The sequence below is a fragment of the Gymnoscopelus braueri genome, assembly GCF_963280865.1.
Source record: "Gymnoscopelus braueri genome assembly, chromosome: 6".
NCBI lineage: Eukaryota > Metazoa > Chordata > Actinopteri > Myctophiformes > Myctophidae > Gymnoscopelus > Gymnoscopelus braueri.
The window spans coordinates 55660845-55917517 of record NC_137607.1 but is presented as its reverse complement, the minus strand read 5'-3'; the positions used below and the strand labels follow the sequence as shown (position 1 = coordinate 55917517).

The 256673-nt window shown below is 42.3% G+C and overlaps 6 protein-coding genes across 13 annotated transcripts; 2 read left to right on the top strand and 4 right to left on the bottom strand.

The window, feature by feature from the left end:
* Positions 1-49520: 49520 nt before the first annotated feature.
* Positions 49521-75128, bottom strand: fam20b (FAM20B glycosaminoglycan xylosylkinase). Of its 2 annotated transcripts, XM_080431763.1 has the most exons (9): positions 74975-75128; positions 71956-72288; positions 71026-71273; positions 69767-69853; positions 66902-67011; positions 64838-65009; positions 61237-61428; positions 55856-55915; positions 49521-51727 (listed from the first exon to the last, which is right to left on the bottom strand). In XM_080431763.1, the coding sequence occupies exons 2-9, from the start codon at positions 72082-72084 to the stop codon at positions 51496-51498; spliced, it is 1230 nt and encodes a 409-aa protein (XP_080287889.1). In that variant the 5' UTR covers positions 72085-72288; positions 74975-75128; the 3' UTR covers positions 49521-51495. The 2 variants fall into 2 exon arrangements, with proteins under 2 accessions (XP_080287889.1, XP_080287890.1); XM_080431764.1 differs by lacking the exon at positions 74975-75128 and having other exon boundaries at positions 71956-72478.
* A 625-nt stretch (positions 75129-75753) lies between these two features.
* Positions 75754-209357, bottom strand: ralgps2 (Ral GEF with PH domain and SH3 binding motif 2). Of its 6 annotated transcripts, none has more exons than XM_080430994.1 (21): positions 209219-209357; positions 176643-176734; positions 172187-172311; positions 171018-171125; positions 167977-168027; positions 152862-152945; positions 140627-140716; positions 139631-139723; positions 136913-137039; positions 97082-97219; positions 96114-96204; positions 95703-95770; positions 94041-94242; positions 92168-92319; positions 91439-91493; positions 90640-90717; positions 89192-89297; positions 87735-87827; positions 83903-84008; positions 81994-82085; positions 75754-81516 (listed from the first exon to the last, which is right to left on the bottom strand). In XM_080430994.1, the coding sequence occupies exons 3-21, from the start codon at positions 172238-172240 to the stop codon at positions 81487-81489; spliced, it is 1818 nt and encodes a 605-aa protein (XP_080287120.1). In that variant the 5' UTR covers positions 172241-172311; positions 176643-176734; positions 209219-209357; the 3' UTR covers positions 75754-81486. The 6 variants fall into 6 exon arrangements, with proteins under 6 accessions (XP_080287120.1, XP_080287123.1, XP_080287122.1 ...); XM_080430997.1 differs by having other exon boundaries at positions 94098-94242; XM_080430996.1 differs by having other exon boundaries at positions 171018-171122.
* On the top strand, positions 101140-131176 carry angptl1a (angiopoietin-like 1a). Its single transcript, XM_080431000.1, has 6 exons — positions 101140-101477; positions 116394-116647; positions 118190-118813; positions 126851-127044; positions 128649-128919; positions 129899-131176. The coding sequence occupies exons 2-6, from the start codon at positions 116458-116460 to the stop codon at positions 130084-130086; spliced, it is 1467 nt and encodes a 488-aa protein (XP_080287126.1). The 5' UTR covers positions 101140-101477; positions 116394-116457; the 3' UTR covers positions 130087-131176.
* Positions 209358-211404: 2047 nt separating the features above from the next.
* coa7 (cytochrome c oxidase assembly factor 7) lies at positions 211405-213921 on the bottom strand. Its single transcript, XM_080431111.1, has 3 exons — positions 213544-213921; positions 212960-213100; positions 211405-212640 (listed from the first exon to the last, which is right to left on the bottom strand). The coding sequence occupies exons 1-3, from the start codon at positions 213647-213649 to the stop codon at positions 212195-212197; spliced, it is 693 nt and encodes a 230-aa protein (XP_080287237.1). The 5' UTR covers positions 213650-213921; the 3' UTR covers positions 211405-212194.
* Positions 213922-214788: 867 nt separating this feature from the next.
* Positions 214789-238554, top strand: zyg11 (zyg-11 family member, cell cycle regulator). Its single transcript, XM_080430993.1, has 18 exons — positions 214789-215309; positions 220578-220743; positions 221755-221966; positions 223027-223344; positions 224123-224236; positions 224834-224950; positions 225040-225180; positions 225694-225870; positions 226404-226468; positions 227062-227161; positions 228425-228475; positions 228565-228726; positions 229381-229428; positions 229571-229768; positions 231599-231651; positions 232033-232130; positions 234023-234223; positions 235863-238554. The coding sequence occupies exons 1-18, from the start codon at positions 215286-215288 to the stop codon at positions 235877-235879; spliced, it is 2262 nt and encodes a 753-aa protein (XP_080287119.1). The 5' UTR covers positions 214789-215285; the 3' UTR covers positions 235880-238554.
* Positions 238555-238686: 132 nt separating this feature from the next.
* echdc2 (enoyl CoA hydratase domain containing 2) lies at positions 238687-246558 on the bottom strand. Of its 2 annotated transcripts, none has more exons than XM_080431095.1 (11): positions 246255-246558; positions 244978-245045; positions 244768-244855; positions 243957-244043; positions 243476-243568; positions 242415-242471; positions 242116-242178; positions 241448-241572; positions 239873-239923; positions 239536-239583; positions 238687-239130 (listed from the first exon to the last, which is right to left on the bottom strand). In XM_080431095.1, exons 1-11 carry the CDS (start codon positions 246517-246519, stop codon positions 239053-239055), a joined length of 1023 nt encoding a protein of 340 aa, XP_080287221.1. In that variant the 5' UTR covers positions 246520-246558; the 3' UTR covers positions 238687-239052. The 2 variants fall into 2 exon arrangements, with proteins under 2 accessions (XP_080287221.1, XP_080287222.1); XM_080431096.1 differs by having other exon boundaries at positions 241532-241572.
* Positions 246559-256673: the final 10115 nt, after the last annotated feature.

Here is a 256673-nt window from a genome sequence, read left to right as displayed (position 1 = left end):
ATTTAAAAATAAAAATTCAGAGAACCGGCAGGGGCGGGCAGTTCCGCGAATTGTATCCGAATAAAGTAACCTATATTCGGCATGGCCCGTTTAGAAGTCCCCTTAACTCTATGGAAGTCCTCCCTACGTCACCCCCTGGTGGTCGGGGAAACGAACTGCTGGAGTTTTTTTCTTTGTTTATCTCTGAATCGCCTACAATCCCAAGTAATATTATTACTTTTTTCCAGTAACTTGTAATATAACTAATTACTTTCACGTTTTGAGTTATAAATATTACTTTTACTATTTTCCAAAAGTAAGTTATTACTATTTTCATGAGCCTTGGTGGTACTCTGGGCTTGAGTGTTTATTTGATCCTGTGTTTTTAACTGGTTGCTGCACTTTTGATTTCTTTGATATTTCAGCAGTCATACAGAATGATTGATTTTCTTTTTACTTGCATTTGCTCCTACATTCTGTCAGAAACCCACGATGATATGTGTTGCTATGGGAGCCTTTTTGTATTTTATTAGAATACATTTTGTTTACAAAGAAATATAGCACTTTATGAAGAGGTTTTGTTGTTTAACTGGTTGCTGCTGTATGCACACACTTTGGATTTCTTTATTATTTTCAGTTTGAATGTGTTTTGTGTCCTGACTGAGTCCTCTTGACTGATGCTTTCAGTTTTGATGGCCAGTCAGTCATATAGAAATGTTAGCGATCTTTACTGCATGTCTCTCCCCTTCTCTCTCCCTGACATAGTATAGACATAGTACCGGACCACTCAGCGCTTGAACCCCAAATTTCACTGTTCTGGGGGGAACGTTCACCAGAAATAGCTGATGACGCGTCAAAATGCGACGCATTGTGAGCTTGGAGATCAGCTATTTCTGACAAAGAGATTTGGTGTAAAAGTAAACAAGAGCAAACAAGTACAGTTGCAACTCAGGTCCGTTTCACTGTGTATATCGAGGGTTTAAGTGGTTAACCTGGTATTTTCCTGGTGTAATCACTGACAGGTTAGATCTGTCAGTGCCAGCAGTACTAGAGGTCCTGGTAGGATAGAAAGCCAGCAGTACTAGAGGTCCTGGTAGGATATAAAGCCAGCAGTACATGAGATCCTGGTAGGACATAAAACCAGCAGTATTAGAGGTCCTGGTACTAGGATATAAAACCAGCCGTACTAGAGGTCCTGGTAGGATATAAAGCCAGCAGTACTAGAGGTCCTGGTAGGATATAAAGCCAGCAGTACTAGAGGTCCTGGTAGGATATAAAGCCAGCCGTACTAGAGGTCCTGGTAGGATATAAAGCCAGCAGTACTAGAGGTCCTGGTAGGATATAAAGCCAGCAGTACTAGAGGTCCTGGTACTAGGATATAAAACCAGCCGTACTAGAGGTACTGTGTCAAAGAAACATTGCCAGGATAGTTAAACTAGCTGTCTTGGGAATTGAACTCGAGAGATTTCTGTTCTGGGCTGTCACCATAGAATCATTATCTAGCCATCAGCCCACAGTGGCCTTGTAAGCCATTTGTATTAATATGTTGTATTTTATAATGCAGTACCATTCAAACATACCATAATGTCGATATTGGGCAGAAACCAGCTATCTCCATATTTCAATTTTTCATAAATCAGTGCTATTGAACACCCTTTATGTCTGTGTGTGGGTTTTACAAATATTGAACCAATTTCTTTCCATCATTGATTAGAATGACAAAGTCAGACGGAAAAACGTGAATGGTCAAAAACCTCCTAACTCCACTTGAGCTGTATTTGTGTAAAGTGATGATAATATAAGGAAGGACACATTCAAGTATCTGACAATGACCATGCATAAAGTCACCACCAACTTTAATGAGGCAGTATTGTGTTGTTCTTAAAAGTTTTTTATTTATTTATTTTTTCATTTCCTGAAAAGTTAATATTTCTGACATTTTGGTTTCTGCCCAACAGCACAGATATACAGTACTCCTGTCAGGACTTGACTGTGACAAACATATTTCCCTGTGTGATTATGAATATGTAGGAAAGAAAACTGATTATTTGCATTGATAATTTATAATTTGCATATAAACGCAATGAGATTATTCTAATGATGCTTAATCTCAAAATATATTATTTTGTGGCAGTGTGAATACCAGACTGGTACATTTTTGTATTTAACTGAATACATTTTACAATTTGATTACAAATCATATTTATAGCCTTATACAGTTTCCATACTGTTAGCTGATACATAAAGATGTTCCCTTAATTGTGTCTTGTGTCTTTTTGTGATTACAGTTGGTTGATGACCCATAATTATTGTATTTTAGTCATTCTTGGTTATTACTCCATCAATCGTTCTGTTTTTGTTGCTTAATCATTTTAAATAACGGTCACCTTATTTTAACTGAAGCGTCTGTTGTTCCCTTCAGATTGTTGTGTTGACATCCGTCACATGTTAAATAAACAGCTTTTAAAAAGACGTTTTGTGTATGTGTGTTCCTTTTTGGACAGACTGACGAAAAAGACTAAAAACTGCTGTTTGGACGCCATCTAGTGTTCATCATTAGACACTACATCTGTCTGAGGATATGGGTGTAAAATGTATTTCAGATTTATATCATTTTTACACTAGGTTAGGGGTCTTCAACAGGCCTTTTGTAGTCAAATACATCAGTGTGTTTATGTAGTTGATCAATGTTTAATAATAATAATAACAGCTAATGTTCCTGCCTTGTTGACATAATTATTTTAGCCTGCTTTACATTATGTTCTTTATGGTAGTTAATATAAATCATATTGATTTAGAGGTAAAGGGGAGGGAGGGGAAGCATAATTTCTTAATTCATTTTCAGCAATCCCATCAGCGTCTTTTAGCGACGAGGTCTACCTCTTCTTGGACGTTGTATGGACGTCATATGGACGTGTTTTTGCAACGCAGCTGACTTTAATCAAAAACAGCTGATTCAGCAGAAATAGCAAAAAAAAAACAAGACTCTCCCCACCAAAATCGGCAAGACACACCATCTCCGGTTGACTTCCGTATATCTGCATAGTCTCGCGTCTCATGTAGCTATCTGCGTGAAGTGGGCGGACGCCTCTTTAGGAGACCGTAAGCAGGTTCACTTCACGCAGATAGTCACGCGAGACGCGAGACTATGCAGATACGGGAAGTCAACCGGAGATGGTGTGTATATATGTTTTAAAGCGAACATTTTTAACTCTGATCAGTGCTTCTGTTCCGGGGGGTCCCTGGAACATCATATTTTGAGATGGGGGTCCATCATTTTGGCGGTCCTTGACATGGAAAAGTTGGAGCACCACTGATATAGCAACATAAGTTTATTTTCAAAAAACTGTTTGTAGAATATATTCAAAGATTTGCACAAATGTTCATGATTTTTCAAAAAATAGCAGATCTACAAGCTCATAGCGCGGCACCGCTTGTAGATCTGCTATTTTTGAATAGCCCAAAGAAATCTAAAATTGACACAGATGCTTTCCCTGTCTTAAAGCAGTGTGGTCCCCAACCTTTTCTGCATCAGGGCCCACTTGACATTTTCAGAGCCTATACACACACAGTAAAATCCTCAGAGCATGCAAATACTCCATTTGTACAATCTCAGAGTTACACGTCCACAAAGGTCCATTTGGTCATCAGCAGTGTAAAATGTTGAGTAGCCTATACACGTATGTTTGTGTAATGACAATTGCAAAGTTTTTGCAAATTGAGTAAAATGCCGGTATTAGTCTTACAATTATGTGAATCATCTTAGTAAAGGCATGGAGACTGAAGAGGCCTTATAACTGTATGCAAACAAAGGGGGAAAAGTAATTACATTTGAAAGCTGAAAACCAGACTTAATAATGCTTGTCTTTTCTTAGCTTGTGGCTCCCTCTGTCACATATTCAATGAACTGCATTTGAAACACTACAGGTTCCTTTTCTCTGCTGCAACGTTTGCATGTCGTCTACTATTTTACTGCATCACAATATAGTCTGAAACTTACCCACTATACCCAGTGATTATCCACTTAGACCCTATACTGCATAATTCATTGACTGAGGCCCCCCAGGGATCTGTACACCCCCTCCTTTGTTTCCTCTACACCATATCTCTTCACCAAAAAGTACTGATCTAAGCTCACATAGTGTTGCAATGCCATGCTTTGTAGCTTGTATATTGGCTATTTTCACTGAATGTTCCTCTATTGTCGCCAACTTGTTGCCTAAAGGATACATTTAAAGATGCAAATATCAAAGTCACTCAAGAGTTGTCTGAGATATTGATATATATATACCCTTCTGCCTTCTTATCAGACATGAAAACATGAACTAAAATAGAATAGATAGGTGTTAACTGCAGACAGTTGCAGATTGAACAGATGCAAACTTGACATGTCTAGACACCTTCTAAGGAGGGAGACTGGGAGGAAATAGGAATAATTCTTCATGCGCGCGCGTGCACGCACGCACGCACGCACGCACGCACGCACGCACGCACGCACACACACACACACACACACACACACACACACACACACACACACACACACACACACAGTGGCCAAGCATATCAGTTATATGAAATGACGGATTCAGGTGATTCATCATAGGGGAAATATCAACAAATTACTCATGTGTTTGTTAAATCAGAAGTGGGTGAAAGTGAGAATTTGCACACACACACACACACACACACACACACACACACACACACACACACACTTTAACAGAAGCAGCATATCTTAGAAATGATAATAATAGCCATAGCCTACAAATAGAGTTAGGTCCTATGTGTTTTACATACAGTAGTGTTCTATGTGTTTTAGCCTTCAATGTTTTTCAGGACCCCTTAGCTGAGAGAGAGTGACGAAGCAGGGCCCCCAATGCACATATTTTATACTTCTGTTGGTAATCGCTCTTGTTTTGAGCGACCTGCAGTCACAGGTGTGTGACTGGCACCTGAGCATGAGTTTCTGTATGTGATTACCAACAGAAGCATATTGGGGGATTTCGGCAAATTTTGAGGGGGCGCTACCCACAGGTTTAGCTGTGTTGCTCGTTCCATGATTGCACCATCCTTACAGGTTATACCTGTAAGGATGGTTATACCTCGTTGTAAAGGTGACTAATGAACAATAAAAATGTTATTATTGAAGGGGAGAAATAATCGACCGAAGTTAAGTTGCCGAACTTTTTGTGAGGAGTTTATTATATCAAATTGTGGTCAAACATTATTTTGCCAAGTTAGTTGCTTTCCAGGCAACTTGATAAGAGGCTAACTCACCATATTTAACTGATTGTCTCATCAATGCCTTAAGAGATTCACCTCTTGGAAGCATTCCACTGGTTTTTCCACCTAAATGGATTTTCTGCCATTTAGAATTTTGTTTCAAAATACATTTTGCTACTACTCCTCCAGATTTTGTCCAAACCTCACACACATTGCTTTCTCTGGAGTCATTTGATAACATGTATCGTACAGATTTGTGATATTCCATAATCCATACCGATTGGCTATAGCCTAATTGGTTTGCAGAAGGGGCCTATTGTAACAAAATTGCCTGCATGTAAACAACCTCACGCTTTGGAAAGCGTGGATGAGCCTCCCATCAGGATACCAGTCACTTTGTTTGCTTATTGTGAACATGTATGTACAGTATTGTACCAAGGCACAGATCAACAAATTGGTCCAGGTCCACTGTTTTTTTTACAACAAGGGTTATTTTATTTCAGTCAGACAACTCTTGGATTAGATTTAGAATATATTTGTATTGAGCATAATTGAGCATAGATATATGAAGCATAGTTTGGCGTCAGGGCTCTGAATCTATTCATTCCCTGTAAGCGTGAACATTTTAATAAATGTCACATGCCAAATAGAATTTACAGGGAATGAATTAAGACCCCCGTGGGGATCTAGAAACAGAGCCTACAGGTGGATGCTGGGGAGGCGGTGGGATTAAGAATATTCATGGGCAGCAGCATACAGCGAGGTAAGCGACAGACAGCAGGTGATACGGCAGGAGACAGCGATGACAGCAGAGGAGCAACAGCAGCAGCAGCAAGACAGCGCAGCCAGAGATAGAAGCCAGAATGAACAGGTAGGCAGAGAAGTTTAAATAACCGCCCAGATCAGGAGAAGAGTGCATGTGTCACCTGATCAGGTTGGCGCTCTGCCTTGAGTTGCCTGCCTGAACTAGCTCCGCGAGCTGCGCATCATTAGTTTGTAATGAAAAGATGAGTGTTAAAAAAAAGTAATGTATTGCTTTCTATCGTTATTTAATGATTTAGTGATTTTTAACTCGGGAGCGGGGGCATTCGGTCCATTGGTAAATAATAATAATAATAATAATAATAATAATAATAATAATAATAATAATAATAATAAACTTTATTTGTATAGCACCTTTCATGACATGAAATGCAGCTCAAAGTGCTTTACAGAGCAAGGATACAATTACAGTTAGAACCAATTTAACAATAAAGCAAACAAAAATAAAATAAAATAAAATAAAAGCAGTAAAATGCAGTGGCCCTCGCCACTACACAACTACAACACAAATGGATATAACTTAAATGTAGTGGCCACTGTCCTCTACAACACAGCTAAAGAAATATCCACACTTCACACAATTGCCAATATTACATGTGTACCTTGTGTACCTTAGTAATATATCTTCACACAATTGTCAATATTACACCTTAGTAATATATTTTCACTTAGTAATATTACACCTTAGTAATATATTTTCACCATGTTTACCACGTGTGGACTAGCCCAGGGGATCTGCTAACTTATCACATCCAAACCACACACCGTACACCCCTGAGAATGATATCGGGGTTATACAAGATATATAGAATAAACATAGACAAAAGGATCTGCCCTGGAGGGTCCACAACGTGTCGACGTGCTAAAAATAAAATAAAATAAAATAAAAGCAGTAAAATGCAGTAAAATGCAGTGGCCCTCGCCACAACACAACTACAACACACACAATTGCCAATATTACATGTGTACCTTGTGTACCTTAGTAATATATCTTCACACAATTGTCAATATTACACCTTAGTAATATATTTTCACTTAGTAATATTACACCTTAGTAATATATTTTCACCATGTTTACCACGTGTGGACTAGCCCAGGGGATCTGCTAACTTATCACATCCAAACCACACACCGTACACCCCTGAGAATGATATCGGGGTTATACAAGATATATAGAATAAACATAGACAAAAGGATCTGCCCTGGAGGGTCCACCACGTGTCGACGTGCCCCAGAGGATAATTCACTAAATCCTCCGGATGGAGTTATCAGACTCTTGTCTTTTAACTACCGTGACTTTCTCTTCCACTCACACAAAACAAAAGCAAAGGCATAAAACAACATTAAAATAGGGAATACAGTGAGGAATTAAAAATCAACCAAAGAATCAGCTAAAAGCAAGAGTGAAGTAATAGGTCTTGAGCTGTGCTTTAAAGCTATCGACAGAGGCTGCCTGTCTTAAGTGTAGTGGGAGTTTATTCCACACTGTCGGTCCGTAAAAGCAGAATGCTGCTTCACCGTATTTTTTATATGTCATTGTAGGCACCTCGAGCAGGTCAGCACTTGAAGACCTGAGGGCCCGGTTTGGAACATATCTCTCTAGGCAGTCGGAGAGGTAGGAAGGTGCCAGACCATTTAGAGCTTTATAAACTATTAAAAGAATTTTAAAATCAATCCTAAAAACAACCGGGAGCCAGTGTAGTGAAGCTAGAACTGGAGTGATATGTTCTCTCATCCTGGTTTTAGTTAAAATTCTGGCTGCCGCATTTTGAACAAGTTGTAATCTGTCAGTTGTTTTCTTTGGCAGGCCAGAGTAGAGTGCGTTGCAGTAATCAAGCCGAGAGAAAACAAAAGCGTGGATCAGCGTTTTTGCATCGTCTAACGACAGATAATCTCTAATTCGTGCAATATTTCTAAGATGAAAGAAAGCAATCTTGGTGACATGATTAATGTGTGTATTGAAATTCAATTCAGAATCGATAATCACCCCCAGGTTCTTTACTGTGGTGTTACTTTCTACAGCCAGGTTACCAAGTCTACTTGTTATTGATTCTCTCTGCTCACTGGAGCCAATTATGAGAACTTCTGTTTTATCCTCATTTAGCTTAAGAAAGTTCTCACTCATCCAGCATTTTATACTGGACAGACAGGTCAGCAATGGGTCTAGAGCGCAGGGGTCGTCTGGAGCTACTGAAAGATACAGCTGGGTATCATCAGCATAGAAATGGAAGTTCACTCCGTGATCGGCGATGAGTTCTCCCAGCGGTAGTATATACAGGGAAAACAATAAGGGACCCAGAATTGAGCCCTGTGGAATACCAGAACAGATGTTGTGTTTGTCTGAGTCAAAGTTAGCTAGACTGACAAAATAGCTTCTGCCTGTTAGGTAAGAGTGAAACCAAGACAGGGCTGTGCCTGACAAACCAATCCAGTACTCCAAACGTTGTAGTAGAATTGTGTGATCAATCGTATCAAAAGCAGCGGTTAAGTCAAGGAGTAGGAGAACAGATACATTTTTGTCGTCAGCGGACACCCTAAGATCATTAATTACTTTTACAAGTGCTGTTTCTGTACTATGACCTTTCCTGAAGCCAGATTGGAATTTGTTATGAACCTTATTGTTCTGTAGGAACACATCCAGTTGATGAAAGATAGTTTTTTCTAAGACCTTGCCCAAAAATGGCAGATTTGAGATTGGTCTATAATTACCCAGCACCAATGGATCAAGGTTGTGTTTCTTGAGTAGCGGCCTGACTACAGCCGTTTTCAGTGAGTCTGGAAAGACGCCTGAAAGTAGAGAGCTGTTTACAATTCTTAGGATATCTCCAATAACACTGTCTAAAACCTCTTTGAGAAACGGGGTGGGTATTACATCCAGTGAGCAAGATGATGATGTCATCTGTGATATAGTTTTACGGAGTTCCTCTTCATTAATTGCGCAGAATGATATTAGGCTTCCTCTGGAGGGATCTACATTTTTGCACCATGCACCATTTGCCGCATTTGCAGTGCTAGCAGCAGCATTCATAATACCAGCTCGAATGCTAAAAATTTTGTTTTCAAAAAAGGATGCGAACTCATCACACTTAGCTTTAGAAGCAGGGAGCGACTCCTTGTAAGCCTGGGGGGGGTTTAAGAGATGTTCAATGGTAGAGAATAAGACTCTGGCATTTTGCTTGTTGTCATTGATAATGCGCGAGAAATATGCCTGCCTTGCCAAGCGCAGTGCTTTGTTATAGGCCACTGTTGACTTCTTAAAGATCTCTAGGTGGACAGTGAGTTTGTTTTTTCTCCAAATTCGCTCAGCTTTACGACATTCTTTCTTGAGTGAGCGCATGTGCTCATCAATCCAAGGTGTTACTCTAGAGTTAAGTTTCTTTTTAGTTTTCATAGGAGCCACTATGTCGAGAGCTGACTCTAATTTGAGATTAAGATGTTGAACCATATCATTCACTGAGGGAGCATCAAGTAGGGGGGGCACCTGCACACACGCCAGATGACGAGGAAACTCGTTTGCTGCAGATGAGATAAAAAAACGTTTTTTTATAGTATATTCTGTATTGTTTTTCCCTAGATCAGAGACAGTCATATTAAAACACAATAAATAGTGGTCTGTTAGTTCGGGCTTATCAATAATACTGTCAACAGTGATATTCAAACCTTTAGTGATCACCAAGTCCAGGGTATGGCCATGTTTATGTGTTGGCCCAACAACATGTTGAATAAAGTCAAAGTTGTGCAGTAACTGTAGGAAACCCATAGCCACAACATCCGAAACAATGTCAACATGTAGATTAGCATCTCCAGTAATCAGAGTTCTGTCATAATTAGTGGAACAGATAGATAAAAGTTCTGATATTTCTGTTAGAAATAAGGCTTTGCTGCACTTTGGAGGTCGATACATACTAATCATAAGCACAGAGGATTGACTCTCCAATATGGTGGCCTGGTATTCAAATGATTTAAAACTGCCGAGGTTTGGCAGAGGTTTGAATTTTAAAGTGTCAGAAAAGATATTCGCCAGACCACCTCCTCTTTTTCCCTCACGTCCTGAGTGAATGAAACTGTACTTTGGTGGGCATGCTGCAGCTAGGGGCACCGCTCCATCAGATCCAAGCCAAGTCTCTGTTAAAAAAATAATATCTAGTTTCTCTTTACAGATGATATCATTTACAGAGGAAGACTTGTCATTAAGTGACCTGATGTTAAATAGGGCCAGGTTTAGCTTCAGGCATTCAACTATCTGGCTGTTGCCTCTACAGGGAATGCGTGTTAAATTTGCTATATTTGCAGAGTGTTTAAAGTCACTCCTTGTCCCGGAGGCTCTATTTGTCATGAACGTGGCCTCCGATTTCCGTGAAACTTTGTACGCACATCCCCACTAGGCCAAGGAAGAAATGCCACCCTACATTTTTCAAATCAGCCTTATGGTGGCGCTGTAACAGGCAGATTCACGTTTTGGCCTAAGTTATAGGCCAAAACTAATAAAATAACCCTTGTTGTAAAAAAGCAAAGTTGTCCTTTAAAGGGTGGTCAGGAACGGTTGGCATCAGGTGTGAAAAAAGTACCGTCTCCGTCGTGCGTCACAGCGAGGCTCTGACGCATGCATGCTGCCTCCATCAGGGCAGATTCATCAGGGTGGGGAATAAAAACACATGTGTGGTTGAGGTAGAAACCAGTATGGGATTATTTAGAAACCACACAGATAAAGTCACCGATAAAATGTCCATAATAACTAAACTAAACTAAACTATTAAAATGTATTAAAGCTAGTAACTAAACCATACAAATAATCTGTGTAGGACCACACAAAAGGATACCAAGAAGCAGACATATAGACTATATACAGTGGTGGAAAGTAACTAAGTACATTTCCTTAAGTACTGTACTTAAGTACAATTTTGAGGTATTTGTACTTTACTTGAGTATTTCCAATTTCCAATACTTCTACTTCTACTCCACTACATCTCAGAGGCAAATATTGTACTTTTACTCCACTACAATTATTTGAAAACCTTAGTTACTAGTTACTTTGCAGGTATAGATTATTACATTATAAAACATACATTAACCACTTTAGCCCTATTTTATACCTAGGCTATTTGAAAATAGCCGATCTATAAGCTCACAACGCGTCGCATCGCGACGCGTTGTGAGCTTGTAGATCTGCTATTTTCAAACATTTAGTACTTTTACTTTTGGTACATTAAGTACATTTTGATGCCAATACTTTTGTGCTTTTACTCAAGTAATTTTTTAATTCGGGACTTATACTTGTAACAGAGTACTTCTACATTGCAGTATTGATACTTTTACTTAAGTAAAACATTTGAGTACTTTTTCCACCACTGACTATGTAAAACATCTTGTGGTCAGGTTTCTGCCAGATATCATGGAGTTAATAAAAGGTACTGTAGGTTACTTCTGCCTTTGGAATACAAACTGCATACTGCACTGGCAGGGTTATAATCAGGCCTTCTCTGTCTCTTTCCAACCTCCATTGAAGCAAATATAAATGTATGAATGAATGAGATGGTTAAGATGCCATTGCCTGTACTTTCAAAGTGCAGGGAAGAGGCAGAGAAAGTGAGCCTGCTTCCCAAAGGGAACAAACGCCCTGCAACTCCACTGCTGTGACATCTATAGACTGAAAGCAGAGAAAGACATGGCCTGTCAGAGTGCACTAGAAGGACAGCATGAGAATGTACAATTATTGTTCAGTGGTGGAAAAGGTACTCAAATATTTTACTTAAGTAAATGTATCAATACTGCAATGTAGAAATACTCTGTTACAAGTAAAAGCCCGGAATTGAAAATGCTATTTTTCAAATGGCCAAAATGTTTATTATGTTTTGTAATAATAATCAAAATCTACAATTCAACTATTAACTAAAGTTACAAAATAATTGTAGTGGGGTAAAAGTACAATATTTGCCTCTGAGATGTAGTGGAGTAGAAGTAAAAGTACTGAAAATTGGAAATACTCCAGTAAAGTAAAAGTACCTCAAAATTGTACTTGAGTAAATGTACTTAGTTACTTTACACCACTGGTAGATTTAGATGAGTTGATGTAGTTATGGACAACATTATGAACATAAGGACTGAGAAGGAGAGAGAGGCATAACATGATATCTGACCCAGAATCTGTGGTCATGTGGTTGTGAAAGCAGAAGTGGAAAGTACTTATGTGAAGCTGTACCAGTAAACAGTGGTGGAGGAAGTACTCACATTTTTACTTAAGTAAAAGTATCAATACCACAATGTAAAAATACTCAAAGTCAAAGTTTGGCATTAAAAGTATAAAGGTATTGGCATAAAAATATACTTAAAGTACCAAAAGGAAAAGTACTCATTATGCAGAATGCAAGTTCTCAAATTTATACAAATTCTTTGAAATTAGCAGATCTACAAGCTCACAACTTCGTCACTGTGAGCTTGTAGATCGGCTATTTTCAAATAGCCAAAATATAGGGCTGGAGTGTTTAATGTATGTTTTATAATAATAATCCAAATCAACAAAGTAACTAGTAATTAAGTTTTCAAATGATTGTAGTGTAAAAGTACAATATTTGTCTCTAAGATGTAGTGGAGTAGAAGTAAAAGTATTGAAAATTGGAAATACTCCAATAAAGTAAAAAAAAAAAAAGTACTTAAGGACAGTACTTGAGTACCACTTTCCACCACTGCCAGTAAATGGGGTAGGACCTAAGCTAAGCCACAGAGCACTGTGCGATTACACCATTCAATGTTTAATGTCTCTAAATAAACATTGTGTTATTGCTTCATATTTGATGCCTTTTCTTAATTTAATGCTTACTATACTCATGAAATTCTCAAAATAATTTAGTTTACAGTGTCCTGTACACACTTTGTATGCATCTGTGTTCCTTTGGGGTCAATTTGACCCCAGGCTGTTTTAGCTGTATAAAACATAAAAATATCGACATTTTACAGACATTTGCCATTAGAACTGCCATTAAGAGACTAAGATTTCCGGTGCTCGGGTGGCGCAGTGGTAAAGTCACTGCCCACCAGCACGGAGGTTGTGGGTTCGAATCCACCGTGGTGCATCCGGCTTTGTCGAGCGTCTACACAAACGCAATTGTCCCGTGTTCGGAGGAGGGAGGCGGGGAGGGGGATATTGGTCATTGCAGGTACTCCTACGGGCTGGGGCAGCACCTGTCAGCGGGGAGTGTTGGGTGGGAGGAGTAGGACGAAGGCCCTACGTTCTCCTGGTGGGGGCTCCTCACTGGCAGCAGGTGAGTCAGTAGGATATGACAGCAGTGACAACACATACGTGTGTGGGGAGGAATCAATTGACATAACGACTAAATTGGGGAGAAAAAGGGGTGAAAAATTATAATAGAAGTGAAAAAGAAACTAGGCTTTCCATATGGTGTATTTAAATCTTACAAAGTTTATGAATTTATTTCGTGCAAGTTCTTACATCTTGACCATTTTATACAAGATATGGCAAAGTGCAGATAGGCCAAGTTTTCTGAAGGTTGCAAGATCCCAGGTATTTTAAACATTTGTTGTCTGACATTCAGATCCCTTTGTTTTTATTCTTGCTTGTCTTGTTTTATTTCTTTGAATCCTATGAGCAGCTGTATCTTTGAGTATCTTATGTGAGGATGTTGTGTGATAATATTAATGAATGAATGGTTTCATTTATTAATTTCCAGTCAACCTGTAGTCAAGTGTAGAATAGAACATACAGTAAATAGGGCCCGAGCTCGTCTCCTGATGAGAAATGGGGAACATAATGATGAAACATCAAAATGAGAAAATAGAAATGGAAAGGGCGTCTTCTTTTGATCTACTGCATGTGAGAGTTTTTGAAGATTCTCACCATATCACAATCCCCCAGCATGGATCGGCATCTTCTTCTTAGAGCTGGCAGTGCTGGCCTGCAAGATCCTGACAGTGTTGCCAGATCTGCTTATTATAAGCGACTTTGGGCTTGTTTTCCTTTTTTTCCTTTTGTTTGGGCTTGTTTCTGAAGTGTAGTTGCTTATTTGGTGCGCATCGGCCGACAGTTTATGCTGAACTAAATGCCAACTTTTGCCAACAGACTGCCAGTCTGTTGTAGTCTGTTGTAGTCTGAAGTAGTCTGTTTGGTGGAGAGTCACCTTAAGATAATCATCTGGGGACCCCCCAAAATAAAATAATGGGGGACCACCCTGGGGGTCCCGACCCCCAGTTTGGGAACCACTGTCTTAACAGATCTAGGAGTTCATGCACTGCAAGCCTATACTGTTGCAACTCACCATAAACACGAGGGGGTCTACCCGCAATTTTGTTCTCTTAGTCAGCAGGAGAGTTCCTGGAATCAAAATGCATCAAATCTCTATAAATCGGTCATAAAGCCTCTATAAATACTGTAGGCTATATATGTTTAGGCCAGACAGAGCTGAAGTTTTCAGATACTTTGACACAGGCTGCAAAACGGGGGAGTCCCTTCACCACAGTGAAGCTGTGACAGAGCACATGCATCCCTAAACTCAGCGCTGTCACTGTAGCCCACTCACGATGTGAGATAGCACCTATCTCCCATCAGTGCACCAACCTGTGGGTCGGGGGTCCCCACTTGATTTTCGGGGGGTCCCCAGATGACAGTACATTTGTGACACTTTAAGGACTTTTAAGACATTTTTAATACCTAAAAACAAAAAGAAAAAACAAAACAAAAGTAATCAACAAACGATTACAATAAAAACTAGTCAAAGAGGCAAACAATGTGCAGTAACCACCAGCAGTGGTGACCATGGGGGGGATCCCATTGCTACGTGTTGTTGGTAACTGTGCTTTTCTTTTTTTCTTTCCCACATCCTTTTGACATTATAAGTGGGGCTTTATAAAACAAGCATATACCCATCAACACAAAATATTTTATTTTCCATGAAAAGGTTTGAACTGTTTCAGGTTTCCACGCACTCTCTCTGTTGCTGTCTGTCTGTCTGTCTGTCTATCTGTCTACGTGCGGAGAAAAAGTGTGTAGTCCTTGTGAAAAGTAGGTAGACTCATGGAAACTTTCCTCTTCTACCTCGGATTTGAATCCGGTTTCCTGCGCAAGTGCTGATTTTTTATTTTTTTTCCTACCATTGAGCTAATAGAGCCTGCCTGCTTGCTTAGGCCGAACCTGGTCGGACAGCTTGGAGAGATTTCCGGTGGTGGAAAATATTCTCCATTTATACATTTTCTGGAAAGTGGAATCGTTTTCTTCAAATGTCTTGCAGATAGCTTTAAAACCCCTGCCTACATTGGGCATTAACCATTTTCAGGTCTTTCGGGGCTCTTTTGATCTTGCCATGATGCTATACCACACAAGTCAACATCTACTTAAACCAGATTTTCAGTGGTTGGTTGCAGGGTTTGCATATTATTAGGCTATATGAGGCAGGGATGTTGATATTACCACAGAGTAGAGAGACAGAAGGCAAATTATTTGCCCGTGTCCACGTAATGTAGCACCATATAGACCAATTATTTGTTTACCAACATTTAGACTGGACGCACACTCCACAGGTGATTGTTTCATGCAATCAATTCCCAACATATTGTTTCGGGGTTTCGCTGGTTTCAGTACATTCAACCTCCTCTTGTGTGTTGGCTATGAGGCGCGTCCTAGCGAGACATGACAGAATGGGTTTCATTTGGTGCCGGCCTGCGCGCGCATAATGGTTCTTATCAGTGTGACGTCGTCTGTTAAGGGGTCTATTGGATGTGTATAATTTTAATAGGTTTAATAGGACATTAAATTGCATGGTCAAACTTAAACCAAAACCTGTTCTATGATGGTATAACCAACCACTTCAACCTGTGTTCAATCTAGAACATGTGACTATTGAGGCAGGAGAGTGTGTCACAAAAAAGTAATAATAATTATTTGTAACGCACTTTACATTATACAAGTGCTACAGTATTTAAAAACAGTGGCACAAAAAATAGCAAAAGCAGAAAAACAACGACAGCAACATAAGACCCTACTTGGGGTAAAAAGTAGATTAAAAGCCAATTAAATAAAAAGGCATAGAAAAAGAGACCTAAGAAAAAAACGAAGAAAATGCTTTGTTAAAAAGGTGTGTTTTTAGACTCTCAAGTGGTCGGGGAGGGCATTCCATAGCCGTGGGGCAGTGGAGCAGAACGCCTGGTCACCCATGGTGCGGAAAAAGTGCCAGCTCAGTACCACCAGAGTTCTAATATTCTGGTGGTACTATACTTTAATGATGCTCATCTTGCCCCTTGAGTTTACCTGACAATATTGTATTTTGGTGTTATTTTTTATGCTATGTTGATGAATTGAATACATACTGTAGGACCACAATGGAAATAAGTCGCCAGGACTTCTTTTTGTTATCCTTTTAGCCCAAAAGTCTGACTGTACCTCGTGCTGTTTGCATTTCTGTCTAATAAAGTATTCAATCAATCAATCAATTGATAAGTTGAAGGAGTCAGGGATTTACTTACTTCTTCCACATGAAATTCACATTTATTCCTGTTGTTTAAGTCATGGCAAAGTGAAGCGTTGAATGACATTATGATCATCTTCATAATAATCTATCACCTTCCCTTTCTCTCTGTCCTCTCTCTCTCTTATCCTATGGTTAAACTAGTCTAATAAATTGGATTGATTTAGGTACGGTTATGGTATTGTTTGTCTCCTGTACATTAACCCTTTAAGACCGGGAACGCGTCTGTGTGTCATTTTAAGATTTCTTTGGCTGTATAAAAATAGCAGATATACAAGCTCATAGCGCGGCACCGCTATGAGCTTGTATATCTGCTATTTTTTTTCAAAATCTTGAAAATGTGTGCAAATCTTTAGTTTGAATATATATATACTTTTTTAAAGCGAAAGTTTTGAACTCAAATCTTTGCTTCTGGGGATTTTGCAAATGTCTTCTAAATCCTAACAGTTATTTTACTCATGTTGCTATATTATCAATGGTTTTCAAACTTTTTTCATGTCAAGGACCCCCAAAATAATATGTATTTGTCCGCGGACCCCCTCCCATCTAAAGATATTTTGTTCCAGGGACCCCCAGAAGCAAAGATTTTACTTAAAAATGTATATAAAAGATTTGCACAAATTTTCAAGATTTTTCTAAAAATAGCAGATCTACAAGCTGTCATTGCTATACAGTGTTTGCTCAATTACAGAGGTCTCCCCATCTCTCCTCTTCAGGTGGATTCCCAAGTTCAACCGATCAGGAGAGAGAACCAATTTATCAGCTTCAATTTTATAGTGTTCCAGTTCCAATTTCATCTGCTCACTTTTTTATGTCATCACTTCCGATTTCACTGGTTTATTCAGTATCCTGTATGAGTTCCCTCTCCTGGTTGGATAGGGGGTCATCCCTATGTTCCCCGGGTTCTATGTTCCCCACTAAGGTTAGGGTTAGGGTTAGGTTTAGGTTAGGTCCTATATTCCCCGCTCTCCCTAGGAAAGCGGGGAACATAGGACCCGGGGAACATAGGACCCGGGGAACATAGGTACGGGAATTGGTATCATGACCTGAAAATGCCTTTTCTGTTTACTTACTCTCACTGCCAAGAACGACTTGTGACAAGACATCGTCTATGTTCAGTTTGAACATACTCAGCTATCAGGGACTCAGGGATATCCCCCCCCCCCCCCCCACACACACTTTTGGGATCTACACTTCATGGATTACATTTTTTGTACCTAATTAACCAAAATAAAGTAACAAAAATGCGCAGGCACACGCAGGGGACGCATGCACGCGTCCCGGCACACGTGTGCATGCGTCCCTTTCGGTTCTAAAATGCCCTCTGCGTCCTTGCCTAAGAGCAGGAGAGACAGGAAGGCTATGTTACTGAACAAACACTCTATTGCAATGATTGAATATAGAGCTATTTAACATTTGCTTTAACAAACAAATATAACTAACTGCACCTTTAAGTCCTGTGTGCAATGATTATGGAAAACTTTTTTAATGAAGTGCTTTTAAAACTCTCTCTCTCTCTCTCTCCCTCTCTCTTGATCAGTGTCCCTCTCTATTTAGTGCATCTTCAGGTTCATAATGAGTCAGCCAATGTCAGAAACATGCCACAAACAAGTCAGTTCCTCACCACAATCCACCCCCCATAGCCATGACACCGTGTATACCAGGAGTACAGTACCAAAACGTGTGGGTGTCTTGTCCAAGAAATGTGCCCTTTCAATCCCCGTGTGAATGAAATGGAAAGTTACGAGACCTTATTGTTTTTACAAGAAATGTGGGCCGTAGATCATCCGATTAATTTATAAACATCAAATTTATGAGAACAAATAAGATTGGGGCTCGCTTTGTGACAGGAAGTTTTGGCTGTAATAATCCCAGGGTCTCTCTTTCCATCTCTCGGTCATTGTAGACAAAAACATGTTGCTGGATGTTAATGCTCGTGAACTATCAGTGTGTATATGGGCAGTGTTGCCAGATTTTGTGAGATAAATAAGCAACCAGGTCTATGGGAAAACAAGACAAAAAGAAGGGACTAGGCCACATGAGCACTTTAAACCTATTTGGATATAATTCCTTTAACAGGTCCGTTCATGAAAGTCCTTGCGGTCTTGTTTCCAATGAGGGCCTGTGAGCAATTACGGGTTAAGAGTCTTGCTCAGGGACAAATTTCATTTCATCGACACATTTGCTGGCCTGGCCTGGAATCGTACCTGAGGCAACCAGGGCCTCTGGCTCCCTAGGCGGGCTCACTAACCACTCAGCTATGGCCGCCCCTAAGTTTACTGTATACTATTTGAAAATAGCCGATCTTGTAGATCTGCTATTTAAAAAAGATTCTTGAAATAAAATGTGGAATACTTGGAAGATGTTTTAAACATTATAACAACACAAATATGGCACGGGGCTCCCCGGCACAAAATATTTTCAGATGGAGGTTAGGGACAAGACAAATACATATTCATTTGAGGGTTCATGACATAAAAATATTTGAGAACTACTGGTTTAAATGATAATACTGGAAGCAAATGATAATACTTGCTTCCAAATCTGGAAGCAAGCCCAAATAAGCAACTTCACTTTAGAAACAAGGCCAAAAACCGCAACTCGCAGCTACTAATATTTACAAGCAACTTTACAGAAAAGGAATCCAAAAGTCGCTTATAATAAGCAGACATGGCAACACTGTATATGGGCTAGTGTAGTTCCAGGAAAGTCTTCTCATGACCTTGTTAAAAAGAAACCACAGGAAATGTGGTTATTTGAGACTATTCTCATAATGTACATGATTTGGCAAAGGATCAATATGGAAGATCAAAGAGAATGTGCACTACACCATTCCCTAATACTGTTTGTATACTTATACTAAATATAGTACATTTACTGTAGCTGTGTGACCTCTCTCTCTCTCTCTCTCTCTCTCTCTCTCTCTCTCTCTCTCTCTCTCTCTCTCTCTCTCTCTCTCTCTCTCTCTCTCTCTCTCTCTCTCTCTCTCTCTCTCTCTCTCCATCATGTCCCTTTGACGTCGTCTTATATCCTCTCCTTGAGAGATGCCACTGAAACTGACATGATAAGTGATAATAACCATGATACTGACATGATACTGTTCATCCATATACAATTCTACTTATAATTGTAACAGGTTTTTTTTCTCTCCCTGGGAAGTAGGCTAATAATTACATAATAATCACATACTAACAGTCCAGATTAATGTAAAATCTGATATTTGGAAATTGATGAGATGTTTCTCATCAACACAAAATGGCACTTTCAATGACTACGCAGTCTTACAAGTATTCAGCCCCTTCATGACAAGCGTCTTTAGCACCCTTTTTGTGTTAAGACATGCTGCAAATGTGATACATATAGGCAGACACCAGCTTTTGGCAGTGTTCCTGAGGAATCTGTCCTCTGTGCAATGCATGGCCTCCACTTCACTAATATTATTGGGTTCACGTTTTGCAGTCTTTGACCACCTGCCTCCTCAGGAATCTTCTGGCTGCTGTTGATAGCTTCCTCTTTTTGACATCCATGTACGTCACTGAGTAACATTGAACTTGCGAACTATACTTCCAAGTTCCAACTGTAAAGGCGGTTACACACCGGCGAATGTGCGAATATACGCAAAATTCGGACTCGTTCCGAATAATTAAAAGACGCTTTTTCGCTTCGCTTTTCCGCTTTTTCGCGCCATGTACGCTTGCATTGACTTTATAAGGTTTTTAAAAAAAGCGTATTATTCGCACGAAAAAATCGCCCCGGTGTGTAAGGACCTTAAGGCTTGGTTTCAGAGGCAGACCGGGAAGATTATAGAATGGCCGTCACAGTCTCCTAAACAAGTGAAAAAGCACGCACATCCAGTCATTTAAGTGCCATGTTCAGATGGCATACTATGAGATCTGTGACCAGCTACAGTATGTTCTGCTGGCAAATGTAAACACACTGTGCTGCTACTTCCTGTGCCTCCGCAGGATATTTCCCCCACCAGGCCTTTGCCACTACAGTAAATTCCCAAGGAAACAGGTGGATAACCACCACAGAAACGTGACGTATCAATCCTAAGTGGCTCTTAAGGGCCACTTAGGATCGAGACGTCACGTTCTTGAGGCATGGCCAATATGTTGCCAAAAAGACAGGCTCGCAGTGCATCCAAATGACCACTGAAGTCACTCCTCTCATACAGTGACACCAAGTCATGCCAAAACAAAACTCTTCACTGACATCAGTCAGCAGCCATGGAGAAATACTTGAAAGCTCTTCCATTTCTGACAGCGGTTTCAGAGCATACAAAGGTTATGGTACACCTGGATATTGACACCAAACACCATGAAGAGAGCCAAGGAAAAAAGGAGGCAGAAAGTGTTATGACAATAACAGCTGTAATCAAAACAAGTGAACCAGGGGACCTGGTACTGCCAGACCCCTAGTGGTTGAAATCTGAATGGCCGGAAATCTGAATGGCCGACAGAGCACTACGTCACGCTAAGCTTGGCCAATCAAAAAGAGGGACATGTAAGCACCATATATGGACGAAAATGTTGAAAAAGAGGGAAAGAGGGACCGACAAAGCCTCATGTAGGCCTGACCCCCTGGGTCTGGCAAACATACATACTGTATGTGAAGAACAGGAGCTGATTAACAGGCAGAATAACATGTTTAAACAGGTTTTTAACAGGTTTAAGTGTGCTAAACTAGAGTCAAACTGGTCTGATCAGCAGGCAGAGAATAGTGGAAAGAGTGAGGCAATAAATACGGTGGCTACTCAGTGGAAACAGGCACAGGTGTGGAAGTGGGCACAGGTGTGTGTGAGCTCCCGTGGGCGTGGGCATGATGAAATGTCACAGTCTCCTGAGTTGAACCCCAAAGAAAATCTTTTGTGGTACAGAGACAGACTGACATTGTGAGCTTGTAGCTTTCTTTTGGCATATAAATTTGACGTAGTGTAAAAAAGCGCAGTCGTACCTCAGATCTGTTCCACTAAGAATAACAATGCTAGATTCAAGAACCTGCTCCCAAGTGATCTCTTCAACGCTTCGCTTGGCTGTTTGTCTACTACTGTAAAGGATGCTGCCCATAACTTGGGCATGATTTTTGACTCTCTCTCTTTTGATAGCCAAGTGACAAGGGTTGTACAATCATGTTTTCTCCCAACTGAGGATCATAGTCAAAATGAAGTCAGTTTTATCATTTGCACTGGTCTTGAACAGAACAGGTCATACATGCTCTTATCTCATCACATTTAGACTCTTACCTATACTCCCACTAATATCGCGCCGAGAGACGATCAGAGATCTCCGGTTACGTCTGGTAACATCGGCGAGGGAGCTACAACCAGGTGAAAACATAACAAATAAATAAATAACAGCATCACAGAATCAATGCAAAGAGTTTAGGCCCCTTCTTCATATGGGATGGTATCAGGATTGCTTTTCAAAGTAGTGGGCGTAGGTTTGTTACCACTGGTTTGTGCATTTGTAAAATGCACCAAAAAAGAGAAAAATAAATGATGCCACTGATGCCACAATATGACCTTAGCGATTTGTTTCTGATGTAGGCTATTGCCTACCTACTGTATGAGGTAGGTCAATGAGAATTAGAAAGGTTGGAAAAGTGTGTCACTTTCAAAATAGTCGAGCTCACCTGACTGTACCACTTAAACTTTAAGCCACCCCTTGTGGTTTAGTGTGTGTTAAAAAATATCCGCATTTAAAAGTGAGTAGATTTACCTTCAACCTCAGTTATCGTTTCCTTTCATGTTGTGTGAAACCCACATTTGTGTGTATATATGAATGTATGCGACGTTGTGATGCATAGCTGTGTTTGTGTGTGCCATACTGTGCGAGTGAGAGTGGGACATTTTTCGTCTGCCCCCGTCACCAGACATCTAAACAGGAAGTCAGCTGACCTGTGTGGTGCAGGGTCTGCTGTGTCTGTGGGGGATTTTTGTCACAACGGAAAGACACCAGAGGTGCAACTAGATGACAACCAAATACCATGTTTAAATAACAAGTACAGTATCCTGCACCTCCGCTAGTTTGTTCAAGAGTATAGGGAAAGATGGATGACGTTGAAGACAGCCAAGGTAGAGACACACATACAGTACATCTATTGATCTATTGTACATGTGTTTACACACACACAAACGCATGCACGCATGCATGCACGTACACACGCATGCGTGCGCGCACACACACACACACACACACACACACACACACACACACACACACACACACACACACACACACACACACACAGAGTGGTAGGTGTTTATGTGCACTCAAAGGATACTGTTGCAAACTTCCAAACTCACTGCTGATCATGCTTTTAGGATAAGATACCAACGATCAAACTTTGTTTTCACAAAAATGTGTCTTGCATCACATGCAACAGTGTGACATCGCTGCATTTAATTACAGTACCGTTGCTAAATTGTCACATTTAATTTGTCGATGTCATCGACACCTTTTGCTCGACAGGAACTCACTCATATTTGTTCTCGCACACAGTCATGATAGACAACCTGGGACCATGCCTTACACTTCGAGAGGGGATGTCTGAGTCAATCGAAGAATCAAGTTGGTTTTAAGCAATTTAGTACCATTCACACATTGGCCAAGCAGATCAGTCATACTGATGGACTCAGGTCTGGGTGGAAAGACCTTTGGCAACCCGCAAAGTTTCCATGTTCATCATAGGGGAAATATCAACAAATTACACCCACTTGTTTGATATGGAAAGACGAAGGTGTAAGTGCGAATTCTCAGCGTTATCTGGACATTTGGCTGTCATCTGTGGTAGAAAAGGCTTAGCAACTGCTCCTTAGGTGTATCATAGGGGAATAACCATGAAGATAACCAGAGTTGAACTGGAGGATTGAAAGCTTCTGTGAGGCAGAGTAATGCCTTCACCTGCTCGCTGTTGCCTTATTTTTCAACTATGGCCACTTGTCCCAAAGCTGTACATAATTTATTTTCAAAATTCTTTACTTATATGAAAGGTGCCTCATTATTTACAAAATGTATGCATACCTTTACCCCTGTCCCTCATCAAGACTTTCAATCTTATACTTCAGATTTTACTGGCAAAAACATTATTAAAAATATCTTTATGCATTCCACTGTATAAATAAATAGCCACATAAATAAGTTAGCCCATTTCCACTCCTGAGTTTTGTTCGCAATTACAATTGTTAGGGTTTTCCTTCCTCACAATTGTGAATTGATGGTATCTCACATTTCTGAGGTTTTCTCAAAATTGCGACTTGATATCTCATAATACTGAGATTGTTTCTCACTATTCCAATTTTGTATCTCAGAATTCAGTTTTTTGTCTTTAGCTCACTGTAGTGTCCAGTGCCACTTACTGTATTTGGAGAACACGTACCAGGATGTTGGACACAGGTGTATCATATGTGATTAACACACAAGTGAATGTGATCAAATGCACACAGGTGTTACTTGATTATTGGGAATCGGAGAAGTAAATGGAGTAAAAGGCAGTCCTGTCTCCAAGTGTTTGTATATGAATATTCTGGATATAGAACACTACACTCACAATTGTGAGAAAACCGATGTGAACCGGGTGCTATGGGCAGTGATTCTGAACCATTTTAATACCAAGGACCCCCAGTTTGACATGCATTAGGTCACGGACCCCCATTTGATACCATTTTGATCTCTGGGACCCCAATCTACACTGTACCAGTGTTAATTTAACCCTGAGAGTCCTGGAGTTACTGACGGGTTCATTTGGTCCATTTGATTCCTAACTTTTCAGGCAGTTTCACGCCGATCGGTCAAACGGTGCCGGAGATTAGCTGATTAGCAGACGGTCGGACGCGCGCGCGCGCACACACACAGACACAGACGGACGGACGGACGGACGGACAGAGGGCAAAACATAGTCTCGGGCACGCCTTCGGCCTGGCGGAGACAAAAAAAGTCCAAACAGAAATCCATACAAGAACATAATCCCCAGAAAGTAAGAAAGTAATCCAATTTAATGTTCAGTCTCCACAACGGCAAAAACAAACGCCCACGCTGATTTTTACAAAATAAAAGATAAACAGTCTGACCAGTTTGACAAAAGTCCCGGGTGTAATCCTTTCAACCGTGAGTAGTAGGCTACTAGTGTTGTTGGCTTTAACTATGTTCCACCGAATAGCATTTAGACGAGATTACATGAATCAAACATTCCCAGTTCACACCTGGACTCCCCGACAACCTTGGCAGAGCTGATTTTCCACCATGATGGGTTGTTTTTTGTAGTTTTTTTCAACTTTAAAATAAGCTACCTGGCCTGACAGAGACCTGTAGTCCGATGAGCAAATTCTTCTAGTTATTAGAGAATGTTTTCACTCTTTTACAGCCATTGTGATATCAATAGGAATCAAAGAATAATGACTACTGGTGCCTCCACTAGTTTTACATGACATTATGAAATAACATTTATTTTATTGTCTCCGCCGTGTCTGTCTGTGAACAGCTAATCTCCTGCACCGTTGGCTTGATTGCAGCAAAACTGTGCACACACACTCCCTGGATGCCAATTCAGAACCTCTGCCGAGGGACATTTTTCACATGGGCCTTTTATAGCGCCACCAGGAGGCCGATTTGTGCAAAACATATTTTTTGACAGTACTCCTACAGATTTTGTCCAAAAATCCCGCAAATCGGTACACAGTATCTCTATAGTCATTAAACAAAACGGGTCTTTCGGATTTTTTTTGATTGGCAAAAAATGGCTTCCAAAGTTTACAGGAATACTTCAAATCATGAACACAGCATGCAATTTCCGTGAAATTTTGCTCGCATATTTCCACTATGCTGAGGAAGAAATGGCACTTGAAATTTTTCAAATCAGCCTCATGGTGGCGCTATAACAGGCCAATTCATGTTTGTACCTATCTGCACCGATCTGTGTAAAACTTTGTATGCACACTCCCTAGAGGTCAAGGAAAAACCTTTGCCCAGCATTTTTCACATCTGCCTTTTATAGCGCCACCAGGAGGCCGACTTACGTAAAACTTTTTTTTTTATATTACTCCTTCCGATTTTATCCAAATTTCACGCAAATCGGTACACATGATCTCCATAGTCATGTGATCAAGACGGATGTGTTTGATTTTTCATATTCCATTCTCATTGGGTAAGATTGACTTCTAAAGTTTGCAGTAGTGGCTTGTTTTGGAAAAAAATCCGCAAATCATGAAAGTACCGTCCGATTGCGGTCAAACTTTGCACGCACCTTCACACTATGTTGAGGAACAAATGCCACCCTTTTAACATTGGCCTGTTATAGCGCCACCAGCAGGTTTAATTTAGCAAAACAATTTTTTTGCATTCATGGCCTCAAGCCATGAATGCAGTGTCCGATTGCCGTGCAAGGCTTAATAAGGAATGGCACCCTTTTCACATTGGCCTATTATAGCGCCACCAGGAGGCCACAATAACCTACCTGACCTGGCGGAGGAGCACTTTTTCTAGTTATTACTATTATCATACTGTGCACAGTACCATTTTAAATAAACTGAAAGGAGTGCAATGGGATCCATTAAATTCCAAATCTTATTATAGTCACAAAGTAAAAATGGAAAACTTCTTTCAATTAAATATTTGAACATGAATATTTCATTTGAATTAAATCAGCTGATAAGCAGTATACAGTGTTGACTGTTACTAATTGAACTTGAGTTGAACTTGAGATCAAAAGTTGGTCCGAAGGGCCATGCACCATTATAAGAATTGTTTTACAGTAGGCTACATAATATCTTAGGTTGCACAATGTAGCAGAGTATCATAGTGCCTAAAACATTAGTTCTCAAAGTGGGGTCCGGGGACCCCCAGGGGTCCTTGAGGGAGTTCCAGGCGGTCCCCAGCTAAATGATGGATAGTTAGGAACCAAATGGACCCTTATGGGTCTGTAACTCTGATAGTGTACAAATGGAACCAAATGGACCCTAACGGTCCATTTGGTTCCATTTGTACACTATCAGAGTTAAATTAACATTGATTTTACAATATAAAGTGGGGTCCCAGAGAAAGAAATGCCATTAAATGGGGGTCCGTAGCCTAACGCATGTCAAACTGGGGGTCCTTGAAATCTAAATGGTTGAGAATCACTGCTAGAGCTGTAAAAATCTTCTCTTATGGGGGTCCCTGGCATATCTTTTCAAATGGGGGTCCGCGGGCTAATAAGTGTCAATTTGAGGGTCCTTGACATGAAAAAGTTTGAGAACCACTGGCCTAGAAGAGATTTAGCACAGCGGGTACTGCTGTATGTACTGTTGTTGTTTTTTTTATTGAATACTTGTCAGAAATGTAAACAGCACGCACATGGTACAGTCAGACAAGGCTATAAGGATAACACAAAAAACTCCTGGGACTTGTTTCCATTGTGGTCCTATGTATTCAATTCATCAACTTAGCATAAACAACACAATAATACATGTTATCAACAAATACAATATGTACAATAGAGATGGAACATTTGCATTTACCTCCCCTTGTGGTCTCCTGATAGATGTTTTTTCAGGCTGTTGTAATGGGAGAGCGGAGCAGAAACAGAACTCTATTGCTGTGGCTGTGTGGGTGTAGACAGTTACAGAGAGGTTTAGTGACATTTACTCAAAGTTCATGTTTATGTGTACTTGCATTTTAAAAGAAAAAAGTCCTTAATTTATACGGGACTTTGATGCCATGGTATTGAAAAACAATACATTACTTTTTACCCAATTGTAACTGGGTAAACTTAGTTACAATTTGCAATTTGCTTTGAAGACGAAAAGTGAACTGTTTAGTTCAGTGTTTCTCAACCTTTTTTGGTCCAGTCCTCCTTATCCAATATCCAGCTCCCTTACTGCCCCCACACCCAATTCAAATGTAAGCTTTATTTCTATTGTGTATTGTGTTGCTTATATAATTTAGAAAACATCTTATCAATTTCCAAATATCATATTTTACATTAAACTGGACTGTTAGTTTGTGATTATTATGTAATTATTAGCCCACTTCCCAGGGAGAAAAAAAAGCCTGTTACGGTTATAAGTACAATTGTATATGGATGTCAGGCCCTGTCACATCAGGCCCCTCTTACAGCAATGAATGGCAGGGTTGTCATGGCCCTGTCACAGGCCATGACACTGACAAGTTACTGACCACGATACTGACATGATACTGATAAGTTCAGTATCATGGTCTGTATTATGGTGAAAATGCTTCCAGCGCCCCCTGAACTTCTCTATATACCCCCGGGGGGGCTGTATCGCACCTGTTGAGAAACACTAGTTTATTTAGTTAACGTTTAATTGAAAATAATAAAAAGTTTTTTCTCAAACAGCTATCAACCTAAGTGAACTATTTTAGAGCAATTCCGTTTTAACATAAAGTATACGTCTTTCATCAACTGCCATGGTAAAAATTCAAAAAGATATATATAGTATAGTTCATCCATCACCCATAAGCATTAGTATGAATAAAGCCTGCTCTTAGACTGGGCTTCACCAGAAACATCTCCTTCGGTTTCCATTGATGTTTTTCTAACTTACTGTATGACCACAGAATACACTGACCCGCAGGAATTCTGATCCAGTTTCAGAATGTGTTGACTCATGGGAAACACATGTAGGCTATACCGTATGTGAATGTCTATCTTAAAATGGCTCACTATACAGTATCATTCCAGCTATAAACACCAAACTCTGACAACTCTTTTCATTGCTCAATCTCAGGAATGTCCATTTCCCCTTTGTCGGATTTCAAAGATGCGGAAAAAGCTATTTTTCTCATCAGGTTTATCATTCTTCTCCTTGAAGAGGAGGTAGACACTGCTTTCCTTGAAGAGCTCCAGCTCTGTGCCAAAGTGCGAGTCCTCGGAGTCAATGATTTTGACAGGTTTTTGACTTTTCCAACGGTGAACAAGCTGGTAAACAAGCCCTTTGCTGCTCTTGTCTCGGTGCCTCACTTGTACGTAGATGAAGTAGTGAGCGTTCTTTGAGGCAGTGAAGATGTCGTATCTGCCCGGCTCACAACTCTCTAAGAAAAGAAGAGAAAAAAGGACAAACAAACACTAGTAAAGTAACCTTTCGGTATAGATACTGTAAGTTGAAACATAAGATTTTTTAGTGATATATATATATATATATATATTACACTCTGTACCTTTCAGGCTACCGTTTATGTAGACTTTCTCTGTGTGGTTTCGTGGCCCAGGGTCCTGTAGATTGCATTTCATGCATGTGGAATTCAGTCTACTTATCTGTACAAAATAAGGATAAAAGGAATTAATGCTTCAAGTTGGGCCCGTTTCTGGGTCAGTAACTTTCTGCAGTGGTGGAAAGTAACTAAGTACATTTACTTAAGTACTGTACTTAAGTACAATTTTGAGGTATTTGTACTTTACTTGAGTATTTCCAATTTCCAATACTTTTACTTCTACTCCACTACATCTCAGAGGCAAATATTGTACTTTTACTCCACTACATTTACTTGAAAACTTTAGTTACTAGTTACTTTTCAGATATAAACTATGATATAATGAAACATTAACCACTTTAGCCCTATTTTATACATAGGCTATTTGAAAATAGCCGATCTACAAGCTCACAACGTGTTGCATCGCGACGCGTTGTGAGCTTGTAGATCTGCTATTTTCAAATATTTAGTACTTTTACTTTTGGTACTTTAAGTACATTTTGATGCCAATACTTTTGTACTTTTACTCAAGTACATTTTTAATTCTGGACTTTTTCTTGTAACAGAGTATTTCTATATTGCAGTATTGGTACTTTTACTTAAGTAAAGAATTTGAGTACTTTTTCCACCACTGACTTTCTGTCAGTGGTTCTCTCACCTGTTTGCCTGCTGGCTTGTAGATCACCATGGCGAGGATGAAACCCACGACCAGGCCCAAGATGACCAGTCCCATCATTCGGACCAGAGAGGCCATACCCTGGAAGCAGTGTTTGGGGAGTTCAGGTGAAGCTGTGGATCTAGTAGGTAGGAAGTCCATCTCCTCTGGTATCACGTTCACCTCCAGCAGTGTGTTCTCCTGTCCTGCTTGCTGTGTCTTCATCGTTCAATGCTGTACCTGCTTTCAGAGAACTCCTTGATATATATACTGTATAGCCCATGACTTCCCACGCACTGAGAGGAGAGAGGGATCCCCATCCACCCACGCACAATAAAAATAGTTTCTCTGCATGCATGCACAAACACGCACACGCACACACACACACACACACACACACACACACACACACACACACACACACACACACACACACACACAGATTTTATGTTTTTATTTGCTTAGTCCTGATAACAAGATGACTTCTTGTTATCAGGAGTTGCAGTTGGCACACCCTCTCTCTCTGTGTGTGTGTGTGTGTGTGTGTGTGTGTGTGTGTGTGTGTGTGTGTGTGTGTGTGTGTGTGTGTGTGTGTTAGAGTGTGTGTGTGTGTGTGTGTGTGTGTGTGTGTGTGTGTGTGTGTGTGTGTGTGTGTGTGTGTGTGTGTGTGTGTGTGTGTGTGTGTGTGTGTGTGTGTGTGTGTGTGTGTGTGTTTTGCATACTATATTGCCTTGAACTGTTCAAGACGATACAGTAAGCAAAACATACACACATGCTGGCTGCCGGTGTATATGAAAACACACACACATACTCGTACAGTACATGTAAATGTTTGTGCATTTTTTTAAATAATTGACGTGAATAATTGACATGAATTTGTGTTTGTATGGTTTGCTCCAAGGCTTGGTCGTATCGTATGCGAAACAAACCCACGTGAAATTATGAATAATGTGGTATATTGGACATAATTACCGGGGAGGGAATAAAACGGCAATCGTATACAAGGAGTCAGATCAGTAGCGCAATAGTTCATAAGATCAATTTTACGTTCTCTCTATGAAAATGTCCCCCCGGTCTCTGCTAATTATACTGTCTTTCTATTCTCACTCTAATTTTGTATCAGATCCACAAGGGAATCCCTTCCTAATGAGAAACTGAGAGTTGTTGGTAATAAAGGTTTGTTGCGTCACGCAGTGATGCAAGACCTAGATCTTATTGGGTGATGCAATGTCTAGCCATATCTGTCTTCTTGTTTGGAGTTGTGACATAATTGATATGGACAAAGAAGTATCCACGCACAGGTGCACATGCATGCATGCATGCACGCACGTACACACACACACACACACACACACACACACACACACACACACACACACACACACACACACACACACACACACACACACACACACAGTAAGAAATCAGTCTCTGTTGAAAATACTTCCCCCACCAGCGCACAGCGCACAGAAAGACACTCTCACTGATACAAATAAAAAAGACAATAAAACCTGGATAACAACTGCTTATCTTTCTTACTGCAAGTCTTGAGTGTTTTTTTTTTGTCATTGCATTGGTTTGCTTGCATGTGCATATTTGTGTGTTTAGTCCCATTTTCATATGTTCTGCATGCATATGCATGTCTGCACATTGTTTATTGAGGATAGATTTGGATAGACATGGCAGTATCGACAGCTAAGTTGACACAACTTAGCTGGAACTTAAATGGCATGTCTGGAATTCTTTCACTTTGTGAATCATGGCAAAATGTGGTCCTGGAGACACCTTTGCATGAACTTCCTCAGAGGCGTTTTTCAGTACTTTGAAAGGTTTATATGTACGCGACACCTCTCCAAAACAGGTATTGTATCACACCAGACAAGATAAAACGTGTTCCTGTTACACTGAACTTGACTGTCTGATGAATCAGTTGAAATGTAAGAATATTAACTCCCACACAGTTTGGTGAGTTCCATTCACATTCAGGTGATTGACACCTGATATGTATTGTTTGTGAAATAGTGAAACCAAAAGATGATCTAAAAATAGAGAGGGTTTTCCCCAGATTGGACAGCCACTCTCATGTTAATTATTAAGGTGTCACAGATTCTTAAGAAGCCTTAAGATTTGGTTGCCAAAATCAACAGAAAGAAATATTGAATGAAAGCTTGAATGATCGCAGAAACACAAAAATGAAAGCATCTTGGTTAAATGACATGCACATCTGTAAATATTGTTTTAACAAACTCAAGGAGCATAGCATAGGACAAGATGTATTACAAAATGCATATGTTGAGCCTTAAGGTCCTTACACACCGGCGAATGTGCGAATATACGCAAAATTCGGACTCGTTCCGAATAATTAAAAGACGCTTTTTCGCTTCGCTTTTCCGCTTTTTCGCGCCATGTACGCTTGCATTGACTTTAGGTTTTTAAAAAAAGCGTATTATTCGCACGAAAAAATCGCCCCGGTGTGTAAGGACCTTTATTCAGTACATCAGTGCATGTGCCTTTTAGATCACAATCCTTTTTACAATCTAATGAAGAATGAGGTACTTTGCTCTTTGGAATAATTGTTTCACAAGGCAATAACCTCTCAATAACTGCACAAAAGTATTGCTCGTCTTTCATTACATTTCAAAGGAAACTAGGTTACCATTGTACGTACACTGATATCAGTGTAAAAATAAACTTTACTGGTCATACAATTCATACCACAAAAGGGTGTGCACACAGAAGATTTTGTCACCTGGCAAGTGTAATTGGGCTCTTGCGCAAACTGTATCCCTGACTTATCTTATCCTTGCATTATAAACTTAAATTACTGGAAGTATATTTCATATCCTTCAAAGATATTCCTAATTAAAAAATGTGTGAAAGGTTCCCCCCCATGAATAGACATGCAATTTTTTTTAAGTTGATGGGGTCATGAAACTGATGTCTTCAGATGAAACCCACACAAAACTGTATAATGGAACTTGATGCGTGCACAGACACAGTGCCAGAATCCCGTGTGACGTCAGCGGGATTCCTTTGCTTTCCCACTTTCACATTTGATTGAGCAATGACGCAACACGTACAAACAGTAGTGGGAGTGAAATGATGATGAAACCCTGCAGCGTTTGAAGCGTACAGTAACAGCAGCACAGTGTGTTCGGAGCAAGACAGAAACTAAATTACTTTATGAACGTTTGCTAATCATTGACAGGTTGTGGTAATATTTGACAGTGCAGTGAAACTGTCTATTACCAAATATCACAATGCAGTAGGCCTACACTTGCAGCATGTGTAAAAGATAACTTGTTGCTGGTCTCTTATATTACAATAAACATTTGACACTACAGATTTCAATAATGCAACAATAATGAAAATTAAATTCACTAGACCATACCCGTCGGGGGATATGAGCACCCTCGCGCTCGTCATGGTGGCAGTGGCTCAGGGGCCGGTAGAGCGGCCGGATAGAAGCCGTGAGGTTTCCAGTTCGATCCCGGGCTCCCCCAGAAGAGTTACTGTCGAAGTGTCCTTGAGCAAGACGCTGAACCCCTAATTGCTCCCGATGAGCAGGTTGGTGCCTTGCATGGTTTCCTCCTCCATCGGTGTATGAATGTGTGTGTGAATGGGTGAATGTAATGCACAATCTATGTAAAGCGCTTTGGATAAAAGCGCTATATAAATGCACCATTTACCATTTACCATGGTCCTCTTGTTTCACGGATGTGGCAACACCGGCGCTTGTTTCACGCACATGATTTGGCAACCTGGGAGCCAGCGAACACAAAAACGCTAATAAACAGCTGACATTTTGGGAAAGCGAAAAGCGGCCTTCGGTGTTCCGTGCACATGGTAATGGTCAATGGCTGTGTGCAAATGCAGATCAATTGCTCCAGCCACTGAGGAGAACGGGGCAGAAGAGTTTGGGCACGCACAGACAGACAGACAGGATGATTTCCAGGCCTGAACTGTAGTAAAAAAACTTTACGTTTCTGAGACCGAGGAGGACTCAACACTGCCTCAACTGGATCCTGGACTTCTGACAGAAAGAGAAGTCCAGGATCTGTGGGTCCAGATGGATTTGCACCAGCACCTCCTCAACATTGACACTGGTCTCAAGGATGTGTGCTAAGCCTCCTCCTTTACTCCCTGCACACTCATTACTTTGGGACTACGCTCCATCATAAAGTTTGCAGACTGCCATTGGCCTGGTGACAGTCAAGGATGAGACAGACTAATGAGCAGAAGTGAGATAACAACTTTCAAGTTTTGCTAGTTGTACATCGTAGTGACTGTTCTAGGTATATTGGCCTACACTGTAAACAGGCATATGCAGGGGGGGCTTTGGGGGCTTGAGCATCTGTCCCTTTGCTCCATGATAAGGATAAGGATAATTCCTTTTAACAGGTCGTTCATGAAAGTCCTTGCGGTCTTGTTTCCAATGAGAACCTGTGAGCAATTGGGGTTAAGAGTCTTGCTCAGGGACAAATTTCATATCATCGGCACATATGCTGGGATAGCCTGGAATCGAACCTGGGGCAACCAGGGCCAGCTGGTTCCCCAGGCGGGCTCACTAACCACTCAGCTATGGCCGCCCCCATGATGCCCAAAGTGCCCTTAAAAAAGGGCCCTTACAGTAGGTTTCATTCACCACTGTATTTTGTAATTTTTCCTAGCTCCGCAACAAGGTTATTATAATGTAAATGTAGTTTGCATTTTCATTCTTTTTTTCTTCTTTTTTTGACTTGACTTTTTGTTTAAAATGTTTGTATATAAAGCGGGTTGCATTTCTCTTTCTTTCCTCACACCCATAAGCATAATTCCTCTGCTTCCTCATGACTCATGTCATGGCTGTCCATTGTCTTTTTTGTTTGTTACAGTTTGAATAGGGTTGGGGTTAGGGTTAGGCCTGAATAGAATCCTGTTAGGATCCGGCATAGAAAACGTGTTCTTTGGTTGACTTTTCTGATTACTTTTGTTGCCATTTTTACCAGCTTGCTCGAAGAGCAAGCTGGTAAAAATGGGAGACGTCCCATACTCTGAACGGTGGTCGTCCTCCCATGCTATGGCATCATAACCCCATGTGCACGCTCTGTTTACAAACAGCTGCTGCTGACTAACGTGCAGCGGCGTGCGCACACACACACACACACACACACACAGTTTAGCAATTTAATTATGTCCACACACAGGGAAAGCATACAGGGACACAAATATTTTAGGTGCAGTAAAGGTTACATTCACAAACTCATGGATATGTCCTCATGATACAACACGCATGTCACTCAGCACTCCAAGTAGCGGCGGCTCCGCTACATATGGCAGCAGAGACAGCACAATACTTTGCCAGCCTTTCTGCCTCGTCTTAGGGCATCCCAAGTTGTTCAAAACCCTCCAACAACCAGTCTGTGGGTATAATGTCCTTGGCTGGATCACCAGAGGAAACAAACTGCTTAGTCTTGCACTGCTGCTTGGTGTTAAAGCGCCCTCTGTAGTTGTTCTCATGGGCCTGGAGGTCCACCCGTTGCTATTCCGACAGCGGACGGACATACCACTGGAAGGCCGCCGGGTCTATTGCCTCTCTTCCCGCTAGCTGTTCACGGGAAGCAGGGGCCGTCAGGTAGTGTCGGCTGTTGGTAGATTCCACCAGTGAGAAGTGCCTTCTTGTATGCAAGCTACATAGTCCACATAGTTTAACGTCATGCCCAGGACACACACACACACACACACACACACACACACACACACACACACACACACACACACACACACACACACACACACACACACACACACACACACACACACACACACACACACACACACACACACACACACACACACACACACACACACACACACAGAACCTTTCCACTGTAAACATTGTGATAAGAGTTTCAGGTGGTCAGGTGCTCTGAAAAGACATCAGTGCTGATGAAGCGAATTTATATTATTATATTTTATTGCTTAGCATTGATTAGTTTGTGTTGCTAAAGTTTGAGAGCTGAGAACCAGAACCTCTTTGCCGATAAGGCCGGAATAGGGAGTTCAGGTCGGCAGGTCACAGCTGCCAGTAAGTCATCACTTACTGGCAGAGTATTTGGAAGGGGCCGATACACTTGCGGAGTATTTGGAAGGGGCCCGGTAAGTCATCACTTACTGGCGGAGTATTTGGAAGGGGCCCACTAATGGCAGGTACAGACTGCAGGAGTTTATTTCTTGAAATCGGCTGTCATAATATCGTTGTGGTCTTCACAACAGGATTGATCCCCGACAAGGGCTGACACACTGTAGGATAGTTCACTAGGATGCTATCTCCAGAGTCAGACCCAATACATACATTTGAGTTTATTCCAATTCATTTTAATCGACGTATCCCGTGATATGCCTCTTCCTCTCCCCCCTCTCTCGCTCTTTCTCTCTCTCTCCCTCTCTCTCGCTCGCACGTCAAAGTGCGCAGAAGCGGTCAGTGACAGAGTTGCCATGTCCGCTTATTATAAGCGACTTTGGGATAGTTTTTCTGTAAAGTTGCTTTTTTGGCCTTGTTTCCTAATGTTGTTTGAACCAGTTATTCTCAAACATTTTCATGGCAAGGACCCCCAAAATAATATTTGTCCGCAGAGGCGCAGACCTCCCCCTTCTGAAAATATGTCGTGCCATAGACCCTCATACAAGATCTGCGTGGATTTGGAAAATATTCCACAATTCCCCCCCCCCAGATATCTTCTTTAAAAATAGCCTATCTACAACGTGAGCTTGTAGATCGTCTATTTTCAAGTATCCACTGTATTTATTTATATATATAGGCTTACAGTTGTTTGGCTTGTTTTCACAAACCTGGTTGCTTATTTCTCTCGCAAAATCTGGCAACACTCACTCACAGACAAACACATACACACACACACACACACACACACACACACACACACACATACATACAGATCGCTCGCTCTCTGTGTGTGTCTCTCTCTCTCTCTCTCTCTATCTCTGTGCAATAGTCTCAAATAAACAGCCCCCTTCGAGCACGCTCGCTCACTCTCATTCTGTTTTATAATAATGTTTAACTTAATACAGGACTGGACAGTAACTATGCGGGGGAGGGATCTGTTTGTTGTGGTCAGGCCACGGTGGCTGTAATGTGCTCTCATTGGCTGTAGCGTGCATCTCCTCGCAAGGTGGTCGCAGCCCCGTTCATAGTGTATGATATTGTCTGCTGTCCTGTCCCAGACAGAGCTGAATATCTAACATGGTAGTTATCTGAAAACGGTCGGAAAGCCGTCGCAGAGCGGATAATCGCGGCCATATCGTCTCGCGGAACCTTTCACACACAGCGAGCATTATCTCGCAGATCAAAGGCCGATCTGCGTCAGATCGGGAGGTTTTGTCGGCGAGCGCCAAAAAATGTCGGCGACAGCAATATCGGACCCAATCTCCTGCAGTCTGTACGGGCCCTAAGTCATCACTTAGGGCCCGTACAGACTGCAGGAGATTGGGTCCGATATTGCGGGGATCAATCCTGTTGTGAAGACCACAACGATATTATGACAGCCGATTTCAAGAAATAAACTCCTGCAGTGTGTTATGCTTAACGATCAGATGACCCCCCGACCACTTTAAGGTCGGGCAGTCTGTACCTGCCATTACTGGCGGCTGTGACCTGCCGACCTGAACTCCCTATTCCGGCCTTATCGGCAAAGAGGTTCTGGTTCTCAGCTCTCAAACTTTAGCAACACAAACTAATCAATGCTAAGCAATAAAATATAATAATATAAATGCACTTGCGGAGTATTTGGAAGGGGCCTGGGACAGACGGGCAAAAAGAACATACATATGATGTATAATTTATTTTATTTATTTTTGTTTTGTTTTGGATGTTTACCAAACGTTTTCCTTTGTGCAGTCTTCTATGAAGAGAATTTGAATTTGATATTGTTTATTTATGTTTTGGTGTCTACTGTCTAATAATCCCATAAGGGATGGGTCTTTTTTTGACAAGACACGGGAAAAAAAATTCTTTCATTCATTCATTCATTCATTCATTCATTCACGCACGCACGCACGCACGCACGCACGCACGCACACACGCACACACGCACACACGCACACACGCACACACACACACACACACACACACACACACACACACACACACACACACACACACACACACACTGTTGAATGGACAGTTATGCTGTGCTCACAACAATGTGATGGAAATGTTATGGCCAAGACCGAAAATGTTTATTCCCACCAGACATCCTGACGATTAAAAAACGCACATTAATTTATTATTATCACTGTCTGCAAATCAGACACATTTCAAATGTTGCTTCTTCTCTCTCTCTCTCTCCCTCCCTCTCTCTCTCTTTCTCTCCTTCTCTCTCTCCGTCTCTCTCTCTCTCTCTCACACTCGCGTCAGAGACACTTTCACAGCAGACTCAGAGCTGCTCTGTTTCACAGGAGTAGGCTCTGTGGAGTTCTGTGATTTAATGAATACACGAAGTTGTCTTACCACAAACCAAGAACAATGCACACGTATTTCATTGAAGACGAAGCAGAGACAACAGCTGTCCATTTCAGCGTCAGGTTGCGTAGCATATGCATAGGATATAGAAAATAACTACAGCTTCATCTTGCATAAGGGGATTAATTATCTGGGCTACAATCGTGCAGCTTAATTGCGTAATGATTTCTCAACAAGGTGTTGCATCATTAGTTTCATGGTAAAATGTTCTTCAGAATAATGAGCAATATAGTCTACAAGTCGGGTCTGCGCAAATCTTTCATAAGGTTGATCGATTCATCTGGCCAGCAATAAATCAAAATATAGGCTACTCGCCATATATGGTCATATGGTGACATGCATCTGTTATTATGCAACTTTGGGAAAGTTGAATAAGCTTTTGCGGTGATCTTCTACTACAGTCTCCTGACTCCTCATAAAGAGTTTCAATTCAAGTGTTAATGTTTATTTATCCTACGGGACGGGTTGGGTTGGGACCGTGTGTGCATTCCATCTTCCTGGTTAAACCGTGTGTGCATTCCATCTTCCTGGTTAAACCGTGTGTGATGGAATGCACACACGGTCCCAACCCAACCCGTCCCGTAGAATAAATAAACATTAACCCGACTTGTAGACTATATTGCTCATTATGCTGAAGAACATTTTACCATGAAACTAATGATGCAACACATTGTTGAGAAATCATTACACAATTAACCTGCGCGATTGTAGCCCAGATAATTAATCCCCTTATGATGAAGCTGTAGTTATTTTCTATATCCTACTCCTTTACATTCAAATCGTTTTCAGTCCCAAATATAATGCTTTAACTGTTATTATTGGCTCCTTTTACTCACCTGCTTGTCATTCATGCATAAATGATTATGTCCGTTATTTTTTATCTGATCGTAATCATCCCGGACACGGTGACCGGCAGTTTAAAATCCTAGACCTCTGGGTCCTCTGGGTGTGTTTGCCCGAGTCCACCTCACGAGTCACCTCATGGGGTGCACCTCATGACGACTGCACCCCATGACTCACAGTGCTGGGAGGGCAACACAGCCTGGTGGAGATCTGCGCTCCGAGGGTCACGTACGTGAGTATGTGACAATAAATCTTGAACTTTTAGATGAGAGATTATGCATTTGTCTGCGTGTCTGTCTGCAAATAATCTCAAATACTACTTGGCCGATCAGCACCACATTTCTTGTTCACGATGCCAGCAGACCAAGGACCTCAATTCCCAAATCTTTGCCAAAGTAGTCTACAACAAACCATGTAATTTCTTTAAATTAATTATGGCACATTCATCACTCAGGCTATGGGATAAGCATCCCACGACTCAACACCAGAAATGACTCCACCCCCCACTGTTTACTGTACAATATGTTTTATTGCTAATAGTGTTGATGATGTCTGGTATATTATTATGTCTTTAAATGTCTCTATGAATTGAATACACAGGACCACAATGGCCCCCTCAGGGCTTTTTGTGTTATCCTTTTAGCACCATTGTATAATCGTACCACTGTACTATTTGCAAACTGTTAATAAAGTATTCAATCAATCAATCAATCAGTAACTAACCAATTACAATAGTGTTTTCTTGTCATACCAGATCTAGCCAATTGCATAAATACACGTTTGTCGGTGTGAGCAGATGATCGGCAAAGCAGAGAGAAAGATGGAGAGATGGAGACAGTGGCCCTCATTTATCAATGGAGCGTATAAACCGGCTTATATTTTTCCATATATTCGGCGGTTGGGTCGGAGCCTTGATAAATGTCACGGCTGAAACCGAGCGTCATTTAAATAACACGCCCTTAAATATTCTCGAAACGCCCTGATTTTATGACATGGAGAACCAGAATACGACCAAATAAAACATGGGAAGCCAAAAGAGTTTTGCCGGCTCGCCTCGCCTCGCTGCCTGTCAAGTCACACACGCACACGCACACGCCTCTCTCTCTCACACACACACATACACACACACGCCCAACTGTGTCTTTCATGTAATCCGTAGCGGTACAATCTTTGTCACGCAGGCTTGTAGCCTACATGAATGACATATTATGATACCAATCACATCGCCATGAATGGGGTTTGTATATTAATGTATTTAACCAAGCAGTCATGTAGGATATTCCCATAGAGGTATAATATAGGATATTCCCCGTGAGACTCGGACGGGCGGCAGTGATCCCGTGCTGCCACGTTAATAAGAGATTCGATCGTCGGGTTTATATCCTTAACCCAGCCAGGTTGTGTAGCCTACATAACTCTCTATGACATAACTCCATAACATAGGACAAGCTACTGTAAGTTTGTAGACCTCACTGTCCATGAAAAGATGGTCGGGGCTCCCGAAAATCCTCTCGCAGAAGCGCTCGTATATTTTGAAAATAGCAGATCTACAAGCTCACGACGAGTCGGGATGGGACCTGTTGTGAGCTTGTAGATCTGCTATTTTCAAATAGCCAATGCAGCCAGATCTGCAAGCTTAACCAAATGACTGTTAAAGCAGTTTGTTTAAATTACTTTATAAAATGTTATATTTTCACAGGGATTATTTATTAGTGTAGATATACATTTAGGAGTGGATTATGTGTCCAGATGCCTGTCAGACAGTCAGACAATCCTGCTCCGCAGGTCTAGAATGGAATAAACGGGCGCAGCCAAAGTCAACAACTGCTATCGACCAGACGTGAGATCTCAGCGTACGGTAGGATGAAGCCAACGTCAGGATATATTGATAAATGCCGAAAGTTGCGGTGATCTCGCCGTACGCCCATTATTTGGTCTGCGCGCGTTGATAAATGAGGGCCATTGGCCATCACGTCTGGTCGATAGCAGTTGTTGACTTTGGCTACTTTATAACATTTTATAAAGTAATTTAAACAAACAGCTTTAACAGTCATTCGGTTAAGCTTGCAGATCTGGCTGCATTGGCTATTTGAAAATGGCAGATCTACAAGCTCACAACAGGTCCCATCCCGACGCGTTGTGAGCTTGTAGATCTGCTATTTTCAAAATATACGAGCGCTTCTGCGAGAGGATTTTCGGGAGCCCCGACCATCTTTTCATGGACAGTGAGGTCTACAAACTTACAGTAGCTTGTCCTATGTTATGGAGTTATGTCATAGAGAGTTATGTAGGCTACACAACCTGGCTGGGTTAAGGATATAAACCCGACGATCGAATCTCTTATTAACGTGGCAGCACGGGATCACTGCCGCCCTTCCGAGTCTCACGGGAATATCCTATATTATACCTCTATGGGAATATCCTACATGACTGCTTGTGCACTGCTCGGTATGGGTTAAATAAATTAATATACAAACCCTATTCATGGCGATGTGATTAGTATCATAATATGTCATTCATGTAGGCTACAAGCCTACGTGACAAAGATTGTACCGCTACGGATTACATGAAAGACACAGTTGGGCGTGTGTGTGTATGTGTGTGTGAGAGAGAGAGAGGCGTGTGCGTGTGCGTGTGTGACTTGACAGGTAGCGAGGCGAGCCGGCGAAACTTGGCTTCCCATGCTTTATTTGGTCGTATTCTGGTTCTCCATGTCGAAAAATCAGGGCGTTTCGAGAATATTTAAGGGCGTGTTATTTAAATGACGCTCGGTTTCAGCCGTGACATTTATCAAGGCTCCGACCCAATGTACGCTAGGATTGGCTGTGTAGGATTCGTTGATAAATGTGACTTCGACGTTGGTGTACGGCCGAATATATGGAAAAATATAAGCCAGTTTATACGCTCCGTTGATAAATGAGGGCCATTGTGTATGAGAGAGAGAGAGGACGACAGTAGAGATGATAACGTAGCCTACTGGTAATCACACGCCATGAATGGGGTTTGTATATTAAGTCTTTCATGGCTGTAGGTAGAAATTGTACTGCATTCTATTGCTATTATTATTATGGTATCCCTCCTGGCTGAGATTTTGTTCTCTACTGTGAGTGTGCACCTTTTTTATTTTTTATTTGACATATTCAAGATGAGTTCACAAAAAACAAACCGCTTCATTCGGCTGTTTTGCAAGGCTAATTGCCAGACCTCCTGTTTTGCCATTTGGCAGTCTGTTTAGCCACATTAACCCTGGTGACCCTATTTTGGGCACGTCTTTATAATGTAGGTGAAAAGGTTCACAATTTGTCAAGATTCTTTGAAAAAAAAGTTTAAAAAAAAAAAAGTTGTGAAAATAGCTGATCTAAAGCTTTGAAGTATAATATTAAGAACGTAAAGATTAGTAAAACAGTTTTACAGGCTGTTTGGGCCATTGCCATTTGTTGTGCTGAGCAGCAGAGCAAAAATGTTTTGCTTTTAACAGCATGGCTCTGCAGGAGGCTGGCTGTCTATAAGAGGGTCAGTCTATGTGTCTGTCTGTGTTTGTCTGGAGCTAATATCGCAAACCACTGGACCAATCACCAGCACCAATTTTCTTATGCACACTGCCAGTAGGCTAACGCAGTAGATACCTCAGTACCTGAATTACAACAAATAGTATTTCCTGCAACAACAAAAAAAGTTTTGATTCATACAACTTCGGCAACTCTGACACAAAATGTAATTTATTTAATATCCATTCAAAATTCAAAATCCATTAGTGCTTAACAGATGTTTCTCAAATCATACCCTTTTTTTTGCTTTACAGCATACTGTGGAAGTATTATACTTAATCCCCATTACAATATGGAAATTAAATTCTGAAGACACCATAGCATCATGTGTACATAGTATTTACAAATCAATTCATCCGCTTTGGTCTGAAGACATAAACACACGCGCGCACGCACGTACGCACACACGCACACAATTATATACGTACTATGAACTCATGGCAGCAGACAGACAATGAGGCAACATACAATGCATATATTTTCTGAAATACGTTCATCTCCTTCTTTCATCTCCATTAGACTCAGTGTGATGAATTTGAAAAGCCTCCACACATAACAATAAAGCTAGATAGTAATTGTTCAATTGTTTAAATATTCTTGCAGTCATACTGGGGAAAAAACAAATTCAAAATATATTCATGAGAAAGATATGTTTTAAGAGTAAAAAAGTAAAAACAATTTACAGTAAATTAGAATAACAAAATAGAAAAACATTATGTTGAATAAGAAGCTTATACTAGAACCCCAGCATGCCTATTCTGGGGGGAACATTCACCAAAGAATTGCAGATCTACACGACGCGCTGTGAGCTTGTAGATGGGCCATTTTTGACGACGACATTTGTTGTAGACGGGAAAAACGGTCCAAGTACAGTTGAAACTCAGCTCCATTTTACTAAGAACAGAGGTTTTCGGTCATGGGGACCCTGAATTGCCTTCAACTGCAGTTTCTGGTGTAAATTAGTCCCTGATTTAGACATCTACAATACAAACTGGTCATGGAACCCCAGTACCAAAATGGAGAGCTGTGCTTAGTCATGGTCCAGTCCTTTATAACAAACGGAATCCTGAGTATTCTACAGTAGTAACTACTGTTACTACTGTAGAACTGCAGATGTGATATGAATGTGGAGGGGGGGGGGTTCTCACTTCATCCCATTCAGGACTGACTGTTGTTCTTCATAAGTTTAGGCCGGTACAGTGATCCCACTCAAAAGTAACAGTATGACCCCAGCAGGTAGGTGAGGCCCAAATTGTCGATGGCGGTGATACGAAGATTATTGCTGATGAAGTGCAGAGTAGCGTTGTCCTTCTTACTGAGGTGCACCACCTTGTGGAGCCCCGTACATTCCTTCTTAGCCGTGGGTGCATGCATGGTGAAATCACTGGTGAAATTGCGGTCGGCTCCCTTAACTTGTAGACTCAGATTCCCGTTGCCAACGCCTTCAACGCCTTCATAGCACACATTCATGTACAAGATGTACGGTCCGGTACATTTGATGTTGATCTGGTTGTTGTTATTCACATCCATCTGGTTGTTATTCTGACCATCTAGCACAAGCTCGACTCCCGTGCTAGCATACATGTTAGCTGTAGGAAGGGCAAAGGAAAACCGAATGACTGAGAGTGAGATAGAGGGACTATCTATTATATAACACACTTCTAGTAATATAAAAGACACAACACAGTTTATATTTTCTCTGTCTTGGTTTATAAAGATATTTCTTAAATGACTCACCAATTGGTCCAAATCTTATGTAGATACCTTTGCCCTCATGCCTGTTGGACTCCTGGAAAGACATAAGAACACATAACAGTTAGGCACTGGGAAGGTATATACTGTATGTGTATACACACGCACACACACACACACACACACACACACACACACACACACACTGACACACACACAAGACATACCGACACAAGTCTTGCCGTCGGTGCTGAACTGGTAACCATGGTGACACTGGCATCGGAACGTTCCTGGTTCCACACACACACACACACACACACAATATACAGTACATATATACACATCACAACGCATTGTGAGCTTGTAGGTCGGCTATTTAAAAAAAACAATCCTGTGGAAGAGTTCTGAAACATTTTAACAACACAAATCTTGTATGGGGGACCCTGGCAAAAAAACTACTACTACTGTTATTATTATGTTTCCTGCTGTTGGATGTCTCAATAAACCTTTAACCTGGCATGAAACTTTTGTTCACTATGGAATGAATAGTATTTTTTGATGACGTCATAAGTATACTGTACCTTGGCTCACTAAACAATCAATAATCTATATATCTATCTATCTATTTATACATTTTAAGGTGCAGTGACTGAATGCAAGAGGATAATAATCATTAGGCATCATTAAAACCTCCTATGGTAAGGCAGGCTTAAAAACACAAGCCAATTCACTATGATAGTTTTATCCTCAAAACGAGCTGCTCTGTTTCTGAAAGGTCTGACAGAGAGGAGAGAGTGGGAAAGAGAGAAATAGATTGATAAGGAGCCTATAGCGCAGCATATAACTTGAAGCTATCACTATTTTTTTGATTGAAGAGAGTGCACCATCTTGAATCATTAAAAAGTCCAAAAGTAAAATTATTTCATAATATTGTTCTATTGTTCTATCTTTCTTTCCTGGCTACTGATTATTTTAAGATCGAACCGAAAATACAGTCTTGAACTGTTTTAGATTAGTTTGGATGAGGGCAAAATTATTATAATATGCAACATATTCTATATTCTAGAAATTATTAACTAGCATTTAAAATGGGTTGCATTTTTGTCCCTTTCTGTGCTGTAAACTGAACACCAGAATGGATTGTTCTATTCATTCTTCAAAACCTACAAGTCTTCGGTGAATTCAAGCACTGCCAGAGAGCATGGGTGAACGCTTGAATGAATGAATGAAATGAATGAACAAAGATGAATGAATCTACTGTATGACGTATGTATGAATGAAAGAACAGTTGAGCAACTACAAATCAACAGATTAATGTATCACTTGGAGCACAAAGAAAAACTCACACCTGTACATTCACCCAGCCAATACAAGGCAGTTTGTGAATTTCCATATTGACAGGCAGAGGTGTCCTAGCTGTGTCATACTGAATCCACAGGTTTTAGCCTACACAGTAAGTGTAGTGACTATGTACAGTAGTCTATATCTTGTGGTGGGGGGACATGAAAGTTCAGTAACCCAATAACTAATGCAGTGACCAAGTAAACCTAAATCGATAAAAATAAATCACAAAAAAAATATTGAAAAACTATTTGGTTTGTAGTGTAAACTATATATATATATATATATATATATATATATATATATATATATATATATATATATATATATATATATATATATATATTGGAAGGACAAACAGACAGCAACATTACCAGTGGTGTAAAGTAACTAAAGTACTAGTACTAGTTTTCAGTACTTTAGTACCACTACATCTCAGAGGCAAATATTGTACTACTGTAAGTATACTTACTTTACTTTGGATTAGATTTGGATTATTATTACAAAACGTACATTAACCACTTCAGCCCTATTTAAACTTTGACTATTTGAAAAAAAATAGCCGATCTACAAGCTCACAATGAGTCGCCATAATGTGAGCTTGTAGATCTGCTATTTTCAGATTTGTATTTAAAGATTTGTATACATTTTAAAAGTTGTGAAATGGGACATTCTGTATAATGAGTACTTTCTACTTTTGGTACTTTAAGTACATTTTGATACCAATACTTTTGTACTTTTACTTAAGTAAATTTTGAATTCCAGACTTTTACTTGTACATTGCGGTATTGATTTACTTTTACTTAAGTGAAAAAACACTTTTTACACCACTGAATATATCACAACAAAATTATAATCGAAAAACAATTTCATTTGTAGTGTCTACTCTTAGTTTTAAAAAAAAATCATCAATTATAACAAAACCCAAATTGGGAGGACAGAGCACTCACCTGTTGGGGAGCGTTCCAGTGCACATAGAGAGTGACTGCCAGGCACAGAGCCACCAGCAGGTTCTGCGCGGTCACCACCAGCGCCAGTCTCCATCTGCTGCTGCGGCTGCGTCGTGACCGCTGCGGCTGCTGCGTGCGTTTCTCCACGCCTGGAGGAGCCTTGTGCGAAGAAGGCACGTTATCGTACACGACAGCATCCATCGAATATCTCTGCATCAATGAACTGTTAGGCTCCTCACACCGACGTTTTTGACACGAGTGGGCATGATCAGAAAGGAGGGACTGACTGGAGGAAAACAAAAAAATCCCCATGATGATGATGCATGATCAAATAAAAAAAAATTGGTCCTGATCCTGTGTTTGTTGTGTGTGTGTGTGTGTGTGTGTGTGTGTGTGCGCGCGCGCGCGCGCGCGCGCGCTGGGTAGCGAGAGTGAAAGAGAGAGATATAGATCAGTGATCACATAGGCCTACTAGAAACCAGGAGTAGCAGGCTACAGGTGCTTTATGGCTGCATTCGTATACTAGCGGCCACTGGTTCCCAAACTCTGGGTCCGGGACCCATTTGTGGGTCAGACACATTTTCATGGGTCACCAGTAAATATCCCTACATTTTTAGTTAACTACTTTTTTTTTTAAATTATGATTAAAAAACAAAATCTATCCCCAAAAATGCTAATGTAAACAAATGCAATGATTTTTCAAAAGAATTTCGTAAAGAAATAAAATGTATCAAACAAATTCCATTAATTAGAAAACAATGCTTAAGAAGTAGTGAAAATAACCGATCTACATGCTGCTGTGAGCTTGTAGATCTACTATTTTCACTAGTTTGGGTCCCAGGGGGGAGACATCAAATTTCTCTTTTGGGTCTCGAGCGAGCCCTGAAACATGACTGTCATAACAGACGCGCGTGACATCTTGAAAACGTCAGAATCATAAATACGTCTACGAGAGTTGTATTCTACAGCTAGAGCGTCATGTCAGCCATGGCTATAGGTCTCGAGCTAAAAGGTTTGGGAACCAGTTTACTAGGCTAAAAGTTCACCTTTAGAATTGGTACGCAAGCAAGGGTGACGTCTGGCATGAATGGCCACTTTATTTAATTTGTCATTTGCAAATTTGCGTCCTAAAGATCCCTAGCCCCTTTCTTCCTGAGTGGTAATCAGTCTTAGCCTTAATGTGGTGCCAAACCCAGCCCAACTCCGAGAAGGATTGAGCGCCAGTAATCAAAGTTGGTTGGCTAAGGACCAGATCCTCCCTGGCAGAGAGAAAGACCCTGGCTGGGTTCCAATACAGAGCATCTGCCCTTTATGTTCCTACTCTCTCCATCTAGTCCTCCTCCTCTCTGGACGGACGTACCCTCCCTGGGTTCACAGACGGTCAAAAGACACAGGCGTGCGTGTACACAAAATGCAACTCTGTCTGCTGCCTGCAAATTTGTAAGTGAGTGTGCACTCTTTATATTGATGCACACGCTGTATTGTTCACATTGTTATATAGTCCCTGCGAGAATGTGCCTTTTAGCGGCTGGAAATCAGTACAGAGCCATGTAGTAGGTTGCAACCAGAAGGTGTTTGTATTCACCAGAGACAATACATACAGGGCATGAACATCACAGTTGGTCTTCACCCTCAACAGACCTCTCGTCCACAGTGGCAACTGACAGCTTTTTATGCTCAGCTAGCTAATGAGACAGCCTTGACCATACCACTATAAGGGGTGTATTCTAACTCAGAGCATAACATAACATAAATAAACATACATACAATACAAACACACCATAAATACTTAAATACCCTTAACCCCCCCCCCCCCCCCCCAAGTATATCAAAACTCACTGAACTACAAAATACTCTTTCCGCAACGCTAAAACACATCACAACCACCCCTCTGCCATTCTGACTTAGTCCAGCCCAATTATACTGGACAGAACAGCTCCACTTGAACAGTAACTGACTGTTAAGATTCCAATCATCACTCAACATTACCTATCTTACACTTCTATACATATTGCACTGAAGTCTCTATTGCACTCATTCTTATTCTACACATTGCATTGCCCATCCTGATTACCACTAAACATTTCTGTCTCCAGGTGGAACGAATTAGCTGAGTGGCCAGCTCAACAAACAGGAAACACATTTCAAATGTTCAGTTAAAAATGTATTCAATCAACAATAAAACCAGGACTGTGCAAAATACAACTGTGCAGATTAATAAAGTGCCAATACCTAAAGTGCCCATATGCTGTGCAAATACAGTTCAATTAATAAGTGGTTAAATTAAGGGTTAAATTACATGTTTAAACATAGTAACAGAGGTCCTCTCTATTACAATCTCAGAGTGGTGTGAATCCATATCCTCCCTTACATAAAAGGGAGGATATGGAAGGATAAAAGACTCATCTACTGTACATGTATCCTTTTGGCATTGCCGCTATCTTATCAGGAGGATCTTGACCACTGTTTGTGACACATTTCTATGAGTCACAAATTGTGTAACAAAACAATGTAACAAAACAATGTAACAAAACAAAAAACAATTTCACATTTTTCTAGAGAATTTCATGAATTAAAAAAAGAAAAACTTAAGAGGTAGTGAAAATAGCACATCAACAAGCCCACAACATGTCGCATGTCGCAACGCAACACGTGGGCTTGTTGATCTGCTATTTTCACTATAGTTTGGTTCAAAATTTCTCTCAGCCTAAAAAGGTTGGGAAAACCTGATCTTGACTATACCCAGATCCTCATGCACGTGCACATCCGTGCATGTGCGTGCGTCAAAAGACTGGCGGGACGGCGTGGTGCCGTGTGCACTACTGCCGCCGAAATAATACTGGGGAACGAGGTCAAGTGTGGGTCAAAAGATCAGTTGTATATGATTAGTGATGCGCAAAAAACAAATGGTGATGTACAGTGTGTACAATGTAGCCTATACCTCACTGTAAGTTGGTCGTTTCACTCTGGGCTAGCGGGGTGACCGTGGGACCCAAACGTTGGCCTTCTGACAGCAGGGTCATTGACAAAGAACAACTTTAACAGAGGGACGTTGTTTTATTGAATACATTTGGTCTGGACCTCATGGTCAGGGCAAAATGTGTGCCCCAACACGCACGTCTGGGCATGAGCAGGCAGGCACGCACGCATGTCCCAACAAGTCCCAACTGCAACGCTGACACTGACTCTAGCCTATTATGAAACATGTTTGTTTTCTCATCCTTTACCAAATCCTCTCAGATCCAAAAACACCGAAATGACTTGGCAGTGTCAAGAAGAGTGAGTAATCGTGTAAATGCAGGAAAGAGACTGCATGCTTTCACAGTAAACAGTTTCCCTTCTGTAGGTGTTAACAAATAACACACATTTTCACGCATGCACACACAAAGTAGATTATGAGGCCAATCATTACACTTTATAACAGAGCTACTGCAACTGTTGGCTTTGTTTGTACATTAAATGTCAGGTGGTAACTATGACCTCTTGTGGTAAGAGATGATTTGTAACTGAAGTATATGATCAAAGGGGAATTCCAAGCAGAAGCCCTGTAATAACACATAGGCTATCATATCATGTCAAAACACACAGGCCACGCGGAGACTTGACATTGACACACACAGGCCACACAGAGACTTGACGTTGACCTACACAGTAGGGAATGTTGTCTTGCGATTTGATTCATATGGAATGGAAGGGAATAGAGAAAATGTGACGATCAACAATGTTGTTTAGATGGGACAGAGGGCCATTTGAAATGAACTTGATAGACATCAAAACCAGACAGAGGAGGAAATTCCAGGTACGACGTTGGGGGCGCAACCATCACATCGTATCAAGCTGATCATTGACTATCACAGCCCACACACATCCTTTGACATACTGTAGGTGTTTTGTGTGTGTCTCAGATAAAATAATGGCAAACAGCTAGCCTCACTGAAAAAAGCCTAAGAACTAAATGTTCTGATAAAAAACTAAGAACTAAGTTTTGTGCACAGGAACATCCTGTACGGAGGAAATGATGACAACGTAGAAACCTTGTCTAAATAGACATTATTTTAATATTTGAAAATGTACCCAACCATACATCTGACTTTATCGTCCCCTCACATCAGTAGCATTCTCACTGTACAGTATGGCACTTTCTTACACACACACGCACGCACACACACACACACACACACACACACACACACACACACACACACACACACACACACACACACACACACACACACACACACACACACACACACACACACACACACACACACACACACACACACACACACACACACACACACACACATATATATATATACACACACACACACACACACAAGAAAGTTTGATAACATTATTGTTCGCATATTTAGTCTCTTTAACACTATTTAACAAGTTAGTTTCATATGTACACACTGGCTGGGCAGGTTGGGTTCATTACCATCTTTGCTGACATCAAAGTGGAATTCAAATTGTCATTCTCTTCGGACTATAAGAAACGATGGACCGTCTTGACGAATGGATACTGACTCAATCTCTCAACCGCTTCTCAGTCACCTAGCGAACCCATCTCAACAGTATGTTCTAAAATTGTTGTACCGCTCTCCTGTATCTTTTACTACTTCACCAGCACCAGGAGCTTGGTAGTTTTGGTGGGGGGTGGGGTCGTGGGATATGGCCAATATCGCACCCTTCTCTTCTGACTTGTCTCCATAACTCTCCAAGCTCAGTCTTATGGCCTAAGCTTTCCCCCTGGGGGAAACGTTGGACAATAATGGAGGTTTTGGCACAAGGCATGTATGTATGCATTATCATTACACAGCCAGTAGTAGTTAATAGTAGTAGTAGTAGTAGAAGACGTGGGAGCATTCAGATATACAGCAGATACTGTCCAAGTGCACAAAAGTCCTGAGGGAAAGTTTATAACGCGTGGGACCACAGACACGAGGAGTTCAAATGCTTTTACAAAAGATGCTTTCACCTCTTGAACCGTGGCATTTTTTTCCCCTCCACTCCTCTCTGGCTGGTGACACAGTGTGAAAAACGCACTCGTCAACCCTTTTATCCACACCGCCATGTCGTTTCTTACAAACCAGGCGGTTCCTGCTCTCAGAATGGTTCATTACGTCGGCCTCCTCCTCACATCTCTCAGCTCTCTTGTCTTCCTTGAGGCATAGGAGGTAAAGTGAAGTCAAGTTCTGGCCCCCTTCCTTGGTCTTCTCTCCTCGCTCCTGCTATAGTTATTGGTTGTCGTTTGTTCTTTAAGGGTGGGGCAGGTTCATTCGATCTTCGATCAGAGTGTTGTCGGCCCCATGGGACTCCATGCACTGCTTGACGGTCGCAATGACCCCTGACAGACGCCTGTCCAGGGCGGCCATGTGTGGCTCGGCCAGGATGGGGTTAATGGGGTCGAAGGCCAAGGCCTGGCGCAGGGCCGTGCTCAGAGCCCCGCTCCTCAGCAGGTTTAGTCTGTTCCATGTAGACACACGCACCCTAGAACACAGAGAACACCGTTAATGCTTTGATGTGATCACCATCTGCTTGGGAAATATTTGACATTTTCCATGGACTTTTTAAGAGAGTGAAAAAGCAATGAAGCACAAAGCTCCTTGAATGCAGCAAAAGCATATCATGTCAATCAATCAGTCAGGTGTATATTTTCCCTCTCTCTCCCCCTGTCACTCTCTTACCACAAAAATGTGGGGTAAAGGCTTCCAAACTGGCCCAAAAGTATGAAAAAGTAACAAAGGAGGAAGCTCCACCTGAAGGTTAGCAGAAATAATGATCAGTATTAGGGTAATGCACAGAGTTAAGGCAGCACTTAAAAAGCAAGGAACACTGGCTGTCGACATAGCCATAGGCAACACGTGTTTCTATAGGTCAGTGTCCGGGTAGCTCGGTCGGTATAGAGCACTCGCCGCAGGCACGGCCAACTCAACGTATGAGTAGCACGGCTTGGGTGCGGCAAGTACTGGGATCGGATGGTAGATTCAGTTTGATACGACAATAAACCTCTCTGACCTACTTATAAAGGCATGGGCACTCTTGACCATCTTTCCTGAAATCTAACCATATCCTGAGCTATCCATTTACCTGAACTCTAACCATGATATCCTGACCCGAGTTTTAGAGACACATTCTTTTCTGTTTGAGCATAATCACCTCAAAGGTCAAGTACTTAACCTACTGTATGCAGACTACTTGCCTTGTCTCACCTGCACATGAGCCTATTTTTGCACAAAGGCCAATGCTCCATTGCTCCATTTCTCTGCAGTTGTATTGCTGCAACTTATGTACACATCTGCTCCTACTGCTGTTTAATTATGAAGTGCTATTATTATTCTCATGTATATACCTGTTACGCTATTATGTTCTGTATATTTGCTCTATCTCAGTTTCAGTTCATTTTTATTTACCGTATATAGCAACATCACCCCAAAGGAATCTCTGTGCACTTCACAACAGGTCATACAAAAAAGACATAGTAGCCAAGAAACACAGTAAAATGTGCCCGCATGCATGGTCATACAAATTACCATGGGGCAGTACACGGTTCTGAAAAAGTACAGAACGACAAAAAAAGGAAAAGAAAAGAGAATACATTTTGAACAATATTTAAAACCACAGGGCAAGAACGTAGCAATAAACCACATAGCAATAAATTCAATAAAACTAGGGGGAACCATAATGCAGGGAAAAAAATATTTTTTTAGCCTAGATTTAAAAATGCCCAGAGTCGGCATCTCTTAACAACTTGAGGGAGAGCATTCCAGAGATAGGGGGCACGATGTGTGAATGCTCTGCCCCCAAAATGTTATTTTATTATATGTTGTGACTGTGAGGAGACCAGCATCCTGGGAGCGTAGTGGACGTCCAATCTCTGTTGTTCTGCCCATTCCTGGAAACTACAAATGGAAAAAAACTAATTTATTATACCTGTAAACCTCTGATGTACCAATAGTTTTTCTATTTTGATTCTGACAGGGTATTCTGGTCAGTTTTCTTTCGGAAGATGTTCATTATTGTTTTTTTGTGATGAGAATGTTGATCATCTCAGCTGATGTGGTAGGTTTGATTAATATGAACCGCCTACTTCAAATGCAGTGCGAAAGCCAAGCGACACTGCTGACAGTCAAGAGAGAAACGTGAGAAAGAAAGAGAACTTCAGTCTGTGGAAACGTTACCAGCTCAGTTAAAGAACAACTTCATCCATTTACAACACTCTTCATATAATTGGTCCTCACTAATGTTCATTATAAGATGGTCATGGTACCATTTTTGTCTACATTGTACTGTATGTCTCTCAGAGGAAGGGTGTGGACAGTTCAGTAAACCGCCTACCGGTGACATCTGTGCGATATACCTTTTTTTTTCACCGTTTTGTTTATTACAAGATTCAGAGAATGAGATATACAAGAATATGCAGTCAATATCAAAAGTAAAAATATATAAAAATAAATAAATTGTACAATCTTACTCCAGCAAGGAGGATATACCCTGAATCAGGTTTTCAAAACAAACAAACAAAGACAACACACGGACAAATGTGCAGATAGAAGAAAATAATAAATAAACAAACATTATACCACATAATACACATCACAACAAAACAAAACAAAACATGGCTTGATCACCCCACAAAGCAAAACATATAATGATGAACATAACAATACACCCACACATATCTCCCCAATAAAAGACTAGAATAACCCAACTGCGTCAGAGATCATGTCTCAATGTACTCAAATTCATGCCTATAGCAATACCGCCCCCATCTGGTAGAGTCAGGCTAGTCTGGAACAGCATGGAACTGCAAGTTGTTAACCAGTGCAAGAAAGGGGCCCCAGGTTTTTCCAAACTGTGATACCGAGCCTCTCAAAGTGGTTCTATCTGTGCGATATACCTGATGAAGGTCCAAGGATTCCCTTTTTGCCCATCTCATATATCTGTGTGCTCGCCACAGACACAGCTCGCCTCAATTTGATATAATACCTTACAAGTCCAGTACATACATATATGCAAATGAATGGTGAGCAGGTCATTGTTGAGAAATAACGACTTTAATTTAATTGCTTACTGTAAAAAAGAAAAAAAAGGTATTGATCAAATATTAATCAATATAATGTCAAAAACATTAGTACCGTTTTGCCGTAAAATGACATTATGTGTTTGTTTACATGGCTCTCTTCTTATATAGGCCTACTGCAAAAACTAAGAACCGCAGATTGCTTAATTAATTGGTTGATGCAGGTGCATTGTGTCCATCGGCCTGTTACTGATAGCAGCGGTCATCATTGAAAAATAACAGGCACTGAATTCAGTGACTGACCAATCTGTGTAATAAATGGGAATATCGTGTTCTGATTTGCACCGATGAAGCACTGTGTTATCAGCCCAGTCCACCACCCTTTCCTTCCTTCCTTTCGTTACTTGGTCATTATTTTTAGGCCAGTTTGGAAGCCATTCCCCCAGTTTTCAGAGAGAGGGAAATGTATGACATTTCTCACAATAAAAGGAGCCTTTTAAGAGAGAGTGACAGAGAGAGAGAGAAATAAGAGAGATGTTGGTAATGTGACAGAAAAGAACATTTACAGCAAGTTAATTTAGGAACCACATTGAGAGCAAATCAAGCTGGAAACTTCCCGGTTGGAAAAACGACGACGTGGGAAAATGACCCAACACATCGCTTCTTGAATGATTACTTCTGTAAATATTGTCCTACTGAGTTTATGTTTATTCCATTGCCAGGTTCAAGTTGCAAGTCATGATGAGCAAGTGTAATATTTAGCGTGCCATGGAGAAGTGCAATAGTATGGGAAGTTTGATCGTTAAGTTTGATTGAATGCTTAACCACACACACCTGTTGTTTCCAGTATAATTGGGCTGGACCATAGTCAGGATGGCAGAGGGGGTGGTTGCGATGTGTTTTGGTAATTGCTAATGATATTTAAGTTGTACTGAGAAGGAATTATTACTTCTGTAGTTCATTAAAATTGTTAATATAATATGTAGATTTATGTATTTATTGTGTTTATTTATGTATTAATGTATTTATTGTACGTTTGAGAACACACCCATTTGAATGGTGCAGTCTAGGTCACCTGGGCATAAAAGGCTGCTGCCAATTGACAACTAGTTAGGTTTGTCATGAGAGAACTGTGAGTGAAGCGCGACATGGGTGTTCAAATGCCGAATAAACACACCTTCGGGTTAAACCAACGTCATGGCTCTGTACTGTTTCAAGCCGATAAGTCGGGCATTCTAAGTCGGCATTCTCACAGGTCCTTGAGGAGTTATGGGTCTGTATAGACGAATCCACAGAAAGGCATTCATAACTGCAGTGTCAAGCGGCTGCCGCTCTGCACAGCGATACCGCAGCTATGGCAGCGCGGTGCCAGCGCTCTTGAGGATGCGTCAGAGTGTGTGCAAATGGAATCAAATGGACCCGTATTTGCACACTCTCTGACTATTTATAGTGAAGATAGGGGTCCCAGAGATAGAAAATGGTATCAAATGGGTGAGTCCGTGGCCTAATGCATATCAAACTGACGTGGGGGTCCTTGAAAACAAAAAGTTTGAGAACCACTGATATAGGGCAACGGTACAGGTTTGAATACTCACATGCAACACTGGTAGAGAGGCGCGAGGATGCTTCGTTCATCTAGAGCCGCATTCCCAAAGCTGCGTAGGAAAGAATTAAGAAAGCGTTAGCCCTTGTTTAACCCCCTATCCCCATCAATTCCTCAAGTAACTGTAATAACTAAATCCTTGATTACAGTTCACTGCTTCAAAGCTTCTATAGTTTTTTTTTTTCTTGATCAGTACAATATATGTTCATTTATCATCAAGTTCAGGAACAGTTCAAGACATTTCAAGTATGAATGCTGTTTTACCTACATGCACGGATGTTGCCGGCGATGTTGAATACCCTATATATTTATATGTACATTTTTGATAACCCAATTCACCCTTACTAAATAATTAGGTTCACATGGTCAGCATAAATGTAACAGTAAATGCTGTACACACAAAAAAGGAAAAAAAGAAAACACAGAAAGGATATGGTACAGGTTATAAACTGCATGCATAAAAACAACCCATGTACTCTTGTGGAAAATGATAAAAAAAACCTTTTTTGTTATGTCTAATGCAGTGTCTATCAACCTTTTTTGTGCCAAGGCACACCTGGCATAGCCAAAAAATCCCAGGGCACACCTAGATATACGGTATATATATATATAGAAAAAAAGCAAATGCAAACAAACATTTCTGTTTTTGCATTATTCAGACATGCAAACTTGTAGCTTTTCAGCTTCCACTAGCCGTTTTTAATCCAAATAGGGCAATAGTGTGACACCTGACCCGAAAAAAACAGCATGTTGTCACCCTTTTCACCTCGGGGCTGTTTGCATGCCAGATTATTATTATTGTTTAAAAAAAAAAAAAAAAAAAAGTTTTTTTTTTTTTCCAAAATTATATTTTTTCAAACCTTCTTCAAACGGCGCGGCACACCTCAGCAGTAGCCCCGGCCCAAAATTGGGACGTTTGCCAGGGTTGATATACACTGGTCTAATGCATAGCAGCAAGAATATATAAAACATTGTGGCACACAAGCATTCATCAAGGTGAAACATTTGTGAGGAACAAACAAGACATATACAGTATATACTAGGAAACAACACTATAGGGTGATAATATAGATTGAGCAAGTGACTAGAAAATGAAGAAGAAAAGTACGTAGACACAGTGTATATTACAAAATAGCACCATGAATAGAGTAGCAGAACATACAACATGAAAAATGTAATAAAACATGATGTAATACACCCTTAATAGGAAATGACAGGTCCATTACCATAATAGATTAGAAAAGAAATATAAGAGAAATGGAGTAAAAACAGACACACTATGGATAGGGTCATATCAAGATCACGATGCTGATTAGCGAGTTAGTAATATCAACTGCTGTGTTAGCTGATTAAAAACAACTGCGTAGAGCCATGGGCACTGCCAGGGCAGTCATTTTATGAAGAGGGGGAGAGACTAGGACTAGTGGGTGACCATGTAGGAGGAGGTGGAGGGACTGGGTAATGTGGGTGGTGGTACTCAGGTGCCAACCAGGTATACTTAACCCATTAAGACCTGAGGCGATTCTTAAAAATGTTTTCAAAATCCTAACAGTTTTTTGAAATAAATCTAAAAAAAAAATTTGAAAAGATTTTTCAAAAATAGCAGATCTACAATCTCATAGCGCGGCACTCGGTGCAGCGCTATGAGCTTGTATAGCTGCTATTGTATAGCTGCTATTTTTGAAAAAAAACGTTTTTCTTTTCTCCAAGATTTTTCAAAAATAGCAGATCTACAAGCTCACATGAGCTTGTGTCGGCTGCTATTTTTGCCGAAGAGATTTGGTGTAGACGGAAAAAGTGGTCAAAGAACAGTTGTAACTCATGTCCAGTTAAGGCTTTATCTGCAATTCAGTTTAGAAATGCCATCAATACACATTATCCACAGTCCCATCACTGTGCAGCACTACAGAGCAAGCATTCTATAGGTCCAGGACCCACTATAAAAGACAATATTTCTAGGACACAGTCAACTCGGCCAAGCCAACTAGGCCAGGACGGAGAATGTGATTCCTTAATAATGATTCCTTAATAATCATCAGATAACATTAAAACTAGTTCTACTTGCAGTGCAAGTATAACTAGTTTTACTATGTATAATAGTGGAACTGGTTTAAAAGATATTTTAGGTCACAAGGAAAAGAACGTGAATGAATTCCAGTGGAAGCTACAGTAAGGAAATAAATGTGATCATATTCCACCAACAAATCTAAGCTCTAGCTACTACAACTACAAATCCCTTTCCATGGACGTTGTTGTCAAATGGCTTTCAAATGTGATATGCATTTTCAGGCTTGGACGGCATGAGAGGAGATTATTACTGTCAAGGTGCCAAAATGCTCGTGTGGATGGAGATGTTTTTCATTTAAAAATGCCACTTTACAATTAAAACATATTTTACTGTATGTAGCCTCAGGAACCACACAATACCCTGCTGGCCTAGGATCTAACCCTAACCTCTATATACAGTAGTTCACTGCGTGACAAATAGCAAAAAAAGCTGATCTTGATCTACATGTTCACAACGCGTCACATCGGGAAACGTGTGCACTATTTTGATAAAGATTAGAAAAAGTTTTGACTATTAATAATGACATGCCCAGGTTGAAAGTGGTTAATCACACCAGAGCCTTCCTCGTGTGCTTCCCCATTACTGTCTGTCTCTTTTTAGACTTTATTGTCCCACAAGGGGAAATTCCTTTCCACAGTACTGTGCTTGTCAGACACCAATACATACAGCAACAATACAACAGCAATAACAGAAAATGACAGACAACACTCAATGACAATTACAAGTACTGTTTAGTCAGTGTCTGCTTGTGCTGCCCACAAAACATGTAAGCCAGCTTCCCTCCCATCGAGGGACGGCAATTATCTTTGCACCGAAACATTAAAAATGCAAACAACTAACAATTTTAGATGTAAAATTGCTACGATAATTCCATTGAGTAACACTCGCTTCGCCTGTCCTAGTTTCTGAGATGCTCTGATCATCACAGATGAAAAATACTTCAAGGAAGAATAAAGGAAATACGTTCTTACTGCATGAAAAACATTTCCAAAATGATTGTTATGGTTGAGTTTGGCGTGGAATTTATGATAAAAAACTTAAAAAAGACCCCATCTCAGTGGGGAGTTTGTGAGAAACCGTTAAAAACCACATGATACTCAAACCCAAACCAAATTATGCCACTCAAGTTTCATATGAGAGGGAACACTGTGTATCTATGGGTTTGTACGACCTTTAACAATGATGCTTGTTGATTTAAAGATAGATATTCTACTACACTTGTGTCTAGCTACTCATCAACAAACAATGATTGGTTTCTTGTTGTCTAACTTCTTACTTTAAGATATATTGTACGTATAATTATGGATAATCTCATTTTGTTCTTATTTTTGACACACTTTTAAGACTTGACTTGACGACCTAACAGTTTATGGCATAATGCTGCTGTACTTGTATTTGTATAACGATGCTGGAGAGGAGGTGGAGAGAGTCTCAGACTTTAGGTTCCTGCCCGGGCATGAACATCACAGAGAACCTGACCTGGAAAACAAACGCCGCTGCACTTCTGAAAAAGGTCAACAGAGACTGTATTTTCTGAGGGGGTACTGACTGAGGAACATCGACTGCCGCTGAGCTACGGCATTCCCCTGTGGTTTGCCAGCTGCACGGTGGCAGAAAGAAAGACACTTCAGGGTGTCAAACAAACACAGCTCAGAGAATCACTGCATGCCCTCTTCCATCTCTTGAGGACCTCTACAAGAAACATTTCAGAAGAGCCAACAGCATCCTCAGGGACTCCCACTGCCTGTTTGAACTGCTGCCCTCAGGGAGGCGCTATAGGGCCATCAAAGTTGAGGAATAGCTTTTATCCCAGAGCTGGTATTGCTCTAAACACTGCACAAACCTGAGACACTTGACTTTGCGTAGTAATATTAATTAATGCACCGAGTTGGAATGCTACCTCAATTGCGTTGTCTAGTACAATGACAATAAAGAAATTCTGAATCTATTTGAAGTGGGTGCACTAAACACAATTAGTTGTATTCTGATTACAGGGGAAAATAAACATCTTGTTTATCTTATCGTATTATGTGAGCCAAAAATACATTGTAAAAAAAAAGTGCTTAGGAGCCGAGATACAGCCTTTTTCAGTAAGAAGTTAAACAAGAAGTGAATGGAGCAGCAAATCTTCATCATATCTTAGGTTCTGAAAATTTTTTTCCCATTTTTTTTTTCATGACGTCGGCGACGTATTGGCACTCTGGGCTTATGAAAACGTGGCGACGTCATTGGCACTGAATGAGTTAAATCTGTTAATTAAGAAAGACAACTGATTTATACATAGTTGCATGGCAGTGTCATGCAAAATAGCATATCTGCAAGCTCATGGCGCATTGCACAGCAAGCTTGTAGATCTGCTATGTTCAGTGCGCAACACGATGCACAACCAACTATAACTCTGGCTTGATGTTGGTGGTTGGGCTGGAGGCCGGGACAGGTGAGGGCGGGCCCCATAAGGACAGCTTGGTTCATGCTGTGTATTAAGTATCCCCACTGTGACCCGGTTTGTTTTCAATTAGTTATTCACACTTTTAGAGGGTATCCGTGGTCACAATGAGGACATACCCAACAATAGATGCCAAATTGCTTTAGAAACAAAAATCTATTTTTGTGCATTTTTTATGTCACAAGTCCCTACAAATCCAATCTAAATTAGCTGGGGTTATAGAACCAAAACTATTTTTTTTCTCTCTCTCTCTCTCTCTCTCTCTCTCTCTCTCTCTCTCTCTCTCTCTCTCTCTCTCTCTCTCTCTCTCTCTCTCTCTCTCTCTCTCTCTCTCTCTCTCTCCCACTTGCAATGATAGAACGTTACATATATTTCTCTCTCACACAAACACACACACGCACGCAATGACAGAACATTACGTTTTCATGGGACAAAATATGTTATGTTATGATGCAGCTTCAGTTGGACTCATTCCTTGTCTTCAATAATATAGTAGCCTAGTAATATAGCAGACTACATGATATCAAAGTATTGTTATAACTACAGGATAGAACAAAACCAACTCACAAACATAATTCACCCAGACATGGTTGAGCCCAGCCTATAGGATATGGACACAGACTTCTGATAGCATGTATTGTGCAGCAAGCATCCAAGTCTGTTACCGTAATGGCGCTAATAGATGCTGCCCGCCGGCTGCGGTTGTAATGATAATTCAAATTACCGTAATAATTCAAAACGTGGTGGGACCAAAGGTCACCTCCTCTCCCCATTCCGGTGCCACTATCTAAAAGTGACAATAAAATAATGTAAAGAATGTCAGCATTACATTTTGGATAAAGAATGTGTGTGTGTTCACCTCTTGGCGTTGTCTAGGAGGATGAGCATGCTGGCTCCCCCATCGTCCTGGAAACTCTCGTAGTGATGGCGATCAGCGTTCCCGATGAGGTAATCAAAGATGGCCGTGTCGATGACGTCCAGCAGCCTGGGCCCTGCGTCGTATGGAGGCATCTTCTTCACCGCATCACAGTAGCTCTCGTCATACTCCCACCTACACACACACACACACACACACACACGCATTACTATACTTGTGAGGACGTCAACGTTTTAGGATGGTAATTTCATGAATGCCATTTTTTTAATTGACATTTTGAACTCTAACCCTAAAGCCAAAAATAGCAGATCTTCAAGCTCACAGCGCGTTGCAGCGTGCTTTAGCTGCAAGTCTAGCAGCAATCTTTTTGAGATGTGTGCAATTAGAAAGTTTGGCCTAAGGGTGGTGCTAGAGCAGTGGTTATCAACCTTTTTCATGCTAAGGACCCCTAAATTGATATACATTTGGCCGCAGACCCCCAGCTGAAAATGTTTTGTGCCAGGGACCCCCAGAAGCAAAGGTTTGAGTTACAAATGTTCGCTTTAAAAATATATTCAAAGATTTGCAAAAATATTCAAGATTTTTCAAAAATAGCAGATCTACAAGCTCATAGTGCGGCACTCGGTGCCGCGCTATGAGCTTGTAGATCTGCTATTTTTGAATAGCCAAAGCTAAGTGCTTAAAATGATTGTGACACTATGTTAACTAATTTCGCTGGGGACCCCCTGGTAGCCCCCCAAGGACCACTGGTGGTCCCCGGACCACTGGTTGAAAACCACTGTGCTAGAGGAAAGGCCTCGGGGGTCAACTAAATCAGTAGGGTTCACCACCGTGTCTCATTAAGGACAGAGTTTACAAGGCAAACAACATCCAAATAAAGTTGAAGTCATGTCTTTCTGTAAATGTATTTCCACTGACTTGCGGTTTCTTAAGTTGTCTTGTTATAGCGTCAGTTTCAGGCTTCAGTTTCAGAGCGAAGCCTTTCATTTGAAAAGCCAAGTCACTTCGCTATGAAAGTGAAACTTAACAGGCGTTTATAGAATACAAAGCCGCATTTCCCCCATGATGTGCCGCTTATTTGGAAGTGAATATTTATAGACGGCCAGAAACATTGGATATTTGATACATACACGTATATTTGGATGAATCCAACAGGATAAAATGTACGGTATGCAAGTTCTCTGGACTGAGCAGCAGGGTGGTTCATTCATCACGACTAGAGGCACACGTCAGCACTGTGCTGCTATGGCAGAAAACTCAGCGTGCGTCCTATATTAGAAGCAAGCACTTCTTTAACTAATTCACCACTTTAAGCCCTATTTTATACTTTGTCATACAACATAATTGCGCCATTTGTTTCGTAAATCTTCTGTAAATACAGTCTGACAACTGCCCGAGTGTCTTAACGCGGCTGGAGTAGCACAGTATTGTACGAGTTACAATTATATCTAATATTTTAATAACATGCTGTATTTACAGTATACGGGCTATTATTAATGTTGGGTTTATCAGTCCTAAATGGATGATTTAATTTCATGTATACAGTTAAAGGTGTACCCGCCCACATCCCTATACTCCATATGTCTGAAGTCTTAATTCCTTTCATAAGATGTACACTGTAGTAATTCAAGTTCAATGACTAGTAATGTTGTGTAATGTTAACTTCCACTCTAACTTCTTTTATGTACACATTTAGTTGCAATACATGGGTCAGCACAGTATTGAACAGCAGTATGACTGCTGTTCATGGTCCAGACACGGAACGCTCCTATTCCTGCCCCTGCCCTCAGCGTTCTGCCATGTGAGAAGGCGGCACACATGAGTATCCAACCTGATTGATTCTCTGCCAATGCTCTTATTGTAGGCAGCAGGCACCGCTGTGCCAGCTGTAACTGCCTGTGCTCAATTTTCAGATTGACGAGGCTTGGAACGAGTTTCCGCGGAAGACAACACTGTTGTCTCCACTTGCATCGCATCACTATTTCATGATGTGTTGAAATGGACACAATGCCGTTCCAACGTTCGAGGTAGTCTTTACAGTTACATCTTGTGTACAGGTACATAAGATAAAACTTGTTTTCGTTCGGCTTATTCAGATATTGCAGCAGCATAAGTAATAATAGAAATTAACCCATTAAGACCTGAAGCCGATTCTACAAATGCCTTCTAAATCTCAACAGTATTCTGAAAAATGTATGTTTCTATATCAGTGGTGCTTAAACTTTTTCATGTCAAGGACCCCCAAAATTATATTTATTTGGCCGCCGACCCCCATCTCAAAATGTTTTGTTCCAGGGAACCCCAGAAGCAGTGATTTGAGTTAAAATTTTTCGCTTTAAAATAATATATTCAAAGATTTGCACACATTTTCACGATTTTTCTAAAATAGCAGATCTACAAGCTTGTAGCACGGTACAGTCGCGATACAGTCAGTGGTTGTAATGGCTTGGATCTTTGATGATTCTGCGAGCTTTACTGACACAGCTTGGCAGGCTAACGGGTGGGGGTCGAGGCACGAGCACGAGTAGCAGCTTGCTGTTGATTAGCTCTCTGACCCGTTTCTCAAAGCATTTGCTCACTATGGGTGTGAGTGCTATAGGCCGGCAGTCATTTTAGACCAGTGACTTTACTCTTTTTTTGTCACTGGAATGATTATTGATGATTTAAAGCATGACAGGACTCACGGTGGGATTGGTTGAAAATAAAGACTCCTGCCAACTGTGCTGCACACGCTCAGTAGACACACCCTGAAATTCCTGGAATTTTCGAGGACAAACACAGGCTGGACACAAATATTTGTGAACTAGTGCGCCAAAGCTTTAATGAACTAACTACCCTGTTGGGGTCGAAATTATACATTGTGTGGTCTTATCTGAGAAAGAACAGAATTTAACATCCACCATGGATGTGTTGAACGAACGTTCCTCACCCCAGCTACGGATCCCCTCTGTCCATTTGAGAACACAGTGGGTGTAAACTTACTCAAATCTCATGGGGACAAAAGCCTCGAGTGTTTTGTGTTTTATCAGGGATGAAAGAGGGGGAAATGACAACAACGCAGATTAGCTTATCTGTTTGGAAAGTTGATGTGTACAGCATTACAGTGTTCAATCAAAGCCATTGTGTTGCGATGGCTTTTTACATACTCTATATATTGCATCACGCACAATTGGCATAGTCTGATAAAATGATGTGAATTAATGCGACACACACAGGTGAGCCCCCGCCTCTGGGCGTAACGTAGAGTTTTTCCTACATGACTTGTGAAAAGAACGGATCTACAAGCTAACTACGGCTCACCATGCAATGTGTTAGCTTGTAGATTGTTATTTTTGGCTTGCGACACCGTCGTATTACAGAGTATGAATTAGGCTGTAGGTATAACAATTTGGTACTGAACGAAAAGACATTTTCTCGGTGCTCGAAGGTATCGTGCTGCACTGTGAGCTTGTACATCTACTAATTTGGAAAAGTGCTTTTTTAAGTGATTTTGGGGGTCCTCAGCCAAATATATATCAATTTGGGGGTCCTTGGCACGAAAAGGTTTGAGGACCACTGATCTACACAGGTAGAGACCACCCACCTGGCCAGTTTGCCCTCTCTGTACGTGCGCCCCCAGGGGTGCCTGTGTTTCTGCAGGGGCCAGACGTCAGGCAGCCACAGGGTCAACGAGCCCTCCATGATCTCCCCCTCTGCACACGCTGGCTCAGTGTCTCTGCAGTAGTAACACTTCCCATAGAAACACGTATTATTACCTAGAGACACGGAGACAGACAGACAGGAGACAGAATAGGTATATGTACATAACATAAAGAAAGAGCATACCTAGAAGCAACACGCTCATACTTAACCACTTAAGCCCTAACCTAATATACGTCGCACGTTGAATAGCGGAAATAAGACAAACTACAAGCCCATGACACGGCACATTGGCACACGTTGTGAGTTGTAGACCTATTTTTTGCGATTGCAAAAGAAATGCACATTTTTGACAACAATTTTTTTTTGCCTAATGACATGCCTAAAATAGAAACACTTGGTTAAGAGTGGTTAAAGATAGTGTAAGTGATATAATTATTTTGATTAACCCATTTAGACCTGGAAAGCCTATAAGTTGTTACACCTTTCAATTAGGAAAAGCATCTGTCATTTTAGTTTTTGCTGTAGATAAACTGTAGCTACATGAATTGTTTTCAAGTTTTTCAGAAAACTTAGGTTAGGATTTAGAAGGCGTTTTTAGAATCGGCCTCTAAATGGGTTAAAAAAAAGTTACAGCTCTATATTCTGATAGTAATCATCGGTACAGAGTGTTTGTTCTATAACAAAGGTCTTTTTAATATAAAAAGAAAATACATTTTCAGGTGGTTTGCCAATTTCATCCAATCAGGAGAGAGTACCCATTTATCAGCTTCAATTTTATAGTGTTTTGATCTTATAGTGTACCAGTTCCAAATTTGTCTACTCATTTCTTTGTGTCATCCATTTTCAATTATTTAACCTGTTTCCTGTATGAATTCTCTCCCCTGATTGGATAAAATGGTATCTTGGACTGAAAATGTATTTTCTCTTTACTAAAGAGCTGAAGAGACGTGCAGAGCCCTGTTACTGAACACTCATATACAATGATTACTACTAATGGGAATATAGAGCTATTTAACACTTATTTCAACATAGAAATATCACTTACTGCACCTTTAAGCTCACTTGCAGCGCTTTTAGGCATGTGGTCTCTAAAAGTCACATAGTGTGAGTTAAAACACAGTGACTGTCTCCATTATTTCAATGTTTATGCTTTACATGTGACTGAGTGACAAGGAGCTGCCACACAGTCAGCAAACAGGACATGGTTGTAAAACGGTCTGGATGTACGTCAGTCAGTGGTGGAAAGTAACTAAGTACATTTATTTACTTAAGTACAATTTTGAGGTATTTGTACTTTACTTGAGTATTTCCAATTTCCAGTACTTTTACTTCTACTCCACTACATCTCAGAGGCAAACATTGTACTTTTACTCCACTACAATTATTTGAAAACTTTAGTTACTAGTTACTTTGCAGATGTAAATCATGAAACATACATTAACCACTTTAGCGCTATTTTATACGTAGGCTATTTGAAAATAGCCGATCTACAAGCTCACAACACGTTGCAGTTGCAGCGCGTTGTGAGCTTGTAGATCTGCTATTTTCAAACATTTTAGTACTTTTACTTTTGGTATTTAAGTACATTGTGATGCCAATACTTTTTTACTTTCACTCAAGTAAATTTTGAATTCCGGACTTTTACTTGTAACAGAGTACCTCTAAATTGCAGTATTGATACTTAAGTAAAATATCTGAGTACTTTTTACACCACTGGTTCAGTGTCATCTTTCAGAGTGTGGAACGAGAAGATAATCAGGGTAAGAGTAAAGATAGAAAGAGAGAAGGTTCCAGCGTTTTACTTTCACATCCACAGCCGTGGCAACATTGCAGGCAGTGAAAGCATCCTCAACGGTGTGGACAAAAATACAAATACAATAAGACAAAATACAAAATAGAGAAAATGGAAGCAAAGTGGGTGAGACAGGAAGCAGAGAGACAGAGAGAGAGAGCAGGAAAGCAACAAAAAAAAGAGTAGTCCAGAAAGAGAGCAAGAGATACTAACCCTGCATAAGAAACGTGCTCAACAGCTGATCAGTGGCCACAGGTTTGATCTCGGTGCGCAGGTTGACGTACCTCCCCACCACCAGAGGAGCTCTCCTGAACCCCAGGATCCTGTGGGACAGGCAGAATAATACACAAACTATGGTTTGCTTCTGTCATTTTTTTACTAGATTAAATAGAAGCTTATCATATAAGCAGTGCAAAATCATTGTTTAGTTAACATCATTGACTGTCTTCCATCCTACGTTCAAGGCTTCTGGAGAAACTAAACCTTTCAGGTGCTTGTGACAGTTTTATGGGAGGGGGCAGTGAATTATTCAACTTTTGTGTGTCCCTGATTATTAGTAATTATTTCTAGGCTTGAGTACCAGTGATATCTACCGAAAAAACACACACACACACACACACACACACACACACACACACACACCCCCACACACACACACACAAATACGATTTATTAAAAAAAACAACACTTCTCCATTTTTTGATTAATCCAAAATAAAAAAATTAATATTAATACATATTTTTATTCATATTATCATCACCAACATTACTATTTTAACTTATTTTATTCTTTTATTTTGTATTATCCATGCTGTTTAAGAAGTACAAGAATGTCATCGCCTACAATGTTACAACCAGCTGTATTGTATGTTAAAGGTGTGACAATAAAAAACACCCAATTAAAGGTGTGACAATAAAAAAACACCCTTGAACTTTGCACTTCTGCCTCTGCACACGCCTCCCGTGCTGCAGATAGCAAGCTCATGGCAGGTGATGCAATATAGGATTTGAGAGTAACAGCATTAAGTCAAGTAACAGCATTATGTACTGTATGCAGTGACTTCCGTTTTCAACAGGTGTTAAGCTGCACTATGTAACTTTCCTCTTCTACCGCGGATTTAAACCCGGTTTCCTGCGCAAGTGCTGACATTGTTGTTGTTTTTTTTACCATTGAGCTAATAGAGCCTGCCTGCTTGCTCAGGGGAGAAATAGAATTTTGACAATCAGGTCAAAATCCGTGTCAGATCCTGTGTCTAGGTGAGACATGACCTTTGACACGATCTAAATGTCTCAATAGAAGGGTAGAGAGACAAAATAGAACCACCGCAATTGTATACGTTATATTGTATTAACATACTCTACCATACAGATTGGACAAAATGACATTTTATTCATTAAAAAAAGGTTACATAACGATACAATTAGTGTTTGAATAGCGAACCATCATCTAACAGCCCTAGCATATACAGGCTGAGTGCACCTCTATGCAGTGGTGGAAAAAGTACTCAAATGTTTTACTTAAGTAAAAGTATCAATACTGCAATTTAGAAGTACTCTGTTACAAGTAAAAGTCCGGAATTCAAAATGTACTTGAGTAAAAGTACAAAAGTATTGGTATCAAAATGTACTTAAAGTACCAAAAGTAAAAGTACAAAAATATTTGAAAATAGCAGATCTACAAGCTCACAACGCGTCGCAGCTTGTAGATCGGCTATTTTCAAATAGCCTCGGTTTCAAATAGCCTCGGTATAAAATAGCGCTAAAGTGGTTCATGTATGTTTCATAATATCATAATTTCAAAATCTGAAAAGTAACTAGTAACTAAAGTTTTCAAATAATTGTAGTGGAGTAAAAGTACAATATTTTCCTCTGAGATGTAGTGGAGTAGAAGTAAAAGTATTGGAAATTGGAAATACTCAAGTAAAGCACAAATACCTCAAAATTGTACTCAAGTACAGTACTTAAGTAAATATACTTAGTTACTTTCCACCACTGCCTCTATGGCAGTTCCCAAGTTCCTTTTTTTGGATGAGGGCCCACTTGACAATCTTGAGAGCGTTCACGGCCAACCACTTAACATGGTCAGTCATTCAGCTGCCATTTGGCTGACCACTTAACGCGGCAGGCCAAATTAAGTGGTCAGCCAAATGAAGTGGTCAGATGGGTGGGCCGTGCGTACTGTCAGAGCAAGTTCATTTTAATGATCCATCAATTGACGTGTTCCAGCTTGGATCAATGGAACCAACGTACGTAGTATTACCTTAAGTCCCTATTAATCAGTATGAAAACAACCTTATCAAGGTTTTAAAGAAGAAAAAATCCATGTCTTTTTTTTTTTTAAATACGTTTATTTTATATTAATGCTATCATCATTCAAATGTTAGTGTTGTAGTGTTTTGCCAATTGTTTGGGGCCCACAAGTTGGGAATCACTGCTCTAGGGGCAGTGGTTCTCAAACATTTTTGGCTCAGGGCATCCCTGTAAATAACCTTTCCATCCATGGCACCCCTGAATTACATTTACTTTACAGCACCTTACATTTATGTCAAATATGTCAATCTTTCCCTCTAAGATACAATGTCAGGAGGAGGAAAACTTGAGAAAATATCGGTTTCCATTTGGACAGATTGAAAATAACTTTTATACTTGGCATTTAACCACTTAAATCCCAGCATCCCTATTCTGGAGGGATACAGTCACCAAAAATAGCCGATCTACAAGCTCACAACGCGTCACAACGTGGCGCGTTGTGAGCTTGTAGATCTGCAATTTTTGGTGAAGAGAATTGTTGTACTGTAGGCTGAAAAAGATCGCACCAAGTACAGTGCATCTCAGGTCCGTCTCACAAAGTTTAGAGGGTCTTAAGTGGTTAAACTGAAGTGATATTGACACATTCCAAATATTATGAAAGTATTCTGAGGCACCCCTGGACTTGTCATGGCACCCTAGGGTGCCATGACAAGTCCCACTTTGAGAAACCCTGGTCTAGGGCACCCCTTGCTTTAAGCATCATATGAAATACTTCAATAACGAGCCACATGCATAAGAAGAGAGACTGGTATTGAAGAGGACACCCTACCTGTCCAGGTGAAAAGCAGCCACCTCAGCATTATGTCTGTCATAACCTGCATACGGCTCTCCTTCCACCACATACTCTCTGCTATACCTGGCGGACAGAAAAGGGGACAGCTACAATATTACACTGATCTCTTTAAGGACGTACGCGTTGAGTCAGTGCATGAATGTCTTTAATAACAGTATGACAGTTACCTAGGCATCCTATAGTTTCAATGTACAGATTATATTTTTTTGATATTATATTTCTTAGACTGACGCTAGGTTCTTGGTTTACCTATGATCCTAGATTACTGAGAAACTACACTGTCTCCCTGCATTTGATGTATGTGTTAGTTTACCTTGCTTACTCTAAAGGCCAGTCCACACAAATGCAACTCCTTGCAACACCTTGCAACATGCAACAACTTGCAACTACTTGCAACCATTACCCTCAAAGGCAGTTGCAAGGAGTTGCATTGGTGTGGATTGGCCTTGAAACTGTTTTGTTGCAAGGTGTTGTGACTAGTGCGACTGACATATAAAAAACATGGTGAAGCAACATTCTGCTTCTACGAACCGACAGCGTGGAATAAACTCCCATCACACCTAAGACAGGCAGCCTCTGTCGATAGCTTTAAAGCACAGCTCAAGACCTACTTCTTCACTCTTAGCTGATTTTTTGGTTGATTTTTAAATCTCTGTGTTGTTATCCATGTCCTCACTGTATTGCCTGATTCACTGCCTTTTGCTATTATTTTAATATTGTTTTATGCTTTTGCTTTTCTTTTTTGCTTTGTTAAATTAGTTGTAACTGTAATTGTATTCTTGCTCTGTAAAGCACTTTGAGCTGCATTTCATGTCATGAAAGGTGCTATACAAATAAATTATTATTATTATTAGTTGCATTGGTGCAGCCTGGCCTTAAGTCGCTCTGAATAAAGAGCGTCTGCTAAATGCCTATTAAATTGTAAATTGCAGTATAACTCCATATCATCTAATCTAGTGATACTTAAGTCAAAGCACTTCATTCTTTGAATATAAATTCACAGTATGTACATATGTGTGTGTGTGTGTGTGTGTGTGTGTGTGTGTGTGTGTGTGTGTGTGTGTGTGTGTGTGTGTGTGTGTGTGTGTGTGTGTGTGTGTGTGTGTGTGTGTGTGTGTGTGTGTGTGTGTGTGTGTGTGTGTGTGTGTGTGTGTGTGTGTGTGTGTGTGTGTGTGCGCGCGCGCGCGCGTGCGCGCGTGTGTCATCTACACATGCAATACAATTCCACAGCTGACCTCTTGGGCTTGAAGACCACCTTCTGTCCACCATCCAGCACTACCAGAGCTTTCAGCTGGGTTCCTTTGTAGCCGACGTCTGCACGCTCTATCTTGGCAGTGCTCAGGGAAGTGAGCACGGCGGCCAGTTCTGGGGTCTCCTCCGGGTAGACCTCTCGGGGCCCGACCCATTGGCTTGCGATCTCCCAGGGCGACTGGAGCGTGTGGGTGAGACGAGCGCCTCGGGAGAGCGGAAGACCAGCTTCCATCTGCCAACAACACATCAGGTATAGGTAATGAGATTTGGGTACATGCACTGATATAGTCAATGTAGTGCTGGGGGAAAATCTGGTGCTGGGAGTACATTCGGCAGTGATATCTGTTTTGGGGTAAAGCTTGAGTTACACTTATATATACGGTATTGTGTGCCGACAATAGCCAATGTACAAGCTCACAATACGCATGCAACAGCATCTTATCTTACGACCAAGTATATGTATGTATTAAGCATACATGTCAAGTGCTCACTTGAGATGTGATTCCTTGCACATTCCTTGTCGGAAACATTATTATTCAATTGCCATCAATGTGTCATTCAGCTCATACACAAACACTTGACCGATGACAGTTTGAAAAGAAAAAAGTTTGCTTTGAGCGAGGGGTTCTGCTTATCAGAGCTACCAGAAATTGTTAGTCTGTGCTCACACACACACAACAATTTGAGTAAAAATACATAAAAACAAACAGTTTGAAGTTAAAACAGGCAACCGCTTTTGAACAAAAAATGTAATAGCCTCTAGGCTTGTAGAAAGCAGAAGTAGATGCGCCATCATGTTGGCTACTAAGCAGAACCCACGTACACTCTGAAAAGAAACCGGGCGCTCCGGTAACCGGCGAAATGCCTGGTAGAGCGACCAAAACACAGACTATAGAGAATACACCAGTACTGACCTTGCGGAAGGCCCGCAGGTCTCGTCGGCTGGCCGCGGATCCCTCCCCTCCATCCAGCAGGAAGATCTTGGCCAGGCCCAGCAGGAGAAGCACGGCACACAGCACCACCACACGCTGCTTGAGCTTCATCTCTGCAGAAACCAGCCCTGACCCCTCACCCCTGCACTGTGTGTATCCACCGCAGCGAGCCTTCCTCACCCCAGGAGCATGGCCCCTGCGACCTTCCCCCCCCTCGCCTGCTCTCCCGCCAGACGTGCACCTCCTCTGACAAATTGAGCCCTGAGCTCCTCTGCCTCTCGTTGGGAGCTATGGCCTAAGCAACAGAGCAGCCACCTGGGAAAAAGGAGAGAAAGAGGCAAGTGGGATGAAAAGAGAAGAAGAGGGGGATCAAGAGAGAGAGAGAGAGATAAAAGACGTGCTGTCAGTAATATGCAGGGAAAATGCCGATTGATCTGCTGCCCCTCTTGCCTGTTTCCCCTTAGGGGAGGCTATGACCCAGTACTGCAGCAAACAGAAGCCTCCCCAGCATACGTAACTACCAACCAACCGTGATGTGGTGTTGTGTGTGTATGGGTTTGTGTTATCTGCAACTGAGTCTACATTCAATGTTACTCCTCCCATTAACCGGTTCTACGCCACACAAATGGGACCGTGGGGGATATTGCATTAGCATGGAGAAGAGATACATACTAACAGTATGTCAGTATGAAGAGGAAGTGCAGTGTGTGTGCCCCTGAATTCCAACTTTCCAATTAGAAAACAGGATTCTTCCCGCGTGCTTAAGGTTTTTATATAGTTGACACGTGCACTTACAATACAGCCGTGGCAGCATTGCAGGCACTGACATTCTTGTAGATCCTCATCAACACAGTGAGAACCAAAATAACAATAGTCGAACAGGAAGAAACAAAAAAAGAAGTGCAGTTGACTGAATATTAGGGCTGTCACGATTTCAAATTTAAGTTGACGATTAATTATCACTCAAATAATTGCGATTAATGATTTAATTGTTTCTGTCGTTGAAAATTAATGCCACATTATGGATATAAATGACATTTCTGTTTGGCTTTTAGCTTTCGTCAACAAAAGTTGCACAGGGCAGATATGACAAATAACACATTTAATTACTTTATACTTAAAAACATTAGGACATAAGGAATGCAAACATTCACGTTGCACACCTCTGTCCCTCATAATACTTCTGCTAAACCCAGGACATTATCATAGATGGTTATCGTATTAGCTTAGTCTTTCAACATAACCAGTTACTGCATGAACAGACTGGCTAACATTACATAACACTGACTGAACTTCAGCTGACATGCCTCAGTCTGTTGTGTGCCATTAGTGTATGGTTGATGTGTGTGTAGTGATTGATGTAGTGCAGTGGTTCTCAACCAGTGGTCCATGGGGGGGGGGTACCAGGGGGTCTCCAGCTAAATTAGTTAACATAGCGTTACAATCAATTTAACTACCTAGCTTTGGCTATTCAAAAATAGCAGATCTGCTATTTTTGAAAAATCTTGAAAATGTGTGCGTATCTTTGAATATATACATTTTTAAATCTCAAAATCTTAAAATCTTTGCTTCACAAAACATTATCAGATGGGGGTCCACGGCCAAATGTATATCAATTTAGGGGTCCACTCCATGGCATGAAAAAGGTTGGAAACCACTGCCTTAGTGTATGGTTGATATATGTAGTGTGTTGCTGTTGTTAACTTGTTGTGTGTCGTCATCACATCAGTGTTGCTTCCTGGTTGTTGTGTTGTGTACATTGATCAGTGTTTTCATCAGTGGTGGAGGAAGTATGCAGATCTTTTTAAGTAAAAGTAGCAATACCACCATATGAAAATACTCTTGTTACAAGTAAAAGGCCTGTGTTCAAAATGTTACTTGAGTTAAAGTACACAAGTAATGGCATCAAAATATACTTAAAAAGTACCAAAAGTAAAAGTACTAAAATGTTTGAAAATCTACAGATCTACAAGCTCACAACGTGTTGCATGAGCTATCAAATAGCCTATGTACAAAATAGGGCTAAAGTGGTTAATGTATGTTTTATAATATAATAATTTATATCTGCAAAGTAACAATAATTGTAGTGGAGTAAAAGTACAATATTTGCCTCTGATGTAAGTGGAGTAGAAATAAAAGTAATGAAAATTGGAAACACTCCACTAAACAAAATACCTAAAAATTGTACTTATAAGTACAGTACTTGAGTAAATGTACGTAGTTACTTTACACCACTGGTATTAATGCTGTATTGTGTTGCTATTATTACACAACAGTAGCCAAATATGTCAAACTCACCGCAAATGTTGTTAGCTGACTTGAGCTAATAAGTCTGTGATATAAGATAAGATATTACCCAGATAGTGGGTTGAAAATGAGCGACTTAAAGCCACCGTAGTCGTAATGCTACATATTGTGTCGCTTGGTACATTTTGATACCAATACTTTTATATGTTTACTCAAGTAAATGTTTAATTCCGGACTTTTACTTAGCACCAGAGTATTTCTATATTGCAGTATTGATACTTTTACTTAAGTAAAAAATGTGAGTACTTTTTCCACCAATGGTACACACACAAAGAGAGAGAGCTGCTGCTATAAGCCACGCAGGCAAACCGACTCTCTTCTGCACAATCGCTCTTTCATGCCAGGCTTTTCAACACCACAACACGTCCAAAAACACCTCCTATATCGTAGTTATTCGTTATCCGTTCCCTATCGGCTTTACATTGGCCCCGATCAGACCATATATAGCTTCATCATAACACAGACAACAACAACCCTCCTCAAACGGCTTGTTGGTCGGCCAGTCTCAGCATTATTTATCTTTGATCCTGGGCTAATATTGCTGCATTGCATCTAGTGGGGTTAGTTAGCCACTTAGCTTAGCACAGGCAGCCCTCTGTATGTATGTAATACATGTACTACACCTTGGGTTAGAGGGAGCTAACGCTACTGCCGTTTACAGTCATGTTACATTAGCCTGGGGGTTGAAACGTACCTGATCGGCGATCAGTGGCGATTCTCCCGAGAAAGAATGGACTGTACGATCCAAATAGATTGTAAAAAAGTTGTTAATAATCAGCGATGAGGCTCGTCATTTCTCTCCATCCCCTTGGTTGGATCCCTTTCCTTCGATTCCTTCCTTCCTTGGCCTGGTGGTGTTGTCTGTCCACTCCTCCCTGGAATCATCTTCCTCCTCTACTTCCAGTAATGTTTTGGTTTGGCCACTAGGTGGCGGCAGAGCCTTATTATGGTGGCGGTATTGCATCGTATGCGAGGTGGGGGGGTGGGGGGGGGGTATTACTTATGAACCCAAAATGTCTTCTGAATCCTAACGGTTTCCTGAAAAACGTATGTTTCTGTATCAGTGGTGCTCAAACATTGGCATGTCAAGGACCCCCAAAATTATGTGTATTTGGCCGCCGACCCCCATCTCAAAATATTTTGTTCTAGTAGGGACCCCCCCCCCCCCCCCCAGAAGCAACGATTTGAGTAAAATGTTTTGCTATAAAATAAGATTCCAAGATTTGCACACATTTTCACGATTTTTCAAAAATAGTAGATCTACAAGCTCGTAGTGGGCACAAAGTGACGCTTGACAAGCTTGTATATCTGCTATTTGTGAATAGCCAAAGTATAAAATAATGTTTAGCTCAAATCCAAAATGACAGATGCTTTCCCGGTATTAATGCGTTAAACCCCTAAAGCAGCAGGGCTCCATTATATTCCCTATACTACTTCAAAGTGACTGAAAGAGGGACTTGAACAGTCTGAAAAGGCGTTTGAAAGTTTCAAATTTTATTTCAGTGATATGAATTGTTGGCAAACATTTTTTGTTAGTACTTAAGTGACACAGCTCCGGGGTGACACAAATCAGTAAACACCCTTCTTGCACACGTACAGCTATCCCACTCAGCATCCGCTGTCCTCCAATATCCCACATAATCGATCATAAACAACTCAATGTACATTCAACACGAAAATAAGCAAGATACGAATGAGTGGAGTAAAAAAGGGCAGAGTGTTTATTGGTTCTCGTCTTAATGGCCGGGGAGCGCGTCACTCTGGTTAGAGGTCATAGCGCTAGTACCAAGTCATGACAGGAGGGTAGACACACGCACACGCACACACACGCGCACACACACACACACACACACACACACACGGTACAGGGTGGGGACTAAAAGGTATAGCATATCTACATCTCACCTTCTTCATGTGACATGAACAATGCCGGCGGACATCCTTGATGAGTCACAAATGACAGACTCTCAAAGCAGAGAGTGTAGAACTAAAAACTGTACATTCATGCTGGTTCCACTTGTCTGAACAGAACACGACGTTGCATAATGATGCCAAAGGTTAATTTATACTCTTTTTAAAGTAACTGTTCTTTTCAGTTACGCAACGCTGCTGTACTAAAGGAGTATAACTTAAGCTTAACACCGTCTCTGATTGAAACCCAGTCCATTCACTTCATCTGAGCGGTTAAACATTTGTAATAAAAGAAAGAAAGAAAAAGAAAACAATTCAAAATGCTGTGTGTACGTTTCCTTGTACAGAACTAAATCTATCATCCGTTGGAGGGGGTTTACAAATTTCTATTGCTACCAAACCAAACCAAGGAAAGTAGGTATTACCACCTTCGTCCAATGATGCAGTTATTAAACAGAGCAGTCCTCTGGCGGTGACATTTAATTGCCTTATTGCGAAGACAACCGATATTCACCACCACACTAAATGATGCAAACTCAGCATTTAAGGAAGCTTCTGAAATGGAGTTAACTCTTCATATGAAGAAGTCGTTATGGAGTGATAAGCACGAGAAATTAGACCACCCCAATACAGAGCCAACATGGCCGAGTTAATGTTGTGACAGAAAAAGAAAGAAGAAAAACACACATTAAACTCAGGTACAATGGTAAAAACCCAGAAAGAAAAGCTCTTTGGACAATTGGGGTATTTCTAAAGAGAAAGGTTGTTAAGCAAAGTATTCAAAGCAGAGCACTCCGAAGTTCCACCACAAGTCTGGTGTAGTATGCTATGATAGAATCACTCACATTGAACTGATGCAAATCTGAGTCACTGTCATTGCAACTGTCTTTTTCCACTTTTCATTGTCATTTCAAATCAACATAAAAAGAGAAGTCAAGGGACAGAGGGGCTCGCATGAGATGAGAGGATGCAGTTAATACTTCTAAACACGAACACCACTGACAGCATCTGTCAGCCTCAACCCAAGGTATTTGTGATAGTCTAATAATGATTATTGTGGGGCTTAATAAAGTGGTGCCAAGCTGGCAGTCTTGACTGACTGCATTGGAAACGACAGCAGGTTAATGGCCTTCTCTACTGTGACTCTGCATGGTAATCAGCTTCCTTATTTCATTGGCAACCCGTTTGTCCTCAACTCACTGATGGCATTCTGGAAACTGGAAAAACATGTTTTTCGACCACTAGCCGAACAAAATGACCACATTACAGTATACCCTCAAGCTGCACTCAACAGTATTAATGTTGAACTGAACATTCGTGGTTAAAAACATCAGATTGTACTCTTCTCTGATTCCATACAATTCATTCGTCTACAGCTCTGGGAATTTGGCATTTCATAATGGTGCGCCTCCACGTTTTCTAAAATACCGGGAAAAAAAGCTCTCCCAAATCCCAGTGAAGCCCCCCCCCCACTCCCACCACACACATACAATGGATGCAGATAAGTCCGTTACATTTCTATATGCTGACCAGTTCCTCCTCTTTTCACACTCATCACACTTCAGTACGAATGAAGCCGGCTTAGTGCACTTTGTGTGAGCTGGCAACGATACAGATGATTAGCTAGCCAGTCCCCCACTGCATCAATGCCATCTTTGGGGGGAAACAGATTATCTGGCTTTAATTGCTATATTAGAAAAATAGAGGCAAGGTACTGTAACTGTATCTATCCACCCACCCACCCCATTCATCTTTGGCTTCCTCATTCATGAATTCATCCCTCCACAGGTTAATCCACTACCGTTTCTTCTATAGAAAAGCTGCTCTACAAAGGACTGATCATGTGCATGGACTGGAGTAACCGACTTCCTATTTATGCGAATGTCTGGCAGACTCTATCCACACGGTGTTGGCCAAGGTGCATAACGTCTGCAGGAGTGTTCCATCCAAGGCATTGATGGGGATGCATGCCTCAGCAGCACACTCACTGACAGTGTCAACAGGGTATTACTGTAGACTGTGTGAGGGGGCTGAATGTGGACCATTAAATAAGTATAAGTGTCAATGCGACACTTTTCTTTTTGTCATAGCATAAATTAGGCTTAAATCAATCCCAGTAGAAAGTGTGTCGGTGGAGTACATTAGTGGTATCTTTCAGCACCACGTTTTAACAGCTAGAAACTGAATACCAAGCTAAAGTGAGCCCAATAATGGAGTGGAAACGGAATTCCCCGCACCTAGAGCAGGTAATGAAATGTGAAAGAGTTGTGATGCTACGCTAAGGATTGTGTAAACATTCTATGTAAACGGTCGTTTCCAATACGAGAGGCTGACAATTATGGAAAACACAACCCATCATCATCATCATCATCATGCAGGCAATGCAACTTTGTCCTTTTTTCCAAATAAATCATTTGTTCATGGGGCCTCCGGGTGGCAAGAGGTAAAGTACCTGCCCACCACAGTAGAGACCGTCGCCACACAGTGTTTATGGCTTGACCGGGCATTTCAACAAACACAATCAGCTCTGTGCTATAACTGTAGTCCCAGTTTTCAGAAGGTGGCATACCCATTTCCTGTTCCAGTCCATTTCCCCACAGCTTCGTTTGATTGGCTCGGCAGCAAGTTCGAACCGGACACACACGAGACACCTTCACACGTTCAGTTTCCAGTTCAAATCTGCTGCCGAGCCAACCAAACAGAGCTATGGGGAAATGGAAACGAGAAACGGGTAATGCCACCTTCTGAAAACTGGGACTTACAGCTAGGCACAGAGCTGATTGGCCGTGGTTGTGAGTGGGTGAGAAAAACTGTGAGGGAGAGCATGTTCCTACACACGCGTTACGCACTCCTGGTGAAACTCCTCACCATAAAGTGAAAAGAAGTGGCTGGCGAATCCATGTATACTGAAGGAGATGTGGTTATCAACACCCTTCGTAGAGCAAACAGTAGCAGTGACAGACAGGGCCTATACACATGGGGGGATTGGCAACAACTGAAAAATTAAATTAAATTAAAAAAGGAGAAAAATTACAAATAAAAAAATAATTTGTTCATCCGGATTATGTTTTTAACACTCGCTCCCAACGAAAATAAATGAGAATCAGTGCATTTGTGGCGCACCAAAACCCATGTGTGTAATACACACTGGAAACTGTGAACACAGAGTTTTCCCAGTGAAACTAGCCAAATAGCTCCTTTTCCATGAAAAAAACCCAATGCCTGATTCCATGGCAGCCTTGCACTTTGCCCTTAACAAACTCCCACCAAACTGAAGGAATAGAGGGGCCAGCAATACCACTTATCACTTGTCACAGATTATAACCAAGGAAACTAATCCAATTCATAGTCAATGGGATTTAGAGCCTAAAAGTTGAGCCGGATACTGTAATGATAGGTCAGCTCTGTAGTACTCACTATAGAAAGGGGGGACTAAATCAAATTGAAACTACTAAAAGGTACAAAACAAGCGCTCCAAAAAAGGGAGGCAAAAAAAAAAGCAAATAGTCCAAAAAACTTAAATGTAACATACAAGTGTAACAGACATTTAAAACAACCTAGACATGTGCAAGTCACCTACAACAACAACATCATAATACTGCAAATCCCACCCCGTCCCTCCAAAAGAAAAAGAGACAAGAAAAGGAACAATGCAAAAAAAAACAATGACGAAGACGATTTCAAATGGATTCTGAATGGCTCCAGATAGCTTCGAGTCTCTGCAGCGGAGTGAATTGTGTGTCTCTCATGCACACACACACACAAACGCTCCCTCTCGTCTTCACTTGTAAAGCAGGCCCGCTCTCCAGCCCCCTACTGTATTAAAGCAACAAAAGGAAGCAGTGATAAAATCATGTATCACAGGTTCTCATTGCCCTCTCCCTTGGATTCTTTCACAGCTTATCTTTAGTGTTTCATGAGTGTGTGTGTGTGTGTGTGTGTGTGTGTGTGTGTGTGTGTGTGTGTGTGTGTGTGTGTGTGTGTGTGTGTGTGTGTGTGTGTGTGTGTGTGTGTGTGCTGTGTCTCCCCTATCTAACTCAAGGGTGGCCAACCCTTGGTTTAGAGAAGACAATAGTCTGGAGAACACAAAACGTATATATACACTTCTACAAAAAAAAGAAAGAAAGGAATTAAGGTTTCTTTCTATATAGAATGGAGGGAAATACTTAGCTTAGTCTCTGGGATTATCGTACCCATGTGTTGGAACTGAAGACTGATGATTCCTGGAATCAAAACAGATCTGCAGAGTGGTTGATTTTTATCCCTCACTTCACAGCTATACACACACACACACACACGTACAGTACACATAGTGAGTATACGGTATGACACGGGGGTAGTAGTTCTGTAATAAAAACTAGACACATTCAGGGAGTGTGGGAGTCCTTTCTGCTGGGATCGGTCGAGAATCAGAGCCCTTATTTTTTTAAATGCTGCAATCAAACAGGCGTGTGTGTGACTGTGTGTGTGTGCGTGTGTGTGTGTGAGTGAAACTGATAGCAATTCTGTGATCCCAAGTCAACTTTTGTACGAAGAGACCAACAAGGTCTGTGTTCAACACGTGATTCGAGTCATAATAAAGTAAAACGTTTAGGTTCAAACCCTCCATAGTTCATCAGGTTAGTCCAGTGTAAGAGTGTGTGTGTGTGTGTGTGTGTGTGTGTGTGTGTGTGTGTGTGTGTGTGTGTGTGTGTGTGTGTGTGTGTGTGTGTGTGTGTGTGTGTGTGTGTGTGTGTGTTGTGACCGAGTATATGCGGGTTGCCCAGCCTATTTGAAGGGGGGGAAATCTTCCATTGGAGCACATTGAAGTTGCCAGTAAAAAAAATGGGTCCTCCTCCTTTGGAAAAAAAAACAAAACAAAAACGAAAGCAGATGATTATTCATGTCCATCCAGCCCTGAAGGACAGTCCGCGAGAGAGGAGAAGAGAAGTCAAATGGCACCGCTGGAGCCGAGCACACAGAGGGAGCGTGACCGAGAGCCCACATGATAACGGAGCAGTGGCGCACATCTGTGTTCAGTAGTCAATGCAGCCAAAATGAGTTACTTCCACACAAAGACACACACACACACCGACTCTTCTCAACGCACAAACACACACATACAACACGATCCTCTGGTTAAGGCAGTGGTGGCACGTGAGGCTGGGGCTCGGGAATCAGTGGCTCAGGGCTCATGGCAGTGAAAGCTCCCATTACCGAGTCAGTCCTCAACTTCCTCTTCATCCTCTTCCCCTCCTCCGTTTTCCTCATCCCTCTGTCCCGTCGCTCAAGTCATGCTGCACTCTTCACCATCGATCACTCGAATGACATCAGATTGGCTGGCACCTATGGGAAGATTTATGCTTAGTTTTAACCCATTAAGACCTGAGGCGATTCTTAAAAAAATTCTAAATCCTTACAGTAAAAAAAACAAATCAACAAAAAAAATTATCAAGATTTTTCAAAAATAGCAGATCTATAAGCTCATAGCGCATTCACACACACTCATACACCGATGGCAGAGGAAACCATGTTCATCGGGAGCAATTAGGGGTTTAGCGTCTTGCTCATGGACACTTCGACACCAACTCTGAGGGAGCGCCCCAGCCTGGGATCGAACCGGGAACCTTGCGGTTTCTGGTTCACTCTACCCGGCCACTCTACCCCTGAGCCACTGCCGCCCCCAGTATTTATACTTAATTGTACAATACTGTCCGGTGCCGAAAACAGCAGATCTACAAGCTCAGGTTGTGAGCGACAGAAGTTACACATAAGATAACGTACTTACTTACTTACTGAATTTGTGTGTGGATTCTAACATACCTGTTGTCTGTTGCTCTGACAGGCTGCACTCAGATGTTTGAACCAGAGCAGAGCGTTCATTCGGTTCCCTGCCTGATACTTGTAGGTGTTACCTAGGAAACCGAGACAAACACGGGGTCAAATACAATATACGTTTTGTCCCTCTACCCCCCACAGAGTACAGTCTATTGAGTCTTCAGCCACGTTCAGCCCTGCACAAATCAAATCCACTGCACATGTGGAAGTAGTGAAAACCGTAATATACTGTACAAGGACCAATAGCCTTCGTGTCTGTGCGCGCATAATGCTGTGAACGAAAGGCTACGACCGTTCAATATCACCAGTATGCAGTCCACATGCTACTAACTGACAGTAAAGGGGTTACTGCTCGGTCAGATAGACAGGATTTCATGTCCCTGGTGTGTCTGAATGATGTATAAGTACCTATTCACAGACTTAATCTCAATTTACAGAGTTCACTGATAACATTAACCTGTCTTCAATATTACAGTTAGTCATTTCCAGACTCAACGTCTATTGATAATGGTAGAACTTAAGACTGCAAGAGTGTTTGAGAGATGAAAAGCCTTGAGTGAGTACATTGTGCACGTCCTCACTTTTCAAGGGGCTATTCAGGAGTAAAAGGGCTTAGATTTAGAGGTAGTGGTAGAATTAAGTAATAATAAGCAAGAGGTAGAGTTATACCGTGAGATATTGACGCAGGTTTGCTGCAGTCATAGATGCGATGCGATGCCGAAAGTTGAATGCCATAGCATCCCAGAGGCAGCTCCACGAATCATGTTCAACCCAGATTTGGCTCAACAAAGGGAATGAACTCGTTCTCATGCTATTCAACAAAAATGTGGAATGCCCTACCAAAAGGAGTAAAGGAGTGTAAAACCCTACTCACTTTCAAAACTGCCCTGAAGAAAGACCTTCAGGAGGCTGCAATTCGAAAATGGCCCCTGTCAAAGTCTTAACCTAACCCCCCCCCCTCCCCGAACTCTTCCTCTTTTTTCTCTTGTACATATTTTTTATATTTTTTATTTTTTCATACGAGTAACCTGTAAGCTGATTGTATGACGTTCTGTATAGTAGGGTGTATATCTGTCTATCTCTTATATGTCATCATGATTTGTGTGCATGGGGATCTCATTTGTGTGCTTAGTGCTTTATGAGACTTCCAGTTTAGTAGACCTTGTATTGTGAATGTGTACTTCCATGTACTGTTGTTCTCATGTCTTACTAAATAAAGTACATTAATCAATCAATCAATATCTTAACTGTTTCATGAATAATATTTCTGACTGGAAAGGAAAAAGCTAACTGCAGCTGCTGGTGGCCATTGCCAAGTTAAGGTAGATACATTTGTCGTGCGATTATGAAGAGATATTGGCACTCATTACAATGCCTCCCAGCCAGTAACAATGCAAGGTTGGAACTAACTGTTATAATGACATTACAGTATATCACATTAGATCTAGACAGGCATTTCTAATGAGTGCTAATATCTCCTGATATACTGTAGCACTCCAAACCCACTTTATTTACTGTACCTTACCTGTTACAGTACCTAGCCAAGGTATAGCACACCCTCTCATGTGTTATTGCTTAATTAGATTAAAGGGAGTGTAAATAATTGAAAAGTTTTAAATAGATCTATATTCTGATAGCAATCATTGCTAAAGTGTTATTGTGGGGGGAAAAGAAAGAAACACTATATAGCAATGATTGCTTTTGGAATAGCTTGAAGTAAAAAAAAAAAAAAAAATAGTTGATGGAAAACAATGGAAGGTCCACACTCCACACATAGAAACCTACAGTAAAATCCTCATTGTCATTTAACTCTGAGCGTGTACAAATGGGACCAAATGGACCCTTATGGGTCCACATGGTGTGTTCTATCAGTGTGAGACTATCACAGTCTCACCGTGTTCAGAGTCAGTCAACAGGAAGATGTCAGGATGCTCGGGGTCGTCCGCCATCATGGCCATCAGGCCCACCACACACACCGTCTTGCTGGCTGTCGACTTGAACTGGGCAAGTGAACAGAGAGAAAAAAAACTATTAATTGTGTCTGAAATAATGCCGTTATGCTGTTAGCTAAATTCTAGTTGAGACCAAAGATATACGACGAGACGAAACCATTTTAAGAACGTTGCAGAGAAGAATCGCAGCAGTTTGAATTACCCTTAAGACAGACAGCCCGGGGGCGCCGTTAGCGGATTGGTTAAGGCACCAGAGGCGGTACTAGGGGGTGGCCTCGGGTGGCACAGGCCACCCCTGGAATGAGGTGCCCATTGAGGTACCAGCCCAGGTGCCTCCGCACTACACACCACTGTGCATTCTGAAATATGCCCCAAGAGCGCTTGAGTGCACGCAGGCCGCGGGATGTTCTTTCTTGGTTGCTCAGAGAGCGCTCAAAGCATTGCCGATTGAAACTGGTTTCACCGGTTTTCTAAGCGTGTTATTAACATTAATTAACAAGACACTACAATGACGGTCGGATGAAGTGTCAATGCAAAATGCGCCAGTTGGCTTCTTTGCTACTCTATACACAAAACGGGTTATAATCATCATGTTTATAGTTATACACAAGGCATGGCAAAAGACAAATATGGAAAAAGATCATTCGTAAATAAATTATGTATTTTATGAGTATGACGCCAAAGCGCTCTGGAATCGGAGAAGATTCACACAACATAGGTTATTTATAATTGCACCCAAATATTAGGCCTACATTTGTAGTATGTATGGTGCCACACACTCATTGCCACTGGTAGGTGCATAATCTTTTAAATTAAACTTGAATATTATGTTCTGTAGATAAGATTGAACATGCTGATTTGTATGGCAATAGAGCATGTATCTCTAGAAAATAGAAAAACTAGGCTAAGTAAAATAAAAAAGTACCGTAGTTATTAAAGAAGATATATGCGCAGTAGTGGAGAAAGAAATGCTATTCCGACACGTGTGTGCGCATATGTGCGCCCTGTGTGCGCGTGTGCACGCGGCAACAGAGCCATCCCAGTCAAAATAGTCTGGACAACGGACATGCCACTGTAAGGCACATACAACACATGCTCTGATGCCTGACTACGAGTCCCGGGTTCAAATCCCGAGCCCAACGGACCTCTTCTGCTGCATGTCACTCCCCGATCCCTGTCTCTCTTCACTATGGACTTTCAATAAAAGGCAGAAAAAGGCCCCCAAAATTTCTTTTTTTTAAAACAGCCCAAGACGGGAAATACCAACAAAGACGTTTAGGTGTACCGACGTGGTTCCTGCGTTTTGTAATGTGTGCTCCCACAAGGTTCCCATTACGGTAAGAATGACACCCAGGACTGTGGGTGATGTCATGGCTCTAATTATTCAATGAGTGCTACCATCTGTCCGTCCCCTGCTGAGCCAGGCCTACCTCCCTAACATGACAGTACAACCCCCTGCGCTTATTAGCATTCTGCTTTTCACTCTCCTTTTTCTCCGATGCTCCTTACATCACACACACACACACACACACGCACGCACATACACTCCTGTGCCGTTTCAGCAAATGTCCTCCCGTCAAATATATACAGTCTGGGGTAGGCCTGTCACAATTATTAGATAATCGTCTAGTCGCAATTATTTTATATAATCGCAATTATTTTTGCATAATCGTCATAATCAATTCCATGTAAAAAAAATTCATATACTTTCAAAAAATGACAAAAATAGTGGAAATAGCCGATCTATAAGCTCAAAACGCGTCGCGAGCTTATAGATCGGCTATTTCCACTATTTGTAATTTTTTGACGCGTTTTGAGCTTATAGATCGGCTATTTCCACTATTAATGTTTATTAAGTATAAAGTAATTAAATATGTGTTATTTGTCATAGCTGCCCTGTGCAACTTTTGATTACGAAAGCTAAACAGAAATGTCATTTTTATTCATAATGTTCCATTCATTTTCAACAACAGAAACACAATTAAATCGTTAATCGCAATTATTTGAGTGCTAATTAATCATCAACTTAAATTTGTAATCGTGACAGCCCTAGGCCTGGGCGATATGGACAAAATGAAATATCATTTTTCCCCCCCAAATATTGATATTGTGATATAAATAGCTAAATCGGTTAATTTAGCTATTTAAGAACAATTTGGTACAAATTATAAAATGGGCCTTGAGTGATTAAAACCAGGAAAAGGCAACACTTATGACATATCACGATATTAGGATTAGGAAATCCCAGACAATATCAGTCTCATATCACAATATCAATATAATATTGATTTATTGCCAAGCCCTGACCTAGGGGCGATCGGGTGGCACAGGGGTATAGTTCATGCCCACCACTGGAGATTAGGGGTTTGAATCCTCTGCAGCGCCCATACAAGCACAACTGGCCTTGTTTGTGGGCGGGGAAGCCACGCAGGCAGTGGTGGAAAGTAACCAAGTACATTTACTCAAGTACTGTACAGTACTTCAGTACAATTTTGAGTAACCAATTTTCAATACTTTTACTTCTAGTCCACCACACACATCTCAGAGGCAAATATTGTGCTTTTACTTCACTACAATTATTTGAAAATTTCAGTTACTAGTTTTTGCAATTTTTTTAAAATTATTACAAAACAGACATTAACCAGTTCAGCCCTATATATACTTGGGCTATTTGAAAATAGCCAATCTACTGGTAGATCGGCTATGAGGAATTGGGTGTTCCTCTGCACGCTCTACATACTCCCGGCGAGGTTAGCAATGACAAGACTTGCACAAGTGTGCAGGGACCATTGTAACTGATCTACTTCATTACCACCATCAACAACACATCTGTAACCATTTGGAGTGTCCCATCTACCATCAAGTCAGCCAGGGTTACGCCGCTCCTCAAGAAACCAACCCTTGACCCCCTCAGACGTCAAGACCTTGCCCTTCTTTCTAAAACTCTTGAAACGTGTTGTTTCCAATCAGCTTTCTTTCCATCTCTCACAGACTAACCTGTTGAATCCCATTCCCAACCGGTCAGGATTCAAACCAGCCCACTCCACAGAAACTGCTCTCCTTGCAGTCACAGTCAGAAGCACTCGATGCATCAGCACACGGCAGCACAGAGAACCACCAGCTGTTCCTGGACACCCTTGCTGACCTTGGCATCGCTGGAACAGCACTAAAGTGGTCCTCCTCCTACCCGACTGACCAGACCTACCAGGTTTCATGAAAAGGTTTGCTTTCATCGCCCCCGCACCCTCCTAACCGGGGTTGTTCTCATGTTATTTAAACAGATGCTAGGTTCATTGTTTAAATGGTATGCTATAGTTTCAATATACATTATTTTGATAGTATTTTGTTTAGACTGATGCTAGGTTCTTGGTTTACCTGTGATCCTAGTTTCCTGAGGCAGAGGCACTGCACTGTCTCTCTGCATTCTATGGAAGCGTTTTCCTTGCTTATTGTAAGTAGCTCTAGATAAGAGCATCTGCTAAATGCCTAAATTGTAAATTGTAATTGAGGAATTGGGATAACGACTAAATCGTGAGAAAAGGGCGGCAAAATGAGCAAAAATAAAACAAAGAAAATTGATACACACACACACACACACACACACGGTCTGGTGTACTGTGCTGTGTTCTTTCTACAGGCCTGGTTTCAATTGCACGAAAACAATGACCAGCTGCTTTATTGGTGTTGAGAACATGTAGGAGCAATTTGAGGTTGGTAAGAGGAGAGGACAGTGACATAACAGTTATGTGTGACCGGCAGACTTGTGTGACTTACATGCTTTCTCTCTGTGGCCTTTAGGGACTTGGCAGGGTAGTAGTAGAGCTGCGTTCCACACAGAGCGACCCAATACTTGGTCCAGGATGCCACCTGAAGACAAAAGGCCACATCCAGTCACATTCACCCTCAAGCGTACATGTCACGTAACATCTGTCTTTGAAGTTTAACCGTTGTTATGTATGCTGTGCCTGGCACTGAAATGTACAGTATGTGGTGCATAAATGTGATGCCTGTATGACAATAACAATCTAAAAGTTGAAACAAGGAAATGTGAAACAAGCCCTTTCTTAACCACTTTCAACCCTATTTTGAGCATGTCAGTATAAAGAATAGCAGATATTCAAGCTCACAACGTGGTGCATGTTGTGAGCTTGTTGATCAGATATTTTAGCTGTGTAACACCATCATACTAAACAGTATAAAATAGAGCTCAAGTGGTAAAGTGGTTGGTGAATATCTTCTAATAGACATATAAATGGCAGTTTGGAAAGACAAATCCTTTTAAAGTGTAAAATCTGTGGGAAATTGGTTGTGGCTTTATGTCTGGTTCTGCCTTGTTTGACATACTTAGAAACCCCTCGACTTGGACTAAAGATAAAGAGAGAAGCGAAGATTACAGAGGCGGAAAGAGAGAAAGGAAATTCAAGGGAATGGAGACCGTATGTCCACTGATGGTTTGCGGAAGAAAAAGAAAAATAGATTTTTCCAGTTCATGCCTGGTTAGGTAATTGGAGAATGAATGCACTTTTAAAAATTAGCAATAAGTTATACTGAGAGCACAAAAACCCTCCGAGACTAATAAATGGAAAATCATGCAGGGGGGGTGGATGCAAGTAATGTGAAACAAACCAAAGAGGCCAGTAAACAGCTAATTCATGCTCGCCACACCAAAGAGCTATCCCCCACATTGGTTCTCTGTTACCTCATCATCACCAAAAGCTTGTATATCACCTATATGATCACAGACCGCTGTCTGTCTCATGAGTTACAGCTGCTCTATAAAGAGCTCCAGATTTGTTTCCAGGCACAGGGAGTGAGAGAAAGAGATGCTCAGCATGAATAGACAGGAAAAAAATATGTTTTTTGAAACATGAGGACGACATAAAGAAAAGCAGCGAGAGCGAGCGAGAGAGAGAGATAGAGAGAGGGCGATCGAGAGAGGATTGTTCAGTGTGGAAAGAATGAAGGGTAAAGACAAACAGAGAGAGGGAGGAAGGAAGTTCTCTGTGATTCTCTGAGGCCCACTCTTGTTCTGGGGATGGTCTTTATAGATGCTGTTCTCTAGACCTCACCCTCAACATGCAGCTGCACAGGCCAGGTGTTTCTCTGTGTGTGTCTGTGTCTGTGTGTGGGGGTGTGTGTGTGTGTGTGTGTGTGTGTGTGTGTGTGTGTGTGTGTGTGTGTGTGTGTGTGTGTGTGTGTGTGTGTGTGTGGATGTGTACACATGCTCTTACCGTGGGCTTCTTGCCCTCCTTCAGGACAGTCTTACGTCTTAGGACCCCCTGGACTGTGACTGCTCCAGGATACAGGTGGACTGCCAGCTCCTCAGACTCCGCGGAGCTACAGCAGGATGGACACAGCGTCGATAAACACACAAACACTCAACATTTAAATCAATTCAACGCCAAGTACACACACTCGCGCGCGCGCACACACACACACACGCACTCGTGAGATCAAAACAAAAAGGTGCAGTGAATACAGGCGGACACAATCTGCAAACTCTCTCCTCGATCAAAACAAAACAAACAACAACGTCGCTTTATGTCATGAATCGTTGATGTTAATATCACCAAATTGCCAAATTGAATTCCACAAATCTCCGCATGGCTTTCTGCAAAGTGAGGAGCAGACGGAGAGAGGAAGGCGGTGTGCAGATTGTGTTTGTCTGGAGGATCAGAGCAGGAAAGCCCCAAGTGCAGAAACCCACTGAAGCCCGGTGGACTGAGAGTGAGAGAAAGGGCGAGAGATAGAGAGAGAAGGAGAGAGAGAGAGACCTCAGACACCCCAGCCCTATCTGTAAGCGACTCTCTTGACCAGATGAACCCTATAGCATCCATATTATGGGCATGGTCATAATAGGTGAACATTCGGTGACAACAGGGGAGCATTTGGTCAAAAATAAGTGGACATTCAACGAAAGTAAGTCTACAAGCTCACGACATGTTGTGAGCTTGTACACCATTTGATGTACAGCGACGTATGTTAAGGTTTTAAGTGGTTAATACCTTATGGTCTATGGGAACTGGCTACAATCATACTTAATAATCCCTGTCTGTTCTCTCTCTCTACCGTAGGAATGAGAATGCGTCTTTCCAGCCACACGTGGAGCTCATTGTGAACTATGGAAACTCACTCTGAGCTCCAAGCTCTGAAATATGTTGGAAACCAATGAGAATTACTCTAGGTCTACTGAGTCTCAACAACGCTATGTGTGTGTGTGAGTGTGAGTGTGTGTGTGTGTGTGTGTGTGTGTGTTTCTGTGTGTGTGTGTGTGTGTGTGTGTGTGTGTGTGTGTGTGTGTGTGTGTGAGTGTGTGCGTGTTCAAAATGACAGATTGATGGTGGGCAGTAAAGACCAAAGACAGAATTATGTCTCCGAGGCAACAAAAGTCTCCTTTACCTTTTGCCGAGTAGAAGGAAAAAAACACACACACACACACACACACACACACACACACACACACACACACACACACACACACACACAAATGCACTCCCAAGACTCCCAAACACGCAATTTCACGCCACACACCCAGCTCCCATCAGCTGCTTATCCCAACACCGCACACCCTCTAAAGCACCAGCAAACAGTGGCCCCAGCAGGGGAGGAGGGGCATGGAGAGAGGAGGGGTGGGGGGTTTATTTTAGGTCGGTTCGGTTTCGGGTCGGGTTGTGTATACCTGCTGGGCCTCAGGACTCCTCTGTAGGGGATGCGAGCCACGCGGGTCACAGGGCCCAGAGAGTGATAGAACCGAGTCCTGTTCAGAATAGGATAGGAATAGGATAGGTGGGGGGGGGGGCACGGAACGGAACACTGTTAAGGTTGTATGTGTGTGTTTGTGGTGCGTTTTGTGTGTTTCCATGAATTAAAGTTGGATGGAGGAGGTTGGAGCTGTCATTTGGCACATTATTAGAAGAGTTATGGATGGATTGGTGGTTGCAGCGTTAAAGGATTTAGAAGATTGGTGTTTTGGAAAAGAAGGTTGCGTTGCTTTTCAGGGCCTATTGGGTTTCTGGGCCGGGACGATGTTTGTCTGAGGGCTATCGGGTTTTTTGGCAGCAGACAGTTATTGGCGTGCAGGGACTGTCATTGAGTGGATTGATACATGCTGGCTAAGGGGTGACTTTTGCATCTTCACTAACAGGGGAAGGAGCGGTGGAGCGATGATGAGGCGGGGTGGTCTTATAGGCTGGATTATACAATCGTCGCTGATTCATGTCACCCATCCGCATCACACAGCAAATATTATTGCCGTGTGACGCGCTTGTGTGACGAAGCATTCATTAACCTTTAGATGCGAGGCTACAGACAATGCTTTGCTCAGGGCGTATCATTGTGCATAGTGTAGCAGCGTTTCGAGGCCAGAGCTTCACACACCATTCAATCACAACAGAGTTCAGGGCGACACGTGGCCTGTTTTTCTTTTTTTAAATGTGGATGGGAGAAGAATGCACACACCATGTGTATAATGGACTTACCTCTCAAAAGCTGGCCAGGACATCTCCTCACTGAGCTCAGAGCCCTCGCTACTCCCTGCACGCACACAAACACAATTAAAAATGTAGTACTCCGGACAGGAATGAGAAATTGTGCTGTGTATGTAGCTGTATACATCTTTGGGGGTTGTCCATAGCTTAGTGGGTAGAGAAGCTTGGTCACTGGTTCGTCCCCAAGACTTTCCCAGCATACAGTACAATATATCGAAGTGTCACTTGCACACAGGGACGTCCCCCCTGAGCAAGATACAGACTCACAGACCCCTGAATTTCCCTCACAGGATCAATAAAGGTCTAACTTACAACCTCTTGCTAGGTGCCTGGATGAGTTTAAAGCCAATGAACAGAAGGGGATCCCTGCATTTTAGGCTTATTCTATTTAACCCATTAAGACCTGAGGCGATTCTTTAAAATGTTTTCTAAATCCTAACAGTTTTTTGAAAGAAAAAAAAAGATTTTTTTTTTTTCAAAAATAGCAGATCTACAATTACTTAATTAATCTACAAAAATAAAATATTTTTTAATAGCCAAAGAAATCTAAAGTGACACAGATGCGTTCCAGGTCTTAATGGGTTAATGTGACACAAATACATTCAGGACCTTACAAAAAAGGTCCCCACAGGACAGAAACATTGTCACATTAAATGGAGGAGCAGGAAAGTCTAGAGTGCAGGCTTTTCTCTTTGTTTAATAAAAGTGCAAAGGTCTTACCAAGTGAGATACCACTGGACAGAGTGGAGCTCTCTGCATGTCCCCTGGTGGGGGTGTTGCTCTCCAGGACGCTGTCATCCAACAGATGGCGAGAGCCGGCATTGGGGAACGTAGCGCTCTTAAACTCCACCGTGTTCATTTTGTGAATAAAGCTATGTAGACGATGAAACAAAATAGGAAAAAGGATGGACAGAGGGCAGGAAGATGGAAGGGAGGAGAGAGAGAGAGATGGGGGAGATCAATATTTTGGTACAACCTTGTGTATAATTAGCTTTTTCTCAAACCTAGCATTGTACACGTTATCTTCCATATACAAAGGAGAATGCACACACACACGGATATCGAACTAATAAAATATTGTGAAAAAAGAAAATTACGTTTGCACACTGAGACACTGAAGCACACCTTCAGTATATTGTATTTCACCTAAGGCGACTGGTGAATTTTTTTTACGGTCTACAATATTAAAGAGTAATGAAACACTATATCATGTTTCTTGAGCTGTGAACATATTATTCCTTATACAGTATGGTAAAACATGTCAATCCTAGTCATGTCGTCAACATTTCCAAGGTGATATGGTATAAAAACGAAAATAGAGGTATGAAGTGTTATCACTATTTTTGAAACTGCAAAGCGATGGGATCTTGTACAAAAAAAATAATCACCCACTCTTTTACGCATGTAAACTTGTGACGAAACAAAAAAAAAATTGTTCAAGAAGTCAGTGCTACCATCTACACTACAGGTTGACATTTTCACACTGCTGCACCGTCTTGCCTTGCCTAAAATTTGTCAGGCTGTACTTTGGGACACTTTGACTTTTAACGTGAGACTCTGTAAGCTAGACATACGGGACGGCTATTGATCTCCCTCAGAATCATAACTTTTCACTGTTTTTATTGCCAGGTATGTTCGCATATACAGTATGAGGAATGTGTCTCGGTGTGGTTGGTTAACTACAGTGAATAACAACGGTAATGATAAAATACACAGTAGGCTCTCAAAAATATATTATAAGGATAAAGAAAGTACAACATGCAACAATATAGAGAGCAGGGCTTAACATTTTAATATAATTTTGACAGGAAGGCTGTACACTCAGCCTGGGTGCTCGGTGTGTTGCTAGACAGCGTTGCCAATTTGGCTTGATGTTCTGTCATCTGAAATAATCTGTATCTGGGATCGAGAAATAACGCACACCGATACAATGAAGGCTAAGCGAGACGTGATGTAGATCGATCTAAAGACATTTGGGAGTTTAGACAGAAATACAATATCTTCCTTATAATACTTTTTTTTTTTTTTTTGCATTGTCATGCTTTACAGTCACAGTGAGAGAGAGACAAGAAACAAGGAGAGAGATGGGGAAGGACATGCAGCAAAGAGCCTCAGGTCAGATTTTTTTAATGCACAAGCCACCTTCTTATGAGGCATTAATTGCAAATGAAGACAAATCAAACGTATTTTTAAATAGTATAGAAGCATCCGGCATTAACCGGTAGTAGAATTTTTAAATTAAGGTTTATGTTTGAACAATTATTACATTTCTGTTTCACTTGTATGATTAAATAAATATGAATTATTTCACGTGTTCAACGATGTACTGTACACAGAGGGTAGCAGCGTATACATTCCACTTAATACGAATGATTGCACTTGTTGCACAGAAGCATATAAATGACATTCCGCCTCACACATTGTAATAATCATGTACACAGGCGGTCGTGGTGGCGACGACCCTAGGAAAGCGGTGCCAGACAATCACAGACCCTGATTTACCCCCCCCCCCCCAAATCCCTCTACCCCACTTTGATTGATTGTGTGTAGTACAGTATAAGCGGGAGACCGGCTGTAAGTGTGTTTTCATTACTGTTTAATGTGTGGCTCTGCTCTGTGTCCTATTGAGGAGGGTGTGACTTTGACTGACTTGTAGCCCAGACTGTGGCACTTCCTGTGCCCATAGGGCAGTAGGTTCCTGGGGGAGGGAGGCGTGGCGGGGATGATCATGGTTCCGTCTGCTGCTGCTCCCGTCCCTTTGCGGCAGCAGAGCGGGGACGCCGATGCCTCCTGGCCTGTGAGCAGGGGAGACAGGAGAGTTGACAAACTTTTCATCTGTTCGTTTTTTTTACCGTTATTTTTTAGCGTCCCTATTCTGGGCATGTCATAATAGTAGGGCTGTCGCGCGATTACAAATTTAAAGGGATATTTCACTTTCAAAAAAACTTTGGGTCATTTTATCGTCTACTCAGGCTTTTGTGAGCCCCCCCAGACCGTTTTTAAGTTGCTTGATTCAATATTTAGATATTTAATATTCATTTTATCAGACACGCCCCCTTCCTATACAAACCCATTATAACTTCAAACTCCATTTTTAACATGTTAGATTCATCAAAAACACCCGTCCTTGGTTCTGGTGACTCACCCTGCCCTCCTAATACGCGAGGGGGCCATGTTTTTTCGATTACTTTTTTCATTTATTTTATTTTATTTATTTATTGTATTTAATTTTTTTCATTTTCCCCAAAAAATATTAAAAATAAATGAAAAACGTTATGTAAAAAACACGGCCCCTCGCGTATTAGGAGGGCAGGGTGAGTTACCAGAACCAAGGACGGGTGTTTTTATTGAATCTAACATGTTAAAAATGGAGTTTGAAGTTACAAAGTTTTTTTGAAAGTGAAATATCCCTTTAAGTTGACAATTAATTGTCACTCAAATAATTGCGATTAACAATTTAATTGTGTGTTCGGAACATATGAAGCCTTTTGGGCTTCGTAATAAAAAAAATGCATAGGGCAAATATGACAAATAACAGAAATATACAAAGAAATTATCGAATTATTTAATAATTTTATACGTGTAAAAATAGCAGAAATAGCTGATCTATAAGCTTACAATGGGTCACGAAGTGACGCGTTGTAAGCTTGTAGATCTGCCATTTCTGCTTCTTTTAATATTTGAAAATCTGTGAAACATTTTCAACATGGAAACGATTATGGCGATTATGCAAAAATAATTTAGATTATCTCAAATAATTGCAATTAGACGATTATGTAATCATTGTGACAGGCCTACATAATAGACGCATATTCTCTGAAAATCAGCAAAAATAGCAAATCTACGAGCTTGTAAATCGGTCATTTCTGCAAATATTTGGGTATAGAGGGAAAAATGGAGAGGGCTGAATTTAGATCCCTGGGGGAATCCAGTCAACAAAGTATATAAGGATTAAGCAGTTAAAGAGAGTGGGCTGTTCACTGCACTTGGCATATTTTTCTTAACTGAAAGAAAGTAGGAACACCAAGAGAGAGAGTGTGATAGACAGCATAGGGAAGATAGACATTATAGGAAAGATAGACAGTGACACTAACCCAAGGGCATAGCTCTGATGGAATTGAATCCTCGCTCAGCAAGGGCACACCGTTTCTAGTGGTGGCCAACTTAACTACTAGACCACAAATGTAATTTAATTTGATACCACAAACCAACCGGAGTCCTATAAACATGTTTACGAGTTCTAGGAAAGACTCACCGACAAGGTCTTCTTTGGAGGCATTCGCTCGTGGTGTGCTGGTGGCTGGCTCAATCTTCAAAGATAACCTGAACATGTTTGAATCATCAGTTAGTTATTTAGCAGAGGCATAGTCATTGGCATTGTGCTGGTCCCAGCATCAGAAACAGGGTCAAAAATCGATGGTTTTTATGTGACTATGGTCACAATGTAAGTTCTTGAGAACCATTAACCCAAAACATTTGTGATAGCGACAGTGGAGAGAGACAAGAGATGCAGAGAAAGAGCAGGGGGGTGACATGCAGCAAATGGTCCGGCTGGCCAGGAATCAAACCAAGGGACTCATTGATCAGGGCATTTTGATATGGTATACTATGTGCCCTATAACCACTTCAAAAGCATTTGTATTACAGAATTCATGATGCGACTTACTTATAGTTGTCATCCTCCACAAACTTCTGCAGTTCCTCGATATACCTGACTGAGTTGAGATACTTTTGGACATGAGGCAATACTGTTGTATCTGAGGGAAGATAGAGAAAACATGTATTAATTTAAGTCAGTAAGTGAGATTGAGTGTGTCAGTTAAGTAAGTCAGTAAGTGACTCTGAGCTCCAAGCTCTGAAATATGTTGGAATCCAATGAGAATGACTCTAGGTCTACTGAATCTCAACAACGTGTGTGTGTGTGTGTGTGTGTGTGTGTGTGTGTGTGTGTGTGTGTGTCAGAGCATGTGAGCTGAGTGGAGCGAGTGGAAATGCCGCTCAGCGCTCCAGGGGGCTGGTTTCACGCTCGCTATTCGCTCATGTTGACCCCCGGCACTCCGCTCCCCGTCGCTCACATGGATTTGCGCACCTCTCGCTCCATGCTCCGCTCAAACCCGGGCCGCTCAACAGTACAAAAAAGAAAAGAAAAAAAAAAGTTGACATTTGAATGAAATCTTGATCAAGGACGTGCGCTGTGCACTGCTGGATGTGTGTCTCTCCGAGTGTGTGTGACCGGGCATGCTCAAACATTCGGTGTGCGGCCCCCGCAGGAGCGGCTTGGAGCGGCAGGCGGTCCTCGCTCCGAGTAGCGCTCCAACGTTTTTATAAACCCACTCCCCGCTACGTTAAAAATCGCCCTGCTCCGCTCCTCGCTCCGCTCACATGCTCTGGTGTGTGTGTGTGTGTGTGTGTGTGTGTGTGTGTGTGTGTGTGTGTGTGTGTGTGTGTGTGTGTGTGTGTGTGTGTGTGTGAGAGAGTTCATGCGAGTGTACTGTACAGCATGTGTGTGCAATAAATCTGTGACAGTACATTCTGTGTCCAGACATGTCTGTGTTAAGTCCTTCCACGATACACAGACATGTGTGTGGGGGGGGGACGACGACTTATGACACTTATAACACTTATGAGACTTACCGTAGTTACAGGATCTCTGCAGGTCTGATATAATCCTGAGGATGTTATTCATCAGGTTGGATCTCTGCTCATTCTCCAGTATGCTGCCAGTGGAGGGATAGGCGGAGTCTATATACGTCAGGTCTGACAGGTACATACCTGCAATACGAGAAGAAGGACAAACAAAAACACAACATTGTTTAGAAAAACATCATCCAAGGGGTGCCTGGTGGCACAACCACATGCTCCTCCTTGTGGGTCAGGAGGACTCCTGTCATGTCGCCCCATAGTTTCCTGTCTCGCTACATACTCCATTCTAAAAATATGTTATGTGTACACACAGCCGCGGGAACTAGGGGTGCTGGGGGGGGGGGGGGGGAGGAGGTTGAGAACGTTGAGAATGAACGAATGATGAAAAAAAAACGTGACCAAAGAAAATGTCGCGTTATTCATATAAATAAAACATGGGACTGGGTTGGGGAATAAAAGAAAATTACAGTGTGTAATGTTTTGTGATAATGTTGATCAAAATAAACTAAAATGGGCCTATTTTAGAAATACATATCCTTAAACTACACTTTTTTTGTTTTCATATCACAATCACCCCAGACAGCTCGCAAGAGCTTATTTACCCGCCTGAAGGAGTCTCCAGACGTTAAAACGGATGATGATCTACAAGCTCACAATGCGTCGCATCGTGACGCATTGTGAGCTTGTAGATCGGCACGGTAATAGCTCATTTATTTGGTTAAAAGCTCTATTGTACTGGAATGTGTATTAGCCTGGCTCTTGGGTTTTGTAAAGACGAAATTGCTGCGCGTAGCATTTATCAAAGCAACATGTTTTGCCGCTGCGCCAAACTGTGTTTATGTTCTGAATGGGCTGCCAGGTCGACTGCTATAACCTCCTGTATTGTGTTCTGGCCGCTGTGCCAACTGCTAATGCTGTAACTGTATTGTGTTCCGACGGGCCGCTGTGCCTGCCAACTGCCATACTGTAATATGTTCTGATGATCAATAAAATAGCAGAATTCAAAAAAGATTTCTGCTATTAAAATTGCTGTATCAGCTAAGCCAGGTTAATTGCCTGTGTCAGTTTAACAATTAACAAACCCACCCGAAAAAAAAACAACAAAATGTTCGCGCGTGAGCGCTTCGTGCGCACGGTCCACATGATGTGGCCCCCCAGGTCATATTCCGTTCCGGCGCCTCTGGCATCCATCAATACATTCACGGAACCTGTGTGTTTGTGTGTGTGTGTGTGTCTGTCTGTATGACTGTCCCGGGCATAATTTGAGAACCGTTCGACTTCAAACTTGGACGGACAGTAAATGCACATCTCCCTTTCCGACATGCAAACTGTCCATTCGGTGTGAGGGCCAAATGAGGACAGAGAGCCCATCTGTCCGAGGTGTTATTCCGAGCCCCGCTGGGATTACAAGGCCATTCCACACAGAGTGAGCCCGGCTCAATTGTAAACAAACACTTAAAACACAAAACAAGGCTGGACCATCATGTGGTATCACTCCACGTTGTTTGGATGCACAATGGTGTGTGCGAGCCATGCAGCTGCGCTTCTCCTGGTGTGAGGAACCATAAGGTAATTGCAGGCCGTTTGTCTGATGACATCACTTTGACCAGAAATGACGATAAAGAAAACGCCCACAGCACACAATTCATTTTGATTTCATGCCGGCTTAATTTGCCTTGAACCCTCGACACGGGCCCAAATTAATGCTGAGTTATGGCGCTGACAGGACCTTCTGCTGGTGACACATCATCTCCTCTTCAGCCTCGCCAAACTCAAATCGCAAAACTCTGTTTCTTTCTTCTCTCTCATCGTCACACTCTCCTCTCTCAGTCTCTGTCCTCCTACTTTAACGCTCTCAGTATCTCTCCCCACCTCACCTCTCTCTCTCTCTTGCTGGCAAGCTCGGAGCACCGCTCAAATCTTTAGTTTCTTCTTATATAAATATTAACATTAGCAGACAAGCCCGGGAGCCACTTCCCACCATTCTGTAAAGTGAGATTAAATGCATTCAAATCTGAACGGACTGCGGCAGTGCACCTTCCCTTCGCTTCCAGTCCATTCCTCTTCTCTCTCCTGCTTAATGCAACACTCACATGCCAGTGACGAGAGTGAGAGCAGATGTGAGAGAAAGTTATCACACACAATGCAAAGATCACACACACGCCTCCTTTGGAGTTTGGAACCTCATTGTTAGACAACCAAAAGCATATGCATATACGTGCACACAAGACACATTTACAAGAGGGAAGCAGCCAAACGGTTATGAAATACACATGCAAAAATAATAAGCACTGTGACGACAAAAACCTCCAGGACCGAGGCCCAGCAGATAAAGGCCAAAAACCTCCTTGTCAGGGTTCCACAGAGACTACATCATCTGATTAGAACCAGAGAGAACGACACATGGACACCGAGAAAGAGGCAGAGCTGTGAGATTCTGCAGACGCAAGATGTAAGACTTGAATCATGCTTCGTTGCGCGACAGTTTCGCTTGCTGAAAATAGCAGATCTACAAGCTCAAAACGCATTGTGCACTGCGACTTTGCAGACACAGATGTAAAGGCTTGAATTATACTTCATTGTGCGACAGTGTCGCATTCTGAAAAGAGCAGATCTACAAGCTCAAGCCCTGATTTAATCAGATCTACATCCTCTTCTTGCATGAAATTCTTGGACGTCGGCCAGCCGGAAGCGGACTGGGATGCGAGTCAAAAAATATTAATACAAACAAAAAGGGGTTGGGGGCCCGTTTTAATTGAAACGGGTAAACATAGCAAAGGCCGCCACTGATTATACTTCATTTGCACACAAGTGTCGCGCACCGAAAAGAGCAGATCTAGTACAAACGCAACGTGTGAGATTGTAGATTTTCGGGGCTGGTGATCTCAGAGCATGTGTCATCAGATAATGGCAGCTTGTCACGCAACACTGCATTCTGCCCCGGAAGAAAGACAGACAGACAGACACACACACACACACACACACACACAGACACAGATGTGCATGTTTATAAAGAACAGTAGTTTGGGCACAAATAAGAGTCTGCGCGTGTGTCCTGCACATGCCCCACTATAGTTTATAAAGACTGCAAAGACCAGCTGTGCAACTAAAAGAAGGGAAGAGCGAGCCATGTGGTTCCTAAGTGCTGGGTATTGTTCTTGGATAACCAGTCAGAGCTACCCTGCAGAGAACAGACACCATTGGTATTTCAGAGAAAGAAAAAAAACACAGAACATATTGTGTGCAGCAGGTCCAGACTCCAGAATTGCTGCAGGTGAGGACCTTATTATCCGTGTTTCGCACGCCCACACATTAAACTGAACGACAGGGCGATAGCAGGGGGGGGGGCGAGCGAGGGGGGGCTCGGAAAAATAAGGGCCGGGCAAAGCGCCCCAACTACACCTGGAGAGACTGATGTTTCTACAACGACACCACAAATCACTTTTATATATAGACTTCGTCCATCTTTCCTGCCCTCGCGCATGCAGCCAGCTCAGCATCTGCTAGGAAGTTGTTCTGAATAAACTTGCCTTGATAACTTGGCCTGAAAACTAACGCAATGCAGCATTACGATCACAGCTTCCTATTACCCAGGGTGAAAGAGTGTGTGTGTGGATAGGGGGGTTGTTAGAGGGTCCTTGATCAAAGGTGAGGGGGGGAGGGGGGTTTATTGAGCCGGGGCCTTGTTCCCCGGCTCAATAAACAGTCCTGAAATCAAACAAGGTCTTGTTTCCTCTCACTCATTGCCCCTTCCTACTTTAATAGAACTGCAAGCAATCCATTCTGGGAGGATGGGAAAGTGGAGGAGGAGGAGGTTCTGTTATTCTCTCTTCAACTTTTTTTTTTTCTTTCCTACTTCATCAGAGTGACATCAGAGGTGGGCTGGGCCGCGCCGAAAAAAAAAAAAAAAAGAGAAAAGAAAAGAACAGCAGTCTCCAACCCCCAGACCCACCCGCCACCCACCCACCCTCCCACCCTCCTCCTCCCCTCTCTTCCTCCCTCCTTCCCTCCCTCCATAACCTCGTCTCCCTCATCCTTTGTGAGAAAAACTCAAGGCATCAGTCGTCAAGAGCTCAGTTTGTTAACAGTGGTCGTTTCTTTGAGTCATGCCCATGTCTCAGTCTCAGCCCAGCTGAGCGCCACAGAGAGAGGAGCAACGTCTGAGGACTCTCTAGGCCTCGAACAAGAGGGCCTTTCCTTATACTCTGGAACTCCAGGAGCAGTACGTGGGACAGCGTGTCCCAGAGAGGAGGCAGGTCGGACTTGGACACACAGATAAGAGATGAGTCCTGGGAACGGCCAGGGGAGCACCGCAGCTCAGTGAAGTTATAGAGAATATATACAAACAAACTACAGGAGACGCTCAAATCACTGCTAACGACTAAAGGTAAGCAGCTGCCTGGCAGACAAGTTTGTTTCGCTTGTCCAAGTACATTCTCAGCATATGTGTTAGATTGTGTAGTGAGAGTGTGTGTGTGTGTGTGTGTGTGTGTGTGTGTGTGTGTGTGTGTGTGTGTGTGTGTGTGTGTGTGTGTGTGTGTGTGTGTGTGTGTGTGTGTGTGTGTGTGTGTGTGTGTGTGTGTGTGTGTGTGTGTGTGTGTGTGTGTTCCAGCAGCTGTAAGAGCTCTCTGGCCTCTGGCTTAGCCCATTAAGACCTGAAGCCGATTCTGCAAATGTCTTCTAAATCCTAACAGTTTTTTGAAAAAAAAACGTATGTTTCTATATCAGTGGTGCTCAAACTTTTTCATGTCAAGGACCCCCAAAATGATCTGTATTTGGCCGCGGACCACCATCTCAAAATGTTTTGTTCCAGGGACCCCCAGAAGCAAAGATTTTTGTTACAAATGTTCACTTTAAAACAATATATAGTCCAAGATTTGCACACATTTTCAAAATTTCTCAAAAATAGCAGATCTACAAAGAGCTTGTATATCTGCTATTTTTGAATAGCCAAAGTGTAAAAGAATGCTTTTTTTTTTGCTCAAATCAAGAAGTGACACAGATGCGTTCCAGGTCTTAATGGCTTAAAGAGGTTGAAGAGGTTAGAACGTTCCGTGAGACCGGGTTCCTCCGGCTGCAGACAGAAACATTTAGCAACGCTCCTTTGACTCTCTGGAGGAATAGGATACACTGTATACAGCACACTGTGAGATCCGTACACTGTAGGACGAATGCGTTGTGCGGACGCATAAAGCGCCAGATGTGTGCCGTCACGTGAGTCATGTGTGTGTATATAGGATGACGTCTGTATGTGTACAGTACGGTAAAACACATGGGAGTGAGCGGACAGGGTGCCTTCATCACGCCACAGGTAATGAAGGCCAAATGTTCTCATCGGAAAGAATCTAATGGGAAATATTTCACGAATTTAAAATAGAACATCAGTCATTCTCTGAAGTTTCTCCTACATTCTGGGAAAGGGAGAACCGTATAACTTTAGCTTTTCAACTTCCACCCGGGGTTACTACTGCAGTATAATGAGTTTTTCCCTGCAGAGACGAACCCATGAAGACAGTATTATCCTTCTTCCAAAAGCTGGCGTACCTCTTTTACTGGAGAGAGTAGAAAGAAAGAGAGAGAGAGAGAGGGGAAAGGAGAGAGAGTAAAGGGGTAATAAGATTCAATACATTAAAATGGACATAAGAATGAGACACAGAGACGAGAGAAAAAGAAGAAGGCGAGAAAGAGGAAAGGGAAAAGTAGGGCAACATCAGAGTTGCGGCATTCCAGTCAAACACTTGAGGGAAGAGCGATCAGATCAGACGAGGAGATTTGGAACGTGGAGCCAGCCTTGTTTATTTCTCTTAGGTTTGGGTTTCCTAATTCTTGCCTTCCTGAAGTCTGGCCACTAAACGGGGAATGACGAACGGGGACGAATTAACCTGCTGGAACGAGGGTTAAATCAATAATATCCAGCATAATGAGGTGATGACATGTCTTGCAGAAACGGTGCTCAGTCTTACACATACAGAGCACTAGTTCCCACACCAACACACACGAGTGATATCACACACACACACACACACACACACACACACACACACACACACACACAGTATGTTGAATGTTGTGGGCTCGACAATAGCAGCTGAGCTACATTTCAATTGGTTACCTCATACGTTCTGGTTTGGGGCATTCAATTAACCCATTAAGACCCGAGACCGATTCTACAAAAGGTCTTCTAAATCAGCTGTTCTAAATCAGTGTATATGTATTTGGCCGCTATGAGCTTGTAGATCTGCTATTTTTGAATATCCGAAGTGTAAAATAATGCTTTTTTAGCTAAAACCAAAAAATGACACAGATGCGTTCCAGGTCTTAATGGCTTAAGCGTGTGAGTACTACTGTAAATCTAAGTCTATGCTGCTTCTTATTTTTGTCTCTGCACCTTAAAAAAAGGTTTTCGGCACGCACATTTTTTGGGACACTGACAGAATAGAAGTCCCATTCATGCAGTCCTTTTTTTTTTTTTTTTTTTTTAAAGGAACTGAACCTGATGACACACTGTAATTGTACTCTAACCACATCCTCCTGTAGTGAACGCACCCCTGCAGACATCAGAAAACACAGCCGCTGCTTGCCTCAGCCTCACCATATGATAGCAGAGTGCTTTGAAACGCTAATAATATCGGGTCTGCAGGGCCTTCCTATACTGTATCTCGCCATTCACAATTATGTTGGACTGTTTCCACTTAACGCCGCTCGGATGTCCTTCGCTCGCCACCGAACCACATCTGTGAGCGTTGTTAAAGTCAGTGATTCTCAACCCTTTTAACCCATTAAGACCTGGAACGCATATGTGTTACTTTTTGATTTGAGCAAAAAAAATGCATTATTTTACACTTTGGCTATTCAAAAATAGCAGATATACAAGCTTGTAGATCTGCTATTTTTGAAAAATCGTGAAAATGTGTGCAAATCTTTGAATATATATTGTTTTAAAGCGAACCTTTTTAACTCAAATCTTTGCTTCTGGGGGTCCCTGGAACAAAATATTTGAGATGGGGGTCGGCGGCCAAATACATATTATTTTGGGGGTCCTTGACATGGAAAAGTTTGAGCACCACTGATATAGAAACATACGTTCTTTTCAGAAAACTGTTGGGATTTAGAAGACATTTTGTAGAATCGGCTTCAGGTCTTAATGGGTTAATTTCAAGGACCCCCAGTTTCATTTGCATTGGGCCACAGAGACCGCCATTACGATACGATCTTTATCTCTGGGAACTCAATCGGATTCGCCACTGTAAATTCCCCAGTGTTAATTTGACAAAAATGGATCCGTTCATACCCTCTCTCTGAGTTACGGGCCCTTAAAAAAGGTGCATTTGGTTCCTAACTATTAATCATTTAAGCTGGGTACCCCCTGGAACCAGCTCTTCAAGGACCCCTGGCTGGGTTCCCCCAGAGCGCCACACTGAGAACCAGTTCTGTAAGGCTACAAGTATGTTCAGCAGTGGTGGGAAAAGTACTCAACTGTTTTACTTAAGTAAAAGTATCAATACTGCAATGCAGAAGTACTCCATTACAAGTAAGAGTCCGGAATTAAAAATGTACTTGAGTAAAAGTACAAAAGTATTGGTATCAAAATGTACTTAAAGTACCAAAAGTAAAAGTACTAAAATGTTTGAAAATAGCAGATCTACAAGCTCACAACGTGTCGCAATGCGACGCGTTGTGAGCTTGTAGATCTGCTATTTTCTAATAACCTCGGTATAAAATAGGGCTAAAGTGGTTAAAGTATGTTTTATAATGTAATTATGTATATCTGCAAAGTAACAAGTAACTAAAGTTTTCAATTAATTGTAGTTGAGTAAAAGTACAATATTTGACTCTGAGATGTAGTGGAGTAGAAGTTAAAGAATAGACAATTGGAAATACTCCAGTAAAGTGAAAGCATCTCAAAATTGTACTTAAGTACAGTACTTAAGTAAATGTACTTAGTTACTTTACACCACTGATGTTCAGACTGGTAGACCAAATCAGATTTTTGGATTTTATCGGATAGGAAAAAAACACAGAAACAGATCAGATTACAACCACAGTCCTACAGTATAAGGTGGTTTTGAAATCTGATTTAAAAAAGGTGTATCTCAGTCTGGATCCTCGGACACCGAAAACCTGACGCATACTTCATCGCACGAGGGTTTATGAATTAAAAAATCACTAAGCAGATAGGCTGACGATAGTCTGAATACACACTTGCAAATAACAGTGTGGGACAGTCAGCCCCACAAGGACCATCATTGAGAAACAGTCAGGTTTGCCTGCAGTCTGAACCATAAGCCCGTCGTCGTCCATCTGCATCGGTTGCCGTGGTAACGATGGTAACAACATACCGTAGACGTGAGTAATGCTTAACCACTTAAAACCCCATATGGCTGAGTGGAGTCCCCTCAGGGCTCTGTGCTAGAGTCTGTTCCGTTTTCGCTCTACATTAAATATGTTCGACTGTCGATCTGCCATTTGAAAAATTTGAAAAAAACGGTTTTAAGATTTTTCAAAAATAGCAGATCTACAAGCTCATAGCGCGGCACTCGGTGCCGCGCTATGAGCTTGTATATCTGCTATTTTTGAATAGCCAAAGAAATCTAAAGTGACACAGATGCGTTCCAGGTCTTAATGGGTTAACCTATACTCTGTTGTACGATGGTGTCGCTCGTCAAAAACGGCAGATTTACAAGCGCTCCATCGTGACACGTTTGTGAGCTTGTAGATTGGCTATTTTCAGCGAGCGACACAGTCGTACAACAAATTATTAATCAGGCTTCAGTTGTCCGAGTGCCCAAACTGAGACACATCCTTAGACATCAGATTTCAAATCACCGACTGCAGGAATGTGGTTAAAGTCTGATTCCACTCTGGATAGACGGGTCTTCAAAAGGACTACGTTTAAGTTTAAGGACAGTGTGGGCGAACTACATACAGTACGGTTAAGAAAGCATTACGTGAGGCCGTGTTATTTGCGTTTTAGTTTTTCTTCCGTTCTTTTTTTCACAGAGTGATAAATCAAAGTTTAAAATACTCCAATAACTCATCCATGAAAACAAGCAAGACGGCGAGAGACGAAATAAATACAGGAGAAGCTTTCTGAGAATTCTCCAGAACATTCCATGCCGATGCGCCAGCGCTTGGCCCTACGCTCACCTGAAAACTTCTGTCTCCGTAGGGACAGAAGCCTTCACAAGGAACCTTAAAATGGGTCATTACTATCCATCCATACCTAAACATACTCCGCTCTTAACCGTTGACCCCGGACATAAATCACAAACACAAGGAGCCTGCTCGCTCCCGACGTCGTACATCTGCGGACAGTTTTGATGTCTCTCCTAATAAAAGGTTTTAAATGCTCACTGGACAAGCCAGTAAATGGGTAGTCAGGTAGTATACTATAGACCAGTAGTAGACTGTCAGAAGAAGGCCCGTAGCTATGACTCCCATTAAACCGCCCCTGTCTGTCAAAGGGCCGTCTTGTAACCCCAACAGGAAATTGACAGCTAGCACAGCCACCACCCCCAGCCAATCACTGACCAGAGCAGTGGGGCACGGAGCCAATCACGATGTCGTACTACTTACTTACTTTGACTGGGGAGGTCTGGGTCTGAACAAACAAACTGTTTAAAAGGACCACTCAACTCCTGATCTTATCGCTGCACTGTACAAACGGAGCCTGATATAGAAACGGACACATAGACAAACAAATATACACACATACACACACACGCTGCACACAGGGACCTGTACAAAAACACTGGCTTTCAGGCTAGTGGCTCTAGCATTGCCGGCCACACGCGGCTAACCCAACCGCAGCCACAGCAGGGGGGCTCGTGCCCATACACACTTTTCTTTGGAACCATTATCTCTCCGCAAAACTCTAGCGTTAAGGACCACAGGCTTTAATACTGTACAAGTGGAAATGACGGCAAATAAAAGAAGTTCAACTGAGAAGATTGAAAGCAGAGGACTAGTGAGAGCCGAGGAACAGTGAAATATCGTCAGTGTTAGTTTATCCATTTGTAAATGTACAAAATGTACACAAATGAACCTGCAAGGGTCCATTTTGTTACATCTGTACACTCTCTGAGTTAAATCAACACTCGGGATTTTACTGCGTGGAAAAAGATTGGAGGAAAGGTCTTGTTTATAGCTTGGCTGTGAGGCTCGTTTGCGGCCCTAATGAGGACTTGGACACAGTTGAATGGACAGGTCAATATGAGGAGGAACCAGTCAGCCAGAAATGGATGAATAATAGACGAAGGAGACCCAGAAGAGAAGCAGAGGCTTGGGAGGTGTGTAAAACGTGCCCAAGAACTCGAGCAGCGTATGTGTGTGCGTTTCAACTTGGATCACAGAAACCATGTGCAGCTGGAGGCTAAAAACTTTTAGTAGAGGTGTGACTCAAATAGCAGGGGGGAACAATAATATAATAACGAGAGAGAAAGCAAGCCACAGGTCTACCATTTCTCCTCAACCGGAAAAACACAAATTATTTAAGCTAATAAATGTTGTAAACACTCAAACGCACATTATTGTTACGGTTTCCTGGCTCTCCTCTAACTCCAGACCCTCCTTCGGCTCTCTCTCTCCTCACAAAGTACAACTAAAACGAAAGCCGAGCAGCTGCAAGTGATCCACTTAAAGTTAACCAAGCTGTCACTTCCACTAGTTTAACTCTATGCGGAGAGAGGACACACCTGAACTGCATGGGTTACACAACAAACCCACCATCCAAGTGCATGGGTGGAATTACTGGAGGCTGACATTGAGTGAATATGCTGACCATTTACTGGAATATTTTGTTCTGCACACATGTGTGTGCGTGTGCATGTGTGTGTGTATGTGAGAGAGATAGAGAGAGAGAGAGCACAGGCACGGCTGTGTGTTTGTTCAGGTATGGCCGGTGTGATGGAATGATAGAGGAGGGTGTTGGGAGAGGTGAGGCGTCTGACAAGAGAGATGAGGGAGGCCTTGTATGAACTCTGTACTCGCCGACACCCCGCCCTAAACTCACATTCAACTCACAACATGAGCTTCGTGCGCTTTCGCGTGTGTGTGTGTCTGTCAATGTCAAGTAATATGTGTGTAAAAGGGTTGAATAAGAGGGGGTAGCCCCTTTCCACAAAGACTGATTGACTGCGGTGTGTGTGTGTGTGTGTGGGGGGAGGATGGTTGGAGCCGAGCCACACCCTAATCCCACACTCTCACAGAGAAACCCCACATGTAGACCTCTGACCCGCACATGAGCCCACATGTTTAGAGTTTCACTGCAGAAAGAACCAAAATAGCCAGGGCGCCGCGGGGCTCAGGGGATCGACCTGGACCCCTCCCCGTCCCTTCCCCCCACTCTGGATGGAGAACATAATACATATACGTCTACATCTCTAGGAGGTGAAGTGTGCAGTAATGCTGCTGGGGGAAAGTGTGCGTATGTAAACGTTTCTGGGTTTCATATGCAGACGTTTCTTTTTATCTTGTAATTTTTTTCCCCCGGACCACACGGCTTACGTCTTTTTCTAATTCAAACCGCTTCTTAGAGCACACAACTTTATTCCACTTCATTTGTAGACCCTGAAGGGTAGGCTCCTGGACCGATTAGGAGTGACTTAGACTTAGTTGCGCTCCAGTGCCATGCAGCAAAAATCGATCCACAAGCAATCTACAAGCTTGTGAGCTTGTAGATGTGTTATTTCCGCGACACACACAGCGCAACCAAGTCAAAATGAGTCATTACTGCGCTATTGAGCTGGACAGTCTCCTTGACTTCATAAAAACACCACTCTAGTGCTGTTATGTGCTCCATTCTCCCCCTCCCACTCTCATTTCCTGCATCAAAACGTTTAAAGCGGAGCCAGAAATCACACCACACTATTTATTACCAAAAGCGTGGTGAGGTCTTGTTGAGTATCCCCCCATCTTCCCCCTCTCCTGACTTCACCTACACCCCCCTCACCCCAATCGTCTCTTTACCCTGGCTTTATGACAATCGTCTCATCCTTTTTTTCCGTTTCACTGTGGCACTGCCATTTTTTCTTGAATGCATTCTGCGTCTCAATCCTGGTCTCTCTCATATTTTGCCTGCTTCGGCTCCGTCGTTAATTGCTACCACGTTTTGAGTCGGGGGGGCGTGTCGTGTGAGAATGCGATGCTCGTGCGTCTCTGAGGGACAGAATGTGTGAGTGGTCGCGTCATGCCGCTGAAATACTTAGATAAATAAAATAAAAATAGGACATAACAAAGAGAGAGAGGGAAGTTGATGATGTGCTCTAAAGGATGAAAACGTGGAAGGGTCAGCGCCGTTCACTGTGTTTACCAACAGTACGGCTGCTTCAGCTCCAAAGCAGTGCTGCTGTTTATTGCTGTGGGCTCCATGTCTCTTCTCCTCTAGACTCTCTCTTCCTGTGCTTCCTTTTCCTCATCGCTCACCCATCTTTCTACCCTTCCTTCTCTCTCCCCTTTTGCCGTGCGTCTTTCTGACCGGTGATAGATGTGTGGTGCGTTTCGGGGCGTTTTGGACTAGCGGTGGGAAAGTCTGAGGGCCAGATGGGAAGGCTGGAAGCCGGTGGATCTCTGAGACTGGGAAATACATTGGCCATGAACATATAAATAAGTTTCATCCAAAAACATTTCCCTCCCTGCTTGTAACACTGCAATCCATCAGGCTACAGCGACGAGGAGCGCATAGATACGAAGAACGGAGTCATGATTGATGAATGGATGCCATGGGGACACGTTGTGACCTGTGAACGAGATACTGTAGCTCCTCCTGGGCCTAGATCCTGATTTCTGTGTGGATTTCTTCTTTTTTTTAACCTTTTAAAGACCTGAGGCCGCTTCTAAACATTTTCTAAATCCTAACAGTTTTTTGAAAAAAAAATTCTAAATAATATTTTTTCACAATTTTTCAAAAATAGCAGATATACAAGCTCATAGCGCGGCACTCGCGCTATGAGCTTGTATATCTGCTATTTTTGAATAGCCAAAGACATCTAAAGTGACACAGATGCGTTCCAGGTCTTAATGGGTTAATAAAGAGGAATGTAAATCCACACAGCCAGCATAAGACTGTCTTGTAAAGCATAACAATCAACATTCGTTATGCTGTTGACCAGGGGGGGCCGTGCTCACATTTCTCCATGTCTGGACCCCGAACTTAAACATCTCTCTTCTCTCGTTATTGAAACGACCTTAATGAGCTCTCCGGTAATTTCCTGTCTCGCTAATGGCCATATGAGGTCAGACCTAAGACATGGATAGAGGATTAGTTCTATTTCATGTACAATGTCGCTTACTGTTAAAATGTGCAGCAGCCACTACAGACACAGTGGCCAAAAACCAACAACAGCAGTTCAGCAAACGAGGAAACACACACACACACACACACACACACACACACACACACACACACACACACACACACACACACACACACACACACACACACACACACACACCCCCACACACACACACACACACACACACACACACACACACACACACACACACACACACACGGGAGTTGGTGTGTGGTAAAATAACTTTGTCAAGGCATGCCAAACCACATCTAAAATAGTAAAGTCAGCTATTGGCTGTATACGAGCAGCCAACAAAAAAGTGCCCAGATGAGCTCATACTCACATACGCGCAGAGCCAGGTCCAGAGGTGGGTGGGTGTGTGTGTGTGTGTGTGTGTGTGTCTGTCTGTGTGTCTGTGTGTGCGTGCGTGCTGGTGTGCTGCTTGTCCAGTTCTAGGAACTGCATTGGCAGCCTGGCACTTGATTATCACAGCATGTCCTCCAAGCTTTAGAAATTAGGCAGCTCTCCTGTCCAAACTGAGACTCACGGACACGGCTACTGAGTAATGCAGTCCAGGCCAAGAACTGACAGAGCTGTGTCTCTCTCTAATGGGAGAGCTTCAAACTGTCTCCAAATCAAACAGGCAAAATCCACCGGAGAGATATAAGAACATATAAATATAAGGTTTTATGTCTGCAGGAACATATGATGGTGTTCTATACCGTAAAATAGATATGGCACATTTTACACTATATGATTCCATGGGGAATGTTAGGACAATGGCTCTGTCTGTAATTTAATACAACATATAAAAGAAGAGCTGAGGAAGTGGAACACGCATAACACAAGTCTCATTCCTTTGGCAATTCCAGTAAGGTGCATATCAGCCTATAAATGTATCAGAACATACTACTGCTCTCTGAGACAGAGACAGAGACAGAGACAGAGAGAGAGAGAGAGAAGGGGGAGAGAGAGTGTGACTCAGCAGGCCAAAGTCATATGTCTCCAGACTATTAATAACCATTAGAGAGGTGAGCACCCTGCAGTGCTTTTACAAAGACTTATGAAGCCAATACCGTTTCCATCATGTAAGGCGGCCTGGGAAAGAGAACGACTGCCAGTCTGTTATTCTATACAATCTCTCCTCCCGGCTCCGACAGGAGAGGTTGCCACATCTGTTACGGCGGGCGGACACACGAGACGTGCCCGGGCCAACGGCACATTTCATTTGACTTTAGGGGTAAGGAGGAGGAAAATTAGCGCTTGGCGTTTTTTTCTTAACCGGCTGCGTTCGTCCGTCTACGGCTGTCCGTCTCTTTTTGCTCTCCGCTGTCGAGGTGAATTAAGCGCAGCCTCCAAGGACCAGGGGAGAAAGGCAAAGGAGGGCTGGAAAGCAAAGGAGATGGATGGAGGGCTGAGGAGGAGGAGGAGGAGGAGGAAAGGGATGCCAAGAAGAAACAGAAGGGAGGTATGGAGGAGAGTGTGCTTCCAGAGAAGAAAAGTGATCGTAGATGGAAAGAAAGAGGGAAAGGAAGGCGTGCAAATCAAGAGGGCGAGTGCATGATATTTCATCCATGGGAGAAGATATCGTAGGTTACTTATCGTCACTGTCATGGCAGAAACCTCCCATCTCCAAATTTCTAATAACTTTTTCTTCGTCATTTAATACCCTACTTCATCATACAAGCGTGTCAAGCTAAAGTAGTGAAAATAGCCGATCTACAAGCTCACAACACGTCGCATCTACACGCACCGTGAGCTTGTAGATTGGCTATTTTCACCATTTCTGAAAGATTTCGTTCCATTTTCCTGAAAAGCAACGTTTTCTTTTAGACATACGAGGTTGTTTTTCCGCCCGACAGCAGCGTTCTGTTCATCAGGCCGAGCCAGGAAGAGAACAAGGGGCCAATGATCCATCTGTTATTATGTATCCTATCTCTGTCTCTCAATGATCCATCTGTTATTATGTATCTCTGTCTCGCTTTAGTTCTTCAGTCCATTTTTTTCAGCATCATTACAAAAGGCCAGTGGTTGTCTGGTTCTGTCTGATGTGACTCAGGCTTTCATCTGTTCTTTTTAGCTTTAACTGAACAAGACATTTCTGTGCAGCTCCTCACTGCCCATCTCTGTCAATGCTGCTCATACTCAGAGACGTGTGTGTGTGTGTGTGTGTGTGTGTGTGTGTGTGTGTGTGTGTGTGTGTGTGTGTGTGTGTGTGTGTGTGTGTGTGTGTGTGTGTGTGTGTGTGTGTGTGTGTGTGTGTGTGTGTGTGCGCGTGCATGTATGCTCGCCCAGGGGACACACACACACACACACACACCCACACACACTTTGCCACTATACAGGTTACTCCTTGGCCCCTCACTCATGATTAGTTTGGGCTTTGTGAGATAGAGAGGGATGGACAGAGAGAGAGAGAGAGAGAGAGACACAGAGACATAAAGAGAGAAAGAGAGACAGAGAGAGAGAGGGTGGGTGGGGGGGACGGGACGGGACAGAGAACTCTAGTGTAAACACCTCTACCACCACAACACTCTCCTGACCTCTTCTAGAACCCTGGAATGTCTTTCATCTGCTTTGGTTCTATGGAAGAGACCGCGCTCAGGGCCCCCCACAAGAGGAAAATCCCACCACGACAGCATGAGAGAAAGAGGGGACACAGGGAGAGAAGATAGGAAAGCAAGAGCGGAAAAAGTGTGTGAGAGAGAGAAGAGAGGAGAGAGAGAGAGAGAGAGAGAGAGAGAGAGAGAGAGAGAGAGAGAGAGAGAGAGAGAGAGAGAGAGAGAGAGAGAGAGAGAGAGAGAGAGAGAAAACAAGATAAGTCCAGTAGAGGGGAGTAGGGGAGAATGTGAGAGGAAAGACGAGAAAGCGAGATGGACAAAACAAATCTGAAAGCGAGCGCAAGAGAGAAACTGACAGTTCACAGATGAGCGGAGCGGTAAAAAATGTTTTACTGTCCTGTTCCAACTCAGCCCCCTCCCCCCAAAATACCCCTGTGTTGTGGTGAACTGGATCTCGTATGGAGACCGAATAGTGGCTCGTGGGCCTGTGAAGGACCTCTCAGCTACAGCAGCACGGAGCAGCAGCATTAAGTCTGATTTATACTTTGTCCTGTCGTACGACAGTGTCGTGCGGCGCAAACAGCGCAACCCTACAAGCTCACAACGGCGTAACACCATCGTACAACAGAGTATAAATGAAGCATTACTTTGAGCAGCACCACTGCTGCTCCCTGCCCGGCTGCTTAAGTCATTAACGTCTCTCACTGAGGTCTGCAGGGATATGGTACCTGGTTACGCTGTCAGAGAACGACCGCTGTTGGAAAAACACAGCGTACACACACACACACACACACACAGCCATGGAGATGAATAGCGTCTCGGGATATCCACGCAGGCATGCGCCACGCAGCTAGTCAATCACGCATAGAGACAGACACGAACACACATAGTACTTGAGACATAACGGTAGGGACTCCGAAGTGTGCATAGTACATGCCGTTTAGTGACCGCAAGGGCGTCAACAATGGATGATCACCCCGGATCGGTTTTAACCTATTAAGACCGGGAACGCATCTGTGTAACCACTTTAACCATTATCTTATACTTATATATTTTTTTGATTTGAGCTAAAAAGCATTATTTTACACTTTGGCTATTCAAAAATAGCAGATCTACAAGCTCATAGTGCGGCACTCGGTGCCGCACTATGAGCTTGTAGATCTGCTATTTTTGAAAAAAATCTTGAAAAATCGATTAAATATCGGCCAAATACATATCATTTTGGGGGTCCTTGACATGCAAAAAGTTTGAGAACCACTGATTATAGCAACATACGTTTTTTCCAAAAACTATTTTTGCACACATTTTCACAACTTTTCTAAAATAGCAGATCTACAAGCATCGAGTGCCGCGCTATGAGCTTGTAGATCTGCTATTTTAGAATAGCCAAAGCAATCTAAAAATGACACAGATGTGTTCCCGGTCTTAATGGGTTAAAGATTGAGGGCAGGGCTTTATAACTGGGTTCAGATTCTGACGTGTGAGGAATTATGAAGTAGCGAATTAGCATGGATAGACGTAGCCTTGGCCTTGCATGATGAGGGCAGGCCCCTGGGCGTTCAATAGAGCGGTGCATGTTTAGCAGCGTATTAATGAGAAGCAGACATATCGGTAGGGTAGTGACAGTGGCCAGCGAGCAGCAGGGGTCACCCGCTACAGTAGTCTCACGTAACCCAGACGAACGGAGATCTCCGTCTACCGATGCATCCGGTGACATCTAAATTCAATGTAGTTGCCAGAACAGTGCTGAGAACGGCCGCTAACAAGCCTACGCCTACTGCTTTAAAAACAAATCATAGGAAGGACCATCCTGGAGTCTTTGTAATGGTTCTGCAATGCAGGTATTTTTTTTAAAATCCGCCACCCATTTTTAGCAACTGTATTGGAATCAGATTGGATTCTCCAGATGTATGTTCAGGCAGAGAGCTCTGATTGTCTGTCTAGATTAGATCTGGCTGCTGCTACAATAGACTCCTCACGTGGATGTTTTTGTGCCTGTGTGCATCGCACACAACAGATGTGTTTTCATGCGTGTAAGTGGGCTGGTGTGTGTGTGTGTGTGTGAGTGAAATCCCAGCGCAGCGTATAAAGAGATAAAACACAAGCTGCGTCGTCTTCTCGTATTAATAATAAACCTGTGTGTGTGTATGCTGCTGTCTAGACTCCTGCAGTGCACCGGGCTGTGTTTACTGAAACAGGAGGCTGACAGGAGGCTGCCCAGGCATTAAGGGTGGTGGAGATGATGAGAGTGCCGAGGACAGCAGCAACGGAGTAGTCAGTAATGCCCGGCTTATACTTTGTATGTTGCTTACCAACAGATCTACAAGCTATGCTGTAACAAGGCGTCACATTGTGTGACCTGTTGCTTGCCCATTTAGACCGGGAACCCCTATACGTAACTATATCTGTCGATCCGAGAACCCCTTTTGGGGTTGTTGTTGCTATGTAGAGTATATAGCAAAATACATTTTTGTAATTTTTGAATAAATGTTTTTTTTATCGGACTCAGGTCTAAATGGGTTCAGATCTGCTCCTTTTGGCAAGCGACATCATGATTCGAGTCTGCGGCTGATTGTGAATTGAGCTCAAGACTCTTCTCTACAGGTATTCTGGTTAGTTAAGGTCAGATAGGCTTCGACCTGACAGCGAGGAGGGTCAGAGTCAGAGGTCATTGATCCAACAAACCGTCACTACTTGCATTAGTATATTAATTAACACCAGTGCTCCTCTGCCTTAGCTTGGGACCACATTTGACATTCTCCATGAAGAAGTCACTCACAACACAAAGTTCCCTTATCTATGCTGTTCCTGGTCCGCAAGCCCTTTGAGGGAACGTCTCGCAATCCCTTCTGGTTCAATTCAATGTCCACCAGGTGAGAAACTGTACAGTACAAGAAAATAGGGGGGATTAAATGGGGACACAGACAGTCAGGAAGATAACTATTTCCTGAGAAGGTGATGAATTGACTCGAGGGAGGATGAACACCAAAAGATGAAGGACAGCCAGAGGTCCTCCTGCATGAGACCTCCTGCAGGGGGTAAAGCAACGGCATCCCAGAGTAATGGGGTGTCAGATGAGGAACTATCTAGGAAAGAAAACAGAGGCTGGTCCTGCAGGCTGAACAGAAACTACTTTTAGACACGCACACACACACACACACACGCACACACACACGCAGGGTGCTGACGGCCCCTCTACCTCACACGGTGCAGATACGGTTGGGGGGAAATTGTTATAGTTGTACACAGCCGAAACAAATACTCATTGCCTGCGTGCATCGGAAACGGTGTCAGAAACCATTTTCCACAAAAACAAACAATTTGAGCTGCTGTGGAATAACAAACGCAACTCTTCTGGAACCTCTTTCTCTCTCTTTGTTAAACTATACTTGGAAAATAGCAGGCAGCTACTTCCCGCATTGACTCCCCATGTCTTTTGTTTGCTTGCAGTATACGTCCAGAGGGTCTTGGGTGCAGAGACACGAGAGGCACTCGAGCCAGCCAACCAGGAGCCATGCGGGGGGCGTCGTGGAGCCTGTGTGCCCTGCTCTGCCTCTCTGTGTGGGAGCAGGCCTACTGCAGGACCTCCAGGGTCGCACGGAGCACCAGACAGTATTCACAGCAGCGGACCAAACGAGCCTCCAATGACGCCATTGACAAAAAGTGCTCTTACACCTTCCTGATCCCCGAGCAGAAGATCACAGGTGAGCAATGGAAGACTATTATTGTTATTGAAAATACAACTTTATCAGCGCACTATTCAGTGGGTGAATGGTGCACCGTGTGTTGTATGTATGTATGTATGTATGTATGTATGTATGTATGTATGTATGTATGTATGTATGTATGTATGTATGTATGTATGCCAAGGTCAAAGTGTCTGCATACATTGTGTGTCCGAGTACATAACAGTCCAATTATTTTTGTTCTGATTCCTCATGCATCGTAGCAGCAACAATAAAGAAATTATAGTAAGAAATGGTATGTATGTATGTCTGTCTCCTCAAAAATAAACCTGTCACATCTCATGACTCTACGTGCATGACTTCATGAAACAAAACCACCTCTGGTCACTAAAGTACCTGGTGAAGTAAAATGTAAATTCATTAAGAGTGTAAAAGTTGGATTGTAGATTAAAAAAATGTTGCACCAACATTGTTCTTATGACGTATATTTGTTCTCCCTAGTTTATCAAGATCACCAAATCCATTTGGCCGAACGAGGCATAGAGAAAAGAGAATGGCCGCAACACTCCGAATTAAGAGAAAGTCTCAAGGTGCACGGCCCAACAATTTCATGAGAAAAAATAGACAGCCAGCACTCACTATATCTCCTCAGCATACACTGTACGCTGAGGAAGACCGATAAGGTTGAAACGCGCCCGTTGCTCTGTCTGGTTGAGGCAAATAAAACTATGTGAAAAGGACGTTTATTGAGTGCTGGTTGTCTTCTTCTTCAAATGAGGCATAGACTATCACCACACTAGGACATGCACACAAGCAGCCAACCTGTAGAGTGCTGCTTCGTCACTCATCACCACATTGTGATTTGTGCTGAACAACTTCATTCACAAACTATACACATAGTAACTTACTATCAATAGTTCAAGGTTAGAAAGGGAGGCCACGACATGATTACATTTATTGTTTATTTATCAAAAGGATTAGAAGATCTTGTATACAAAAGACAGTTTTCTAATCGCTTCCGTCCAGTGTTGATTTTGACAGCAAATTTTGATTTAGTTTCAGTCATAGTCTTTTTAATCAAATTCCATTTAGTTTTAGTCATATTTTAGTCATCTGAAATGTTTTTGTCTAGTTTTAGTCGACTAAATATCATAACATTTTAGTAGAATAAATCTACAGTTGATTTAGTCGATTAAAATGTAATTGGCGGTGCTATGCTGGTGTCGTAGTGGCTGATTTTACACTTGGTTGCATGCTGAAAATAGCCGATCTACAAGCTCACAACGCGTCGCAGCGCGATGCGTTGTGAGCTTGTAGATCTGCTATTTTCAGCATGCACACCATAGCGTAACCAACCATAAAATGACTTGTCTTAGTTCTACTGGATCTCTTCTCCACTAGTCTCTCTCTAACATTTTAGTCTAGTTTTTATTTGTTGACTAAATTGTCAGTATATTTAGTCTTAGATTTAGCCATCATAGCTTAGTTTATATTTAGTTTTCGTCAGTGAAAAAAGGTAGTCGACGAAATCAACACTGCTTCCGTCTCTTTCATTCTCAGGCCCCATCTGCGCCAGTGCCACGGGCCCCGAGCTGGACAAGGAGCGCGTGACCCGGATGGACATCGCGGACGTGCGGGAGGTCCTGCACAAGCAGCGGCGCGAGATCGAGACCATCCAGCTGGTGGTGGACGTGGACGGCAACCTGGTGAACGAGATGAAGCTGCTGAGGAAGGAGAGCCGGAATATGAACTCCCGGGTGACCCAGCTCTACATGCAGCTGCTGCACGAGATCATCCGCAAGCGGGACAACTCCCTGGAGCTGGTGCAGCTGGAGAACCGCGTCCTCAACGTCACCTCGGAGATGCTGCGCCTGGCCTCCAGGTACAAGGAGCTGGAGAAGCGGTTCTCCACCATGGCCAGCGTGGTCAACAACCAGTCCGTCCTCATCGCCGCCCTGGAGGAGCAGTGCCTGAGGACCATGGGGCGCGGCGAGTTGCCCGCGGTGCCCCCACTGGTGCAGGTGGTGCCGGAGAGCATACCGGTGAATAACCGCTTCACCAATGAGATACAAAGGGACCACTCGCGGGCCTTCCCCAGGGGGTCGTCACGCATGGAGACGCCTACCGCGGCGAGCCCGTTTGGAATCAATCCGCCTCCGCCGGAGGGCACGCTCACCTCCGACGGTATGTATCAGAGCAGTGTTGATTTTGACAGCAAATTTTGATTTAGTTTTAGTCATAGTATTTTGAATAACATTCCATTTAGTTTTAGTCATATTTTCATTTTTTATTTCATCTGAAATGTTTTAGTTTTTGTCTAGTTTTAGTCTACTAAATATCCTAAGATTATAGTCGACTAAATCTACAGTTGATTTAGTCGACTATAATGTATTTTGGCGGTGCCTTGATGGCGTCATAATGGCTGATTTTGCACTTGGTTGCATGCTGAAAATAGCTGATCTACAAGCTCACAACGCTATTTTCAGAGCGCAACAGCCGAGCGCTACCAAACATAAAATGACTTGTCTTTTAGTTCTACAGGATCTCTTCTCCACTCGTCCCTCACTAACATTTTAGTCTAGTTTTTATTTGTTATAATATATTTAGTCTTAGTTTTAGTCATCGTAGCTTAGTTTTTATTTAGTTTTTATTTAGTTTTCGACAGTGAAAAAAGGTAGTCGACGAACATTTTTCGTCATAGTTTTAGTCGACGAAATCAACACTGTATCAGAGTCACAGAAACAGGCGGGTGAGAGCAGACTAACTGCATAATAAACGGTGCAATAAAATGAATAATTAATGGGGAAGCATTGTTAAACGAGTAGGAAATGAGTAGAACAGTAATTCTCGAATCTTGGCAAGAGCAAATTTGCATTCAGGTGTGAAATCACTGGTTCCTAAAGGATGGCGATTGAGCATTACATTTCCCATAGTGCCTGCTGGGTAAATAGTGCTGCTGTAAGTCCAGTTGGCTCATCCTTGGCATGCCTGAGAGGCAGTGAAATCATACATTCCTGCAATTCTCTCTTGGCCAGCTGCACTGGCTTCCATGGATGGAGCATATGGACTGAGCTTAAGACTGGGCATTTAGTGTGGCTTTCTCCTACAGTATGTAGACACAGTTAAGGCCTCCTTTTGTGTATGAACTCTCTGACTTTAAAAACCCTTCTCAGAACACAGCTATATGCCAGGGATTAGGTCAGGCCTACCTACAGATCATCACTTCACAGAAAAACTCGCATATCTCACTGAATATACGTTCAGTGGCTGCAAGCCATGTGACTGCACGTGTGTCTTTGTAGGTAAGTGAGAAAATCTGAATCTAGTGAATGTGTCAACAACTACAGTCAAGCAGAGCTCACACATATGGCGGAGTCGACTAAAACCCCATTCCCACTCACATGAAACGGCTGTAATATATTTATTCTGTGGGACCAGGCGCCAATTTGGAATAGAAATGTGTACCGTCAACCACTTGTCTCCCGATATACAGTACTTGTATGATTACCAGCATTGTGATCCTGCCACTTGAGTTTGAATGAAAAGCATCCACAGTATTTACCGGCACTGTCATGATGGTGCTTATGTACTATGAACAAACTGCTCTATGAACAAAATGCAATGGGGAAAAAACAATGTCGGTGTAATGGTGCGTTCACACGGGCAGATTAAAAGATACAAAGATACAAAAATACATCGCATCTTTGTCGCTGTGTTGCTTTGTATCTGTTTTGCTCAACGCGGTCGCTGACGTCGTCAAACGTGCGGACATCGGAGCTACAGTTGTAGCTTTGTATCTTTGTCGCTGGAGCTACAGCTAGAAACGTCGGATGTATCTTTGTCTCTTCATGTCGCTGGTTTCCATTGAAAATGAATGGTAGCGTGTATCTTTTAATCTGCCCATGTGAACGCACCATTAGAGACTCGCTGGAAAAAGCTTGAGTGGAGAGAGCATGGGGAGAGAGAGAAAACGTGAGTGTGTGACAGTGAGGTTGGGTCGAGAGAGCTTGACCCATAGTGAGTGAGTACAGTGAGTATAGTGTGTGTGTGTGTGTGTGTGTGTGTGTGTGTGTGTGTGTGTGTGTGTGTGTGTGTGTGTGTGTGTGTGTGTGTGTGTGTGTGTGTGTGTGTGTGTGTGTGCGACAGCGAGGCACACCAAGGCTGCCTGCAACTGGGTCTACAGTATACCGTTTATTGAATAATGTTGGTTAACTAAGATATTAGCTCATACTGAAGATTATATTTGTATATGATTTGGAGATAAAGTGTCCAACTACGACGTGAGTTATACTGTAAAATTAACGTTAATTCCTTTCAATATGTCGTGTGCGTAGGGAGTGGACGAGACAGAGAGAGAGAGAGACAGAGAGAGAGAGAGAGAGAAAGAGAGATATCTGCGACTGGAGCAGAGAGTTAAATTAAATACTAATAGACACCTCTTACATAAGTTCTGTACCCGTTACATTCATCTAACGTGGGAACAGACGACGATACTGAACTGTACAAATGATTTATTCCAGTGGAAAAGGCACTTTACAGTGTGCGACACATGGACAGAAACAGCAGATCACCGATAAAACTCCTCTGATTCGTGTGCCGTTCTCTCCGACTGGTTGGGACCTAACCCAATGGTTAAGAAAAAAAACTTAAAACGTGGCTGAAATTCAGCAATCTAATTTCTAGCATGAAAACTATTTGCAAGGTCATATTGCTGCTCGGAAATGGCTCTTTTGAAAAATTACACAAGGCTGTTATATTATGTCTAGCGATTATAAAAAAATAAAAAACTGTAGGCCTATTTAAATATGAAGTATTCTTACAACAATTCTATGAGAGAATGAATAGCCATCTGTCTTAATGGACGTATGGCTTGTATGCAGAAAGAGAAACAAATTTGTGGAATAAATGTCAGAGGCTTGCTGGGGGCTATACAACCAGATGTTTAACGTTGCGGGGAAAGGGGGGGGGATCTTTTTTCAATATAGTCTGGACACTAGGGGCAATGCCATTCAATTAGCAAGGCACTGCAGACATACAGTATGTATGAGTTAGTGGGTGGTTGGACTAATGGTGGAATCCGTCAATCAGACACTAAAGGCCCTATCTTACCTTATGCCTTATTTTTCTTGACTTTTTACAACTCAAAATAGTCAAATATGGCCCCAAAAATTAGGCATAAGGAGTAAGTAAGATAGGGCCCAAAGTAGTAAATCTTCCATTAGTAAGTAGCCATACTGTAATAAGGAAAAACATACTCTCTAATAATAGAGGGGGAAAAAACCCAAGAACCTTTCAGCAAACAATTAATGAAGTGAAAAGATGAAAGCAGAGCCTTAAATCATAATTTTAAGGATCTGACATCAAACCTCCTCTCTCAGTCTTTGTAATAACACTGGTGATAAATTCTTACCATAAAACATAATTACCATAATGTTGTAACAACATTACGACAGAATCTCCACTTCGCCTCCATTAAATAAAAACAGGACATTGTTGGACCTGTAGCTGTGTGTGTGTAATATGTGAAGAGTTCAAGTTTAGAGCGTCTACTCCTGCCATCTGGTCAGGTGGTACAGAGGCTGACTCCTGGCCCTGTGACTGGTTAGAGCATTGGTCCTCAAAGTGGGGTCCAGGGACCCCCAGGGGTCCTTGAGGGAGTTCCAGTGGGTCCCCAGCTAAATGATGGATAGTTAGAAACCAATTGGATCCTTATCCAACTCTGAGAGTGTACAAATGGAACCAAATGTGGACCCGTTAGGGTCCACATTTGGTTCCATTTGTACACTCTCAGAGTTAGATTAACATTGATTTTACAATATAAATTGGGGTCCCAGAGATAGAAATGCCATTAAATGGGGGTCCGTAGCCTAATGCATGTCAAACTGGGGGTCCTTGAAATTAAAATGGTTGAAAATCACTGCTAGTCAGTGGTGGAAAAAGTACTCAGATATTTTACTTAAGTAAAAGTATCAATACTGCAATATAGAAATACTCCGTTACAAGTAAAAGTCCGGAATTCAAAATTTACTTGAGTAAAAGTACAAAAGTGTTGTTATCAAAATGTACTTAAAGTACCAAAAGTAAAAGTACAAAAATATTTGAAAATAGCCGATCTACAAGCTCACAACGCGACGCGTTGTGAGCTTGTAGATCGGCTATTTTCAAATAGCCTATGTATAAAATAGGGCTAAAGTGGTTAATATATGTTTTATAATATAATAATGTATATTATTAGTAACTAGTAACTAAAGTTTTCAAATAATTGTAGTGGAGTAAAAGTACAATATTTGTCTCTGAGATGTTGTACTTAAGGAGAATTTTGGACTAAAGTTTTCTTACCTTTTCTATGACGTTATGATATCTTAGGATGAATGGTACAGTAGAAAAAAATCATAACTCCACCCCTGAGCCGCCACAGCTTAAAAGGTGCGCGGATAGGCCTTAGGTTAGATCACATATTTTAATAGCTTTTTTTCTTTTTCTTTTTTTAGATCTGACGTTCATAGTGACAGAACACTATGCAACCAAAAAAATAAATAAAAAATAAACAGAAGTCTCGCTAGACGAGATTGAAATCTCGAAATTTCAATCTCGTCTAGCGAGACTTCTGTTTGTTTTTTTTGGGGACAGTGTTCTGTCACTATGAACGTCAGATCTCACAAAAAAGCAAAAAAAAAAGAAGCTATTAAAATATGTGATCTAACCTGTACTAATGAGGTGTCCCAACCCCACTTATAGGGGCGGCTACACCGCCCAAAAATCATCTCTTATGGGGGGTCCCTATGGCATATCTTTTCAAATGGGGGTCCGCGGGCTAATAAGTGTCAAGTTGGGGGTCCTTGACATGAAAAAGTTTGAGAAACACTGGGTTAGAGGAACCTCCAGAGAGGGTTCTGGGTGAACTGACACACTGGTCTCCACAGAACCCACAAACTCCTTCAGGCTACACAGTCCACTTCCTGCACACATAATGCCAGGACTATTGCAAGTTGAAAGGGTTGAGAGGGGAAGGGGCCATATTTTCTAAAGCCGCCAAGTAAAACAAAAAAACAAAACAAAACCAAAAAAAAAAAAGGACCTGTGGGGACGTGGCGAGATGTTAGAAATAGCAGGGAAGGACTGGATGGGATGGGGGAGGTAGACATGGGTATGCTGCACTTACAGAGGAGAAGACGCATTGGGTGTAATTGTGGTTATTTGCAAATAATGACTCCTCTACATTGGTGCAGGAATAAACAAAGAAAAAAAAACTATTTTAATGAGTATATTGAGCAGCAAGATGCAGCTGCTTTAAGAAGTTCTCCAAACAATGTCTCCTGATTTCACCTGCCCGGCATCTTTCCTCTCTCTTAATCCCCCCGTGCCTTTTGATCACCTGGCACTGTGGTGACAGACCACGACCAGCCTACATAAACATCTAAATCATACGTGAATGCATGCAGAGGGCTCCAAAGGTTTTTGGTCCACAGCCCAAGCAAAGCTGCTAATACTCTCAATGTGGACTCCCTGCACCACAATCTGGACCCAAGAAAAACATCAGACAGACAGGGATGGATCCTTTTAGCTGCGTGAGCCAGCGCACCATCAACCATTCATCAATTATACTTATCAGGAGAAGCAGAGTGTTGGCCCAGGCAAAACGTCATTGGGCGAATGCAAGCGAAAATAAACCCCCTTTAACGAGCCCCGTATATTGCATGTCTACTGTAATGAGCCTTAGAATAACTAAATACCGTAGTGAACATCAGGTGAAAACAGCCAAAAACGTTGTGAGCTTGCAGATCGGCCATTTTCAGCAAAGAAATTAGGTTTAGAGGGAAAATACTAGCACTCCTAACTTGTGGCTCAGGGGTAGAGTGGCCGGTCGAGCGGCCGGATGGAAGCCGTGAGGTTTCCAGTTCGATCCCGGGCTCCCCCAGAAGAGTTGAAGCTGTCGAAGTGTCCTTGAGCAAGACGCTGAACCCCTAATCGCTCCCGGTGAGCAGGTTGGTGCCTTGCATGGTTTCCTCCGCCATCGGTGTGTGAATGTGTGTGTGAATGGGTGAATGTAATGCAAACTCTATGTAAAGCGCTTTGGATAAAAGCGCTATATAAATGCACCATTCATTTACCATTTACCATTAACCCATGTCAACTAAGTATATAGGGTTTAACCCATTAAGACCTGGGACGCATCTGTGTCACTTTTTGATTTGAGCTAAAAAAGCATTATTTTACACTTTGGCTATACAAAAATAGAATAGAATATAGAGTGCCGCGCTACGAGCTTGTAGATCTGCTATTTTTGAAAAATCGTGAAAATGTGTGCAAATCTTTTAATATCTATTGTTTTAAAGCGATTTTTTTTTATTCAAATCTTTGCTTCTGGAGGTCCCTGGAACTACTATATTTTGAGATGGGGGTCCGCAACTAAATACATATAATTTTGGGGGTCCTTGACATGAAAAAGTTTGAGAACCACTGATTATAGAAACATGCGTTTTTTCAGAATACTGTTGGGATTTATAGGAGTTTTATAGTCTTTATTTTCCATTTCTGTACCACTGAAATGTGAAATGGCTTCAATCTAATTTTCTCAACTCCCTTCAACTGTATGTGCTCATCATGGATCAGAAGGAGAAACGAGTCAAACTCAAGACCCTGTGCCCAAGTGGTTCCATTGAGACTGCTAATAGGATCTCACGCGCGTAGGTTCACCTACTGTAAATACACCCTCGCAGACCACAGTCTGGTCTAGCCGAGGCCCATTTAAAAACCACAAGGGGTTTAGATGTCTCCATTTATTTTTAACCCAGATCGTTAACCACTCTTCAGACTGACAGAAAGTGAAAGATAGACACAGTAGACTAGAGGATAGGGAGAGGGAAAAGAGGAAGGGAGAACTCCTCCAGAATTAAAAGGCAGGTTTGATGAAGCCAGATTATTACTAACAAAATACAAGCTTGTGCTGGGGGGGGGGGGAGCTTAAAGTATCTACAGTGGGGCTTTACAGTGGGCCCCTGTGTACTCTCCCACACCCAGCTGAGAAAACCATCTTTGGGCCCTGGAGGCCCCCCTGCACAATGCTGTCTTCATGCTGCTTCAATACACATCATTCACACAGGGGAGAAAAATTGAAATGTGCAGGGTTAAGGGCTATAGCTGCTTCAGCCCTGGATGCAGTGCAACTATGGGTTTTCCTTTACTAACAAAATGCATGTGAATGTATTGAATTTTAAGTCAGTGTTTGAGTTTGTATAACTTTAGACCGCAGGACTTTTCGTGGTTTTGAGCAAGAAGGAGGCCCCCTCAAACCAGAGAGCCTTGGCAAGATCTTTCTTCCCCATTTTCTCTTGTCTTCTGTTCACTATCTCAACCTCGAGAGTAATGGTGATGACTTTAACATAAGCAGAGTGAAAGGGGTCGACATCTTATTCACCTCGAGCACACTATAGGGCGGCGGGGCTATTAGCAGAGAGCTTACATCACAGTAAAGGTTCTATACAGGCTGAACAATGCATGATTCAGAACCATGCATGCATGGGAGCTTTTCCTAGGAACTGGTGGGCCAAAACACTTTAAGGGGTTTCCTGTATGTAGTTTGCCAACAACTAGTGGTGGGGTGGAATACTGATGTAGTACGACGTAGAGTGATATTCTACCCCACAATGTCATGTTGATTCAATTAAAGCATGTCTTATGTTATTTTACAATCAAAACATTTTCTTTAGACGAAAATGGTCACTGAAAGTCTTTTCATAACTCTTCACAATTTGTTTGCATGAATAATTAGTCTTCAACAGGGGGTCCGGGACCCCTAGGGGGTCCTCAGAACTACTGTAGGGGGTCCGCCAAATCTTTGTGTAATGGGATTATATTAACCACTTGAACCCTAACAGCTCACAACGCCTCGCAGCTTGTAGATCGGCTATTTTCGGCAAAGAGGTTTGGTGTAGAGGCGGGAAAGGAGCAAATCAAGTACTAAGTATTGAAGGTTTAAGTGGTTAAATGTCTGAAATGAACAGAAAACATGAATTTAAACAACACTTATAGTCAATGAATCTATCTATGACATCTATGAAAAAGTTTAATCTGCAACGCAATTGTAAACAATACAGCGGGGGTCCCTGCTTCATCTTTCTCTCAGCTAAGGGGTCCTTGGCTTGAAAACGTTGAAGACCCCTGATCTAATCTGTTAATTCCCTTCATGCACACCCTCCCTTACGCTGTGTGTCTCTCCAGGTCCGTTCAGGGACTGTTACCAGGTGAGGCAGGCAGGACACAGCACCAGTGGGATGTACCTGCTGAAGACGGACGGCAGCGAGCGTCTCATCCAAGCCTGGTGTGATCACGGCCTAGACAACGGAGGGTGGACCGTGTTGCAGAGGAGAAAAGACGGCTCTGTAAACTTCTTCAGAAACTGGGAGAATTACAAGGTAAGAGGTTCGTTCAGGCACAAGAGTCACGCACGAAAGGTTGCGCAGAGTTTAACTGCAAAGTGGTCACAAAATGAGTTACAGCAGATGAGACAACCAGTCAAAATAACAACTCAAAGAGAGAGCCACGGACTGATCCTCCGTTCTTAGGGCCTTATCCGACCAGTCGAGACAACGCCACCACACAGCAGAGAGCCACAAACACAGCTCTCCCCAAATCTGCTCTTATGTAACCAACCCAACGAACGACCGATCAAGTTAAGCTGTACTCAATGGGCTGTAGGAAAGGATCGGCCACGGTACTCCTCACACACACACACACACACACACACACACACACACACACACACACACACACACACACAATCATTCGAGATCTGCAGGAACCTACCTGTCCTATAAATACAAATCAATAGAGCCCCTGTGGGACTGAGAAGGAAAAGCATCTCCTTTCCCCTCCATCCCAGTAGGAGTGATTTTACTCCTCCATTTCCTTCTTCCTTCCCTTAAGCCACCACTGGCGAGATGTGATCCGGGATCTAACAGACCCGGCATCCAGATTAACCCTTTAAGACCTGGAACACATCTGTGTCATTTTTTTATTTGAGCTGAAAATCATTATTTTACACTTTGGCTATTTTTGAAAAATCGTGAAAATGTGTGGAAATCTTTGAATATATATATTTTTAAAGCAAACATTTTTAACTCAAATCTTTGCATCTGGGGGGTCCCTGGAACAAAATATTTTGAGATGGGGGTCGGCGGCCAAATACATATCATTTTGGGGGTCCTTGACATGAAAAGGTTTGAGCACCACTGATATAGAAACATAGGTTTTTCAGAATACTGTTGGGATTTAAAAGACATTTGTAGAATCGGCTTCAGATCTTAATGGGTTAAAGTATGAGTCCCTCTCCCCGAAAAACAATCCCCACCCCATTATAGGACTAGGTCGAGATATACTGTACAGTGTGCAGAAGCAAAAAGGCACCGATATAAATTGCATGCCACGTCTTTGGGGGGACAGTAATGGGGATGGGGGACCTCAGTTTTTTTAAGCTCCATTCATCTCTCCAGCCGCCCTGCTCTCAACGCCAATGTTCCCACCACCAAGTAATTCACCCCGACTGGGAATAGCCAGGGAGCAGACCCTTTACACTGTTTCTGTCCGACGGGGGACATATTCAATTCCATTCCGTTTTGATTGAGGGCACCGGGCTAGCACGGACTCACTCAGCCCACTGCCAAGAAATCGTATAATCCTGCGTTTTGCCTGTTTGTGTCCCTTGGACGCAACTTCACTTACCCCTAACCACAGAAAGAAGACAGAGATCCCCCCGTCTTTGCCAGTTGCTTAACCTCATACTGTAGCGTAGACCAATCAAACCCAGAGAAACTGTGGAAAATACAAATATGTGGAAAATACTCAATTGTATTGGTATGCATCGCCGAATTGTCCCACACAGAATCTCTTCTTTTCTTTTTTTAAACATTGCCATTACCTAATCTGGGTGTTTTCCTTTTTGCCATAAAACCTGTCCTAAGCTTAACCAATCAACAGCCCATTCATTATTGCTCGAACCCTTCTCTCTCCCTCTTAACAGAAAGGCTTTGGGAACATAGACAGCGAACACTGGCTCGGCTTGGACAACATCTACAACCTGGGGAAACAGGGCGACTACAAGCTGCTGGTGGAGCTGGAGGACTGGACGGGGAAGAAAGTGTACGCCGAGTACAGCAGCTTCCACCTGGAGTCCGAGAGCGAGGGCTACCGCCTGCGGCTGGGCACCTACCAGGGGAACGCCGGGGACTCGCTCAGCAGCCACAACGGGAAACAGTTCACCACACTGGATCGTGACAAGGATGCCTTCCAAGGTATGGGACTATGGAGATATATAACCAGCTTCAGAATTGAGAACATTCTTTAAGCCATTAAGGCATGAGGCCGATTCTACAAAATGTCTTGTTGCTACATCAGTGGCTCTCAAACTTTTTCCATGTCAAGGACCCCCAAAAATTATATGTATTTGGCAGCGGCCCCTCATCTCAAAAGAGTTTTGTTCCAGGGACCCCCAGAAGCAAAGACTTGTTACAAATGTTTGAACTAAAAATATATATATATATTCAAAGATGTGCACACATTTTCACGATTTAAAAAAAATAGCAGATTTAAAAGCTCGTAGCGAGCTTGTCTATCTGCTATTTTTGAATAGCCAAAGAAATCTAAAATGACACAGATGCGTTCCAGGTCTTAAAGGGTTAACTGCTTACATGTTTTACTTTGACGCATTAACACCGGGAACGCATCTACAAATGTCTTCTAAATCGGTTTTCTGAAAAAAATGTATGTTCCTATATCAGTGGTTCTCAAACTTTTTCATGTCAAGGACTCACGAAATTATACGTATTTGGCCGCGGACCCCCATCTGAAAATATTTTGTTCCAGGGACCCGCAAATTTTGTTTTCTACAACCAGGGATTTGGCCAGGGTTTATTTTCATCAAAACAAAGCAATATATAAACCAATCAAGGATGTGTAAACCAATCAAAGAGATTCATGTCAAGAGCCAATCAACAATGACTTTGGCGTTCTACAGACAAATGTTGAGTAAGAGTTTAACCAATGGCAGACAAAATGACTGCAGTCCTTCACCACTATTGCCAAAAACAAGATTTTGATATAGCAGAGATCACATTGTTTACTGGATACAAAAACGTTTGTGGGGAAGTAAAAATGTTTCCAAAACATGTTCAGCTAAAAGTTGGTAATTGTAGAGCGAGGACCTCGGGCGACAGTTTGGTCTGTCCATCACTGGTTGTTAATGGATGTGTCCATGTCCCCCCTCTCCTTCAGGTAACTGTGCCCACTTCCATAAGGGCGGCTGGTGGTACAACGCCTGTGGTCAGACCAACCTGAACGGAGTGTGGTACAGCGGCGGCGTCTACCGCAGCAAGTTCCAGGACGGCATCTTCTGGGCCGAGTACGGAGGAGGCTTCTACTCCCTCAAGTCCGCCCGCATGATGATCCGACCCATTGACTGAGTGTCAGGTGGTTGGCAGCCTTTGCTCAAATAAATGTCCCCCCCCGCAGCCCCCCCTGCGACCATCTCTTATTACTGCTGCTTGGTCTTTACTTACTCCATTAATGCATAACGTTAAAAAAAAGCAGCACAGAACCAAGGACTCACTGCCGACCCTCATCTGTGCCTTGTGAGAGACAAGAGGATACAAGGGAGAGGGATAATGTGCTGTACTCGCATGGTAGGACCAGGATGACTCCAGACGTCTTGTGCAGTGGACGAGCTCCAATGTTGACTCTATTAGTGAAATGAACAGGACTGCCACTGCACACATCCTATATCCTTACCCCACTCACAGCTCTGGGACAGCAAGCTCTATGCGAGCATGCTGTCCCAGTCCACTCGCTATCCTCAACAGCACACAATATGCAAGGAAAGGGAAATGTCATTTTGGACATGATCGTCTCCTGAGCAGCTAATGGAGGTGATTCATTGGTCAGACCAGTGGTCACTGTGGGAGGTATTGAATGTTTTTTTTAAATCTTGCTAGCATGAAAAAAAGATGATATAATTCAAAGTTGTGTTTCGCCAGCTAGAATGTAATATTATCTTAACAGTTCAAGGGTTGCAGTACAGGCCTTGATACCCTTACTGTTTCTTCCTGGGCTTGACCCCTGTCATTCAGGGCTTCCCACACAACCCCCCCCCCCCCCCAGAGAAAACGGACTCTGCTTGTCTGATGTGGTAATGGCTGAGCTGACTTTGGTATGTAAATATCTTTGGCTTTATTTGTGAGAGTTAATTTAAGAGGTATGATTTTACTCAGGCCAAATGTTCCCTCCTTTTGTATCTCCGCCATCCTGCCCTTCTGTTATTTATCAATGTATTTATATGGATTGTAGTCAAGGCCCTGTTTTATATATCTGTTTGTTTTATACAATTTCCAGATACAATACACATGCATACAATTAGACCCACAGACACGCATACCAGCCAATGCCAAAATGATCAATAAAGTGGACGCATGTCAAGTTGACAGGAGGTTGAAGTACCTGAGACATGCTCTGCCATCAAGTTTCCCTCCAGCTCCAATTAAAGTATTTTCTAAATACCGACGTCTCTGACTCTCATTCAACTTCATGGCTCTAACACAACTTCTCCAAATGAGGCATCTGAATTTCATTCCCAAATTAGGAAAACTAGCCCACTGAAATACGTTTTTGGCAGTCGCAGGCACGTTTATCGGCCACATGGGCAGGCAACCAGCTAGCATTTGGAGATGCCGTTTCATTCTTAAAATCCACTTTGCAGATATTATGGTGTAAGTAATTGGTACAATTTACCTGTCCTGGTACCTTGTGGTTGGTGATTGAAAATAAGAAAGACTTTCGTTTCTTGCCCTGGCAGCATAAACGGCGGACACTGACGTCAAGTAGAATTTATGACATAACAGCAGGATTTGACATTAACCTCCTGATTAAAGTGCAATATGAACTGTCAAGGGATAGGAGGGGAAGGGATGATGTATAGCTGCTGCTCCCAGGGATGAATGGACGGCGAGATTGGAGGAATGGAGAGATAGAAGGACGACACAGTTCTTCTGCGAAGATTTGTGAAGCGGAGCACATGCGCAGGATCCCCACACTGCCAAAGGGGATGTAATAATTAAAGAATGCGTACAGATAAAAGATGAATAGTTAAAAGCTAAAATTAAAAACACATTTCTGCTACTCTGGAAGAGAAAAGGGAGAGATGGGGGTAGGTTTGAAAGAGTCAGTAAAGGAAAAGGTAAAGGATAAAAAGAGAATATACAGTAAATGTTTAGTGGACGCGATAGGGTCCATTTGGGACTATTTAAATTTACCCTCAGGATTTGACTGTGTATCGTGAGAACCGCGGTATGAACGAGAACAGAAACGACATTAAAGAGATTCCACTTTGAAAAACTGGAGGCATAGAGAGAGAGAGAACAGCAGAAGGTGAGGATTAAAAAAAGGAAAAAGAGAGAGAGAGGGGGAGAGAGGAGGAAGGGAGGGAGGGAGGGAAACATTCTTTCCACATAAAATGTTTGAGTTTTTCTTTCCTTAAAATATATATCCTGAAATTATGATTCCCCCCTGACCCTTTCTCCCACAGGAGCTGTAAGTCAGAGCAGAGGAGAGGCGGTCTGAAGCGAACACCACACAGGCCAGGATGAGCTAATGTACACGAACCGTCTACGCACGTTAGTGCGTACACACACAGACACAACACACCGAAAACTACTGAAAACTATAGGACGGGAGCCAAGAGAACTGGCAGGGCTCCACTCTTGAAGTCAGTTAACTCAAGTACAGTATATCCGTGCAGTCATAGAGGAGAGGCTCCAAGCCAAGCCAGGCCATATGCTGCTGTACTGGCATCTGACACACAGAGGCCTGTAAGGTCATGGAAACCAGCAGGGAAATTAAACTCTTTAAAAAGAGCAAGAGTCAGTTTGGCTGGCTTGGCTGATCTGACACTTTGCCCCCGGGCCCGGTGCTTTCCATTGCACCGGTTCCTCCACAGCGCTTGTCGCTCGCTATACTGCTGCTGCTGCTACAGCGGCGGCGGGCCGGCAGGCAGACCGGCCGGCGCAGTGGCATGCAGGGGGCCCCACGTCATGCCTCCGAATCTGGGCAGTGGTGGAAAAAAGTACTCACATTTTTTTACTTAAGTACAAGTATCAATGCTGCAATGTAGAAATACTCTGTCAAGTAAAAGTCCGGAATTCAAAAATGTACTTGAGTAAAAGTACAAACGTATTGGTATCAAAATGTACTTAAAGTACCAAAAGTAAGAGTACTCGTTATGCAGAATGTCCCATTACAAGTTTTCAAATGTATAAAGAAGCTCACAATGCGTCGCATCGCAACGCATTGTGAGCTTGACACACACCTGAGAAAAGCACGGGACCAACCATAACAAGTATGGGGTTGCATGGATCATTATTGGTTAATGTGTGCCGTATAATGCAGAAAATGTAATAAAGTGTAGTGCTGTAGTCTGTTTCCTTCAGTACCGCCGCTGTTCTGAGGGTCCTTTGTCCTGTCATGATTGGCTAGTGAACAGGAACAAGTTAATCACACTAGTATTTAACAGCCGTGCTCTGTGCTGAGAGAGAGCAGACAGGAGAGTCTGTGTCTGCAGAGCCTAACGGGTCAGAGTTCACACACACACATACACACACACACACACACACACCCCCACACACACACAGTGGTGACTAGGCAGTTCACTCAGAACCCAGTCTCTGGGCCAGGAGGGCCGTTATCACCGTAGATAAGCATCAAGGAAGGAAGTCAATCAATCCATCTCCATTCCACACATGGAATACACACCCATGCGCACATACAAGGCACGAAAGGTCCACAGAGACTCACAAAAGAGGCACAAAGACAAAAAAGGGTAGTAAAATCCAGATTGTGGAATCGAATCTAACAACAAATGACGAACTTTGTTGTTCATAGTAAAATTCTCAGTGTTCATTTAACTCTGAGAGACTCAGAGTTAAATGAACACACAAGATGTTACTGTGTAAGATAAACACACATGGCTGTGTTAGCAGCACTGTGGTGTGGTGTGGCAGTGTAATTCACGACCAGTCTCAGACTCAGCAGGTTTGGTAACTGGAGAGGTAAACGGAGCATAAACAAACCCCTACCCGACTTTAATCCAGTAAGACCGGGAACGAGTATGTGTCATTTTTTAGAATTGAGCTAAAAAAAGCATTATTTTACACTTTGGCTATTCAAAAATAGCAGATATACAAGCTCATAGCGCTTGGTATGAGCTTGTAGATCCGCTACTTTTGATTTTTTTTTTAATGTGTGCAAATCTTTGAATATATATATTCTTTTAAAGCAAACATTTTTAACTCAAATCTTTGCTTCTGGGGGTCCCTGGAACAAAATATTTTGAGACGGGGGTCCACGGCCAAATACATATAATTTTGGCGGATCCTTGACATGAAAAAGTTGGAGCACCACTGATATAGAAACATTACGTTTTTCAGGAAAAAAACTGTTAGGATTTAGAAGACAGACCTGTATCGGCCTCAGGTCTTAATGGGTTAACCGGCACAATCCAAAAACACACGCACGCGCACACGCCGACACGCACACACCGACACGCACACGCACAGCAGGGCGCATCTGCTCTTGGACCCACGTTGAGGGGATCTTGTTTGCTCCGTCTTTCACTCAACCTCTCATCGTGCTCCTTCTCTCTCAGTGAGACAGAGGTAGATTTATGACAGAGGGGAATGGTAGAATTTTAATGCGTTTTAGATCTGCTATGATGGAGAACAAGAGAGCAGCATTTTCCTGCTGATGTGCCAGCCTCAGCCTGGCCCTGCTTTTAGGGCCCTTAGGACAGCCAACTGGTCACACATCTCTCTATTTCTCTCACACACACACACACACACACACACACGCATATATCACGGCATACAGGCAGATTGTATGGAAACATACTTACATTAATTTAAGAACAAACCACACACATACAACCGCAGCACATGCGACCATACACACCTCCCTCTGTGTGCCATGTTCTACACAAGGACATGCAGTCAGACTGGTGCAAATTTCACAGCATTAGTCGCATGTCTCTTGGGGTCTGGTGAGTAGGGCCCCGCCAGGCCCCCTGGACAGAGAGCAGGGATGCTTGCATGATGCAGCAAGTGGGATATGACGAGCTGATTATAATGCTATGTTTCTGGGGATTACTTTACTTTTTTTTAATGGCAAACAGACTGGAGACCAGCGCTGGAGCGAATCTGTGTGTGTGTGTGTGTGTGTGTGTGTCTTTAGTTAAGACATCCAACCAATAAATCTGTGTCTGCACTTAGTACATTCTGTGTACTCCATCCCCCATAAACACACTTGTGTAGGGGGACATTTGAGACCCATAACGAACTTATGAGGACTTCCCATTATGTAGATTCACACACACACACACACACACACACACACACACACACACACACACACACACACACACACACACACACACACACACACACACACACACACACACACACACACACACACACACGTGTGTATAAACACGAACAAACAATAAAACCAAGCGGCACATGTATAACAACATATTTTCCTTGTGTGAAAAAAACAAGGGATGTCTTTGTGATGATGTCCTCATAGACACACCAAAAAAAAAAGTGGGGAATAAATATTAGAGAAAGCCTGTAGATTAATACGCTGTTAAAATGTTTCCATGACTCTTTCATGTGTCCTAGTTGAAAGGCACCGTTGAGAAACTTCCATTGCCCACTTGGTGGATGGATGCACACAAGGTCCCTTAGAGTGAGTGGATTCATTAAGCCTTTAAGAAATGAAGCCGAATCTACTAAATATATGTCTTCTAAATCCCAACAGTTTTCTGAAAAACGTATGTTTCTACATCAGTGGTGCTCAAACCTTTTTCATGTCGAGGACCCCCAAAATGTATTTGGCCGCCGACCCCCATCTCAAAATATGTTGTTCCAGGGACCCCCCAGAAACAAAGATTTTAGTTAAAAATGTTTGCTTTAAAACAATATATACATTCTTTTTTTTTTAAACAATATATATATATTCAAAGATTTGCACACATTTTCAAAAAATTTCAAAAATAGCAGATCTACAAGCTCATAGCGCGGCACTCGGTGCCACGCTATGAGCTTGTATATCTGCTATTTTTGAATAGCCAAAGTGTAAAATAATGCTTTTTAGCTCAAATACCCAAAAATGACACAGATGCGTTCCAGGTCTTAATGGGTTAAGCCCTATACGCTGACATTAATACTATGATCTAGAAGCGGAGCCACAAACCACACTTCTGTAGTAACCCCCTTATACAATCTCAGTGTACCAAAACCAAAGCCTTACCCATTTTGTTCCATTTGTACACTATTCAGAGTAAAACAAATATGCGTGTTCTCCTCAGCTCTAAACCCACAGGGAAATGAAGTTGAGAATCCATAGCAGTTTGGAGCAGATTAACAGTAAGCTGACCGACGGACACTTGGCCAGAGAAAAAAAACATTATTATGACTTTCTGCAGAGCACTGTCAAGCCAGTACGCCTGGCAAACAGAAAGGGTGTTCGCGCTAGACAAAAAAAAAAAAAAAAAAAAAAATCTTCTGTCTTCTGTGTAATTTTCCGTTCTTTAACACAGAGAGTCATAAGCAGTAAATTTTACCATAAACCTGCAATCCAGAAAACCAAACATCTACCCGTCATAATCTCCGATTGGCAAGGAGAGATATCGCGCTCATGAGATGGAGACGGTTTGTGTCCAGGTAGCGTAGTCGGTAGAGCACTCGCCTTTAGACCACAAGGTCATGGGGTCGATCCCGGGGCACCACCAACTCAGCATATGAGTAGCACAGCAAGTCGTGCGGTAAGTACCGAGAGCTGATGGTAGGTGTTGCGCTCCACCTCAGCAATCCATCTCTAGCGCATTGGGATAAGACTCCCGCATTCTCGGCTGATACAGACAATAAGCCTTTCAACCCTACTTACTCACTTATGAGCTGGAGGCAGCACTACATCTGATGAGTGATGATGTCCTACCGGACATCAGGGTCTAAATTGTTCAATGGAAGAATAGGGAGACCAACTCCAACCACTGCAGATGTACTAGGGGGGTGTGTGTGTGTATGTGTGTGCGTGCGTGTGTGGTTAAAATAACGTTGTATACGTTACAATATTCTAGACTGCAGTTTTAACTAATCCAAGATAAGTTGTTGATGGGGAGGGATACAGTGGATGGGAGTAAAATGCAAACTTGTAGTGGTTGCCTGTGTGTGTGTGTGAGTGTGTTACCTAGGTATGGTATACAGGACACCATGCTTTGGCTGCATATGTGGTCTCTCAGCCGTTTGTAATTGTCCTCTTTATCCATCAGGTACTGGAGACGCTCGAACGTGGCCTTGTCCTTGCGACTTAGCAACTAGGATGGGAGAAATGTAGAGAATTGGAAAGAGAGAAGTTTTTAATGAATACTTATATTATTCTAAAGAGCTTCATCATACTGTAAATAACGCACGGCCGAGCACTTACGGTTGGCTTCGCCACTAGAATTACCTCACATAAGTCACCTTCATTCACTTTAATTCAGAATAATCGACCAGAGCAGCCTAATGTCCATGAAAGTGCAGCAGCAACAGTGGAAGCAGTGTGTGATTTTTTTTCGCCGTAGACGGAGAGGGTGACACAGAAAGGAAGCAAAGTGGATAAACGTAGGCTGAATTATTTCACAAATCACTGCTGGCTGACACCGCTCTGCTAAGTCCTGAATGCTAATTTAACTAAAAGCGTACGGTTATATTAACACTCAGGATTTTTGCTCTGTTCTAGGGCACATCCAGTGATGTCAGCACACAAGTATGCCGTTTTCTCTGTGGAGAGAGAGGTGGCGTGTGAGTGCATGTTTGTTTGTGTGCTTTTAGGTTTGTGTTTGTGTTTGTGTGTGTGTGTGTGTGTGTGTGTGTGTGTGTGTGTGTGTGTGTGTGTGTGGGGGTGTGTGTGTGTGTGTGTGTGTGTGTGTGTGTGTGTGTGTGTGTGTGTGTGTGTGTGCGCGCGCGCGTGCACGTGCACATGTGTGTGTCCATTTGTGAGGTGCAGATGTGAGGCCTTTTCCATGGAGGGGGCTAAATAACATTGTGGGAGGTTCCCTTAAGGTTCTGTTGAAGAAAGCAATGCAACAGTTGCCATAGCATCAGATCACTGGATCTCAGGAGTGCCGCCGATACGCTCAAATTAGAAGTCTATGGGCTGTAGAGAATGGCAAAATTACTGATGATATCTACAGAGAGCAAGTGTTTCCATGTTAGTGCGTGGGCGTGTGTGGGAGTGTGTGTGTGTGTGTGTGTGTGTGTGTGTGTGTGTGTGTGTGTGTGTGTGTGTGTGTGTGTGTGTGTGTGTGCACGTGAGAGTTTTTTTGTCTGTCTGCTGCGGAGCAGGTGCACCGTGTCCGAGCCAGCAGTAGGAATTCATTGTGGGTTTGACTGGCTAAGGGGAGCTACTGGGGTTTTCACAGACCTGAACGCAATAAATTTCCACCATTACATCAGGGCATCATTATGTCATTATGTAAGCTCGGCGTCTTCAGTCAGAAACGCTGAAACACGGACCGGCTGGGCCCCCCTCACGTCTGGAGAATGGACATTTATAAGACAATTTGTCTTCTCGAGGGCTGCGCTGGAATAACAGCTTAAATATGGCGACTCCCTGTCATTACCTGACCCGTGAGGCCAAAGTGTCCAAACATCAGCACCTGCTAAATGGTAGCTCGCAGATGCTGGGCGAGACTTTCATTGCATGATGGACAGTGTGCTACAAGGGCGTTTTAAAGATCGCTTTTTAGTATTTACGCTTTAATAACAATAATAATATATACTTTATTTCTATTGCAATTTTCAAATGCAAAGGGCTTTACACAAAAAAATATATAAATGAAGAGTGCATAAAGCCTGTTTTATAATTGGTCGTACGATGATGTCGCATAATGAAAACAGCCAAACTAGAAGCTCACAGCACGTTGCATTGTAACGTCATGCAAGGGGGTGTATCAATTATGCAAAATGGATGAGATTAAAACACGGTAAATACCATGAAAGTTTTAAGCATAAAGCATTAAAAGAAACGTAAAAATGTACTGTGAAATGAGACAGGAGTATGGAAAAGGGGAGGTGGGGCTGGGGGTTGTAAGGCCACAAGTGTTCAAACCAATCAATTGATATAGTTTTTCTGGAAGGTATAACTCGAGTAGCATGGCAGTCAAAAGCAACATTATTTAGTACGCATTAACATTCCGTTCAAGACCAATTCAGTCCCAGGGCTGAAAATGTTGGGCCTTCCAGACGTCATCAGTGTCAGTGTCAAGATATTGATGAAAGCTGGAGGGCTTCTTGGAGTGAATTTAACTTGAACTGAATTAATCGCTGTAACCTGACCACACTGTTGACTGCAGTCCCGTTTCTTTTTGAATCACATTAAAGCCTGTCCTACTGGGAGACTTACTTTAAATACTTTAGACCATTCAAACTCTACAGAAGGGAGAGAGTGTGTGCATATTGATTTGTTGATGGTCAGTTTGTTCTTAAGTATAACCATTCTGTGTTTTTTTTAATCTTGCTAGATAATGGAAATTATGGAGGATCAAACATATACATATTGATAGATTCTGTAATGCTAAATGAGGGCAAAGACAGAGTTAGACTTGTAAAGCTCCTTTAGGGATATTTAGGGATACTGAAAAACATTTTCATGTAAACGTGAAGAAGGCCATAAGCTAAAAGTACTTTTTGGTTTGTTTGTTTATTTTCATTCAACCCTTGTGCCGACTATGATTCAATATATTCATCGGTATTACCACTTTTGTCTATTGCTTTAGTCCTATAGGCTCAGCACTGGTTAATATTCACAGAGTTGAGTGTTCACTGGGTTGAGTATATTTCACAATGTGAGGGACGAATGTACAGGTTAGTAAGGATTACTGGTTAAGAATTCCCTGAAGTTTAAGGTGTTGTTAAAACTTACCGCCCATGTCTTGGTGAGCCTGTAGATGGGAACGCTTTGTAACCCTGACACCACGGCCATGACCGCATGCAGGTTGTTCATGTCACATAGTTTCTGTAAGGAGTCAAAAGTGATTGGGGTCAAAGTGTACTTGGAAACCAACTCAAGATGATATTTTGGTACGTCACTAGGACTGTCACGATTACAAATTTAAGTTGACGATTAATTATCACTCAAATAATTGCGATTAACGATTTAACTGTTTCTGTCGTTGAAAATTTATGGAACATTATGAATAAAAATGACATTTCTGTTTGGCTTTTAGCTTTCGGAAACAAAAGTTGCACAGGGCAGATATGACAAATAACACATATTTAATTACTTTATACTTAAAAATAAACATTAATAGTGGAAATAGCAGATCTATAAGCTCAAAACGCGTCGCAGTTTTGAGCTTATATGCTATTTCCACTATTTTTGACATTTTGTAAAAATATTAAATGTTTTAACATGGAATTGATTATGACGATTATGACGATTATGCAAAAATAATTGCGATTATATAAAATAATTGCAATTAGACGATTATGTAATAATTGTGACAGGCCTATACGTCACATACACATGTCATAGCATCAAATCACTGGATCTCAAGAGTGCCGCTGATCCGATTCAAAATTAGAAGTCTATGGACTATAGAAAATGACACATTTGGTATGTGTGTCACTTTTTGAGCTTTGTTAAACATACAATCTAATCTCGTTCTGGAAGGGTGCAACACTCCAATAATTGTATTCTTTCCATCTATTTTACTAGTACTAACAGCTGTTTCCACCCAGCCACTTTAAATGTGGCATCCTTATTTTGGAAAATATCATTCTAGGTGAAAATGTTTTTCAACAATTTTCAACTGCAAAGTGTAAAATATGTTTCTGGCTATTGGTGTGCAGAAACAATTAACTTTGATTATACCATGTTATACAATTATTATTGTAAAATGAGAATTATAAATAATACCTTGGCAGTGCGGATGTAGTGGCTCAGCACCTCCGCTCGTATCTTCAATGTCTGAGCATGGAGGATCTCTCGTACCACCCAGAAAGTTGTCTATAACACACACAAAACAAACAAACAGCCTGTTACAACACCTGCCAACGCCAAAGAGAGGGCCGCACATGGACCGTATTGGGGGAAAAATTAGTCCTGCATGTTCTCAAGGTCCTCAAAGAGAATGTAAAGTGAGAACGAACAAAGACAGAGAGTTCTGCCGTGTTAAAAAGTCCACAGGCTCGTGAGGCTCCGAGCCAAGACTTGCAGATAGTCGGATATCTGTGGGCTCAGAGCATTGTAATGCCCGAGTTGTACTTGGTAGTGCACCAAAAATAGCAGATCTACAAACTTCAGTGCGCAACACCCACCCACACACACAACCAAGTATAATTGATTGATTGATGACGTTTTTATCGGTAAAATTATACATAAGCATTATGCTTTAAATAAAATGATAAAGCACAAAAAAGCCTGACAGCTTATTTTCATTGTGGTCCTTTGAGTGCAACCGTGTGTAAACTGATGTTAGAGAATGTAATGAGACATTTCATCCAGAAATATAAAAATAACTAAATAAATCCATACAATTTCCAACGTACAGTACTAGACAACTAAACGCAAAACAAACAACATGGGTACTGTAAATCGAAGGGAGAGAAAGTCTGTGCACTGTAAAGTAGCTCCCATAGTAGTTGACTTTACCATGTGTGTGGATTGACTTCATTTTCCCTGTGCTACTCTGTCTTTCCTGCACCTGACCTACATTTTGGATCTGCATGTTCTATTCACTTTGTCTCAGAGCGTTGTGAACCAGAGGAGATAATGAGATGATGACATTCCAGCCAAACGTCTGATTACACACACAAACAAATGAGTCAGGGAATCAATCAGAGCCCATGGGAGGAGAGAGAGAGTGGGGGGGTGTGTGTGTCAGGAAAGCAGAACAGCAAAGGCAGAGTTGAAGGTAATGGGAGGAGAGGGCCTCTTTGAGCTTTTTCAAACAGCGCAGCTGTCTGCACATTGCTTTCCTGATAAGAACGAGTCAGACAGACTAACATCGCTCCCTCTGTCTCTCACCAGTCGCTCCTTCCTGTTCTCCTGCTGGCGGACAGAGCTTTGTGTTTGATAGATGTGTTCTGGACAGCAGGCAACAGTGTCGACAGCATTCAGACACTTCAGAACCGGGAAATCGTGCTTTGCTGCTGGGTACGTTCGTCATCCTGTGTTTTTCATCTAGTGCCGTCTGAATGTGGCGTGTGCGTGCGTGTGGGTGTGTGCTGTGTGTGTGCATGCGTGCGTGCGTGTAGGGTTCAGCTGTATACTAGTTTGTGGGTTTCGACAGCTTCGGTGATTTTATCACATTAAGACCTACAGCCGATTCTACAAAATGTCTTCTAAATCAGTATTCTGAAAAAAAACGTATGTTTCTATATCAGTGGTTCTCAAACTTTTTCATGTCAAGCACCCTCAAAATGATATGTATTTGACCGTGTACCCCCATCTCAAAATATTTTGTTCCAGGGACCTCCAGAAGCAAAGATTTGAGTTAAAAAAGTTCGCTTTAAAATATATATATATATATATATTCAAAGATTTGCACATATGTTCACGATTTTTTGTAGATCTGCTATACAGAAATGTATAGCCAAAGTGTAAAATAATGCTTTTTAGCTCAAATCAAGAAGTGACACAGATGCGTTCCAGGTCTTAATGGGTTATGCTAGTCTGCATAATTAGTATTTCACTGAACTAAGGGGTGAGGAACCAAGGACTGAATGAAGGGGGGGGGGTGCAAGTGCAAGCGCTCAGACCGAGTGACATACAGTAGATGAAGACGGGGAGATGGGATGAAGACAAGTTGGTGGTTTAAAACGTGACTCCCACCAACCTCTCTAAACTCCCAAAGCCCCCCCATCAATGTAAGAATGTGAGGTCACACGTGGAGAAGAAACTCCCCACTCTGTGCGCATAAAAGTCCGCTCTCACATCTGCCTTCCACCTCGGGAAAAAAAAACAAAATCAGTATTCCGGTGGGGATCGTTACAGAGCAGGTGTCCCTGTCTGTCTCGGGGAATACGTACGTGCACGTGCACGTTTTGACTATTTTACAATTCTGGCCTCCGCTTCACCAATAAAGTCTTTGAACAGGGTCATGACCGCGCCGAGATAATGTCAAAGCAAATGTGACCATATGGTTTGGTGTTATGTGCATGGATATGGGTACAAGTGTGGACATGCTGGACTAGGTGAGAGGAGAGAGAGAGATGGAGAGGGCGTAGACCAGTGGTTCTCAAACTTTTTCATGTCAAGGACCCCCAAAATTGACACTTATTAGCCCGCGGACCCCCATTTGAAAAGATATGCCAGGGACCCCCATAAGAGAAGATGTTACGGCTCTAGCAGTGATTCTCAACCATTTTAATTTCAAGGACCCCCAGTTTGACATGCATTAGGGCTACGGACCCCCATTTAATGGCATTTCTATCACTTGGACCCCAATTTATATTGTAAAATCTGTGTTACAGACCCATAAGGGACCATTTGGTGCCTAATCTATCATTTAGCTGGGGACCCCCTGCAACTCCCTCAAGGACCCCTGGGGGTCCCCGGACCCCACTTTGAGAACCAATGGCGTAGACAGTCAGCAAGGTCTGTCTTTATGGATGCACCTCCACAAACAAGAAATGCAGTTATGTATCTTTAGCATTGCGTTTATGAGCGTATAAAAGCCTCCCAATGCAGGGTTGTACTACGCCCCCGGCCACTGTGGATCAGAGTGAGAGAGAGAGTGAGAGCGAGAAAGAGTGAGAGAGAAAAGAGAGAGAGAGGGGGGCCTCATAACAGCAGCAAATCAATGAGGAGTTTACAAGAAGCTGACTAATGGCAACACATATCTATGCTGTTGAGTTGCAGTGGCTGAAATGAAGATCCTCTGGTCAGAGCGAACGAGGGAGGAAGGGAGGGAGGGATGGAGAGAAGGAAGGAAGGGAGAGGAGTCCAGCTGGCTTGACACAACGTGGATTATGGGTAGGGAATGTGTCCTACTTCTTCTGACCCACCTCAAGTCTATAGAATGTTAGAAGAATCCACAGAGCTATATGCCCCAGGACCAGGAAATCACAGCAGTGACTGTACCACGCGAGACCGGGACGAATGAGCCAGAGGAACCCATTGCTGGCATTCTTAATTCTTTCCATGCATTTATATTTATAGGATTGTTGTTGATGCTCAAGGTTCAATAGATTGCACTGTGATATGTATACACAGCAGTGGTGGGAAAAGTACTGTTTTACTTAAAGTAATACTAGGTAACGTTAAAACAAAAACTAAAGTTAAATTGTATATCTTTTGTGAGTGGCAAAAGTTTCACAACACCCACTCCATGAATTTCACCCCTGGAAGCCTTTTATTTATATATTTTCTATTGAACGGTGTCGGGGGGGACTTTCCCGGGAAAATGACGTCATCTGGCCGGAAAACGGAGGCGGAAATGCACTGGTTTCCTGTTTGGCCAGGAACTACCGCAACGGTTTCCTGTTTGGCCAGGAACTACCGCGCTAATAACAAAAAGGAACCTCACGCTGATTTTAAGAGAATGTAGGATTGGAAGATCGAAAAAGAACAGAAAAAGAAAGCACAGCTCATGGTAACTAATGCTCCACTGGCTAAGAGAAACGATCCGCAGATAGTATAAAACAATTAAAAGAACGCTTTTTGAAACGCTTCCGGCTTCCGGTGAAAACAAATGGAATTCTGGGTAATCGAGGACTACGGAAATTGTATGCAGTGACGGTAGTGACCAGCAGAGGTTGCTAAAAATCGTTATTTGTGAATCTGCATTGTACAACTTAAAAGTATCAATACTGCAATGTAGAAATACTCTGTTACAAGTAAAAGTCCGGAATAAAAAAAATACTTGAGTAAAAGTGCAAAAGTATTGGTATCAAAATGTAGTTAAAGTACCAAAAGTAAAAGTACTAAAATGTTTGAAAATAGCAGATCTCTCTCTCTCTCTGCTAAGGGGTCCTTGGCCTGAAAAACATTGAGGACCCCCTGATGTAGATCGAAGAGGAAAGATGTGAGGTTTAAAATGCATGAGAATTCGGATCATTTGTAATTTCGATTCTCGTACAAAGCAGAGTCAACGTTTATGTTATTGTCTTCCAACATAAGTCAGACGGAAGAGGATTTCTTCTGCCTCCTGTTATGAAGTGTTTACAGTATTACAGTGTGTGTCACATTAATTTATACCCTCAGGGAATGATTATTATGATGTTATGTTACTGTGTATGTTGTTATTATTTAAATGATATTAAGTATTGTTGGACGTTAATGCCTTTTAACAGTATGACCATCCAGGACTGATTTAATCGAGGGATGATGATGATGATATATGGGCAAAAATTAAATATCACTACATTTTGTTGTTGGACAGAATTCATTTATATTGATATGACAAAAATGGGTTGTTGTTGTTTTTGGTGTTGTTGTTTTTTAAGGATTTTGGTTCTTATTTTGCTAAATTAGTTAATCATTTTAACGACTTTAACCATATTTTATACTTTGGCTATTGAAAAATTGCAGATATACAAGCTCATAGCCTGGCTCCCGGTTCAACGCTATGAGCTTGTAGATCTGCTATTTGTGTAAAAAAGAATCCCTGGCACAGAGAGATAGGGGGGTCCGTGGCCAAAGAGATATCATTTTGGGGGTCCTCAGCTTAAAAAAGGTTTCAGAACCCCTGCTGTAGGATCCGTTCTTCTTGCCTGGCGGTTCCTCCTCCTCGTCACTGTAGCTGAACCGCCAGCCAGTGGTGTAAACCACTGGCTGGCTTGTTACTACAAGTACAATTACTCAAGTACTGTACTTAAGGTAAGGTATTTGTACTTTACTTGAATTTTTCCAATTTTCAATACTTTTACTGCTACTCCACTACATCTCAGAGGCAAATATTGTACTTTTACTACAGTACAATTATGTGAAAACTTTAGTTACTAGTTACTTTGTGGGTTACATTAACCACTTTAGCCCCGTTTCATACCTACGCTATATGAAAATAGCAGATCTACAAGCTCACAACACATCGTGACGCGTTGCGAGCTTGTAGATCGGCTATTTTCAAATATTTTAGTACTTTTACTTTTGGTACTTGGAGTACATTTTGATGCCAATACTTTTGTACTTTTACTCAATTATATATATATTTTTTATATTGCAGTATTGGTACTTTTACTTAAGTAAAGAATTTGAATACTTTTTCCACCACTGGTCTCTCCTCCTAGTCCTAACCTCGCGTCACTAGTCTTTCCACCTCGGAGTAAATCCTGGTATTCGTTCCAAACTGGCCCGTGTGATCCGATCTAGACAACGCCTACTGAAAAAATAATTTAAAAAAAATAGGGTGGTTCCAGTTGCTGGTTCAGTTTTTTCCGGCGCTGCTTGGTTTTGGTTCCCTCTGTTAGTTTCCCCAATCCCCATTTAAATGAATAGAGTATAACTACTAGTTTAGTCCCGCCAGTCGCTACGAGTTGGAATAAAAGATGGATATAACAAACAAACTATTCCTATAAGCATTGTGAGCTTGTAGATCTGCTATTTTCAAAATATTTGTATACATTTGAAAATTTCACACGGGACATTCTGCATAATGAGTACTTTTACTTTTGGTACTTTAAGTATAGTTTGATGCCAAAACCTTTGTACTTTTACTCAAGTAATTTTTCTTTAATTTAGTATTTCTACGTTACATAAATAAATGAATTGCCAATAGTGCCAGCGATTTCTCATTTTTCTTACCTTTTCAAGTAGTCACAGAATATTTATATCCAGTATGATCAATCCCCCAAAAGTTCCTAAACACGGAGGCTTAAACTGTGCTTCCACGAAAGACATAAAATGTCACCTCGACCCCTCGTTTGCATGTTATAGGCCGTTGAAAATGGCATGTCTCATCAACAATGCAGGGGAAAAGAAACGGAACTCAAGATACAGCCGTTTCCCCACAGACGCTAACCAGGAAGCGGATGGAGCAGAAGATCTTGTGATCATTTGATCTCCTAGATCTCTCTGTGTCTGAGCCTGAAATGGTGGCTCATAGGTTGCAGAACAGCGCCATCTAGTGGTAAACATTGAAAACACTAATTGGACGTGGACACCTCTTCTGGCACTCGGGCCTTGGAAAAAATGGACATGTAAACGTCAATGGCACTGAATGAGTTAACTCATTCACGGAGTTAAAACAGGACAGGAATGTCATTGTTTTATTATTTACTTAGTGTCTGTTTCTGTTGGTAGTCGTCGCTGCCAGTTCCCACCTGACATCATGTGTGAGTCCCGCCTGCTCCAGACCATGCTGAATAACTGCAAGCTTGCATAGCGTCTTCAGGCTAGGACTCAGGTCTAAGATACACAGATTTTTTCCCCGTTGATCTCCAAAGATAACGACCCGTTGTTCTCCAAAGATAACGATACGATCTCCCATGCAACAGCACATCCCCTCCATCTCAGACGGTCCTTTCCCCTTGGGCTCGACCTTCTTCCAGGAGAAGGTCTCTGGATTTAATTTCCACAGATCACTGAGGGTCCGGTCCTGGTTGTGACCACCACATATGTACAGCTCTCCATTGTAGGTAAAGGCTGAATGACTGGAGCGTCCTTCTGGAAGAGGATGTGTAGAAGGTGTGTTCAGCCAGCAGTCGGTCTCTGTGTCAAACACTCTGGTGTTGTTGCACTGATCCTGGTACCCCCAGCCCCCGAATACAAACATCTTTGTCCCGATGATGGTGGCAGAGTGACCTGATGAATTAGGAGGTGGAGTACCTCTGGTGTTAATTAAAGACCAGACCATCGGGATGGTGTCCAACTTGTAGATGTCATTACAGAATCCAGTCAGGGTCGATCCTCCATGAATATACATGAGCTTCCCCAAGACACAGGCTGAGTGGTCGCTCCTCTGCCCTGGAATAGTCCCAGAAACCCTGGGTTTGAACAATCTGTGGGTGTCGACATCAAATGCATGAAGCACGTTGCAGTCAGAGAATTCCTGACAACCTCCCCAGAGGTAGAAGACATCTTCAACCAGCACCGCCGAGCTGCCACAGCACAAGGAGGGAACCTCGAAGTGATGTTCTCCTCTTCCAGGTGTCACCCGGGGCAACGTCCTCCAGCGTAAAGACATTGTGTTGAAAACGTGCACATCAATCCCTTCCATGTTGTCATTGTTGTCACGTTGGCACTCTACAAAGAAGTACACCTTGTCTCCAACTGCAACACCTGCATGTTCCTTCATTGGTGGTCCTCCACTCTGATGCAGCGTCCAGCGGAACATTTCTAACGCTGGATTTTAAGTCTTGCTCTGTAAATGACAAGTAGAGTCCTAATGTGTGCTCTACTGCTTATCTACTGCTTATTATTGGTTCAGTGGCACAAAGGACTCACAAAACCTAACAAATCCACAAAGCCGATGAGTTGGGTTTGGCCAATCAAAGAAGCCGATGGCTGTTGATAGCGAATGGATCACAAGCACAGTCAACAGTCCAGGATGCTTCTGGGAATGGGAATCCTCTGTTCTACACAGCAGACAGTCCGGTTCAGCTGCGTTGACAACTAGTCTTCAGAAGTTACTTAAGGCAGCCGTATCGGTTATTAAAAAGTTGCCGAATGATGTTTGGGTTTAGTCGACATTTTGTTTTAAAGGACATGGTTGTGACGACGACATTGTGAGGTCGTTGCTTGATGATGTCATAATGTAGGATAACCAATGACGTTACGCCAACTGACTGCCGTCTATAGGATGTCAACAGAACGCCGTTAAACACATTATTCCTGACGTCCAGTGGTGTAAAGTAACTAAGTACATTTACTCAAGTACTGTGCTTAAAAGGATCCCTGGCTAGTAAGCCAAATATGCCTTAATACATTATTTTGTTAATACATTAATTGTTCTCTATAACTAAAATGTAAAATTAAAAACCACCTTAAATATTGTATTTAGTTTAGAGATAGTTACTCTTTACTCAAAAGGGGCAATGCCTGTCGCAAGTTGATGATGTCATTCGTCCATGTGTGGTCCAGCCCCATGGAATTTATGGAATGCATGTGAAAAAAAAAAACGAACTTAATACTTCATAAAGTTAATATGATCGAGTGCATCAAATCAATATTCTAAATATGTTTTTTTGCACATGCATTCCATACATTACTGGACCATACATGGAGCAAATATCGTACTTTTACTCCACTACAATTATTTGAACACTTTAGTAACTAGTTACTTTGTAGATTTTAATTATTATTTGAAAACATTAACCACGCATGCACACACGCACAGACCCTATACTGTAGACAGCTCTCCTCGAGGTAAACAGCAGATGGTTACAGGTTAAAAAGACAGTTGGCTCGTTGTTCACATCTCTGATAGCTTGAGGGGGAAACATGTCTGTCTGTCTGTCTCTCAGAGAGAGAGATTATTTTTTTTTTTTAACCAAAACGTTATTCTAACAAATCGCTCAACAATCATTTTACCATAAAATATGAATACATTACATCTATTTCCAGTTAAGTCAAACACCTCAAGATTGTCCACTGTTCTGTAGAGACAGAGAGAAAGAGAGAGAGAGACCTCACGATTCCCAGTTGGATCCCGGGCTCCCCCAGAGTTAGTGTCGAAGTGTCCTTGAGCAAGACGCTGAACCCCTAAGTGCTCCAGATAAGCAGGTTGGTGCCCTGCATGATTTCCTCCGCCATCGGTGTGTGAATATGTGTGTGAATGTGTGAATCTAATGCACAATCTATGTAAAGCGCTTTGGATAAAATCGCTATATAAATGCACTGTTTAAAAACATGAAAAGATCTATTCTCCCCCTATTGGTTTACAACTCTGACGGAGCTGAGTCGACTAGCAGACCATCGGCCGATCGGCTCGGGCACTCGCGCCCGCCTCAAAACGAGCATACCTTTCCAATTTCCCAACGAATGCCAATCTCCCTGCGACATATATATATACATATACATATACATATACATATACATATACATATACATATATACACTATATATAAACCATATTTTTTTTATATTCACACCAATAGTAGGAGGAGAACATGAAATGAATGCTGATCTTTTCTGACGTTTATCATAGGCAAATTTAGCACCATATGTCCATTTGGTTCCATATATTTCCATATGCAACAGAAAGCACTGCATACAAAGCTTCATATCTGCATGAAAGCATCAAATAACCAAAGTGGACAAAATAGAGGCTAACTAACCACAGAGTGCAAAGAAAGAGTAGCGTGTCAGACAAACCAAAACGCGACACCTCTGGCAAACACAATAATGCACGCACGCGCGCATACACACACACTCATTAAATCGGTACTGATAAACTTGCCTTTTAAAAAAAATCTAAATTACTTTGCAATTAGCCTATTATTATTAGAGCGGTCGTCACAGGGAAAGTGCTAATCATCGTGGCAAGCCCTATGCACCACACATCAGCCGTCATATTCTCTCAGAGAACCACTGCAGTGAGAGCAGTCAGCGCTGCCCAATGTCCAACCATACATTACATGAAGATTAAGTATCCAGTCTATTTATGATCATTTCCAGTTTGCAAAATGATCTTTCCCCACTACTGATACAGGGGAGAGATACATTCTGAGAGCAATGTCAACATTGGAAAACGGATGAGCTGTCGCTCTTTCAGTGGTAGGATGTGAGCAGCTCTCACGATGAGGAAACTTGTGCGACATCTTTGCTCTGTCTAGTGTCTAGACACTAGGGCTGGTGAATTAATATTCGAATTTCGAATATTCTTCAAATATGGGGAAAATATGTATATTCGAATATGAAAATTAATATTCGAATTCATGTTTATTTATGTTTATTTGACAGGGACAATACAAAAAACAATGTATCAAGTTATAAAAACAAACAAAAGATATTTTTTATTGGATCTGAGCACTCGATACATAGTTTTTTGTATTGTTTTTGTAAAAAAAAAAATATATATATTATAATAATAATATTCGAATATATTCGAATATCTGCCAATTTTTAAGACCAATATTCGAATATAATTTCTGAGGAAAGTTGACAGCCCTACTAGACACAAGACTGTCTGTGAAGAAAGTCTTGGTAGCCTACTTGCAGTAGCATCCGTCGTTTGTGTTGGTTGAAATATTGAAGACATTTTTTCTCGATGCGACGCCTTTGTGAACTTGTAGATCGGCTATTTTCAAATAGCCTAGGTATAAAATAAGGCTAAAGTGGTTAATGTATGTTTTATAATGTCATAATTTATATCTGCAAAGTAACTAGTAACTACAGTTTTTTAAATAATTGTAGTGGAGTAAAAGTACAATATTTGCCTCTGAGATGTAGTGGAGTAGAAATAAAAGTATAGACAATTGGAAATACTCCAGTAAAGTAAAAGTACCTCAAAATTGTACTTAAGTTCATTACTTGAGTAAATGTTACTTTACACCACTGGGTATAGGCATACTGTATCTTGTACTGCGACCATGCAGGGCATGTGCAGTGTGTGTGTGTGTGTGTGTGTGTGTGTGTGTGTGTGTTTGTGTGTGTGCCACGTGCTGGTTGTTGATACATATAAAGTGTACTTCTACACCGGTATCCCCCATGAGAGAAACATTCTCGTCATTCTTTCATTCATTTAGTTTTTTTGCACTTGGCAAATAAAAGTGACGTGATGCGAGTTCTAACTTATTCTCTCATCGTCTCTTAATCCCTGACGCCCGTCTAATGAACTTCCCTCCGCGGCTCCGCCGGGCTTCCAGACGGCGGTGCCAACAACAGAATGCGAGAAGAAGGAAGAGGAATATGGCTTGGGATCATACTAAGGAGCTGTCTGGGACTCTCTTTCCTCCCCGCTCCAAGCACCATTATTCAAAAAAAAAAAAAAGAAAAAAAAATGTTCATTTTCCTTGGCTCTGCTAGCTGAATGTGTGTTAGCTAACATCTTGAATCACCGTTTGGGATCTGCTTATACATGGAGGAAGTTTCCACAGCAACACATTCTTATTAGATCATCTCATATTTATACTGGAGGGCAGTATAAAGTGGTCTTAACCCTTTAAGACCGGGAACACATCTGTGTCATTCTTTTTATTTCCTCGGGCTATTCAAAAATAGCAGATCTACAAGCTCATAGCGCGGCACCGAGTGCAGCGCTATGAGCTTGTAGATTTGCAATTTGTTTTTAAAATTGTGAAAATGTGTGCAAATCTTTAGTTTGAATATATTTTTACTTTTTTAAAGCGAAAGTTTAAAAACATTTTTTTTACTTATGTTGCTATATTATCAATGGTTTTCAAACTTTTTTCATGTCAAGGACCCCCAAAATAATATGTATTTGTCCGCGGACCCCCTCCCATCTAAAAGTATTTTGTTCCAGGGACCCCCAGAAGCAAAGATTTGAGTTACAAATGTATATAAAAGATTTGCAAAAATGTTCGCGTTATGAGCTTGTATAATTATGTGATATTTTTTAATAGCCAAAGAAATCTTAAAATGACACACATGCGTTCCCTTCCCGGCCTTAAAGGGTTAAAGGGGGCTCGGTGGAGAATCTGGAGGAAGATTAAAGGGTATGTTCCCCCTGCTTACGTAATTACAGTCAACTTCCTGTTGATGACTTCATGGGGCACGGCGAGAGAACAGCGCACACACTCACACCCAACCACACGCGTCTGAATGAGTTCCAACACCTGCTGCATAAAATTCAAAGACACGTGAATACCTTTCATTTACCCCCACACACCCATTGTAAGACCACAACGGCCAGCTAAGGACAGTGAGCTGTGAAAAAAAAAAAAAAAAAAGTCCTTCTCCTCTCATAACTCCTTCTTTGTCTGCCCTTCTTTCTATCCTTTCTTTCCCATTCTCTCTGCCTTCTCTTCCTCCATGTCGTTTGTGTTGCCTTTATGATCGCCATTAATGGTGGAGCAGAGAGACTATGCAGGTCTGAGTCAGGAAGTCCACACGTGTTCCTGTGTGTGTGTATGTGTGTGTGGGTGGGGGTGAGAGGATGTGATCTCGCCACCGCTTAATGGCCAAGGTTCGTAAATTTGTAACAGTCAGCTTTTAAGTGCAATTGAGGAGTGCACTCGCACTGTAAAACCCCCAGTGAGCTTTTTTTTGTGACACATTGGGATTTGAAATGAACACTAGAGTGCCTCACCTGGTTGAACCTGCGAGTGAAGGCCACAGCATTCGGGGCAGAGCTGTGTTTCTCCTTCTTGTTCCAGCCACAGCTTGACAGCTCCTGAAAGACAAAACGGAAGAGCGGTCAGAAATGTACTTTGCAGCATTTTTGCAGCGCGTCAGCATTGTGCTAAATGAATCTAACAGAATGCGTGGATTTCACACAGGTTAAACAGGAGGCCAGGCAGGCAGCGAGCTGGGGCATAATGAGTTTACTTTAGAGTTTTCTTTTTAAAATCCTGTTCACTCAAACATATTCATCGTCTGTACATACACATCTCATTGAAATAGATTGCATTAAAAAGAAAAAGAAAAAGGCCAGAGAGACGCTTAAATGTTGCTTTGTCCTTTACAACGTAGCGAGAAGAGTGGAAGATGAAAAGAAGGAAAAGGGGGAGCAAAAACAAATAGAGAGAGACTGAAAAAGAGAGATGGAGACAGCAATATTGATGGCATTATGTGATGTGTGCGGCTGGTAAAAACATCCAGTCAGATCTTCAGGGTGATTCAGGATGAAAGCCATAACATCAATTCCATTCAGGATCTTGAGGTGCCTCAGCATGGAGCTGGCTACTCATTTATTCAGAAGCTGAGGCCAATTCTTTAGCAATTCATGTGCAATGGACTAAACTACTTACAGGATCCCGCTGGTGTTTATCACATTGGGCTCCATAGACTTAATCCATTCTTGTCAAAACGTAGTCAAGTAAGAAAATACAAAAACAATATAAAAGGTATATACAAATATTGCACTGCATTAACCACTTTAACTTTGGTGATCATCATAGACGAACATTTTTCTAAATGGAATATCTACAAGCTCACAATGCAAGAGCTTGTAGATTGCCCATTTCCGCTGAGCGACACCATCGTACAATAAAGTAATAAAATGGGCCGTAAGTGTATAAAGTACATACTTAAGTGGTGTCAGATTAGCATCACTGCATTTGCTATTGTGAAACTTAGTGTTTAGTTACAGGGATGCAGTCCATTTTTCTTTTTTGACAATGACATATTGCATCTATGGAACTCAAATCAAACAAAGAATATCTGGTGGAAACAAAACGTCATATCTTAATTTTGTGAAGAAAGAATCATTCAGAACCAAATGTAAACGCTACTGGAATAAGAATCATAAAATCTGCAATAGAGTCATAAATCATGAGATAATTTATTTGGAAGGATTCACAGAACATCATAACGATACCCAATAGTGCTCTGTACTGGCTAGCAAAGTACCAAGGCTAGACCCCAGCTGGGTCTCAGCCGCTTTCATCAGTGAACCCAGTGAGGGCGGACCACACAGACGCTGTAAGGGGGAACCCGGACCCCCCTTTCGCGACAATATGCCGTGTGGAGGCCATGGGTGCTGATGTAACAGTAGGAAAATGTTGTGCAAGCCCTCTCTCCTCCGTCCTGCCAGCTCAGCCGACTCAGGCTACAGCATGAACAACTGAATCAGGCAATATCCCCCCTTTCCCCTACACACACATTCACACATATGAATATCCCCTGTGAGACCAAAATGTCTGGAAGCCTCCACAAACTGTTCACGACTCCCCAAGCCCAGACCAAGTTAGGACAACCTCATGCAACGAGACCTCGCACCGGCTGTACTTTGTGCGTGTGCGTGTGCGTGTGTCTGTGTCTGTGTCTGTGTGTGTGTGTGTGTGTGTGTGTGTGTGTGTGTGTGCAGTGCACGCTTGGAACGGGTGAAGCGGCAGGGGTGAGGAAGCCACGTATCGAACGCAGATGTTAAGATGAGACATTAGGAGCGTGGGCGAAGCAGTCGATACCTCCGGGTCTGAGTTGGCCAACAACGAGGATGAGGGAAGGACAGGAGGAGGAGAAGAGGAGGACAGTGTTAAAGTGTCAACGGTCCCAGTGGAGGCTTTGCTGGAGGTTTGGAAAATTGGAAGACCACCACCCACCCCCCTGCTTTCTTAATGACATATTACATCTTCAAAATCTATGGGATTGTTCTTTTAAAATATTAGTTTTTAAAGTAATCTCTGTTACATTAATACAATAGAGACAGACAGGAAAGAGGGAGTGAACCGACAGGATCATGAACCAGATTCTATGCCAGGACCAGGACAGTCTGTACCTAATAAGAGTGTTACAGGGATGACGTCTTTTTGTAGGCCAACCCAGAACTCCCGCAATTGGTTCCCACCAAAGAGTTCCAATGGAATTTTTGCGTTTGGTTTTGGTTGAAAAAAAAAGCTCAGTAGAAAACAAATCAAACAAAATCATAATCAATCAATCATATCAATATCATAATAAGGCTTATTATATTCAACAGCATTAAAAAAACCTTGATGATTCTTGAACCACACAGGAAATTAATGAGTTTTGAAAAAAGCACATAAATGGCTTCAAAATTCATAGTTGGCATATTAATGGATGAGATATATGTCAAAGAACAAAACCACAGACCTCATTTGCATAAATCAAAAACCCTCTGGCTAGGGAACCATTTCAAACTCACATCTGGGTTTTGGGACTACAAACTGTGGCACACTACAGTATATACTAGACACAATATCTGCAATGTTTATGATGTTCAGCACTGTTGTAATACAGCAGGCAGAGAGACAGAAAGAGAGATACATTAAGTGTGTGCATAACGGTGTTGATTTTGTCGACTAAAACTATGACGGAAAATGTTCGTCGCTTACCTTTTTTCACTGACGAAAACTAAATAAAAACTAAGCTATGATGACTAAAACTAAGACTAAATATACTGACAATTTCATCAGCAAATAAAAACTAGACAAAAATGTTATAGAGGGACTAGTGGAGAAGAGATCCAGTAGAACTAAAAGACAAGTCATTTTATGCTTGGTTGCGCTCGGGTGTTGCGCTCGGGTGTTGCGCTCTGAAAATAGCCGATCTACAAGCTCACAACGCGTCGCAGCGCAACGCGTTGTGAGCTTGTAGATCGGCTATTTTCAGCATGTAACCAAGTGTAAAATAAGCCATTATGAGGCACTGCCACAATACATTTTAGTCGACTAAATCAACTAGATTTAGTCGACTAAAACTAAAACATTTCAGATGACTAAAATATGACTAAAATTAAATCAAAATTTGCTGTCAAAATCAACACTGGTGCATAATGAGTGTTACCTAGGCTAACACTCCTAGTCTACTAACGCACATTTGAACCCATAAAGCCACTAGGTCTGTACCCATGGTGGACGGCACTAACCGGGTGCCCTGTGAGCCAACATCTGCAGCCCTACCAGGTAGGAAGCTCTCGCCTGCGTCAATGATATTAAATAAACCCCCACTGGTTTATTTTGCATCCCTCCTCTTTAAATAAGCAATTCGCTCTGGCTGTAGGTCCTGCCAATCACTCTCTTGTCCATCCTTTCATCCCCTTGCCTCCGCGATGAGCATTTCCACTCTGGTGATTGTTTGTCTGTCAGCGTCAGACTGTATATTGCGTGTCTGTCTCTCCGCCTTATGTCACTACCTGGGCCACCCAGGGAGATCCTAGGCCTGAAGAGAGAGAGAGAGAGGCACACAGACTGTCCACTGTCTCCGTGTCTCCATCAACATGGCTTTGCGCTGACCACAACAGCTCTATCCGACCCAACACTAGGGTTTGGCAACACGGGGACAAAAATCAGTCTGTCTTTAGCCCATCAAGACCTGAAGCCGATTCTACATGTCTCCAAAATCCCAACAGTTTTCTGAAAAACTATTTATATAGTTTCCATATCAGTGGTGCTCAATCTTTTTCATGTCAAGGACCCCCAAAATTATATGTATTTGGCCGCGGACCCCCATCTCAAAATATTTTGTTCCAGGGACCCCCAGAAGATTCGAGTTAAAAATGTTCACTTTAAAAATATATATATATTCAAAGATTTGCACACATTTTCAAATTTTTTCAAAAATAGCAGATCTACAAGTTCATAGCGCAGCTCAAATCAAAAAGTGACACAGATGCGTTCCAGGTCTTAATGGGTTAGAGAGAAAAGTCACCTCGTCATAACGTCAAACAATGGCACCCATTCATGTAGCCACCATTCCTCCATCGCTGCTGCAGCAAATCCTGACAAAAAGGAAACACTTGTGGTGTCACTTCAGGGTTCTGGTTCCCCACCACAGTCCTCTTAAAATAACCTACAGCAATTACCTCCTTTGTGTCAAAGCACAAGGGAGCTCATCCGTGACATCTCCAAAAGGCCACTGATGCTTTATTTCCTTTATGTTCTCTGACTTGTTAGTCTTGTTGCCTTATTTCAATGCCGGAGGCATTGAAAAAAAATTACAGACCACACTTGAAACACAGAAAACACAATAAGTGACAGTGACGGGGTGTTTACAGAGAAGAGCTTTGATGAGGCGTCTCCAGGGAGGAGGAGACGAGTGTAACTGCTAGAGTAGAGAGAGCTTTCGGCCTGCTCCACCCAACCACAGCCTGTCGCCTCCACACACCCGGCCCGGGGTTGAGCCGTGTTCGAGCTCCACGAGTCCCTTACAAGCTCAGCTGGGCTGCTGGAAACCTAAACCAACTTTGTAACTCTGTAGAGACTTTACTTCAGCTACAACTTAGTTTTCATGGGTAATCACCCATTTTTGACAACAGTGGCCACAAAGGGTCTATTACATAGTACTAGACCATACCCGTGGGGGGATATGCGCACATGATCTGGCAACCCGGGAGCCAGCGAACACAAAAACGCTAATAAACAGCTGACATTTGGGGAAAGTGGAAAAACGGGCTTCGCTGTTCCGTGCACATGGTAATGGTCAATGGCTGTGTGCAAATTCAGAGCAATTGCTCCAGGCACTGAGGAGAACCGGGCAGAAGAGATGTTGGCCTCACCACCCTCACAGAGCTTTGTCGAATTATAGGAGGATAGGACTGGGTTGGTTGGTTCCGACCTCTTAACGATTGCTTCACATTATTAATTATCCATTCACCCAGCCTTGGTTTAAAATCATGTATTAAGGCTATAAGATCAGTGATTGTGAAATGGGATTTTGTCCAATGTGGATCATGTTACCATATGTTTACCAGTGACAGAATTGGACCTTCTTACACGTTTTCCATAGCAACTCCATAGCTAGAGGCATCTTGTGCCCCCCCAGGCCCCAGGGGCCGGTGCACGCACCACAGCTTGGGAATCCCTGACCAATGCATATATTGAGGAGTATTAAATTGTCACGGTTAAATGCTTAGTAAGCTAACCAGCTGCATCCAGGCCACAGAACAAATTGGGGTGATCTAATTTGAGATACCACAGCCATTTGGCCACATTGTCAGTGGAAAGTTGGAGCGCTGAGATCCCTGGAAACAGTAGGGACAACAAAGAGGAACACAGGACAACAAAGATGAATAATGAAGATGAGCAACAGGGTTGGAAAACAGGAAGAAGCAGAAGGGAGAGACAGAGAGAGAGTGAGATTTACTGAGGTTGACAATCAATGTAATGGAAAGTCGGCATGGTACAATATGCCAGTTGAGTGTGCTTGGCTTCCTGTTGGGTGCTGGGAGACTAAACTAATTGTCTGGACACTGTTTGGCACATAGTGCTAGTGTCTGCAGATCAGACCCCATTGGTTTTCAATCTATTACTACTACTAGTACTGACCCCCAATTCCACCTCATAGCAGTGTTGATTTCGTCGACTAAAACTATGACAAAATGTTCGTCGACTACCTTTTTTCACTGACGAAAACTAAATAAAAACTAAGCTATGATGACTAAAACTAAGACGAAATATATTGACAATTTCGTCAACAAATAAAAACTAGACTAAAATGTTAGAGAGAGACGAATGGAGAAGAGATCCAGTAGAACTAAAAGACAAGTCATTTTATGTTTGGTTGCGCTAGGGTGTGCATGCTGAAAATAGCAGATCTACAAGCGTTGGGAGCTTGTAGATCGGCTATTTTCAGCATGCAACCAACTTAAAATCGGCTATTTTCAGCATGCAACCAACTTAAAATCAGCCATTACGACACCATCAAGGCACCGCCAAAATACATTTTAGTCGACTAAATCAACTGTAGATTTAGTCGACTATAATCTTATGATATTTAGTCGACTAAAACTAGACAAAAATGAAAACATTTCAGATGACTAAAATATGACTAAAACTAAATGGAATTTGATTCAAAAGACTATGACTCAAACTAAATCAAAATTTGCTGTCAAAATCAACACTGCGTCATAGTGGCTGTGTGTGTTGTATGGGATTCTACAGGCCTATGTATAATATTGTTGCTGTCGGGGCAGAAACCCATGTTTAAAACTACTACTTTTCAGGAAATGGGAAGAAGAACTACAAGAATTCCTCCGATTGCTGCCAGAGGAAACACTGTAGATTCTAGATACCGGATATCTATAGTTGTTCTACAGTGTACGTGTTTGTAAGTTGTTTAATGTTCCTATTTTAAGGTGCCGTTAAATTCTCAAACTTTGAATAGCATTAATATACTGTATGTTTTGCTCAATTTGAGGAGCTTCCCATTTATCTATTTTTATTTTATGGTTTCATATACGTTTGTCTCCAAATCGCTGCGGGTTAGGAAATACATCCTTTCCTTCAGTCACACAGCACTACAGTCTCTGGCAGACTCTGGCAGTCTCTACAAGCGTAGAGTGACAGCCTCCCTTGACTCCTTTTATATACTGAGGATAAGATTACATTTCCAGGAGCTGTACTGCTACATGTAACACACACACAAAAAGCACCACAGAACATATTGCACAGACGGCAACATAAACTAGACAAACAATGTCTAAAAGAAGAGATGTGTACACATGCACTTAAGTCACGTACCGATTTTTATCCGACGCAGGTCGGTTTTCGACTGAGAAACCGTGTGTAATTTCTTTCACATGCAAAGTTTTGTGTGCGCCGTCATTGCACATAGAACAACCGGGGTGACACATTGAACTGTATGTGACCAACGCTGGATTTCATTAAGTGCGCAGGTGAGCCAGGGCTGTGTGTGTGTGTGAGAAAATGCGTCATGTTCTAGCTATGGATGATCTCCATGTTCCAACAGAGAGGTTTAGTCTGCTGTGGGGGCTGCGGGCCTTTGTTTGCACGGGACGGTGGGTGCTCAACACATCAGAGAGGAACTGGCATATTTCTCCACGGTACGTAAAAGGCAATCTGAGATGCCCCATAACAACGTCTGCCAACTTAAGCCACAAATTTACTTCCCTGGCTGTTGTCATGACTGTGGGTTAGAAAACAAAAGGCAAATTCTGCCTCCCCCTCTGCTCTCCTCCCCCCCCCCCCCCCAGTTGTTTCAAAAACAAGCAGCTGTGAACCATCAGCATCGTGTGCCATTACCAAGTTAGAAATAGTCCCCCGAGAGAAAAAGAGAGAGGAGAGCTGGCAGGAGAGTCACAGCAAAAGACAAAAGGAAGAGATTGATATTCTTGGCACGGGAATCATGTAAATTATTGTTCTTCTCGTTCAAGCGCAACCATGCTCCACTGGCCCTATCCTTCCTCTTCTTCCAAATCTCCCCTTCCCTTCCGTCCCATCTCCTCCGTCGTCAGCTGCTCCGTTCCCTCCGTCTCTGCTGTCAGCTGGTCCGGTCCGCACTGTCTGTGGCGATGGGCCGCTCCTATCTAATTCATTCTTTCTAAGTAGAAACAGACCCTTTGGCTATAGGAACTACCTTAACCCATTAAGGCCTGAAGCCGATTCTACGAATGTCTTCTAAATCCCAACAGTATTCTGAAAAAACGTATCAGTGGTGCTCAAACTTTTTCATGTCAAGGACCCCAAAATGTACATGCATTTGGCCGAGGACCCCCATCTCAAAATATTTTTGTCCCAGGGACCCCCAGAAGCAAAGATTAGAGTAAAAAAATGTTCTCTTTAAAAATATATATATTCAAAGATTTGCACACATTTTCAAGATTTTTCAAAAATAGCAGATCTACAAGCTCGGATCTACAATAGCAGATCTACAAGCACATAGCAGATAGCAGATCTACAAGCTCGTAGCACGGCACCGAGTGCCGCGCTACGAGCTTGTATATCTGCTATTTTTGAATAGCCCAAAGTGTAAAATAATGCTTTTTAGCTCAAATCTAAAAATGACACAGATGCGTTCCAGGTCTTAATGGGTTAAAAGTAAAGCCTTACGCCTTGTAAATTCAGATGAAAGAAAATGGCTTGGGTTCCATGTTTTTGGGCAACTCTACAGGTCCCTCTACGTCTCCTCTCCCAACCCTCTATGAAGCTGTTCCCTCTTTTAATAGCTTTACATTTTCCAGACCGGCAGCCAACGAAAGTCCTTGTAAGAGATTCAGCAGGAGAGAGGGGTTACGTGACGGGGCCCGGGGTAGATTATATGTTGCTCTGTGCCACAGATTACTGCGTTAAGAAGACCAAAGAAATAACCGCTAACAGCGATCATCCATCTTACCTGTAGTCCGAAAAGGAACACAGGATATGACAAATCACAACGGGCTCTCTGCTCAACAGATCGGCGTCAAGATTATCTCCATCAAGGGCCTACTCTGTGTGGAGTTTGCATGTTTTCCCCGTGTCTCCTAGGGTAGGTACCCTCACAAAAACATGCTGTAATCCTGGTCTCTATACTGCCTCCCCCTGGTCAGCCGGGGCGCCTGATGGAGGGCAAAGGAACTGGTTGGAATAACGTGTTCCTTCCACGCGCTACGTCTAACCAGAGAAACTCCCCCCTGTCGTGTGATAAGAAGCGGCTTGCTAGCTCTCATGCATTGAGGGAGGCATGAGCAGGCTCTCCCTTGGCTGGCAGAGGGAGTGTAGCGCCCAGGATTACTTAGATAATTGGCACAGGGTGAAAAAATGGGTTACAAAAATCATAGGATAAAAATTTTAAAAAAAAGATTATCTCCATCATAACACTTTCTCCCCCCAACATGAGGCCAAATTGGGGAGGGGCATTCTTTATGCCCTGAGGGAGTGGATGGGCTTAACTGCAGCTCCTCTAGCTTTTAGAATCACCAGCCCTCTACGGATCTCCCGTATTCTTTACTTTCCCCATAAACGTGATACTAGAAGGTAAAGGGAGAGAGAATACAGATACCGTCGTAAAACTGTGACTGTCCTTCCTGACTGGAGGGCCCTGGGCTAGACTCAAACTACATTCACTTTTACGATCACTGGACATCGGACAATAACTCCATCCAGTCCGTTATAATAACCACTCCCCAGCAGTACTGTCCGTCTTCCAATTACGTCCGCTCAAAGAAAGGGTGCAAGAGAACAGAAGGATTAATAAGAGTCCACAATCCGTCTTGCCCAAGAGGAGCTTCCCCCTCAACTTTAGAAACACCCGGCCAAACTGAGGGGAAAGGAAGGGATAATGAAACTAGACAATCTTCCTCCTGACTGTCCCGCAAGGAGTTGGCCAGACTTAATAATAATAATACCTCAGATTTATACAGCACTTTTTTGGAGTACTCAAAGACGCTTTACATGGGGGGGGGGGGGGGGGGGACGTTATTATTATTATTATTAGGTAAAAGAATAAATAATGGGAGTTTCCACTGCTGTCAGCCACCCGCATATATTCTCACTGAGAGGAAGAGGCTTTCCCTGGTCCATCTGCAGTTTTTCCCCACAGCGTTCTTTTATCATTGGAGTGACAGTGAACTATCTCCCCTGCTGCCCGGAGGGGGTTTGGGCCAGAACGTTCAGGCTGTCGTCCATCCATCTGCTCCGTTGTCTGTGCTGGAACACTTCACTTAACTCGTTCAAACCGGGAACGCGTCCGTGTAAACCACGTCATCCATATTTTATCCTTGGGCTATTCGAAAATAGCAGATCTACAAGCTCATACTCGGTGCCGCGCTATGAGCTTGCAGATCTGCAATTTTTTGACAGATATTGAACATTTGTGCAAATATTTGAATATGTATATTTTTAGGGAACAGTTTGGCTCAAATCTTTGTTCCTGGGGCGGCCAAATACATATCCTCCTATAATTCGACAAAGCTCTGTGCGGGTGGTAAGCCCAGCTCTGTGCGGGTGGTGGTGTGCCCAAAATCTCATCTGCCCGGTTCTCCTCAAGTGGCTGGAGCATTTGATCTGAAATTGCACAAAGCCATTGACCATTACCATGTGCACGGAACCCCGAAGGCCGTTTTCTTTTTGCTTTCCCCAAATTTCACGTTTTTTGTGTTCGCTGGCACCCGGGCTTGCCAAAAAATGTGCGCATACCCCCCACCACGGGTATGGTCTAGTATAGGCCTAGTTTTGGGGGGTCGGTCCTTGCATGAAAAAGTTGGAGCACCACTGATATTATAGGATTTAGAAGACATTTGTAGAATGGGTCTCAGGTCTAAGTGGGTTAACCCATTAAGACCGGGAACGCATCCGTGTCACTTTTAGATTTCTTTAGGCTATTCAAAAATAGCAGATATACAAGCTCATAGCGCGGCACCGAGTGCCGCGCTAAGAGCTTGTATATCTGCTATTTTTGAAAAACCTTGAAAAAAATATGTTTAAATTTTTTTCATTTTTTTTAATCGGTCTCAGGTCTTAACTCATTCAGTGCCAAAAATATTTCTGGCTATATCACCCCTGTGCCAAGGCCAAAAATACATTGTAAAAAAAAAGTGCTTTGGAGCCGAGATACAGCCTTTTCAATTTATAAGTTAAACAAGAAGTGAATGGAGCAGCAAATCTTCAAATCATCATATATTGGGTTCTGAACCTTTTTTTTCAAAAAAAAAAAAAAAAAAAAAAAAGATTATTTTTTGAGTTTTTTTTTTTTTTTTTTTTCATGACGTCTCAGACGTCATTGGCACTCTGGGCTTATGAAAAACGTGACGTCTGCGACGTCATTGGCACTTAATGAGTTAATGGGTTAATGAGATCCTCTGTCCAAGCACAAGTGCAATTATGCCCGGGGGGAAATCACCCGGGCTCAAGCCAGACTTTGCCAGACTTCATAGACATGCATGGCCGTGTGTGTGTACACACACACACATGTATGTAAAAGAAGTATGTGGGGTTGTGCGTGTATAACACAGGCATGTTGTCACAGAGACGACCCAAAATGATGAAATAGTTGTACTTCATGGAGACAAAGAAAAACAAATACAATTGTTGGGGTCAGATTATAAGCGCTTTATGGTTGTTTGAACATTAAAATAAGTTAGTGGGGTTGTTAAAAAAAAAGAAGTTACGGCAGCTTTGGGAGCATAACAAAATACCAATAAGCAGTAAAAAGGAACTGAAAACATAAGAGCCTGCTGATTCCGAAACCTTTATTTAAGCCCCGCAGATGACAACATCTCCATTATACACTAATACGATTGAAAGGCGGGCTTAGCCGGTTAAAAGTCCGTTGGAAGGACATTCACGAAGCATGCAGTAAAATAAAATTTCTACCACAGTAACCGCAGACAAGGAGTACTTGGCAGCGATCCGTTTGGAAAATCTGATCGTGGGGTTTGTTCGTTATTATGCAAGATGTCAAAATATGTCGCATGCAGTCGCTTTATGAGCATCTGGTCATATGTCAGACGTAGGCAAAATGTATGGGGCTCTAATTGAGATATGTGACCCAGGGGCTGACCTGCTCTCATCCGTATATTACAGTAACACCACCTTGGTATTACAAGAACATCACATCATGGAAAACGAACACTGTATTTGCCTTCTAACGTTTCCCCCTCAACTGAAACAAATAATGGTGCCAATACCAAATATCTTTCCATGATGATATGTCAATTTTACTAATGAGCCCCCAAAAAAACTATTGCTGGCCTTTCACTTACTGGCAAGCCCCCCAGCTTTGGGGACATTCTCAGTGGGTTTGTGTGTACATTACACCAATGAAACAGATCTTTGTTTAAAGTAATGGTTGTCAACTCCGGTCCTGGGGGCCCGGGCCGGAGAAGTACTGCTGGTTTTCATCCTAGCTGTCTAATGAGGGGACTGAGTTGGAGGAGCCCCAGGTGAATGCCATTAACTGCCTGGTAGATTAGAAAATCTAGGATTACTTTGGAGTCCCAAGTTGAGAATCTCTGGTTTTAAAAACGATAAGGAGGGACAAAAGGGGCTCTATGTTACCATACCTACCAGTCAAACATCCAGACGTGCCTTTCAATATTTTCCTTTTCAGTCAAAGAGACAGAATAATTCAACAGGGACACACACACACACACGTGTTTTTCCCATACTGTGTGCAAGGAGGGGGGGGGCCCTAGTGGCTGACAGCAGTGGAAAACTCCCATTGAGGTCAGTTCAGTCAGAGGTTTGCAGCTTCTTTTTTTTTTCAGTGAGACAAAAGCACCAGCGAGAGAACAGGAAGAGCCCCGCTCTGTCCAATGCCAGGAGCGAGAGGAGAAACCCGCTGGGTCATGCTGCATGCATATACTGCTCTCTCTCTCTCTCATCCTCCAGACCGCGGACCCTTCTTCATCCCCTTTGTCAGCCACCCCCTCACACATAACATAACATGGACCAATGGGTGCTCTAATAATCTCTGTTCCAATGAGCCCACCAACAACAACGCCTACCTTCTCCTGTCATCTTCACACTGTAGGTACCCTCACAAAAAACATGCTGTAATCCTGGTCTCTATAATGCCTCCCCCTGGTCAGCCGGGGCGCCTGATGGAGGGGAAAGGAACTGGTTGGAATAACGTGTTCCTTCCACGTGCTACGTCTAACCGGGGAAACTCCCCCCTGTCGGGTGATAAGAAGCGGCTTGCTAGCTCTCATGCATTGAAGGAGGCATGAGCTCGGCTCTAGGCTCTCCCTAGGCTGGCAGAGGGAGTGTAGCGCCCAGGATTACTTCGATAATTGGCACTGGGTGAAAAAATGGGTTACAAAAATCGTGGGATAAAATTGTGAAGAAAAAAAAAATCTTCACACCGTCCACTTCAAACGCAACCCCCCTCCCCCTCCTCCCCCGTATATGCGTCTCACTCACTTTCCATCTTTTAATGCTCCCAAATGACTTTAAAAACCACATCTCTGCTGCCTCGCCCTCTCTCGTCTCCTCATAGGACGCCCCGCGCCATCCTGAAACCATTCCATCGTTCTTCCCAAAAATGCTACATTAGGTCTCAAATGAAGTGTGAGATCATCGCGTGGCTTAAGAAAACCCAGCTTGGTACAGTCAAGTCAAGACACAGTGATTCTACAGCCAGTCAAACAGGAGAAGAAAAAAAAAACAGAACACGGTCGTGTGTAAACATTTATAAATCCCTCAGGAACGTCTACTATGTCTCTATGCTGTGGATGGAGCCCAGACAGTTTCGTTGGAAGCACCAACAAAAGCCATTAAGTGATTTGATTGCCGTTTGCTTTTCCATTACTCAACATGCAACAAACATTTTAAAAGCATTGTAAACATCAATTTAAAGCACTCGGAAGGCACGGCGGCCGGGTCATTGTTGTTTAACCCTTTAAGACCGGGAACGGGAATGCATCTGTGTCATTCTTAGATTTCTTTGGCTGTTCAAAAATAGTAGATCTACAAGCTCATAGCGCGAAGTGCCGCGCTATGAGCTTGTAGATATGCTATTTTTTTGAAGAATCGTTAAAATGTATGCAAATCTTTGAATATATGTTTTTAAAGCGAACATTTTTAACTCAAATCTTTGCTTCTGGGGGATTCTAAATCCTAACTGTTTTTTGAAAAAACGTATGTCGCTATAATCAGTGGTTCCCAAACTTTTTTCATGTCAAGGACCCCCCAAATTATATGTATTTGGCCGCGGACCCCCATCTCAAAATATTTTCTAAGGGGGACCCCCAGACGCAAAAATTGGAGTAAAAAATGTTCTGTATAAAATATATATTCAAATATTTGCAAAAAAAATCAAGATTTAAAAATAATTAGCAGATCTACAAGCTCATGGCGCGGCACTGGGTACCGCGCTATGAGCTTGTAGATCTGCTATTTTTGAAAGGCCAAAGTATAAAATAATGGTTAAAGTGGTTACACAGATGCGTTCCCGGTCTTAATGGGTTAAAACTGAATAAATAATTGGTTCTGGGCAACATCTGAGGACAGGCCATGCCAGAGAGTAAGAGAATACTTAATGGCGGCTAATAAGTGATAAGTGGCAGTGTGTTGCAGTGTTGCAGGCTTATACAGCCTTAGCGGGAGCGGACCGGAGCTCGTTTGCTGTGTGCATCATCACCGCCGCCACATTGCGCTGTGGTCGTAGTGCTGCTTTTATAAGCCCACGGTGGCCAACCCTAAACACAGGTTCCCCATGACTGCTGTCAGAGCCTGCTTAACAGACCGGAAGAGACAGTACATGAACTCTCACTGGGGCCAATGACAAGGTGTGTGTGAGAAGCACGAATGCATGCGAGATTGTGTGTGTGTGTGTGTGTGTGTGTGCGCGTCTGTGTGTGAGAGAAAGTGTGTGCGTGTGTGTGTGTGTGTGCGTGTGCGTGTGCGTGTGCGTGTGCGTGTGTGTGTGTGTGTGTGAGAAAGACCTGGGTAAATAGTTCATGAATGAGTTTGTTCGGTCGTAACTTGAAATGAAAACAATAAAAACGCTTTTAAAAGGAAGAACCACAAAGTGTAATGACTTCTGCAGAGCTGGGGTGAAAGTACATGGTTGAGACGTTTATATAATCACCAGCCCACCTCCCAGCTTCCCCCAAAACAAAGAAAAATAGAACCGTTGCCAGGTGACTTGACAACCACGCTTGGTTTGTGATACTATCTGCAAAAACTACATGTCAATTTACTCTGCACCTTCACCTCATGCACAACCCACTGATACTCTTCTTGCACTAATGTCTATGTCATGAACAGTATGCAGTATACCAGCTGCTATGCTCATGCACCTTATTTCTAAACCTCATGTATATGTGCTATGTGTAAATATGTAGATACCTTGTTGTCTCTTTGTTGTCCTTTTTTTCCTTTCACTTGCCCCCCCGTCCCCCCACCCTCTTTCTTTTCTTTCTCTTCCTGGAAACTATCAAAACGATGGAGCTTGCACAAAAACTAATTTCACCCACTGTTTTACACCTGTGATGTGACAATAAAGATGATTCTGATGTCAACATACAGTACAAAGACGTATGAATCACACACATACACGCACACACACACACTTCTGTGTCTGCTCACCTCAGGCTGAATGGCTTTGAACACAGGAGTATCCATAAGAGTGATCTGGCCCTGTGGGAGACAAAAGCCAACATCTGTTAGGACCACTGTTCAGGTTGGGTCACATTGACTCTTTAGCATTCATCACTGTGCCCCCGAAATAGCCATAAAACCATCCCATTATTTCAGGACAGGATCTCCCAGACAATTAAGTTCAACAAGATGAATGTCGGTTTGGGATCGTGTAGATAAAAACAGTTCAAAGTGTCCATTCAATGTCAGGAGAGTTGTGGTAACTTGAAAAGGTCACAGTGCCTTCTACCTTCTATTCTCAATTCAATGCCGCCTCCTGCATGGCACTGTGGACCAGAGCATGTAAGCGGAGCAGAGCGGCACGGGGCGATTTTTAACGTAGCGGAGAGTGTGTTTATAAAAGGGTAGGAGCGAAGTCCAAGCTGCTCCGGTCGGGGGCCGCGCACCAGATATTTGAGCATCCTCAACACTGCAACAGAAGTGCACAGCACACGTCCCTGAACAAGATTTCAATAACATTTCTCCATAATGCACACAGTATGTGCGACGAGTTTTGGCTGAACCACACACACTCGCTATGCGAGTCTCCCTCTCGAACCTGGTGATTAATCATTAACCCACAGGATTTTATATTGCCCGTCTTATTAAAAAAGACAATGCCTGCATAAAAAGGAAACTTGGATGGCGTGTTTTGCATCATAGTTGCTGTCCATCTAGACTCTCTACACTGATGGGGACGCATGTGTGCAAAAAGAGGACGTGTTTGACACGCAGGAAACACCTAATAAATAAATAATAATAAAAAATAAATAAAGAGGAAGCGAACAGTAACGGGGAGGGGGGAATCAACATGAGCGGATATCGAGTGTGACAACAGACCCCTGGAGGGTCTGTTGTCCCAAACTACAGAGAACACAGTAAACATGACAGGAACCCTAGCGTCCCGACTCCCTATTCTGGACATGTCATAATAGGCAAACATATGCTCACGACAAGTGAGCTTGTAGATCAGCTATATTCACCAAAGAGATTTAGCGCGGTGCCGCGCTACGAGCTTGTAGATGTGCTATTTTTCGAATAGCCAAAGAAATCTTAAAATGACACAGATGCGCTCCCGGTCTTAATGGGTTAAGACAGGAGATGAGGCCAGGAACAGCAATCAAGGTTTGCTAATGCGCCGATCACACTGCTGCTGGTCACCTTTAAAATGAATGACTCATCTAAAGTGTGCCTTGTTCCGAAGAAGAGACGTGAGCCGAGCAGACAGAACATCACTGTGGGGGGATTTGCAGCGTACCTCCAGTGTGTCTGGAAGAGTGGTGTAAAGTACCTAAGAACATTTACTTAAGTACTGTACTTAAGTAAAATTTTGAGGTATTTGTACTTTAATTGAGTATTTCCTATTTCCAATTCTTTTACTTCTACTCCACTACATCTCAGAGGCAAATATTGTACTTTTACTCCACTACAATTATTTGAAAACTTTAGTTACTTGTTACTTTGCAGGTATAAATTATTACATTATAAAACATACATTAACCACTTTAGCCCTATTTTATACATAGGATATTTGAAAATAGCAGATCTACAAAAGATCTAGTACTTTTTTTTTTTTTTTTTTGATTTTTATCATCTAGTACTTTTTTTTTTGTTATTTTAAGTACATTTTGATACCAATACTTTTGTACTTTTACTCAAGTACATTTTTAATTCCCGACTTTTACTTGTAACAGAGTACTTCTACATTGCAGTATTGATACTTTTACTTAAGTAAAACATTTGAGTACTTTTTCCACCACTGCCTCCAGTGTGTCTCGAATCAGGTGGTGAGGTACAAAGTGGAGAGAGTGCTCTCTGGTGGACAAAGTAGGCAGTGCAGGGGCTGAATGGATATAAGCTCACTTGCTCACATGTGCTGCGTTGTGACACGCACAGCCAATTATAATCTGTAAACTGTAGAATAAGATACTTTCATTGGAGTCCTTGGGGGGTAAAGTCCTGGGTGTCAGCACTACTCACGGTAATACAAAAAACAAAAAAAAACTCCCTCAACAGTAATGTGACTCCCGTTTGAGTGCCATCATGGAAAAGTTTGCACAGAGCCAGCCGTGGGGATATCTATCTATCTATCAGTGTCTGTGTCATGGCTGCTGCCAAGTGCCATCAATTATTACTGATCCAAACTCTGACCCTGCTTTTCTGCTCCGTCATCCCTTCATCTCGCCTCCGTTTCCTTCCCGCCGGTACGCCTTACAACACATCTCACGTTCGGGGTGATTGCGAGGGTTCGCTTTTCAAAATAAGAATCGTGTTTACACTGGTCAAAAGACAGGCATGTATCGTCTTTGTTCGGGGGGGAAACCTCATATTGTCTAAAACTGTTACTTTTCAGGATACAAATTCAAAAGTATCAACAGTAGCAGATCCATAAGCTCGAAACGCGTCGCTTCGAGCTTATGGATCTGCTACTGTTGACGCTTTTGTGTGACGCTGTAGTATGATCAAGTAGGGGCGTTAACTCTTTCACTGCCAAACTTATTTCTGGCTGCGTGCACCCACTGCCAGCGTTTTTCTTACCTTTTTGAAGTAGTCACAGAATATTTATCTCCAGTATGATCGATCCCCTGATGGTTGCTAGTAATCACAGAGGGTTTCACTGTGCTTTCCGAGAAAGAATAAAAAAATGTCATCGCGACCTCCCCGTTCGCTTTTATACGCCTTTGAAAATAACATGTCTCGACCAAAAATACACAGTAAAAAAAAAAAAGTACACAGGGGCCGAGATACAGGATTTTTAAGTAATAAGTTAACCAGGAAGTGAATGGAGCAGTACATCTTCGGTCACGTTGTTTTTTTTTTGTTTTTTTTTTTTCAAAAAGTCGTCATAAGTCGTTCTTGGCAAAAACACAAAAAGTTCACATATGGAGATAAGAGTTTTCTGCCCGACAGCGCCGATACATACACTCTCTTTTTCCGTTTACTTCTCTGGCTCTAACTTAATCTCTCTCTCTCCCTCGTTCAGAACTTACTGCATATTCTTCTGGGCTGACCTTCTGGACATCAAACACTACGGCGTCGAAACTCTTCTTCAGCTCGGCACATCCTTTATCACTCAGAGACTCTGAGCTGCTGCTCTTCTGGAGGAAAGAAAGAAACCCACACATACACAAACACACACCAGTTAAGACCCCCAGTCTAATATAAAATAAATATGAATACTTATAATCAGTGGATGAAAGAGTTATATATATAGAAATAGAGGATTTATGAAGTTATAACACTGCGTGTGTGTGTGTGTGGCCAGTAGGCCTGTCGCAATCGCAATTATTCGACATAATCGCAAATATTTTTGCATTATCGTCATAATCGTTTCCATGTTGAAAAATGTTCAAACATTTTTTTTAAATTGAAATGGCAGTTGCCAGAGCTTGTAGATTGGCTATTTCTAGTATATAAAAATGTTTTATTATTATTAAACACAGTGTGTCAGTCGTTGCTTTGTATATTTCAGTTATTTGTCATATCTGCTCTATGGAACTTTTGATTACAAAGCATTTACATATTCCAATGTCCAATGCCAAAAACACAATTAAATTGCGTAAATCGCTAATTATTTGTATGACAATTAATCGTCAAGTAAACTGTCATGATTGGTCACAGGCCTAGTGGTCAGGTGCAGTCAGGTAGTGTTGATTTTGACAGCAAATTTTGATTTAGTTTTAGTCATAGTCTTTTGAATAAAATTCCATTTAGTTTTAGTCATATTTTAGTCATCTAAAATGTTTTTGTCTAGTTTCGTCGACTAAATATCATAAGATTATAGTCGACTAAATCTACAGTTGATTTAGTCGACTAAAATGTATTTTGGCGGTGCCTTGATGGCGTCGTAATGGCTGATTTTACACTCGGTTGCTCGATCTGCTATTTTCAGCATGCACACCCTAGCGCAACCAAACATAAAACGACTTGTCTTTTAGTTCTACTGGATCTCTGCAACACTAGTCTCTCTCTAACATTTTAGTCTAGTTTTTATTTGTTGATGAAATTGTCAATATATTTAGTCTTAGTTTTAGTCATCATAGCTTAGTTTTTATTTAGTTTTATTTAGTTTTCTGCAGTGAAAAAAGGTAGTCGACGAACATTTTTCGTCATAGTTTTAGTCGACGAAATCAATGCTGTAGTCAGGTGCATCTCTCACCTCAGAGATGGCGGGGTTGGTGATGATTGTTTGGCCATTAGTGAGGTCCATCATTCCCGCACCATCTAGCTGTAGTGCCGGACACCACTCATCATCTTCAGCTACAGCAAAGCCCGCCCAGCCCTCTGTGGACACACACAATCAAAAACAAATCACACACACGCAGTAGCAAGAGAGTTGCAATACATACGTGACTTTGTCTTTGTTCAGACCGCAGGCAAATACAATTTGTTTCTCAAATACGATCTTTAGGGATAGACTGTTCACACTGTTATTTGTAAGCGATCATATCAGAATTGTGTATTCAGAAGTCACCAAAAACATCAGATCTCTCTGTGAACTTGTAGATTCTACTAGACTGGCAATTTCCGCTGAGCTGTCGTACGATGAAGTACAAATCAGGCTTCAGTGTCTGAGTGACCAGACCGTGACCAGACCGTGACACATCTTTAGAAATCCGATCTCAAACCACCTAGCAGAAATGTGTTTCCATAATTCTTATTTTTTTGCTGTTCAGCCTTGATAAAAGCAATCCGACTCCGATCTGGATAGGCCACCCACCCCCACACACACACCCACCCACCCACCCACACACACACAGTTCACTCAGTCCGTAGCAGCAGCACCTCCAAGTGGTGGAAAACAGTTCATCTGGTATGTGAGCAGCTTCCAACTCTGTATTCAATATGGCTTCGATGCGATGGTTATTCTTCAAGCGGGGACGTCAGTGAAATCATCTCGCTGGTGTTCCAGTAAGCCTATGCCTGGCATATGTACGGACGCTCAGACAACATGGCGTCCTTCTTCCCAACAGCGCGCAGCGGGGGAAGACAGCACAGAAGGGGCTTAGGGCTCTGCATTAAGCAGGATCTCATGTGAAGTGGATTGGGGGAAAGTAGTTGTCAGTGCAAGGCAAGCCATATCACGGAGGAGATTATGCTTGGACTCACAAGGAGACAGCTTTACTGGCAGTGTGTGTGCACCTCTCTATTCCAGGCTGAATCGACTGAGAGAAAGAAACTTGCGCTTATTTTTGTCAACAGACCACACCGACTGGTAGAATGTGCTCCAAAATCCACCAACCACTTTCTCCATTTCACCAGCAGCTAAATACTTACACAATAGGACCTCAAAATGTCTTTGGATGGCAAAGGTTGTCTATCCTTCCAGCCACTGTAGCATATAATCAGCCATTTCTGTTGCATTAAAATAAAAAAATAAAAAAACAGTTTGGCTGTGTGTGTGGCAGATAAAATTCTATAATCTATAATCTATTAGCCCTCACCAGCCGGTGTTCAAAATAGTCAGTTACAATTGGTTACCAGTCATGTCTAAAGGATTACAATTGGTTACCAGTCAAGTCTAAAGGATAATATTTGTTAGATCTATTCTCCTGACCTATTCTGAACTTTCAGCATGATAATGCAGGTTTATGATCAATTCAAAGTAAAATTGAAGTTACATTTAAGACTTCCTCCAGAGCTTGCCCTGCGATACGGATGAATGTAGCAGAACTGGAGAACTAAAATAGACACTTCCTCCACCCTTGACGACCCTGGTGTGCATCATGGAGATAACATTTGAAGCCACAATCCTCTCCCCCCCCCCCCCCCAACATCGATCAGGGTTTTAGAAATGTAAACACTTAAACCCCGGCATCCATATTGTGGGAGAAATCGCAGAAAATAGCAGATCTACAAGCTTAATAGCAAGATCTACAGTGCGTCGTGACGCATTGTGAGCTTGTAGAGCGGCTATTTCCAGCGAAGATGGAAGCTAAAACAGAAAAGTCACTATAGAGCCATGGTAGAGACTCGATTTATCTATAGTCTGTTGTTTCTTTTGCCTCCCTTGTTCTTTCTCTAAAAGTGTACCATGTACCAGGCGAGAGTGTGTGTGTGTGTGTGTGTGTGTATGTGTGTGGCTCAAGGTTGTAGCTTAACTTATTGAGACCTGGAACGCATCTGTGTCACTTTAAATTTCTTTGGCTATTCAAAAATAGCAGATCTACAAGCTCATAGCGAGGCACCGAGTGAACTGCTATTTTTGAAAAATCGTGAAAACATTTTTTTTAGATTTATTTTCAAAAAACTGTTAGGATTTAGAAAACATTTTTAAGAATCGCCTCCGGTCTTAATGGGTTAAATGTGCTTGCAGAGCCATTAGGCACAACCTTTTACGTTCTGTCAAGCCAACGGTAAACACCACTACGTCATGTCAGCCTCCCTTCCCCTGGACCGGCAGTGTTTGATGGTGGTATGTGATTACACAGGAAGCTTGTCCCCAGTCTGTCTTTACAAGTCTGTATGTCTTCAATAGAGTCTCACACAACTGTAATTAGCTCTGTGGTCTAATACCTAGGTACATGTCTTTTGTCTCAGGCTTTTTAGAACAGTGAACAGAGCATTAATATCCTTGGAGACTTTGGATGCATGCACACACACAGTTTTTCACTGGGGAAGCATTTGCTTGGAAAGTTTTTTCAGTGAAGACGGCCTTCACTCAATTACAAAGAATAGTCCCATGCAGGAAATGTGTCTCATCTAGGGATGGGTCCGAATAATCGAATATTCGAATAATCGTTTGTAGGATAAAAATAGAATATTAACACATTGCGTGCCAATCGCGTAGATCTACGCAAACCTAAATAATTACGCAGCGTGCCAGTCGCGTAGATCTACGCGAAGTGGTCTTATTTTTTAATTTTTTTCTCGCAGGTTCACATTTCATTGTAGGCCTCATTCGCCACGACACATTTCATTGTAGCACCACCGGAAACGGAAATATCCGTATCCGGAGATTTTCGTTCCCATCCGCCTCCACTCTAAAGAGGAAACTAAATCTCCATTTTCTCGGTTGTTGTTTTTCTCCTCGCTGATCGCTGTTTAACATAAACCGCTGTAGCTTCAAAATGGCCGATCGAAACGGTCTTCTCTGGGCGTCTCACACAGCTACCCTGTGTGTCTACAAACAGTTGAACGGGCGATTTTAAAAGGTATTTAGCGAGGTCTGTGTCGACGTGAAAAAAACTAAAAAACTACAATAAATCGCTGGCACTGGTGAGTACATTATGATATTAAACTCTGACGTGGAATGTGTTAAAAAAAATTAAAAAAATTAAAACGTTTTGTTTTGTTGCAAAGGCTATGTTGTCATCCAAACCCTGCCCATAGCAATTACATTTTAGAAGATACCTAGTATGGGTGTAATATTTATTTATTCTCTATTTTGCGTTTACAGGAAGTAATTCCAAATTTAATTTTAGGGACTTTTGGTATAACAAATACACAAAAACGGATTGAAAGTAACTAAACAAATCCTGATAACAATTTCACCCAAACAAATCCCACGCCCCCCCCCCCACCCCGTGGTCAAATATCCGAATAATCGGTATGAATAGAATTATAGTAATCGATTTTCATTTTGGTCACTTTTACACATCCCTAGTCTCATCTCTCAATATTATGCTCAAATCTGGCTAGCTATGTACATTTGGGGATAGCTTTGTTTGTGAGATTTGCTGGTGGGAATAATGATGACATAATACAAATGACTAACTTCACCGAAGCTAGGTACTAACAATTTATATGTTGTTGGACAACAGCTACACTTCCACTGTCGTCCCGGGCCAGGCACACTAAATGGACCATAAACATAATGTAGCACTGGGATTTTAAGATAATATTGCTCCTAAGATTTTGGAGCACTGGTGCTTCTTGGGAAATATCAGCCCATTAACCAGGTAAGCCATATATATATTTTTAAATAATTTTTATCCCTTGATAACCCTTTTTTCACCCGGTGCCAATTTGCTAAGTGATCCTGGGCACTACACTCCACCCACCAGCCTAGGGAGCCCAGGGCCGAGCTCATGCCTCCTTCAATGCATGAGAGCCAACTGGCCTTCTTGTCACCTGACAGGGGGGAGTTTCCCTGGTTGGACGTAGCGCGTGGAAGGAACACGTTATTCCAACCAGTTCCCTTCCCCTCCATCAGGCGCCCCGGCTGCACAGGAGGAGGCAGTATAGTGACCAGGATTACTACATGTTTTTGTGAGGGTATTAACTACCCTAGGAGACACGGGGAGAACATGCAAACTCCACACAGAGTAGGCCCTTTCGCCAACCCCACCTAGGGTATGGGCGCTGATGACGCAGAGGAGAAGACACGCCCCCAGCGCCCACAGCGTCCCCGGCGGGAATTGAACCCAGGACCTTCTAGCTGTGAGGCGACAGCGCTACCGACTGCGCCACCGTGCCACCGAAGGTAAGCCATATTTTATACATCATGGTGTTGTGCAAAAAAAAGAAGAAAAAGATGTTATGAGTTTGTAGATCTGCTATTTTTGAAAATATTTTAAATATTTTGAAGATTTTCTTAACGTTTCACCTAATTTATAACGACACGCCCAAAAAAGGGACGCCAGGTGTAACTTTGGAATGGCTGTACTACTTACCAGTTATATGTCAGATGTGCATAGTGCTGGAGACGTGTTCTGGCTGCCCCTCTTTGTAGCTCCAGTCAGTCCAGTGTGTCTTCTTTTGAATTCTGTTGGAGAGAGAAGATTAAACGGATTGAGAACAGAGAATGGGAGAGAGAGGCGGCGGGGGGGGGGGGGGGGCACAATGATTCATCTGCGCACAAAGAAAACATACACAGCCATATGAAACAAACTTACAGGCAACAATCCAATTACTGCAGTTCTGAGCGCACAAGTAGAGGAACTTCTAAAACAAACCTAACAGCTGTTGCTAGGCAGGGTAAAAAAGCAGAGCCCGTACTGCTCTCTTGTGGGTCTATCATCTTCGGTGCCGTTTTATGACAATGAATTAAGTCTGCAGGATACAGTTTGGCTGATGCAAGCTAAACATTAAGCAAATCACACAAATGATACTCCCTTAAAAACACACACACACACACACACACACACACACACACACACACACACACACACACACACACACACACAGAGTGTTGGGAGGAGTGCAGTGGGGAGAGTTCTAGGCTCAGTGTGCTGCCAAAATAACCGTAAGCCTAAAGCACTCACTACACTTGAACATTACTAGCAGTTGGCGTTGTGAGGGTGTATATAATTGCATTAGGTTCTGTCTTTAGACTGTATGGAGTGAAGCTTCTTGATGCCGTTCCACAGACATCACGAGGAACAGATGGAAGAGAGGCGGGTCTTTTTAATTAGAACGCAAGTGTGGGGGAAAATGGAAAAGGACTGCGTTTCTGTGCAATTTCCTCTCCATCATCGACTTCCTACAGGGTGTCTTTCTGATATCAGCCACTAGGTGTCTCACTGCTCTCAGGAATGACCTGATTCTGTGTGGAACAGACAGAGGAGTTGATTGCAGATAGAGATGCTGCATGATGGCAGACAGTCCTTGGCCATTGTGCATGGTGTTATCAGCTGCGATCTATACAGTATCAGCTGCTATCTACACAATCTCTGCCTTGGTGGTGATCATCATCGTGCAAACTAAACTCGCTGGGAGTATTCCAGTCACTGACATTAAAAGTGCCCAGGCATGGATTCAATCTTGGCCTAGATATGCATGAACACCCTTAACCAAAAGTGACGCATGACCAAAGTGACGATCACCATCTCAGGGCTTTGTTAAAAAGCAAAACGGGTCGACGGGCAGTCGGGCACTAAGAGCAAAACAATAATTCTGTCATGGCTGTGGTGACAAAAGATAATCTGCGTTTTTGAAAATCCCAAACAAAAAAACACGAGGGCAGCCAAGGAGACAGTGGCTGCCTTTCCAAGCCAGAGGCCAAGTTCACCATCTGTAGTCTGTGTCACTGTCACACAGCACAGTGAGTGATGAGCGAGTGAGGCTGGGGGACTATAGCCGGAGCAGTGTAAATACCGCTCTGGCTGGCTGTGTCTGTCGCCTGTTTCTACTTGCCTGCCTGCCGTCAGTCACTCTGCTCCCTTGTCTGAGGTGAGCTACTCATCAGCAATGACCTCATTCATCCCGTGTGTTTCTAGAGAACTCAATAACGTGTAGAGATGCATCTCTCAATATGGAAATTAAAAAGGTTTGTGAACCCCACTGAACCACTGATCTAAGAATAAATACAAATTCCATTAATAACTGTTAAAGTGCAGCTACACAAGTTAGTAAAATAATAATGTAAATAGTACAGAGTATAAAACAGCAGTGCAACATCAATTCAATTCAATTTGATTAAAGTGTCAAATCACAACAAGTTGTCTCAAGACACTTTACATGTAGAGAAGAGACCCGACATCAACAGACTCATTCAAAATACAAAATAACTGCGTCTGTAAATGACACATCCATCAATGTGATAAATTACGTGGTGTTGGAATGGCATGGATTGACTCACACTCGCCGATACCAGCATTTTAGGCAGTATCGGCAGCTTTTCCCCCGATACTGGCACAACTCTGATAACATGCACATGCTAAAATATTGGCTTAAGAGAAAACAGCAGTCAGGTCAAACTGTGCTGAAAAATTCCTCTCCGTCCATCCCTGCCCTCAGGTTTGGTTTCCCGTAAGTCCAGTTCAAACCAGCCTGCTCTTAAAGCTCTCCCCACAACACCTCGCCCCAAGAAATGTCCCCCCCGGCCCCCCCTAGTCTCTCTGACCCTGGCTCCCTGAGCTGAAATGTGCTGTGTGTTAAGGTGACATAATACCACGTGTTGACGACGCTACCGGCACCCCCCCCCCCCCCACGCCCCAGTCCTTTTCTGTTTTCATCTGTTATGACAGGAAGAAGAAGAAACGGGCAGGTTTACCGCGCTTCAGGTTCTGAGGAACGTTTACAGAAGAGCTAAAAGGAATATTATGTGAGTGAGAGGTGATGACTGACTGATGTGTGCATGTTGGGGAGGAGGGGAGGGTGGGGGGGCATAAGAAGAGTATGGCGAGTGATGTGAGGTACAGATTGAAAGGGACGGGTTGGAGCTTGCACAGGGGGGTTGGGGAGGGGGAGGGGGAGGGGGTGAGACTGAATGTGACTCATCCTATATTGCTCAGTAAAGCCCGATTTATACTTAGTTGCACGCTGGTGTTGCATGCCGTAAAATAGCAGATACACAAGCTCACAACGTGTTACGAATGTGACGCGTTGTGAGCTTGTAGATCTGATATTAACTGAGCACGACACCGGCACGCACTCAGCAGAGTATATAACTGAGGCGTTATGCGTTCTGATGCTGCTTCCTCTTGCTCGCCCTCCCTCCCTCCCTCCCTAACTCTCTCCAGGCGTGTTCCCAGGCTGCTGTCACACACATTCTGCACCTCAAACAGAGAAGAGCCAGCTATGGTATCGTCTGCCACACAACGTGATGGCCTGTGTGTGTGTGTGTGTGTGTGAGACAGTGTTGATTTGGGCGACTAAAACTATGATGAAAAATGTTCGGCAACTACCTTTTTTCACTGCCGAAAACTAAATAAAAACTAAATATAAACTAAGCTATGATGACTAAAACTAAGACTAAATATATTGACAATTTCGTCAACAAATAAAAACTAGACTAAAATGTTAGAGAGAGACTAGTGGAGAAGAGATCCAGTAGAACTAAAAGACAAGTCATTTTATGTTTGGTTGCGCTAGGGTGTGCATGCCGAAAATAGCAGATCTACAAGCTCACAACGCGTCGCACTGCGACGCGTTGTGAGCTTGTAGATCGGCTATTCAAGCATGAGTGTAAAATCAGCCATCACTACGCCATCAAGGCACCGCCAAAATACATTTTAGTCGACTAAATCTGTAGATTTAGTCGATATTTATATTTTGTCGACTGAAAGTAGACAAAAACTAGAACATTTCAGCTGACTAAAATATGACTAAAACTAAATGGAATTTTATTCAAAAGACTAAAATCAAAACGTGTGTGTGTGTGTGTGTGTGTGTGTGTGTGTGTGTGTGTGTGTGTGTGTGTGTGTGTGTGTGTGTGTGTGTGTGTGTGTGTGTGTGTGTGTGTGTGTGTGGCGTGCCCTCTATGCAGCACTGACCCATTATATTCTTGTCCTCAGCAGCCCTGAATGTGTAGCCCTCTTAAACTACGCCCATCACGTCCCTTTGGCCGGGCTAAGCTTTCTTCCTTATCTCGCTGCCCTCTCTCGACGTCATCAGCTCACAAACATTATTTCCTAACCCAGAAGAACACTGTGACTTCAAAGCGCCCCCCGTAGATAAATAGGTCTCTATTGTTCCAGACACACAAAAAACGGGACATTTCCCGGAAGCTAAAACCTGTCAAACAGCCGTTGCTTTAGTGTAAGTCACTAGCCTGCAGGGAGAACAGACCCAAACCGTTCCGACGTTAGGCCTAATCCGTCTTAATCTCATTTACTTTTCCATGCGTACACATCTTTATTCACGCCTCAGTCTCTGTCCCAACAAGTGGAGCAACAAGCCACCATGTTATATGCACACACTCAGGGACCCGATGTTTATGAGCGCGTCCCCCCCATCGAGGTTCAGTGTGTCGTCAGGTAAAACGTCCATAAATAAATTCTGATCAGATGTGTGATATTTTTGTTGTGATTCAGTTTCAGATAACTTGCATTTTGAACTGTATATATCCTCATAATACGATCATGGTATGGTCTAAATCAGTGGTTCCTTATATCTAACAAAAGCTGCGCACACAAACACACTTTTTTCAGACATGTTTGCCGCATACTTCTCATACCAAGAAAGCGATAATAGCCGATCTACAGGCTCATGCCGCATTGCAACGTGGCACGTTGTGAGCTTGTACATTGGCTAATTTAGCTATAATTGAAACCTTTTGAAAAATGTCTGTGTGAAATGTTCTCCTGTGACATCAAGTTGGACTGATGTCACATTGAGAGCATGAAGGCAGATAGAGGATGAAAACAAGTTCATTTTGTGCAACATGTTCAAAATGTTTGATTATCCGCAAACAGACAAGGCCTCATGCCCCCCCCCCTTCCCCCCCGGACTCTGTCTGGTCTAAATGACCACTTACAAAGATTATCGGGGAAAAACAACAACAACAGATAGATCAATAGATTATGAAAACAATTAGATGCAGCCATAAACAGATCCCAGTCAAAGTCTAGTTTCCATGTGTGTCATCAGGCAACGGTCAAAACCTGTGAGCGTGTACGAGGATAATGGATCGATCATGTGAGAAGTTCCACCGTCACATGCACTGTTGTGTGAGTAAATCAACACTGGGAAATCACCAACTTTAACACTAATCTCTCAGCACGACTCACACAACAGAACACTGCACTGTGTTGAGCTCCCATAACTCGCTTGCTGCCTACGACAATAACAGTGTGTCTCTGACTAGAGATCGTCCGATATGGATTTTTCAAGGCCAATACAGATTCTGATATTTTGGAGAACAGTCAGGAATGCCAACAGGTCCATATATTTATATTCCAATTTGGGTTTTTCTTCTCATAAAGCTTCGGATCTCACATTAATGTGGGGAAGTCTGGACTCTAAACGGCAACTGATTCCACTGCATGTCGTTCATTCTAGGACTGGCTGCTGGCATGTTTATCGTTGACCCTATTTTACATTTCAAGCACTCTTACTGAGAGTATAGTACGTATGCATTCAAAATAGGTGGAAGGAAAATTGGATCAACAACGTGCATAATTAGCCCGTTTTCTTCAAACAAACAAAACTTGACAAATGTGACAACCTCTATCTCAGACATCTTTTTAACGGCCCACATGCTTTTTTTTTTTTTTTCTCTTCCTCGTCCTCCTCCACTCGGATCATGCTGTGCCTGAGAGAGAGAGAGAGCACACCCGTTCTGCTCCTTCTCCCTCACACAAGGCTCACAAAAATAGATCCCTAGGCCAATTTACACAGTGTTATATCTGAGAAAAACTAAAGAGGAAAAAATGCAGAAAAAAATGGGGAAGAAAAGAAGAAAGAGCAAAGAGCAGACGGACACGGGACAGCGGTTTCAAAAAGAAGAAGAAAGAGATTTTTTTTCCGTGTGCACATGCATGGCATTCATTCATTGTGCGTTCCCCCAGCAACCTTTCCTTAACCACTTGGAACCACAGCATCCATATTCTAGGAGGGAACAGCCAAAAAAAAATGCAGATCTACAAGCTCACAAACGTGTGGCAGCTTGTAAGATATTTGGCGAGTGTAGACGAGGGGGGGAAAAAAGCAGTCCAAGTTCAGACTGAGCCAGTTCAGGTCCAGTTTAACAAGTCTAGAGCGTTTAAGTGGTTCATGCCTCATGCATTTGTAAAGCATGCTGCAGATGCACCACCAGAGTCAGGCAGTTTAAAGTGGGTCAGTGTGCTGAGCAGAGTGGGGGGGGGGGAGGGATATGACACCCATTAATCCATTGAGACCCGGAACGCATCTGTGTCACTTTTTAAGAGTTCTTTGGGCTATTAAAAATAAATAGCAGATCTACAAGCTCATAGCGCGGCAAGGTGCCGCGCTATGAGCTTGTAGATCTGCTATTTTTAAAAGATCATGATTTTTTTTTGCAAACCTTTGTATACATATAAAAAAAAATTAAACGAACGTTTGTAACTCAATCTTTGCTTCTTGGGGGGGGGGGGGGGGGTCCTGGAACAAAACATTTTGAGATTTTTTTTTCTTTTTTCTAAAATAGCATATCTACAAGCTCATTGCGCGCGGCACTATGAGCTTGTAGATCTGCATTTTTTTTTTATAGCCAAAGAAAAAATTAAACAGATGCGTTCCCGGATTGAATGGGTTAAGCTATGCACGCTTTATCTTTTCTAAAGCACACACACAAAATCACAGCCTAATATCACACACACACACACACACACACACACATCAACGTGTATTCTTTTAGACAAACTTTGCATTATATACAGCAGCCTAAATATCAGATTAGGAGCACAGCCAGCCATTGTCATGTGAAGGTTATAAGAGACATTACGCCACTGGGCTAAGCCCATAATAAACTAGAGATGTACAGATACCATCTTCTCGATACCCATTCTGACCCCTATAACTTGCGTATTGGTCGATACAGAGTACCAATCTGATACCAGTGTCAAAAAAAAAAAAAAATCTAGGACAGTGGTTCTTTTTTTTCTGCCTTTATTTGATATTATACAGTAGACTGACAGGAAACGGGGAGAGAGAGATGGGAGTGACATGTAGCAAAGGTCGTTCTGTACACGCTGTCAGGCTGTATTAGCTAATAAGTGATGTCCAGGGATCTTATGGGATCATTGACACTCTGAGAGTGTACAACTGGAACCAAATGGACCAGTGGGGTCAGAGTGCCTAAAAGCCCTTGAATATGATGGAATATGATTAAGGATTACTGTTATTATGGTAAGCTCACATTTGATATCACACACACCATACCTGTAACTTTCACTAGCCCCAAAGAAACGGTAATTAATTGATTATAGATTAATTGTTAACATCCCTACTGGCACGGCAGAGTTGCTCGTAGCAGCATAGCAATGTTAGTTAGCGAACTTAGCGTGAAAATCTGTTATTTTTGACAAGCGACGTCGTCGTGCCATAGAGCATAAATTATGCTTCAGACTCCCTCCTTGTCTACAGTAAACCCTGTACACTTCTGCAAGGTACATGGGTGCACTGTACAGTGATCTCCAGTTATACAGGAAGCGTTAACACATTACCTGCTAACCTTAGCTATAGGCTACATCATTTAGCAAAAAGCTCACTACATCTGGTCAGTGATGATGTGGGCCACAGAGGGGAACCAACTTGAGACATAATAATCCTGACTCTGGCCTCCAGGGGAGGACAGGCACTATTGATCAGGAGCAAAGAGGGGGCCGGGCCGCTCACACACACTCTCTAATGACCTGCACGTCGTACACAGTACTACACACACACACGGTCACACAGCATGTGGTTGCACGGCTGTCACTGACAGCAGGTCGATACTCGCTGCTGTCACCCAGCATGTCCAACAGCACACACACACAAGCAGCGCCGTTATGTGTGTGTGTGTGTGTGTGTGTGTGTGTGTGTGTGTGTGTGTGTGTGTGTGTGTGTGTGTGTGTGTGTGTGTGTGTGGCTGCGGAGAAGAGAGGGAACACGACTGACCCAACAGCCTCTTCACACCATCACTTAACATGCCGCCGATGTTCAGACGTGCTTATGGAGGTCAGAGCCTGGAAACAGCCCATCCATGGGTATGGTGGAACAATGTACTGGACATGTCGGGGACAGAATGTTAGTTGTACATAGTGCATGGTGAGCAGCTAAATAATTATGTTTCGCTCCATGTCCGCATACACACTTAAGATGACGTTTATGTTTACCAGCATTATTTTTACATTTGCACAAATTCCCAGTAATGTTTACCCACACAGGACAAGGATGTGTGTTGCTGTTATTCTGTGTTTGATAGGCAGCGTATTAAGACTTCGAGGAATCCAGTAGTTTGTCAAGGCGGCTCACAACGCCACACGCTTGTGCCCTTGTTGCTTAGTGACAGCAGTTCTTTCCAAACCAAATGGACCACCTGTTGGTTGAGTTCTATTTATTTGTGTTAAATGAACACTGGGCATTTTACTGTGTATATGCACTAATTATTACACTCAGTGCAATTTTGGGGGCAAATTGTGTCCCACTGACAGAACACACAGCAAACCCAACAGAACCTCACCCCAGCACTGAAGGGACAGCCATACAGTGTTGATTTTGACAGCAGATTTTGATTTAGTTTTAGTCATAGTCTTTTGAATAAAATAAAATTCCATTTAGTTTGTCATATTTTAGTCATCTGAAATGTTTTAGTTTGTCTAGTTTTAGTCGACTAAATCTACCGTTGATTTAGTCGACTAAAATGTATGTTGGCGGTGCCGTGATGGCGTCGTAATGGCTGATTTTACACTTGGTTGCATGCTGAAAATAGCAGATCTACAAGCTCACGACGCGTGGCGCTGCGACGTGTTGTGAGCTTGTAGATCTGCTATTTTCAGAGCGCAACACCCGAGCGCAACAAAACATAAAATTACTTTTCTTTTAGTTCTACTGGATCTCCTCCACTAGTCCCTCACTAACATTTTAGTCTAGTTTTTATTTGTTGACGAAATTGTGAATATAATTAGTCCTAGTTTTAGTCATCACTCAGAGCTTAGTTTTTATTTTGTTTTTATTTAGTTTGTCAGTGAAAAAAGGTAGTCGACAAACATTTTGTGTCATAGTTTTAGTCGACAAAATCAACACTGCAGCCGTATTCTGCCCATCTGCCCAATCGAGCAACTGGTTCGTGAATATTTAAAATGCTGAGAGGTGTAATTGCCAGTGTGAGAGGTCCTACCGGTGAGCAGAGATCCCAGGGCTTGTTTGTGCTTCTCTAAGAGCAGTAGACTCGCTAGACTCACAGAACAGATTGTGGGGCCTGCAGACAATTGGGAGCGAGCATTGATTGTAACCTGATAATTTATTCCGACTGGGTATTCATTCCCTACCTCGTTAGTCTGTGGGGCAGAGGAGCATCAGTGTGTGAAGCCTTCCGAGTATCAGGTAACAGCGTTTCAGCCTCCATCTGTGCTGCAGAAGCATCTCCCTCTCTCACGGCCATGCAATGTTTTGATTAAATGGAGTTCTTTTTCGTTTCACCAATAAACTGACTGATCTGTTGACACCAAGGATTTGCAGGAGGATAATGGATACAGCAGCCAGATACAGATTCACCTCATCCATCTGTCTTTCCCCTCATACTCCTACCTACTTTTCCACAATGAAATGTCATATTTTGAGCCATAATCGTACAGCCCTAGTAAACAGTGTGCAAATTTGTACTGTTTATAAACATACATTTTTGAGTTATGGCAGGTCCACACTGAACAACTTTTAAAGTCGCCGGCGGGTAGTCATAAGATCGTTATGCATTTCACACTATATTATACGATTGATCACCAACATGGGATATCTCACACACACACACACACACACACACACACACACGAGAGGCTAGTAAAAGGCTAGTAAAAATCGAAGACGAAAACAAGATTCAAAAACAAGATTGTTATTTTCCAGTCAAAGTCCAATTGCACTCAATAATTTGAGTGTAGGTCTGGGGTGTGCGCTAACCACATAATCACAGCGTTCAAACCAAACTATCCTGTGTCGCCCCCACAATACAGAAAGCCTTCAAATTATTTTGATGACAAATAACTTTATTTTCTGTATTCTATTGAAACTGGCTAATTAGCGTTCAGAGTTTTAGTTCTCAATTGTGAATCTTCTGTCAAATTCAAATACACCTGGGATTTATCTGATTAAATAAAATGCAGAGGGTCATTTTATAAATTTTTGAACGCTGCGCCATCAGCAGCAGAAGCGCGCGTGTGTGTGTGTGTGTGTGTGTGTGTGTGTGTGTGTGTGTGTGTGTGTGTGTGTGTGTGTGTGTGTGTGTGTGTGTGTGTGTGTGTGTGTGTGTGTGTGTGTGTTGGGGGGGGGGGGGTTTGACAAGCCCCTCAGTGGGGCATCAGTACTCTGCTCAGGTGTCCAGAACACTCACAAATGTATGATGATCGTGATGGAACAAGCACACGCCGCCTACATGCACTGGCACACTCCTGGGTTTACAAAACACTGTGTGGACTGTTGGTTAAAATTCCACTTGTTCTAATCAGTGTCTCGGCAGCAGCTCTGACCTTGAAAGTGTGAATTTGCTTTTTTTAGATACACTCTCTCACTCCCCCTCACACTTGCTCTCTCGATCTACAGTACACATACACACACACACACACACTATATATCTCTCCATCCCTAGCAACTCTCTCTCTCTCTCTCTCTCGCTCTCTCTCTCTGGTTGATAATTAGACCTCAGGCTGTGCAGACAGCCTGTTCAGCCCCCTCCTCTTCTCTCTCACCTACCTCCTCCTCCTCCTCCTCCTCCTCTTACTGCCATCATTTCCCCTCCCTCCCTCCCTCCTGTCCTCTCCTGGCACATTCCCCAGCAGTGATACAGCCACACACACACACACACTCAACATGTACAACCCCTCCAAGACCTAGATAGCTGCATCTAGCCAACACCTCCCAATTATATAGCAGGCCTGTGCCTAGCACAAAAACCAGCACTTCCAACTTAACCACTTGCAAACCTGCAGCGTTCCCCATTTTGGGCATGTCATTATGGGTAAACATGAACAAAAATAAGCAACTGTTTTAAAAAATAACCAATCTATCTACACAAGCTTTTGTTTTCGAGTTTGTAGAGTAGCCATTTTCGCTATTAAAATATATACATTTAATATAACGGGGCTAAAGTGGTTTAGCGCATTGGTTCTCAAAGTACCAGGGGTACGAGGGGGTCCCCGGCAAAAAGTCAATATGGCGTCACAATCATTTTAACCACTTAACCATATTTTATACTTGGGTTATTCAAAAATACCTGGCTATTCAAAGATAGAAGATCTACAAGCTCATACAGGCTAAATGGGGCGGCCATAGCTGAGTGGTTAGTGAGCCCGCCTAGGGAGCCAGAGGCCCTGGTTGCCCCAGGTTCGATTCCAGGCCAGTGCAGCATATGTGTCGATGAAATGAAATTTGTCCCTGAGCAAGACTCTTAACCCCTAATTGCTCACAGGTTCTCATTGGAAACAAGACCGCAAGGACTTTCATGAACGACCTGTTAAAAGGAATTATCCTATAATTCCTTATTAAAGGAATTATAGCACGGCACGCTGTGCTATAATTCCTTATTAAAGGAATTATAGCACGGCACGCTGTGCTATAATTCCTTATTAAAGGAATTATAGCACGGCACGCCGTGCTATGAGCTTGTAGATCTGCTATTTTATGAAAAATTCCTTGGCACAAAATAGTTTTGAGATGGGGAGGGAGTCCGCAGCCAAATACATATCATTTTGGGGGTCCTTCCTTCCTTGACATGAAAAGGTTTGAGAACCACTGGTTTAGAAACTCTACATCCACTAACGGATCAGACTATCAAAACAGCCCAAAAAAAGGACGTTGATGGTACAATGTACCAGAGAGAAGAGGCTGTGCCAAGCTGCTGAGTGGTGGCATGGTCCTAGAGCAGCAGGCTGTCACGTGCGGACATTGCATGGGGGCCGACCGTCTGCATTTGTATGTGGTGTAAAAAGTACTCTAATTCTTTACTTAACTCTTTGACTGCCAGAGTATTTTCATAAAGTACTCCCCCAGTGCCAGCAATTTTCGTGTTTTTTTATTTTTATATTTTGAATTTTTCTCATGAAAATAATTTAAGGACACATAATGTAAAGACCCAGCACAAATCCGCCACTAGAGCGCAGCACATGACAGCTTTGATCATGTCGTTGGGTCTCTCTCACCCTTCTTCATAGATTAGACAAGGAAAAACATGAAAACGGATGTGACGTCCCCCCCATTGTTTTGATCGGCGAAAATTACGTTGTGATATACGACGGCGATGACTGATCGTCACCCAGACCATAGATTATAGAAGAGAAACTGTCCGTTTGTCCGTCATACCGTGTGAAAGACCGTTTATTTACCTATTTTGGACGAAAATGACTGGGGAAAAGAATCAAAAACCGGAAACGGAATCCAGGTCATGAAACCGGATGCAGATGTCCGTGAAGTAAGTGGAACTCGAGAATAACATTGAATATTAAGCAGCATAGCGCAATCAGAGATTAAACAATGAACGCGCGTCCAGCGCGTCGAGCGCGTCGACGGCCAACTGGACAAAGTAGCACTTGACGCGTTATCGCGTCGTCCGCAGTCAAAGAGTTAATAGTAAAAGTACCAATACTGCAATATAGAAATACTCTGTTACAAGTAAAAGTCCAGATTTCAAAATGTACTTGATTAAAAGTACAAAAGGTATTGGCATCAAAATGTACTTAAAGTATCAAAAGTGAAAGTACAAAGATATTTGAAAATAGCAGATCTACAAGCTCGCGTTGTGAGCTTGCAGATCGACTATTTTCAAATAGCCTAGGTATAAAATAGGTCTAAAGTGGTTAAATTATGTTTCATAATATAATAATTTATATCTGCAAAGTAACTAGTAACTAAAGTTTTCAAATAATTGTAGTGGAGTAAAAGTACAATATTTGCCTCTGAGATGTAGTGGAGTAGAAGTAAAAGTACTGGAAATGGGAAATACTCAAGTAAAGTACAAATACCTCAAAATTGTACTTAAGTACAGTACTTAAGTAAATGTACTTAGTTGCTTTCCACCACTGGTGTGTGTGTTCCTGCGTACGCATGTGTCTGTCTATGTCCATGTCAGTGTGTTTAGTGGACCCAGTTTGATTTGTGGCCCACACAGGGGAGAGGTCGTGGGCAGGCAGCCCAGAGCGTGTGTCCCGTACCAGCATGGTTGGTGACAGACGAGTACGAAATAAGGCAAGAAAGGAAGGAAGGAAGTAAGGAGCGGGGTGGGGGGAAGGAGGGGGGATGAAGGAGCAGAGGAAGTGTGGGGTGTTTTGGCAGCAGTGGCGTAGTGTTGTTGTCTGTGGCCATTCCCCCACATGGCCTGCTCTCACACGGGAAGGGCAGGGTAACAAAAAGGGCCAGGAACAGAGCGGTCAGCTGTAGCGGTCGTGTTCAGAGGAAGCAGATACGATCTATATCTTTCCTCTATGAGTCTCAAGAGAGGACAGCCTGGCCTCGGACCGAGGCCTGTTCAAATCAAACTCAGCGAGACGCTGACTGAAGCTAACCTGTGACACTGTATGTAAGACAGCCAACGGGACGGAAAAACCCATCCGTTTGTGTGTGTGTGTGTCTGATTATGTGCTAATTCACGTGAGCAAAAGCACTAGCATCTTACTGTGTGTGTGACCCAGTGACAAAAAATGTAATTAATTTAAGTGCCACTTCTGTTCAACTGGATCACCGACCGCAGGATTCTCAATACTCCGAATCTCACAAGATGAGAGCAATATGGCGATCATATTCTCACTTGGTGTTGGGCCAACCCCTCCACCAGAGAGGCCTAATGTCTCAGGCCAAGACCATATCTGTCTGAGTAGTAAGTAGTAGTAGTCTACACATGGCTGCCAGATAAATAAAAGAAAGATTGGATAGATTACAAGTGCCTGGTACGTTTTGCCACCCCACCACCACCCCCAATACCTCACTCTCCTACCAAGCACTTCAGTGCCTCAAAACAAACCTACCTTAAAAAACGTCTCTCACTCACACACACACACACACACACACACGCGTAGAGTGTAATCCCTATGTCCCACCAACCCACTTCCAGACCTTTCAGTCCGGAGACAAAAATCTAATATCACAATTTAGGGAACTGTGATTTTCTATTTCTTTTTTTTAAGTCGAGCTTCACTTCCGTTTACTACCACAACATTAGATACTGTCAAGATAAATTCACATTTAACTAAATTCACATTTAAAGGATCATATCAATGTTATTTCATGTTCAACCCATTGACTACAAGTCATGAATTTTGATTATTCTTCAATAAATTGTTCAGCCCTACAAAGAACCATAAGCCTAAAGATGGAAGGAGAAAAGTGGTACGTCTCCATAATGAGGCCAAAGTCTGCCAACCAAGTTCAGATTTATTACACGCTGAAACAATAAAAGACAAATAGACAGGAAACATAACTTAAATACAGGAACCACGTCAAGATTTAGGCTGTTATTCCGTTATAAGTACAATGAACTCATGCACTTTGATACCGGCCCAAAGAAAAGAAACTAAATTCATATTCATACAGCCTCCTCCAGAGTCCAGACCCCACGCAGCACTGAGCATTTGACTGTTTCTATTCCAGAGCAAAGACACACACAGTGTTATGGAAGCGGAGGAACAGCGTTATAGAATGTACTTTGAGCTAATTCACCGCGATCCCTGCATGATGGCATCCATTTGGTGAATGGCGTCATGTTATCTGATGTTTGGGTCACGGCGGATTAGTTTCATATTGACGGAGCAACAAAACAAGCTTATACAAACGCAGTCTCATGAGCTCCAGTCATATGGCGTCGGCCGGGGGGGGGTCAAAGTTCGCCCACTGATCCCTGAGCCAAAGCAGAACCGGCATGGGCTTACATTGTCCGACTAATAAAGTTGCTCTGATCTTAACCCATTTAGACCGGGAACGTATCTGTGTCATTTTTTAGATTTCTTTGGCTATTCAAAAATAGCAGATATACAAGCTCATAGCGCGGCACCGAGTGCCACGCTATGAGCTAGTAGATCTGCTATTTTTGAAAAAAAAAATGAAAATTTGAGCAAATCTTTGAATATATATATTTTTTTAAAGCAAGAAATGCTAACTCAAATCTTTGCTTCTGGGGGATTCTACAAATGTCTTCTAAATCCTAGTTTTTTGAAGAAGAAAAAATATGTTGCTATAATCAGTGTTTTTTCAAACTTTTTCATGTCAAGGACCCCCAAAATTATATGAATTTTGGCCGCGGACTCCCATCTCAAAATATGTTGTTCCAGGGACCCCCCAAAAGTTGTAACAGAGTTAAAAATGTTCGCTACGGAAAAATAGATATTCAAAGATTTGCTCACATTTTCACGATTTTTAAAAAAATAGCAGAGCTACAAGCTCATAGCGCGGCACTCGGCGCCGCGCTATGAGCTTGTATATCTGCTATTTTTTGATAGCCCAAGAAATCAAAAAATGACACAGATGCGTTCCCGGTCTGAATGGGTTAACAGAGTTGTTGTTTTTTTGTCATTTTGTGAGTATTCCAAAAGATCCGATATTAATATTGGAATAGTGTTCTTTTGTTCTAGTGATCCATTCAAGGGTGTAACCACGTCTGACACTTTTAGTCAGTTTATCTTGGTCAGGCTATCATTTGCTGTTAAACTCATTCGATGCAGATCCTATATCTCTCACGTTGAAAGCCGACTGACCCGATCATTTTATCTGGCCCTCAAATAAAATGAGAAAATGTTTCAGTTTCACAGAACAGCATATTTTACATTTCTGCTAAACGGAATCAGGGGCATTATGCAATATAATATTTTTTGTTTGTTAGTTGTAATAATTTCACCCAAAAGCTTTACACTGAATTCACTCCACGCATGTAGGCCTGTTAATTGATACAAGGACAGCGTCACAAATCTAGTGTTTGTGTTCCTATGAATTATTTTTAAATGAATATAAAACAATTAAAAAGTAAACAACAAAGACAGAGTGCTCTCCATCTCTAGCAGGACAACTTCTGTTACACAGCGATATAGGTTGATTACTTTGTTGTGCATGCTGAAAATGTAGGTTCCTAATAAGAGCGACTTACAATAAACAAGGTAAATAATCACATAATTAGAATGCATAGAGGACAGTGTAGTGCCTCAAGAACCTAGGATACCAGGTAAACAATGAGCCTTGCATCTGTCTAAACAACATGCCATCTAAACAACATTACAACAGATCACAACATTATCTCTATCACTGGGTTTCTTTCACTTTAAGATGTAATCGTAAAAGTCAAACCGAGACACACACATACATCAGGGGTGGGGCGGGTTATGATGCAAGAGCTAAATGGCCACTATGTGAATGAATATGACCAATAGACTATACATTACACAGCCGGACAATACTCTTTGCTGCTTCTGCTGCCCCTCTCTGCAACCAAACACACTTCAAATGAACCCACCAGCTGTGCTGGGCTGAAGCAGTTACACCACCAGGCCTACACATGGGAGTCTTGTTCACTGCTTTGATCCAGCCAAGGTCAAGCTAGCGGGCCAACCTGTCCTCCGTGTGATGCTTTATGGGGTAGGTAAGAGAGAGAGGGGGGTCCCAATAAACACTGTGTGTGTGTGTGTGTGTGTGTGTGTGTGTGTGTGTGTGTGTGTGTGTGTGTGTGTGTGTGTGTGTGTGTGTGTGTGTGTGTGTGTGTGTGCGTGCGTGTGCGTGTGCGTGTGTGTGACAACATATTGTAGTGCGTACTGTATGTTTATGGCTCTTTGGGATGGAAACCTTCGCTGGTTCATCCATCAGATAAGACCCGTGCACTCTGCAGTACCCCTGCTCTTACCTCAGCCATGAGCTCATCCTCCTCCCCTCCATTACGTGTTATCCTCTCCTCCCTGCTTTCTGGGGGTTAGGCGGCTTTCTCTCCACAAATACTGGAGCCAAGAGAGCACTGACTGAAGCAATCACAAAAACGTGGTTCTGCCTTATGTGTCTAAACCAAACACTCTGGGCTTCGCCGTGATAGGACTAATTTATTCACTGTGTGTGAACATGTGAGCCGTTTCTATAATGCAAACAAGTGATGTCACTTAGCCGGTACTCGGCAATATTTTTCAGTTAACCCATTTAGACCCATTTAGACCCCCCCCCCCATCTAAAAATATTTAGTTCCAGGGACCCCTAGAAGCAAAAATTTGAGTTACAAATGTTCGCTTAAATAATATATATATATATTCAAAGAGTTGCACACATTTTCAAAATTTTTCTAAAATAGCAGATCTACAAGCTTGTATATCTGCTATTTTTGAATAGCCAAAGTGTAAAATAATGCTTTTTCGCTCAAACCAAAAGATTACACAGATGCGTTCCCGGCCGGTCTTAATGGGTTAATCAAAGTATGCTTTCAAGCTGCGGTGGGTTAACTTTTCAGAAGAGATCTACTTATGGCAGGTTCAAACTGCAAGATTTTTCCCTTGATTATCCTGTCGCCGACAAATCCCCCGATCTGATGCAAAAATCAGGCTTCGGCCATCTGAGGTTTTGCTTGCTGTGTGTGAATGGTTCAGAGACGCGAGGCCAGAGCGATTCAAGCACTCGGAGATGGCTCGGGGAGCGTCTATATACAGATATCTGGCATGTTTGACATCTGAAGCTGCCTGCGACTGGAAATCATGCAGTATGAACTGGGTTGCGACCAGCACTGAGAGCGGGGCGGGCTACTGCCAATGAGAGCACAGTACAGGTGGACATGGGTGCTCGTTTGATTGTGTATATATTTTTGTAGTCCCGTCTGTCTAGATAGATAGATGGACATCTATCCATATAGATAGATAGATATAAACACAGGTAGCAATGTGGATGTTGCAGTGTTAAATAATAGTCTAGAAAAATGGTTGGAATCAGCACTCCTAAATCAGCACAAATAATCTCGTTTCCATACCAATTGCCTGAAAACGCATCACATTTTACAGCCATTTGACAGCGTCCATAAAACAATACTCACTACTCACACACAAAGAATGTTTCCCTTCACTGGTGCTAGGGGTTGATTTACTTCAATGTGTGTTGTGTGTGTGCAGTCAAATGCCCCCAGCATTGTAGCATACCATGTGTTTGTTTGGTAGAAGTTGATGACAAGATCCTTCACTTCGGTCTCTGTACTATTTGATGTGTAGTCTAGACCCAGGAAGATGGTGATGATGGCCTTACAGACTTGTCAGATGACTGAAACAACTTAGTCAACATAGTCCAAATGCATTATTTAGCAGTTTTCTGGAGACTGATAAGACCCAATCAGGATGTGAATATGGGTGTATGATGATGTGGCATCATTTTCAAAAGTCTCCATTCTCGCCTGTCTAAAACAATACAGAGCGAGAGACAGAAATGATACCATCATATATTGAGAGAATGAGTGAGGACCCATATATGGAGATACCCTTGGAAAACGTGTTCCGGTTATGTCCTTCATATTTCGTTAACGTTCCGTTAACCTTGGACAGACTGTACGGTTTTGTTAAGAACGCTCCCTTTGAACCTGTTCAACTGAGCAAGACTGAGATAACAGGACTCCAGCAGAGCTTCACACACACACACACACACACACACACACACACACACACACACACACACCTGTACGCATGACTTGATTTCCCCAAACATGGCCCTGCCCCGTCTTCAGAGCCTGATAAAACAACCCATTACCTCTTAAAACGCCAAGGGGACACAGGAACGAGGTAAAGCAGAGGAGAAAAATGCATGAGGAAACCTAGGAGGGATGAGAGACGAAGAAGTGGACAGGACAGATTTCTGTGTGCGAACTGCGAAGTCAACTGTGAATGGCAACTATATACACACACGGTCACCTCAGGACAGGTCAGAGAGCAACACACACACACACACAGTTTTTGAGGAAGAACGCAACACAACACCCACACCCATGCACAGATGAGAAAAGTAGCTGGAAGAGAGAGAAAGCAGAACCTGTTGTGAAATGAGTCAACAAAATGAAACTGGAACTGACTAACTTCATGGGAGAGACAGAGAGAGAGAGAGAGCGAGAGAGAACACAACAGACACAGGGTGAAGCCCAAATCATACTTCATCGCACGACAGTGTCGCACGGCAAAAATAGCAGACCTTACAACCTTAACCACACGTCGCATCTGTGATGCGTTGTGAGCTTGCAGGTCGGCTATTTCCGACACGCGACACCGTCGCGCGACAAAGCATAAATTAGGCTTGAGAAAGGAGCCGAGACAGCTGCTTTTCTATAGCATCGTGGCTAGCTACTTTCTCCCCATCCGATAGCGGTGGTGACAGATTGATTCTTTCATCTGTGTCACATAGAGCTGCACAATGTTGCATTGTGTGCTTCTGTCAATGTAGGTGCGCGTGCGAGAGAGAGAGAGAGAGAGAGTGTGCGCGCGCGCGTGTGCGTGAGTGAGAGAGAAACTGAGCCAACATTTAATGGAAGAGGCGCAACAGCTGAGGCTGAACAAACAGCTGCATCTCCTCAACGCCTCCTCTCCCAACCCTCACTTGTTCCCTCTCTCCCCAAATGAGCCCCTCACACACACACACCCTGCTCTGATCCTCGTCTCCCACAGTGCAGCATGGCCAGGGGCTATACTGTGTGCGCACACTCACACACAATATCCGCCCTGGTTAAACAGACTTGAATCTCTGTTCTCTCAAGGCAAGCACAGACAGGATGCGTGAGCTACCAAACATTCATCTCTATTGACTAAAAATAGGCAAGACATTGTTTCCAGCAGCGCTGTCCCCAGTGCCTCTCTCTCTCCCTCTCTCTCTCCCTGAACAGACCCCTCACTATGGCACAAAGCAAAGAAGTACAGACATGCAGAGACATCAGACATACTAGCCGATTAATACCAAGCCTGTAAAGACATCCAGTTTAACATGTGTGCGTATGTGAGTGTGTTCTATGTGTTTAGAGTGTTTGTGTGAGGAATCAGTGCAGCCGTATGGGCGAGTGCATGCATGGTGAAGGAGTGCACTGCAAAAACAGCAATACTAATACATACTGTCAGCCGTCCCACCACACACATACACTATTGGGCCTGTAAAAGATATTATTAAGCAAGTGTGCCATCTATGAGTGCAGCCTGTCTCGGCCCATGTAGTGTGAACAGGGACAACCATAACAGGAAACAACGGCGTCTCAGTCACACTGATCTAAGAGATGAACGGATCGTTTACAGTAGTGACCAAACTTAATGCATTTTTTGCCGTGACAATGACAATCCGTTGCTGCTGTTGTGCTTGTATGGTGGATGCTGTTCTGTGGCCTGTGTAACATTCCTGTATATTATTGACCATTGACTGTGGTGTGCTTTCAAGAGATCCAATAAATTGTCACTTGTTGTCATTGGCCCAGATGTACCGCTGACATCTACATTATTATGCAACTGCAGCCGGAATTAAAAGCAATAGGCTACGGTGTTCTGGTCCACAACCTGACAGACTGCAGACATCTCTGTCCAAGGACCTGGAGGGATCATTAAAATAAGACATGGTGGTAAAGCAGGGTATTAATAAAAGGCGTAGAACCGCCGCACTTTGTTCTCCAGGCCAAAAAACAGACCACAAAGTACCTGTGATACGAGCCTATCTGACGTCAAAAGGCAGAGCCGATGAGAAAGAAAACAGATGAGAGAAAAAGCAAAAGAGAGCATGAAGAAGAGATAGAACATGTGATCTATTGTCTTTGTCAGAGTTCAGAAGCAGGTTCACGAGTTTCCATGACATAAGTGGGGCTCAACTCTCACAGCGGGAGCTGCCGTGCCAAGAGACGCAGAGCGCTGTAGATAGATAGGACCTGGTATCTCCCACCCCAAGTTTCTCCTCTTAGCGCTCATACAGGCCCACTGTGCAACTCAGGGATGGGATCGAGGCAACATGCAGGGAGGGGGGGGGGGAAGGGTGCGGCCGTGCGGCATTGTTCTATTCATGCACTCTCAGCCAGCAGGTGGGATTATATACTGGTGTGTCTGCACGTAGGTAGGTGTACATGCAGGCTACATCCACACCAATACGTTTTTATTTTTACATTTTAAAAACAGAAACCATCTCCTGTTCATACTACATACCTGAAAACTGTATCACATTTTACATTTGACGGCCATTTGATTTGAACAAAAACCATGAAACAGTAGTCGTTTCATGGAATATCTCCCCTCTTTCTGTTGACGTAGTCTATGGATTTAGCTGGAGTGCACTGCATGCTACCTTTGCAAGTACATCCATGGGTTGAGTGACCTCATTTTTGTTGTTGCTTTCTTCCACATGCCGGACGTAGTCTTGTTGCTGAGGTTGACCAGGGCCAATCTGGACATTTGAAAGTGTTCTTGCCATTAATCAGGAACCACAACTTCACTGATAAAATGATGCTGATAATAACGCTGCTGAACATGGAAATTGTCGCAAATCAAAATCGCTCATACTGTAGCTTGCTTCCTACACATGTGGGTAGCAGGAGTATTAAAATGCTACATTTTACTGCACAACAGTTACTAGCATGGACAACAAGGTCAGCATTGTCAATGTCTGCATTTCGTTACCCATGTTGAATAACCCACTGGTAGTGAAGGCGTCGTCTGTTTTCTTCCGGAAAAGTGTCACGTGATAAGGGATGTGATGAATCAGGACGTGTTGTGACTGATAACACCCAATCAGGAAACATGGGTGTCTGTCTGCTGCATCGTTTTCAAAAGTCACCATTCCCGCCCATCCAAGCAAAAAAAAAGGCAATGCTGGAGTTTTCTAAACAAAAACAAAACGGAGCCTGCAGCGTTTCTTAAAAGGTCTTGGTTTCAGGGTTTGATAACGGCCAGAATAGGGTGGATGTTATAGGCATAAACGTATCAAAACGTATGCATTTGAAAACGTAAATGTTTAGTGTGGATGTGGGCAGAAGCAGCACTCAGAGGTTTTTTTTTATAAAACAAAAGAGGCACAGAGTGTACGTACAACCACCCCCCCACCCCTACCCCTACCCTGAGACAAGTCATGGCATGAAGACTCTTTACAACTGGTTGGTGGGCTGGGTGTGACTCATAAACCCACACAAGACCCAGAGAAACACACACACACACACACACACACACACACCTGAAGGAGTCTGTCTGTCACAGGGCCCAGGGCAGGATGAACAAAAAGAATGCACTAGGTCAGGGGTCTTCAACGTTTTCAGGCCAAGGACCCCCTATAGCTGAGAGAGAGAGATGAAGCAGGGACCCCCTCCATATTGTATAAAATTGTGTTTCAGATAAACTTTTTCTGCTCTTTTTTCCCCTCTACACCTAAACCTCTTTGGCAAAAATAGCCGATCTACAAAGCGTTGTGAGCTTGTAGATCGGCTATTTTTGGCTAAAGTTCTCCTCAGAAAAGGGATGCTAGGGTTCAAGTGGTTGATGTAAAAAAATAATATATCCTATCACACAAAGATTTGGCGGACCCCCTGTAGTAACTCTGAGGACCCCCTAGGGGTCACGGACCCCCTGTTGAAGACCACTGCACTAGGTAAACAAAACACAAGGTCCAATCAACAGCCATTGCACAAAAAAGGAAGCACCTTCCTTTTTACTGAATTCAAAAGTCTTTTTATAATGCGTTTCCTTTGCTTAATGTTTTGTTGCTGAAATGTGGTATACAAATACAATTATTTACTTTTTTTGTCACCATTTTTTTTTTGGCCACTTTGTGGTTCTTCAATTCATTCATTTTATTTTTTTACACTCAATTCTTTGAGCTGGCTCAGATCATTTGACTTGCTTGTTTTATTGCTTAATATACAAAACACTGCCAAAATAAATAAATAAAACAGCTATACAAATACAGTATGTTCTAGGGACCGAGCATTCATTCACCCAGGAGGTTCTCTTACAGACGTGCAGACACAGAAGGCATCGGTGGGAGCAGCCTCAACGAACGTATAAAGATGGAACAAGAGTACCCTCACAGCTGACATTCTGCACGCCTTAAAAAGGCCAGACCCAAAGCCACAGCCCTGCCCCTACTCTCCCCTTTGGCCCCTGACCTGGCCTGGGGCTTCAAAGTTCAAACAGACATCCTTGCATGCAAAACATGACCCCTACCTAGTATCAGACAAGTTAAGGATTTTCTTTTTGTTATGCACAATGACAAAGGACACAACAAAGGATGCCAGAGAAACGTAGATTGGTCCCATCCGATTGGTCCCAATAGGCTAAACTTAACTGGAATCTAATAGCAATTAGGCATGAAGTAGCCTCATCAGCAAAAGGCTCGGACCAACATTCCAGCACTAGCTGTCAAGCCACCCACACACACACACACACACACACACAAAATCAGTTACATGGGTTTGACCTAACCCCAGGCAGTGTGTCCCCAATGCAGTGCAGCTGTACGCTTCTACTCTCTCCTACACCAAAACATCCATGCAATATAGACCAGTGTTGATTTCGTCGACTAAAACTATGACGAAAAATGTGTCGACTACCTTTTTTCACTTACGAAATAGAAACTACGCTATGAGGATTAAAACTACGACTAAATATACTGACAATTTCGTCAACAAATAAAAACTAGACTAAAATGTTTGGGAGGGACTAGTGGAGAAGAGATCCAGTAGAACTAAAAGACAAGTCATCATGGGTGCGCGCGGGTGTCACAGACCGAAAATAGCTGATCTGCTATTTTCGGCATGCAGCCAAGTGAAAATCTGGCTTTCCGATGTCTACTAAATCAACTGTAGATTTAGTCGACTAAAATCTTATATTTAGTCAACTAAAACATTTCAGGACTAAAATATGACCTAAACTAAACAGAATTGTATTCAAAAGACTGACTAAAACTAAATCAAAATTTGCTGTCAAAATCAACACTGATATAGACAGTGTTTTTTGCACACTGCAGGTCTGAGAGGGTAACGGGTGATATACAAAAAACGCTGGCAAGAATGCAGCTTTTAAATTACTTTAATGATTCTTGTGGTCATTCTACATAACGTGTAGATGTTGTGGTGGGAAGCCAGGATGGAAGAAAAGCAACCTCAGTCAGTGGGGGCGAAAACGCCAGAGAAATCAGCCTCTCCCATCTCCACATCCTCGCTACGGCTAAGTCCAGCTCCACACAACCATGAACTGTTTACATGAGACATCAGAGGGAGGGGTGGATATAGCGAGTGAGGGTGGAAGGCAGAAAGAAAAAGAGCGGGTGGAAGGGGGGGGGGGGAACAAAAAGGAAAGGAGAGTGGCGACAAGGACAGACAGCGAAATGTGGAGCATGCAAGTGTGGATATGACCCCTGAGTGATTCAGAGAGAACCAAACACACACAGATCCACACACTCACACGTATAATAGTACATACATAGAGGGAAGAAAAGCACCCTCGCAGCACGGGACAGAATGGGATCAGATAACAAAATAAAGGAGGAGAGAGATGGTTTAGGAGTTTCAGGAGAACAGTAGAGAAAAAGGACAGGCCTCAGAAAGACAGAGTGACAAATAGAGATGACATCATGGACACAGAGAGGCGAGGGACAGAGACAAGAAAGACAGGACAAGAGTCAAATGGAGATGTCAGGGAGAGAGAGAGAGAGAGAGAGAGAGAGAGAGAGAACAGTCCACTGGGCTGAGCAGCCCATGGTGCGTGGGGCCACTCCCTGACAGTGGCTAAGTACAGCCTAAAATGTACAGCCGCTCCAGGCTCTCTGCCACTAGGATCCCTTGTTGTGGTGTGTGCCGGGGATACAGCTTTAGCCATCATCAGTCATGTGAGACTGACTGTCAGTGCACCGTGCAACTCTCAGTTACAAAAGTCAAGTGCGGCCATGCCGGCCAATAATGTAAGGGCCGTGATTAGAACATTTGTATGAAGAGACCATATAAGTGGTTGTGGGGTTGGGGGCCTTGTTTCACTGACGAAAACTAAATAAAAACTAAATAAAAACTAAGCTATGATGACTAAAACTAAGACTAAATATATTGACAATTTCGTCAACAAATAAAAACTAGACAAAAATGTTAGTGAGGGACGAGTGGAGACGAGATCCAGTAGAACTAAATGACAAGTCGTTTTATGTTTGGTTGCGCTCGGGCGTTGCGCTCTGAAAATAGCAGATCTACAAGCTCACAACGCGTCGCGCTGCGACGTGTTGTGAGCTTGTAGATCGGCTATTTTCAGCACCCAACCAACCAAAAAAAAGGCACCGCCAAAATAAATTTCAGTCGACTAAATCAACTGTAGATTTAGTCGAATATAATCTTATGATATTTAGTCGACTAAAACTAGACAAAAACTAAAACATTTCAGGTGACTAAACTGGAATTTTATTCAAAAGACTGACTAAAACTAAATAAAAGTTTGTTGTCAAAATCAACACTGGGGCAGAGCTAGGTAGAGTGTAGCAGAGCAGTAGTACGTTTTCAAATTTGGAATGTTGTGAGTGTGACTTAGAGAAAATAAATAACATTGCTCAATCCTGAACAGAGCAACGACTGTGTCTGCCTCCCAGATTCAAGAAGAGAAACTTTTGGAGGAACAATATTATATACAGATCATTTGCTCTGTCGGGGTTCTCAACTCTGGTTCTGAGGAACCAGACGACTGCTAGTCGTCCATTATTCTATCAGGTTTCCAACCACAGGTATTGATTAGAACCTGCTGTACTCTGGGGTCGCCAGAACTGGAGGTGACAAAAACTGGCACGCTCATAACTGAACACACATATGCATACACAGCATGTACTACATGAAGCAAGTCAGTTGCTGGTTAAGGAAAACACCCACTTCAGCCAGTGTCAGTAGCATCAGTAAACGCCTCACACACACACACACACACACACACACACACACAGCAGCTGTTATCAAGCATTCAAGCATCATTAGCAGTCTTCCCGAGAAAAGTTCTCAGTGCAGAGAGTCAGAGACCGGTCATTACTCCCATAGTAAGAGAGAGAATATCTAGGCCAGTGGCTCTTCTGGTCCTGGAGACCCAGAGTACTGCTGCTTTTGCTCATCTTTTCCTCAAACAGTCTTCTTATCAGTGACTCATTTAGATCTGGGACATCAAATGTGAAGTGAAAGAAAAACCACTGATCCGGGGCCTGAGCTGTGGCAATGTGGCGATCTAGCAGTAGCAATTGTAGTAATATAAGTCGGAGATCAGACGTTTTCCTTCAAGTTTTATGTTTCTCCATCTCTGTCTTGCAGCATTGACAGAGCCAAGGCTGTGTGGAGGCATCAGCGGAGAATGTGACGACATGTGACTTCGTGCTTCCATCTGTGCTTGAATAGATGTGCCAGACAGCCATGCAGAGTTACCCTAGCAACTGAGCAACAGCGTCAGTTGGAGGAGACAGAGAAAGAGAGAAAGCTCGCCGCAGACTATAAAACAGGGCTACAATACCAAAAGCACTGAGCAACGGGCAAAAAAATGGCTGCCTCTCGCTTGAAAGAAAACCAAGATTTATGCACTGGTGAATTTGTCAGAGAAATGCACAAAAAAGGAAGGCTCTTCAGACACACACACACACACACACACACACATACCCACGCACAAACACACGTGCTACATTAAAGAACATTCTCACATAACTTGTGGAGAACCAGTCGACAAAAGGCAGTGCAAGGTAACTTAATCTGAGACAGACCGCTGACGTACTAGCCCCAAGGAGTTCTCTCTCTTTCACACACACATACAAGCAGGGGGCTCTGATTCTGAAAGGGGAGTTTAATTTCACACACACACAGATGTAATCTCCAACTAATCACATTTGCAAGCCTTCCTTGGACAGAGCAGCAGCACCACGCTAGAGAGCAGATGGACCCATGTAGGCATGTTGTACACCAAGACAGCTCTGGGATAAGACCCAGCTCTGTAGGTGGAGGTGGGAACTGGGAAGGAGAGTGAGAGTGATGCTCAGAAACATGAGGGAAAGGATTATTAGTAATAATCCTCTCCCTCATGTTTCTGAGCATCCATTACACTGGGAAGTGGCTGGTAATTTTGGTGCTCAAGTAACGTCTGCAGTCTAATTTAATTCCTTAATTTTAATGGTCTGTCTAATCATTCCAAGCAGGAAAATGTGACAGTGTCACTGTTAAAATGGTGCTCAAGTCCTGCCTTAACTTCTATGAAGACCAGTCTCTCTGAATGATTGTCTGCTTCTAAGAGACTTGCTGTCTTGATGGAGAACTGCAGGCCAGAATTGTAGCGATGATAAAACACTTAAACCCTATATACTTAGTTGACCGGAGTCCCCAAGGGGTCTATGCAGTGCCACCTCAGTTTTTTGTTGGTCAACAATTACACAATGATGCATTTGTTAAAAAAAACAATAATAATAAATGGGCACAGTGGTAAAGTCCCTGCCCACCACCACGGAGGTGGTGGGTTCGAAGCCACCGTGGTGCATCCGGCTTTGTCGGGCGACTGTGCGAACACAATTGGCCCGTGTTCGGGGGAGCGAAACCGGACGGGGAGGGTGATAAATGTCACTGCATGTATTCCTACGGGCTGGGGCGGCACCTGTCATCAGGGAGTGTTGGGCGGGAGGATGAAGGATCTACGTCTTCCCGGTGGGGGCTCCTCACTGGCAGGTGAGTCAGTAGGATACAACAGCAGTGACAACACAGAACTGTGTGTGGGGAGGAATTCATTGGCATAACGAGTAACAACTATTTTGGGGAGAACAAAAAAATGATTGACTACTCTAAAAAAAAATTAAAAAGAAAAAAATTAACCGTAAAGAAAAACAATTGCAGAGACAGACCTACGTAAATACGTATATACACACAATGAAAATGTGCATGTTGTGACAACATGTGGATGAAGAATATGTAGGTCTCAGCAGGGTTATTATAGCTAACAAAAAACTGAAATAAAAACAAGAAATTCTTTATTGAAAAAAAGATAACTGAAACTTTATTGTGTGTTTACAAAACTAACTAAAATCCTATAGTCACTATAATGGCCTTGGGTCTCAGTTCCTAAGGCTGGGCGATATGATTGTAAAATCAATATATAATAATTATAGGTTTTGCCTCGATTAAGTTGGTTATTTGTTCTAAACGTCAGTTTTGATACATTTTTGGACCAATTAATTGCCTAGCCCGATCAGTTCCCCAACGCTAACACTCCCCAGCAACTCTTTACCACAGGGGATGAATAGTATAGCGATTAAATCAATCATAGTTCTAATCTCTGAAAGGACTACCTGGGCAAACCTGGGCAGGAGAGATAATCACACTCACTGTAACTGACTGCTATCTAGAATTGGCAGACAGACACATACACCTTTTCTTACAAGTTGTTCTTCCAGTTACTACTGTATGCATTTTGCAAAGCCATGACGATTGATTCCTTGCTTTTCTTTTCAATTTAGCCTAGATGGGGTGATGCCAAGTAAGAAGAACCAAAAGGAATTCATATTCTTAACAGATTCCATCTGATATACGGAAGCCTGGCGCCTTTCATCAGCATTTGGAAGGAATGCGTTTGAACTGGCCTTTGGGGCTTTATCTATGGTGCCATCTAACCAACCACTCTATTAGGAAATGATTTACACAATGCTTTGCCTATTGTTGGAATATCTATATTCCACTGCTCCAAGGAGGTCCTTCTCACATTCTAAATAAGGCGACAGCACAGCACAGCACTGCAAAGGCATCCCAGTTATGAGTTTGAACCTACAGCCTGAGGGTCATATGTCAAGTGTTGAGAACAGCAGCTCCACACAGCCATACCAAATAGCCTATCGAAAGACAACATTCCATACAGCCCTGTAAAACTGGGTCAAAGGGGCAAGCAGCATCACAAAGGACAATGATGCAATGAGCCTGTTAAGAAGTTTGAGAAGTGGAAGGCTTTGTTTTAAAGAAAATAAAAAAGGCATGCAAGCCATGGAATAGACTAGTAATTACATATGTGAAGCTAACACTGTTTGACAGATAACAGAACTGGACCACTCAAGTGTGTACACTCCAAGTACATGTCATTCAGTATATTTTGCCTTTGCCCATCCACAAATGAAGGTAACAATGACAGATGCAGTCTGTCTGTCTGTCAGCTAGGAAGGAACCATTGGCACTTCCTTTGAATTAGCAGAGAAATTACATTTGTAATAATAACACTTACTTTTTGTGAGTTGGGTCAATGCATGTCAGGAATACGTTTCTGTAACATTTAGGATCTCTCCATTTTTCAGTGTATAATAAATACTACTAAGTTGCTCTCTAATAGCTTTCAGACCTACAGACTCCACTGAACATTTTGTAATGACAGGTTTTCAAGATATATTTTTAGTTTGGCTAAAACAACCTATCAAATGAGCAGGGTTATGACCATATTTTAACTGCAGTGGTTTTAATTTGGCCATGGAATGATTCTCTTCCAGTGATATTAAGTGAAACTGTCATCGTGATACACAGAACAGATTTATTAGCACTATAATCAATTTAAATCAACATTATCGATCCATGGTGTGCTTTCATTAATGAGGCCATTAAAGTAGAGCACGATGTGAAGAACAGACACTACTCTTAAGAGAGGATGAAGCCATCATAGATACTCTAGATGCCAATCTAGTTGTGAAAGTTATATTTTCGGAAACAAAACGTCTGACAATTGACCTCGGAGTAACCCCTCTTGTCCATTGCTCATCATCACATGCCTGCCTTAATAAATGGATCCAAGAATTTAGCGTCCCGAGATGCGGGCCAACTATTTGCCACACTAGAAATAGAATCCTCTTCACCCAGTTGCTGCTGACAGGTTAGTTTTACATTATTTATTCCCACGTCCAACTTAAATGCATGATATTGCAATTTGCATAATCATCGTGGTTAGCCTATCACAGAGGCTTTATAGCTGTATGTAGCGTTGCTGCTGAATGAATCAGTGTTGCCATGTCCGCTTATTGTAAGCAACTTGGGGTTTGTTTTTCTGTAAAGTTGCTTGTAAATATTGGTGGGTAAATATTGGTGGGTAAATATTGGTGGGTAAATATTGGCGGGTTGCGTTTTTTTGGGGGGGGCTTGTTTCTAACGTGTAGCTGCTTATTTAGGCCTGTTTCCTAATGTTGTTTAAACCAGTGGCTCAAACATTTTCATGTGAAGGACCCCCAAATTAATGTATTTATTTGTATGTGGACTGAAAATATGTTGTGCCACTGTGCTTTTATGAGCGATCCAGTTTAGAGGACCTTGTATTGTGAATTGTACTTCCATGTACTGTTTCCATGTCTTTCTAAATAAAGTATTCAATCAATCAAAAGACTGGGACCCATGTATTAGATTTGTGTTGTTAAAATATTCCACATTTGTCCATTTTTTTATCCAAATCCTTTTGAAAATAGCCAATCTACAACGCTTTGTGAGCTTGTAGATCGGCTATTTTCAAATAGCCAACTTATATACGTTTAAAGTGCTCATGTAACTTATTTTGGGCTTGTTTTCATGGACCTCTTGTCATCTCCCGCCTGGACTACTGCAACTCCCTCCTTGCTGGTGCTCCGGCATCTGCCATCAGACCTCTGGAGCTTGTTCAGAAAGCTGTGGCTCGTCTGGTGTTCAACCGCCCCAAGTTCTCCCACAGAACTATCCTTCTCCGTTCTCTACACTGGCGCCCCGTAACGGCTCGCATCCAGTTTAAAACCCTGGTGCTAGCCTATAGGGCAGTGAAAGGAACAGCTCCTTCTTACCTCCGGGCTATGGTCGATGCTTACACCCCTGCCCGACCACTTCGGTCTGCCACCTCGGGGCGACTGATTGCCTCGTCACTCAAGGGTCCTTCTGGCCGATCCACACGGTCACGACTTTTTTCTGTTCTGGCCCCACAGTGGTGGAATGAACTTCCCACTGATGTCAGGACAGCAGAGTCACAGTCACTGCCCATCTTTCGCGCAGGCTGAAAACCCACCTCTTCAGGAAACACTACCCTTCCTCTCTGCCTGGCCTACTTGTTGTTAACTATTGTACGAACGCTTGTTTTATTGTTGTATTGTTTCATTGGATCTTGTTTAGTCGATACACTTGTTTGTTTTAGCTCCTGCTCATTTGATTTTGCTATTTTATCTCATCTGTTTAAGGAAATAGGTAGCTGATATATTGCACTTTTACCTTAGCGCTAGGTATACTCTTGGTTGCTTGTTTTTGAAAATGCACTTAGGACTTCTGATGATTAGTAGTTTTCGTTCCCTACCTATGTTGAATGCACTTATTGTAAGTCGCTTTGGATAAAAGCGTCTGCTAAATGACTGTAATGTAATGTAAAATGTAATGACCTGGTTGCTTATTTCTCTCAAAATCTGGCAACACTGTTGAATGGCCCCACGCCACACCCGAAACTGTCCCCGGGGGGTAACAGGGGGTCGTACCCACTCAGAGAGCCTGGTACGCCCCTGCAGAGAGAGAGAGCATGGCTGTAGTGTTGTTGAGCTAACAACACATATTAGAGACGCAATAATGAAGCGCGCAATTCTTTATGGCTCATTCTTCTGGGTTCCACGTCACCCAAAAAACACTAAGGTGCCTAAACGTCACAATAATACACAACGGGGCTACAAGGCAATGAATGGCAAGCTAGCTTTAACTCGTCCCTCCTCGGGTGTGTCGTTGTTTCCTTTTCAGGGGTTTTGCACCACATTAGCATCATGTTGCAATGCTGCTGCCTTAGCTTAAGTTAGCTTAAAACGGGCGCCAGATTCTGGGAGAGAGATGAGCAACCAGGTCTATGAAAACAAGCCCAAAAGTAGCGACTACGGTTATTTGAAAATAGCCGATCTACAAGCTCACAAGCGTCGTGACGTCGTAGAGCTGCCATTTTCAAAACAAAATTAAATGCGTGATTTTGTAACATGTGTACAACACAAATCTTGTATGGGGGTCCCTGGCACAATATTTTCATATGGGGGGGTCTGTGGACAAATTCATATTAATCTGGAGGTCCTTGACATGAAAATGTTTAAGAACCACTGGTTTAAACATTAGGAAACAAGCCCAAACTAAGTAACTACACGTTTCGTAAACAAGCCCAAAAAACTGCAACCCACCAAATTATTTACAAGCGACTTTACAGAAAAACAAGCCCACCGTCGCTTATAATAAGCGGACATGGCAACCCTGGCGGGCGCATGATTTATATCCATATGTACCTCATAGAGTTATGTACCTACTCTTGCTTCTACTTTGTGGGGCGGGGCGACTTTATATTCATGTATTTGGTGTTTTGTGGACAACACAGCACTTATGAATAATAAAAGCCCCATATAGTGTACATTAGACACGTCTATTTATGCCACAGATGACTCTCAGTCACAACACATAGGCTCCTGTCACCGGGGATGGATGCCCACAACTAAACAGTATTGTCATATTGTGAGAGAAATACGCAACCAGGTCTAAGGAAAACATTGCCAAAAGAAGCAACTTACTAGTGCTATGAGCACTTGAACCCTTTTTGGAACACAAATGCTCCCCTGTGGCACAAAAATCATGAAAACATTTGAGAACCACTGATTTAAAAAATGATAACAAAAATGTGGAAGCAAAGCCTAAATAAGCAAGTACACGAACTTACAAAACAAGCCCCAAAGACCACAACCACCAATTTTTACAAGCAACTTTACAGAAAAAGAAGCCCAAAGTCGCTTATAATAATAAGCCGACATGGCAACACTGAATCTAACCCCTGTACATCAAAACAAACACACCCCATCCATAGCCATTTGAATGCATCATGTTAGCTATTATAGCTAGCTTGATTTCCAATAATCTTCTATAATCACAGCTCCCCCTCCACCATTAAAGATAAAACATAGCACACTTCTATATCACATATATATAGAGAGAGATATATTATACACCAATGCACTCCATAAACACACACAACCTCACCTCTCAATGAAGAGAAGCTGCAGTTTTATGTCCTTCCAGGCAGCAGAGCACTGCAGACTGCAGAGAGACTACTAGCTAACGTTAGGCTAGCAGAGAGAGAGAGAGAGAGAGAGGGCGACGCTCCTCGTAACAACAGCTGTGTTCTGTTTTGAATGACGGCCCCGTGTGTGTGTGTGTGTGTGTGTGTGTGTGTGTGTGTGTGTGTGTGTGTGTTGCCAGATTTCAGATTTTGCGAGAGAAACAAGCAACAATGAATTTGAAAACAAGCCCAAAAGAAGCGACCCTTTACCCCGTTAAACATATTACATTGTCTATTTGAAAATAGCCAGCCGGTCTACAAGCTCACAGCACGTCGTATCGTAGGTCTGCTATTTAAAAAATAATAATAATAATAATGTGGAAAATGTGGTTTTTTTAAAAAACATTTTAACAACACAATTCTTGTATGGGGGGGGTCCCAACTCCCGACCCGTCCCTGGCATAAAATATTTTCAGATTTGTGGACAAATACATATTCATTTGGGGGTCCTTGACTTGAATGTGAAAAACACTACAGAAAAACAAGCCCAAAGTCGCTCATAATAAGCGGACTTGGCAACACTGGAGTGTGTGCGTGTGTGTGTGTGTGTGTGTGCGTGCGTGCGTGCGTGCGTGCGTGCGTGCGTGCGTGCGTGCGTGTGTGCGTGTGTGCGTGTGTGTGTGTGTGCGTGTGTGTGTGTGTGTGCATGCATGCGCGCGCGCATGCGTGGGTGTGTGCGTGCAAGCTCCGCCCATTGCCCGTGTAGGGAACCTTCTTTTGCCTTGTTTTAAATATATCATATAGGTAACCCATGGTAAAGAATTTTACAAAAATAAGTGATTATGTTGATAATTGTATTATTCTAATTGTATTTTGGTATACTACGTTCAACATTATTCATTTGTTTTATTAAGTATAATTAAGTAAATGTTATCACGTCACAAGCATCGTTTCAAGTTATTTGTTTCCAAATATGTATTTTGAGCAGGAGAACAGAGACGTTTTACAAATCATGACAGATTATTATTCTAAAGCCCCCCCCCCCCCCCTTTTCCCCCGGAAATACAATTTTCAGAAACACATGGTGCTTCTGTAAGCTATAACCAAAACTGCTTTAATTTGAAATGAGAAAAAAGTATATTTAATGGTTTGCAATTTGCTATGTTGGGCATATTATGTACTGTAAATATAACACAAAGAATTCTTATGTGTGGCCTAAGAGTATATGAGTTCTGAATGTATCTTGAATTAAAATTCAAGATACATTCAGAGCTCATGAATAAATCTTCATGAAATCAAATCATTTGTATAGCCTAATGCTCCATTGATTTCTAGATTTTGTTCTTTATATTTTTCTGTCTTTTTTATTTTTATTGAAATGAGCCTGAATACTGACAGGGCAATTAAGTACCCTATGCATAGACATTGACCCGATGCGGGGAAATGGGTGGAGCTTCCAGTGTGCAGGGGGATCTTACAGTGAGGGGGTAACACCCGCACACGCACACACTAAGAACACATCAGAAAATCCCTTAATCCCATTCTCCATGAAATTGTACATTGGGTGTAGGTTAACATAGATTAAACTAGACTGACAGCACATAGCATGTACAGTAGTCATCTTATGTGGCACCTTGGCTGTACAATAAAGGACACGTTTAATGCAGTTGTGTTTATTTCTTTGCTCCTAGCGCCCTCTTGTGGTACAATGTAGTCATAACTGTAGTGGTTGTATGTGATTGTACCAACTATTGGATTGGATTGTCTATTATTAAAGAAACTACAGATTATTCTATTCAATCATAGTCAGCAATTCAGTGAAAGCTTCACAATGAATCTGAAAATGTGGTTTTGTTTTGTTACAACTATTTTATGTGTATGTCTTGGTGGAAATTAAGCAGAATGTGTTGAATACAATCTGCCCCTGAACATGGCCGGATCAACCCTTTTTTGATACCTGGGTGCTGCTGATAATGTTCGCTTCATCAGGGGTGAGGGGCTGACGCATTTCGGGACAGATTTAGCACTATTTCAGCACTATTTGGTGACCTACCGAGCTGCTTGGTGCCCCAGGCTGCAGCCCCTCAAGCCTGTGCATTAAGTCGGGCCTGCCCATGAATCCAACAAACATGCCTATATACAGCAACAAGTCGGATTGTAGTTCATTCAGTTGTAGTAACGATACTATAATCTGTAATAGTGTAAATCTTTAATTTGATTGCATTTACATAAGATATGCCAGCCTGAAAATGTCTCACCCCGTACAGTTTGAAGTAAATGTCCCCTTTAATTGTGGTACGTATACACCAGCGTGATATAACTATGAGTGACGACACTAGCGTTGACTCCCATTGTAAGAATGGAATGCGGAAGTTCTTGTTCTATCTCGATGAGGAAGTTCCAATGTTTGGAACTACAGGAGGCAACATCCCGCTTTGCAGCGAGATCAAAGCGTGACGCAACTCTCTCCCTCTCTATCGCTGGTATACACTATTAAATGAAATGAAGTAGACTATATTATCACCCATAGTATATATCAGGAGTTCCAAAACTTTTTATCTCGAGACCTAAAAGAGAAATCTGCTAATTTCACTACTTTTTTTTTTGATTGGTGGAATTTCTTAGAATTGTTATTCATAAATGAAATTATTTTGAACATTTTTTTATTTTAGTTTTTTACATTGATGAAAATGTGCGATTTCTTTTGGGAGAAAATCTTTTTGAGATATATATATATATATATTGTATCTTTTTTTACACGTGACCCATAAAAATGGGACCCGAACCACTATTTGGGAAACAGTGGTACATACAATACTGAGGCTGGGCAGGTGTTGTTCAAGAAAAAACACATTGTGTAAGTGGACATCACATAAACTCACTGACAAAGATAAAGAGCACCAGCAGTGGTTATTATTAAACCAAGACAAATTATGGTAAATTGCAACCATATAAAATCACTCCCCAAACTTCAACTGTCTCTCCTTCTCCATGCCATTCAGTTCTCTAGCTCGGTTCTTCAGCTCGTCTGCCTTCTTTTCATCTTTCTCTGTGCCGTCCCCAAGTCTGTACATGCGACTGGCGTTGGCACAGCCCCACACATGTCCCAGCTCACAGGCCCTGCTGGCATACTTCAGCGCTTGAGGCATATCTGGTCCCAAGCCCTTGACATTTCCATCAATGAACAAGGCGCTGAGGTTAAAGCATGACGGAGCAAACCCCCCATCGCATGCCTTCATGTAGTACTGCTGGGCCACTGCGGCATCAGGTCCACCCTCCATGGCTCGTCCGTCATGGGCTAGTGTTCCAACATTATGGCAGGCATCCACAGACTTCTTTCCACCTGCATTGCAGGAGCGCATGAAGCAGGAATAGGCCGTTTTCAGACACTGAGTCACCCCACCTGGTGGAGAGATTTGGGACAACAGACAAACATAGCTTCAGGGGGCATGATTCATAGATGTTCTTATTTGTTATTTATTATTTTCTGACTGTTTTACTTTCAAGTTTTGCCCTAACTGCTGGTACATCCAACAACAGAGGGATAACAAAAAGGGGGGGGGGGTGAGTGAGAGGGGTTCAGTTGTTTTCACTAGTGGGAGCAATACCACCAGACTCCATCTAGCAGAAATTAGACTGCTGAATAAGAGCTAAGCCTGCTACCACTGCACAGACTGAACTGATCTGTGTTTTAAATGATTCTGATTCTGATTCTAGTGTACCTTTGCCTGTGATGTGGTAAGCCCCCAATTTGTAGCAACTCTCAGCGTTCCCATTTGTCTCACAGTTGTGTTTGAGAACTTGTGCCGTGGACTCGTAATTCTTCTTAACTCCTTCCAAGTAGTCAGCAAGTCGTTGGCATCCTTACAAATGCCAAAGGAGAAGAGGCATTTATTTATATTACACATTCCATTCAAAGACAATTCAAAGTGACATTTATATGTTGAAAAAAGGAAAATATGTCAGTTAATATAGTTGTATGCAGAATGCAATAGTAACCAGTGGTAAAGTAACTAAGAACATTTACTCAAGTACTGTACTTAAGTGCAATTTTGAGGTATTTTTTTACTTTACTACTGGAGTATTTCCAATTTGCAGTACTTTTACTTCTACTCCACTACATCTCAGAGGAAAATATTGTACTTTCACTCCACTATAATTGTTTGAAAACTTTAGTCACTATTTACTTTGCAGGTTTTTATTATTAATACAAAACAAACATTACCCACTGAAGTAAAACATTTGAGTACTTTCTCCACCACTGTTCAGCACCACTGAGCGGTGGACAGCTCAATCAAGTTTATACCTTCAGGATTCTTCTCTTTGTAGCACTGGAAGCTGTATTCCACACCCAGATTATCCAAGAACTCTTTCACCTCGTTTTCATCTTCAAAGTTGATGAGTCCAGCCATTATTACAGTAATCCAGGATCTGTTCTGAGTTCTGACTTGCTTTCTGTAGTGATTTAACCACTATTGACCTTGCTGTTTGGTGACGTTAACAGGTAGAGTTACAGCCTTATTAGTCCCTTCAAATAAACGTAGCCCCCATCTAGTTTAATGACCATACTACCGTGATACCGTTTAACTCAAATAGTTCCTTCAGAATATCATTTGATTATTATGACTGTCATCTGCAATGCAATGAAACTCATGCGTCTTGGTTATGTATGTGACTTCTTCTTCCTGATTTCGCTAAATCCTTCAAACGGGCTTCCGTAACCAAGTCTGAGCTAAAGATGCCAAGGACGGTACAGCGACGTCACTGACTGACGCTTGAAAGCGTGTGTACTGTTAACCGTAACCAGTGGTGGGAAAAGTATTCAAATTGTTTACAGGAGTAAAAGTATCAATACTGCAATGTGGAATTACCATAGAGTTAAAACAAATATGCGAGATCCAATCGTGACGTTACGCTCTCTTTTACACTCTGGTTGTGACATCACGGACGAATCCTTTCTATCTTTATCGTAATCCTTTCACTACGGGCTCCATTAGTCCAGCCCCCAGCAGGGTTGCCATGTCTGCTTATTATAAGCGACTTTGGACTCGTTTTCTGTAAAGTCGCTTGTAAATATCGGTAGTTGCGGGTTGCAGTTTTTTGGGGCTTGTTTCTAAAGTGTAGTTGCTTATTTGGGGCTTGCTGTGTAATGTTGTTTAAACCAGTGGTTCTCAAACATTTTCATGTCAAGGTCCCCCCAAATGAATATGTATTTGTCTGCGGAACCCCCATCTGAAAACATGTTATGTCAGGGACCCCCATACAAGATTTGTGTTGTTAAAATGTTTCAAAAAGATTCCACATTTTTGAAAATGTCTTAAAGATTTGTTGTTGTTGTTGAAAATAGCAGATCTACAAGCTCACGTTGTCAAATAGCCGATACATAGGTTTAAAGTGCTTATGAGACGCTTCTTTTGGGCTTGTTTTCATAGACCTGGTTGCTTGTTCCTCTCTATAAAAAAAAACCTGGCAACGCTGCCCCTGATGTACTTCCAGTGTTATGACCTTTGGCTCTCTGTTTTGTCTGATCTAAAATAGACTCAACCGATTATTTACGCCGTGACAGACAGGCAGACAGACTGCGGCTTTATCAGAGCTATACGTCTCCTACACGGGTATAGGTCGACATGCGTTTAACATAAAAAAAAAAAAAAAATGAAAGCGAAAACAGCAATAATCTGTTTTTGCACCAAACGCGATGATATTCCAGCACAGATAAGTGCCAATAACTGCCAACAACAACAAGTTAGCTAGCTGGCTGATGAGCGTTAGCTTCAGCTAGCTCGTCATTTCCCCGCAGCTATTTTCACAACATCAGGCTTGTTTATTACCAGGTTATATGAGGTTATAACGTTACTTATCTATTCTAGACTACCACAACATCAGGGTTAGGGTGTCGGGTTATATGAGGTTAACATTGCATGTCTAGACGGTTAAACTTTGGCTTGGGTCAACTCAACAGTTAGTTAAATCTGTGGTGAAGACATAGAAGATAAAGAAGAACAGGTCGGTTGTCAACAACAGCTCACATTGAAGGGGACGTTAACGATGGCCTCTAATCTTCTAAGTATGGTGAGTTTGGTCATCAAGAGCTTTCTCTATCTACTGTAGGTCTATCTGTTTACTTAACTGTCCATTTATTTTTTATTTTTGCACTGCTAACTCAGGATACAGGATAGGTGGGCAGTCTGGGCACTATAGGGAAATCTGGGCATCTCAATGTAAAATTGTCTATTTTGTCCAAAATGTTAGATAAAATATTTGGAAAATGCTCTTAAGTAATGTAATGATGTGAACATGCACGGTACATCATTATCAGACTTAATTTTATCCTTCAGCTTCTAGTTTCTTGTTTATGCCACAAAATGACTGGATATACAGGTTTTGTAGCAATTTGTAGGACAATGTCGGGTCTGCTCTACATGTTAAGTGTCTTGGTACAACTTATTGTGATTTGACTCTTTAATAAAATGTAATTGAATTGAATAGACCTTAATTGTCGAATGTTTAGGCATGTTCACATCAAGTAAACTTTACCTTACTCAAGGCCATTTAAAAAAAGTTTTTTAACATTTTGGACAAAATAGCCAATTTTACATCGAGGTGCCCAGATGTCCCTAGTAGTAGAGGCCCTAGGAGGGGTCCACGCGCACCCTCTTATTTTTGGGCGGTGTAGCCGCCCCTCTAAGTGGGGTTGGGACACCTCATTAGTACACCCTTCGCTGTACTGTGATTGGCTCATACATTAGTACACCCCTACATTAGTACACCCCTAGCTGTACTGTGATTGGCTGACTCTATTCAGCACTGTGATTGGCTAGCGAGACACATGATGAAATTAATAACCTATAAATAGGACTATGCACTTCAAAAAAAACATTTTTTTTAAAAGTGAGCTTCCATCACTGTGATGACCACTGTGATGACCACACCGCCCACTTCACACTGGGTGTGATTTTTTTTTTCTAGTTTGAAGTTTTGGCATTCATAGGACCTCTAATATAGGGATTTTGATGATCCCAAGAAAAAAAGTGGTCCAAAGTGTGTTTTTTTCAATGTTTTATTACCCCTATGAGACCTGCAGGATTGCTGGCTGAAACGCCGGCGAGACTGTCTTTCGGAGACTGTGGCACGCTCAAATATAGAGATACCATTTGATTCTAGACAACCTCAGGTTTCCAATGGGACCAACCTTGTCATGCTACCTTGTCAGTACGGGGGCTAAATACCTAATGATTCAAAGTTAAACAACATTTTGGCGAGGGAAAAACGTCCATCACCATTTTCCAAATGGTCCCTTGAGCTGTCACCTCGATATAAGTGAATTGAAATGGGTTACATGTATACCTACAAGCCTCCCCTGTACAGAAATGCCACATTTATGCCAACCTCATGCAGTTTTGGGCAAGAATCATGCACTTTATTGCATGCAGTAAAAGTATGTAATTTCCGCCTATTGTAAAAAAGAGACCACTTTACTGTATCTATAGCTGCATGAGATCACTGTACTGTATCTAGAAACCACTGTACTGTATCTATAGCTGTATGAGACCATGTACTGTATCTAGAGACCACGGTACTGTATCTAGACCACTGTGCTGCATCTATAGCTGCATGAGACCACTGTACTGTATCTATAGCTGCATGCATGAGACCACTGCACTGCATCTAGATACCACTGTACTGTATCTAGACCACTGTACTGCATCTCTTGCTATATGAGACCACTGCATATATAGCTGCATGAGATCATGTACTGCATCTTGACCACTGTGCTGCATCTATAGATCACTGTACTATATAGTAGGGGGTACTAAGTGAAAAATCGTTACGCGGCGGATAAAAGCATGAAATTTGATACAGATGTCCCTTGGGTCATCCTAAAACATCCTAGAAGGGGTGCCCAAAAAAATCTTAAACAGGAAGTGAGTTATGGACAAAATCCAAAATGGCCACCTAAACTGTTGACCGTTGACTCAAAAGACACCAAAATAATCTCCAAAAAGCATAAAATGTGGCACACATGTCCCTTGGGTCATCCTAAGACATCCTAGAAGGGGTGCCCAAAAAATTCTGCAACAGGAAGTGAGTTATTGACCAAATTGAAAATGGCCGCCTAGTGTTGTCGATTGACTCAAAAGACAACTAAAGAATCTCCAAAAAGTATAAAATGTGTCACACATGTACCTTGGGTCATCCTAAGACATCCTAGAAGGGGTGCCCAAAAAAGTCTTCAACAGGAAGTGAGTTATTGACTAAATTGAAAATGGCCGCCTACAGTGCTGGCGATTGACTCAAAAAGCCTACAGAATCTCCAAAAAGCATACAATTTGGCACATATGTCCCTTGGGTCATCCTAACACATCCTAGAAGGGGTGCCCAAAATAATCTGAAACAGGAAGTGAGTTATTGACTAAATTGAAAATGGCCGCCTACAGTGTTGAAAGATGATGCAAGATACCTAAAGAATCTCATAAAAGCATGAAATGTGGTACAAATGTCCCTTGGGTGATCTGAACGCATCCTACAAGGGGTGCCCAAAAAGATTTTAAACAGGAAGTGACCGCCTAAAGCAGTTGACACAAAAGAAAACATAAAGGGACGTCATAAAAGTGTATAATTTGGTACGTACATTGAGTGCTTCTTAATATATCCTAGAAGAGGTTATTTATTTGCTTGTTTATTAAACTTTTTAGGAAGGGACCATGTTGAAGAAATTCTAAATGGCTGTTTAAACAGTTGACCATGGCAGTCTGCATATTATGCAGACTCAATACGACAGGTTATGCAGTGCATAACCTGCCGTATTTTGTAGTCTACCTTCTGTTTTCATTTCTACATCACTTATTCATTTTACTTTCTGCATTATTTTTTTATTGTACTCTTTGAATCTTCTTTATTTATCTAACTCTCTGCATATTCTTATTTATTTTACTCTGCATCTTATCTTACTCTGCATATTCTTATTTTACTCTCTGCATCTTATTTATTTTGCACTCTACATCTTCTTGCTTGTTTTACACTCTATCTTCTCATGTATTTTCTTCTTGATCATTACTGTTTTTTTGTGATTAGTGTTTAGTAACTAGTACATGTATTCATGTGTGCCATTTCGCAATTACCAGCACATTGGCATAATGCTCTGCAAGGTAACCCAGCATCCCGGCATCTACACTTTCTCGAACAGAAGGGCTCAGCTTTGCAGCCACACTTGAGTTCTCTCCAAACTTAAGCAGCCTCTGGCAAGAGTGTCCATAAAGGTGTCCACGAATCAGCGACTTTAATCCATGCATATTTGTCAGGAGATGGTAGAGATTGCATAGCTTTCAGGCTTCTGGACCAAATGCCAGATTGGCTGCTCGATTTGAATATTGTAGCAGTGCAGCCCGTGTGGGAGGAGTGTTTTCCATTGAGAGACTATTAAAAAAAATGTTGGCACCCCTTAGGATGCATTCAGATCACCCAAGGGACATTTGTACCAAATGTCATGCTTTTATATGAGATTATTTTTTATGAGTGTCTTTTGCATCGTCTGTCAACACTGTACACGGCCATTTTCAATTTAGTCAATAACTCACTTCCTGTTTCAGATAATTTCAGGCACCCCTTCTAGGATGTCTTATGATGACCCAAGGGACATGTATGCCAAATTGTATGCTTTTATGAGATTCTTTAGTTGTCTTTTGAGTCAATCGACAACACTGTAGACGGTCATTTTCAATTTTGCCAATGACTCACTTCCTGTTTAAGATTTTTCTGGGCACCCCTTCTGGGATGTCTTGGGATGACCCAAGGGACATGTATGCCAAATTGTATGCTTTTATGAGATTCTTTAGTTGTCTTTTGAGTCAATGGATAACACTGTAGGCGGCCATTTTCAATTTTGTCAATAACTCAGTTCCTGCTTAAGATTTTTTTGGGCACCTCTTCTAGGATGTCTTAGGATGACCAAAAGGACATGTGTGCCAAATTGTATGCTTTTATGAGATTCTTTAGTTGTCTTTTGAGTCAATCGACAACACTAGGCGGCCATTTTCAATTTAGTCCATAACTCACTTCCTGTTTCAGATTCCTTTGGGCACCCCTTCTAGGATGTCTTAGGATGACCCAAGGGACATATGTGCCAAATTGTATGCTTTTTGGAGATTATTTCGGTATCTTTTGAGTCAACGGTCAACAGTTTAGGTGGCCATTTTGAATTTTGTCCATAACTCACTTCCTGTTTGAGATTTTTTTGGGCACCCCTTCTAGGATGTTTTAGGATGACCCAAGGGACATCTGTATCAAATTTCATGCTTTTATCCGCCGCGTAACGATTTGGCCATTTTTTGTGCTTAGTACCCCCTACTAATATATTTAGACCACTGCACTGTATCTATAGCTGTATGAGACCACTGTATTACATCTATAGACTACCTACTGTATCTATAGAATGCTGTACTGTATCTATAGACCACTCCAGTGCATCTGTAGACCACTCTAGTGCATCTGTAGCCCACTGTAGAGCATCTGTAGACCACTCTAGTGCATCTGTGGACCACTGTGCTGCATCTACCGAGCCTTCGCGGCAGTACAGGCGTCTCATACAGCTATAGATACAGTACAGTGGTCTCTAGATACAGTACAGTGATCTCATGCAGCTATAGATACATTAAAGTGGTCTCCTTTTTACAATAGGCGGAAATTACATATTTGTACTGCATGCAATAAAATGCATAATTCTTGCCCAAAACTACATGAGATTGGCATAAATGTGGCATTTCTGTACAGGGGAGGCTTGTAGGTATACATGTAACCCATTTCAATTCACTTATATCGAGGTGACAGCTCAAGGGACCATTTGGAAAATGGTGATGGCCGTTTTTCCCTCGCTAAAATGTTGTTTAACTTTGAATCCTTAGGTATTTAGCCCCCTTACTGACAAGGTAGCATGACAAGGTTGGTCCCATTGGAAACCTGAGGTTGGCTAGAATCAAATGGTATCTCTATTTTTGGGCTACGTCTAAATTTGAGCGTGCCACAGTCTCCGAAAGACAGTCTCGCCGGCGTTTCAGCCAGCAATCCTGCAGGTCTCATAGGGGTAATAAAACATTGAAAAAAACACACTTTGGACCACTTTTTTTCTTGGGATCATCAAAATCCCTATATTAGAGGTCCTATGGATGCCAAAAATCCAAACTAGAAAAAGAAATAAGAGGGTGCTCGTGGACCCCTCCTAGGGCCTCTACTATAGTGCTCACCTATCCTGTTACCTTTCATTGCATTTACATGACTACAGGAGAAATGTACTCTTGCTTCATCATTGTCATATATCAATAAATATCCCCTTTGTGTTTTAAGGATGATGCCTCTCCAGCCTCTCTGGTAGACCTGTGTCTATCCTACGTCAGCCAGAACCTGGAGTGTTTCTGCGCAAAGCACGATGATGGTTCTCTTTGTCTCAGAGAGGCAATACTCTTCCCACAGGAGCTGGCAGATCAGTTGCTGACCAAGATGGCTATTGAAGGTGGGTACAACCATTGAACCACAAGACCATGTTGATCAGACCAGGAGTCATACTTATATGATATATACACACATTTAATGTACAAAGATCATTTGCATCTAAGCATCGACTTGTTGGACGATGTCTCTCACACTCCCTGTGTACCAGGGTTTTCCTAGCCCTAGAATGGCTGTGATATTGCCTACATTCCATGTATTCCAGATAGATCACCCCCAATGCCCACCCGAGTAGCAGAGTAATTGTGGTGTGACGATTAATGATAATAATTAATTAATCATAATGAATTACCCTGCACCAGCGTGATATAACTATGAGAGTGACGACACTAGCGTAGACTCCATTGTAAGAATGGAATGCTGAAGTTCTCGTTAAGGAAGTTCCAATGTTTGGAACTACAGGAGAGCAAAGCGTGATGCAACTCTCTCTATGGGTCTGCACTGCACCAATCGCAACGCACCTGTCAATTGTGTGCCCCATATGTTTGTGTTTCCCAAAGGAAGTTTTCATATGTTCAGTCCAGCAGTTTTTCCGGGCCCCGTCGTGGGAAGAGAATGTTGTCCATGTGAAGCTCGTGGAGATATTTTACGTTTTCTGCCAGAACTTTCAAGGATATGAAACTAGAGGACAATATCTGACTCCAAAGTCACAGCAATTAATTATTGAGTACACACGCAGCAAATGTATCATAACTTTACATGATACAATGATACACTATTTATGAAAATGTCATTTTAACTTTTGGACATTGTGTTCTTTCTTGTTTGGGATGGTAGTGGTACATATGTTTACTATGCAAATTGTTTCCTGTTCCAAGAGTTTTGTGTTTTCTCCTGAAAAGTTGCATAATCTAACCGCAACGTGAAAGCACCCAAACCTTTCTTAAAAGTCAAGTAAACCCGTACCGTAGCTCCCCAGAGGAAGGATTGTCCCAAGGCTCAGTTTGCATTCAAATCTTTGGTAGACATCTATCTGACATATGAGATTAATAAACCATTAAACTGTGTCATATAGGTCTGTTGAACGACAGCACAGTCGGTGTGTTCCGGAACTGTGAATACCTGCGGCTGAGACGGGCGTGCATCCGCACGGCGCGGATCTCTGCGGAGGCCTTTCAGAGAGCCCTGTGTCCTCACAGGCTGCTGGAGCTCGACGCCGCCAGGGTCAATGCAGACCTCACCATTCCTGATATACTGCAGGGGCTCGCAAGCAATAAACACTGTCAGGTAAAGACAGAGTATGGGGAACAACTTTAGTGGCATGCCTGCCATCAAGACACCTTTTCCAGCACCAGTCTAAAAAATGTGCTGGATCTATGTTAGGGATGGCTCATGATTTTTACATTTTCCATTAGTCATTAATAGTCATTTAAAAAATCACACCCTGTGTGAAGTGGGCGGTGTCTTGCTAGCTAATCACAATACTGAATGGAGTCAACCAATCATGTACAAAAAATAAATACATTTATTGAAACACTCTTTATGATGGACGAAACCATAACTTGAAAAAAACAAACTTATTGTTTTTTTCAAGTTATGGTTTCTTATATAGGGCTATGCACATGTGTCATGTGACACTGGCCAATCACAGTCCTGAATAGACTGTGATTGGCCAATCACGGTGCAGGATAATTGTACAAATTTCCAAACCTCACTTTTAGGGGCGGTTTCACTGCCCAAGATATTTGTACATTTTTCCAAATCTCACTTATAGGGGCGGTTTCACCGCCCAAAAAAACTAATTTGAATAGTTGATATAAAAATATTATATATATATTAGATCAGGGGTCTTCAACAGGGGGTCCGGGACCCCTAGCGGGTCCTCAGAGTTACTACAGGGGGCGAAATCTTTGTGTTATATGATTTTTTCTTTTTACATTAACCAATAGAACCCTAGCTTCCCTATTCTGTGGAGAACTTTAGCCAAAAATAGCAGATCTAAAAGCTCACAATGCCACGCGCTGCGGGGTGTTGTGAGCTTTTAAATCGGCTATAAAGAGGTATAGATGTAGAGAGAAAAAAGAGCTGACCAAGTAAAAAAAAAAAGTTTAAATCTGAAACACAATTTTATATAATATAGAGGGGGGTCCCTGCTTCTCTCTTCTCTCTCTCTCTCAGCTAGGGGGTCCTTGGCCTGAAAAAACGTTGAAGATCCCTGTATTAGATAGAATGGTCCAAATAGTTCCCAGTGAATATCTAATCATATTTTTACTTGAAATGCCCAATCCCTAGTCTGTGTAGAGTTGACACATTATGGCTGGAAATGACTTCTACACTCATCCTACAGGAGTCTCTTCAGCGCCTGGTTTTAACCGGCCTCACCATGTCCTCTCTGGACGAATCGAGTCGCTCCCGGTTCAGCTCCCTCCCGGGCCTGCGCGCCCTCTCTCTGGCCAACGTGGACTTCTACGACTCTGGCCTGGCCGACGTGTGCGCCCTGCCTCGGCTGGAGAGCCTGGACCTCTCCAACACGTCGGTCACCAACCTGAACCCCCTGCTGGGGCTGAGGGAGCGGCTCCGCTCGCTGACGCTACACCAGCTGAAGAGGCTGGAGATGAGCACCGCACAACTGCTGGGAGTCATAGGGCAGCTGGATGCGCTGCAGGTGCGTCTGTGATGAAAGAGTCGTGTTCGTAGGGCTGTCACGATTATGACATTTTACTTGACGATTAATTGTCATACAAATAATCGCGATTCACGATTTAATTGTGTTTCTGTCGTTGATTTTTGGAACATTCTGAATAAAAAATTACGTTTCTGTTTGGCCTTCGTAAACAAAAGTTGCACAGGGCAGATTGACAAATAACACATGTTTACTTAATTACACTATTAATTGAACATTAATAGTGGAAATAGCCGATCAACAAGCTCAAAACGCGTCGCGTCGCATCGCGATGCGTTTTGAGCTTGTAGATCTGCTATTTCCACTATTTTTGCCATTTCTTGAAAATATATGAACATTTTTAACATGGAAATGATTATGAAGATTATGTAAAAAAATATTGCGATTATCTCAAATAATTGTTGTTAGGCGATTTATGTAATAGTTGTGACAACCCTATGTATTTGTGATGCGGTTGACAATATGTCCCTTTTGATATCTTATTAAACATATATTTCCCGCTTTACTATCTGTTATTGAAAACACATTTTCATTTGTGTTCTTATGGAAAGAGAACATTGATTGGTGTTCTAATGAAGTACAATACTTTATATTTATTTTAACAAAAAGAAAATATTAGAGAACGTAAGTTACATTGAAACAGAAAAACTGCTTCAAAATAAATGGCATATTTGTAATATTTACATAAGTAATGTAGTCACTTAATGTGCTGGACCCATTATCCTTATCCATTGGTTTTACTCTTTGTGTGTGAGTGTAGCATCTGGACATCAGTGATGATAAGCAGTTTACCTCCGACGTGGCTCGTCAACTACTCGCCCAGCCAGGGATCCTGCCCTCTCTAGTATCCCTGGATGTATCAGGGAGAAAACAGGTGCGTACATGACGTGTGTGTGTGTGTGTGTGTGTGTGTGTGTGTGTGTGTGTGTGTGTGTGTGTGAGAGTGAGTGAGAGACAGAGAGTCACTGTTCCCCCTCTCCTGGAAAAGTCAAGGAATTTTCCAGACCTGGATAGATTATGTAAAATAGTAAAAGGCAGAAACATTTGGGGAAAAGTAATGGAATTTTTGTTTGAGACAACCAAGGATGCGATTGGGCGCACTCCCATAGGGTGGGTTCTGCCCACGGGTTCATGACCCCATCTCATTCATTTATAGCATGTGAAAATCTGGTCATGTGGTTCATTCATGAAAAGTGTGTGTGTGTGTGTGTGTGTGTGTGTGTGTGTGTGTGTGTGTGTGTGTGTGTGTGTGTGTGTGTGTGTGTGTGTGTGTGTGTGTGTGTGTGTGTGTGTGTGTGTGTGTGTGTGTGTGTGTGTGTGTGTGTGTGTGTGTGTGTGTGTGTGTGTGTGTGTGTGTGTGTGTGTGTGTGTGTGTGTGTTGAGGTTAGGTATGGGAGTACATCTGTCAAGAGGGACACCTCTGTATTTCAGGATGTAGAGTAAGTTGTATTTCTTGTTTGGTTCTGTGCAGGTGACAGATGCAGCCGTTAAGACATTTGTTGAGGAGAGACCAGGGATGACCTTTATGGGACTGTTGGCCACCGATGCTGGCTTTTCTGATTTCCTCTCTGGAGAGGGCAGTCTAAAAGTAAGTCTGGGCGCAAACTGTACCTTCAAACATATTCAACATCTGAAGATGTGCAAATGTTTAATTGTCTCGGATGTGTGCATGCGTAGGTGACAGGAGAAGCCAACGAGACGCAGATCTGTGAGGCACTGCGCCGCTACAGTGAGAGAGAAGGCTTTGTGAGAGAGGCTCTGTTTCACCTGTTCAGCCTAACCCATGTCATGGAGAAACCACGGCCCGATATACTTAAGGTACACCACAAATTTTCAAAGAACACTTGACCAATTAATTCTCGGCACCCCACTAACACTGATTTGGTCACTGAAATCAAACTTCTGATAAATATACCACACTGGCATAATGTAGGTGTTTTGTGTAGGTGACACCATCCCATCACACGCCCTGTACCCTCACAGCATAAAGAGCCTTGAGAGACATGAAGACTGTTACTGAACAAACACTCTATAGCTATAGCAATGAGTACTATCAGAATATAGAGCTATTTAACACTTATTTTAACCAAATAAATCAACAATTAGCTGCACACTGCCATCTTGCACGGTACGTGAAGAAATTTATTGAAGCAACGTTTCGGTCGTATAGACCCTCTTCAGGCCTCCGGTCTCAAGGTCTCTCGTCACTTAATGACCGTTAACGAGGATCGGTTGTAAAAAAAGGAAAAGGTAATTAAAATAAAATACAAAATCTACCACCACAACATGGTTATTTAACACTGGTAATTCTTTCCCCATGCGTCTCTGCAGTTGGTAGTGTTGGGTATGAAGAATCACCCCGCTACCTTGAACGTCCAGCTGGCAGCCAGTGCCTGTGTGTTCAACCTGACCAAGCAAGACCTGGCAGCTGGGATGCCAGTCAGGCTCCTGGGCACTGTCACCCATTTGTTACTGGAGGCCATGAGGACCTTCCCCAATCACCAGCAGGTATCCCCAACCTTCCACTGATCGTTTTGGTTGCATACACAACTGGTTCTCAACCATGGTCTTTCATAACCCCTGGTATAGCTGGTTTAATTTGTACCCCACCAGATAGCTGATTGTATACACTCCGGTGTCCAGCAGACAACTTAGTCCCTGAGTTAGACAGCTAGAATGAATGGAGTTAGCTTCCAGGTAGGAGGGAAAACCAGCCTTACCAGGGGTCCCTAAAGACCAGGAATGGGAGCCAATGATCACCACACAGTCACTTACAGTGCCTTTATGCAGGACTTATACCAGAAAGGAAGTCAGTTTGATGACAGTGTGTATGTATCCTGCTGCATAATGTCACCTTCCTCTTGGGTTAAATGTGACACTGATGTTTTGATACTGTAACTTCCCCATCTTGGACATATAGAACAATACAGCAGTGCTAGGTGAGCGTAAACTCTCAAGCAGACAGTCACTGTGTTAGTTCAGTACAGCCAGCTATTGTTCAGCTTCTGTTTTGACGGCCATTTTGGTTCCTCTGCCTCCAGCTGCAGAAGAACTGCCTGCTGTCTCTGTGCAGTGATCGTATTCTACAGGAAGTCCCGTTCAACAGGTGGGACCCCCCCCCTCCCCCATTAACTTTTTTCCCCACTCACGATACTACACAAAATACAGTCTACTTAAATCGGCACTGGTAAATACATGAACTCGAAATTAGTTTTAGATCATGCTTGTATTCCTTATACATAGTTTTAATGCGCAAGGAAATTAAAACAAAGGACTTTCTTAGTTGCGTGCCAGTGTCATGCACCAAAAATAGTCAATTCACAACGTGTCGCAGCGCAAAGCGTTTTGAGGTTGTAGTTCTGATATTTTCTGACATTGGTATAAATCACCTTTTAGGATGCACGTTTATCTTCCATGTTGGAAGAAAGTCGTTGCTATGTGCAAAACAACAACTGCTGTCAAGATATATATATATATACAGTATGTGTGTGTATATACGCATGTACGTATGTACCTTTTCTTTAGAAAGTGGTTACCAATGGACAATGTTTACTGACAGCCATGCCGGAGGAAAGAGAACTATACCAACATTCGATGCAAGGCCTCTATTACAAAAACAGCAGGGGGCGGGGATTTCTCATTAGAGACTGTATGAATTGTATGTTACAATCTGAATGGCTTGTTGTGTCTGTCTGTTAGGTTTGAGGCTGCCAAGCTGGTGATGCAGTGGCTGTGCAACCACGAAGACCAGAACATGCAAAGGATGGCTGTCGCCATCATCTCCATCTTGGCGGCTAAGGTAGATGTGATGTGCATGCAGTCATACATGCTTTTATGTTTTCACAATCAGTGTGTTTGTGTGTATGTCAGCGTTATATATATATATAGAGAGAGTCGCGTCACTACCATAGACTCCCATTGTAGGAATGGAATGCGGAAATGCTCGTTCTATCTCAACGAGGAAGTTCCAATGTTTGGAACTTCCTGCGGCGAGATCAAAGCGTGATGCAACTCTCTCTCTATATACTGCTGGTGTATGTATGCGTGTGTTATAAGTGAATGTGATATAGATACAGTAGCAGGCTATTTAGAAAGATGCTAGTTATATTTACCTGGTATCCTACTTTCTTTGAGACACTGCACTGTTCTTTCTGTGCTCTAATTAGTATGATTATTTACCTTGTTTATTGACTAGTGTTCTTGCGTCCTCTGTTTATTCCGATATCAGACTTTGTAAGTCGCTTTGGATAAGAGGGTCTGCTAAATGCCAAAAATGGTGAAATGTAAAGTCCAGTTTTATATTGCAACTTTGTTATTATATTGCAACTTTGTTATTCTGGTACAACACTCGCTATTATTGCACAATGTACAGGGCATTTCGTCATTTGTCTGTTGAACTGGAATGGCAGTGGCCATGGAGTTATATTGTTATGGTATTATGTAAATCGTAAGACACTCTTGAATGATGAAGGTCCAGAGGGACCGAAACGTCTGTCAATTTGAATAAAAGCTGATGCTGCTGAGCAAGAGCAGTGTGCAGTGGGCATTAACCCATTAAGACCTGAAGCCGATTCTCCAAATGTCTTCTAAATCCCAACAGTTTTCTGAAAAAACGTATGTTTCTATAACAGTGATGCTCAAACTTTTTCATGTCAAGAACCCCCAAAATGATATGTATTTGGCCGCCGACCCCCATCTCAAAATGTTTTGTTCCAGGGACCCCCCAGAAGCAAAGAATAGAGTTAAAAATGTTCGCTTTAAACAATATATATTCAAAGATTTGCACACATTTTCACGAGAAAAAAAAAATAGCAGATCTACAAGCTTGTAGCGCGGCAATGAGCTTGTAGATCTGCTATTTTTGAATAGCCAAAGTGTAAAATAATGCTTTTTGGCTCAAATGAAAAAGTGACACAGATGCGTTCCAGGTCTAAATGGGTTAATTTGTGCATCTGCATCTGTAGGATACATCATCGCCACTACAGGGTGACAGGAATGCTGTAGAAAATGCATGGAGTGACATAAATGCCTTATTACCTAACAGATATTTGTTGTCTTTCAGTTGTCTACAGAGCAGACTGCTCAGTTGGGAGCAGAACTGTTCATCGTGAAGGTAAGGTTGTCGGTTCACTTGCGTTCTGTTAGAAGAAAAAAAAACTGTCTGATTCTCATGGCTCATTAAAATTCTCTCTTGTCCTCCAGCAATTGCTCCATATTGTGCGTCAGAAGGCAACCCAAGGCGTGGTGGACGCCACCCTTAAATTCACTCTTAGTGCACTCTGGAATCTCACCGATGAATCACCAACGACCTGTCGCCATTTTATTGAGAACCAAGGGCTGGATCTGTTTATTAAAGTCCTGGAGGTATGCAAATAAATGCACACTGACAAACATTTAGACAATTTACACCTGTCGCTTTTTGTTTTAACCCAAAGATATCACTTACCCTACCTTTAAATATTTCATTCAGCTTTTCTTCTGTGTTCTTCCCACCAGTTTCAAGTGACAGTAAAACAAAATTTACTAATAATACAGCTTGTAACATGACAGCCTTATTTTGAAATCCGCCCGGTGCTTATCAGAAGTAAATGTTTTATGTATTTACTGATGTGAAGTAAACAGAATAAAAACAATATTTTGGCTAAATTATTCATTTTGATGATGCAAACGCCATGCCGATAGAACCTACACCATCTGCACTTTCTGGAAATGCTTTTACTTTCAACCTCCTTTTGTGGTATTGAAAATAAATGCTGGCTACAGTAATGTTACAGAACTCTAATAATTAGAGTTGGTAATTAGAGTTCTGTTCAGAGCTAAATAAAAGTGTGTGCCTAATGCCTCGTTTATGCTCCGTCGCACAGCGGTGTCGCACGTCGAAAATAACCGACCCACACGCGTTGTGGGCTTGTGGGTCGGCTATTTTCGACGTCTCGCATGAATCTGGCTTAAGGAGGCAAGCTGACTCCCCCTCTGACTCTCACACACATTCTCTCTCTCTCTCTAATCTGTCTGCAGTCATTCCCCAATGAGTCTTCCATTCAGCAGAAAGTTCTTGGACTGCTGGTAAGTTTCTCAAAATTCTCAACATAAGTGGATTGTATTAGTTGTATTACTGTTGTATTATACTGCACACAGACTTAAGTGGTGGAATAAATTCACTATATTGATGCACCATTATTCCGCTCTCATATTTTCTCTTTTGTAGAACAACATTGCAGAAGTCGGGGAGCTGCATGTGGAGCTGATGGTGCAGGGGTTCTTGGACCACATCTGCAATCTGCTCCACAGCTCCGAGGTGGAGGTTAGCTACTTCGCTGCAGGGATCCTGGCCCACCTCACATCCAGGGGGGAGGAGGCTTGGACTCTCAGCATCAGCCTCCGCACCACACTGCTGGAACAACTGGTAGGACTGAAGATAGAAGAACATGTACTGTATGCTATATACGTATATATATATACACTGCAGGCCACTTTATTAGACACACTTGCCCAACTGCTCTAATCAGCCAATCACATGGCAGGAACTTGATGAATTTAGTAATGTGCACATGGTCAAGACGATGTGCTGCATTTCAAACTGAGCACATTTTGGGCCCCTTAGTACCAACTTAGCATCTTGTTGAATCAATGCCAAGATTAAGGCAGTTCTACAGGCAAAAGGGGTCCAACCTGGTACTAGCAAGGTGTACCTAATAAAATGTTACTGTATGTGTGTGTATATTTATATATATATATATATTAGAGTTCTCAAATTCTACCCGAACCCTGTTCTGTCTGAATGTGTATTTATCTATTATGAAGATGGCGCTGACAGCACTGACTGACTGGCGTTAACTTGCACTGTGCTGCTCAGGGCTCAGGTAGCAAAGCGAGAGAGAGTAAAAAAAAACGATTCTGGGCGAGCGTTCCGATGGTAACCAATACACTCGCCCCCATTCATTTCGCGGACAGAGGCCGCCGGATTAGACCCGGGGCGAGTGTGTTTAGGGACGAGCCTTCTGTGATTTCATTCACCACTTGTTGAAGTCGAATTTGGGGAAACAAAATAATTAGGAGCTCAAAAACATAATGAGAGGATACAAGAGATATCTGTGCAACAGCTGCAAAGTGTGCATATTTAAGCAAGTATTTTAAAACAGTGAAAACTACAGAGGAAAAAGAAACAGAAAGTGATAATTTCTGCGACTCCAGTACAAAAACCCATGGCAAATAAAGTCGGTCTACACCAGCCTTCAACAATAGCGGTACATTCAGTGGTCAGGTTCGTTCAGAAATCAATTGAAGAACGCAGGAGCGAGCTTTCCATATATAGCCACGCGCGAGAACGTGCATACACGCAGTACACTACACATGTGTCATTGTTTACGTCGTCAGATGGTTTTCATTTGAAGGTTTAACAGGATGTTCAATGTGTTTTTGTGAGTTATGATAACTGACCGGCGCTCTATGCCGGCGCGCTGTGTTAAGTTACACAAGTGGCGGAAACAGTGCTCTCTGATTTTCACAATAAAATGATATCCACCCGCGTTTAGTTCAGTATTATAATATTTTTCACCCAACACGTGTAAACTTAAGCTAATAGGTTAACAACAGTCTCGAGTCGGTCTCAGACAGTCAGGGAGGGGAGAGGAGACGGAGACTCGGTCGAGAGAGGCAGAGAAATGCAGACGATGCATTGCATTGCACAGAGGTGTGTGACCGTGAGCAAGACAAGGATTTAACTTAATTTAAATCAGCACAGTGTAAGTTAACGTCAGTCAGCGCCGTCAGCGCCATCTTCATAATAGATAAATACACATTCAGAACAGAATAATATATATTTTTTAATTATAAAAAAAATAAAAAATCATATTTTTTCCCCCTTTTTTTTCCCCCTTGGGATTTTTCGGGCTTTCGGGCCTAACATGACGGTAATACTCGGGTTCGGGCCGAGCCTCGGGCCGCCCCAGTCGGGCCCAGTTAGGGCCGAGCCTTACTTTTCAGACCCGTTGAGAACTCTAATATATATATATATATATATATATATAGAGACAGAGCTTTATTTTCCCTTTTATACTATATTTTATTGCATTTTTACTTTTGTCCACTGAGTAAGCATAAGAATTTGACAGCCTGCAAAGTACACCTGTATTATAAGTGCATGTTACAAAAACCCTGTATGTATGGCGTCAGGCACCATGTACGGTAAGCGTTTGGAGTGAAGTTAATAATTTGTGTGTTTTTTGCTTTCTAGCATTCTGCCATCCTGAAGTGGCCTCCACCCGAGTGTGAGATGGTGGCATACAGGTGAGAGTTTGCTTCCCAACAGAAACACGCAAATAAATGCACTCAGCAGACCACATCCTCCTAATGTGTTGTCACGAAGCTATTTAGCTACGTGTCTAACTGGTTAGCCATCACGGCAAGCAAGTGTGATCATAAAGCCTGAATGATGTCAGGATGATGTTATTAGTATTATATTGAATCATTGTTTTATTTCTTTTCCGGCAACGCATTTCACAAAGTAGTTAGCGACTGTGAAGTCGACATTCCGCTTTGATGTGCTACTTCCAACTTTACAACCTTTGAGTATTGTAAACAAGTTAATGATGATTCAGTTTCTAAATGACCTCAGCAGCACAGTAGCTGTATGCTAACTGAACACCTCATCCAATTCTTGTCCTCTAGGTCATTTAACCCCTTCTTTCCTCTGCTGGAGTGCTTCCACACCCCGGGAGTCCAGCTGTGGGCAGCCTGGGCCATGCAGCATGTCTGCAGCAAGAACGGTGAGAGACACCAACAACACACATACTGTACACTCAGACCAAACAGACGTTTAGTTCGGTAAATTCACTAAAGCTTAACCCATTAAAGGTTTCATGACGTTCAGTTTTACCACACATTAACCCATTAACTGCCAGAGGTATTTTCATATTTTTTTAGCCAGTGCCAGAGATTTTTCATTGAAAAAAAAAAGTACTCAGGAGCCGAGATACAGAATTTTTAAGTTTTAAGTTAACAAGGAAGTGGATTCTTATTATTTTTAGTTCACGTAGATCTACGCGACTGGCACGTGGCGGCTTTAAATAGGTTCGCGTAGATCTACATGATTGGCAGTGAATCAGTTAAAAGTCTTTGTCATGGTCCTTCAAACATGTATAAAAAGTTTTAACAAAAAATTCCACTCCATTGATCCATGGCAGGTGTTTTTCTATCACATTTCTAAAGCCTTTTCAATAGCAATGAAAAAATTAATCTTTGCCTGCGGGTGTCGCTGTTGAGGGATTTTGCCTGTCAATCATCGCCTCTGCTCCGCCCCCCCCCCCAAAGGAAAGGATAGGGGAGGGGAGGGGCGAGGAGGAGAGTGGGCGGGATTAATCGGCTGTGACCTCACTGCCGAAGGGCCAAGCTCCAGATTACTTTTCAGCCTAATTATTTAGAAAACCCCAGATCACAGAAAATCCACTGAATGTTCAAAGTTCAGATTTTTTGGGTGTAATTGAGGTCATAAAACCCCCATAAAAAAAGTTAAAATTAATGTCATAGAACCTTTAAGACCTGAGGGCAATTCTACAAATGTCTTCTAAATCCTAACAGTTTTCTGAAAAGCCTATGTCTCTATGTCAGTGGTGCTCTAATCTCTCAAGAACAGATTCTGCTCTGCGTTTGAATCTGTCGGGGGGGGGGGGGGTTCGTCATATCGCGTACGCACTGGCCTACAAGTGGGCGTCGTGCCTTCAGATCAGGAAGCAGGCCGCGCTTTACCCAATCAAATGTAGTGGGCCGGGATTTACGTGTCCGCCGCCGATCCTTCCCCACTAGAAACAAACCGAAACTCATTTAACTATAGCGTCCTCGGAGCAGACAAAACCACGGAAAGAAATTCACATTTTAACTTGCTCTTTCATCATAGAAACAAGTGGGCTTATAACCAAAACGATCCATGTTCTCTGGGAGAAGTGGTGTTAGTGTTCCGTGTAGAAATATTGTTAGTGGGAATGAAAACATAGTCACACCACCGGAAGTGAGAGGCTGAAGGCAGACCAAAACCCCGGTTTCCTTGCGCACGTGTGCTACGTCAACTTCCTCCCAGAGCCAAGTGAGATAGTAAAAAACAGCAGAGGGCACTGTTTTTCCTTTTCATTTGGCGATGGGTTCCCAGATTGGTGGTGCTCAAACTTTTTCATGTCAAGGACCCCCAAAATGTATTTGGCTGCCGACCCCCATCTCAAAATATTTGGTTCCAGGGACCCCCAGAAGCAAAGATTTGAGTTACAAATGTTCATGTATATATTCAAAGATTTGCACACATTCTCACGATTAAAAAAATATAGCAGATCTACAAGCTCGTAGCGCGGCACTCGATGCCGCGCTACGAGCTTGTAGATCTGCTATTTTTGAATAGCCCAAAGTGTTAAATAATGCTTTTTAGCTCAAATCTAAAAATGACACAGATGCGTTCCAGGTCTTAATGGGTTAAGGTCAGCCTTCGTATCCAACCTGAGTGAACCCCATATCCACTACCTAAATGTGCACCACTTTTGTATTTTATTTATTTACTTTGCATTTGTATTTTCTGTGATGTCTGTTGAGTTTCCCTGTGAAAGTGCTATACAGATAAAGGTCGACTTGACAGAGAAGGTGGTATATTGTTTTTTAACCCTGGCATTCTCCACAGCCTCCCGCTATTGCAGCATGCTATTGGAGGAGGGTGGCCTGCAACAGCTGGAGCACGTCCAGACACACCCACAAACCCACAAAGACGTCAGGCTATTGACAGACAGCATCCTGGAGAGCCTACAGCATCACAGAGCTCGTACTGGCCAGCCTTTACAGACACATACGTGTCGCCGACCGCCACAACAACAACCTCACAACGGTAAAGCATCCCACTCATACTCGGCAGCGCTGTTTGGCAGTGTTAACACATTGTGTGCCAGAGGTTTATTAAAATAGGGTACGTTCAGTGCCAGCATATCTTCCATCCACTTACGTTGATATGTTCCGTGCTGTAGAAGCCCTGACGCGGAAGTGCATGTAAACAAAGCGTGCGAGACGGCGGAGGGTCCCGACTAACGCCTGGAACAATAACATTTCTAACGCGATCCTCCATTGCAGAGTGATCGCCGATCGAAAACGGCTCACTTCCACCACGTTAAAAAGAAATGGAGGTATTAAGCTTTTAGTCAAGGAGTTAACATTGGAGCGGCCGACCGGAAGCATTTTTGACATGGATCGACATCCGGCCTCTCCTTCTCAGAGACTCCTTGGATGATCCCAAAGTTTCGTTAGAACGCCCCACGTGGGAAAAATATATTTTAAAAAAGATGGGCCAAAAACGGTCCGGACCGTTTATGGCACATGACGCATGGCTTCTCAAAAACGGTCCGGACCGTTCATGGCACTCAATGTGTTAAGACCGTTGCATACTTTCTTGCATTAGTATCACTGTAAATGTGTGCAGGAATGTCCCGTATTTCAAGTGCTAAATTCACGGGAATCTAAATATGCACAATTCTCTGAGAGTGCAAGAAAGGCATGCAACACCGCAAAAAGGCAATGCAAGGTTCTTGCATATTAATGTGTAGTCCAAAATTTGTGACACAGTGTTAATGCCCACAGCCTTATTATCTGTTTCAGGTAAGGTTGTAGGGTCGAAAAATACTACTAATGAGCAACTACCAATGAAGTAGTACTTTCCTGTGTAAACGAGTGATGGCATACATTTGTTTAATGGCAGAATTCCTCATGGCAGAATTGATTTGTGCATCTGCATCTGTAGGATACATCATCGCCACTTGTGATGACAGGAATGCTGTAGAAAATGGTTTATTACCTCCGATGGGGCCCAAGTAATTAAGGCATTACATGAGTTTAAAACTCGAAAGCTATAAGACTTTGAGAAACGTCTATCTACCAGGGTCCCCACGGTCATGAAATTCCTGGAAATATTTTGAAATTGAAAAAAACATTATCCAGTACTGGAAAAGTTTGGGAATTGATCAAAGGTCCTGGAATTTATCAAGGGTCCTGGAAAAATATTTGGCTATGCATTGTTTTTGGCTATTGATTTTGTTAATACAAAACATTTTCATAAACATGTATAACATTACACGAAATATGTAACATAAGTAGTTTTTCGCCGAACGGGCTGTGTGATGGCATATATTATTTAAATAAAATAAGTCATACGGATGCCATAATGAGTCTTCCAGTGAGCTATGCCCTAATTTTGCACGAAATTTTGAATGAAATTGTACTATTCTATATTCTATGCTTTATTTTTGCTACACTGCCTATCTTTGGGCATTCTACATAGGAGTAAGAGACACATTATTGCGCTGAATGATTGTTATATAGGCCTGGAAATTGGGCTAAATATTCTGGAAAAGTTTTGGAAAAGTTTTGGAAATTCATTGCTAAAAATTTGTGGGGACCCTGATCTACACTCAAATGGAAACTGGAATTGGAATTGAATTGCATATGTTCAGTGTTGTCTCTCTGCATTTCTCCCTTAGAGAATGAGGCTCCCTAACCACGAAGAGGACTTTCACCTCATTGGTCCCACAACAGAGAGGATTTTAGCATGGGCATTGGGCAAGGGACGGTGCATGTGTGTATTTTTGTGTTTGCAACACAGACACATATATACACGCACATATACGAAAATGAAATATTTTTTATCAGTGATCCCTACAAAGTAGACCGGAAATGTCAGAAAGTACGCAGATCTTTGCACACATTTTATTTATTTCTGTTTGTTTCAAAACAAAAGTATTATATAAGTATTGTATACGGATCATAAACAAAACATTATTTTATTGTAATGAGTAATGAAATGGTCAGAAGACCCATTGGTCAGATGAACCCATATTTTAAGGTTTCCCTTTTTCCTGTCTGTCTCGTCAGTCCACATCCATTGAGTCATATCATATTTTTAACAAACACTTTAAAGCGCACAAGTGAACCCCAAACATTCAGTTGAAAGTCACGACTTGTGCAAATCTCAGCATCGGACTGAACCCCCAGCGTTCAGTCGAAAGTGACGACTGATCCTATTTACTGAGAGCATCTATCATGCGCATGATGGTGTGAGCTTCATGCATGCTGGAATCTGTATGAATGTTTCTACCATTTACCATAGGAATGCTTGCTTGTTTGTTTATAGCAGTGTTGTGTTCTCAGAAACCCACGACCCTGGATCTGCAATGCTATTGTTGTCTCCTTTTAACTACTTGAACCCTAGCATCCCAGTTCTGAGAAAATAGCAGATCTACAAGCTCACAAGAAGTCTATGTAGTGTAGAGCAAAAACAGGAGAGGGCCCTCCCTTGGGAATCCAGTCAACTAAGTGTAGTGTTTAAGTTTTTAATTTAGTCATTTTTTTAAATCAATGCATATCTTTTTATTCGATGAAATGTCACTTGCTCGGGTCATGATGCCCCGATTTTTACAGACAGAGAATCCTGTATTATTGAGGAACATCTCTATCTAAAAGGCATCATTGTTTTACAGTTCTATGTCTGGATTTTCTGCATCTCCTAATCAAGTTTCTAAACACTTCTCAGTTTTCTTTTGTCAACCAACACTCAAAAGTGTAACTGAGACACCAGCAGTGCTGCAAATCCAGTGGTCTGGGACGGAATGCCCTTGGTTTATATAGGAATTGTGGAATGCAAATATGTATATCTAGGAAGTACAAATGTCTCTTGTTGGACACAAATACTGGCAATAATGTTGGTCATTATATGCATGGAGGTATTCAGATGGGTGTTTAATCCTGGAGGATGGTGTGTATTATGTGTTGGTTGTGCTTTCCTATGCCTTTGTTGAGTGCATACAAGAGAGACAGATTGTGTTTGTCTGTCGGTACAACTATGTGCATCCGAGTGTATGTATGTAATCAGTACAAGCTATGTATATAATAGAATGCAAGAGAAATAGTAATGAGTGGTTGAAATTGTTGCACGGAAACAATGTTATATTGTATGTATTATTGATAAGTTGTTTCGTTTTATCTGATTGAAAGGTACTGCTGTAGTAGGGGATGAACAGATTATAAAACAATATATTACCTGGGATGGAACACAATAGAGAATGCTTACCAGTCCTCTAAAGCAGTGGTTCTCAACCTGTGGGTCTCCAAAATGATATTTAAAAAAATTACTGCATTACTGCATCAAACGTAATCAACAAACTATACTATAAAAACTGGTCAAACATTGGCCAAATTGTCAAATAATATAAGAAAGAGGCAAAATTTTTGAAAATAGACGATCTACAAGCTCACAACGCCTCGCATTGCGAGGCGTTGTGAGCTTGTAGATCGGCTATTTTCGCAATATTTATCTGTGGAATCAGGGTGGGGGGGTCCCCAGTTCAAATATGATTATTTTGGGGGGTCGCAGCCTGAAAAGGTTGAGAACCAGTCCTCTAAAGCTGTGTGGAAATGAATATCATCCTGGATATATTTTCCACAAGAAGTCACTACATGTTAAGTAGGGTAAGCATAACAATGGAGAAAACCCCACCATAGAAGCCCACCCTACTGCCGGTCTTCTTTCTTGACCTTGGTTTTTGACTCTTCTAATGCACCTGTCAGCATTCTCTATGCAAATTAAGCTGATATTCCTCTTACATTCTGCTTTTAAAACCACCGATGATTCATACAATGGGAAACCTTTCTGAAGAGCAATGGAGATATTGTCTATAGCAGGGATGGGGGGGAAATATAGTTGGTTGTAATTTTAAGCATAAACTTCCCATGTACAGTGTTTCAAACAATGCATCATGGCCTCAATATCATTCAATTGGCCTCCATGTACAGTGTGTTTGCTACTACTGCATGGGTCCCAACTTATCAAATGTGTGTGTGTGTATATAACAAAACAGTAGATGGAATAGAGCCTGCATTTGTTGTCTTTGTTCTCAGTCTGTCTGTTGCTCATAATATCCTTTGGATTTAGTTTTGAATATGAAATGACCATAGCCTGCCCTTGATGGAGACCAGTTTCATCTGTTGAAACGTGAAGGCGAATTTATACTTCATCACACGACATGGTTTCAGTTGGAAACACGTCATTTCTGTCATGCGACGTGCTCGTGCGATGAGGTGTAGTCCAGACAGGTCTGCGCCGTGTTGCTGCTGAGAGTAAAGTTTTCAAGATTTTTTGTTCCCCTTCAATTTTAAATAAAGAATGTACATCTTCAACTGGAACTGGGAATCATATGGTCTCTTAATTCAGTTATTTCTAAAGGAGGAGGGGCACACATTCACATCTATCCACAATGCAAACTGGTAGAGCTCATCAATAACAGAACCACATGAAAAGGATTTGCTGATTTCTTTATCACATAGTCACATATTTGGAATAACTGCGACAATACAAATAAATATAATTAAACATTTGCATTATATCTGAGATAGTGGGTATAAACTGTGGTGGGACTCAGTTTGAATGTGAATTATGCTTAAGTGATTTTTTGAGGTTTCTACTGTAATATGCAGTGTATGTAATTTGAAAAATCTGACAAGCTGTTGATTGTTATCCTGAATGTCACTGCAAAGAACACTAGCAAGGACTGTAACTGACTGGAATTATTTTCGTCTATCGGACTGTGAAGGTCAGTGTGTTTGTGTGGGTGTATTTGGTGTGCATCTTGAGTGTATGAGAGAGAAGTAATCTGTCAAATACATCGGAGGAGCCTGTTACTCTCCCGTGTATTGTGGAGGTCTCCTCTCTATGAAGGCAGCCATGCCTTCCTGTCTATCCCGTGTTGGGATGACCTGAGAAGAAATAAGGTTTGCAATTTGACAGTCAATCATTGATGAGCGAAAGCATTACAGTCAGGTTTCCATGCCTCCAGAGAGGTGACACTGCACGTCAATAAATGCAGGTGTCCAGTAGCTCTCACTGGCATATAAATAAGTTACAGACGGGACACAGAGACAATAAAATAAGATAATAATCTAGCATGCCACATACACGTTAAGATCCTCTGTGCCAATTTAAAGTGAAGCTAGAGCTGGCTCAACTTCAACACCCATGTTGACTGGGTGTTCTCTGGTAGCAAAACATAGAACCACACATTATGTAGTCAACTACTGTAGTGCCACTTCCGACAGTAAGTTAAACCACAAAAGGCACTGCATTGTACAGAAGCTGTAAAAAAAAAAGAAGTAATCATTTACCCTGGCATAGCACATCCTCTCTATTGCCATCGCTGTAATGATGTCCACCTACAGTAGGAGACACACAGATTTGTATCACTGAAGTTATGTACAGTGTTTCCTTTACTCAAGCATAATATACATTTTGTTCAACAAACAAATGGTCGGAGTTGACAGGAAAATGCATAGATTTCTATCAAATAATGTAACACAGGCCGGCTCATTGCTTTTACTGTTGCATATAGTTGGGATGCAGACAAATCATACATCCTGTCATGCGTAGTCACCCCCGAAAGGCCCATTCTGAGCCAGGAAAAGCCCTGATATATTGACAGTTGTTGGAACAAACATTTTATACCTCAGTGCCTCTGTTGAGGGCCTCTTTTGCCATCCGCACAGCAATAGGAGCCTGAGGGACAAAAACGCACACATCCATGAGTTAGATGTGTTTTAGTCTAGAACAGTGGTTCTCAACTAGTACTGTTTGTAGGTTAAATAAGGCCGCGAGTCTCAACCTGTGGGCCGGGTCCCACTGGTGGGCCGTGGAAATATTGCAAGTTGGCCCCCAAATAATTGACAAAACACTAAGATTTTAATAATATAAAATAATACATAACTAAATAAAAAGTCATGTTTTTTTTTCATTGTGATACCGATATCGAACTAGTATATAATGTTAGTTCCACTGATCCAACCCGGAACACAATCGATTGATTGATCATTACATGCTCTGAAAATGTTACGTGGCCCACCCATCAGACCACTTAACACGGCAGAAAACGTCTGAGATTTTTAAGTGGGCCCCAATACAGAAATATTTGAGAACCACTGTTCTAGCACAAAAACTATGTAAAGCTACTTGTGCACAACCCGCGGGCCACTGTGTGGAAAATCATAATCATAACAAATAATACTTCTTCAAAACCCTTCACAAAGCCCTTTAACAAGCAAATCAAATGAAACAACATACTCTGATTTCACTGATAGTGAAGCATCCCGTAGGACTAGATCATCAGCAGTATACCCTCCGCATCTGTTCTATTCTGGTAATAATGAGGTTAGTCCCCCAAAAACCACCAAGTCTATCTCTGTTCCACTGGCTCACAAATGTGCAAAAAGCATTTCAGCATTTCAGAGTTGGGAGGCTTTCGAGGTAGTGAGGCATCGCTTTGTCTGGCTGTCTGACGACAGCAGACGAGATGTGATTGGAGAGATGGCAGATGTGTGTGTCTCTGTGGAGGTGTTCATCTACATGTTACATATTTATAGCTTATCTCCTGAATCACAGTCATTCGTCAGATTGTGTGTGTGTGTGTGTGTGTGTGTGTGTGTGTGTGTGTGTGTGTGTGTGTGTGTGTGTGTGTGTGTGTGTGTGTGTGTGTGTGTGTGTGTGTGTGTGTGTGTGTGTGTGTGTGTGTGTGTGTGTGTGTGAGAGAGAGAAGGGGAGAGAGTGGGTGCGTGCGTGTTTATTTGTTAGTCCATTTCTCCACTTGACCGCCACTGTGGCCCCAACGACATTGGGCATCTGAACTGGAGTGAGAGAAACATGGAACGACAGAAGCCTGGAGAGAGAGAGAGAGAGAGAGAGAGAGAGATGGAAGGCTGGGAAGGAAATATGAGCGAGAGGCAGGGGATTAGCAGAGGAGGGATGAGTCGTGGAGAAGGCGAGAGAGAGACCATAGGGGGGGACGGAAGAGGGAAAATAAAGCAGAGTTGTCCATGCCTAGAGGAGGAGTATCTGCGCTATGGCAGAAAGCAAAATCTGTGTGTGTGTGTGTGTGTGTGTGTGTGTGTGTGTGTGTGTGTGTGTGTGTGTGTGTGTGTGTGTGTGTGTGTGTGTGTGTGTGTGTGTGTGTGTGTGTGTGTGTGTGTGTGTGTGTGTGTGTGTGTGTGTGTGTGTGTGTGTGTGAGAGAGAGAGAGAGAGAGAGAGACCTGGGGCAGTATCTCTCTAGCCAAACTGAGAGCCTCTCTGTAAGCAGAGTCCCCTGTCTGGTTCTGTTCTGTGGCTCTGTTTACCATACCCAGCTCCAGAGCTGTCTGCCCTCCCACACGCCTACCTGGAAACAGAGAGACACAGAGAGAGAGAAGGAAGGAAGGAGGATCACGAAAAGAGTGAGATACAGAAATAGACAGAGTGGTTGTAACGCAGGATATAGAGAGAAGAATTAAATACGGAAACAGATCTTACTACTTACTATAAGATATGTGCACAAGTGTTAAACTCTTGAGAATTATTTTACACTCTGGAGAGACACACATGGCTTTACAGTATATTCGACATATAAAGAAAGAGTAACTAAAGGAGTAAATCTATATCGTCTCTGTCTCTCTCTCCTATGTCCAAAACTGTTACTTTACAATTACAGGATTCAAATTCAAAAATAGCAAAAGTAGCAGATCAACAAGCTCGCTTCAAGCTGCGTTTTGAGCTTGTGGATCAGCTACTTTTGATACTTTTGTGTGACGCTGTAGTATGATCAACAAGTAGGGCATTCATTTATAAAAAAATATAGAATATGGAGATAAGAGTTTTCTGCCCGACAACAGCGATATAAAGAAAGAGTAGTCTAACTAAAGGAGCAAATCTAATATAATGCTACCTGTGAAGATCAGCTCTTTGGCCAGAGTGATGCCGACAGCCCTCGGTAGCCTCTGAGTGCCCCCTACAGGACAAACAAGGTCAAGGTCAAGTTGCTGCAGCTTATTTCGCAATACACATACACACAATGCAATGTAATAAAACAGGTAGGTGTGTGTGTGTGTGTGTGTGTGTGTGTGTGTGTGTGTGTGTGTGTGTGTGTGTGTGTGTGTGTGTGTGTGTGTGTGTGTGTGTGTGTGTGTGTGTGTGTGTGTGCGCGTCTCAGTGAGTGAGTGAGTGAGTGACCTCTGGTTGTCTTACCCGCCCCTGGGAGCAGCCCCCGTGTCGTCTCAATCAGTCCCATCTGTGCAGAATATGCTGAAACACACATACATGCACACACACACGCGCACACATGTGCACATGCACACGGAGAGGACAGTTGAAGGTCACTTGTGCTGCAGAGTGTCATTAAACCAGAGAGGGAGTAAAGACAGACTGATGCTTCTGTCAGACCAAACACAGACGAGCACCTGCTCACCTCGCGCATTAGCCCTCGACCAATCACTGAGCTGCCACATCCGATTTAGCCAATCACATGTAGATTCAAGGTACATAAGCAGTTGGGCAGATGGGGACTGGCCCCGGCATCATTAGTGCCTTGGCTAGCCAGCTCATTGTCTCAGTATTCATGTAGCGTAGCTACATGAGGGCACCAAATACATTCACAACAAACATTGGAAAGAATGACCCATGCTTCAGCAAGCTTATTAAGAATCCCGGTGCTCACAGTAATGGACGTTCAGATCAGCAAATAGCGTCTGGGTAACTTGACAAGAATCTAAGCCAGAGAAATGAATGGAGCGTGCAGATCTCTTTTTTTTCCTATTGCGCAAATATGAAATCTGACTCTGATGGCACAGTGGTGTCGGATTGCTGATTTTCATAATGAAACTTTTAGAAAGAACATCTGTGTGCTCCAGTGCCTTCCTCCAGGTTACTCTTTCATGAAGTTACCTAGAGACAGTCACATCTCACAAACATCTCTGACGTTGCTCATGTGTAAACCCCAAAGGGCAGAGAGAGTACATAATGGACAGTATGGTAAAGCTGTAAAAGCTTCCAAATGTTGTCTCTCAAGCACGGGAACACTGCACTCTAAAGCGGTGGGCCACAGTCTTCGGATGATGCCCTCCTCGTCTTCCGTGTGCTACAACTGCAGTTACTGCAGTGATCTGATATATGACAAATGAAATGCCCTTTTCAGTCCTGTTAGGCCTACATCTGACCCATCCTCATGGAGGGTGAGAGCGATTTTAAGTGCACCCAAGCAGGAGCAAAGATTCAGGTAGATTACAGGTAAGGGATCAGATTATACTCACCAGCTGTGCGGAGGTCGCAGGCCAAGGCCAGCTCCAGTCCACCTCCCAGGGCAAAGCCATCCACCGCCGCAATGGTCGGCATGGGCAACGAAGCTGCCGTCGCAGCAAATCGCCAAAGAGGGATTTCAGTGCAATGCATTCACGTTTCTCTTGTTATTATTATTCTAATATTCTTACTATCACATTTATATACTTATGAGGACCTGCCACGATTGGTTTGTAGAGTTGAAACACAAAGATAACAAATATATAGATAGGGAGAGAGGAGTGAAGTGCTTTACACAAGGGAAAGATCTGAACATGTGAAAGGAGGGATGGATAAAGCATAGACCCCCCCATATATTATATATCTTCTACTTACCACACACACATCCACAAAGGAACACTAACACTCACTAGAACACTTCCCAGGTTCAGAACAGGACCACCATTTGCATGCATACACACACACTCCTCACATATTGCTTAACTAACACCTCACCAATCTGAGTCATCATTGATCGCAGGCCGTGAACAAACAGATCTGACTCGCTGTCGTTCATTAGAGCTCTCTCTTTCAAATCAGCACCTGCGGCCAACACAGAGACAGAGACCATCGTATGAATTTTTAGCACACACTTTATAGCACAGACAGTGGGTTGTTTGCGTCTGGAAGAATTGAGGGAGAACACACCCCAGGCTATTAGCTGTTCAGACAGGGTTGCAAAACAAAGAACAGCTTTCATATACAGAATATTGTGTTGTTTGATATCATATCAAAGTCAGGAACAAAAACATGGGTCCTTTTGTGAAACCACATGAGAGACAATGTTTTAGAGAGGACATACTGTGTAGAGCAGGGGTCTTCAACAGGGTAGTCTTGCGTAGCCAGACAACTATTCCACAATCTCCGAATGCTACATAGTCTCAGTCTGGAACTACACCTCCCGAAATCCGAGAGAGGAAGCTGACACTTCCGTTCACGAAAATATCTTTAAAAATATCTTTAAATTTTATTTTTTCATTTCCATTTCTTCTTAGCATCAAGCTAAACTTAGATGATTTTGATTTATATTTGGATAAATTTGCGCGACTGTAAAGACGAAACGGAAATGGGGAGGAGGCTTCACATTCAAATGTCAAGTTTACAAAGTATTGAGGGTTTAAGTCGTTAAATGTCTGAAAACACACATTTAACATGAATCCAATATGTAGTGGGGGTCCCTGCTTCATTTCTCTCTCAGCTAAGGGGTCCTTGGCCTGAAATACATTGAAGACTCCTGGTGTAGAGGATAGTGATAAACTCAACGCACCTGCACAGAAGACCCCCGGGACTAGACTCCTGAAGATAACTACACGCACGGCCGAGTCACTGGACAGTGTGGACATCAGCTCTCCCATCTACACACACAGGGGACAGAGGGGATTTCAACAAGATAATGCCTTTATGTGTAGGTCAGTGTGTGTCTGTGTGTGTGAGGGAAAGAAATAGAGTGGCAGGTAGCCTACAGGTCAGAGCTCACCTGTGATACAAACACATGTCCCAGAGCATTCCTTGCTTTGTGTCGCAACATCAACACCTCCACTATCCCTGAGAGGAAGACAAAATTCTGACTCACTGAACCGTATAGGGAATAAAGTTAGGAAGTGAAAGTCTTGACATTTCTGACATTGAGTAATTCTGGTTGTAGACACCAACACAGAACAATTTTTTGTAATTGTGCATGCTCATTTTTTTTTCTTTTTCAGTTGTGGAAATTAACAAAGTACATTTACTCATGTAGGCCAACTTGTAATTTTGAGGTAGCCTACTTTTACTTCACTTAGTAATTCGGGTATTTCGGGTTATGTTAGTAGGCCTACTTTATACTCCAGTAGGCCTACATCTCAGACAAAAATATTGTAATTCTTAAAAGTATTTGAAATCTACAAGTTACCTCACTGATTTAAATTATTACAAAACATATGTTAACCACTTCAGCATTGTTTTGTACTCTTAATTTATATAGGTCTATTTCGCTTTTCTATTACTTGAACACATGCGTTGTGAACTTGTAGATCTGCAAAACATTTTGACCACCATTCATAATGATTACTTTTACTTTGCTAATTGTATTTTGATACAAATACTTTTACTCGGCATTGCATTTGCTTATTTTACTACCATAATAAAATATCAGAGTAGCTAATGCTTTACTACTTCTAGCGTCAGTCAGGGTGTGTTATTGGGCGGCCTGAACAGTGTTCATTTCATGGGTGCGTGTGTGTACACGACTGCGACTGCTGAAAATGGGTCACATATTTTACTTAAGTAAAAGTATCAATACTGCAATGTAGAAATACTCTGTTACGAGTAAAAGTGCGGAATTCAAAATGTAGATAGTGGTATCAAAATGTAGCCTACTTAAAGTAGCAAAGGTAGAAAGTACTCATGCACATGCAAAATGTCCCATTTCACAAGTTTTCAATTAAATGTATGTAAATGTGTAAAAATCCTTTGAAAATAGCAGATCTACAAACTCACCATGCTAGTGTGAGCTTGTAGATTCAAATTGCCAAAGTATATAGCCTGGTCTGAAGTGGTTTTGAAATCATAATCAAAATTTACAAAGTAACTGGTAACTAAAGTTTTCTATTAGTAGTGGAGTAAAAGTAGCAATATTTGCCTCTTGAGATGTAGTGGAGTAAAAGTAAAATTATTGAAAATTTAAAGTACCCCAGTAAAGTAAAAATACCTCCAAATAAGTAGACTTGTCACTTAAGTAAATGTACTCAGTTACTTTCCACCACTGGGTCCTACCAGTGTCATCTCCATCTAACGGTTTCAGATCCACTTCTACAGAGTGGGTCGCCTCTGTATGATGCCCACGGTGGTGATGATGTGTGAGAGAGCATCCCGTGAGAGAGCCAGTGCCGCGGCCCGGCAGGCCCACTCCCACTCGGGGTATTATTAATGAGCTAACAGGAGCTCCTCCAGCGTGGAGTGAGTCCGGCAGCAGGACACTCAGACCCGGCCACAGTGAAAGCTGTGATCGCGCTGCCAGTCTGCGGAGGAAAGTCATCATGGTTGGTGTTGGACAGGCTTTTTATTATGGGTTCACAAAATGAAAGAACTTGAGGCTGAACCAGCGTTGCCAGGTTTTGTGAGAGAAATAAGCAATCAGGTCTATGAAAACAAGCCCAAAAGAAGCAACTTTGTATTGTGAATTGTACTTCCATGTACTGTTTCCATTTCCATGTCTTTTCTAAATAAAGTATTCAATCAATCAATCAATCAATCAATCAATCACTCAATCAATCAATCACTTAGCGCATATGAGCACTTTAAATCTACAAGCTACAACAGAACTTGTAGATCTGCTATTTTCAAAGATTACAATTGACAAAAAAGTGACAAATTTGAAATATATTTTTAAACATTTTAACAACACAAATCTGGTACGGGGGGACCTTGGCACAAATTCGTTTCAGATGGAGGTCTGTGGACAAATACACGTTAAATTTGGGGTTCTTATAATGAAAATGTTTGAGAACCACTGGTTTAAAAAAAAAAAAAAAAAAAAATGGAAGCAAGCCCAAATAAGCAACTACACTTTAGAGACAAGCCCAAAAAAAACGCAGCCCGCAACTACCAATATTTACAAGCAAAGCCAAGCCCAGCAAAGCCCAAAGTCGCTTATAATAAGCAGACATGGCAACACTGCTGAAGTTTCCTCAAGGAAGTGAGTTAAACAGGTCCCGTAACCAGGGGAGGGACCTATGGTGGAAAAAGTACTCACACATGCTTTACTTAAGTACAGTACTAAGTACAGTAGCCTACTTAAATAGTTACTTTCCACCACTGGGAGGGACCTATGGGGAATGACTCTGTTTGAGTTTCAACCAATGGTGTCAAATGTCAACCATCAAACTGCGTGTCAACACTGACTCAGCAAAATGTCTACTAAATACTGCAGCAAGCAACAAAAGAAGTAGAGTAGCCTAGGGGGCAGTGCAGTGGTTCTCAAGTCTCAACCTGTGGGTCTGGACCCCCAGGGGGGTCTTCTGTATGATTTTGAGAGAGTCCCTAGATCAGATGACAGCAAAGTGACAATTTAAGTAATCAACAAACTATAGGCTACTATAAAAACTGGTCAAACATTGGCCAAATTATCAAATAATATAAGAAAGACCCCCCCAAATATTATTTGAACTGGAGACCCCCCCAAAATAACCAAATCTGAACCTGCCCCCCCCCCCCCCCCTCCCCCCAAACAATCCTATTTGAACTGGGGACCCCCATTATGAAAATAGCCGATTTACACATGATTTTAGAAACGAGCCCAAAAAAACGCAGCCGCACGTGCACAATTAAGTGTCATGTATATGCAGAGTCTGTATTATACCACAGTCCTTTGAATTCAAATATCAATATCAAATATTTGAACAAATCATGTTGTCAAGGGTGTTTACAGAAGATTCACATACTGTGTTTTACATAGTGATAGCCGCCTGCCCTACACATGCACAATGCCCTATAGTATATACTGCAGTCCTTTCTTTGATTGCTATACAATCAAATATTTTTCTATTGATATTTATAGTCATACAAAATGCAATAAGACAGATACAATTGAATAACCACAATATAATGTTCCCCCCACCCATGGTTTAAAAGGTCATACAATTTAATGAATTGTATTACTTACTTAGTAATACCATACAAATCCATTCCATAATGTTTAGGATCTTATAGTGATTGTGAGTGGCTGTAGCAGGCAGATACGTATTTTGCTGCCAGAGGAGCCGCTGTCCCTTCACCCAGGAGAACTGCCAATTTCTACTCTGGCATTAGCATTAGGAAGACAACAATCTCTGTCTCTACTTTGCCACTGTCAAGCAGCAGTGGTGGAAAAAGTACTCACATTTTGCACTCAAGTAAAAGTATCAATACTGCAGTGAAGAAATAGGCTACTCTGTTACAAGTAAAAGTCCGGTAATAAAAATTTACTTCAGTAAAAGTACAAAAGTATTGGCATCAAAATATACTTAAAGTACCAAAAGTAAAAGTACTAAAGGTGCTTAATGTCCCATTTCACAAGTTCAAAATGTATAAAAATCGTGAGCTTGTAGATCGGCTATTTTCAAATAGCCGAAATATATATAGGGCTTGTGAGAATGCCCGACTTGCAGTTGGAGTTAGTACAGAGGCCTTGATAGGGTGCATCCAAAAAGGTGTATTTATTCTGATTGTTCACCAACAATACAAGAACATAGGAAGCTCTCTACACGGGTGACATGGTGGTGTCCAGCTCTCATCCAACCACCAACTGAGTGTATATTTTGCTGGTAGCTTTTTATACTCAGCTGGAGGCAATTAGTTTGGACTCAACCATGTCACGGGGTAGATTACCGATTAATACACATATAAATACAGATAACATTAACTCTCATAACCTCTATTAAAACTCCATTAACTACACCAATAATGATTCTCATACTACAACATTTACACAATATCCCTATCAAGTCCAAATACACATTACAACCCCCCCTCTGCCCTTCTGACTTGGTCCAGCCTAATTACACTGGCCACAGTACAACTTACAGGGACTTTCAATAATCACCCAGCATTCCCTATATTGCACTACTCAAACATATTGCTCTTGTCACACTCATACCCATTACACATTGCACTTGCCCATGATTAGAATTCAATAAATACTTAAAATCATGCAAAATACAACTACAAAATACTATAAAGTGCCAACATCAGTAACAGAGGACCTCTCTGTTACAGGGCTGAAGTGGTTAATGTATGTTTTGTGATAATAATCTAAATCTGCAAAGTAACTAGTATAACTAAAGCTGTCAAATAATTATAGTGGAGTAAAAGTACAATATTTGCCTCTGAGATGTAGTGGAGTAGAAGTAAAAGTAAATGGGAAATACTCCAGTAAAGTAAAACAAATCCTCTAAAGTGTACTTAAGTACAGTACTTGAGTAAATGTACTTAGTTACTTTACACCACTGTCAAGCACTGACCACATACCGTCACATTCCTCTCTCTCTCTCTCTCTCTCTCTCTCTCTCTCTCTCTCTCTCTCTCTCTCTCTCTCTCTCTCTCTCTCTCTCTCTCCTCTCTCTCTGGCCTCTGTTCACTGGCTGCCTGTCAAATAAGAGGGTTTTTATTATTTGTTTTTAAAGCATTACATGGATTGGCACCAAACTATTTGTGACCTCCTTTGCCCCCGTTCCACCCCCCGGCCTCTTATTAGATCCTCTGAACAAATTACTCCTGTCTGTTGTTCCACTGTCCCGGTTACAATCTTAGGCTGACCTTATTTTCGCTAATGCTGCCCCTAGACTTTTGGAATAGTTTCCATATTTTTATTAGGTCTTCCCCCTCCCGTGTCCCTTTTAAATCCTGTATAAAGACACAGGACCAGGCAGTGTGCAGGCTTTAGTATCAGGGTATATTGTGTTTGTAACGATTCACGCTGAGGAAGGCCGTTGGCCGAAACGTCCGTACGTACGTGAGTGATCTGATCTGCTGCTGAGGCTGCACAATAAATAAGAGATCCTATTAAGGAACAAGTGAGTGCTGGTGATCTTTTCAAACGATACTGTTTCTGCCAGAACCGTGCACCCGATACACGTGAACTGTGAACTATTGTAGTGCTCGCCTTTCTCTTATAAGGTTATATTGTGTGTAGGATATACCGTTTGTCGTATGGATTTGATTGTGCTTTTTGGGCCGCGATACTGTGATAACACTGCATGTGGCTTTGTGTTTGTTGTTCTGCATATTGCAGGATATTGTACTTCGTTGCTTCATTATTGATGGTGCTTTTTGTGATTTTATTCTTAATATCTGATGTATCTTACGGTACTTTTTCTCACTCTATCTGTAACGTAACTACTGTGCTGCCTCTGGCGACTGAATTCCCCCCCGCGGGATCAATAGTGCGTAGCTAAAAATCCTGAAGGCGGCGTCAACAAGTGTCACTTGGTAGCGGCGGACATCTTGGTCGGTCATACACAGCTTGAATTCTTACCCCCCCCCCCCATATGTCTGCAGCTACTATGCCACGCAATTTTCATTGTCTTTGCTGGCGCGATTCCTTTTACCTCACTTTGGTCAACTTCTATTTCTTTAATGTAGTTTACAAATAAATGACTTAACACATTCACTGCCAGACTTATTTCTGGCTGGGTGCACCCACTGCCAATAAATGACCTAACAACTTAAACCCCAGCGTCCATTATGGGGAAGGCTTTCGAAGAAAATAGCCGAGCTAGAGCTTGTCGATCGGCTATTTTCAGCGAAAGCTTTCCCCGCAATTACAGAACACAATCACAGAAAACAGAAAAGACACTAGCATAGAGCCCTGAGGGACTCCACTCAACCATATGGGGGTTTAAGTGGTTTAAACTGACCTCCTCTGTCTGGGTGTCCGGTCTCTTGAGTCTCAATCTGTGGCGGTCAGACAAAGCAGCAGCGTCGGGGAGGTGGGCGGGAGGCGCGAGGTAAGGTTATCCACATGACCATGCAGGTGCTCTCGTCTAGCCTGACCGTACATTATTGATCGGGTCTTTATACATGTTATGCAATTACACCGGGGCTCTGGTGACACAACACATTGGGACAAGACACAAGACAGATGCACGTGCACATGTGTGCGCCTGAGAAATTGAAAATCTATATGAGACGATGATGTGCAGGTCCAGCTTTCTTTAGCACTTGGGCATCCTCTAATCTAATCTTATTTATACCTATAGTTTCTATATACCACATTATTTGCAGCTGAGCTGACACATTTCTATTATTTTCTTTTACGTTATTTATTTATTCATTTTTCAATGCAGTGCTGTGTTTAATGTTGGTAATTAACTGTGCCTATCATAGTGTAAGGGGTCACATTAATTAGTATCTGAAGTGTAGATCTGTTATAAGGGCCTGTGTACACATGTAAATGCTGGGAATGGGGTGGGCAGGGCAGGGCGTGTGGGAGGTGAGGTGGTCTTTTTTTAGACATTTGAATCTGACTGAGGAATCTGTCACATAACAGCTGTACCAATAATAACACACTTTCACATTCACACCAGGTTTGACCATCGGCCAGAGACAGAGAGAGAGACGATCTAGAGGATACAGGAGACACGCATGGACAGAGACAGAGAGATCGGTAAACTGATGAGAGAGACAGAGACGAGTCAAATCACAGCAGGTGAGGCAGGTGAGTTGCCATACTGTACATCGGAGAGGTAAAGGGAGAGTTTTCTTCTCATTACTGGGTGGAGTGGAATGTTACAAGGTCGTTGGACCCTGCCGTTATTTTCCGAGGTTCTAGATTCCGATTAGGGAGCCTGTTGTTTGGACTCTGTGACTGTCTGACAGGTGTGTGTTCCTCTTCTCTGCTTTCTGCCTTCTTTCACCCGTAGCTTGAGATGGAAAATCGTGACGGGAGATGACACTTACCTTTTGTGTGTGTGTGTGTGTGTGTGTGTGTGTGTGTGTGTGTGTGTGTGTGTGTGTGTGTGTGTGTGTGTGTGTGTGTGTGTGTGTGTGTGTGTGTGTGTGTGTGTGTGTGTGTGTGTGTGTGTGTGTGTGTGTGTGTGTGTGTGTGTGTGTGTGTGTGTGTGTGTGTGTGTGTGTGTGTGTGTGTGTGCCAGAAGCTGAGCCCAATGGACTCAAGTTGACACGGCCAGTCTGTTGTTGTCCAGACCCTTGGACTCTACCTCGCTGCCGACACGCTACACCTGCGTCAGAGGAGCAGGGACATGGAGAGGCGAGAGAGTCAATGTGATATAGGTTCAGATCCACTAGACCACTACACATTAGAGAACACAAACATTTAAATGATGTACTTATGTCCGCATTCAGAGTAAAAGGGCATAAATGCTGGAGATACACATGCAAAATGCACTGACATTTTATTTGTACATCACAGATTTGATAGACGAACAATACAGCAATATATGCACTATGAATGTACACATGCACTCCATATATGGCAGCTACCAATAATAGCCGACACAGCTAATATACACACACACACACACACACGCACACGCACACGCACACGCACACGCACACGCACACGCACACGCACACACACGCACACACACGCACACACACAGGCTCTCAGACCGCGGTAGAGCCGTCAAACAGCGACCTGCCATCGCCACGCCAGATGGAGAAAGAGGACCAGCAGGAGGAGGACATAGGGGAGACGCAGGAGGAGGAGGAGGAGTCGTCGTGCCCGGTATGTTTCAGTGAGTTTGATCCACGTCTCCATCCTCCCTCCACCCTGCCCTGTGGCCATAATTTCTGCAGGCCGTGCCTGCTGCACCCATCGCTGGCATCCAGAGGACAGATCCACTGCCCTCTCTGCAGACGGCTGTGGAGGATACCGTACACGTTCCACAGAAGCACGCACACAACCTGCACACTCCAGCCGAGCTCAGAGAGACGTCAGTGGACGACGGCCCCCATCGTTCCCCCTGCTGCTCACGCCGATTCTCCGACCGCGTTCGCGCAGACATCGGTGACGAGTGAATTTGCCCCTCGTCCACTCAGACACGTCTCCTCCCATCCTTTGGGAGTCAGTATCGTATCAGAAGGCTGGTTGGAGGGGCGCTGCGCCCTATGCTGTCGCCCTCTCCTCTCTGGTCCCTTCCCTCTCCAATGTGGTCACAATTTGTGTCGGCGCTGCCTGGCCCTGCTACTGGCTCTGGCGTCCCCGGGGTGGGTCTCCTTCTTATACTGCCCTCAATGCCAGGGGCAAACTGCCGTGGTCAGGGGAGACGCCAGCCTTGATGCCTCGCCTACCCATCCATCTCTCACTGCCACTTCTTCCCTCTCCACCTCCTCCCCTCTACTCCCTCCCACCTCTGACTACACCCCCCCTTCCACGTCTCCTCAGCCTTCTCGTCAGAGAGGAGAGCGACCAGGGCCAGGGAGGAAACCGAGGCTGTGGATTCGGGATCAGAGCTCTGTGTGGACTGCTGTAGAGATCCTCTGGCCGGCCTCTTATGGAAGCCTGGGGTTGGGGGTTCGGAGCAAGAGGCCTATAACGAAGCTATGGGAGTCGTGCTTAATTTAAGCTTAGTTGCAGCCGGTGTCTCACGCCAAAAATAGGTGCTCTACAAGCTCACAACGTGTTGTGAGCTTGTAGATCGGCTATCTTCGCCGCATGACATCCACACGCAACCAATTCTAAATCAGGCGTCAGAGAGTGAGTGTCGTTGGGGCTGTCAGTCAGTCAGAGCATGACAACACAGTGATTTGCTCTAGGCTTCTCCGGCATGACTTACCCTCATGTCTGACCTTTTGCTACATAGACAAGACTATGTTGCCTGTGGTTCCCTCCATAATGTGCAATACATTAGCCCCATGTATGTGCTTTGCAGTATGTGCCATGGATCACACCGTTGTTGTGTGTTTTTTTGTTTTGTTTTCCTAAATAGAACCTTGAACATCTTGAGGCTGTATTTTGAATCATGCAATGGGGGTTGTTCATGTTTGCTTGCAGAGATCAAAGATTTAAAATATATTGGTGCAATGCATTTATGTGTGCAGCGTGTGTGTGTGCGTGTGTGTGTGTGTGTGTGTGTGTGTGTGTGTGTGTGTGTGTGTGTGTGTGTGTGTGTGTGTGTGTGTGCGCGTGCGTGCGTGCGTGCGTGCGTGCGTGCGTGCGTGCGTGTGTGCATTATTGACATTCAACAATGTCTGATACATATTTGAATGAAGTAATGTGAATATGATACCCATTGATTGAAAGTTTTATGGATATTTACAAAATATGCGTATTAAAGAAGTAACATTTCCATACATTGTACATCAATATAATATGGTACATGCTGGTCATTGAATATGGACCCTGTGTTTTCTGTTTTCTGTTCTTCAGCTAGGCTTACTGAGGACAAGACAGCTTTATGTGGACAAATAAAATGAGCATAACATATGTTGGGGCTTTTCTTTGAGGGCACTGAACTTTCTCCAACCTCAGAAAACCCGAAGAGTTGTAACCTGTCGAGTGCAGTGATGAATGCTCTCACTGCCGTTCCAATTACATTAGAATGATGGAGACGAATATGTCCTCACCAAAAGAGCCTATGACTCACAACCTGAAAGACACAGGGGCAAGATGGGCAGAGAGTTACGACCGACCACACCAACCTTCAGAGAGAGGAGGAGAAGAAGGAGGGAAAGAGAAGATTGAACAGAGAATAAAGATAGTTCGGTCCAGCTTGATTCGTGTCCACTATCTCCTTCTTTCCATAAAATTATCTCATCAAACGTTTTTAACATCCATTATATCTATCTAAACATGGTCTGATCAACCTGACAAGACACTTTACCTTATAATATTAATAATAATGATAATAAAAAAGACTCCAAAGAACGACATCCATGTCTGTCCAGACTTATATAGTATATGTCGTGAAGGCTGTATTTAATGAATGTGTTTTGTGGAGTCACAGTGGCCTTGACATTTTATAACTTTTAGTGCCATTAATATACACATTGACAGGAGATGTAACTCACAGAGGGGGTAAAGAAAATAACTAAAGTGCTATCAATCACATTTTTAACACCCTATGAATGGAAAACACAGATATATTCATATATACTGTAGTGTAGAATATAGTAGACATTACTCTGCTAAACTAAAGATGTCTTTAGATCTCTTTTTTATAGACCTTTGACCTTTAACCACCAAATTCTAATCAGTTCATCCTTGAGTCCAAGAGGACATTTGTGCCAGATGTAATGGAATTCCCTCCAGGTGTTCCAGAAATATCAAGTTCCTGAGAATGGGGTGGACGTGAGGTCATGGTGACCTTGACCTTTGATGTTTGACCACCAAAACCTCAGTCCAAGTGGACGTTTGTTCCAAATTCTAGGAAATTCCCTCAAAGCATTCCTGAGATATTGGGATGGACAGATGTATATGGACAGATGGATAGCCCCAAATCATAATGCCTTCGGCAACGGCCGTTGCTGGCAGAGAAATAAAAAGCATGTTTTATTATGTTTTATTATGAGGTCGCAGTGACTTTGGCCTTTCACCACCAAATTCGAATCAGTTCATCCTTGAGTTGAAGTGGTTGTTTGTGCCAGATGTAATGAAATTCCATCCAGGCGTTTCTCTCCGAGCCTTCCTGAGATACTGTGTTCATGAGTTACAACCTGAAAACATAATACCTATAGCCACGCTGTCACCGGTGGAGGCATTTTAAAAAAAGGACTTGATGTTTCAGAGAAAGAAACCAGAGGCAAAGGGGTGACGGTGGAGGATTAGAGAGGGGGGGGAGTTTTGAAAAGGAGAAGTTGATTGATGTGGGGCCTTACCTCTGATGGAGTCTGAGGCAGTTCCTTGTTGGCCCGCAGCCAGACTGGCCGTCTGGCTGGTGACAGCCGACACTGCACACACTCTTATTAAATAGTAAAGACTGCATGGAGAAGCCTGGCCCACACACACACACACACACACACACACACACACGCACGCACGCACGCACAAACGCACGCACACACGCACACGCACACGCACACACACAAAAGCATGCGTGTGCACACAGACACTATTGTCATACATACAAGCAGTCTACAAGCATGACTACATACATAACATATAGCTACACATTTTACTGTACATGAATTACAGTACAGTACAGTACAGTACAGTACAGTACAGTACAGTACAGTACAGTACAGTACAGTACAGTACAGTACAGTATCCACAAATGCCTCTGCAAGCTGACACCCTTTACAGTGGCCAAGGAGGAAAGTTACACTAATGATTCCAATCGTCAAGGCTTACCAAGGCAGTTATCTGGCAATACAATCCACTAGAGCCATTAGGCCAGCAAACCCATGACAGTGACAGCCAGCCAAAAACAGAGATAAAGACAGGCTGACAGGCAGACAGTTGTACCTCTGTAATGATGCTTCCAACTGAAGAAAGTTCTCAGTTTCAGAACAAAGCGCCTGAAATTGTATAACAGGCCCACTAAAGTGTGCAGGATTGATTGTGGAGAAGATTGAATGTGGAGAAGCTTGTCAGAAATGTCATGTTTTGGTGAGTGTGACAGACAGGGCAGAACAGGATGCCAACTAATTTGAACATACGTATTCATTTAGCTTATTTCCATTGCGGTCATATTGATGTCAATGTGTGACATGGCTGGTAGCAGAGGGATTAAATGCAATAAAAAGCAATATAAGATA

Excerpts from the sequence above, each read along its gene's own strand:
- zyg11 (XM_080430993.1), top strand. The coding sequence starts at position 215,286 with ATGGCCTCTAATCTTCTAAGTATG. Across the intron at positions 215,310-220,577 it reads CCTCTAATCTTCTAAGTATG|GATGATGCCTCTCCAGCCTC; the intron begins GTGAGTTTGGTC and ends TTGTGTTTTAAG. Across the intron at positions 226,469-227,061 it reads CAGGAAGTCCCGTTCAACAG|GTTTGAGGCTGCCAAGCTGG; the intron begins GTGGGACCCCCC and ends TCTGTCTGTTAG.
- ralgps2 (XM_080430994.1), bottom strand. The coding sequence starts at position 172,240 with ATGATGGACCTCACTAATGGCCAAACAATCATCACCAACCCCGCCATC. Across the intron at positions 92,320-94,040 it reads GCAGAGCCACACATTAAACA|CTTTATTCACAAAATGAACA; the intron begins GTAATGAAAACA and ends TCGTCTACATAG. Across the intron at positions 87,828-89,191 it reads AGGAGGGCAAGAAGCCCACG|GTGGCATCCTGGACCAAGTA; the intron begins GTAAGAGCATGT and ends TTTTGTCTTCAG.
- fam20b (XM_080431763.1), bottom strand. The coding sequence starts at position 72,084 with ATGAAGCTCAAGCAGCGTGTGGTGGTGCTGTGTGCCGTGCTTCTCCTG. Across the intron at positions 69,854-71,025 it reads GTGGTCTTCAAGCCCAAGAG|GTATAGCAGAGAGTATGTGG; the intron begins GTCAGCTGTGGA and ends TCTGTCCGCCAG. Across the intron at positions 55,916-61,236 it reads CTCCTAGACAACGCCAAGAG|CTTTGGGAATGCGGCTCTAG; the intron begins GTGAACACACAC and ends TTTCCTACGCAG.
- angptl1a (XM_080431000.1), top strand. The coding sequence starts at position 116,458 with ATGCGGGGGGCGTCGTGGAGCCTGTGTGCCCTGCTCTGCCTCTCTGTG. Across the intron at positions 116,648-118,189 it reads CCCCGAGCAGAAGATCACAG|GCCCCATCTGCGCCAGTGCC; the intron begins GTGAGCAATGGA and ends TTTCATTCTCAG. Across the intron at positions 118,814-126,850 it reads GGGCACGCTCACCTCCGACG|GTCCGTTCAGGGACTGTTAC; the intron begins GTATGTATCAGA and ends GTGTCTCTCCAG.
- coa7 (XM_080431111.1), bottom strand. The coding sequence starts at position 213,649 with ATGGCTGGACTCATCAACTTTGAAGATGAAAACGAGGTGAAAGAGTTC. Across the intron at positions 213,101-213,543 it reads CAAAGAGAAGAATCCTGAAG|GATGCCAACGACTTGCTGAC; the intron begins GTATAAACTTGA and ends GGCATTTGTAAG. Across the intron at positions 212,641-212,959 it reads TTACCACATCACAGGCAAAG|GTGGGGTGACTCAGTGTCTG; the intron begins GTACACTAGAAT and ends TCTCTCCACCAG.
- echdc2 (XM_080431095.1), bottom strand. The coding sequence starts at position 246,519 with ATGATGACTTTCCTCCGCAGACTGGCAGCGCGATCACAGCTTTCACTG. Across the intron at positions 245,046-246,254 it reads GTTAGATGGAGATGACACTG|GGATAGTGGAGGTGTTGATG; the intron begins GTAGGACCCAGT and ends TCTTCCTCTCAG. Across the intron at positions 244,044-244,767 it reads CCCGGGGGTCTTCTGTGCAG|GTGCTGATTTGAAAGAGAGA; the intron begins GTGCGTTGAGTT and ends TGTTGGCCGCAG.